The following is a 288,358-nucleotide window of genomic DNA, read 5'->3' on the forward strand; positions in this document are numbered from 1 at the left end:
TCCCCTCTGTGGGAATTCTAACTGAAACACAAATTCAGAGATAAAATCCACAAAAGAGATAAAGCATGTGATGTTTGCCTTTCTGAGCCAGGTTAGGTCACTTGGGATGATTGTTTACAGCCCATCATTCACCTGAAATGTTTTTGTTTTTGAGGCATTGTCTCAACTATCAAAGGCTGATCTACAACTCTTTATGTATCCACGGAGAACTTTGAACTTCTGATCCTCCTGCCTGCACCTTGTAAGAGACACTAAACCCAATTTATGCAGTGCTGGGAATAGAACCCAGGGCATCACACATCTTGGCAAGACTTTACCAAAGGAACTAGTGTACCCCCAGTACCTTAAAAATTCATATTTAAACATTATTTTAATGTGAGAGATACATATGTATCGGTGTGTGTGTGCGCGCACGTGCGCATGAGCACAGGTAGAGGTACACATGTGTACACATGCAAATGAAAGACAAATGTTGATATCTGGTGTCTTCTTCTCTTTTTAAAGCAGAAGCTCTCACTGCACCAGAAACTCACTCTTTGGGCTTGGATGGCTAGCCTCCAAACCCGGGGATCTGTGCATCTCTGTGTCCCTCCTCAGCACCTGGGTTATAGATGCATGCCCAATGCTCAGCTTTTGTGTGGGTGCTGTGGGTCCAAAGTCAGGTCTATATGCTTGTGCAGAAGGTACTTTACAGGCTGAGCCCTCTTCACATTGCCTCACCCAGGTATGTCAATACTGAGTCAAGTGGAACCACAATTAAGCATCACCGTAACTGAACTTGATTGTTTCTTCTCGGTAGCCAAAATGGAGAGCAAGCTTCATTTCATGCTTTGTCAAATCTCAAACATACATGTACTGATTATGAATTTCCTAAATTAGGATATGCCTTAAGTTTACTAATAACAAGACAGCATTGATGGAACTAGTCACACCTATAGGAATAAATTATTCCCTTTCTTTTTGAACATACTCAAAAACAAGACAAAAACCATCTTAATAAGGCTACAACATTTTCATTGAGTATAAGGATCTGAATGATAAGAGACCATTATCTCAGTTTAATTGGAACCATGTTTATCTTGGCAGTGTGTACATAGGTGTACATCTTTCAGGATATGGTGTTTTGTCCTTTAAAGAAATACAGTGTGCCACTACTACATGGTATGTTTTCTGCTAATGCTCCCTGTGAGAAAACAGTATTTCAGTGTGTGTGTGTGTGTGTGTGTGTGTGTGTGTGTGTGTGTGTGTGTTAGAGAGAGTGTAAGAGAGACACAAAGACAGAGAAAGAGAGACAGAGACAAGATCTGCTATATAGATATATCGCCCTGGCTGGCCTCAAACTTGCAGCCATATTCCTGTCTCTACTTCCTATGTGCTTCAATTTAAGAATATGTCACCACACTTAGTATCAAAATACTTATTAAGTTCTTCTGAGGCTCTTCATAATTTACTTATACTTCATAATTTTCATTTCTGTGAGAGCTGCAAAGCATTGCTGAGAAAATCCAACATGTTCTATGCCACAGTAAGACTTTCTCATCTGGCTAGAATTTGAGCATTGATTTTGGTGTAGAATTACAGATTCATCTCAAGGTGACTCATCACCATGATCTGCAAATAAAACTTGAATGAAACATTCATACATTATACAGCTTCTAGACGCTCCTCCAAATGTGTTGACTTCTGGGGAATACACACTGTTTCATTGTCTTCTTTCAGCTCATGTTTGTAGAGCATCTACTCGTGGCAGGAGTTAAAACAGGTACTGTGGGTACAAAGATGGCATACAGCAAAATGGACATTATTGTCCTTTGATTTTTTTATATTTTCTCTGTAGGCGCATAGACACATAGGCCAATATAGTGAAGTGTGCTGAATCCTAAAGGTAGCAATCTGTAATAAAAGCAGGTGCAACTGACTCCCCAGGTCCCCAGTTCTCTATCCCAGAGGCTCCAATCCATGGTCCTTCATTCCAAAATAATACCGGTTTAGGAGACCCTGAAAGTATTTCCTGCCGGTGCTGAAATCCAAGGAAGGGAGACAAGAGATGAATACCAGAGTGAGACAGCCCCACCTCCAAGCTTTCTCCTCTTCTCCTACCAGAAAATGACCCAGAAAATACTGGAGGAGTAAAAACTTAGGCACAGGGAAGAGGAAATATCAACCTCTTGGCCAAGGACCTCAGCCTGCTTGTACTTTCCACACCCTGTGACAAGATGCATTTGAGAGCCCTTCTTGGGTTTCACTTTTTCTTTGTGTGTGGAGCCATCCCCACTCTCCATCCTTTCCCTCCCTTTCTTCCTCTCCAGACCACTCAGACCCTGTAAGCACAGAGAGTAGGAGAGGCCACAGGCAGGAATAGTGAGAGAGGCGTGACGCAGCAGGACCATCACCTGATTATTTTAGCAGCCCAGATGCCCCCAGCTCCTCTTTGTTGGGCCTCAAAGTTGCCCCGAGCATAGAAATATCTGTCTGAATTTTGGTAATTGGCTTCTAGATTGTCCCGATGGGCTCTCCACAAGTCCCAAGTCCCTACAAAGGAAGGAAACTTACAAAGGTGAACCTGGGGTCATTGCAGAGGTGGAGGAATGCAAGCCCGTGGCTTTTCACATTTCCACCCTTGACAGCATAATCCTTTGAAATGGTCCATGGAGGTGAGTGTATGTCCCCAGGGAGGGCTTCCCTGTTGACCATAAGGAGGGCACTTCTCCAAGGATTAGATTGGGGGGGACTGATTGACAGTTTCTGTGTCCCTGGCCGTGACTTGTATGGAGCTGTGTGTGCTCTGCACAAAGAAAAGAGGGAGCTGTCAAGTAGGAGCACAAACAAGGGACAATGACATCCCAGGGGAAGATGTGGGGACAGTTTGTGCAGTGAGAAGAGAAGGATAAAGCACTTTAACTACGGCCACTAGGAAAACACGACTTTTCTCACCCCAGTGACAAAATCCCTCATAAGCAACACAGGGAAGAGGCTGTATTTTGGCTTCAGTTTGAGGGGAACACACGGTGCTGGGGTGACCAGTGTTGACTACAAGTAGACTGTGGTATCGAAATACATGACATGGCAATGATGAATTTCCAGGAGTTCTGCATGCTTGCTCTTGGCTGTTTGTCTAGAATAGGATGGGAATTTTATAGGAAGTACTATCTGTAGTCATGTGCACATTTACTAAGTTCATGTGCCTCTGGAGACACACTGAGTGTCCACTAACACTCTGAGACTGGGGAATTTGCTGTCTGTGAATTCCCTCTGTGGAGCACACTCTCTGGAAATCCTAATCCCTTTAGATCAGCATCAGCAATACAGGCTGGACCTTGTCAACTGTGTCTAAAGATCCCTCAGAGGGTGCCAAGTGACCAGTGTAGAAGGAGGAAGCCACATAAAGCCACACCCCTGCCCTGACTCATTTGTAGTTTTTAAAGGTGTATGTGCACCCTACAGATATGTGGCCTCTGCTCAGAGGGCATCTCTGGCACTGTTAAATGTGCCCATTATCTCCAAATTCTTACCTTGTATGGCTTCCTTGAAGAACGAATACCAGCCATCACCACTGACTCCCACAAATGAAGAGCAAAAGACAAGGATTGTGGCAAGCCTCATGGTGCTGCAGGACCAGAAAGAGCAGTCAAAACAGACCCACAGGTGGGGCATGGGGCACACACCTTCAATCCCAGAACTCCAAGGCAGAGACAGGTGGATCTCTGATTCTGTGGCCAACCTGGTCTACTAGGCAAATTCTAGACCAGCCAAGGCTACATAGATGAGCCTTGTATCAAACAAAAAAAAAAAAGACAGACCCACACTTTGACTGGTACAGACAATCTAACCTGCATTCCTTCTTCATCTCCGAATCTCTGCTGCAAGGACAAGAATAACGGGCTTTAGGACTCTCTGCCAGATCACTGCATAACCAAGAGTTCCAGGGAATTGCTGGCTTGTACCTAGTGAAGCCGACTAAAGCTGATCAACTAGCCTTTTCCGAGTCCCTCTTCCACTTACCTCAGACCCCAAAGATACAGAAATGCTGGAACTGGAAGTCAAGCAATAGTCCACATTCCCAGAGTGTCTGCAACCATGGTTTCCATCCCCAGCACAACCACACAAAGCTAGCCCAGCAGCATAGGCTTGTATTCCCAGCACTCGGGAGGTGGAGGCAGAAGGATCAGAAGTTTAAGGTCATCCATGGCTACAAAGCTGGTTCCAGGCCAGTGTGGGCGGCATGAGTCCCTATCTCTAGAGAGCAAACTATCAGAAAATGTAATTGTTCCCCACTAGAACTTACCAACCATATATGAAATGGATCTCAGGAGTACAGCGAGAGCAGCACTCCCTGGAAAAGAGTGCCAGCTCTGTCCCTTTCTCTAGCTGAGGTCCCAGAGGAGGTAGGGCTGCTAGGACCTTGCTGCCATGGAGTAGCTGCCCTCTCTCTACTTAACAATGGTGAGAAGAGAGCTGTTAAATCCAACAAGCTTTGTCAGAATCCGTCTTGCTCAATCCTTCCTGGTAAATAAACTGTTACAGGTTGAGGCTATAGTTCAGCAGTAGAGTGTTTGTCTAGCATGAGTGAGGCTCTGAGTTCAATATCCTGCACAAGAAAGAAAGAAAGAAAGAAAGAAAGAAAGAAAGAAAGAAAGAAAGAAAGAAAGAAAGAAGAGAGAGAGAGCATATGGACAAGTGTTTCCTTGTCCATAATAGTTTTGTTCTAAATAACATAAAATGCTTGTATTTTGGCAAGTTTTCTTACCTCACTGCCCTAACTTCCCTGGTTGATACACTGCAAGCTGTAAGCTGAAATGAACCCTTTCTTCCCAAACTTGTTTTTGGTCATGACATTTTGTCATACCAGTAGAAACCCTAATAGGACATGGACACAGTTCCAAAAGGCCAGACTCCTGAAGGCCAAGGTCTTGTTCACAGTAGTTTCGTACAAGGAATCCCTGTTCCTTGAAACAATGCCCACCCAGGCTTCTAAAACACCCTGATGAAGAGAGACTCAGAGGAGGAAAGGGTTTATTTGGCTCACAGTTCTAGGTGACACTTCATGATTGCAGGGGAGTCACAGCAGTAGGAATGTGAGACATCTCGTCCCACCACATCTGGTCAAGGGCAGAGAGAATGAATGCAGCCATGTTGCCTGCTTGCCTCTGCTCTCCGTTAGCTTTCTTCACTCTTACACAGTTGGGGCCAGCACATAAAAGGGAACATCTCATTTTCTGGGTGGGTCTTCCCACCTCAGTCAACAATCAAGAAAACCCCCCCAGACAAGCCCACAAGCCAATCTGGTCTAGGCAATTCTTCAGTTCAGACTTCCAGCTCAGGTAATTCTAGGTTATGAAAACTTGACGTTTAAAACTTACCAGCCCACCTAGCACACAGTAAGTCTGTATAAATATTTGCCAACAGAACACATGGAAGGACCTAACCGAGGGTACTAAATATTTCCTCATGTGATGTATGGTTAAAATGACAAGTAGCAGTCAAGAAATGGTGCTAACCCAACATTTAGGAGGCTGAGATGGGAGGTACATGAGTTCTGAGATAGCCTTGGCTACATAATGAGAACCTGTCTCAAAACAAATAAAAGGCAAAAAGCAGGCAGGTATTAAGGTGGTACATGCCTTTTAATTCCAGCACTCAGGAGGCAGAGGCAGGTGCATCACTGAGTTCAAGGCCAGTCTGGTCTGTAGAGTGAACAAGTACCAGGTTAACCAGGGCTACACTAGAAACTCTTGTAAAGCAAAAAGGGCAAGTATCTCCACTTGTCTAAATGGTGAGGCATATGTATTGAAGCCATGCTCTCTCTCTCTCTCTCTCTCTCTCTCTCTCTCTCTCTCTCTCTCTCTCTCTCTCTCTCTCTCTCTCTCTCTGTCTCCCTCCCTCCCTCCCTCCCTCCCTCAATCCCTCCCTCCCTCCTCCTCTTCCCTCCTCCCCCTTCTCTCTGCTGGAGTCCTAGGTAGCTGATGGGCTCAGGTTCTCATTGGCTTAGCTGATGCCCAGACACAGAAGAGGACAATCTACTTTGCTGAGTTCACCAATTCTAATGCTAATCCCACCCAGAAAGAATCCCACACACAAACTAGTGCTCAACCTGGACACATGGCTTCAGAATATAATCCATTTGGTGGACACCAGTTCCTTCACATTAAAACACCCTGGGACTTAGTTCAATCAAGGTACATTCTAGAGACTTGGAAAGTCCTTGAACTGTTGGGTGTTTGACTGGGTAGTTGGTTTGCTGGTGTACATGTGTACAGATGCTGCTGCAGTCATTTCTGTCCTCCTTCCTTCCCTCTTTCCTTCCTTCCTTCCTTCCCTCCTTCCTTCCTTCCTTTCTTCCTTCCTTCCTCCCCTCCTTCCTTCCTTCCCTCCTTCCTTCCTTCCTTCCTTTTTTCCTCCCTCCCTTTCTTTCTTTACTTACTAATTTGTTTTTCTTCTACTTGTTTAAACTGCAAATGTCTGTTATTATTGGTGGAAATGATAAACAAAAAAAGAGTTTTGAAGGGATGGGTGAGGAGACAGTGATGTGTACGTACTGTTGAACAAGCTCTGAAATTGCTGGAATAAAGACCAAATTGGAAAGGTAAGGAGATGGTGCATTAGGAATGGCCAGAAGATGCATATAGCCAAGGCACAATGTGCTAATTGCTGGGATTTTTTTTTCACCTGCAAATTCCAATGCAGAAGCTAAGCTCATGCTAGGAAACTTTTACAGCATTTGTCTTGGAAGCAGACACCCCTAGGACAGATTAGTGGGGAAAATGAATGACACACAGGACAGCTGTGTTTGATATAAGATGAATTATTTTTTAAGATGTCATGATGCCTAAGACATGGGTGAGGGTGCTGGTTTCAGAACTATGGTGAAATCTTTTCATGGAACCAGTCCACAGCAGCAGCCAGTGCTATTAGATCAACACAGAGAGCTTTGGATGGAGTTCTGAACTGTGCTCTGGACAGAACACTGGGAAAGCAGCCTGTAGAGCACCAAGGACTGTCAGTGATGCTGGCAGGGTTAGCAAGGGAAGGGGGACTAGTGAGATCATGTTACCAGGGAGAGGATCCAGGGAGGCTGGTTCTGGTCACTGAATGAAGGCTGTGCACTGAAAGCCAATCCGAGAGAGGGAGCTAAGGGAATAAATATTCAGACCTCTGGACCGAGGCAACAGCCTCCCTTCTTCACAGTTTGGGGGCTCCTTAGAGTGGTTGATACTCACAGGCCAGCATGACACCCTCCCCAAAGATCAAGTAGACTGTAAGGTGAATCATGGGAATGCCTTGCTGGTTTTCTCCAACAGGGCTCAGTTTACTCTTAAAAGCTGTTAGGAGAGAAGTGTGAAGGTGTCAAGATGTGAAGAAAAGAGAAATGTTGGTTAGCGTGGATAGATATGGATATAACATGTTTTTTGAAATAGCTCTAATAAAAAGTGCTTATAAGCAAGAATTTGTTTTCAGAGATGACACCCACCATGCAAATGTGGGTGTTGTGCTAGGGACATGGCTCAGTGGTGTATTGCTTGCTTTGCACATGTGAGGTCTGAGTGATTTAAAACTATACAAAACAAACAAAACAAAAGACTGTACGTAAGTCCCTTCAGGCAACTCTGCCCTCAGAGATCCTTAAATACAGGACAGTTGGTTCAAGTTTCACCCTAAGGAATGAGAGCCATGTGTCAGAGAGCCACAGTCAACCCATTCCTTCTGTCATGATCATTACCCACCCAAGGAAGGATGCTGTTGCCCAGGAAGAAGGAACAGTCTATGTCAAAGTCCATTTCTCTGAAAGAGATGTGGAGCGTCTGTCTACAGAGAGCCTAAGAGAGTCTGTAGGAGTCATTCAAGGACAAACACCCAGAACATAGCAGCCCTCAGCCAGTGCTATGATTACTCCAGCTCTCTATTTCAGAACTCCATCAGTGTACTTTCTGGAAATTGGTCCACCCCTAGAAAAGATGAAGGGTGGCTTATGGGAATTCTAGGATGGGTGGCTTAGTTTGGAAGAAGGCCATGGGTCACAGCAATCCAGCTCCAGGCAACAAAAACCTGAACATTGTCCCTATGGTACCCTGCCATGCTTATCTCCAAGAGAAATCCCTATTACGAAACACCAGAGAACCTGTCCAGGAGAGGCCTTGACCCTGAGTTCCCATCATAGATCATTTGCAAAGTGGATTTGCAAAGAGCATGGTCCTGAGGTGACGGGTCACTTAGTTCCTTGGGTCCTAAACCTACAGTGACTTCAGCTATGCGCTGAATTGATACTGTGGAAGACATTCAGTGTCCTGGAAAAGGAGAGATAATGAATAAAGGAAAGGGTGGGATGCAACAGGCCTATTTATGTTCACTCACAGCTCCATTGTGAAACTACGGATTTGTGAAATCCTAGGAAACAACCTAGGAAATTGTGCCTCAATAGATCCATGCTTCTGTTCACCTGCCACCTCACAATTTCCTCCACTGGAGGGTTCACCTGCACTCGTACATTGACTAAAGAATGTTGTGGTTGTCCACCAGAGAAGACTACCAGAGACAGGTCTAAGTAGAAAGTCTTTCTTAAAGAAGGAGTGTTGGTGCACACTTTTAATATCAGCACTTGGAAGGCAGACCAGGTGGATCTCAGTAAGGTTGTGGACAACCTAGTCTTCATAGTGAGTTCCAGAGCTATATAGTGAGACCCTTTCTTGATAGTAAGAACCTGTCTCATGAAAAACCAAAAGCCAAGAAAATAAGTCTTTAGTAGCTAGATGGTGACCACATTTGGTGTTTTGGAATCCCATTGAAGCTCCAAACCTTTCTCAGGGTCATCACAAATACCATGTTCTGGGTCAACACACTTCAGTTATTTAACAAGAACAGTAGTTAACTAAAGGCAGAACTGCAGAAACCAAAAGGCAAGGTTAGTACATTTAGAGACTTTCCCAGAACTTTAATGAATTAGGTCTTTGTTTTCGATTTGGTAGATGATGCTGTCAATGTGCTAAGTTTTTATGGCCTGAATGGTGCTTCCATCATGGAGATAGTTGTGCCAAGCTTGGTCTGGGAGCCTGTTACAAGACAGGAATGTGTTCTGAGAGATGCAGATTCTTAGTTACTTTCTATTGCTATAACAAATATTTTAAACAAAGAAACTTCTTGAAGAAAAATTATTTTTAGTTATAATTCCAGAGGAATAAGAATCCATCATTCCTTCTGGCAGAGGTGTGGGTGAGCCAGTCCTAATGTTGTGTGCATGGGAGAGCTGTCCCCATTACTCATCTGTCATATACTGGCAGGGGTTGAGGAAAGATGCCCCCACCTCACACCCATCAACACCTGAGGTTCATGGAACAGATTGCCCTGAGGTCATAATAGTAGGAAGAGCTGTCCCTGTCCCCTCATCAGCTGCAGCACTCAGGAGAGTGGCCCCTATACCTCACCTGGGCAACACAGTAGAGCTGGGCCTGAAGATGTAGGTGTGGGAGAACTGACCCTGAGGACTTGAAGGCTGGAGAACTGGCCTTGGCCATTGTTCCTTGTTGCAAGGGGTGAACTAGTCAGGACAGTGCTGAAGAGCTCCCCCTGGTGGGAAAGACAGGGGAGAGCTGGCAGGCTGACCAACCCTGGAACTACCTAGGCCCAGAACCAGGGTTGGCCAAGCCCAACATCAAGCCCAACAACCACCCCAACGGGGACCGGGGTCGACAATCTGGCAGATGCAGAGCTGCAGGATCTCCAGGAGACAGGGTAGAAACGGATATCCGGGAAGAATCCCAGTGATGGCCCAGTGTCAATGATGTAGCAGAGACCAGGGACCTTGAACCAGACCAACAATTCTTTATGATGAACACCCACATGTAAAAATGTATGGATAAAGGGTTTGCTTCATGACTCACTGTGTCACAATGCAGCTTCCATGACTGGATTTTCACTTTATTCCATTTCCCCCTTTTTTCTCTAAAATTTTATTTTATTTTGTTTTGGTGGGAGAGGGAGATGGGGGGGGGGGTTTGGAGGCATGATGTGAAAGACGTGAAGAATAAAGAAAGTTTTAAAAAATTCCATTGTTCTGGGGAGACATGGCAGCTAGTGGAAGGCATGGCAGTGGGAGGAGACAGCTCAAACCCAAGCAGGAAACAGAGAGAACAAAAAGTGGAATGAGACCTTAGACACTCAACGCCCAGTCCCAGGGACATACTTCTCTGTCCTTCCTCTAGCCTTGTTCTATTGCTAATGTGCAGAAAATGAGAGAGCCTTTGATAGGATTCAGTGTTTTGTGTCCAGGGGTGCCCCAGTGTCTCTGCACCTTGTCACCCCTTGGGGAACGCTGCTGTTGCCACCTTGTCTCACTGGGTTCTCTCCTGACAGAATCCCAACAGAGACAGAAGCCTCTGTGATGTGGATGTCTCCCCTACAAGTCCACATGTTAGAAATTTCATGCCCAGCTTCAGCCAGCAGTGGGTTTTGGAGGTTTAGAGGTAAGTAGGGATCAGAAAAGTTCATAAAGATGGGACCCCATGATGGCTTTAATGTCTTTGTGAGAAGAGGAAGGGACCTGAGCTACCAGACCTGATCTGTCTCTCAGTATGATGTTCTCAGAGGGACTGAGATACAAGACTCTCACCAGGGACCAGATTCCATCCTTGGACTTCCCAGCCTGTAGCATCATGAGGTAAATACATTTCTACATTTTATAAAGTTTCCAGAGGGTAATATTATATACAAAAACAGAAGCACACTAAGATTTACTTACCTAAACTAGATTTATTTCATTGTTTATTTTTATGTGTGCCCATCTGAGATCATGCTATGGTGTCACCCACATTTAGGGAGAAACTTTCCCTCTTCTTCTCTGGAAACTTCCTTAGAGACACATTTAAAACTGTGCCTCACTAAAGTCTGAAACAGGTTCATTTTCTCCTTTGTTATTATTTTATTTTTAATTACATGGATGTGGGAGAACACATGAATGCAGCTTCCCACTGAGGTCAGAGGGGAAGCCAGATCCTCTGGAGCTAGAATCACAGGTGGTTCTGAGCCTCCCAATGTGGTGCTGGGAACCAAACTCAGGTCTTCTGGAAGAGCAACACACTACATTCTTAAGCACTGAGCCATCTCTCCAGACCCCAGCATTTTTTATTGGTGGCCAGTGTATGTGTGGCACACACCACCACACAGCTGTGGAGATCCAAGGGTATCTAGTGGGGTCAGTTCTCCTCTTCCACCTGTGCATGGGCTCTGGGGATCGAACTCAGGCTGTGAGACTTGTGTGCCAGGAATCTTCATCTGCTCATCCATCCAACCTGCTCTTCTTCTTTTTAAAGTAATATTTTTATGAAATCTTTGAGAATTTCACAGAATTTATTTGATCATATCCCCCCCCCAGCTTCTCCCAGATCCACCTCCCACCTCCCTGTGCACCCATCTCCATGCTCTCTCTCTTTTTAAAGTCACCATGTCCCGTTTGTGTCCTCCAAATCTCGGATGTGTGTTCTTCCACCTACCATGGTTCACACCCTCAGAGAAAACTGACTGCCCCCTTCCCTTGAAAGTTACCCCCACCTGTTGTGCCTTCCTATCCCTCCCCTCTGTAGGAATTCTAACTGCAACAGAAATTCAGAGATAACATCCACAAAAGAGATAAAGCATGTGATGTTTGCCTTTCTGAGACCAGGTTAGGTCACTTGGGATGATTGTTTACAGCTCCATCCATTTACCTGAAATGTTTTTGTTTTTGAGGCATTGTCTCAACTATCAAAGGCTGATCTACAACTCTTTATGTATCCACGGAGGACTTTGAACTTCTGATCCTCCTGCCTGCACTTTGTAAGAGACACTAAACCCAATTTATGCAGTGCTTGGAATAGAACCCAGGGTTTCATTCATATTGGTAAGCACTCTACCAACTGATCTATACCCCCAGTACTTTAGAAATTACAATGCTACTATTATTTTAATGTGAGGGATATATATCCATATGTATCCATATCTGCGCATGCGTGTGTGTGTGTGTGTGTGTGTGTGTTTTATTGTGACACAGGGTCTCATTTATCCCAGGCTAGCCTCAACTCTCACTATATAGCCAGCACTGGTCTTGAACCTGGTCTGACAGCCCCTACTTCCCCAGTGCAAGGAATATAAATGTGCTCCATCACCAGGTTTACACAGTTCTAAGGATCCCCTAAAGGTTCATGAAAGCTAAGCAAACACTCTGTCAACTGAGCTATATCCCTGGTCCCCAGTGCAGTGTCTAGGTTAGGATTCCTAAGGTTAAGATAAGGCTTTCTCAAAGTGATGTTCTTCTCTCTATGAAAAGGGGTCATAATGAAAAAGCCTTGAGTCAGACCCATGACATGATGGATAAAGCAGAGTGGCATACCTATACAAAAAAGCCTGGGGAGCTGGAGAGATGGCTCAGAGGTTAAAAGCACTGGCTGCTCTTCCAGAAGTCCTGAGTTCAATTTCCAGCAACCACATGGTGGCTCACAACCATCTATAATGAGATCTGGTGCCCTCTTCTGGCATGCAGGCATATATGCAGACAAAACACTGTATATATAATAAATAAATAAATCTAGAAAGAAACAAACGAAAGAAAGAAAGGAAGGAAGGAAGGAAATAAGGGAGAAAGAAAGAAAGAAAGAAAGGAAGGAAGGAAGGAAGGAAGGAAGGAAGGAAGGAAGAAAGAAAGAAAGAAAGAAAGAAAGAAAGAAAGAAAGAAAGAAAAGAAAGAAAGAAAAAGAGAAGGAGGGAGAGAAAGAGGAAGGGAGGGAAGAAGGGAGAGAAATGTATATTTGAGACAGAGGATCAAAATGGCAGTGGCTGAGGCAGAATTCACCACGGCAATTTTCCCACAGTTGTGTCGCTGTCCATAGAGGCAGAGAAATATCAGACTAATGCAGCGAGAGAAGAGAAATTTCTGGAACAGTAGGCACAGATGGTGGAGGTCACGATATGGAAAGGTCTGAAAACAGTATCTCTGTAACTTCAGGGACTGGAATAGTCACATGAGCCTAAATGGGGAATGGGGCCGTCATCAAGAACTATCTCTCTATGTAACTTCTGAGAACATCAGTCCTAAGCCTAAATACTCTATTCCGGACTATGTTTAGTATTGACCCTTTATACCAAACAGCTTCACCCACTAAAACACAATGACAGGAAACTTCATCTCTTACGAATTTATTATTTGTGCACTGTATGCCCTCCACACCCACAGTGGACACTAAAGTGAAGAACCCCATGTCCTGACCCCGGAGCCCGCAGCACAGCCTCCTGAGGCAGTAAGGAGGATGCTCAGTATTCGTCAGGCAGTCTTGCAGGTCTGTAGTGATTGGGGTCCTTGCCACTGAGGCCCCATCTGTTGGCTTCCTGGTCAGCCATGGTATCTCATGTCCACAGCCCATGAGACTCTGAAAGCCCTCTCTTGCATCACTAGGAGAAGCAGACATGGAGGAGATCTATCACCAAGCTTCATCGCCACAGTTGACACCCTCAATTCTCTCATTTGCATGGAATGGCTTTAGGAGGAAACTAGAAAGGGCCAGGAAAGAGGGCCTGAAACAGTGACCCTGCCAAGCCCAGCAATGCTTAGGCCAGTCTGGCCACCCTACACTGAATGACCATCACCAGACAGGCAGGGATGAGTCACTCCCTGTCTGCATTTGGAAACAGGCCTACCCAGCATGAGCTGAGTGCTGGCTCTGCCCACAGCCCAGGATCCACACTGAGCATGAATGGAGGAAGTAACTGCATGAGCAGGAGGGGGAGGGGCCACAGATTGGCATGACCTTCTCTGGGGCTCATCTGCCCCTGGTCTCCTAGCACAGTCAATACCTTTTAACCAGGCCCAGTGTCCCAACGGTCTATGTTTACCTGATGACTTCAGCAACCCAGTCTCTCCCAGGACCCCCTTGGGCAGCATCATAGTTCCCTCTAGCATGGAAGTATTTGTCTGAATCTTTCCAGTTGGCCTCCTTCATGTCAGAGTAGACTTGTCACATGTCCCCAGCCCCTGGGTGGGAAAGACAACATGAGAGGAAGACAGAGATGGAAAAACTCATGGCTTGAGCCTGTGGTCAGAGCAGCCTGAGACATGGTGGAGAAGAACATTTTCTAACCCTAGTTGGTCTCTCCAGGTTACTACTGAGAGTTCTTAGAAGGTGCTCCTGTGAGAGCTGGTGCCACAACTCCCGCCCCCCATGGGAGAGATGGCCCCGCCTCTGGCAAGGGAGAGCTGGCTCAGATGGCATGGGCTTAGGAGTGCTGGCTCTGACCCTTCCCTAAGGGGGTGGTTCCAGTGGCCCAGACTGACCAGATTATCTACCATCCAGACCCACCTGCCGGGCCTTGGGTTGGCCCACCCTAGTAGCTGCCCCATCTATGACCTGCTAGAGAGCACAAGGGCACTGGACCTTCAGAACAATGACTGCAGGATCTCCATGACTCGGGGCAACAACAGGATGACCAAGAGGAGTTTCAGTGGGGGCCCAGGGTTGATGGTGTACCAGATCAGAAGCCTTGAACCAGACCAATGACTCATTACAATGAATATTTGGTGGGTGGGGCTGACTGGACAAAAGGGGCATACTTCGTGACACACTGCAGCTCCTGATACCACTAGGATGAAGGAGGACGTGTTGAAAGACGGAGGAGTGAGGTGAGTTTTTTTGTTTTGCTTTGTTTTGAATTAATTTGGGGGGAGCATACTGCAGGGGTGATGGTGGGTATGGAGGGACTGGGAGGTGAGAGAGACTCGGGGGCACGATGTGAAATTTCCAAAGAATTGATAAAGAAATGTTTTTAAAAACTAATGAATTAAAAATCCTTAAAAACAAGATGGTCCACCTGTGATGTGTTAGTGTGAGAAACACTGTGCACGTGTGAGCTGCCTCCTTTTACACAATGGGAATGTGGAAAAGAAACACGGGAGCTATCATCACAGAACAGAATTTCTCAGCCTTGGCCCTATTGCTGTGTTGGGCCCCTCGTTTCCAGGGCTGATCTGAGCACTGAATATGTTTCCAGCATCCGGCCCTCCTCCCAACAGCACAATCCCCTAGTAGTCGTCTAACGTATCTTCCCAAATTGAAAATGTCCCGAGCCACTGTCACATTAACCTTAATCCACAATGAGTGTTCAAGAATGAATTTGAGTTTCTGAGGGACTTCCAAATGCGGAAAACACAGGAAAGGGGGAGAAAGGCTGAACATGGGGAGCACTTCTGTACTGATTTCTAAGAAATCCATCTCGACAGTGTGCATGCACATCACTGTAAACAGGCATTTCTAGTCCTTCTAAACAGACCTTGCAGTGGGGTGGATGCTTGAGGAGGCACTAGAGCTACAGTCCTCAGTGGTGGCTGTAGGTTCAATCACATAGGGATTTGCTGAAAGCTGCCATGACAGCCACACCCAAGATCAATTCCTGAGACTCTGGGATTAAGAGGACACAGGCTTCAGTAGCATTGAAGCCTATGGGGGATTTCACAGGCACCTAACAAGTTCACATGGGAGACAGCAAGCAGACACATCAACCAGGCTAGACTGGTCTCAGGCTCAGCCAAGTTCAAACACAGCTCTGCCACCTGCTGTGTTCAGACCATTACAGTCACTAGTACAAGATTTGTATTTGTATGGCACCCTACAAAAACCCAAGAAATTACATACCAAGGCAGTGGGGAAAAGTTTCGAAATGGTTGGCTGAACCCCACAAGCCATACTTCATGCATCAGCCTTACCTCGGTAAGCCTCACCAATAAATGAAAACCAACTGCTGACCCCCAGGGCCAGGGAGCAGAAAATGAGGCCAGTGAGAAGCTTCATCCTGCGGAAATCAAAAGAGAATCTAGGAGTCACACCCAAATTTGTACCTCCTCCTTAAACATCTGTAATCCAGGAAGAGGCTAGTTGTCCATTCCCACTGCAACTCACTAGAATCCCAGTGGGACGCCTAAGTTACCTTGCAACAGGACCTTCTTCAAAATCACAAACCTTCAGTTATGATCCCATCAGCCCTGATCCAAGTCTGTCTGGGAGGACAGCAAGACAGCACTGATGGAGGAAGAGAGACTTCAAGAACAGATTGTCTCCCCCTACAGGAACCCACAATTCACTGAGAGGCATTTCCCACATGTCCCTGCAGCACAGCACAAACTTCACACCGTATATACTTAGAAAACAAAGGTTACTTTAAAAGGAAATCACACTCTGGGACAGAAAGAGCAGAAGTGTTTGTGTAGGTCAGTCCATGGAGTCATCTCTCACCTGAGTCCTGGAGAGTAGGTGATAGTCTGTGTCTGTCAGGGAGAGGATGCTGGTATTTATGTTGAGACTCCCCATTGAGGCCAATGGCATGTGTGCCTGGCTGGGTTCCTGGAGAAAGTCCCACCATGTCATTTCCCATGAAAGACTACAAAGGAATCTCCCTGGACTCCAGGATACTCTTTATTCACAGGTCAGCTTAACCAGAGGACACAGGACAGTTTTGATTTTTTTGATTGCCTGTTGGGTTAGGAAGAGTTCGCTGGGGTAAGGAGGTTCCTTAAGGTGTGCAGAGACAGGTGTCATCTATCCAGCATCTAGCTTTCCTTGCTGTTGGCCTATGGGGAACTTTGGTAGGTAGAGTCAGATGTCTTGAATCTCTGCTCCCTAACAATGCTCCTGTCTGTGATGGGGTGGGGACAGTTTTTCTAATGTTTGATCAGTCAGTCAATGCACATAGCCAGGAAGAGAAGTAACCTGCAAAGGTGGTATATTTGAAGGCTGTCAGAATGATTGAAATGCAATAAAGTTGGTAGATTTCTTATGAGTATTCATTTATTCAGAAGTCATAATGGACATTGCTAATATATAGAAAATTATGATAGTTTGTGATTGAAATTATTATTTTATGTGTCCATGGGTCCCCCACTGTGTGGGAACCTATGAGCCTGAGTTAGAGCAAACCTCACAGACACACCCACTTGCAGCCAGTAGCCTGCAGTCTGGAGAGTCAACCTGGCAGCAGAGTTCAGGAGCTGTGGGGCCTGAGAATTTTCCCCTCTGCAGCAAAGATTACAACATGTTAAGTTTCTCAAACACAATATCCAGAATTAAGACAGTAAACAGCAGAAAGAATTTTAAGCCACAGCTGGTAATCTGTGAATCAGGGAAAAAACCCAGGTGGCTGCAGAGTATGATCCAATTGGTGGACACCATTTCCCACCCATTGAAACCACCTGAATTTAGGGGGTCTTGAACTTTTGGTTATTTGATGATTGGATAATGGCTTGTGGATGTACATTTGTTCAGAATGATGCTGCAGTCCTTTCTTCCTTTCCTTTTTTCTTTCTTTCCTTCTTTCTTTTTTGTCTTTTTTCTTACAAATGTCTGTTATTATTTGTGGAAATGATCATCAAATTACAAGAGTTTTGAAGGGACGGGTGAGGAGACGATGATGTGGACATACTGTGAAGCAGATTCTGATGTGGCTAAAGACCAGAATAGAGAGGTAAGGGGATGGTGCATTGTGAATGGTCAGAAGATGCATAATTGCTGGGGGTTTTTTTCATTGTCAAATTCCAATGCAGAAGCTAAGCTCATGTTAGGAAACTTGGAAGCAGGCACCCAGTAGGATGGATTAGTGGGGAAAATGAATGGCACAAAGGCCAGATATGTTTGATATGAGAGGAATTGTTTTTGAAGATGTCAAGATTCCTATGAGTACATTTGAATGGGTGAGGGTGCTGATTCACAACTGCAGGGAGAGGTTTTGCTAGAACCAGTCTACAGCAGCAGCCAATGCTGTTGATCCAGCACAGAGAGCTTTGGATGGACCATAAATCATGCTCTGGCAGAACACTAGGAAAGCTGCATGTAGAGCACCAAGGACTGTCAGTGATGCTGGCATGGTTAGCATGGTAAGGTGGACTAGTGAGATCTTGTTCGCAGAGGGAAGATCCTGGGAGGCTGGTTCTGGTCACTGAATGAAGGCTGTGCACTGAAAGCCAATCCAAGCGAGGGAGCCTAGGAATGGAATATTCAGAACTCTAGACAGAGGCAGCAGCCTCCCCTCTTCGCTAGTTGGGGGCTCTGTGGAGTGGCTGATACCCAGAAGCCAGGATGACACTCTCTCCTAAAGACCAAGTAGACTGTAAGGTGAATCATGGGGATGTCTTGCTGGTTTTTCCCAACAGGCTTCAATCTATTGAGAAAAGAGGAAGAAGAGAGATGAGAGAGAGGGAGGAAGAGGGAGAGAGGGAGAGGAAGAGAGAGATAGAAAGGGAGGGAGACAGAGAAGGAGAGAGAAAGGGAGAGACAGAGGGAGAGAGAGAGAAAGAGAGTGGGGGAGGGAATGGAGGGTCAAGAGTGAAAAAAAACTAAAAAGTCTGACTAGTAGGAATAGATATGTCTATAATATATTTTTGAGGCATTCTCATAAAAAGTGCTTATAAACAAGATTTTCTTTTTAGAGATAACATACAGCACGAAAAAGTGAATGTGGGGCTAGGAATGTGGCTCATTGGTATAGTACTTGCTCGCATGTGTGAAGTCCTGAGTAGTTTGAAACAATACAATGTAAACAAAACGAAAGCACACACATTAGGAATTGCAGACTAATTCTGAACTTGGAAAACCTTAAATACAGGACAGAGGGTTCGAGTTTCACCCGAAGGAATGGGATCCATGTATCAGAGAGCCACAGTCAGCCCATTCCTTCTGTCATGAGCAGGACCCCTTCTGGGAAGAATGCTGTTACACAGGAAGAAGAAACCATCTATGTCCAAATCCATTTCTCTGAAAGAGCCTGCAGAGAGTCTACAGAGAGCCTAAGAGTCTGTAGGAGTCATTCAAGGACCAGCACCCAGAACATAGCAGCCCTCAACCAGCACTCTGCCTACTCCAGCTCTACCTCAGAACTCCCTAAGAAGACTTTCTGGAAATTGGCCCATCCATTATAAAAATGAATGGTGGCTAACAGGAATTCTAGGGTGGGTGGCTTAGTTTGGAAAAGGGCCATGGGTCACAGCAATCCAGCTTCAGACAAAAACCCGGACATTGTCCCTTTGGTACCCTGCCATGCTTCTCCGTATGTGAAAGCCCTGTTACAAAACACCAGAGGATCTGTCCAGGAGAGGCCTTGAACCTGAGTTCCCATCATAGATCTTAAAATCCAGCACCTTGGGCTTGGAAACAACATGGTCCGGAGGAGAAGAGTCACCTTGGGTTCCAGGACCTAGAGTGACTTCAGCTATGCCCCATAGTGAAACTGGGAGACCCTCAAAGTCCTGGTGTAGAGGGGATAGTGTCTAAGAAAAAGTGTAGGATGGAGTGGCCCCAGTGATGTTCAGTAGCATTTCTGCTGTTTTCACAGCCAAGAAAGTGTGCATCCAGGGGTCCATGCCTCTGTACTCCTGGGCCTTCTGAATTTGCACCAGTGGCTTGTTCACTTACATGCATGCACTGCTTAAAGACCTGGATATGCTCTGAGAGATGCAGAATCTTAGTTACCCTTCTATTGCCAAGACAAAAATACCATAACTTAGAAACTTACAAAAGAATGGTTTTGTACTTATGGTTTCAGAGGAATAAGAATCCATCATGTCAGGGAGACATGGCAGGAAGTGACAGGAAGTTCAAAGGCAGGCAGGAAGCAGAGAGTAAACAGCAAATAAGATATAAAAACTCAAAAATCCAGTGACATACGTTCTCTAGTAAGGCTCCAACTCTCAAAGGACCCACAAATGTCCCAACAGCTATACCAACTGGGGACTGAGAGATCAAATCCCATATCATTTGGGAGACATTTCTCATCCAGATCACCAATATGGTTAAGGTGACCAGGTCATTGTGTGCACATGCACCTGCACACAGCTAGACAATACAGGCTAATTCACCCATGTTGTCTCCAAGTACAACAAAGAAAGAGTGAGTATCAGGTGCATGAGGCTGTTGCTGCACAACAGGGAACACTCTTGTACACTAACGTGGTTAACCAAAAGAAGTGCGTTGGAGTAAGTACAAACCAGGAATGGAGAGATTCTTTACCACCATCAAAGCCTGTATAGAATTCTGTGTGCTGCGGTTTCATGTGAATGGCAGCACAGTAGTTTTCCATACAGCAGTGCCATCCACATGTGAGCAGTACCCTGGTATATGGCGATCCCAAGGCTATGGTGTCAGCAACAGGAGTTCTTCTGCTCCATTATACTTTCATGGGTGTCAGTGACTAAAGTGTTGGGTTTTATCCCATGGCTGTTTAATCACAGGACAAGGATTCACTGGTCTTTTATTTAACAGTCACTGAAGTAGATGTTGGACAGACAGTGAAGGCCAAGTCCAGGCTATGATTTCATGAATGTGAGACTTATAATGAGGGGATGGTGATGTTTGCTTAAGACAACTCTCCTAGGTATTTAATAACAAAATGGGTAATAAATAGAAAAATATATGAAGGAGTGTATATATAAAAGTTCAGTTAAGGAACTATTAATGTAGATGATACATTCAGCCTAAGGCTGCTATCTCCCATGAAGAAAAACCAAGAAATAAAATAACTGAATGAGCAGGGGCTTAGCAGTCAAGTCCACTGTCCATTTCCTTCCCCCTTCTTGGCAGCAGGCAGCCCATTACAGCCATGAGGGACAGAGGGAAGGGTGTCCCTCTTGAGCCTCTTCTCACAAGCCAGTCACACGTGTGCTGTTCTAAAGGACGTGGTGAAGGGAATAGACTCCAAGCTCTGTTGAGATGTGTCCCTTCCAAAGCTGGCACCCACAGTGAAGGGTAAATCCTTTTGACCTGGTGAGTGAGAAGTACCCAGGAGCATCAGAAGGAACCAGCAGGCCCTGTGTGCACAACTCTGCACTTCTCTCTTCTCTACAGTCTTCCTGCCTTCTGCAGCCTGCTGGGCTTCGTATGATGGAAAGAATCAGGGCAAAGGACACCACAGAGAGAGGGAGGATTCAGTCTCCACCCTACTGTCTGCAACAGTGACTGGAATCTGGAGTCTACCTGCAGTGTGGGCCAGCAGATAACTGCGTCCTATACACAAATTGCTGGTACTCTCCTCTGAGAACATTTGTGAAAGGGACAGTGCGTTACAGAGTGCTCAAACCAAATTGTTCTATGAAACCATAAAAATTGGTTCAAATAAAAAATCATTTCTAGACATAATTTTTTTTTTTGGTTCTTTCAAGACAGGGTTTCTCTGTGTAGCCTTGGCTGTCCTGGAACTTGCACTGTAGGACAGACTGGCCTTGAACTCACAGAGATCCACCAACTCCCTCTACCTCCTGATGCTTTGATTAAATGTGTTCACCACCAGTGCCAGGCTACAGATACAATTTATCAAGTCATTTTGAAGCTTTGTTAAAAGTCAAAGGATCAAGAATAACTCCATCCTATGCACCCGAACTAAACTTTCTGTTCCTGGAGCCAGGCACCCACCTAGGCTGGAGAAATGGCTCAGCAGTTAAGAGCACTGGCTGCTGTTCCGAGGATTTGGGTTCAGTTAGCAGCACTCAGATGGTGGGTCACAACCATCTCTCCCTCCAGTTCCAGGGCATCTGACACCCTCTTCTGGCCCAGAAGCACTAGGCATTCATGTGGTACACAGACATACATGAATGAGGCATATTTTAACTTTTGGAATTTATCATGCACAGTTGTTGTATCATTGAGAGAAAATGGAATTAGCCCCTCCCTCTCCGTGTTAGTGTGGATTGCACACAAAACATTCATCAGTGAGTTCATTGGTCAGTAATTAGGTAGTTGGTATTTTAGTCATTTTATTTATTTTTATTAATTTTTTCATTTATTTTACATACCAACCACAGTTTCCCCTTCCTCCTCTCCTCCCGTTCCAAACCCCCAGCCTCCCATCTACCCCCTCCCCATCCACCCCTCCTCTATCTCCATTCAGAAAGAGGTAGGTCTCCCTTGGGCGTGAATAAACATCAAGTTGAGGGAGGACCAAGGTCTTCTCAAAGCATCAAGGCTGGATGAAGTAATCCCAGCATGGGGAACAGTTTCCCAAAAGCCAGCTAAGCACCAGGGACAGGTCATGATCTCACTGCTAGGAGCCTCCTCACAAACAGACCAAGCCACACAACTGTCACACACATGCAGAGGACCTAGGTCGGTCCCATGCAGGCTCCCTAACTGTTGGTCCAGAGTCCATGAGCTCCCACAAGCTCTGGTCAGCTGTCTCTGTGGGTTCCCCCCTCATGACCTTAACCCCCCTGGCTCATATAATCCCTCCTCCCTTTCTTCAGCAGTACTCCAGGAGCTCAGCCCAGTACTTGGCTGTGGATCTCTTCATCTGCTTCCATCAATTACTGGATAAAAGCTCTCTGATGACAATTAGGGTAGTTAGTCATTTTATTATATAAAAATCCTTGGTGGATTGTTGAATGTATTTTCAAGTCATTCTGATATTTGTAAAAATTGATTCTGATAATATTTGTAAAAATTTACTAGAGATTATTTTTAAAGATTTGTTTTTATTATTTAATATGTACGTATGTATGTCTGTGTGAGTTTATGTACATCATACACATGCAGGAGCCTGCTGAGACAGGAGAGTGCTGATACCCTGAAACTGAATTATGGGCAGTTGTGAGATCCCTAACATGGATGCTGGGAACCAAACTCAGGTCCTCTGAAATGGCAGCAAATGCTCTTAACTGTTGGGCCATCATTGCAGCCTGAGATTATTATTATTTTATCTTGTGAAATAGTGAAAATGATTGGTATTCAAAAAGTTGCTATGGCTGATCATAAAACCATTTTTTCCCAACAATCACCAGGGATAATTTAAATCCAGACACTGAGGGTGGCCTGCTTTGTGTCGTGTGCTTATTTATTGGTCTCTGCAATGTAAACACCACGAGGCTGGACCTTTCAGTACAGGGACTGTGTTAGCCCAGTGTACCAGTTCTGCAAGTCCCACCAGGACAAACGTGGTGAGGAGTGGCTGCTGACCACCCTCCAGGTGGTGTGACAAACACCACATACATGCAGGGACAGTACAGACCCAACTTCTGCTGTCACTCTGAAGTTACAATGTGGGAGAATGTGAATGTAATTGGACACATAAGCCAATGGGAAAATGTTTTGAAGAATTTCTGTAGGCATTTAAAGGGATCATAAGTGTGTCTTTTATCTAAAGAATAGTGATAAGTTATTCCACTGTGCAATTACCTCATCTGAGGAACTGTGATGAGGACCCTCAACCTTGTGCACATGAACAGCATGAGTAGTTTATCTTGTCCTAACCAGCATATCCAGATAAATGTTTTGGGTTCAGTGGGGAATACAGGTCAGCAATGAGTCTAAGAGGGTACCAGTACTCAAAGACCATGAGCACAGAGTGAGAACCTAAGATCTAGACCATAGGTGACAGGGGCAGAGATGGTACAGTGTTCAGGACCAGGAAGGGAGAACCCAACGGTCTGCAGAAAAAGTGGGGGTAGGTTATTATACCTCAGAAAAGTCCAGATTTCTTTAGTATGGAATAAAGTGGACCAGCATGTGTGTTTGCTATGAAACAGCACAAAGAGGAAGACTAACAAGAGTGTCCTTGGACTTCCATTCTCCTAGTGACCTAGGAATGCAAAATTAAAATGTTCTCTGCTTTAGTTTCCTTTGTTTTGCTTTGCTTGTTTGAAGGAGGGTCTTTTGTGTTGTCCAGAATGACATATTAAAATTTCATAATCCTCCTGCCTCAGCATCCTGTGCCAGTGGACCAATAACTACGCTTCTCTGTATGCAATAAGGACATTGTTAAAATGTCCCCCAGTTTGCAGGAAAAATGAAGAACAGTGACTCACTTCTTTTTGTTTTGTTTTTAACTTAGAAATATCATTAATTCTGCTTGGGAGCATCCTGAAGTTGGAAGTACAGTTGAAACTTTGGCCTGACAGAATCTATCTATGAATGTCAATTAATACATGAAAGCAAATCACATTAAAGGTGAGCTAGAACAAAGACTGGAAACAATTAGTCATTTGCCACTTGGTCTTTGTAAGGGCTCTCTGTGTTTGACTTAACCTCAATTGCTATCAAAAGAGAACAGATCACCTTAAAAATAATTGATTTACAAGGAAGTTTAGCCCTATCATTTCTCTGAACAGCTAGCCTAAAATAGATTTCTTTGGCTTCCAGTCAGCATTGATGTAAATGTGAAGTAGTTATCCTAAACCTTGGTTGATCTCAACATATACCACAGAATGCTGAGGTAACCACAGTCCTTACCTACTTCTATTCTACTTGGATCCAGAACACTGTATTCAAATTTTACTATGTCAAATTTCATATTTTTGTGCTAAGTTTTACTTTTGCTCATCCAAGTATATTTACTACAAATCTGTTGCCTTTTAAACAGTGACATTTAGAAATAAATTTCAAAAAACTCTAAAATATAAGTATATACACATATATAAATCAAAAAAGAAAGCTGTGTGTGGTGGCGCACACCTTTAATCCCAACACTTGGGAGGCAGAGGCGGGTGGATCTCTGTGAGTTCGAGGCCATCCTGGGCTACAGAGTGAGTTCCAGGACAGGCGCCAATATTGCACAGAGAAACCCCGTCTCGAAAAACCAAAAAAAAGAAATATCTTTAGTAATTATGTAGTGCATTCTGCCCAAGACAGGATGGGGGGGACATCTGTTAGGAAATTATTCATCTGAAACTAGAAAACATACCCAGTGATTATTTATTTTAAGTCACCTTAACTTCAATTACTTAGCTATTTTTACCGAGCACACAAAGTCAAATGTCATGTAGCTGCCACAACTGATCTTAATTTTGTCCTTAAGTTCCACGAAAATCAAATGTTAAAATGTTAAAATGTCTGTGTGTTTTTGCTCTTCAGGCAGCCCCTGTTGTGGTTTGAGTAACAAGCTTTCTCCAAAAGCTCAAATGTTGGAACCATGGACCTCAGAGTGTTGTGCCCAGGTTGCAAGACCCCCAAGCAAGACCACCATAGAGCCATTATCCGATGTAAGCAAACAGAGGTTTTTATTAACAAAACAAGCAAGCTTGGTCCACCATCCAGCATCCGACACAGCGGGTGGAGGAGAACGGCCCTGAGCACTCACTTTAAGGGGTTTATAGAGGAAAAGTTTACATGCAGAGAATTACATATCATGGGATTGGATGGGGGGCTAGGGGGTGAGGCAGTTCTTTGAAGTTACTGGCTGAACTATAAGCATGAGGTTACTTATTGCTAACAGGATTCAGGGTATCTACAGAGACATAAATTTTTTACTCCCTATGTCCTGCTTTTGTTGAACCCAGGATATATAAATTCAGATTTATTGTTCCAGTCCTACTCTCCTCTGAGGTCAACTTCTGTTCAGTTGAATCCATTACTCCCCATATCTTGTTTTGCCAAGTCCAGGATACATAGATTTATTGTTCCAGCCCTACGTTCAATTTCTGATCGCTTCTAAAGCTGCTGGTCAGTTTGGAAGAGGGGAGGGGGAAGCATCTCTAAAGATGGCTACTGAGTTTTCCCTTTCAAGAGCTGGTGATGTTGAAAAGTGTTGATTATGCCATGCTGGTATTAACTCATCAAGGGGTTAATTAACCTCCATGAACTCATACTGATCCTGTTGCTAGGATTAGGGTTCTTATTTAAAAGGCAGATGCTGTCTTTTGCAGAAGATTTAATGTTGGCCTGTATGACAGCAGAGGACTCACCAAGGAAGCCATGAAGATCACTGGAGCCTAGTGCAACTATCCAGCTAGTGGGTTAAGTCTCTGCCATTTTCTCAATACAGAGGCCAGTTGGATTATACTTCCTGCTATAATTTATTCTCCCCAGATCTCTGATAATATTGACTTACTAACTGTAGTTTTAACAGGGCAAACACATCAGCTCCTTCCCCATGGCTGCAGTGGCATTGTTAACTCATTTAAACCATGCCTCAGGCCTCTCTTTTCTAGAGCTACTGGACCTCTTGCTGAGAAAGGCAAACACAGTTTACCCTGCTGACCTGCTTCACTTCTAAAGAGATAAACTCACAAAACAGGTTTCAAAGTAACTTTTTACTAGTTCTTTATTTAAAGGAATTGCTTTACAATGACTGCTCTCAGTAATCAGCTATTTGTGTGTCATGGTTAGTGATTGGATGAGAAGAAAAGGTTTCAAGCTTAAGTAAGTAAAAGAAGGAGGGTAGCAAAACCCACCTTGAACAATAAAAACACTGCTGGGTGTGTCAGCATCCTGGAATTTGGGTTCCACTGCAGAGTTAGAGAAATCAAACAGCATGGTCTGGCATCATCCCTGGCACACTGACAGAGTAGAGTCACCGTGTTACAGAAAGCCCTTAATTAGAATGTCTCCCATAGATGAGTGAATCGAAAGCCTAGTCTAAAGAGTTCATAGAGAGCAACGGAAAAGGAGGTGGGAAATGGACGTTGGGAAATGTGAGCAGAACTGGAGCCTGGGAAGATGTGTGGGAACCAGGAGTCAGCAGAGAACCTTTTCCAAATAACAAAGAAACCAGAGCATGCATGTATAAGGATGTGAATATTCACCACAAGGCAACATGAGATGTATTTTCCTGACCAGTGGACAGTAGGAAATGTGATGACTGAGTAAGTAGAAGCATGAGATGCTAACACAGTTGGAATGTCTGCACTTGGAGGATGATATGCACAGTGGAGAGAGGCAGAGCAATGAAAGAGTGTATGTTGCAGTTACTTTTGCTCTTCATATGAGTTTCTTCGTTTCCTATGAGACATAGTAGAAAGCATTTAATTTTCAGCGTACCTTTTAAAATGTTTTTACTTATTTTAAAAGATGTTCTTCTATGATAATGCCTGTTATAAAGTGGTTATACATAAATATTTCATGAAATAGAAAATAATTAAATTAAAAATAAAGGGAAAGACTACCATAAAATCAGGCAAGCTTTGCCAAATTAACCAAAATAATAAAATCCATAGGGTGGGGTTGCAAAAAGACTAAATTAATAGTACATGTGTTAAGTGCTCACAAAATTATTTGCATGTGGGAATTATTCTAAATTTCTGTTTTTTATTAGCAGTGACGAATGTAATGAAATGAAAAGAACTAGAGCTCCTAAATCTAAGCATAAGAGCCCCACTATAAGACCAGAATGTCTGTAACTAAAATGAAGAAAATAGGGTTGTGTCAGAAGCCTGCATTTCCGTCCTGTGATGTGACTGTGAGTCTGTTCACCAAGTGATATTTGCCTCTTCCTGAATGTGGATAATGTCAGGCATTTAGCAGCACATCCATGGAATTCATGCTGTGTAAACACTCTCAGAGCAGTGTCAGCCCTGACATCAATCACTCTCAATCAGAACTGAAGAACCAAAGCGCTGCCATTTCAAGCAAGCCCCTCACCCCAGCTTGAAACAGGCCTGAGTTTCAAGATTCTCAGAGCTGCTGACATAGGTCCCAGGACAAAGTCAGGATGTTTGAAGAGCCATCTGGGAGCAACTGATTAACCATAGAATGCCCCAATGCCAGAGATGGTCAAAGTACAAAGTCAGGATGTTTGAAGGACTATCTGGTAACAATTGATTAACCACAGAATGCCCCAATGCCGGAGGTAGTCTATAAAGTTTGACAAACAACCGGTTAAAACTACAAAGTAAGATAACACAGAAATTCTGGAAAGCCCCTAAAACTTGAGCCAATCAGAATTGTACCCATACTAGCACCCCTAAATGATGTAATCTTGTGGTTTTTACCTTTAAAACCTGAGCTTGCAGAGGGGTGGGCACCTCCTCCAGCCTCTACTGCGTTGGATGACTTGATGAGGGCCCTGCCACACAGCTTGACCTGCTCCAATAAACCTTGCTTTTGCATTTCGGTGAGTTTGTGTCTCTGGTGGTCTCTTCAGGGGTCTCGTGCCCAGGGCACAACAATAACCTGACATGACATGAAGTGGTTGCTTCATGGTTTGGAACTGATAATCTAGATCTTACACTATGTTATAATACTTAGATATTCTACATTAGAAAAATCATAAGGTGTGATATCAAGGCAAGGACTCTTCTGCATTCTTCATTTTAGAACTCAGCATTATGTGATGATAATGACATCCTGATATCCTGACATCCACTTTCCAATTCTTAGTAAATGAGTTTTCAAAGACATCTGAATTTACTATTATCTCATTTTCTCCTGAAAAGTAAGAATTCGTAAATTTCTCCATGTAGTGAATGATTTCCTGAAATTAGTCACTAATAAAGAACACAGAGTAAAAATGGCATCCAAAGTACAGATAAAATCAGGAGTGACGATAGCATTCTCTCCTATGGATGCTATCATTACTCCTAGCTTTAGCCAACCTGTGCATTCATGGTTTTCCAAGCATGAGGTCCAACACAAGAAAGCACAGATATTTTATTTAAATGAAAACATTTTGTTCTTAGAGTATCATTCAATTAATTCAGAAAGACAATAGTCAGTCATGTCAGGAGAGATGTCTTAGTGATTAAGAACACTGGCTGTTTTTCCAGAGGACCTAGGTTTGGTTCCAGCATTCAAGTGATGGCTCACACCTGGCTGGCTGTAACTTCATTTCCAAGGGATCTGATATCATCTTCTGGCCACTATGAACAACAGACATACACACAGTGCACACACATACATTTGAACAAAACAGTCATGCTCAAAAAACAAAATATAAATGAATGTGAAACATATTTTCATGACCTGACTTCAAAATATGCAAGGGCAATGGTGTCACAAACTTGTGGGGGTGACCAAACCATGTCTGACTTGACTTAAGTCCCCACTCTATGAGAAGGAACCCTTATCTGACACTGTTTGACCAAGAACCAGAGACTACATAGTCAAGAGACCTAGGTTAAAATCAAATACTACTGATCTAAAAAAAAAAAAGTAGTAATATAGTGGTTTCTATTGATATTCTGAAATACCCATAGATCAGTGCTTTCTTCAGTCATCATCAGTTAAGTTTCCTCCTGCAGATGATGGGAACAAATACAGAGACCCATAGTCACATATTATGGAGAGAGAGAGAGAGAGAGAGAGAGAGAGAGAGAGAGAGAGAGAGAGACAGAGAGAGAGAGACAGAGAGAGAGAGACAGAGACAGAGAGAGAGAGAGACAGAGAGAGAGACAGAGAGAGAGAGAGAGAGAGAGAGAGAGAGAGAGAGAGAGAGAGAGAGAGATTCATTTCTAAATGGGATGTCTCCATCAACTCCCTCCCCTCATTGCTCAGGGAACTCTGAAGAAGAGGAGGCAGAGTGTAAGAGCCACAGGGGATGGAGGACACCAGGAGAACAAGGCCCTCTAAATCAACTGAATAAAGCTCATAAGTTTGTTTTGTGAGTCAGAAATTTTCCTGGTCTGTTGCTGAGTTCTGCAGAAACACTGTGTAGTCCTCTTCCTCCATTGTTCTCCCTGGATAATCTGCACCAAAGCTGTCTTTATGTCCTGCAGAAAATTCTCAGCCTGCGCTCACAGTCATTCCAAGTTTCTATGAGGCACAGACTGTCATTAGCACAGTTGAGGTGTTTCCTTCTGTGATATGTTCAGTGACATATAGAAGTCTGTTCCCTCCTGCTGAAGAAGGATTTGTCCTTCCATTTCTATCTTTCTATTGCCCTGTTCGGTGCCTCTCAGGTTCACTGCCTCTACTGTGTTCTTTAACTACTGTAAGGGAGAGAGGTTCTCCTGCCAGAATTGTACGTGGAGAACTTTTGTCCTAACTTAATCTAAAAGATCACTTCCTTTACTGAGTAGAAACATGGACCTCTGCTTTCTACCTCCCCTGTATTTGCTTTTTGTCTGGGTCAGTTTATGCTCAGCTTCATTTTTACTTCTTTTTTGTTTCCTTTTATTGAAAATAGATTTTTTTCTCACATAATATATCCTGATTATTATTTCCTCTCTATCTGTTCTTCCCAGTTCCTCCCCACTACCATCCCACCAACATTCACCCCCTTTCTGTCTCTCATTAGAACACAAACAGGCTAATAAGGGATGATAAATAATATATGATAAATAATATAATAAGACAAAACAAAAACTAAGACATTTGAATTGGACAAAACAAACAGAAGGAAAAGAGGCCAAGAGAAAGCACAAGAAGCAGAGATCCAAAACACTAAACTGGAAACCATAATAAATACACAGAGGACCTGGTACAGAGCCCCGAAGAACCCTGTGCATGCTGCTGCAGTCTCTGCTAGTTCCTATGTGCTTTGATCATGTTAAGTTAGAGGACATTGGTCTCTTGGTGTCCTCCAATCCCTCTGGCTCTTACACTTTCTGCCTTACAGGGTTTCCTGAGCCCTGAGGGGAAGGTTTTGATGGACACATCCGTTTTAGGGCCAAGTATTCCAAGGTTTCTCATTCTCTGCATAATGTCTGGCTGTGGGTGTCTGTATTTGTTCCCATCTGCTCTAGGAGAAATTTTTCTGATGATGCCTGAGTAAAGCAATGATCTATGTCTAATGTCATTAGGAGTCATTTTGTTGCTATGTATTCTGTTTTGGTTTGTTCTGTTTGTTAGAATAGCAATATTTGGGTTTACTCTAAGTCTCTTGGCTTTGTAGTCTCAGGTTCTTGGCCACCCAAACAGTGTCAGGTATGGGTTCCATCTCATGGAATGGGCCTCAGGTCAAATCAGATATTAGTTGGTTATTCCCATAGGGTTTGTGTCATCATTGTCTCAGCACAGCAGTTCTCAACCTGTGGATCTTGACCCCTTTGGTCATATCAGATCGCTTGCATAACAGATATTTACATTACTATTTGTAACAGTAACCAAATTATAGCAATGTTATAATTTTATGGTCTGGGGTCACCATAACATGAGGAACTATATTAAAGGGTCACAGCATTGGGAAGTTTGAGAACCTCTACACTGGTATATCTTGTAGATATACTAGTGCCAAAGATGCTAGAATGTAGGGGTGAAGGCTCTGTGTAGACACCAGCTCAAACTCTCCATGTTCAGTGAGTTGCGCAGGTATTGTTTCAGCAATGGGGCCTTGCTGCCAGTTTGTGGAGAAGAACCTATTGTCTTGGCAACAACCTGGGTTATTTGGGAGCTCAAGGGACCTCTTTGGCCAACAACTCAATTAGATGTAACCCAATCACAATACTGGAAGTTTCATTTGATTACAGGGGATGGCCAATTGGAACTCTGTCTCCCTCATTATTTGACAATTTCAATTAGATTGCTTTCATAGATGTATTTATTTTAGGAACATTTTACTGTATTAGGTTTCTATTTTTGGAAGTGTTCAATTCCTGGCTATTATGAATAGAGCAGCAATGAACATGGTTGTGCAAGTCTCTCTGTGGAAGAATGAAGTGCCCTTTGGGTATATGCCCAAGAATGGTATAGGTAGATTGATTCCCACCTTCCTGAGGAACTGCATGTACACAGCATGAGGCCTGGGGTGATTGATAAATTTATATTTGAAAACTCTGGGTTTTGGTCTCCAGGTCAGGAACTGGTCAAGACTTTATAAAATCCTTGACCCTAGTCCTAAGCAAACAGAGAATGAGCCCATGAAACAGAGATCTCACTGGTACTTTACATATATATAAAATTGAACAAGTTAATATATTTGAAATATAAAATGTACTCCATCACTCAAAAGCAATTTGAACGTGTTTTATGAACCAAGCCCCCAAAATACTCCTATTTTATGAGTGAAGCAGAAAAATTTAGAAGAAAATGGCAGTCATTTGAAGTGGACAGTCTCAGTTATCAGAACAACATACCTGAGCAAAGGCTCTAGTTATCACTCTCTCAGATGATGTCCTATCGGTGCAGATGGCACTAGCAAACCAGAGGCCTTCAAAGTCCAACATGTGTTCATTCCAAGGCTCTGCAGAGGCTTCCCTCCCTCAGCACTGGCCTCCACAGAATCTCAAAGCACAAAGAGACATTGACATTCACCTAATTGTCCCTCTGACTTCAAATGCAGCATTAATTACCCCTGAACACCTGTCCTTAAAATCCCTTCTCCAGAATCCCCACCCAACTCTGCCCCGGTTGCTGGCCAGCAGGTAAAACTCCTGCAGCCAGGCTCCCCCACACCAAAACACCCCATTGGGCCCTGCAATCTATGAGACCCACGCCCTACCCCAATACCCATCTGCCTGCGACCCCAGTAACTTCCTGAGACAAGGAATCCACCAGCTCTCATTGTACCAAGAGTGGCTTCCTGAGACACAGAATATGCCAGCTCTCATTATACTAAGAGAGGCTTCCTGAGACACAGAATCCACCAGCTCTGACTGGATCAAGAGTCCTGATAAGACCAAGAGCGGCTCCCTGAGTCACAGAATCAGCTAGCTTGAATTGGACCAAGATACAGAATCTGCCAGCTCCATTAAGCCAAGAGCTAAGATTGAACCCAGAGAGGCCCCCTGAGACACAGACACAACAAGCACAGAGTGGACCAATAGCAGCTCGCACTGACACAGGCACCTCTTGCACCTATTAGAGGAAGAGATGGGTAGAGGTCAGTGCAAAAATACGTACAACATAAAGAGCAATATGGCATCACCAGAACCTAGCCTTCCTACAACAGCAAGACCTTAACATCACAATGTAGAAGAAGCAGAAGAAAGTGACCTTAAAAATAGCTTCATGAAGATGCTAGAAGCCTTTAAAGAAAAAAAATGCTAAATTCTCTTAAAGAAATTAAGGAAAAGACAAACAAAAAATTGGAAGAAATCAATAAATCCCTTAAAGAAAGCCAAGAAAACCATGAAAAAGCAATTAAACATGTGAAGGAAACAGTTCAAGATCTGAAAATTGAAATAGAAACAATAAAATAAAAACAAACAGAGAAAATGATGGAAATAGAAAATCTGAGTAAACAAACAGGAAACAGATGTAAGCATAACCAATAGAATACAAGAGACAGCATCTCTAGTATAGAGGATACAATAGAGGAAATAGATTGGTCAGTCAAAGAAAATACCAACGCCAAAAAAGTCATAACAAAAAATGTTCAGGAAATCTGGGACACCATGAAAAGACCAAACCTAAGAATAATAGGGATAGAGGAAGGAGAAGAATACCAACTCAAAGACACAGAAATTATATTCAACAATATCATGGAAGAAAACTTTCCCAACTTAAAGAAGGAAATGCTTATGAAGATACAAGAAGCTTATAGAACACCAAATAGACTAGACCCCCCCCAAAGTTCCCTCCCCACATAATAATTAAACAACTAAACATACAGAATAAAGAAAGAATATTAAGAGCAGCAAAGGAAAAAGACCAAGTGACTTATAAAGGCAGACCCATCAGAATAACACATGATTTCTTAATGGAGACTTTGAAAGCCAGAAGGACCTGGACAGACGTAATGCAGACACTAAGAGACCAAGGATGCCAGCCTAGACTAATATACCCAGCAAAACTTTCACTCACCATAGACGGAGTGAACAAGACATGCCAAGACAAAACCAGATTTAAACAATACCTATCCACAAATCCAGCCCTACAGAAAGCAATAGAAGGAAAAATCCAACCTAAGGAAGTCAGATACACCCACCAAAACACAGGCAATAGATAACCCCACAGCAGTAAACCCCAAAGAAGAGAAATACACACACACTACCATCAAAAGATAACAGGAATTAACAATCACTGGTCATTAATATCCCTTAATATCAATGGATTTAATTCACATATAAAAAGACACAGGCTAACAGAATGGATACGAAAACAGGATCCATCTTTCTGCTGCATACAAGAAACACACCTCAAATTCAAAGATAGACAATACCTAACAATGAAAGGCTGGGAAAAGACTTTCCAATCAAATGGTCTTAAGAAGCAAGTGGGTGTAGCCATCCTAATATCCAGCAAAATAGACTTCAAACTAAAATCAATCAAAAGAGATCAAGAAGGGCATTACATACTCATCACAGGAAAGATCCACCAAGATGAAGTTTCAATTCTGAACATTTATGCCCCAAACACAAGGGCACCCACATATGTAAAAGAAACATTACTAAAGCTTAAGTCACATATAAAACCCCACACATTAATAGTGGGAGACTTCAACACCCCACTTTCACCACTGGACAGATCTGCCAAATTGAAACTTAACAGAGAAATAAAGGACTTAACTGATGTTATGACTCAAGTGGACTTAATCGATATCTACAGAACATTCCATCCTAACACAAAAGAATATACCTTCTTCTCAGCACCCCATGGAACCTTCTCTAAAATCGACCACATACTTGGCCACAAAGCAAATCTCAACCGATACAAAACAATTGGAATAAACGCCTGCGTTCTATCAGACCACCATGGTTTAAAGTTAGATTTCAACAACAAAAACTACAGAAAGCCTACAATCTCATGGAAACTGAATAATGCTCAACTGAATCACCAATGGATCAAGGAAGAAATAAAGAAATTAAAGACTTCCTAGAGTTCAATGAAAATGAATATACTACATACCCAAACTTGTGGGACACTATGAAAGCAGTGCTAAGAGGAAAATTGATAGCACTAAATATCCACATATAGAAGTTGGAGAAATCTCACACTAGTGACTTAACAGCACAACTGAAAGCTCTAGAACAAAAAAAAGGCAAAGTCTCCCAGGAGAAACAGATGCCAGGAAATAATCAACAACAAGATTGACAAGCCCTTATCCAGACTGACTAAAAGGCAGAGGGAGAGCATTCAAATTAGCAAATCAGAAATGAAAAGGAAGACATAACAACTGACAATGAGGAAATCCAGAGAATCATCAGGACACACTTCAAAAACCTGTACTCCACAAAATTGGAAAATCTAAAAGAAATGGACAATTTTCTGGATAGGTACCACATACCAAGACCAGATAAACAATTTAAATAGACCAACAACCCCTAAGGAAACAGAAACAGTCATTAAAAGTCTCCCAACCAAAAAAAGCCCAGGACCAGATGGTTTCAATCCAGAATTCTACCAGATTTTCAAAGAAGAGTTAATACCAATACTCTTTAAATTGTTCCACACAATAGAAACAGAAGGAACATTACCAAACTCCTTTTATGAGGCTACAGTTACTTTGATTCCCAAGCCACACAAAGATGGAACAAAGAAAGAGAATTACAGACCAATCTCCCTCATGAACATTGTACAATTGAGTGAATGGATGGATGTAAAGACATAAGGAAAGAAGGGAGGAAAGATGAATGGATGGATGGATGAATGGTTGGATTGATAGATCAACCTTTAAGTGATAGCAGAAAATGGGCCAGCTGAGTGTTCATTCACACACTACCCACAGCACTGCCCTAGTTTAGAAGTAGACCAAAACCTTCAGAACTCCAGATGTAAGAGGCCCATGTCTCTCTCATCCACACAAACCTCCACAGCCAAAAGGAGCTAGAAAATCCCTCAACCAGCCTCCTGTGGCGCACCTGTAATATGGGGTATTTGGGCATGAGCAGGAAGCCACAGCGGAGCATGGTGCTGCTGCTCTCGGTGCCAGCAAAGAAGAGAGACAGCACGGAGATCATGAGGTTCTGGTGATGGAACTCCGTGTGTGGGTTGGACTTCTCCTGGTTCCAGATGGGAGAGAGGAGGGAGGGTCAGGAGTGACTGGGTCCTCACAGGGAAATGCTCACACATCCTGGGAACTGTCCTTCTGTCTCACACTGTATGGAATGCATTGCCAGTCTCAGTCCTCGATAATGTCCCTTGCTCTCTGTTCTGTCTTCTCTCTCAACTTTGCTCTCCGGTATTTATCATGTTTTGTCTCCCAGGCTCTTTCTTCCTCTGAGCTCTTTTCTGCTTTTTGTCCCTTGCCCTGTGTTTCTTCCACAGCCTTCTTTCTCCCTATTTCATTTTCTCTAGTCTTCAATTTCTAGATTCTTCTGCATCTCCTCCACTCCACTTCCTATCTCTCCTCCATCCTCTGCCCCCTTTTCCTCTGCTCACATCCCCAGCCTTCACTCTCACCCATCACTTCTCTCATTCATGCAGGACTTACCTTCTCCATGCGTAGAAGGTAGGTATCGATGAAGTCTCTTGGATTGCTGGGGTCCAAGGTTGCCCTGTGCTTCTCCACACTCTGGTCAGTATAGCCGAGGACTTCTTGCCTATTTTTGAAGATTTGCTTGTGGGCACCAGGGAAGTACTTCAGGAAGCCAGAGAAGAGTTCAAACACCTGTAAGAAAGAAGGATCCAGGAAGTCACCTTAAGCTATCTGGTCACAAGAAGAGGACAGTGCTCTAACTTAGTCACTGTTCTATTGCTATGAAGAGACACCACGATCGAGGCACTTCTTACAAAAAAAAAAGGTATTTTTGAGGGCTTGCCTCCCGTTTCAGAAGGCTAGTCCATTATCGTCATGGCAGGAAGCATGCCAGCATGCAGCCAGGCATGTGCCTGAGAGCTGACATCATGTTATATAGGCAGTCAGGCATATGAGAGAAGAATATATATATATATATATATATATATATATATATATATATATATATATATATATATATATATATATATATATATCCCTGGGAGGCCTGCTCTTTTTGGGAGGGCGGGGGGAGGGAGAATGATTATTAAAGATAGATCTTCTAATGCCACCTTCTAGCTAAATAATAATTTTTTCTCCCTCCAGGCCTATAGAATTTTTCTTTAGTAATTTTTGTGGGTTTGGTGCCACCTGCTGGAAGCTCTAAGAAGACACACTAATCAAGCTGAGTACTCCGATGTGTACAGAGAAGTGGTTTGTCTTTTTTTTCTTTCTTTGTTTTTTTAAATTTTATTTTATTTTATTTTATAATACAATTCAGTTCTACATATCAGCCACAGATTCCTTTGTTCTCCCCCCTCCCGCCCCCCCTCCCCTTCCCCCTAGCCTACTCCCTATTCCCACCTCCTCCAGGGCAAAGCCTCCCCCGAGGACTGAGATCAACCTGTTAAGGGAACAATGTAATATCTTCAAAGTAGGTAGATTCCACTTCTAAAAGTTTTTGAAAATTATCCACATCCCTCAGGGATTATTACAGAGAGGCTTTGTGCCCTTGGGTGACTCTGTCTGTCTCTATGTAAACCTGACCCACATGAGAAATCACCCTCACATAGTTTAACAGGACAACAACCAACATTAGTGCGTGCTTGAATAGATCATTCCTGAGTCCTACACAGCAGTATAAGCTCCATGTCCATCTAGAAATGGAGATGCAGGGCATCTATCTATACCTAAAGCAGAGAACAATAAAATCCTTAAAGGAGCTGAATAGACGGCTCAGCGGTTAAGAGTATTTACTGCTCTTGTAGAGGATGTGAGTTCTGTTCCCAGCACCCACACAACTGCCTATGACTCAAGTTCCAGGGCACTGAACACTCTCTTTTAGCCTCTGCAGGCTGCTGCATGCACTTGGTGTACATGACTTATAAACAAATACAGATATGTAAATAAACATTTTTTTTTTTAATCTTTGAGCCAAGAAGATGGTTCCACGCTGCAGGACTGGCTCCTTTAATTCGTCTATCTTCACTGCTACTGAAACCTTGGGTAACAGTGGATGGCATGGAAACACAGTGCTGTGTTGGATATGTAGATTCTGTATATTTTATTCCTGCTGTTAAAATCACAACTTAGCGTAGAAACTATATGGTAATCAAAATCAGAGAGTACATGTTTTTGAAAGTACAGTCTCCACAAACGTGAGTGGAACTGTCTGTGACACATGAGTTTGGGTACATCCACACTTTTTCTTGTCACATTTCCCTCACAACTTGAGATTTTAAGAATTATGAGTGTTGCCAAAAGGAGCTCTTTCCATCACTAAATCTTAATTAAAAGTTGTGCTTCTCTCAAATAAACTCAAACTGAAGTGGATAGAATCTGGGAAGAGGTAGGGGAAGTGAAAAACATAGTCAAAATATGTGAAAATTTTAAGTAAAGCAATATATATTGGAAATACTTAGCAACTGCATCTTCAAATGAGTCCAAATTTGTCCCCCAAACTGACAAAACCTCCCCTGAGTAGAGCACCAGGTGCTGTGATGTCCCACAGAGGACAGTGGGTCTGAAGCACTGCCAATCCTCATGTCAAGGCATACCCCACGCTAGTCCCCAAGTGCATCTGCCTAATAAACTGCACATTTAACTGTAGCTAGAGTTTTCTCTAGTCCTGCCTGGCCTACAGTCAGGACAAATCTCTCTCACCCACCAGTCCTGCAGCCGCTCATACCCAACTGAGTAAACACAGATACTTATATTGCTTACAAACTGTATGGCCATGGCAGGCTTCTTGTTATCTAGTTCTTACATCTTAAATTAACCCATTTCTATTAGTCTATAAGTTGCCACGTGGCTCGTGGCTTACCGGTACCTTACATCTCACTTGTCATGGTGGCGGCTGGCAGCATTTCTCCCTCAGCCTTCCACTTCTCAGCATTCTCTTCTCTGCTTGTCCCACCTATATTTCCTGCCTGGCCTGGTCAATCAGCATTTTATTTATACAGAGCGATATCCACAGCATTTAACACTGAAGTCATACCACATGCAGAACGAAGAACTCAACACAACAAGACTGTCCTGACTCATGGTTAATTCCACCTTTCCTTCATTTTAGCTTATAGAAACGAAAACTAGGTGCTGAAATTCAGAATAGTTCTCCCTACAAGGTGTTAATTGCCACTCTGATTAAGTCACCCACAGTGGTCTGTCCTTAGCAGCACATCATCCCTGTGAGCAAGTAAGAAAATGTAGAGAAATCCAACAAAACTCTAACTTCCATCCCATCCCTTTGCACCTCCTTGATTATGTGTGTGCAATATGAACTCTAGAATTCTTCTAAATCATCTTTAATGTTATGCTGCAAGCTGCAGGAAAATGTAATGGAATTCAGCTACTATCACAAAAGCTACTACCTGGAAAGGTCAAGGACTTTTCCAGAGGTCAAGCCATGGCTTAAGAAGTCTTGGTGATATTTTAGCTTTTGTATGTATATTAATCGATTCCTGCAATGATTTCTTTGTATGCTATGTATGCTTCCAAGAACTCATAACAGTGTATTTTATCTGAAATACTTATCAAGCATCCAAGGCCAAATGATCTCCTGAATTAAGACAAATTAAGCTCAGACCCTCCTTCCTTATACAGCCTTAGTGGTATTTATAACATTATAGACTCCTAACATTTTACCTAACCACTTGTAGGAATGTAGATTGAGCACATTAATTCCCTTTTTGATATATTAACCAATCTTAGGTCTTAGTTGACCTCCTCCTTTACCACTCCCCCTTTGGATTGTAAAAAAAAAAAAAAAGCCTGATGGTCACTGTCTAAGGAAAACTCTTGTCTGCCTTTATGACCCTGTAAGAATTCAAGCCTGGTGACTTTGCTTTAGCTAGAGTACTGCTATTGCATGGGCATATAACTGTAAACCTCAGAGACTTAGAGAGGATTTTGAGGATTTTGACTGGAGAAACTCAATGGAGAACTAGAAGAATGAGATGGAAGATGAGGAAGAACTGGATAGGGAAGAACAAGATGGGTAAGAACGAGATGAGAAAGACCAAGATGAGGCAGAACTAAGATGAGAGAATTAAGATAGAACTTAGAGGGGACAGCAGATAAATGTAGAGAGAAATCAGGCAAGAAAGGAGCTAGGCATGAGAACAGAACTGTAGCTGTGTAGATAGGATTTTATCCCAGAGGAATAAAGTAGACAGACTAAGAGTTTGGTATACTTAGATTCTTTTCCCGAAAATAATTTGCGCCATTTGTAGCTTCTCTTCTGGGCCCCTGGGAAGATTATTAGGAAGATTTTTTTTTTTACTAAATGAGAAAAGAAGAATTACTGCAAGCTACAAGAATATGTAATAGAGATTCAGCTGTATAATAAAGCTATACCAAGAATGATCAAGGAATCCTTCTAGAGGGAAGCCATGTATCAAGGAATATTTGGTGTTATTTGGCTTTCAATATTCAGCTGTTTCTTGCTATGAATTTCTTGTGTGCTCATATACTACTAGGCCACAATGGCAAACAGTATTAGCTTCTCAGACCCACTGCTTATCTGAACTAGGTAACACCTCTACAGAGACAATGCCTGTTTCCTAAGCCTAGAAGACAGGAGGATTGTAGATGCATGGCTTTGTTTCTTCTGCAAACGAAGCTCAGAACTTCCTTTCCCAGACAGCCAAATGGCATTCCAGAGATATTGACTGAGGACAAAAGGTTTTTTTGCATAACCAGGTGCAGTGAAGGCTGGGGTAGTATTCATGGTCTGGGCAGAGTTGCATGGCTAGAGGAGAAGGAACAAGGTAGAGCTTTTATGTAGATAGTAGGGATTGGATCATGTCAAGAAAGGAGGAAAGGAATAAGTGAGCATGGACAAAGAAACCAAGGACAAAGATGAGATTGATAGCAGAAGAGCTTAGTTAGGGCTATGAGAGGTCAGGAAGAGAAGGGACAGAGAGGAGCTAAGTACGAGGGCAGAAAAGAAGTTGTGTAGAGAGAGAACTGTTCAGAAGAATAAAGTGTATGGACTAAGAATTTTGTGTACTTAGATTCATTTAATATCGTCAAAGATTAGATTATCAGCTGGTCATAGATTCTTCCCAGACCCTGGGAGTGGGCTATCGAGGGGCTGGACCCCACATAGTCTGCAATAATGTTACAGTGAAATTTGATTACCATTTTTTAACATGGAATGTAGCATAAAACAAGACTAGGTTTCAACAGGATATCTGAAAATAATCTGTTATGATAAGGATGAGATTAGTGGGATATAATGACCACTGGAAGATTACAAATTGGTTGACTGAATAAACAGTCAACCAAAGGCAAAATGATCATGGTCAAGGTAAAGGATGCTCTCTGTGCTGTGCTTCAGAGAAGGATATCACCCATCTCTGTTCCCCACAGACTTCGACCACAAGTTTGGAGGATGATATGGCATGCTAACCAGTCACCATCTGATCTGGAGGGGAAGAACTGAAGCATTTTCTAGGGTAGGGAGAGAGATCAGTAGGTAAAGTGTCTTGCCATGCAAGCATGGAAACAAGATTTAAGATCCCCAGAACCCATATAAGAAGCTGGGTGTGACAGTGCATGCTGGATAGGTGGGAACAGCCAGATTCCAGAACCTGACTGGTCAGACAGTCTAGCTGAATCAGTAAGTTGCATGTTCAGGGAGATTCTATCAAAAACTTAAAGGTACAGAAGGAGCATGGAAATATGCTAGAGATTACCTCTGTCCTCCACACTTCTGTGCATACATGAGCATATTCATATATGTACATACACACTAAAAAGTACATACAGAAAAAATACCACATACACACAAAGACACACAGACACAGACACACACAGACACACAGACACACACACACACACACACACACACACACACACACACACACACACACACACACTCCTGACAGGATATAATGATAAGTTGAATCAAAACAGGTGCGATTTAATAAATGTCAGTTAAAACTTCTGTAACCTAGATTCCATAATTAACTCTAGGTACAGAAAATCATGTCATATCATCCTTACATGGCAAATTATACTGTAAATAAAAGATATTTAATATATTCAGCAATAACACATGCCAATAGTTGATAGAAATAGAAACATGAAATACCTAGATACCTAGGCAATTTCTTACAAGGTTTGTAGAGTGAATTGAAGATTACCAACCTCACATATAAGTCTAGTGTGAAATGAGAATTAAGTTGGCAATTGTTCAAAAAAATTATGAAACTGTTTAAATCACAGCCCAGGCAGTAGTGAAGCACTTATCTGGCACATGGCACATGCTGGAGTATGCTCCCCAGCATGGAGGGGGAGATTTTATTAAATTACTACAGTAAGAAAGCACCAGCCCTTCACTTACATGAGTCCCTGTGCAACACACAGGATGTACACTCACAAAGCCATCCCTCTGCTGGCATTACTTTACATGGGATCCATTCCTATAACTCTCTTAATCAGAGAAACTTTAACACAACACACAGCCCAAAATTAAAAAGGCCCTCAGTAGACTTATATAATTACAGAATGGACTAAAAAAGTAGTAATAAATCTATCAACATTCTATTCACAAATGGGAAATATCAACACAGAAAGATAACTGATCTAATTATAAAGATGGGTCAGTGATGTTTTCAACCACAATACTTGGGCAAAATTATTTTTCTAAGCTCACTCATCCAAGAGAAGTTCTCAGCAGTTACTAACATGTTACAAAGGCCATGCTGTACAGAGTCCAATGACTATTGCAGAAAGAGTGTCAGTGAATGTTTTAAGCAATAACCAGTGTCCACTGAGGGCTGAAGCAGCTTGCATGAGTCAAGATTTAAACTGGATACAAGGAAAAGGAAACAAGCGGTACAGACCAATGTCATTACTATTTCCTTAAGAGACAGGGTAAATGACTAGGAATGTAACAGCTCATTTGGAAGAGTGCTTGCCGAGCCTGCCTGAAGCTCCTGGATCAACCTCCATAACACATAAGACCAGATGTGGCTCACACCTGAAATGCAAGTGGGAGGAAGAGGCAGGAGGATCAGAGTGCAGTGTCTTCCTCAGCTACCTCGTAAGTTCCAGGCCACCATCAGAGAAAGAAAGGAAGAAAGAAAGAAAGAAAGAAAGAAAGAAAGAAAGAAAGAAAGAAAGAAAGAAAGAAAGAAAGAAAGAAAGAAAGAAAGAAAGAAAGAAGGCTAGAGAAAGAGAGAGATAGAGAGCGGGGAAGGAGGAAGAGCCGGAGGAGGAGGGGGAGGAGGAAGAAGAAAAGAAGAAGAAAGAGAAGGAGAAGCAGCAGAGGAGGAAAATGATGATAAAACTGTTACTCAAAGGGGTCTTCTATCCATTGTTAGTATGAAAATGAGATCTGAGCATGGGGCTTTATGTGTTTAAAGAGAGGATGGTGAAGAGAATGAGCCTTCTGTCCAGTGTAATCTCTGAGGGAAGTCCTGGTCAGAAATGACACAGAAACAAAAATGGAGAGTTGTACCTGGGACAGAGGGTCAACAGTGTTTTCTGCTTCAATGGGACTACATGGAAAAGGACAATTTGGACACAGTCGAGGTTACAAGTTCATAGATGGCAAGAAAGTTAGTGGATCCAATCTGGGCCCAGAGCAATAGGCAGCACACACTCTGAGACTGACTCTCACCTGCTTGTTCACTGTGAACCTCCGGTACAGTATTAAGCACGCCACGGTCTCTTCCCAGACAACACTAACCAGGCACTTAATCCCTTGACATGTCTAAGGAGCTGATCTGTTAAGAAGTATAACCACGCCAGGCGGTGGTGGCGCACGCCTTTAATCCCAGCACTCGGGAGGCAGAGCCAGGCGGATCTCTGTGAGTTCGAGGCCAGCCTGGTCTCCAAAGCGAGTTCCAGGAAAGGCGCAAAACTACAGAGAAACCCTGTCTCGAAAAAAACCAAAAAAAAAAAAAAAAAGAAGTATAACCACTTCTACCCCTGCTTAGCACAATGAACTGTTCCCATTGTCTAAGTGAAGTTCTATCCTGCTAGAAATGGTTCTGAGGTGGAGATTCAGAGACTGTAACAGAGAAAAGACAACATGTTGCTTAAGGTTCTGTTGTCAACTTGACACAGCCTAAAGTAACATGCTCTGTAGTGTAGCTGAGTTTTTTTTTCACTCTTTGGGGGCCCACCACACAGCTCCCAAACAAATAAATACATGGAGACTTACTCTTACTTATGAATGTCCAGCCTTAGTTTGGTTTGTTTCTAGCCAGCTTTTCTAACTTAACTTATCCCATTTCTCTTTAACTACATTTTGCCTCTGGGTTTTTTGTCTTTATTTATTCTACATCTCTTTATTTTCTTCTTATTCCATGGCTGGCTGGCCCCTGGAATCTTTCTCTCTGTTTCCTTTTCTCGATCCTGCCCTCCTCTTCCTCCTCCTCCTCCTCCTCTTCTTCTTCTTCTTTTCTTTTCCTCCTCCTCCTCCTTTTTTTTTTGAGATTTCTCCTCCTATTTATTCTCTCAGCCTGCCAGCCCACCTATCCTTTCTCTTGCCTTGCTATTGGCTGTTCAGTTCTTTACTAGACCAATCAGGTATTTTAGGGAGGTAAAGTAATACAGCTGTACAGAGTTAAACAAATGCAACACAAAATAATGCAACACATCTTTGCATCATTAAACACATATTCCACAGCACAAATGAATGTAACGCATCTTATACTGATATTCCACAACACTGTAGTAATGTCTATGAGGAATTATCTTGCTGTGGCATACTTGGGAAGGTTGCCCTGGAAGAAAGCAGGCTGAGCATGAGCCAGAGATCAAGTCAATGGGCAGCATTCTCCCATGGTCTCTGCTTTGGTTCCTGTCTAGTTTCCTGCCTTGAGTTCCAATCATGATTTCCCTCAGTTGATAGGCTGTGATGTAGAAGTGTAAGCTGAAATAACCTTTTCCTCCCCAAGTTGCTTTTGGTCATGGTGTGTCTTAGTGTTCTATTGCTGTGCAGAGAGAGACACCATGACCAAGGCAACTCTTATAAAAGAAAGAAAGTGTTTAATTGGGCGCTTTCTTACAGTTTCAGAGGGTTAAGTCCATTATCATCATGGCTGGGAGCATGGGAGCAGGCAGGCAAGAATGATGCTAGAGAAGTGGCCGAAGCTTTGCATACCGTTCCACAGGCATTAGGCAGAGAAAGGGAAACAGTGGGCCTGGGGTGGGCTTTTGAAACCTCAAAGCCCACCCCACAGTGTCCTAGCTAGTTTTAGGTCAACTTTACACAAGCTAGAGTCATCTGAAAGGAGTCAATTAAGAAAAGGCCTCCATAAGATATAGCTGTAGTGCATTTTCTTAATTAGTGATTGATGGGAGAGAGCCCAGCCCATTGTGGGTGATGCTGTACCCGGAATGGCAGTCCTCGGTTCTCTAAGAAAGCAGGCTGACCAATTCAAGATGAGCAGGCCAGGAGATTCATACAGGCTCAGCAAGCACCCCTCCATGGCCTCTGCATCGGCTCCTGCCTCCAGGTTCCTGCCCTGCTTGAGTTCCTGCCCTGGCTTCTTTCAATGATGGACTACAATGTAGAAGTGTAAGCCAAAAAAACCCTTTCCTTGACAACTTGCTATTTGGTTATGGTGTTTCATCACAGGACTAGAAACCCTAACACACCCATTGACAGACTCCCTCCAATAAGAACATACCTACTCAAGGACACATCCCCTAAGCATCCCTGAAGAGTTCATCAATGGAGAACTAAGCATGCACATATATCCATCCTCCTATGGGAGCCATTTTCATTCAAACCACCAGTTGGTGTTTATCACAGCAACTAAAAAGCAAACTAGAATGAGCAGTTTGGGGAGAATCCTGCATAGCACAAAAGGAAAATTGTTGCGATCTGAGTGGCCTAGTTTCACATTAGCAGATGAATGCTTGTCCAGTGTGTCTCCGTGAGGCAAAGACCGTGGCGATGGTCTCCCACTTGGCAAGAACCTGTGGCCCTCGAGACCGCACAGAATACTGCTGGGACCACATGGCCTGCGTGTTCTCTTCTCTCTCATAATGTTGGTGAATCTCTTGGTGGCTTTTAGTTTCACTTTGTCAGACATGCATGGGACAGATGTAATCATTCCCGGAAAACCCATTTATTTCTCAAATATTTTCCCCTAATTTTTTTGGGGAACTGATGTTTTTTAGGTTTCTTATCTGGAAACACCAGCTGTTACTCCAGACCCTGGGAGCTTTTCTGATTCAGTGCTGACAGGATCAAAGGCAATAAAAGTTAACGGGCACATATGAGGCAGCAACACAAGGGACTTTAACTAAGTGTCCCAACTCTGGGGGAAGAAAAACATTAAGAATGGTGTGGCATGATGGAAAAAGAGTGCCTTAGCAAAGTTAGCCCTTTATAGAGAGGCTTAGGCTTGCAGGACCCTTTTATAGGACAAGGGAACAGTTAGAGAAATACAAGCTATTTGTATGAAATCAACTTATGAAAAATCACCCCTATTTCTGTAAATATATTTTGTTAAGTTTTGAACAATCTGGTTGTTCTTGAGAATGTGTTCCTACATGTTCCTTTGAGCTTTATAAGGACAGGATGTGCCTGGCTCCGTATTTAGCCAAACTAGCAAAATACTGTTAAAAGTTGTTTTAAAAGTTGGGAAACACATGTTTGTTTTTGAAGTATAAAGACAGCTTGAGCTATTTGAGGCTGCCATTTGCATGAAACTTGTCTCTGGTGGTCAGACTTTTCTTCCTGCCCACACTCTCAGTCCTGTCCCAGGACCTGACACTGGCTGAGGCAGGACCTCAACAGAAAATGAAGTGGAGAGCTGAGCTAAGGACCCACCTTAGCAGAAAGCCTGCGTATACTGCAGCCATTCATATTCAATTCCCCCAATCCCTGCCCACTTTTCACTGAAAGTCACAGAGGGTCCAAGGTAGAGAGCTGGGCTGGTCCAGCTGGGAATCAAGATGGGAAAGAATGAGTAGAGAGAATTTAGAATCAGAACAGAGACTGAGGAGAGAGACAAGGATTCTGGGTTAGATGTATTAACCAGGGGCTCGCCTAGAAAACAAGCAGGTGACCTGTGTGGCTTTGGAGCACATGGGATAGTATATAGGGAATTTCAGCAGCCTGAGGTTTTGTAGACAGCCAGGAGCTGTGCCTCAGCCTCCTAGGCACTGGATTTAGGGAAAGGGCGGGGCTCAAGCTGAGAAAACAAAGAGAATTGTGATGGTAAGGTAGGTCAGGACTTGAGGGACATGAGTGGCCCCATCTTTAGGCAGTAGGTGCCTTGGGCACCCTAGGGCTCTGCAGCATGTGCCTGGAGCGTATAAGGGACGAGGAGCCTGCCCAAGTCTACCCAGTGAGTCCTCTGAGGTCTTTAACTCTCCCAACCAACCTTGTCCTAGGCTTGCACTCCAGGCAGTCAGCTGCAGCCATCCAAGGTTCCAGCTTGAAGACAGACTGGGATTTAGAAATCTTGAGTGAACAGACTAGATCCTAGGCTGCTGGGAAGACACCCAAGGAGGAAAAAGTACCACAGTACTTACTTGGGTTGGGCCTGATCTATCAACTTCGTTGACTGACACACTGGCCCGCACTAGAGGGTAAGGGTTGGGGGCTGCAGAAATGAGGAGCATGGGGTACTGTAAAGCTCTCAATATTGAGATGTGGAGTGGAGATTTACCTTTAAGGTTTAAGGTTATAGTTGGATTAAAGTTGGGAAGAGAAGTGTTGAAAAGACACTTTGTGAGTGGGAGAGGTGGGAGGCTCATGAAGAACACCCACTGCTCCCTGGGCCCCCATGACTGCGATTGCTCCAGTTTCCTGGACTGGAGCACCAGATTAAAAAGTAGAACTGCTCTTCCATGGACACCTGGTGGCAGCTCAGAATTCACATGCCAATGAAATTATGACGCTTTTTGGGTTTTTCACATCTTTTCCTTCCTGAAAGGAACCCAGCACTCAGCCTGCTCCCTGTAACGTGGCTCATAGCAGGCTCTCAATCCTCTTTCAATTATGCTTGATTGCTCTGTCTTTCCTGCTCTTGCCCACAATATCTATAACACAAATTTTAAAGAGATGGGTCTCTTTTCTGCTTTATCTTGACTTTGTGTGTATTTTTACATATTATGTAGGAAGGACCACGAAGGCACCATCCTTCAGAGGTTTCTGCCAGGCAGGTAAGTTTTGTTTCAGCTGTTTTTAACTTATGCCTGCATGTATGGTGTGATCATTAATTAGACACCTCTTCAATGCATCCCTCAGACCCTTGGGTTCCTGTGGCTACTATAAAAGGTCTTGAATAGGTTGCATCTATTATGTGTGTATATATATCGTGCAGCAGACATAAAATAGAGTAATAAAACAGATCTTACACTTAAGAATTTGAAACATTGTGAGTGTCCCCAAATCTACCCAGAAACTACCTCCCTGTTTTTGCTCTTTGCTTCTCCTAAACACATAAGCATAATTTCAAATGTCTTTTCCAGCCACTTTCTTTTAATATGTTTCTGTGTGTGCCTCTTTAAGTGCATTGGTGACATTTGCTTGGCTTTGAAAGCGTCATAATTTCATTGGCATGTGAATTCTGAGCTGCCACCAGGTGTCCATGGAAGAGCAGTTCTACTTTTTAATCTGGTGCTCCAGTCCAGGAAACTGGAGCAATCGCAGTCATGGGGGCCCAGGGAGCAGTGGGTGTTCTTCATTTAATTTTATAAATGTGAGAGTCACAAAGCTCAATAGCGGTTCCTTAGTGAATGCTGTGTCTAACTGTAGTTACTTCATTTTCATTGCTGCTTAATGTTTCATTGTGAAACAAACCCCACTTCATTATTCCCTTTTCTTGTTTGTGACATTGGGTTGGTTCAACATTGATCTACAATGAACAGGGCTACTGTGAGCATTTGCGTACAGGTCTCCCCCGACCCACAAGAGGATCTTCTGATTCCTTCCACAGTTTGGATCATGGGGAAACAGGCTTCACTGGTTTGAAGGTCTGTCTCTGTGTACAGAGCATCACACTGACTCTCCCAACAGCAGTTCTCTCTACAGTGCATGTCATCTCTTCCAAGCATTCAGTTTTCATTTTTTGGTCCTATGGTACTCACAGATGCCACACAATGGTGACATAAAAGACTGAATTTGGGATCCAGAATAAAAAGTAGACCCACTTTTCCATGGACATGGGGTGTGTGAAATGAAACATGTAATAAGACTATCCATTTGAACATTTTAATGAAATTATTTTTAAAATAAAATTGAAAATGCATGACTATGAATCTGGGTTTATAGAAACATGTTTTAATTATTTAATGTTAATTTATTAATGTGGGAATCAAGAGTAAACAAGGCCCTCTGGCAGCCCTCCTGATGCTACAGCGTGGGTCAATTTGAAAATAGTTTTGAGTTTTGTTTGTGATTTTTCCCTACCTCTATTAGCTAAGTAGATTGCGTATTGCTCTCATCCTTTGAATTGACACAAACCAAAAATGAAACACATGTTAGCTTCATATGTTCTGAAAGGTTCTATTTGTTTTTTGGTTTTGTTTTTCAATTTTCCCCAAGTCTTTGAATAAACGTATCCACTACATGCAAAACCTAAGAAAAGAGAAGAAGAAATTGGGAAAGAGGTTTGCAAGGCCTAACCCTGTTCCAGATCCAGGAATCCTGGTAAGTGTGGAGCTCTCACAGAGATGCACGGTCCTCACATGCTGTTGGCATCCTCCTTTTTAATGCATCTGATCATTCTTTAATTTTCTCTGGAAGAATTTGTAATGCCACTTTGGGGAGACCCTTAATATTCCTCTCACCAATTCTCATTGTTTAAGTCTACTCAGCAACTGTCTCCTGATGAGAACATGGAGTTTGATCTCTGAAGCCATATTGTCTGTTTGTTGTTTTGTCTGAGCTGATTTGTTTAAATCTTAGGGTTCTAATATTTTAAAATGAGTTACAAAATCTCCTAAACAATAATTTATTTTGCCTAGAATGAACACCTGAAATGTTAGAAAATTCTCTACACTGATTGCAACTTACTATATATATATATATATATATATATATATATATATATATATATATATATATATACTCTTTTATGTGTGTATGTCTGTGTGAGTAGATGCCATGTGTGTCCAGGTCCCCACAGAGGCCAGAAGAAGCTGTCATGTCCCTTTAAGTAACAAGTGATTGTGAGCCACCTAACAGGGGTACCGGGAATCTAAGAGCTAGAGCTGTTAACTCTGAGCTACCTCCGGCCCCTGGTATATGTTTATTAGGATTTAAGTGCTTTCAGAATGCAGCCTATCATACAAGAATCTCTTAAAGTGGCTCAGAAGAGGCCCGATGGCTTTCCCACTGACAATCACTTGGGCATCTGAGGACAGGTGTCATTCTCTTACAATGTCAAACTTTTTGTCCAGTTGAAAATCCAGTGTTTTAAAATCTATTTTGCTTACTGTTGACTGGTGAGCTCTGGCTGTCTTCAAGCAATAGTTACATTCCATTCATAAATTTTTAGCTATTTTATCAGTTTCATGCACTTCACATACAGTATAATGTTCTCTGCATTCTATCTAGCGGGTCCATTCTTCCCTCAAAACTCAGGCGATCACTGATCTTTCACCATTTCTACACTTTGTCCTTAGTAGATTGTCATGTAGCTTTTAAGAGGGTCTCTTTTCACTTAGTAATATGCATTCAAGGTTCCACCACATGCTTTATTCCTTGATAATGCAGTTTTAAATGTGAAAATTACATGCATGTATATGCATTTGGATAAGCATGTACATGCCAAGGTATATATGTATGTGGAAGGCAGAAGACATGACCTTGCAGAAGTATCCTCTCCTTCCCTTATGTGTGTTACAGGGATCAAACCCAAGATGTCAGGCTATCTGCTGGGCCATCTCACTGGTCCAACCCATGTTTATCAATGAAACTATGTAGTTTTCTAGATATGTAGTAACTGATTTACACACTGAGGAATGTCCTTGTTGCTATTAAGGACTGCTGTATGCAATACTGATTGCATAAAGAGGCCCCACTCTTGAGAGTGAGAGAATTGATAATTGACATAAATTTTCTCCTTACATAAATTTCAACTGCCTTTTTAATTGTGTGTTCTACTCCTACCTAGTGGACGACTGATTAAACCCGGAGTCTTCTAGAAGAAACCATGCTCCAGACCAAAATATGTGGGCTTCTAACACTGAACAGGTCATGGCTTGACTTCATCTAAAGGATAAAAGAATGTTCTGCCATTCTGCAAAATAAACACGGAACTTGCACTCAACACCAGGCTGTGGGCTTCTACATTTTATTAAGTTTACAGCTCGTCACTGTTTTCATTTTGTGGTAAACTGGTATCTTAAATAATATGTAAAGATCTTGAAAATATATCTGTGTTTAAATTGTTGCCCTTAGGTGGGTAGTTTACTTAGATATTGGGAGTTATGCTTCAATCATAGGAGAATGATAGGATAACATCTCCTCTAGACTGACGATGATTTGGGTTGATACGGCAAATAAAGTGTAATATAAATAACACTGCCACTTAAAATGAAAATTCAACACTGAAATGCAGTTCTACGTTGATGTATAAAATAAACAGTAACTGTATATGGTGTAGTAAAATGTAGCTTGGTTACATAAGGAATTTCTAACTTGAAAGTGGAATAATGATTGTTTTCTAAAATATTGACAACTGTTCAATCAATGTGAGCAAAGCAACTGGCCAGCTAGCTGTTGTTTCAAAAGTGACACGTGAAGTGGGATACGAGGAATTTTGTTTTTAAAAATATAGAGAACTATGAGAAAGTTGGATAAACAACCAGGAGAGAGGACAAAATATTCAGTTCCTTTCCAGAAATTGAACAATAATAGAAAGCATGGCTTATTTTTTCAAGGTATGAGAAGTAAACTTGATCCATCAGGCTGCACCACAGGCTGCCTAGAAGTTTCCACACTGTGCTGCAAACCAGGAAGGGGAGCCTGAGCAGTTCCAAAACTTCCTATGTTGAGGAAAAGAACAAGAATTCAGGAAGCCTTGTTTAGCTGCTGTAGTAGGGAAGAGCTCCAAAGAGTGACAAAATGGCAGAGAACTCCATCTTCTCCGCTCGCGCTGGCTGCTCCAGGACTGCAGAGCTGTACGTACACAGCATGCAGTTCACAGTCACACCCCTTCTCTGTCTTCTCAAAGAGGCCAGTCTGTAGAGGTCAGACTAGCTGCAAGTTCGACCGGTCCCCCACACTCACCTACCAGTGGCAAGCACAGTCCTTGTTGAGCACATGGGGCATTTAGCTGACAATAGAGGAATGAAGGGATAGCAGTAAGGTACCCCTAACTCTCCAGAATAAGTAACTCTCCAAGACTAGGCGATGGAAGCTTTCCAAGCAGTTTGCCACTCACCAGCTCCCTTCCCATTGGAGAGGCATTGCAGGACCCCCAAAGGGCATCTGGACGTGCACTTAGGACTGAGGAATGCAAAGTCTTTGCTTTTCTGTGTGTACACATTCATGATAAGCTTAACTTACAAATTCAAGAAAGATTAACAACTACAACTAATAACAACATAGAACACAACAGTATGTTGTAAAACAAATGTTATGGTTGTGATCATTCCCTCTTGAAAGAGTTAGGACAAATACAAGTATTTTGCAGACCATAGTTAACCATGAATAACGAATATTTTTGAGTGAGATGGGATCCTATACCCAGACTTACCCATATATAACTGCCCAGCAGAGCAAAAGGTAACCCTAAAGAGGAAGACTACAAATTCCAGATATGCAACCCTCACCACATTCATTAGCTGGTCAGGAAATACTGTCTTGGTCAAGACACAGCACAGTGTTGTGCAAGACGTGGGGAGTTTCACAGACACAAACATGAAATAGATTAGAGAAAATAAATTTAAGCATTTTCTAAATGCATTACCATGCTTAAGAATTCAGTGATAAACATGGAACATAAATACAAGGGGAATAAAAGATTTCTAAAAGAATTAGGCAGAACTATTAGAACCAAAAATTAACTGAATGTTAAAGTTTTTACTAATATTAGGACAGAGGCAAAACCATAGGCCAATGGAATTGAAGATACAACAAATAAAGCTTCAAAAATTATCCAAACTAAAGCAAAGACAAAGACTGAGAAAATGGCTAGTTCTTGAACCAGAGCAGGTGGACAGAGATGAGCAGCGGTGGATCAGTTTACAGACTTTCCTAATTTTGATGAAAACTTATAAATGCAAGGAGCTTAAACACAAACATGCTCAGATGACTTCAAATGTTTAAAATACACTATAAACAGGAAAGAAAGCAAAAGGAGGCGGGGCCTCAGAAAATACTGAGAAATGAAAGATAACATTAGCAGATCCACACGACCACTTGGAAACCACAGCAATCCAAAAGGCACCAGAAAGAGTCTTCGGGAGGCTGAGACTGTAAGAGGGGAAAATGCCCACTTAGGTTCTGTATGAAGCAAAAGTATCTTTCAAATCTAACAGCAAAATGCAGAGGTTTTCCTCTTCAGGAGAATAGGAGCCGAGACCTATTTACCACCAGAAGACACGGAGAAGGAAATTTTTTAGATGAAAGAAGAATGTTGAGTGGACCCCTGTCCCTGTCCCTGGAGAATGAATATGAATATATATAAATATATAAAATCAGGAATCATTTCATGAAAATATTTTATATATATGAATATATGTGTGAATATATACATAAAATCAGGAAATGTTATATGGATGGATTATTGGATAACTAAAAAACCTTTTCATTCTTTTTATTTCTCTAAGGCATTAATGGTTTTAAGTAAAAATAGTATAGCGAAGCCGGGTGGTGGTGGCACACACCTTTAATCCCAGCCTTTGGGAGGCAGAGGCAGACAGATCTCAGTGAGTTCGAGGGCAGCCTGGTCTACAAAGCAAGTTCCAGGACAGCCAGGACTGTTACTCAGAGAAACCCTGTCTCAAAATACAAAACACAAAACAACAACAACAACAACAACAACAACAACAACAAAAAGCAGTATAGTGAGACTTACACCCTTTAGGAATATACTGAGTGGGAAAAGGCAGTCCAGTTATAGAACAGTTCTTATAATTTTTGTGGTATTTCAAGGAATACTTCTATACATTTTTTTATTATCACTGAGATGGGCTAAATGACAATATGTATGTATGTATGTACGTATGTATGCATGTACGTATGTATGTATGTATGTACGTACGTATGTACGTACATATGTATGTACGTATGTATGTATGTATGTACATATGTATGTATGTATGTATTATGTACGTATGTATGTATGCATGTATGTACGTACGTACGTATGTATGTATGTACGTATGTATGTATGTATGTAGTGCAGCTTGCCCTTGCATTTGCAACCCTTTGAGCTTGGTCAAAATACCGAGGAGGTCCAGGCTCCTGCTCAGCAGGTGATGAGGTGCTCAACAGATAATGCTCCTTCCCTGTGTAACATATTCATATTCAGTGGTAAGCCTGAGTTTTGATTTCTCTCAGCCTGAAGTTCATATTGATTATTATTATGTGCCTTCTAAGTCAACAAGCCAGAGAGCTAGTATATACTCGGGACAGCTGCTTATAATCATCTGGCTTATTTAAATTCATGTCTATGGAGTCTAATAATTGCACTACTAAGGAGGATAGGCTTTACATTCAGCACAAAAGCCAAGACTTTGGGTTGTTCTTTCAGCCAGCAATCATCACGACTTGCACAAAGCTGTGAAAAAGGATCTGACTGTGGTGGTGGCTGAGATTCACTTTCTAAGCTACATTGCTCAAGCAGTGCGTTCAAGGATGGGTATAAATGTGGCATGGAGAGGAGGCCTTCACTCCCATCACCTTTTGGTGCCTTACTGACTTCCTCCTTCTTGTCAGATGCATTTTTTTTTTTTTTTTTTTTTTTTTTGTGGCACAGCCAGAATTTATATCAGTGCCGTCTTGATTTCTGCCCCGTTCTTATTTTTCATTCTCCCTATCTCAAACTGCCACTAGAAACGCTTGTAGTGCCTTAAGTATTTTCTCTCCCTTAGGAAGGCCCCCATTATAGCTGTAATAATAAAATAGAAAGATGCAGACAAGGAACGTCCAGCTCTGACTGTGTTACAGCTCTGAGGGGTATGTTTTCCCAATACAAGTGTTGCAGCTCTGAAGGGAAATGTTTCCCTAGTGCAAGTGTTACAACTTTGAGGGGAGAGGTTTCCCCTATGTAAGTGCTACAGCTCTGAAGGGAAAGGTACCCTGGCAGCCTGGAGCCAAGGAATACCACAAAGTCACACTGCACAACAAATCTCACCCAGGAGGATGGCTGCCTCTGCTCAGGAGAGAAGCCTCAGGGAACTGAACAGGAGACAGGCTTATACAGTTTCTTGGGGGAGGAATTTTCCCAGGATGGAGATTTCCAGGGTAGGAATTGGTGAGATTTCAAGCCAAGCCCAGGGATTGGTGAGATTTTGAGCTCAGGGATTGATGGGCTTTTGTGCTCAGGGATTGGTGCGGGAGGTGGGGGGAGATTTGGGGCTCAGGGATTATTAGGTTTTCAAACCCAGAAGTGGGTTCTGACCTTTTAACCTATACTAACTTCCCAGCTCCACATATTATTCAAAGCTCTCTGCCACAGCTCTAGATCAAAGAGCCTCTCTATAGAAAACCAAGGATTGATTTGTAGGGACTCAGACAAAAACGTTTCTAACTCCAGCATTTTTACTTTGATTTCTCTTTTTTGGCAGGCACTTTACCACCTCTATCTGAGTTACTCTCTTACAGACAGAAAACTTCCAATTCTGCCCCCTGGTTTCCTTGACTAGGGGGCACTGCCCCTGGTTTCCTTGACTAGGGGGGTCCTGGGACAAGCATCTAATAGGAGACCACAGGGGTGCAGACTCTTTAGCAGGCCAGCTACCCGGCTACCTGCACTACTTCAGAATTCAGTGTTCTGACTTTTGGCATACTCAGGGGCATGGTGTGCCATGCTTCTGATGTAGAAGCTCAGTGTGCCAGGCAGGCTGGCTGCCAGGTCTTGCCTTCATTTTCTCCTGTAGAAAAGATTGATAAGACACACGTCTAAGCAGACTTTCTTAAGCCTAGAACAGCAGACAATATCAAATGCAAGTTTAGTCTTTATCTGAGTTGGGGGTGTCTCAGTCTGCTTTCTGTTTCTGTGATAAACACACGACCCAAATAACTTGGGAAGGAAAGGGTCTATTTCATCTTACAATCCTCAGGCTATACTCTATGACTGAGGAAGTCAGGCAGGAACACAAGGCAGGAACCTAAAGGTAGAAACGGAAACAGAGGCCATGGAGGAGTGCTGCTTACTGACTTGCCCCTGTTGGCTTGCTCAGCCTGCTTTTGCAAACAACCCAGGACCTTATGTCTAGGGATGGAGCTACCCACAGTGGGCTAGGCCCTCTCAAGTCAATCATCAGTCCATAAAATGCCCCTTAGACTTGTCTAAGGACAATCTGGTGGAAGCATTTTCTTAATTGCAGTTCCCTTTTCCCAGATGCTTCTAGCTTACATCAAGTTGACAAAACTCTAACCAACACAGAGAGTGAAGCAGTTGTGTCAATGAGGACACTGGGCACACAATGGGCATGTGTCACAGCTAGGCAAAGCCCCATGTTACCTAACAGGATACTAGCTGACCTGCCCAGCATCCACTCTAGTGCATCATTGTTTTCCTAGATAACAAGCATATCCACTTCACAGAAAGCTTCTCCAAGTTTTCTACCACAAAACTATCACAGAATACTCCTGTGGACAGCTTCATCTCAAGGAATGAAAGGGTTGGAAATAGAATTACTTTGCATTGCAAATCCTTTTCCCTCCATTTATGTAATAAAATTTTCAATTACAGTAAATCAATTGAGAACCTGATATCAAAGAAAAACTGTAGTAGAATTAAACAATCAAGGAAGTATTTACATTAGGAAGGAGACACTAAAAAGTGCACTGCGATGCAAGGCTGAAGCGATTACACACCTTGAAATTACTGTGTTAACTTGCTTTCTTTGCTGTGATAAAACACCGACTAGAACCAACTTGGGGAAGAAAGGGTGTACTTCATATAACAGCTTGTGGTTCATCATCCAGGGAAGCCAAGCAGGAGCTCGAGGGAGGGGCTTGAACAGAAACCAAGGAGGAAAACTGCTTATTGTCTTGCTCCCGGGCTAAAGCCCCTCTACTTTTCTTGCATAACCCAGGCCCTCCTGCCTAGGGGTGATAGCACCACCCACAGTGGGCGGGGCCCTCCTACATCAACTGTCAGTCAAGGAAATGTCCCACAGACATGCCCACAGGCCAGCATAAAAGAGGCAATTGTTAATTGGGTGTGAAGCTGGCAACCAAGATTAGCCTTCACAGTGACCCAGGGAAAAGGAGCTGGAAGACCTTAGGATACAGGATGTACCACGCCCTTGAACCACCTGCATCTGCTGACTGGCACTTAGAGAAGTCAAACACTCAGAGTTCTACAGAGATGGGGAACTAGAGGTGCTAACCATTTCTGAGTGTTGTGTTTCAGACATGACACCCTGGTCCTTGATAAAGGTCTGAGCTATAGAAGTGCTAAGAGGCTAGGAGGAGAACACCTGAAGGAGACAGAGGCTAATTTAACATTTAAAGACTTCTAACGCAAATTCTCTAAGAATAGGGAGGTCAGAGATGCGTAGTGAGGAAGAAAGAGGAGTTTGGTCAGGTTGAAGCAAATATGAAAGCCATGGTGATCAGTAACCTTACACATGAGATGAAATTGTGTTAACTGTCCTCTGTAGTTCTGTGAAATATATCAAAACATGAAACTAACAAAATGCGAAAATTCTTGAAAATGGAAAAACTGAAAATTCTAAGTCGATAATGTGAGGGTGAGTTCTCACATGTGTCTATAAGCAATAGAAATATAGAAATATGAAATACATTTGTACTATTTTGAAGCACAGCAACTTCTAATAATAGTTTGTTTACCAAAGTAAGTGGAAGCATTTGTCCATTTAAATGTAGTATGTGCGAGTGCTAATCCACGAAGAGGCCAGAAAAATAAAATGGATAGAAAGAGAGAGAAGGGGGAAGGAGGAAGAAAAGAAAAAAAATGAAAACAAGAAAAGGAAATGTCACCCCTTTACAGTCTGGCAGACACAACCTATACATACCATGTCCCATCTAAATACACGTGCTTATTTTGAGGGCAAACAGCTGCATTTTGGAAATACTGGCTGTCAGAATAACCGCAGCGCCTTGGTGTGGGGAGACAGAGACATGCATTTGACACGAATGTCAGGCCGGGCCCTAGCGTTTCTGAATCTAATTTTACCCAGATGCTAGGGGAGTCTTACGGTTATTAAAATCTGAGCCGCTCTTACTTAAGTGTTTCTGAGTGTCCTTGTCCTTGGACAGAAACGTGGGTCGGGAGCGGCTGCCTCTGAGACGGGAATCGGTGGAGGTTTTCTCATCCTGCTGGCTCAGTGATACAGTACTGACCCCACTGAGAGGCAGACAAGGTGGCTGACAGCACACTGAAATGCTGATTTCAGGGCCTCAGAGGCCAGAATTCCTACACTCCCAACCGCGGTTTCAGCAGGTGCGGGCCAACGCCTAAGTACACATGCGCAGAGCTCCTGGAACGGATTGGGCTCTGCACAGCCGCAGAGGGTGAGAAATCAGCCCCGCCAGGAAGGGTGGAGCCTCGAGAGCCGAGGTTGGGGCGGGGTGAGGGTGGGAGAGTGGGAGAGGGGCGTTTTCATTTGGAGGGGCTGACAGACAGCTATGTGGGTCAGGTGGAGCACTACTGGAGGGGCGGGGCCTAGCGATGGCGAATGCACTGGGGGCGGGGCTTGACGCAGCTTTGCCATAGCTGGGTTTCAGGGCCCAGAGAGAAGTCCATGTTTGTTAGGCCCAGTTGGGTGGGAATTAATACAGAGGCGGGGCTTGATGCTGGAGTGGATGAATGGGGATTGCCGCCGGGTCAGGTGTTGCAGGTTCACTTTGGAGGCGGAGCTTGCGGTAAGCCTGGAGGGGCGGGGCTTGTTGCTATGTTGGCTAGGGCGGGGTTTGCCATAGGCCGGACAGGGGTGGGGCTCGAAGTTGGGCGGAGCTTTTGGGGGTGCTTGCCGGCCGGTGGATCTTGACCCTAAGGTCGGGACGGGTCTTGCTGCCAAGCAGATCTTGTCGCAGGGCGGGGCTTTGCCTCGGGTCAGGTGGGGGCGGGGCTTGTCGCTGGGAGGGGCCTGCGCTAGCCCCCTGTGAAGATCTCCGAACCAGGCCGGGGGTGCCAGCGTCCCCATGGGGCTGTGCTTCCCGTGCCCCGCGGAGTCCGCACCGCCATCCCCCAGCCCGGTGAGTAGCCAGCCTCGCCTTGTTCCAGCTCGCGACGGGCCGTTGTGCAGCCGGGAGGAAGGTGCACCTGCCTGGCCACTGGCCACTCCCCGAGGCTGTCCTGAGTACCCGCCTTGGAAGGGACAGGTGGGGGCTGGCCTGTCCCCGGGGGCTGCTCCAGACATGTGCATCATCTCGTGTCTGTACCAGCTGTACAGAGAAGGTCCTGGACGCGCCGCTCCCCGTGCCATTTAGTGGATATTTTATTAACTCGAGTCTTGGTTTTACTCAGTTTGTAACAGCTGGGGCCTGACGAGCTTTGAATCACACATAAACAAGCAATACGTTTTAGGTGTAGACGTTTCCAGTTGTGCTGTATTTGGGTTGTATTTCTGTGGAGGCAGTCATTATTTCTTTGAAATTCCAATATAAGCAAGCTTTATGTTATGCTCTAAAAGTATGTTTGTGTAAATATTTTTACCTGTATTTGATAACATAACGATCTAATTTTTGTCTCTACATTGGTTCTTGGTTTAGCTAAAAATAGTTGACGCAATGAGGGATTTAGAGAAGTATATATTCGTTTAGCCACTAGGTTATAGATACTAAAGTGACTGTTTAGTCGATGTGGGAAAGTTCAGCTTTCCTTTGTGGCTGTTGTTGATTTTAAATGCTAATTTTGTTTAGCTCATGAGAAAAGTATCATTCTGCCAGCGTTTGTTAAGCCATCTGTCCCTGGCATCATCGTCTTCCCTTAACCACAGGGCACCCTGGTATATTTCACTTAGCACCTAAGACTTCCCTGACCACCTAAATAAGCATGCTGTAGTCCAGCAACCTCCCTGCTATTCCTTACCCACCATGATCATATATATCTTCCTGAGTAGTTACTTCCTTCAGACACTCATGTGTATTTGCTTACAGAACTCAAGCTTTGTGTGCATGGGTGTCTGTATTTCACTGCTGTGTTCTTAGTGCCTGGAAAAGATGGTGGCGATATGGGATGGATGGATGTGTGTACTTCTTATGGAGAAGAGATGGTGAAAATCACACCCGAAAAGAATGCTACTCGTCTCAAGTCTCAATGTATTTAAAGACTTTATAATTAAGAAGTAAAGGGCATAGAAAATAACGTGTGGTGTTTCCAGAGATGGGACAAGTGGCCCCTGAGTTTTAGGCTTTATGAATCTCCCCCATCCAACACAGTGAGATCAGCCCATTGGTTCTAAATGTTTCAGCAAAACTCCAGCCTGCTTCATCCTCCTTTTTAACTAACTTCCAAATTATGTTTGCATCCTCATGGTTTAAACACCATTAAAAAATTGTCCCTGCTGTAAGTCCATTTTTATAAGAAGTAAATATTCTATAGGCCAACTTATATTAATTTCCACATGTGCTAACTTGGTATGTTGGTCTAGAGAATGAAAGTCAGAAAGGAAAATATTTAATATCCTAATGCTGATAGAATTCATGATTGTTTTGTTTGGGTGAAGGTCTATTCTTGCCGTGTTGCTCAGGCTAGCCCTGAACTGGGCTCCAGCAATCCTACTTACAGTCCCTCATATAACTAGCATCTAGGAGTGTAGTTCCAGTATACCATAGTGGACTCTTACAGTGACTTTCTTTGTGAGGCTTCTGCATCCATACTAAGTTTTTACAAACTGTTTCAATGTACACATTAATATTTATTTTTGTCGCCTCTAAAGTAAAGGTGAGTAAGGGGTCTGTGATGTCTGGTTTTTCTCTTGAAACATGTTATGCATTTTTTTTTTTTTTTTTTTTTTTTTTAGGAAGAGAAAAGAGCAAAGCTGGCAGAGGCAGCAGAAAGAAGACAGAAAGAGGTGAGGGCAGAGTAGTGTGCCTGTTTGATAAGTGATTTATTTCACTTCCTACAGTCCTGTTCCTGTGCTGGAAAGTGCTCGATGACGTGCACAGTTTTAGTCTCGAAATGCTGTCCAAGTGTCCACGCCCTGCATGCATTCACCTCGTTTACCGTGAAAGCAGCCCCAGATGACTTTCACACTCGAGCCTGTCCTGGGATGGCATTTTCCTCAGGACAAACCTGCCATGCTGATGAGTGTGAATGAACTAGGTTTCAGGAGGAATTCTGTGTGGTTGAAAAATGACTGTGTTTTAGGCAAGGCTGTTGTAGCTTATTGCCCTGTTACCCAAACCAAACCAACTTCCCACCCCCAAAGGAAAAAGCGAAAAAGCAAAACAAGCACCTTTGGACCCAGATACTTTTGGTTTTCCCTGGAATCTCCCTTTGTTGAATTTCTTAAAGGCTGCATCTCGAGGGATTTTGGATATTCAGTCGGTGGAGGCAAAGAGGAAGAAGAAAGAACAGCTAGAGAAGCAGATGGACACGCCGGGGCCGCCAGCAGGTGGACTTAGGGTGAGTGGCACATGGCAGTTCATGCACTCACCGCCCTGGAACTGCACTTGAGTGGCACATGGCAGTTCATGCACTGACCCCCCTGCAATTGCACTTGAGAACGACTCCAAGTAACTTGAAAACACACAAAGCCGAGATGAGAGGAAGTGTCAGTTTGTTTTGATATTGGAATAGCTTTGCTTTCTTTTTTTTTCAGAAAAGATAATAGATTTCCTTCAGATTTTCCTTCTAAGCACAGTACCTTAGGTTTTATATGTAATGCTAATCATCAATGTGTCAAAAAAAAAACCAAGCAATATAGAACAGTATTGAAAATGTAAAGCTCCACCAAACCTTGCCATTTTGACAGGTGTCAAATGTCTACTTGTACATAAATCATGAAATTTGGTTCTTCTGAAACTTCTGATGTGTAGCTTAAATGCCCTTACTCCAAGGTTTAGGACCTTTGGTTTTGTGCTTAGTTTTTTGAGACATGGTCTCCTGTAGCCCAAGCTAGCTTCAAACACACAATATAGCCAAGGATGGCCTTGAACACTTGAACCCCCTGCCTGCACCTTCCGTTGAGTTCATCCAGGCTTTAGGAGCCTTTGATCCCTCTGTTGATGCTAATTATCTTAATTATGCAAATGTGAATTTAGACTATGGTGTGTGCAGCAGCAGTGAATGGTACATATTGCTCCCAATGTCTGTGTTTCTGAATCGACCCTGGTTGTGTCCTGGTGGGGAGGCTGCGTGGTGGAGGTCCTTCAGCTGGAGACTGTAGTCTAGCAGGAGTGTGAAGGTTTTATCGTAGGTGTTGCTGCCCAGGAAAACAGCAGTTCAGATACTGTGATTTTACAGATGCATTTCACAGGAACACTACCTTCAGCATCAGGATAATTGTGAAAAGCGTAGTGCCCTTAATTGCTTTCAGCTTTTTGGGTAATTACTCTTTGAAATTTCATTTGAAATTTCAGGACCACACACATCCATGCTCTCAAGCATCTATGTCTGCATGGCCAGAACCGTGGGGTAGGAGGCTAGGACCACCCTCAGCAGAGTGGATTCCGGACCAGGAATGCCTCTTACAGAGAGCAGTTACCCCCGCTGTCTACCACAAGAAGTTGCTTCCTTAGTTTCAATTACCGAATTAAAGGAAAAGAAAACCGCATTTCCTTATGGCCTGCTTTTAATAATTTATAAAATAGTTGAGTTCAGTGTTCAGCTATGTCATGTGGCCATTTTTATGGATGTCATTTCCTAGATTTGAAAAGAAGACAGCAGTACATCTAGTGTAATTTTGATAGATAATGAGATCAAATCATTATCAAAAAACATGTTCTTTCTTTTTCCTACTAAGATAAAAAGCTGCCACTGAGCTTAAGTCAAATAGCGTTCTCAAAACCAAGAAAGATAAAAAGTAAATCAGCACTAGAAGTGATGTGGAGATCCACTCACTCCTGGTAGGAGCGAGCAGAGGGGCTAAGTTCACAGAGTGTTCGGCAATGAGTTCGGTTGAGCTAGTCATCGTTCATGCAGTCAGAATTAAGAAAACGTTTATTTCACATGTGATAGCCTAGTAAACCTACCATTTGCCCTTCAAGTCTATGAATCAGGCTTTCTTCATTAAATCTGCAGTTCCTCACTCTGAGGCTCGCAGATTGGAAGGATACTAGGCTTTGTGTTACTTCTGGGCCTCATGTTACTTCAGGCTTCTCTAAAGAGCTCAGAACCAAAAACATTTCCATGGTTACCCTTTCTCTTTTTGTGCTGTTTCTTTTACAAAAATCTGTCTGATTTCCTTAGTTGTGAGAGCATCAAGCTGCAGAGAAGCTGCGGGGTTGTCTTAAAAGGGAAGACCCCTCCCCATGCTCTGCTGCTGCCCATTGGGTGCTAGTCCTGGCCACTCTTAACCAGCAGCTTCAGGTTAAGAGTGTGTCCCTGTGCCTGTAGTCACCTGACCAGCACTCAGAGCAAGAAGTTCAAAAGGAATGTGTGGGGAGCCCGGGAATAACGAGAGGAGAAGCAAACTGTAGACAGTGGTTCAGGCCTCTTGGCCTCTTGGCCTCTTGGCCTCTTGGCCTCTTGGCCTCTTGGCTGGGTCCTCCAGTATCGTCTTGGTCTATCACAGCCTGGAGGACCCTATAGACCAGGAAGATTCTTCATTTTCATGAAGAAAATGTTTCCTCCCCATCATCATATATCCATCATTTGTCTGTCCCCTGAGGTGGCATGGATAGTGTTCACAGTCGTACAGAAAGGGGTTTACCCGAAGAAGCCCTGTGACGCCCATGGCAGGGTCAACGCCCATGCTAGGGTCTACGACCCCACCAGATCCATAGTGGACATGGTAACGAATGGCCAAAGTACAGTCTTGAGGTCTCAGCCAGGGCTGTGCCTGTTCATTTGAAGTATCACTGAGGGTGGAGTGGTACACAGAGATGTTTTTCTTCCCATTGTAGTTTCAGTTTAAAGCCAGAGTGAGATTTTCCAATGTTGTGTTAACACTATTCCAATGTTGTGTTAACACTATTCCAATGTTGTGTTAACACTATTTTTAAAAGAAAGTTTTAAATAGAGACGTGTATTTAAAAATCTTTGATAGTACAGAATGTATCCCAAACATATTGTGGGCTGTTCCACATCATTTTTGAAAGGCTTATTTTTATTATTTTTAACTATATATGGGGGGTATGTCCAATTGAGTGCAGGTACCCTCCGAGGCCAGAGGCATTGGATCCCCTGGAGCTGGAGTTACAGATGGTTGTGAGCCACCCAGTGTGGGTGCTGGGAATTGAACTCGGATCCTCTCGGAGAGCAGTGTATGTTCTATACCACTGAGCTTTCTCTCCAGCCTGTACCTTTCTTTTGCAGACTACAAGACATGATATTTAGGCCTCAAAGAAGTCATGTAATAAAGAAAAGCGAGTTAACTCCTATCAACCTTAATTTTTCAAATGTATTGAAAGAGTGTAAAAACATCTTTAGCACTCAAATTTCTTGGACACAGTTTGAAAGTAATATTTAGACAACTGTGAATATTTATTGTCCTTACTTGAAGGATTTTCTAGAACTTATTGTCACAGATTTTATAGACTTGACTAAAACTGACACTTAGAGTATTTTCTCACTCAAGAAAGGGAAAGATCTTTTTTTTTTTTTCCAAGACAGGGTTTCTCTGTGTAGCTTTGTGCCTTTCCTGGATCTCGCTCTGTAGATCAGGCTGGCCTCGAACTCACAAAGATCTGCCTGCCTCTGCCTCCCAAGTGCTGGGATTAAAGGCGTGCGCCACCACTGCCCGGCGGGAAAGATCTTAACACAAAATTATTTAATAACTGCTCTTTCTTGGGTCCTGGCTCAAGAAGAGAAGGATTCTTTCTGGGTTTGGGTTTTAATTTTTGGCCTCACTGAGCTGTTTTCCCCTTCTCTGGGCTGAGTGTTTGGCATGTAGCTAATGAAGCAGGCTCAGTGTTTGCCAGCTTCTGAGTCTTGTGAACAGCCACTCACATACATGACCAGGTATATAGCATGGATTTATTACTTAGGGGCAAGCTTCCTGGGACAACAGAAGCCTGGGCATGACTTCTGGGTCAGGACAGCTTTTCAGGTCAATGGCATCTGCCCATTGCAAAGCAGCCCACTCTGGGCCCTATTTCTTGGGGACAACATGACACATGTAGTCACAGCATTAAAGGAGGTCCAGGGTACTGGCTCTTCTGTCCAGCTCCCACCTCCATTCCAGGATATTAACATTCCCAGCACAGACTCTGGCTGCTCATGAGAGAGCCTCGGGCTGAGACCAGGTGTATCCTTCCAAGAGAATTGGGTCCTTCCAAGGCAGCACTTTTATCCACTCCAAAACATTGTCTTGCCTGTATTTTTAAGCTGCCCTCCTGTTCAGATTTTTGTGTGTAATGTAAAATTGTATTATTCATGGCTACTTGCAAAAAATCATTCTGTCCCATCGTTTTCTTTTTGTTTGTTCATTAGAATATCATTACACAATCTAAGTCAAAATTTACTGATGCCTGTGTGTTTTGACTTTCTCTAGTGGACGGTGTCATGAAGCATCTCATACCGCAGGAGAGTCCTGTAACCCCAGCATCTACAGTCGGATGGATTTCAGCTGAATGTCTCATCTTCACACTGATGAAGAGTCAGACTTTGTATTGTTAGTGCCCTTGAGAGCAGTGCGAAAACTATGCTAAAAATTTTGGTAAAATTTTTGATTTCCAAACTTACTGAGTGACTCATCTTTTCATTCAATTTCACCTTCCCTATATTTATTTTCTCTTCTGCCAAAAGTAACTTTCCATTTTTTTTGTAGTTGAAATATGGCTCCAAAAGGTATATTATACATGCATGGTGTGCTGTGGTCCCACACATATCTTCAATGTTGGATTTGCTGTATAGATTACCTTGCTACTTAGGGCCATGTGGCACAGCCTTCTGTCTGTTTCTGTTCCACTGTATAGGAAGACTGGCTTCAACTTCCAGACTTAGTGCCTTTAAGCTGATCATCAGGGACAATTCTAAAGATGCATTTGAAGGACTTTAGGTGAAGGAATTCTTTATTTTTATAACCCACTAAGAAATTAATATTTGTAGGCAAATGTTGACTTTCTGCTAATTTATTTTCTATACCTATGGCATATCATAGTAACTTGAAGTTACATGTCAGTAGTACATCACAGTGTGGAGACCTTCTGATGTGTCCTACCAGAAGCATGAGCATCTGTGCAGTGGCTGAATGAGGACAACTGAGAAGCAGGTTGGTGATGAGTGATAATATATTTGTTAAGTTCTATGAGCATTTTTATTCTTTTGTATTTTTAAAGAATAATTGTAAGATGTATATAGACATGACATTGCCAATGAAAGTATGAAAGAGAGATGCATGAGTTCTGTACTTGGGAAGGTCTTCTTCAGGTGTGCCAAGATCAGGAGACAACTTGGTGTGATAGTCAGACAAGAGGTCTGAAGATCTCCGTTCATTAGACTTGATTTATGACATTGAGGCTTGTTTTCTTCTTACTACACAAAAATTGAAGATGCAAGGCTGCTGCTGCTGCTGCTGTGGTTTGCAATGCCAACACCTGATTCCCTACCTTGAAATTTATAGATTCTAAATGCCAGTCAGGAATCTGAATGAGTTAGGCCAGGTCAGGCCACAAAAGGAAACTGAACCACCAGCTCGCCTGTCCCTCCGACAAGGTGTTGGACAGTGTGTTGAGCGTGTTCTTTTTAAAGAGTTGAAGCTATCATATAGGCCTCACGATGCCTGAAGAAGTACTTTTCTATTGTTCAAAATATTTTGTGACTATCTAGGCAAGACATATAATTGTATCAGCTCAGTTTTCTTCATTTATAGATTAGTGATATGTTCCTTCATAAGGGATGGTGAAATTCATAAATGGAATTTTAGAAATCATTTTTAGTGTATTTTGGTATTAGTATTTATAACATAGCTGAATGGGGAGAGATGCAGCACACACCATCCTTCGTTATTACAAGCCTTCCTTCTTTTAGCTCAGACGTCACATTCTCTTCCCTTCATCTTCAGGGATTGGAACTTGGGTTTTGCAAAGAGAAGGCTTGCTTTCTAGAGGTAGTCCTGCATTTGTAACCAGCCAGCATGCTCACCTGCTCTAGAGGCACACATGACACACAGGGATACTGCTTGCTTGGGATCAGTGGGATGCACTGCTTTGACCAACTGTGGGCTGCCTCTGCCTTTCCAAGGCCATGTGCATGGCTATGGCCTGCTCCATGGACATGATGATGTGCTCAGCCTTCCCAAAGGCTACACATGCCATAGGTACTAAATGGTGACTTGAACTTCATGAATATGATTAAAAAGAGGAAACAGGATGCTTGATAAGAAACTACAAAATGGCTATTAAAAATCATATAAACATGTAAATATTTTGCTTAGGCTATGGATAGTGGTATAGAGGCAAGATTTTTATAATTTACAGATTAAATAACAAAACATTATAATGTTAATATCTTCCAAATGTTATAACCAAATTACTAAAACATAAGAAACTATCAGATGGAGAAAGGTAAACAGTGTATACAAGCCATAGTCTTAATTCTAATTCTGAAACTGATACAGCTGATGATAAAAGAGTTACATATATCATTACAGAACATCTCTGTGACACTGCATGTTTTGGACACATCTGTAAGTGGCTCTTTTATCCAGTTTGTGTGATGATTATATCTTGAATGTGATTTATTAGTTTTCTAATATATTATGAGCCTACATGTTATATATTCTGCATTGTCTTTGAGTATATGAATATACACCTTTCTATATAAAAGTTCTCTCTGGACATCTCTTTAAGTGTCTTTACTACATCTTAAACAAATTAGGAGTTGTCTTTGCATTTAGGGACCCTTCTGTGTCTCTTGGATTAATAATGGAAAGAAAACTAATGACTGTATGGAGGGGGCATGTTTCTTTCCTCATCCTGTAAAGAAGAAATGTTATTATATTGTTATTATTCCTGCCTTTTTAGATAAAAAGCATTGTAAAAAGGCTCTGTGCATCATTTCCAGAATCCTGGGAAATTGATATGAAATTTGAATTTATTCTTTATACAAAAGTTTGACTTATTTTCACTAAGAATTATACTGTGTCCTTGGAAGATGAAAGTATATCTTGTCAATTTTGAATAAAGTATAATTTAACAGATTGGCAAGAGTTAGGTGGATGTGCCTGCCTCCTGTTTTGAGAGAAAAGGGATATTTCTTTTAAAAAATATTTTATTAATTTTTTGGAATTCCACACAATGTATTTTGATTATACTCACCTATGTCCCCTGAGATACACCTCCCTCTCCCTATCCACCGAACTTCATATCCTCTGTTTTTTCTTTTCTAACCCTGGTGTCCAGTTTGTGCTACCCCAGCACTCTTGGTTGTGGGGCAAGGCGTGGTTGACCTACCAAAAGTTACACTCTTAAAAATGACTCTTCCTCACCCAACATCTCTCAAATGCTGTCAGCTGGGTGGGACTTTGTGCTCACCTCCTACACTGTGCTCGCCTCCCACACCATGCTTGCCTCCTACGCCATGTTAGCCTCCCATATAGTGCTCACCTCCCACGCCGTGCTCGCCTCCCATGCCGTGCTCGCCTCCCACACCATGCTTGCCTCCCACGCCATGTTAGCCTCCCATACAGTGCTCACCTCCCACGCCGTGCTCTCCTCCCACGCCATGTTAGCCTCCCATACAGTGCTCACCTCCCACGCCGTGCTCACCTCCCACACCGTGTTAGCCTCCCACGCCGTGCTCGCCTCCCATGCCGTGCTCGGGTTGTGCTCTGGCTTGAGCTTGCACAGATCTTGCTCAGATGTGCAACTTCCCTGCTCTGTGCAGAAAAACTTCCTTGTCCTCAACACCACCCCTGACTCTCACAATTGTTCCACCCCTCTCTAATGGTGATCCATGAGCCATAGGGGGCAGTGTGGAAGAGATATCCTATTTACAGCTGAGCATTTTGTGGATTTTGTTAATCACCATCTATTTCCTTAACAACTTTTTTTTTTTTTTTTTTGGTTTTTCGAGACAGGGTTTCTCTGTGTAGTTTTGTAGTTTTGGTGCCTGTCCTGGATCTCGCTCTGTAGACCAGGATGGCCTCGAACTCACAGAGATCTGCCAGATCTGCCTGGCTCTGACTCCCAAGTGCTGGGATTAAAGGTGTGCACCACCAACACCCAGCCTCCTTAACTTCTTTTCTAGGTAAACATCTCATATTCCCTTATACACTACATGTACATATGCACACGTGCATACACACACACACACACACACACACACACACACACACACACACACTGTATTCAGATATGGTTATGAGCCCTATGCGTTGATTTTTTTGAGACCAACCAATCAAACATAAAAGAATAAACAGCATCACCAACAAAAGCCCACGTACAGAAGCCTGAAAAAGTATGTATAGTAGGCTTTGGGAAGCAGCTTTGTTTTTGGTGCAGAAATTTGTGTCATCAACCCGAGCCCTCAGTTCTTCTTCAATGTGGTTTTTTACTACACTCTTCTTCCCTTTATGGTTTATTTTGCAAATATTGCGCCAAAACTTGACTACCACGGTTCAAGAACTAAATACACACAAACTCCTTGGCTCGAGTATGACACGTGAGATCCTGAAGAGCACTGGCTGCTTTCATGGTACAGCCTTTGACTTGTGTTTGAATTTTAAGGGAAGAACGAGAATTTTTTTTGTTTTGTTTTTGTTTTTTGTTTTTTTCGAGACAGGGTTTCTCTGTGTAGTTTTGCGCCTTTCCTGGGACTCACTTGGTAGCCCAGGCTGGCCTCGAACTCACAGAGATCTGCCTGGCTCTGCCTCCCGAGTGCTGGGATTAAAGGCGTGCGCCACCACCGCCCGGCCGAGAATTTTTTTTTGTACTGACACTCCCACCAACAACTTATGAAGTGAGCATTACAACTTGGGAAATTTTTCTTATAACGTTCCTTCCTTTGAGTTACATTGATGGGTAGAAATTTCTACTCATTTACCTTGTGTCTATTCTTTTGGCTAACCAAGATAGCAAAGAATTCCACAGCAGATTTATTGATGGCCAGAATGAACACCTGAAATCATTCATTCCCAGTCGCCAATTACCCAGGTCCCTTTGCCCTCTGACCTGCAGGGCTACACAGGTCTGCCACCCTCCTGTATTTCTGCGACTCTCTTGAAGGCTGGCTATGGCCTTGACTCCACTTGCTTACTTGGGTACTGCTTTCTATAGGATTATAGGAATATTTGGATTTTTAATTCTTTTCCCCTTTCCTATCATCTTTTCTTGGATGTTACCCTAGCTGAGAAATTGATGCCAGACCTCTTGAGTCTTCACATTCTTGTAAGAGCCATCTGTATTTGGTCACGTCCTTATGGGTACAGTCCTATTTTTCCATACCCTCCTTGGTATGGATTAGCTAGCAGCTAGTCAATGTCAGTTTTGAACATGTTCTTAGACATACTTGAAAGACCACAGTGGATATTCTATAAATCTAATAATCTTCTAGGTCTCCCAAGTATGGTCATGTCCTAACCTTAGCACCTGGAGTTGTTTGACTTAGTAAGGTATTTTAAAAGGTTAACCTAGGGAGAGTTGATCTCATCACAGTCTTAAGAACTGAAGACTTGGGCTGGAGAGATGGCTCAGTGGTTAAGAACACTGGCTCTTCTTCCAGAAGACCTGAGTTCAATTCCCAGCACCCACATGGCAGCTCACAGCTGTCTGTAACTCCAGTTCCAGGGGATCTGATACTTTCACACCAATGCACATAAAATAAAGTTAAATAAATTATATAAAAAAAAAGAACTGAAAACTTTTCCAACCGTTGGCCAAAAGAAGAGATGTAAAGAGAGAAGAAGGGTCTGAGTGATGCCATGCCATGTTTCCGACCATACTCCAAAGATTGCAGGTTGCCTCTGGAAAGTAGAAAAGGCAAGAAATGGATTCTCTCCTGAAGTCTGCAGAAAGAAACACAGCTTTGAGGACATTTTGGCTTTAGCCAAGCAAGTTCATGTTGCTTCTGACAACAGAATTACCAAATGATAGATAACTCGTACTATAGTGGTATTCATATTCTTTTTTGTTAAGATACACTTATTCCTAAGTAAATTTTCATTTTTAAAAGAAAAATTTACGCATAGGAGAAAGTTTTGAAGGAAAGATTGCCAATAAAAATGAAGAACTTTAATTAATACTGATTTTAATTGATGAAGTAAATATTAAGTTACTAAGTGTCATAAGTTTGAAAAGACACTAGAGTTATTTATTATACCAAGACCATTTTACCTGGCACAAAAGCTGTAAGTTTTATTTATTTTTAGTTTTGCACTAACATGCTTTTCTAGAACCACACCCGACACTTCCCAGCACCACTAGCCTGCACATGCCTGCTAAAAATTTCCCCATAAACAGGCTGGATGTTTGACTGAGTTGGTCCCATGACATACAGATGCTTCCTCAGTGAAACTTTGGATCAAGGAAGATGAATTTTTCTTATGGAAAAAATAGTGAAATAATGAGTTAACTCTACCATTGAAAAACAAAATTCAGCCGGGCAGTTGTGGCGCACGCCTTTAATCCCAGTACTTGGGAGGCAGAGGCAGGCGGATCTCTGTGAGTTTGAGGCCAGCCTGGTCAACAGAGTGAGTTCTAGGACAGTCAGAGATGTTACACAGAGAAACCCTGTCTCACCGCCCCCCAATTAAATAATAAATAAAATAAAAATTTTCATGGTGACACTGTCTTAGGGTTTCCATTGCTGTGAGGACACCATGATCACAGCAACTATTTTTTAATTTCTTTTTATTTATTCTTTTTTTTTTTGTTTTTGTTTTTGTTTTTGTTTTGTTTTGTTTTTTTTTTTTGGTTTTTCGAGACAGGGTTTCTCTGTGTAGCTTTGCGCCTTTCCTGGAACTCGCTTTGGAGACCAGGCTGGCCTCGAACTCACAGAGATCCGCCTGGCTCTGCCTCCCGAGTGCTGGGATTAAAGGCGTGCGCCACCACCGCCCGGCTATTTGTTCTTTTTATATATTTATTCTTTTACATCATGTATCTTGATCCCTTCCATCTTCCCATCTGCCTGCCCCCCCCCCACACACACACAAAATAAAACAACATTTAAGAGGAAAAAATAAAATATCTCGTCATGGAAGCTGCAGTGTGACACAGTGAGTCACAAAGGAAAGCCCTTTGTCCGTACAGCTTTACTTGCAAGTGTTCGTTGCAAAGAGTCATTGGTCTGGTGCGAGGCCTCTGGTTTCTGCTACACTATCAGTGCTGGGTCCTCACTAGGGCTCTTCCTGGGTATCCTGTTGTTGCCCTGTGTTGTGGAGATCCTGCAGCTTAGGGTCTTCAGGTCAGGTCCCTTCACGTGCTCCAGCAGGTCATGGATGGGGCGGATGTTGAGGTGGGCTAACTCATAACCCTGGGTCTGAGCCTGGGCAGCTGCAGGATTGGTCAGCCCACCAGTTCTCCCCTGTCCTCACCACCAGGTGGGCTCTCCAGCATTTGCCCAGGCTAATCCACCTCTTGCAGCAATGAGTGAGGGGTGGGGCCGGTTCTCTTTTTTCACACTTTCAGGATTGGCTCGCCCACACCTACACCATTAGGGCCAGCTCTATTGTGTTGGTCCAGGGACCACTCCCACAAGTGTGTTGCTGCTGATGAGGGGTAGGGATAGCTCTCCCACTCTTATTACCCCAGGGCCAGCTCCTCCACCTGTCTCAGGTGTTGATGGGCGGGAGGTGGGGGGCATCTCTCCTCTGCCCATGCTACCACATGTCAGATGAGTAATGGGGACAGCTCTCTGCTCATAACACTGGGGCTGGGTTATCTTCACCTCCAACATCTAGGCAGCTCTGCCGTGCTGCCTAGGTGAGTGACAGGGCCTGTTTCCTGAGTGCTATAGCTGTTAAGGGGGAGGGTCAGCTTTCTCATCCGTTGCTGGTGGTAAGAGGCGAGGGGTAAAGAGGAACATCTCTTACCCCCCACGCCCACCCCCCTATCACCATATGACAGAAGAGTAGTGGAGACAGCTTTCTCATGCTTATAACTTTGAGGCTGGCTCCCCCACTCCTCTGCCAACAAGGTTAGCTCTGTTGTGTTACCCAGGAGAGGTGCAGGGTCTGCTCTCCCAAATGCTGCAGCTGGTGGGGGGCAGGGACAATTCTCCTGCTCTTGTGACCTCAGGACCAGTTTTCACACCTGCCTCAGGCACTGATAGGGGCAACTCTCCCCCACCCATGCCACCACAGGAGAGATGGGTGATAGTGGCAGCTCTCCCTTGCTTATGACTTCAGGGCTGGCTAACCCACGCCTGTGCTCACAGGGCTGGCTCTAATTGTGCTGTCCTGGCAAGGTGCAGGGGCAGCTCTCCTGAGTGTTGCAGCTGGTGGGGGTCAGGAACAGCTTTCCAACTCTTATGACCACAGGGCCAGCTCTCCCATCGGCCCCACGCATTGATGGGTGGCAGGGGGTGGGGTTGGGTGGGGGACAACTCTCCCCAGCCCATGCATGGCAACTCTTCTAAAGGAGAACATTTAAATGGAATAGCTTGCTTAGAGTTCAGAGGTTCAGTCCATTATCATCATGGTGGGACATGACAGCGTGCAGGCAGACATGGTGCTGGAGAGGGAGCTGAGCATACTATGCCTTGCAACAGGAAGTGGTCTGAGACACTGGGTGGTATCTTGAGCATATATGAGACCTCAAAGTCGGCCTCCACAGTGACACACTTCCTCCAAAAAAAACCATACCTACTCTACAAGGCCACACCTCCTCATAGTGCCACTCCCTTTGGGTTTATAGGGGCCAATTACATTCAAACTACCACAGACACTTAAGGTCCTTCCATGGTCAAGTCCACACTCTGAGAATAAACACCACCTCCATTCCCCTTCCCCGTGTAAAGATACTCTACACAGCCATAACCTGACACTCCTCTTATTTGCTAGGAAATTAGGAGTTTGAAGATTAACTTTATTTTAGCACTGACACAGAGACAGATAATGTGTGGGTTTTTTTTAATTTTTCATTTTTAATTCTTAAATCAGTGTGGACAATATCTTGCTGTTCATTGGTACAAAACAGCCCTGTCCTGGGTATACAAGTCTGTAACATCATTCACTACAGTGAATTTACTTCATGAGACAGCATAGCAGAATAGGACTAACTAAGATATATTTTAATAAGAAAATGCTTGAAATAAACAAAATCACAAAGCTGATGAACATTTGACTGTGTGGTCTGCACATCAACATGTGAATGTATGCCAGCTTATACATGTGAATTTCACTAAGTGATCCTAAACATAGCTCCTCTGTGTGTGTGTGTGTGTGTGTGTGTGTGTGTGTGTGTGTGTGTGTGTGTGTGTGTCGGTGTGTGAAAGGTACCTGCTATTCCTAAGGGGCTGCACAGGCAACATCCAAAGTACCCCAGAGGTTGGTTTGGTCAGGGATCAGAGATGAACTTTAAGGCAATCTTGCAAGTGAATGTAAACATCTCTGAAGTGGCCTTTCCAGTTAAGTATGATGGCTGTGAAGACTCTGTACTGTATAGTGCTGTTGGACAACTTTAGTAGCACATTATCACATTGTCATCTTGTAAAAAATAGCTATAAAATCCCATTATAAAAGTGTCTGGGGTGCTTTAGCTCATAGACATACAGCAGGCACTTTCTGTTGACCTATCCATACGTGCTAAATACAGTTTCCTAGGCATGTTCACCTCCAATGGCTGTACCTAGAACGGAGTTCCTAATAAGGTTTGTTCTAAATACTATGTTCACATATTGAGAAATAATGATTTGCTTACAATTTGTCTGATTTTGTTCTGAGTTTAGAATTTTGTTCCCTTAGGTGAAGTTCTACAGATGCATTAAAAATAAATAGTGCTACCTTTTGAGACTTTTCCTGCCTGATGATGTGTGTGGCTCTCAGAGCATGTGGACTACATTGGCTACACTGTAGAATGGACACAGGCCATTGCATGGGTCCCCTTTCAGGGACCAGTTTCATTTAATCTCCTTCTTAGCCTTGTAGCTGGCAGAGACCACCAGGTAATTATCTGGATTCATGTCCTTCAGGGTTGGGGATTTGCTCTGGACAGGGGATGTTTTGCCGTCCACACGGGAGATCTGCAGCATGCGGCAGGGGTCATGCTTGAGCAGATAGCCTGCGAAGGTCTCCCAGCCTCCTCCCACGCGGACCATCACATGCTTGTTGTGCAGCATCTGGAAGGAGAGACCAGTAAAGCAAGTCAGGTTTTTGAGAGAGTGCACCAGACCTCACAGCAACCCCGGGTCTAGCAACAGTAGCGTGGCTTGCCTTACGTCCATGACCCTTGTTTATTCATGTTGCACACAGTGTCTGCTTGGGACAAGGCTTATGAAAGAAACCTTGTGTGCAGAGGAATCTTGGGGAAACATCTGGAACCTAACTTTCATGTGTCACAGAGCATCCATGTATATTTCTCTGACTAGATGGATATGAAAGCTTCTCTGTAATACACAGTGGACCACTACTAACACTCCTCACTGCCTCCACTCACATCAGTGTTCCGTCCTTCCCACTGGGTCATTTTCCTCTCAACCAGAACCTAAGAGACCAGGGAAGTCTCTGGTAGTGAGTTCATGTTAATAAATGATGTTAACAGCCACACACATTTGCTGCAAAATACAAATGAAAACGTACTGAGAAAAAAAATGAGATATGTTCAAGTCATTGAGCCTTTTAAGGAGTGATATATTCATTTTCCATTGACACTTGTCTTCCCAATTACCTCAGAATACACCTATTAAAATCAACTAAGCCAAAACAAAAATAAGTACACACACACACACACACACACACACACACACACATGCACACACACAATACACACACACACACACACACACACACACACACACACACACACACACACACACACACCTTAAAAACCCCAAACAACAACCACAAAATAATAAACACAGCAGAAACTTACCTCCAGGCCAGGGAGCCATCCAGAGCTCCAGCCTCTACCTCTACAGTGCTACACTCACAGGAAAGTGCCATCACATCTGGGGACATGGTGCTGGGGACTGAACCCAGGGCATCTTGCATGCTACCCACCTCAACAAACTCAGCTCCATCCCCAGACCCAAGAGAGTTTTTAACTCTGGGAAAAAGTGAAAAGTCCTTTTCAGCCTGGAGTACTTGCATCACGCAAACATACCCTGGAACTTTTACAACGAATCCACAGAAGCTTGCAAAGTGGAAACGTGGAAGATGGTCTACTGAGCATGAGGAACATGGGGAGGGAAATAAACTGTCCTCTTCTGCAGCCTCTGCAGATGGGGATCTGAGCACAATATTGCTGCCACAGCCAACAGCTGAGGGGTACCAGGAAGTACCTTGCAACTTGTCTAGGTTCACTCTTCTGGCGTGGTCAGGGAAGACTGCCTTCAGCAGAGGGAAGTGTGTTAATGGCACCGCAGCTGAAGCAGTCAATGAGGTTCCCAGGTTCTAAGAGCTTTGCTGATGAATGGTTGTGAGGATTGGGGGTGGGGTGGGCATGTACATATTTTCTCATCTTGAAATCTGACCCTACATTCCTTATTGATCTCCGTCTTTGTTTTTATTGCATTCTGAAGGCAATCACAGGAGAGGTGACTCCAAAGCCTCACTGGCCATCCTCCTGATCCTAAGCCTTTAAGAAACATAGTGAACAGATGCCACCACACAGGCCTCTATTTAAACTTGCTTACCACAAAATTAGAAAAAGATTTCTCCCTTTTAGAAACGGCCTATTAAATATTTTTATGGATCTACATCAGAAATTGAGGTACACTCGACACCACAAGAATTAGGGCATTGTTAACACAGGGGTCAATAGCTTTCAGCTGCTTTTGTTTTCTTGATTTCTCAGAACTATGAAATGCTTCTCTTTTGATTTGAAACAAGGTGTGTGTGTGTGTGTGTGTGTGTGTGTGTGTGTGTGTGTGTGTGTGTGTTTCTCTTCTGCCCCTGACCCTAGCTTTATCACAAGTAACAACAACAAAAGGAATTAATTCATAAGCAAACAGCAGCAGCTCTGAAAGCTTCCTTGTGGAAGTTTTATCAGAGCTCTAAGCACTGGGAGCCCTGGATACAAATTTTACCTAGAACACTCCACACTTTAGAGAATCCTGATTCACACTGAAGTAGGGGAAGGAGGCCTTGAGTGCATTATCTTCTCTCAAGCCTCAGTTTCCCCACACCTGGGAGTTAGAGGGTTTCCCCACAACACTATTAGGTTTCTGTGAAAATCCCCACCATTGTATATCCCAAACTTGTGAGATAAGAGACTCAGGACTGTCTTATGAGAGGTATTCTTACATTTAGACCTTACCAGAATGTGCTAAGAAGTCTGTGGGCAATCCTGGAGTTTCAGGTATGGGATTAAGATATTAAGGTCACAGTGATGGATAACTGATTACAGAAATTTAAATTCCATGCCCTCTTTAAGTATGTGCTCATTTTCAAAAGTGTCTTGTGCCACCACATCTCCATGAACAAAATCCGTTTCAACCGAAAAGCAAATTAATCTACTATAAACCCAATTACTCTGAACGTGTTCCTCCTGGGCTCCGTGGCCTAGTCCTTTCATGGATTCGTCACATGATGGCATTATTAAGAGGTGATCAAATACAGGAGTTGGGCCTTGTAGAAGAGGGGGACCACTAGGGGCCCCTTCCATATTTCCTCTCCACTTTCTGTCCCCCATGAGTCCAGCAGCCATGGCCATACACCCCGCCCTCCACAGTGCTCTGCCTCACAGGGGCCAGTTCAACAGACCAAGGACAGGACGGTAACATCTCAGGCTCTGAGCTAGAACAAGCCCTTCTGTGGCGCTTTTCTTTGCTGTTTGCTTGTGTGTCAGCAGGGCAGTTAGCACACAAGTTCCCTTTGTAACACCTGAGCTCTCAGTGTGGGGATCACATTTACACACTCTTACAGATTGCCAATAGCATACTCACATGATGCTCTCATAGGCTTCACTCACTTTGCTTAAATAATGATGCTGTCAGAAGAATGCCTCCCATTTTAGAGATAGGGAAGCCAAGGCTTTTAGAAAGCAAGCAACCTGTGTAAGGTTATGAACGAGTGGGCAGCGGCGGGAGCAGAGGGCCCTCTCTTAACCACACTCACTGTTTCTGCAGTCCAGACTGGTTTACACGCCTCCTAGTCACTATCCACTGAAAGATATTAGCCCATCACAAGCATCGTCGAGATCAGAAATAGCAATAAGCACTTTGAGCAGATTAACTGAGCCCCCTTACAATAATCTATAGGGACACCCAATAGACCAAGTTTAATTTCAGAAAACTGTGTGGTTATGGCTCTAATTATTCTGAAACAAGCGTCTCAAGTGTAGTGACAGGATGAAACACACTCACAGCCAGGTGTGCACATGTCTCTGCCCTTCCAAAGGGCCCAGTATAGAAACGCGGCTTCTCCCTCTCTGATTACCCAGCCTGGAGAGCAGGCAGGCAGGCAGGAATCCCATTATGTGTAGGTACTAAGAGCTTCAACCAAAAAGGCTCTTCTCTTCTCAGAGACGCTAATTAGTGCTTAGAAATGGAAACAAACCAACTCACTTTTCCTTTCAAAGGGAAAGCCTATATTTATGTAGATCACAGATAATGACATGTTTCACTAAGTGATAAAAACCAAATCACATGAAACATCTAGAGAAGTACCAGGGGTTTACTAATAACACACTTGTGCTTCAAGGTGACCAGGCTGTGTGCAACTAGGCTGTGTCACATAACAAACAAAATGGCCTCAGAAAAAATGAAGAATACCAAGTGGGAAACAGTTTTCAATGAGCAAAATTTAACATTAAAGGCTTCATGCCCATATCTGATACATTTGTTTAGTGATACCTCTGGCAGAGGTCTGCATGAGTGACCGTGTCTGTCCCAGCCCCAAATCCCTATGAAATGCTTCTCCTCTTGGGGTCAACTGCCAAATCTGCTTTGCTCCAGCTCTGCTCCTGTCGGCGCCTAGCAACATCACGAGCAGCAGTGGAACAGGTCGAGTGCTCAGAGCCGCTCCTCAGGACGCTCCTGTCCTAGCTCTCACTAATGCACACGCTGCCCACACGCTGCCCACACGCTGCCCCAGAGGCACGGGAGTCTTTCCAACAGGAGCATCTCTGCGCTCCACCACTTCCCTCGGACCTCCGAGAGTGCTTCTCCACTGTCCGCTGTGCTGCCCGGAGGCTGCCACTCACCCTCCTGCATGCAGTAGGTGTGCTGCCAGGCAGGGATGGAGTGGCAGCAATGGTCCAGGCAGAGTTAGCCTCTGTAGGGTGGCAGAGTCTTGCAGACCTTTAACAACCTCCTGCCCATTCTGATGCTGCCTTCCCCGCCTTGGCCCGCTGCACCTGGCACATGGGTCACCTGAGGCGCCAGCTGCCAGTTCTCTCATCCTTCCTCACTGCTTCAGGTTACCACAAGCACAGTTGGTGCTGAAAGTCTACATTTTTATATTAGTTTGAGATATTCAAAGCCTCACACACCTTTCTACATCCACCTAAGTTCTCCACACTTTCAAAGAGAAAAAGTCCATCCCTTCCTTAGGCCATCCAACACATCTCATCGAAGTACTCAGTGAAGCCCTCGGGACTCTTCACAGCATTAGGAACACAGTGCCTACCAAACGCATTTTAAATGCATTTTGAGTGAACAATGCTTATCCAGTGAATTAACAAGGTTAGCGTTCAATGCTGCTCCACCCCAGTATCACTCTGCCGGTTTGAAATATACCTGGATTAGTCATGGGATGATGGAAAGGGGACGATGGAAAGATCTGTGTCCTTCTTTTACAAGGTCTGGGCGTGAACAGTAATCCATGTCACCCTTTGTGTAGAGAGCACTTCGTTGAGGGAAAGACAAACCCGGAGTCTGGAAGAGAGACATCGAGGGGACTGCACGGGGAGGAAGGAGTGGGATGGCCACTCAAGATGGCTGTGGATGGAAGAAAGAGAAGGCGGAGAGGGTGGGAAGGAAGCATCATGACGGGTGCAGAGAGAATGACGTCACTGTTCTTTGGGATGATCCTTCACGAATCCTCCTTACCTCTAACACATTTTTTTTTAAATGACAAACAGTAGCAATAAATTGTTCAACAAAGTTTCCACACACATGCCCGCCATGACGCTTAAGTGGGCAAGTGCCGTTTAGCTTGGGTACCCAGCACCTCTGTGGCTCTCATTAAAAGCCTTTCTCCTTTTAATGGATCCCGACGCTCAATTTCAACACGGTCTGTTAACTGAGCTCCACTGGCATGGGAGGCAGCTGACTGCCCACAGGAGCTGAGTCACCAAATTTAGAATCCAAGACATCATATGCGTCCTAACACCTAGTCAACCCTGTTCACTGTGTGTTTCCACAAGGCATCATAACATGAACACAAATATTGTTTTTAAAAGGCAGTCATCTGTTCTCCAGAGAAAAATATCACATTGATTTACAGGATAGTTTGATATCACTCTGAAATGGCATATGTTCCAATTGGACAACGGGGAATTCAGCTGTCTGCCTCAGTTCCCTGACACATTTAGGGACAAGACAGCAGATGTTCGGCAGATGGCTTGACACCAGGATTTTCAAAATAAGTGATACGGTTATAAGTCTGCAAGGTAAACCGAGGCTCCAGTGACAACACGTGGTGTTTGGCACCTTCCTTGTGAGAGCTGAGGCTTTCATCTTACGTTTTCATAAAACAGCTCATCACAGCCCAGATAAAGAGGCGCCTGAAACCAGCCCTCCATGTTTGTCACCTCCACTACCTCCCCAGGGTGCCTTTGACGCATTCCTCCCTTTCTGTGTAAACTTCAGAGAGATGAGTAACAGAAATGTGAGAGGGAGCTATTATTTGCTCCCTCTCTACCAGGAGTGCCAACCGTAACCACCACTAACCGTCACCTCGACAACTGCATGCATTCTCTTGTGCCTCAATTTTCCTTCTGAGCAAGAGATATTTCCACCTAGATTCACCGAGACAGAGATACTGATGTGTAAACATGAAGACACCATGCCTGGAGCACGGAGGGTACTGAATGACTGCAGGAAGCTGAATGCTTTGTTCTGGCAGCTACAGAATCACACCCTATCAAGATACCGACTTGTTGATTTGTTATCACAAGGGCTCCACCTTGGCAGGCTGGTATTACTGCTACCTCTATCTGGAGGGAACTGGAGCCTTAGGCATGACTTAGGACTCATAGCACACTTGGCTTCTGATGGCCAGTGGTGTGGCCCAGCCTCTTCTGTAGAATTATACATCGGGGTAATATAGCCCCCATGCCTTTATTTGAAGGCTGAACTACTGCAGTGCCCCGGATAGTGAGAGCCAGTCCCCCAACAGGAATAGGGCTTGTGTCACAGAGATTCTACTGAGGCTTGAAAGAAAATATATCTGGCCTGTTGTTGTTGTTATTATTTCCTTCTGAGAAGAAATGTAAATTTCTGAGGCTCATTTAGAGACACATGGCTCCAGAAACTTCTTTCTGCCAGCAAGTATGAGACAAGTAGCTCACAGAAGACATATAAGTGACGGATGGGAGAATGTTCCAGCTGCAGCTGCTGGAGACTGTGTGGGAGCACTTAGCACCAGCTCCTGTCCCTTCCCGTTGCCTCCCTATGTAAGGTATCCTTCTTCCCAGCTCTGCCCCAGATGCAATTACGAGGGCTTAGCTACAATCTAATTACAGCTACAGAGAAGACAATGTCATAATACATATTTTATAGGGCAGTCAGCATGGTGAAAGCAGAGAGGTGGGAACATCATTGGTGGGAGGGGAAGGGTTGTCTAGCGGAAGGGTTTGTAGCCAGTTTATTCCAGAGTAGAACAGGAATTCAACTGCTGCAAAGATAGAAATCTATTCAAGGACTGGAGCCAGGCTCCAGCAGCAACACAGACAGACAGACAGACAGACAGACACACACACACAAACACACACACACACACACCCCAAAACAAATTATTCCCTGAATAACACCAGGTCTTGCTGATACAACTCCAATTCCATAATGTCTTCTAAACCCAGCGTGAGCCAGGGAGGAGCCGAAATTCAGTGCTGTGCAATGTTGCCGCTCAAGAATGGTGTGCAGTTGGCGCCTGCTGGTTCTTGAATGGGAACAGCAGAGTCTGTAGCACAGACTCTCTGAAAACACAATGGACTTGTCAGTGGTTTCAGTTACTAAAATGGAAAATTGAGTATTTCTGAAAGCATCTAACTCTTTGCTTTGACAAAATGTTTGAAAGTGTCCTTTCCTTCAATGACCCATCCAAAAGAAAGGCAAAGAATAAAATGCTATAAAACCACAAAGAGAGAGGGAGAGGGAGAGGGAGAGAGGGAGGGAGAGGAAGAGGAAGAGGAAGAGGGAGAGAGAGGGAGAGGGAGAGAGAGGGAGGGAGGGAAAGAGGGAGGGAGGGAGGGAGGGAGAGAGAGAGAGAGAGAGAGAGAGAGAGAGAGAGAGAGAGAGAGAGAGAGAGAATTTGGGATGATAGCAGCAGTAGAGTGCTTGCTCAGTGTGCACAGGCCCTGGGTTCCACCCTCAGAACTGCAAAAAGAGTTTGACTTCAAGAGGATGAGATGGGAGGTGCTACAAGCCCACAGGAGGGACTTTCCAAAGAGAAGCTAGACAAATACTCCTGGAACTACAGAAAACTTAGGCTTTAGGACGGCCTGCTACGTCCATCAGATGAGGACGGATGAGTGGCTGAAAAGATAACGGCATGACACTCTGTGTAAGGGCTGTTTGCTTCCACAGACTGAATGTGCTCCGCCACAGCAGGAAAGAGAAGGGTGACATCTGCAGAAATGGAACCAGAGTTACTCCAACCTGAGACTGGGTGAGTGGGGGAAGGCAGGACACAGGGTGGAAGATGGCCCGGGGCTCCAGAGAGCAAATGCTGTCAAATGCTCACTGCCAACCCGGACAGTGATGATGTGGGTCTTCACCGCTTAGGACGTGAGGAAGTTTTTCACATTGCGTGTTGGAGGGAAGACTCCAGCTCCACAGCTGTGCTCCTCTCGGGCCAAGTTTCTCTACCTTCCCTGAGCTACCACAGTCACCCCCTTGTCCCTCAGTATATTCTCAGCTTGGCAGTGACAGTTAGGATGCAACTTCTCCTGAAATCACCATGAACTACTGATGCTGCTGGACCCCCTTAACATACTTGAGGAGTTTTGGATCATGGAGCAATCTGACCACCTAACCACAAATTTATTTATTAACAGGTCAGTGGAATTTGTGGTTACAAAATCCTTTCTGATACTGCTTACTTTAAGATTATTTTTAATATTCTTATCATTTGAATTTTCCCATCAGCACAGAGACCATCTCAGAACCCTTGGATAAGTCCTTGGCATGACTGATCCGGTGCTTTACCCTCCCATTTTCTGGAAGATACATCTTACATTATACCTCCAGGGCCTCTCTTCCACCCACCTTCATTCCAAGACCAGGATTCCTATTTCTCCTTACTGTATCACCATGTTTTCTTTAACCCTAGTAGGTACCAAACAAGCTTTCTCAGGGTCAAAGTTTTCTTTTCTGTTTACCTCCATCTCTAAATCATTTTCAGCCTAGAATATATTTTTGGCAAATTCTTCCAAAGTCTTAATGACTAGATAGCCCATGAGATTAGAAGAAATTTATAAACCATTCTCATTAAGCAATGCATAGGTAAACAATTCCTTCATATATATGGCCTTTCAAAAGTACTTTTATGTTTTATATTTTCTACCCAGCTGTAAAGCCTATGAGCCATAACCATGGCCAGAACAGCAAGGTATGTCCAAGGATGGCATTCAGTTCCTAGGGGTAACCAATGGCTGTCTAACCAAGCTGGCTTAACTGTACTTAAGGCCAACTTGATAGGAGGGAAACCATGCCTGGCACCGTAAACTTAGCCAACTCCCCGTGGCTGGTGAGAAGAGCCTACTGTTGCCACTCTGCCACTTTCCTAACCTGGTGTAGTTCCCAACCGCATTCTAAATACTTGTCCTTATACCCAGAGAAGGGCGTCTCTCACCCCTCCTCAAAGAAACTTCTTTTTGCAGCAGGTGGAGGCCAGCACAGAAATCCACAACTTGGCAACTGGTCAAATGCCTAAAATGATTGACCACAGGGTGTCCAACCCTAGATGATAGATGTATAACAAAAATCCTTTGTTTTCATCTTCTACACAGTCCAAATCATTGTCTCATCTACATGTTTTATCTGCTCTGAATCAAAAGTCTATTGAATAGTCTTATCTCCCCATTCATTCTCCAGAGGAGTAGGTAGAGATTGGAGGCCTCTCCACATTGTTCGGTCTTCTTGCATCTGAAGTATAGAGAACTGAGAATTCATCCCGTCTGCTCTCGTAAAGCTAGTCACATGTTAGTGTATAAATGAGACTTCTGTTCCACAGGGCCTCTCAGTCTCCCACGGAGAGAAAGGCACAGCCCTGTTTATAATGCTGCATATAACTCGGGCCCTTGGGACGGAATGCCCAGAAACCCAGTGCTCACTTTTCACACACAGGCTCTCAGAACTGGCACCCTGACATTTTTGCTCTTGAATTTATCTTCACCTTTAGAAGTTCTGGTCAATATTCTTATTCAGAAGTGTGCATTTTCCACCAGGTCTTCTGTTTTGTAACTCGACAATTTTTCATTTCTGTATTCTCCTATCTACACTTTTGCCATAAACTCCTCAAGTCTTTCACACGGGCAATGCGGTCGTGTAACACACGTGTGTGAACTTACAGAAACGCTCCACATACATTCAAATTCTCTACAGTAAACATGTACATATATGCAGACAAGACCCCCCACATACACACAATAATAAAAACTTAAATGTCCATCTTATAACTCTTTAAAATATTTCTTTTCATATTTAATCATGTGCATATAAGAATGTGTTAGTGTGTGCATGGATATCTGAGTACAGACACCCTCAGATGCCAGAGAAAGGGTGTTAGATCCCTTGCAATTGTTATCTGCCAGAGGGTGGTGCTGGGACCCAAACTTGGGTCCTCTGCAGAAGCAGTACCAGCTTCCAACAGCAGAGCCCTCTTTCCAGCCCCATGTTACAAATCTTAAGGCATGGTTTCCTCACCCACTTCCTCTTTCTCCCCAACAACTTGCTCCATGTAACAAAAGTACGCTCCTGTTTGCAAAAACTCAGGAGCTACCCTGCAGGGCTCCACCCCCTCTGTCAGTGAGACGTGCCCTGCTGGACTCTGTCTTCTTCAGTGAGTGCACGAGCTTTCCTGTGTCCTGTGCACTGTAATAATGGCCAGGAGGAACACTCATGTCTCCACGTGACTGAGCACGTTAGCCGCTATGCTTTCCTTCCCATTCAGCTGGCCCTCAGCAATGCGGCTGCTCACTTAACAGCCTCTTACAGAGACTCATCCTGCCTTGCTAGCAGAACTATGCTATTGTTACCGCAGGAAACCACACCCTTATCTGTAGCAGCAGATACACACACCAAGACATACAGTGAAGACAGCAGTGGGACCAATTCACTTGGATACCTTCTCCTATTCTCTCTTTACATTTATTATTTTTAATTATGTGCCTGTGGACGGGTACATGCATATGAACACAGGTGCCTGCAGAGGCCAAATTAATTCACCTGACTCCTGGAGCTGGGGTGGCAGGTGGTTGTGAGCCACCCGACATGGGTGCTGGGAACTGAACCCAGCCCCTCTGCAAGAGCAGTAAATGCTCTTAGCCACTGAGCCATCTCTCCAGCCTCCCTCTTATTGTCTCAGATGCATTCTTCTCTTTATTTTAGTGTCTTTAAGTTTATTTATATAACTTTGAGTCATGATGTCTTAGTATCTAGCCAGCTCATACAACAAAATGAAAGCAAATGTTTTATAATTATGTTAAAGTCAATTTAATAATTCCCATACCTAAGATCCCCTCCTTTCTTCTTTTGGGCATGCTACTACTATTAATAGAGATTTCTTTAATGGGCATGATTGTTGCATCCTTGGGCCACTGGTTCTTTTATGATTAACATTATAGCTGTTGGTCCACAAGACCTCAGCCATGAGGTCTGGTGGCTGAGATGCACCTTCAATGGACACCCATAGGAAGGGCCTTCATCATGTGACACTAGCAGCTACCACGCTTCTTCACTTTCCTGGTGTCAATGCAGAGGATGCTTCCTTTCTCCACCTCTCCCCCCTCACACAGTTCCACAGAAATCCCCACTGTGGCCGGGCAGCATTGTCACACGCATATAATCCCAGCACTCGGGAGGCAGACGCAGGCGGGCCTCTGTGAGTTCTAGGCCAGCCTGGTCTACAGAGCAAGTTCCAGGATGGGCTCCAAAGCTACACAGAGAAACCCTGTCTAGAAAAACAAACAAACAAACAAACAAACTAACTAATTAACTAACTAACAAAAAATCCATGGTGTAGTCTCTCAGTGTCTTCATCTATTCATTCTCAAATGTCAACCTCACCACCCTTTCTTCCACATCTCTCCCATGCCCCATGCCCCTTTGGAAAGGAGGTTAATTTTATCTGATCCACCTTTTGTCCCTTTTCATCTGGAATCTATCTGATCTCTGGCAGTTGTTATTTCTGCCTGAGTTTCTTCAGCATTATAGTTTTGTTATTACCTCTGCTCCGGGTGCTATTTTTATTTCCCTTCTGAAGTCCATTTGTATAGCTGTTTTATTTCCAATTTTCTTTGATACTATGCAGCAAAAGTAGGTCTTCTCTGTATGGACCATATTTTAAATTTCTTTTTATTATAACGTAATTTTAACCATCTCCTGCATGCATGTGTCAAGCTTGCCCTGATAAACCTTTGCACAGGAGGGCCCTGGGGACATATTCAGACTAGTCTGTGAGGGTGGAAGGTCTTGTGTGTAGAAGTTCCAGAAAGGAAGGCAGATGAGTTGAAAATGGGACACCAAGGATCCAACCTGAGCTATGACAGCAGGAACATAGGAACCTGTGGCGGAGGATTGAAGTCCACAGGGCTTGATAATAGCCCAGCCTGAGGTGGCTTCTTGACTTCTCTGTCTTCTTTCCAACCTGTGCAAGAGCCTTGTTCAGGTAGATAAGTTGAGACATTCCACAAAATCCCTTCACTTTTTACTCCGACTCCTAATAATGCATTTCCAAGAACAAACTCTTCCAAATCCTAGGATTCCATAAACCAGAAATGGGTGTTGGTGGTATTTCAAGGTCAGGATTTGTAGCCAAATGCTTCTAATTTTAAGTTGTCCCTGTGACAGCCCATAAGGATCAGTGAGTGGATAGGTTCCTGGGAGGGGACGGCCCAGCAGGAAGCCCCCCCCCCCCCCCCGAAAGCCATTCCTGTCTTCCAACCCAAGCCTCAGCTGTCTCCTCCTCCTCCTCCTCCGCTGTACTGTGAGGTAGAGCTACCCTTCACTGGAAAACCTCACACACTTTCTCTACTTTAGGAAAGTGTCTCATCATGACTTCTCACTTTCTTCCCTCTGTGTGACAGTCTAACTCAACATCAGACAAACGATGTGATTTCCTGATCACTGTCATTTCTCCCCTGAAGAGAACATAATACTTCCAAGGACATAGAGAATGATCTGAAACCTATTTGTGCTGTATTTATTTATTTTCTCTATCTCCTGAAGGAAAGTGGAGACCACAAAGGAAGAACTTACTGGTACAAGACCGCACATGTCTACCTATCGAATGCCCACTTACTGGTACAAGACCGCACATGTCTACCTATCGAATGCCCAGCGGTAGGTGCCTCACTCTATTCACTCTTCAAACAGTATTTACTAAGCAATTGTTGCTTAACAAATAGTACGTTAACTCCTGGGCCTATCACAGAGAATATAGTGACTACATCCTCATCTTTATTGATTCTAACAGTCCATTATGTAAACAGACCGTCAGCAAGTGGACACACATGAGTAAGGCCATGGGTGGCAAGTCCAGGAGCCGAGAGATGGAGACTCATTTTGAGTCTTTGAAATGCATTTTAGGCTCACAGACTCACACCTGATCTTAACGTTTGGTTTCCATTCTAAAGGAGGGGAAGTGAAAGACTCAGCTTCTCGGGTTTCTTCGCAGCTGGGTGACCATGCGGCTCTCCTCACCCACAAGCCATATGGAGATGGACAGGAGGAAGTCCTGGCCATCTCTATTCCTTTTTTCCATTCTGAAACTCAGATGCGGTGACTCCAGCTCCAGCTTACAGCAGCCACATAATGGAATATGTGAAGCTAATATTATACTAAGAATATGAAAAATAATAGTATACTGGGAATATGAAGAAGCTAACATTATACTAAGGACAGCAGAACAGAACGCAGATAGGTCCTTTGTTTCTAATAGGTCACTATATCAAGGAACCATGGCAGCCACAACTGATCTCTGAACATTACAGTGTTATGACATTTAACCCACAGCAAAAAAAAATATTCTGTTTCGTGCAATTACATGAAGTGTGTCCAATGGAAACTAAAAACTGCAGTGACCACCAAGCAGCTTGTGCAAGAGGAATCGTTTTCTAGCAAGCTTTATGAATGTGTGTGTGTGTGTGTGTGTGTGTGTGTGTGTGTGTGTGTGTGACAACCAGGCAGTGGGAAGTGACCACAGGCATGTGATTTGAATACAACTCTGACATGATGTGTTAGGTTTCCTGAAGATGACACGGCAGTGTAATGGTGATGATGGCTAAGAAGATGAAAGCAACCTTGTCATCAGAGGCGCCCGAGACTGGGTGGAACCCTGCACACCTAAAGTCATCACCTGCTGTCATTTGATTCCGGCTCCACCACATACATGAATCCTTGAATAACTGAGTAGACTGACGGAATTTTCTAGCAAGTCACTGCATCATACAAGATGTGTCCCCAGTTACTGCAAACCCTAAACTAATTGAAATATAAAATCGCTCTTTATATATACTTAGCACAGAGAGATTTTCTATTCTAGTTCTCAGCCAAGGGGGGGCAGTTAGAAATTAACCAATTAATCTCTCTTTGTCTCTCTCTCTCTTTCCCTCCCCCTCTCTCTCACAGCCCAGAGTGTCCTCAAATTTGCTGTGTAGTCAAAGAAAACTTCAACTCCTGGTCCTCTTGCCTCTAACCCAATTTCTGTGATTATAGGTGTGTACCACCATGCCCAGTTTATACAGTGTTGGGGATGAAACCAGGGCTTGATGAGTGCTAAACAAACACTCCAAAACTGAGCTATATCCCCAGCCTGGCATGAAGCAATGTCTGCAAACACTTTACTCTCCCAGTGGGGGTGGGGCAAGATATGCCCAACAAAGAACCATCTGTACGTCAATAGAGTTTCAACTCCCAGTTTGGCAGCAAACGAGTGAGTGTTTCATATGGAGGATTCCTCTTGTGTGGACACTTTTCCTGAAAGCATGCACAATCTACAGCTTAATCACTTCCCAACCTCAACCATCGTTTTGTTTCTCATGCTTCCTCATTTCTCTTTGAGGGTCACTTGTACTCTTTGAGAAAATTATCATGCAATACTCACAAAATAACATTTCAACAATATGGAAACAGAAAAGATATAATGACATGATCCTTTCTGAGGTAGAGCAGGCAGGCCGTGTTGGAAGGAGGCCTTCAAGCTGTAAGGAGATGCGTGCTGTTTACCTTATAGAGACACTCGGACTCCTTACAGAATGAGTCTCATAACCAGCACGAAGCCAATAAATCCTCCGATTGAACCAGCTGCAGATTCATTGCCGCGTATTTTAAAAGGAAAAGAGGGTCAATACACTCTCACAGACACATCCACCCAAGTAATGGCTGTTTCAAAAGAAAGCAAGGAAAGGCCCGGTGTAGTCAGGATTCAGAGCAACAGGCCTAGTGTGATGAGTACGTATCTAATAACTGGTTTTCTGGCTTTGGTTTTGCTGGGCCGTGTGGTGTTTTGTGGTTTGCATCTGCAGTAAAATCCAGGGCCTCACATCTGCTAGGTGAGAACTCTACCAATGAGCCACATCCCCATGCCTAATAAGAGACATGTTTCATTTTAGAAGTAAGGGGAGGGGGTGGCCCTGCTGAAGCTGAAGGGGGAGGGGGAAGGTTGTATATGATCAAAATGCATTGTACTCATGTAGGAGATTCTCAATGATAAAATTAAATTAAAGGAAGGAAGGAGGAAAGCGGAGGCGAGGGGAGGAGAGAGGAGTGGAGGGAGACAAACAGGTACCCAGAAGCTTTCTAAGAGAGTGGTCACGGCAGAACTGTAGTTACTGAGTCTAAGCAGTAGGGGGCAGCAGCACATAAGTATGTGCGTTTGTCCATGCGCAAAGAAAAAGAATTGGTGCTGCTTTGTTGAAATTCTATCTATGCAAAAGAAGTCAACAGTCATCCTTTAACACCTCTCACCAGTGCATTACCTTGTTTGTGTTTACTGAGCTCAAAACTCTTAAGCTATTATGCGTTCAGAGTGAATCTAGTTTTCACTCCTGAATATCTCTTTGTGTGAAAGCAAATGTATATATCTGTAAATAAATACAAAACATGTAGTTATAACTATATATGTGCACATGTATGTAAACTGTACACATAACACATAACTGTGTGATTACATAATTAACTTTATGATTATAGTGAACGTAGTACAGTAACTGCAGTATGGTTGCTTTGTACAGAGCACTTTATCCCACCCAATGCTTTGGTCAGCATTAAGGGAAGGTGCTCACTGTTTTGTTTGTGGTTTAGTAGCTAAGGGTCAGAGTTATGGAGCAACTTGATCAAGCTCACATTAACTACAGCACTGGAATTCATGGCTACAGTTCAATGTTCCATCTGAGTAGCTGGGGATGTGGCTCAGTCCCACAGAACTTATCCATCATGCATGAAGCCCTGGAGTCCATTCTCAGCCCTAAGAGGCACAATGTCCTAGACATATCTTTACATGTGAGTTACTAATGCTAACTTTACCTATATTACTCTTACCAAACGCCAACCCTTCTGCATAACAGACAAGTGGGCTTGGGTAACTTATTAAATAATGGAACACAGGACTAATCTGATTGGTTAATCCCGAAAACCCACTTCAAGGAATTCTTAGAATATCCATAGGTGTTTCTAAGGCTCTTGCCTAAAAATAACCTTTATAGTGTTAACTTGAAGTTCCTTTGTATAATTTTTAACTCAACCAGTAGGAATGCAGATCTGCTTTCAGAAACACAACTCAGCAAGCATGGTGATTGTTGTACTGGGCCTAAGATGAAATGACGGGCGTTTTAAACTGCTAGGGTAGGGCTCTCACTCGCAGGCCCTATCTTTGGGAAGACAGACTGTAAGTTTGTGGGGTTGTGGTTTGGTCTGCTTTAATTTTAACTAAATCTCTCCATGGAAAACTACCTCCTGAAAGTCTCAGGGAAGTCTGACTTGTATGACTGTAATCCTCTCGGTTAAGACTCATTTAAGGTCAGCACACACAACATTCTCTGTATTACCATAAAAATCAGTTCCCATTGTATGATATCTCCCCCATAACAGTAAATCAACCCTTCACAAGTTCTTGGCTGTTCACCTTCCTACAGACTTTTATTCCCTGAAGAGGGGAACTGGAAGGCTTTCTAAACACCCGTCAGGTGGAAGATGGCCCTTTGTCCAGTACTTTAGGTAGCAGAAATCTGAGTCAAACACCCAAGCTCTGCAAAAGCGATCACAAAGCCAGGATGGAGGCCTCTGTAGCAAAGAACCTTGTAATTCATACAATCTGCCAAGGCATAGGTGTGGAGCTGCCTAGGCATCCCTGACCCCCAACATACCAACAAAGTCCTAAAATCAACAAGTCCATTGCTGTATGCTGGCCTATCTCATTCCTGAAGATTATACATCTGTGGTTCAGTGCCCTCTGGCACTCCCTGTGTATCTCTGCTCTAGTAGAGTAAGATGTATCAGGAGAAAGGAAAAGCATTTGCCAATGGGGTCATGCGTCAGAGTGACTCAGAGAACAGACTATCCCTCACCCAGGATGAGTAAAACGAGGGGGTGGCAGAGCACCACAGGCCGTGTGCACTTGACCTTCATTTCCTATGCAGACTAGAGATGCACTTTGTGAGCCGAGTGGAGGTTTTTGTTGGTTTTGTTTTCCTGATTGATTTTCTTTTCCCTTGGCGATGATGTAATCACCAACACAGGCTGTACTTGGATGAGAAAGCATCCCCAGCTCACATCAAACAAGGCGTTTTTGGTGTTCATTCAATGGAGACATAGCATTTAAAGCAGTGGTTCTCAACCTTCTTAATGCTGCAACCCTTTAATACAGTTGGTTCCTTCTGTTGTGGTGACCCCCAACCATAATATTATTTTCATTGCTACCTCATAATTGTAATTTTGCTACTGTTATGAATTGTAATGTAAATTATTGATATGCAGGTGGTCTTAGGTGACCTCTGTGAAAGGGTCACTTATTTGATCCGCCCCAAAGGGATCACAACCCAAAGGCTGAGAACCACTAGTTTAGAGTATGATGGAGCTTTTCTATTCTTACTTTCCTGTTTTCCTCTATCCATGAGGGTGTTCTCACAGTGTTACACGGAATCTGTTATATCAGGCTTACAGCAACCTCTTAGTCACCCTAGAAGATAGAGTAGTCAGCAAATAAGTCTAAACTATGACCCCAGTCCTAGCAGTCAGAGGCAACAGCGAGTTTCGGAAATCAGGTGTAATGGTTAAAGGTCTTAAATGGGAGTAGAAGACAGAAGACACACGGAAGTTCTAAACAACTTGAGAACGTTTTAGATGGAATGTTACTCTGAGATCAGGACTGAAGAAATGATCCAGAAAATGAGCATACACAGTTGGGGTTACTAGCATGGTGAGTAACTTAGCAAGCTTTGACTGTGAAGAGGGACCAAATGAATCTAAAGTTTAGATGATGCAGCATGAGCAATTTCTATGACATGCTTGTCTCTTTATGCCAAATAATCTGGAAGAATGCTATTTTGTATCTATTTTATAAATAAGAAAATTTAGGTTACAGAAGATCAGTAGTCTGTCACACACCACTGTGTATGGCTGAGCTGAAGAGACTGGACATCAAAAATGCAAACTCTCTGAGTGGGAAAGCACCTTAGATACCATCAATTCAATACCAACCCCTTGAAGCTGACTGTGACCGTATATATAAGGTTGAATGTAACCTTACAGGGTAACATTCCCAAGTCGGCTTTTTAATAGAGACTGTAGACCCAGACCAGCTGGGTCTTAACTTCATTGAGCATTAACAGTGGTTATGGATTGGTTAGGAACTAAAGGATCCTCCTACTTTTTCAACACGGGGGTTGAAGAAATTAAGAAGATAGTGATGATGGTGATGGCAATTATTATGCTGGGGATGGTGATAATGAGCATGAAGACAGTGATGGTGATGATGATGATGATGAGGGTGATAGAAGTTATGGTGGTGATAGTGACAGTGAAGGTGATAATGATGGTGATAATTATGAAGGGATGATGATGGTGATGATGATGGTTACAATGGTGACGGTGATGATGATGGTTACAATGGTGATGGTGATGATGATGGTTACAATGGTGACGGTGATGATGATGGTTACAATGGTGACGGTGATGATGATGGTTACAATGGTGATGGTGATGATGATGGTTACAATGGTGATGGTGATGATGATGGTTACAATGGTGATGGTGATGATGATGGTTACAATGGTGATGGTGATGATGATGGTTACAATGGTGATGGTGATGATGATGGTTACAATGGTGATGGTGATGATGATGGTTACAATGGTGATGGTGATGATGATGCTCACTGTCCTTTATCAGAGTCTCCTGAGTAAAGTTACAGGCTAGCCTCTCCTCTGATTTTCACAACAATATGTCCTAGATATCATGAATTCTGCTCACAGAAGTTTCAGAACTTACTCAGGTTGACAAAACAATGCCAGGTCCACATTACATTTTAGTAAAAAATTTGTGTTATTCTACATTATCATGGTGAAAGAATTTCTCAGCAAAGTTCACTTCTTAAGAAGTAACATAGTCCTTAATCAATCAAAAATGTGCACAATGTACACACCATGCAGAATATCAACTGACTTGCATTAGGAATCAATTGTTGTTTTAATCTGACCCGATTTTTTTTTTTTTAGTCAAAGCATCCTTATCATTGGTGAAATACAAATCGCTGTAATTTCTAACCTAGGGTACCTCTTTCTCCAAGCTCAAGATCAAGAATTATGCAACTTCAATGGGAGACGATTATAAAGCTGATTTCCTGCTGATATTTTGTTTTTGACTTGACTGATAATGTATTACGATGAGTTCAAAATAAACCTTGATGCCTATAATTCCCTTATCTTCTGCTCTGAGTCGAGACCACCGATTGTGATTTTCCTTCTTTTGAGATTCCCAGTACAAACCTACAAGTTATTGAAGGACTGCCGGAGCCCTCCTACAGAAACAAAGGCAACAGAGCCACACGAGAAGGGCCGAACACCATGCTTTTTTCTCTGACAAAGAAAAATTTCAAAATAGAAATGATAGACAGCTCTTGCTAGAGATTTTAATTAAAGCTTGAATAAGAAATTCTAGATCAGGCCAAGCGGCAGCTGCACCCATGTGACCAGCTGTAACAGGCGCACAAGGACCCGTGCCAGGAAACATTCTGTGAAAGGGACCATCGTGCCCTTCCATGTCATTTAATCTTGCTCTCTACAAGGGCTAGTTCTGAAGAGCCTTCGGGAGACCCTCCACCTCTGTGAATAGCTCAGAGTTCAAAGCAAGCTGCACCTGGTTGCTTGGTGACACCCCAGGGTAGACCACAGGGTGGTTAGTGCAGGGTTTCCCTTACTTATCAAAGGCAACATGCTCTGTCACCCTGCCCTTCTGTCTTGTGCAGTTATTAAGCAAGACTCCCTTTACAGCCTGCCTGAGAACTAGCTATCCATGTAAATACCACAGACACGTTCCCTCCTGAACTACCTGCTTCCTAAGAAAGGGACAGAGGAGAGGCGTCATTTTTTCCCTCCACTCCTCCACACTTCCCTCTGAGGCTCTGACAGGTCCCTCAGGTCCAAAGAAAGAACAGGGAGTTAATACCACGTGAACATGGTTCAGTCTTGACCCTGCCACTTACAGATCGTCTGTCTCTAGGCAGATTGTTCACTTCTCAGGCTCCCATATGTAAATCGGTCTAGGTTGCGGACACACTATAAAATCACATGCCCTAGTCAGCAGTGCCTTGAAAACCATTAGATATTAAGTAACCGTAAATTTTTTGTGAGAATTCTTTTATTATTTCTCAATCATACTTAGTATTTCATTAATATCTTATTTAAAAATTATGGACACAGATAGCTGACTGGATTTAGCCTTGAGTCCAAGTTACAATTAAGCTGCTTATAAGAGAATACATTTTACCATAAATACATACCAATCCTTATTAAAACCATCCTTGACTGGTATCTCTTCTACACGTACTCCCCCAAAATAGCAAAACAAGACAAAAATAAAGAAACAGATGGCACTCAAGGGGCTAGAGAGATGGTTCATGGGTTAAGAACATGCACTGCTTGTTCTTGCTGCACTCTTCCAGAGAACCCGTCTTTGGTTCCCATTACCCACAGTCAGCGGCTCACAACTGCCTGTACCTCCAACTCCAGGTAAGCTGCCCCCCTTATAGCTTCTGAGGGCACTGCACTCACATGCACAAACACACACACACACACACACACACACACACACACACACAAAACTAAAAATACAATCTTTAAAATAACATTCAAAAGAAAATTGTTTGACTATTATTGACTCTCATCCTTTTCATTTCTGTCACAAATCACAGAGTCAACGCCTTAACTCCAGGGTTGAGGTAGTGTTTGGTGGCCAGCCACATGGTCATTACAGGTACCTAGTCACTGTGGCGTCCTTCCTGGACTTCTGGTAATGATCAGGCAAGTCCTGGCATCATTTTTCTTCCTCCAGATGCAGATCAAAACCTACATTTTACTTTTAAACTTTTCCCATGACGTTAGCTAGATATGGCCACAGGCTTTAGTTACAGTGAATTAGATGGAATCAGAAAAATGACATTTTCAGAACCTTCTTTTGGGGTCCACATGCGCTCTTCATCTTTCCTCCTAGACACTGCCACTCTGGGCCATATGTGTCTAAGACCCGCCACCTCTATAGAGTGGTAAGGGGAAGAAACTGAGTTCCTGGATTCTCTGGAGAACAGTGTCACAATCAGAAACTGTATGATGAAAAAATACATTTTATCTTCTCTTAGTCAATAGTACTTCATTCATTTGTATCTGCCAGTCCTGGCCCTAGTCATTGACATGATCTTGCCACATCTTTATCTTCATAGTTCCAGAACTTTCTAAAGTTCTCTATTGCATCAAGTACATATTGCTTTATTTTAGCACAACTCACTTAATATATGATTATGAATTGGTGTGGTGCAAAAGCCGGGGTGGGGGTGCAGTGAGGAGACACTGAAATAGAACAGGACATTCATCAAGGGCAATGAAGACTGAACCTTAAGTTCTGCAACACTGAAGAGCAAGACCACAGCGTCATGCATTGCAGCATCATGAATGTCTTCAAGAAAGGGTGAGGTGTCCACTACGGGGAACCCTGAAGCAGAGGCTCCTCTAATGAAGCCCCACCCCAGGGAAACTGGGGCTTGTTAGAGGAGTGACAGGTTGAAATAACAATAACAGCAATACAAGTAATGCTGAAGACATTGGTACGTGGGCAGACAGAGGAGACCCACTGCAGAAAGAAGAATGACTTCCCCAAGGCACTTCACGTGGAAACAGCATGGTGTGCTGGATGGAGTCACCTAGCTCAGAGCCAGGGTCTGGAGGGTTAACCCTTACTCTTCTCTGCCTTCCCCATCGTCTCCTCCACTAGGGGGATGGGCTCCACAGAGAATGTGGATCAGGGTGTGGGACAGAGAGCATTCCGGGACTCATTTTTCAGAATCTTTTTGTGGGTGAGGAGAAAGAATTTATACCCACACCACAGAATAAAATTATTCTCTGAATCTAGGGTGTTTTTTTTTATACTGCCAAAGAAACAATACTAAAGTGAAAAACAGATAAGCCTTAAAGGGACTATTGTCTCCCCTAGTTTATATAATGAGCAGACCGGACTGAAACATGCAAGTCATCTTGCCCAACAGAGCAAGCTCTGTTCCTGTTTCCAACTCCACTCAGCTACGAAAATAAATATATTTATCCTCAGTAAAACAGTAGCCGCCCTCCCAGAATTGCTTCTCATTCTGTCCCCTTCAGTAAAGAATATGAATGCATTTAACAGAACTTCACTGTGCTCCTTGGTATATAGGCAAGGGGCAGAGACCCGCCTGTGAATGTGTGTAGTGAGCACTGGAGGCCACTAGAGGGCAGCGTCACTCCTGAAGCCGGGATTGCTAACCTCAGACCGAACCAAGTGTTAACAGAGTGGGTTTGCGTGCTTCAGCTGGCAGCATTGTCCAGAAATGCTCAAATACAAGTGGCTGTTTTCAGATAAACCAACCCCAATTTTCATTTTTCTTATTACATCTGAGCTGATTTTTTTCTTAAGACAAGCCCCTCCTCAGCAGATGACACCTGTCAGGGAGAGGCCACCGGTTAGGACGACTGGGTCGCTCTAGAGCTCCTATCTAGTTGACGAACTACTCCCTCTGACCTCATCAGATCCTCAGATGACTGTCTGTGTCTGCCCCCTCAGCTGCATTTCTATTGGAAGAGGACCTCTTAAAGGCTGGGGCCCTGTCTTTTCACAGCTCAACTCTTAGGAACCAGAAGATCAATTTGTGGATTGTCGCTGATGAGTGGATGACCAGCCCTCTGAAAAAGGGGTGTCACAGCTCGCAACGGAGACAAGGCACAGACAGAATGAAGAGCTTGATCAGGGTCACGCAGCAAACGATTGGAAGAAGCACACGACCTCAGAAACGAGCTGCACAAAATGTCCATGTCTTTACTCGTGTATAGGGGGTGGGCATGTATCCATGCCATAGTGTACACTTGGGAGTTTGAGAAGAACATTTAGGATGTAAGTGTTGGGGGCGAACATAGGTCACCAGTCTTGGTGACAAGCATCTTTACCTGCTAAGTCATCTTGCCACCCCTGAACTATAATTTACACACACCTCTGTCTGGTTATTTTCTTTCAACTTAATCGTCTCTCTAATTGTGATGTAAAATCCACAAGTCAGAATGTCATTTTATTGGCTTTACATCAAGTTCCTCCACACTTATCTCTAATCCATCTTTTTCCTTGCTGTGGTCCGTTCTCTCCCAAACCGAAGCTGAGTTCTGTCCCTACTGTATGTTCTAAATATGGTGGAATATTAACATGATGGCAGTGTTTAGAGGACAGTCTTTTCGAGGACAGTCAGGTTAAGGTCACTAGATGGAGACCTGGGAGTCAATACTGGTGGCTTTCTAATAGGGAGAGAGAGGAAATGACACACATGTGAACTTCCTGTTCCACGTGACACTGTACCACCAGAGGTGACTCCCCTACCCTGGGTCTCCAGAACTATGAGTGACAGGAAATGAGGCTGTTTTCATTATAACTCACCTTCTTTGTGACATCAACAGAGAATGGTGACGGAGACACAGCGCCCCTTCTCTGAATTCTCCCCCTGGCTTCACCAAACTGGCACGCCACTACTCAGACTCTGTGGCACTCTCCCCAGCTTTTGCTGCTGTTTTGAGTGCATCCCATTCCTAGGACACACACACTGCACTTCCTTCAAAAAGCTCTCTCCTGCATCAGATCCCAAGGTACTGATAGATTCTGAAAGCTTTTTTGGGAAGGTTTTCCAGACGAATCTTCTATATTTTGGTCTCATAAGTCTAATTCCATTAATATCTAAAATGTGCCAAGTCTATTCTAAGTACTCAGCAAATTCTGTCAAGAAAATTAATGAATCTAGTTCAAATCAGCCGGGCACCTTCACTTTCTGTCTTATTTCTTCTGTGTTCATCTTGAGTCTCTTCCAGAAGGGTCTGAGTCTTCTAAAGCCATGGAGCTCACGCAGATCCTTACACTCAGGAGATATCTCCTGCCTGCAGACTTCAGCCACCCAACACAAACACTGCACACCGTTGTTAAATGTGAACCCCTAGCTTTGCTTAGGGATCAGCACTTGACAACAACTGCACCCACAAAAGAGCGAACCCCACAAATCTCGTCAGAGAGACTTGTGAATTGCAGGAGTATGCCCTTCCTCTTCCTTAGTTAACGTGGCACACATGCCCAGCCAGCCTGGACTGATGCACTGGACAAGGCAGCCGTCACTCAGAGCTCTTTTTAGAATCCTAGCAGTACTTCTTTTGAACTTTCATGATCCTCACAAAATGATGACACGATAGTCAGAATGCATCAACTGCAGGACAGGATGGAAATGAGGCAGCCAGGATGGAAACCAGACCAAGCCCTCTCCACAGGTCCACCATGACGTCAGAGCGGGAAGAGAGGCATCGCGGGAAAGGTTGTGTGTCCTCAGTGATAGTGAGAACCTCATTCTGAATGCAGAGGTAAGCATGGTTAGTGATGACTGAGGCTGCCTAGAGGGCTTGTTTATAAAATTCTCTGCAGTTACAGAGTAATACTCATTAAATCACTGACTTTTCCACATTCCATGGTTCCTGCCTTCTCCTAACTTCCATAATTTTACCTACATTTTAAGGGAAAAATAAATGAGCAATGTTGACAAAACTTCTTTCTTCATGTAGCCACATTGCAGACCTCCAACCATCAAATTAGTGATCCATGTCCTCCAAACCACCCATCAGAGTGTCCCAGAGACCTCCAAAGCATCCAATCAGAGCAGCCTACACACCTCCAAAGCACCCAATCAGAGCACCCACACACCTCCAAAGCATCCAATCAGAGCAGCCTACACACCTCCAAAGCACCCAATCAGAGCACCCACATACCTCCAAACCACCCAATCAGAGCACCCACACACCTCCAAACCACCCAATCAGAGCACCCACACACCTCCAAACCACCCAATCAGAGCACCCACACACCTCCAAATCACTCAATCAGAGCACCTACACACCTCCAAACCACCCATCAGAGCACCTACACACCTCCAAACCACTCAATCAGAGCACCTACACACCTCCAAATCACCCAATCAGAGCACCTACACACCTCCAAACCACCCAATCAGAGCACCTACACACCTCCAAACCACCCAGTCAGAGCACCTACACACCTCCAAATCACCCAGTTGGAGCACCCACACACCTCCAAATCACCCATCAGAGCACCTACACACCTCCAAATCACCCAATCAGAGCACCCACACACCTCCAAACCACTCAATCAGAGCACCCACACACCTCCAAATCACCCAGTCGGAGTACCTACACACCTCCAAACAACCTCCAATTAGAACAGCCCACTGATCTCCAAACCACCCAATCAAAGTGACCCACAGACCTCAAAATCACCCATCAGACTGACTGTGGTTGGTTCTTCTGTTCCTGTGTCTTCTTTCTTACTGGCATTTAAGATGACATTGGTCAGTGATCTATGATAGGACATGAAAGACTGTGGCCAGAGGACAAATCTGGTCCATCATGCTGTTTATAAAATATTATTGGAACATGGCCATGCTAGCTGATTACCCACTATAGTTAAAACAAGAGAATGGAGCAGTTGTGACAGAAACCACATGCTCTGAGTTAAAAATAATTATATCTGGACTTTTGCTCTTTGGCCATCGATCTGGGTGTCGTTTGCCTTTCTCCCACTCCCTGGAGATGAAGACATGCCTTGTTCACTACCCTGTTCATAACACCCATGCCAGGCACATAGTAGGTGCACAATATCTTCAGGTTATGAACAGTTCGCAGACTTTCTAAGAGAAAAATGTATTAACTTCTATGTGAAGCTCTCAATTCAGCCACACATCTGGAATCACTGCTTCTGGGTATGTGTATAATGAACTCATGTTGAGAAATTTGTAAATGGCTGGAGAATACTCCAGAGAGGATTTTTGGCACAAGGTAAAGTTTTAATATAAATGCCATGGGCTCACTGTGGAGCTTAGAGGGGGCAGAGCAGCACATTTTTTATAGCCGTGTTATGCTAAGCGAAACACATGCTAAATCACCAGGCAAATTGGGACTGCATGGTCTGGGCAACATCTGGAGAAAAAGAACTTGGAGCAAGAAATTTCTGAACACTTGTTGATAGGAACGTCACTTTATGATGATTTTTGTTAATTTATTTGACTCTTGTCAACTGATGTTATCCAGAGATTAAAAAAAAAAAAAAGCTCTGGTGCTATAAAGAATAAAAATGCTATTTTCGATCATTCTTGTTTTTAGTTTCTGTGAGTAGTCAGCAACTCTATCTTGTGTAAAATTTTCACCAAAGCAACTCCTTATTGGAAATTACAACCTACTGGAAGCAGCCAGTTACAACCTGCCAAGCAGATGGGCGCAGAAGCAACCAGTGCCAATATGCTGTGTTTCAGGTGTTGGTAAGGTGCTGAGAGAGCCTCAATGGTTCCACATTAAGGAGCCCCCATATTTAGGGGGAAAGCTGAACCTATGGGATTGTGAAGCCAATTTTAGTGTGTGTGTGTGTGTGTGTGTGTGTGTGTGTGTGTGTGTGTGTGTGTGTGCGCGCGTGCGCGCTCTCAGGCATGTAGATGGAGGTCAGAGGACAAGTTGGTTCCTTCCTTCCACCTATAGGTCCTGGAGATCAAACTCAGCTCATCAACTGAAATTCAGGTCATTAGTCTTGGCAGCAAGCACTTTTACCCACTCAGCCATCTTGCTGCCCCTATAAAGGGAACTTTTATCAGCAGGAGATCCTGGGTAAGAGGCCACAGTCCTGATACACACATTACCCAGCCCAATATGGCTGGCTAGCATTTCTCCAGTCTCCACACTTCTGGTTCATTCTCTACAATGCGACCAGACTTATGGACAATCTCACCTGTTCATATTTTTCTGATTCTATAAAGTTCTCTAAACTCTCCATATGCTCCAAGAGAAAGTCAATGTTCTTATGGCAGAGGAAGCTGTCTGTGAGTTCCCATGTGTGTCTGCCGGCCGGGCTCTTATCTCCCTTCCACACTGGTCTCTCATCACCCTCCTCCCCTGTGCTCTGGGCTCAAGGCTGCTCTTCAACAGGCTTGGTAAGGTCTGATTGTATCTTTGTTTCCCTTATTTCATCTTCTCTGTCCTGGTGGGTCTTTCTACAGGACCTTTCCAACCCTGATGGGAACTGTCTTTTCTAGGTTTTTGACTGCCATCTGCTTTTCCCTTGAGCTTATTTCTAGGCTTTATCTTTTTCCTAATGGCCTTTCTTGACTCCTCATAAAAACTCTTCTGGGACACTCACCAGAAATCTAACCTCAAGAAATGCATCACATAAAAGACTAGTGAAGACACATCTCAAGTTTAACTCTTAGATGTTATGTTGATGTCTCTCTCAAGAAAACACTGGTTCCTGAAGTCAATGTGCCAAATACCATTGTAAGCACTTTCCCAAGAACTTCAACTGTAGGTCACTTGGTTAAATATTAAAATGTTCTGCTATCAATCATTTGATTAAAGTACTTCTTAATTTGTATTAAAACACACCTTGTAATGAAATAAAAATATATCTTGTTATGAAAGTCACTCATTTAAAGAAAGTCAGAACAATATAAAGAGAAGGCACATGGTGTGGTTCTCTGTGTAGTAGGCAGAAAGCACAAGAGACTCTGAGGGATCATGTGAAGCATAGAAAATGGACCACTGATGTGCTTAACTGAGAATGTCCAGGCAGCAAGAATTCTGAGACGGGGCCATGCCTTACTACGTCAGTTCAAAGGAGGGTTGCTCCTTCAGCCCTGTACAGACATGGCAAGTTCATGGTGGCCCAAACAGGAGGAATGGATGTTGGGGGGTTACAGGATATAAGTGGCAAATGCGTGGAATGAGTTCAGTCTGTGGAAAGTGGTTTAACATGAAGCACAGAAAACAGGCAAGTAGGCAGAGATGTAAGGAGACCTAGAAATGAAGAGACCCTAATGAGCCTTCCACAGAAGCCAGAAAAGTTCAATGGTCAAGCCAGCTCCAGGCCACAGTGCAGATGCCCACGAAGGACAAGCCGCAGTCCACAGCTTCCAGGAGGAAGAGTCAGGTGGCTGATCCTGTGCAGAGATCGGCAAAATTAATTTCATCCCTAGGCTCTACGGTGTGACACATCTTCATAACCATGTTTATTGCCCACTGTGTAGGAAGCTCATGGCATTCTCTGTAGCTTCAGGTTCAATCCAGAGAGAGAGCTGACCCAGAAAGGAGTGTTGTAGGCCTAGAATAGGGCCAACTCTTGAGTCTCGCCCCCAAACACTTTTTGAGCATTGCATGGTCTCTGGAGAACAACAGGAAACAGTCTTGCCTCTGATCTTAGGAACTTCCATAAAACACTACTGGGATCATCATTCGGTGTCTGTGTTTAGACAGAAAAGTGTGCAAGGCATCCAGGTCAGGGTGGAGCCCTTCTGTCGTCATCTCTGGGGGAAGTGATGGCAGAGAAGCAAGAACAAAGCAGATCCTGCATACTGCTTAAGACCCCTGAAGGGATCCAGCTGCTCCCAAAGAACCAACATGCCACCTCCACTACAAACTTCCCATACACAATCCTGCTTTCTTAGAATCCATTCATTCAAAGGCTATCTCTAAAAAGGGGAAAGTCCTAACTAAGGTTTTCATATTACACTCTTATCTCTCTAGTTCAATATGTACATTGTTTAAAAAGATATGCACACACACACACACATACAAATACACATATACACTCATACATGTATACTCATGCACACAGTCATGTGCACATGGATATGAACAGCTAGGCACACACACATGCATGCACATATACATCCATTAGCACACATGCATGCACACACATACATATATAAGCATGTGTACATGCACACATACATATGGTAAGCAAACAGAGGAATGTGTGATGTATGGAAGATGCATTTAACTGTTCTCTCTAGAAATCAGTTTTCTCACAAATTAGTTCTGAGATACACCAACCGTCTCATAAAAGAAAAATTACAAGAGTCTCCTTAAAAAGTATTATGTATTTCTGTGAATGGGACAGGGCTCTTTGAAGTTTACTGTTCTTTTTAGATCATATTCTTGTCTAGAAAAAAATATAGACAATGAGTACACTGGCAAACTCAGGGCCTCAACCTAGAGCCTGTTCCTTCTGAACCCTGGAAGCAACACCACAGTCAGGCGAGGGCATGTGTGCGGTGCGAGAGCATGGTGGAGGGCGTGACGGCTGCATCCGAGCTCGGAATGGTGCTCACAGAATGGGACAAAGCCGCATGTATGTTAGGGTATAGGAGTGAATTTGTATACACGAGTGGAGTAGAAGCATCCCAGTTAAATGGTGTGTAATTCCTATTGCAAAAGTCTGTTATTTAAATGTCAGAAGCAAGCCCCAGGCTTACACTTCCAGATGACTTCAGTAATAAGGTCTCTAACTAAGAGCATCTGAGTGAGGAAGTCTTGCTAAGAAGACAAAACGTGGCCATGCTATTGCCTCCCACCTACCTACAGTAAATTTCTAAAATGTTTACCAATATGGAAAATCCAGGAAAAACAATGTTTTCTATTTGACTGAAAAAAACGTACGACTGTCACCCCTGCCTGCCCAGCTGCCCTTGTCTGATTGGAGGTCAAGGCTGTACAGTGAATGCAAAGGGGAGAGGGGCGGTCTAACCATCTAGGAGATTACCTTCAGGCTCTGCTTTGCTTTGGCTGTGGAGACATAGGCACAACTATGAAGACCCTACTGAAACAAGAAGATACAGGTTCATCACACACTCTCCATCCCCACTGCAGATGATGAACCAGCAGCACCTAAAACTGCAAACCGATCCTTTGGGACACGACTAAAGAAAGCTCTTGGTTAGGTTCAGTAAGAATGGCTATTATCTCTTTAAAGCCTGCAGTGGAAGATGTTTTACAGCACTGGGGGGCACAGTGGCGGAGGAAAGAGAGAGGCACTCGTCCTCGGGGAAGCACACACTACGTTGAATCTCGGTGTTTCAAATGCAATGTCACGACAGCCCCTTTTCTGGAGTCCCATGGTGTCCTGTTCCAAAACAAAGGAAGCAAGTGAGGAAAGACTTTTCCCGGGGGCTAGACACCAGGTGTAGCTCTCAGTTCCACACGCACCACCACAGCCCAGAGGATGCCTATAAAAAGTCTAGGAAAGACGTTAAGCAAAGGATCATGCCACCATGGTCGGATTTCCTGCCCCACCATGTCAGATTCCTGCTCTTTGAAAGGCCCCACACCACAAAGCTGGGTGCCGTGTAAGCAGTGTTATCTCACTTCTTGCCCTTCTGCTGTAACCCAAATGTATTTTGGGACAGTCCAAGGTCGTAAGGGCTACGAGGAGACATCTGTTCTATCTGAAGAGCAATTTGGTGAAGAGTTCGATGGGAGTGGGAGTTGCAGTTAGCAGCCCAGGCTTTCTGCATAAGCACAGTGTGGGAGGAAAGCTGAGTCACCTCTGAGAAATGAGAATTTCCTTTTCCATGACTGGATATGAACGGGCTGCAGTTCTATTGGTTGACTAGCTGTCAAGGTCACCTTCCACTTTACTCTCAGAGCATTTCATCTTTAGTCTTCCCTCAGTGGAAATAGGCATCTATATTACTCAGCAGATCCACCAGAGTTAGGCACCAGCCTCTGAAGAGCCTATTCATATCTTTGGTGCTAAGATAACCTTGAGATTACAGCTCCTCTGGAATGCTAACTGAATAATAATTCTGTTGTAGTTACAACATGTTGAGAAAATACATACAAGATGAATGTGATCCCTGAGTGTGGAAGGAGATCCTCCTTGCTGAAGACCCTGAGTCACGTGTCATGTTAGCTGAAAGCTGTGCACATTTGTGAGTGGAGCTCTATGACATGTGCCTGGGTGTCTGCAAAGCCTCCCTCTGGGAAGCTAAAGTCTGGCTTACACTGAGTCCTTCAGCACATGGGCAGTGGTGCTTATCCTGAGTCCTCTCAGGTAGTGAGGCAATGTGTCACCAACAAGGCCACACGCCCAAAGAGAGCCTACATTTCCCATAATAATCCAGAACTTCAAAGCACCATGAGTAGCCAAAACAACTCCTGTGCTGGTAACAGCCATGGCTGACACGTATGTAGATGGAGATAAATTGGCACAGTGTTGTATACATTTATTACTGCTGTGGTCTGGAGCTCTGGAGACTTTCTGCCCACCGCAAAGGTTTCGAGACAAACAGGAAACCTGGTCTGCCCTTTATCTGCTTTTCAGTGAAGCCTGAAAAAGAGTCAGTTGTCTCTGCCCTCCACGGTCTGTGAGAATAGATTTTAGGGAAAATGTGGTGAATGCCAACACACAAAGTAAAAGATAGAAATTTTAACTAAGATGGCTGGTGGGAAAGAAACAGAAACATCGGATGGGTTGGCTTAAAAAAAATCTTAAAGAACCCTTTACATGGCTGCATCTCAAATACAATTTCACACTGAATTCATGGTTCCCTTAATGTTGTTTATATCATAAACTATCCTATAGGAACTCTGGGCTAGAAAAAGGCATTTCTGTGGCACTGGCAAGGGGCATAGTCAGTGTGCAGCTGTGGGGTACAAGCCTCTGGGAGAAGCTAACTTGGGGCAGCTGGTACCACCAAGGGAGCTGCACTCAGCAGAGGATTCTTTACTGCAGTGGTTATCTTGTAGCGTTTTCTCGGGAAAACAGGAAACATTATTCGTAAACTTTTTGTTCAATGTTATAATTTCAGAAAATTTAAGCAACTGTTGATTTCTCGTATGGACAACTGATAGTGAATTGCAGTTGTCACCTTGACTGGTTTTAGAGTCACCCAGGAGACACACCACTAGGCACATCTGTGAGGGCACATCTGGAGGTTTAACTGAGAAGGGAAGGCCCACTCTGATGTGTGCAGTGCTGTCGTGCTGTCTGGGGAATCAGACTGAGGGCGGAGTACAAGGGAGAACAGAGACATCGCTCTGACCCCCAGCATCCATGTCTTTGTGCATCCTGTCTGCAGACACAGTGTAACTGCTGCTCCGATCTCCTCCACGCCTTCCTCCCCAGGGAGGACTGTACTCCTAAACTGTAGCCAGAAGAAACCCTTCCTTATCACAATAACAAGAAAAGGAACACACTGATATCCAACTCAAAATTTTATACCTGTTCTTCCCACAGTCTACAGCAGTGGTTCTCAACCTATGAGTGTTGATCCCTTTGGAGGTCACCAACCCTTTCACAGGGATTGCATTTCAGATAGCCTGCACATCAGATATTTATGTATAATTCATAACGGTAGCAAAATTACAGTTATGAAGTAGCAACGAAACTAACTGTATGGTTGGGGGTCACCACAATGTGAGGACCTGTATTAAAGGGTCTCAGCATTAGGAAGGCTGAGACCCACTGAAGAGTTCCTCAAATTCTTGCCTCTGAGACAGTGGTAGGAGACTATTTTGCAATAAGATGTGCAACCACATTTTAAATGATGACTACCGTGTACTGGTTGCTGGCAAAGTTAAAAGTATCAATTAGTATGACTAATGCTAAGAATGCTGGAACGTGCCCCTCCAGCGAGCTGCACTGCAGGGCTTTGTGACTTAAGGGGAAAGGCACCAGCTGCATTCAGCACAAGACAGTCCAGTCTTATTCTTATTCAGGTAGCAGAGGAAAATGCAAGGCAAGGACTGAGTGACCAACCAGAAAGAAATTTGACTTTTTTATGTGCAGAGGAAACAGCATTAAATGAACACACTGTTACTGATTACTGGAAATACTGTGACACTTGTACCACCCCCAGTCTGTCTGTGAACACTCACTACAAGCTCTAAGATGGCCCACGGTGAGTGTATTTCTTCATGGGTCTCCTGTGTTCTGTATGTGCAGCCTGAGCCCACCCCCCACCCCCTCGAAGGACTATTCAGGACTTATAGAGAAAGATAATTCACGATTTTCCCCCTCAGGCTAAGCAAGTCTCATCAATAATTCAACAACACAGAACACTGTATATAATAGCTCCATTTCCTTCATTCCTCTCTCTTCTACACAATTCACATTTAGACCAGCAGAGATGATTAAAACCAAAAACTATTGTTGTTGGGAAGACCAAAAGGAAGAAAAAAATACCAACTTGTAATTTCATATTACCATGTAATGTTCATATTGTTTTTTAAAGCAAATATCTGACAATTTTTTGTTTTTGTTTTTTTTTGTTTTGTGTTTTTGAGACAGGGTTTCTCTGTGTAACAGCTCTGGCAGTCCTGGAACTCTATTTGTAAACCAGGCTGGCCTCGAACTCACAGAGATCCACCTCCCTCTGCCTCCAAGGATTAAAGGCATATGCTACCATGTCCAACTAAGTGTTTTCATCTTAAGGAAAATGTCAAAGAGAATATTTATTATGTAGATTAAAATATATGAAATTCAGATATCAAAATTTTATACATGATTTAAACTGGGTTTACCGCTTATTGGCTGGATTACCTTAGCAAGGTCACTAAACCTCTGTTAACTGCCAGTGGGATATGTAAATTAAGGTTCACATTGGCTTTTCTTAAAGAGTGGTAATAGTACTAAAATGAGATCATGTGTAAGCCAATGTCTTTGATAAGTTCTATCAAAATGAGATAATTTTTTATTATTTTATTATAATAAAATAACATTTGAAACTACTGAAGTAAGATGTATAAGTCCTACCACAGTGAGCAAACCACTGGTACTGTGAAGGGATGCTACACTGTAGATGGATGCTACACTGTAGATGGATGCTACACTGTGGAGGGATGCTACACTGTAGAGGGATGCTACACTGTGGAGGGATGCTACACTGTGAACAGATGCTACACTGTGGAGGGATGCTACACTGTAGATGGATGCTACACTGTGAACAGATGCTACACTGTGGAGGGATGCTACACTGTGGACAGATGCTACACTGTGGAGGGATGCTACACTGTGGACAGATGCTACACTGTGGAGGGATGCTACACTGTAGAGGAGGGATACTACACTGTAGAGGGATGCTACACTGTAGAGGAGGGATGCTACACTGTGGACAGATGCTACACTGTAGATGGATGCTACACTGTGGAGGGATGTTACACTGTGGAGGGATGCTACACTGTAGAGGGATGCTACACTGTGGGCGGATGCTACACTGTGGAGGGATGCTACACTGTGGAGGGATGCTACACTGTGGAGGGATGCTACACTGTGGAGGGATGCTACACTGTGGAGGGATGCTACACTGTAGATGGATGCTACACTGTAGATGGATGCTACACTGTGGAGGGATGCTACAGTGTGGAGGGATGCTGCACTGTGGAGGGATGCCATAACTACTACAGGGAGATGTACCACAATTTTTTAATTCCCCTTTCAGGTGTGTGCTACAGAAGCATAAGCTGTTGTGCTAAAGGCTGAGTTTGTACTCAGTAATGAGTTTACACCAGCCCTTTACTCTAGTATATAGAGGTGTAAAAGGCAGCATTTCCTCTCTGCCTCAGAGAATCCCTCTGTATAAAAATAGATTAAAGGCATTTAATCCTTACGAAGCCAGAATCAATTATAAATGTAAATATACAGTTACAATAAATTGAGACTATTCCTAATTTTTTTTTTCATTCAGAGGATGTATGTTCGGTTTTGAGGACTTTCCAATCACAATAAACATATCGAAACAAAAATTATTTAACTTTGTGGGACTTGTAAAATTCACTCATTCGGGATGCTTTGTTTTTATTACTCTTTTGGGTTCTTTCTTTAGTCTTTAAGGAGGACTGGCTATGACATTCTGTGTTTTGACAGATCACACAGGTAAAGGAAAAGGAAAATGCTCGATCTAAATAAGGACTAGCTGCTAACAGGAGGCAAGAGGTTGAGTGGAAACATATAAAACGGTACATGGTGACCTATGGATAACCTTGCTGTGACACATGTGAGAACTGTGGACTCTGAGTTAAAGTCCAGGGTTAGACAAGGGCTTCCACACTTAGTACTTGTGTGATCCTCACAAGTAATCAGCCCTCTAGTAGGTAACGTCTGTGTTTTTAAAATGAGGGCAACAGTGGGGTATGGACCAAGAAAAGCATTTACACAATTAACTAATACACAGATAATGGTCACTGGATGCCAAGTGTGTGTGTGTGTGTGTGTGTGTGTGTGTGTGTGTATGTGTGTGTGTGTGTGTGTTTGTGTGTGTGTGTGTGTGTGTGTGTGTGTGTGTTTAAGACAGAGAGAGGCAGAGAGAAAGAGAGGAAACATTTTTCACACAAACTTCTTGAAAACTGATTAAAACGTCAAATTATTAGACTAAATTGTCAACTAAAGTACTCCTAGTATATATGTAGGTATATATACCCACACATGTAACATTTAAACATATTCTCATAAGCTTCTTCATGGCAGGGAGGCTAAAGCATGACAGAAATTGGGAGTACAGAGCATAAGCATTGCATTTCCTCAGTGAAATAACCAGATTTTCCAAGATTTCCTCAAGATTAAATAGTCCTGGGGCTGGAGAGATGGCTCAGCAGTTAAGACCACATTGTTAGATATCCCAAAGTGACAGATCTTTAGTTTCAGCTCTAACTTATTCAGTTCCCATTAGATTTACATTTTAAGTCAGTGGGAAGAGGAAAATGCTATGCATTAAGAATCCAGAGACCTGTTTAGACTTATTAGCTATTCTTTCCAGCCTAGCAATAAATATTAAACTTCATTTCTCTCATTTTAAAGGTGATCTAAAATGGATATAGTATCGGGCTATAATCCTGGAAAAAACCTGGTTTGAATTTTCCATATTTGAAGGTTTTCAATCTCAATAATACCCACCACCCCCACAATGCCAACATGTCAGCTGAGTTCTTTCAGTTGAGGGCACCTCCTTAAGTAATTATTTTGCATTTCTCTACCATACATTACTTCCTCAGAAAGAAAAGGCTAACAGGATTTATTATCATTTGTTAAGTGCTCAAGAGACATTTTTACCAGAGTGCCATCTACACCCTGTTGTTAGCCCCAGTGAACATGGGTAAATGATGAGTTAAAATTCTTTAAAGGAGCAAACACATTATCTAAAGGAAGGGAATTGAAATGCTGGGTTTCCTGCATGCATTTTTAAATATTTGGGGTTCCTTTGCCTAACTAAACCAATGCTGCATGGGGACAAATGAACCAGAAAGGGAGGTGTTCATAAACGCTCACTGTCATTCCCATCCATCTGAACACTGTAGCCATGTTCTGGGATTTTATAGACAGAAACGAGGCCTAAAAACAAGCATAACCTGCTGTCTAGTTCTGAAAACATAATCGCCACTCTTACAACTTTCCAGGTTGGATGGAGGGATACAAACATGGGTTTCCCGGTGTTGGGTACCGGCTGCTCCTGTGATGCTTGTGATAAGGCAAATGGAGGCTTTAATCTTGCTCCCTACTTAGTCACAATTCCGCGTTTTTGCACAACAGTCCGTTTTTTAATCACCAGGAGAAGTCTGCAGTTTGAGTCTGGCTATTTGTTACTCCCAGGAAATCGATATGTGTCAAAACAGCAGCAGGTAATAGGACTCTCTCATTGGACCTCCCCTCAGAGTCCCAGAAGGCACTGCCAGGGGCGGTTACTATGGCAACGGATCTAGGCACCTCTCTGGCTTATCCAGCCATAGTGAGTTGATTTTCACCACACAGACTTAATATTCTGAAGAAATTTTAGGGCAAAGAAAAAATTCTCACAGAGTCAATAAGAGCGTGTGTGACCTTTCTATTGATCTAAGATGAGTTAATTCAAAGACAGTTTGCAGAAGGTGTCTCTACAAACCCCTCTCCTGACTGCCAGCTACACTATTCATTGTCTCTTTCTTAGGGTTTCTGTGTATTCACATTTCTTAAGATGAGAAATAAAAACCTGGAACGATGAGACTCTTCAGGATGGAAGAGCATTAAGTTGTACCAACATGCAGACATATGTTATGAAGATGTCTCAAAAGAAAACTTATGGACTTTAAAATTTTCCGCAATTACCAATGGGAGACTCAACAAGATGATTCAGGCAATCAGAGAATTTTCATTGAGTTCTGTTAAGGGATTCAAACAGATAACGGCATATCTTAAACTGCCCAAAGCTATCTTCCATTTTGACAGCAGAAAGAGACAATTTTGAGCAGTGCCATTTGGTTAGCATCTCTGGTTGTAATAACTGTGACGAAGGCAGGCAGGTGATGAGCTGCTTTAGACAGAGTGAGCCCTGTACGTCGTGCAGCTGAAACCCTCTGTATTCTGAGGACTTCAAGGGAAAATGGCAGAGAGTGATTTATTATAGCCGAATTGTAAATGTGTCCGAAAACTGGACAGATCATTTTTAAAAGGTTAATCTAATTTGAAATAAAGTCTCACATTTTCTCAGCTAAATAGCAAGTTTGAGGATAACCCCCTACCACCTTCTGATCCTTTTGCCTCCACCTCCCTCCCAGGTGCTAGAATTACAGGTGTGCACCACCCTAGCCACTTTAGAAATGACTAGGATTTGATAGCCCTCCTGCTCCAGAAGGCTTGGAGTGGAGCATGCTCTCCCGGAAGTCTGGACTTGAACTTTGTATACAGAACACTTACTTGAAATAGTAAACACTCTTTTACCTATAGACAAGATTAAAACAATTTCCCGGCTACATGAAAGAGGTGAATCTCTTAGACACAGTATGTGGAAGTACTTGGGAAATTCCTAGCACAAATGGCACTAATTAAACTTCAGTTGTCTTTCCTACACAGTTTCTCTGCTCGGTTCCTTGGGAATCACTTCCAGACAAAACAGAGCACAGACTCAGTACTTACAGTAAGGGCCCTGAGAAACATTTATTTTTAAACTGTGGTAAGCAAGTTCTAGACAACTTGCAGGTCAATACAATTCTGAGTTTTAAATAATTTAAAAATTTTGTTTCAACTCATAATGTCTTTCCTAAAATGTGTTTTCATTTAACTTGTCATCTAAGATGACACTCTGGGAAAAACACAGGATGGGGAGCAATTCTAAGGTTGACTATACTTGGGAAATGCTACTGAGGACTTTCTCTCTAGAACATTAAAGAACGCACACTGAGTGCCACAAGGAGCCGCGGGTAAAGAAAGCAGCACCACTTACTGGTAAAGGGTTGGCACAAAAGGTGAGCTGCTAGGGTTTAGACCCCAGTTTCACCAATGCTAATTAGCGATTTAGGAAGGTCTGAAAAAACTGAGACACAGTTTCCTTTTGTGCCCAGGTACTTTGGTTTCACTGTGTATCTCAGGCTGGCCCTTTTACTCTGTCCTCCTGCCTCAGTCTCACCAACACTGGGTCTGCAGGCATGCGCCACCCTTGTTAGGCTGTGTGACTTCAGAAGTCACTCAAGTCCTGTGTCTTAGCTTCCTGGACTTTAAAATGGGAATGGTAACAAACAAAATTTATCCCACTGTGGTGAGGAACTGCAGTGAGATATGCTAAGTGTTCAGAAAAGGCTAACAGAGTCAACTATCAATATTTAGAGTCATTTAACAGGCTGGCTAAACTCTTTACTGTCCATCTCTACAGATGTCTTGACAGTTTTCAGAATGGCTGTTGTTTAGAATCTACTTTGAACAGCTCAAATTTACTATGTTAGATATGGGAATGCATTCTGGTTAACTTTAGAAAACTCTCATGTTTATGCGGTGTTATCTCAAAGCATATGATACCCTGCTCACACACAGCGCTACAGGAATGTTTTTAGGTATGGAGATTTCACCCCATGGGAGTTCTACTGGCTTAGCTGTGTAGTTCGCAACCATTTCATACACCAGCAGAGATTCTTCACACTAATCTTTATCGTGATATATTTCCATGTTGCTAAGTTTTATAGGGATGGGACACCAAGTTACTAAACATTAATGATCAAAGAGATTCTGGATATAGCTCACTGTTGGGATCTGCAGAGACAAAACACAGTAGTCAGAGAGGGAACTAATATTTGAAAGTTTCCTAGGGATAATCATCAACAAAGTAAGATTTCAAAATAGAGAGGGTACATGCAAACATAATCAGATAAGAGTTTTCTCCAGGACTGAGTGTTTACATTCGCTGTCAACAGGAATAGATTTGGAATCACCTAGGAGACACACACCTGGGCATGTCTGTGAGGGCATTCCCAGAGGTAAGACCCAGCCTGAATGTGGGCAATGCCATCTCCTCGGTCGGAGGTCACATCCCCTGCCACCCCTGCCACAGTGGGCCCCATACTCTTAAACTCTAAACCATAATTAATCCTTCCAATATGCTGTCTTTTGCCAGGCATCAGTAATGAGAAAGTTAACAACCATACCGGACAAAAACATGTAAGAAGTTTTAAACAAACTACATACTCCTTCCTGGCCTAAATAACAGCATCAGAACTGCCATATACAGTCTCTTATCTTCCTCCAGAAGAGGGAAGCTCAGAGAAAGATCCATTTAAACCAACAGTTAGCTAATTAAATGACAGCTTTCAAAGGATCTTTAATTATTTTTAAACTTACAATTGTACTAGTTTGCTGACTTCTCTTGGGTCATATTTTAATCATCTTCATCAGAAAGAAAAAAGAAAAAAATTTTCACGTTCATAATTCTATGTTCTCAGTAACTAAAAACTACTTTCAATTTTTGCCATTCTATTCTTGTTTTGCTCATATGTCATTTCAATATAAACCATTTCGCATGACTGAAAAGCTTACTTTGACTTTACCATGTATGTTAACCATCCCCACCCAATACGTAAATGTCTTTAAAATTGTCCTTTTCTGGAAGCTGAAGAGATAGTTCAGCAATTAAGAGCACTGATTGCTCTTCCAGAGGACCCAGGTTCAATTCCCAGCACCTTTAAGGTGGCTGACAACCATCAGTAACTTTAATTTCAAGGAATCTGATGCCCTCTTCTGGTCTCCATGGGTACTGCACACACACGGTGCACAGACAAACACACAGGCAAAACACCCAACCACATAAAATGAAATAAACGTTCAAGTAAAAGAAATGATAATTTTCTGTATCTCAAGGTTAATGTTCTTTTGTAAGGAGATGTGTGTGTGTGTGTGTGTGTGTGTGTGTGTGTGTGTGTGTGTGTTTCTGATTGTGTAGCACTTCAGTGAACTTCTTCCTATATGGGGCTCTTTCTCTCTAAAGATTCATGATTTTTGAGCTCCAGGACATATGTTTACCACTCACAGACTTGTGGAAACACGAGTTGTTTGACCCTAACCTTAGAGTTTCTGTTTCTCTCTGAGAAGGTCCAAGAGTCTGCATTGCACAGGGTCCCCAGATGTTGATGTGTCTCCCCTGGGGACACATTCCAGGTCACAGTAAGACTGCACACTGGTTATCCCATAGGGGGTCCTGAAATCCTCCCACTGGCTTACACATTGTGCTGCAGGTGAGTTCTCAACATGGGAGGCCCCATTAGACAGAGGTGGTGGAAGGGAGAAGGGCCATGCAGGAGTCCAGGTAGCAGCCAGAAACCTTTGGTTTGCATTTCAGTGAAGCATTGTCTGGCTGACTAAGTATCTCTGTCACTGTAGAAATTATTAGAGATTTTTTGTCATGACCATCTAAATTCCGAAATCAATGAGATTTACCTTGGATGACAGTAAGGTTCTACCTTCAGAATAGATGCAAAGCTGCTTTTAATGAAAAAACAAAACACCAAAAACTCAACTGAGGGCTTCTGGCAGGGGTGTGGGTGGAGAAGGACTCAGTTCTCTTTAAGGGGCTGGCTGCTGGGAGTGTGACCATGCTCCAGTGAGCATATGGGCAACACAAATTGGACTTGTGTTCTTCTTTTTTTCTTCGTGTTTTTCAGGGGGCGGGGAGTCACAAGGGGTGAGGGCAGACCTGGGAGGAATGGGAAGTGAGTGTGAACAGGGTGCATGATGTGAAATATCCAAATAATCAATACAAATACTATGTTGGAAAAAAGTACTTTGTGTGTATATGCTTGTGTGCATGGGCACATAGGTTCTAGTGTGTGACCACAACCACACATACCACCGTGCACATACAGAGGTCACCGAACAACCCCTGGGGCCTGTCCTTGTCTTCTACCTTTGCAAACACAGGTTTTCCTTTGCATTTTGCTGCTGGTAAGCAGGCTACCTGCCCTGCGAGCTTCAGGGACTCTTCTGTCTCCACCTGCTGAGGTTATAGGCACAGGCTACCAGGTGCAATTTTACCTGGATTTTGATGGACCTAGTTCCCCATGCTTGTGTGGCAAGTGCTTTACTCAGTGAACCAACTCCCCAGTCCAGCTCCCCAAAACAACCCCAAAATTTTGTTCATGAAAAAATACAAGGGAAAACCTGGCTTTGAGAAATTGTTGTTCACCAGCTGGAGACAATTTCTTTTTTCATTTGAGAGATGATTACTAAGATTTAGATTAATACCAGAATAAAAAGACTACAGAGTTTGTTTTTTGTACTAAGGGTTTCATTATATTTATATTTGGGTAGAGACTAAGTCAAGCCTCTAGACCAGAGGTTCTCAACCTGTGGGTAATGACCCCTTTGGCAATCCTATATCTCTAAAAATATTTACATTATGATTCAAAACCGTAGCAAAATTACAGTTATGATGTAGTAAGGAAATGAATTTATGGTTGGGGTGGTCACCACACCATGAGGAACTGTATTAAAGGGTTGAAATGTTAGGAAGGTTGAGAGCTACTGCTCTAGACACTTGCACATATGAACAAAGATGTCTACATAAGCATCCAATGGCATCTATTGAAATGTGCATTAGTTATGCTGTGTTCTACAAATTCACAGATAATACATATACTTAGCAGAGACACTGCATAAGGTACCTGCCCGGGTCTTTCTCTGAATGCCATACACATTCTTACCTACTTTTTAAAATCTACTTTAACATTATTGTTTTTCTTTCAATGTACAAAGAGAAAATATGCTCATGTATATATCCAACCACAAAATGGTATGAGGGAAGAGTTACTGCACTGGGTATAATAATCCCGTGTAGGACTTGCTGATTCTTTCTAAACCTGTGCTTTGATCACTCAGATACCCTGAAGTCTGATGATTTCAATGGCCTTACTGACTCTGCATTGTTCTTTGAATTCAGCAGGTTCATTATGTCCTTAGGAAAACAAAGCTGCTCTCATGATGGATGAATAATGGAGGATGAAGCCTGAGATAGCATGTTTCACTGTCTGTATATTTTATATAATAATATTCATAAATGTATCAAAGAAGCTGTATTAGATAGCTTCAGGTGAAGTTTAAAAGTTTAAAATATGTTCATACAAAAAAAATGCAACTGAGCTATTGGAAATGGCCACCCGACTCCTGTGTCCGAGGATTCCACTATAAACACGTGCCCTTTAATCCAAGTGTTCAGAACCACAGTTAAAATATTACCTTCTACAGCCATAAGATCAGCACCACTGGTTTCTGAGTAATGACTGCCACTTCCTCACACAATCAGAGCACAATGACAATCCACCACGTGAGGCCCAGCCAGACACAAATCTAAAGCATTAGTCAAAGCACATGTTTATCAGTGGGCTATAGAACATCTCATCCAACACAGTGAGAAAATAGAGAAATGTACAGTGTGGGGTGCCTCAGACTTCAGTTAGGAAGTCTCTAAGGACAAGCAGAAGTTGTCTCAGATTCCAAGAGCACTCTATCATGGTGGACACAGACTCACAGGACAAATATTACATCTTTGAAAGCTGTTCTGTGCAATAGATGGCAGTTGCTGTAGAGACAACTGGTCACAGTACAGAGAATTAGCATGTGTGAAGTTCTTAACCATAGTGGGTCTCTAGATCACGACCCCTGATCCTCAGACTCAGGAAGCATCAGGAAAGAGGGGGTAGAGAGATAGGGGTACGGAGAGGAGTGCTGTGAAATGGTGTCTGTTGGACACTCAGTGGCCACTGCACTCAGGAACTCCCAACAGCTGTGGCTGAATGAATTATTTTCAGGTAAGCGGCTCTAGGCAGGTTGACCACGTCCACTGATGACCCCACACTTGTGTTTATACAGGCAACACTAATCTGGCCCAATGGGTTGTTAAAAAAACAAGACATGAAACTGGAAGGGGATGTAGTGAGGAGTTAAAAGGAGAGTAAAGTGGATACGATGAAAACATGTATACATGAAATTCTCAAGAATAAAAATATTAAAAATATCTGTGAGTATGTGTTCATGGCATTTAACTTCGTGAAAAGATTTAGTTTCCAGTTTAAGCAGTGATACAAAATTTCCTTAAAACTATACCATTTGAAAAAAATCAATTTTCACATGAAAAGTGTTATAAAAGTGTAAAACTATGTGAAAGTACAGGATTTATGGCTAAGTGTCACTAAAAACTCCTGAAAGCGGGCGGTGGTGGCGCATGCCTTTAATCCCAACACTCATGAGGCAGAGGCAGATGGATCTCTGTGAGTTCGAGGCCAGCCTGGGCTACAGAGTGAGTTCTAGGACAGGCTCCAAAGCTAACAGAGAAACTCTGTCTCGAAAAAACAAAATAGATAGATAGATAGATAGATAGATAGATAGATAGATAGATAGATAGATAGATAGATAGGAACAAGACAGAACAAAACAAAAAACTGCTGAAAGCATGTCCTAACAGCCTTAAGACAGAACAAAACAAAAAACTGCTGAAAGCATGTCCTAACAGCCTGATGCTATACCTTGCTACCAGTCAGTGAGAGACAGTTCTGTGGGTCACGATTTTACAGGCTTGCCTGAGTGTGCGATACTAAGTGTAAACACTAGCACTCACGATAAAAGTCTGAATTCTTCTATAAATGATAGAATAGAATTAGCAGGAAGGAAACGTTTCCTGAAAAGGACAAGGACCATGAGACAGTAGCTCACCTGACAGCTGCTATCAAATGTTACGCAGTTTGTAAACATGGAAACCCAAGTCTGACAATTGAGCACACGTGAAGATCAGACAGACACAATTAAGTATGCTCACTGGATTCTTTTGCCTGTAGATCCTAGGTGACATCTGAGGAAACAGTGTCCAAGTTATTAACATTTCTATCACAAAAAGGGAAGGCTGTTTAATAAGGCCCTTTGTTTTGACTGTAGGCTCTGGGGTCTCATATTCTAATGGAGGCTGATTCTCAACTGAGCAATCAGCCTGGTAAAATGTTAATGCATCCATAGAGACTCTAAAGCATTGTTATTTAATGTGGTGATGGGAAAGCAGGCAACGGAGCTTTAAAAATGCATGTTTTCCTTGCAAGAAAGAGCAAGGCAACAAGAGCAACCTGGACGCCTGCCTCTCCAGCTGAGGCCCTGGACCCAGGGTGACCACCTCTAACACTATTCATGTCACAAGGCTGACATTCCCAAGCAGAAAAGCCATTTTTACCTGGATTTGTTTTTATCAAGTAAACATTAATCTGAAATTAGGTAAAAATCTGAAATGATTGACATAGTTTAAGATAAAATTAAGATAAAGATTTGTTTATCCATGTTGCAGATTCTTAAAGAGGCCTGCTGTATTAATACATTTCAGTTGCAAGTTAAAATGAATACAATTTCACACTGAAAAGTCTCCTATGGGTCATCTCAGATGGTGTCTGGTGTTCTACAATCTCACCTGATATATACGTTAAGATGCTTCCGTCTACGAGGAGGAAACCAACAGGATGCTTTCACCAGGTTCAAAGGAGAAGTGAATAAAGCGTGCTTTCTTTAGGAAGAACACCAAAAGACACAGAAAAAGTCCTTTTCTGAACCAAAGCTTTCTAGGGGTAGATATATGTAGTTATATTTTCAGTTTTTTTAAAGAAAAATTTTTGCCCTTAGCAAATATCACAAACTTGTTTTGAGACACCAAGCTCTCTTGACTGTTAGCAAAGCAGATTCTGAGTGAAAAGCTTTCAACTCAACTTCACAGAGCCCTGTCAGCCCCCCCCCCCCCCCCGAGGACACTGGTGATTTAAGCTGAGGCCCTTCTCTCTCTTCTAACCCAGGGGGGAAGTGTTAGTCACTGTTAAGCAGAATACTGTAGTGAGGTGATTTTTGTGCAGTTTTGGGGATCAAATCCAGGACCCCAAAATGCAAGGCAAGCCTCCTCCCATCTGCGCTCCATCTCCAGTTCCCAAGACAGAGCTTTTCAATCTCATCACATCGGTTCCTAATCCAGACTTGTGGAAAACCAATGCTGAACTAATCTGCAAAGCTGCCCAGAACCAATAGGGCGATGATTTATTTCCACACTGTGATATGTGGAAGTCCTGGAAGGGCATATTTTCATTCCATTCTACTGAAATGAAATGAATACAGGAAACATAAATGGCTACCTTTTTCCATGGGAGCTGATACCTCTGTATGTATAAAGACATGCTCTGTTCACCCAGCCTTTGGTAGCATATTATCATATCTACTGCTCTGCACAGGTCCACATCCTGCAGCCACAATGACACCAGAGGGTGTTCCTGGCCAGTCACATTCCTTGACATTTTCTCTGACTCAGGTTCAGAAAATGCTCATGTAGGACAAGATGAGAAGGAGAAAGTGGACTTTACCCTGATGAAGAGGATCTTCTCTCCCACTCGATATCGACCTTGAGAGAGCCGCTCCACACAGAACTTAGTTGGGCACTTGCAGGGAGGGTCTTCCGAGATTCTTTTTACCTGAAATAGAGTAGCACATTCATTGCCCCCAATAAAATCACATGTGATTACTCTCCAAGATTTCAAACACGGCCGAACTGTTAATCATGTAGATTTGTTCTATATCAGAAATGATGTGAGCACAGGGACTATGCTGGTTTGAACAGGAGTAGACCCCATACACTCGTGTTTGAATGCTCAGTACATATGTAATGATACAATTAGGAGGTGTGGCTTTGTTGGAGTAGGTGTGGCCTTGTTGGAGGAAGTGTGTTACTGCAGGTGTGGGCTTTGAGGTCTCATATGCTCAAGCTAGGCCTAGTGTGGCAGTCCTTCTGCTAACTGCAGAGCAAGATGTAGAACCCTCAGCTCCTCCTCTAACACTATGTCTGCCTTCATACCACCAGGTCCCGTCATGATGATAATGGACTGAACCTCTGAAACCGTAAACCAGCCTCAATTAAATGTTTTCCTTTATAAGAGCTGTGGTGGTCATGGCATCTCTTCACAGCAATAAAACCCTAACTAAGACAGGGTCCCTGGGGGAAGTGTGAATACCGGGGTCTGGAAGCATCTTCTGAGGTTCTGAGTGTATGGCTGATGATGATACTGATGAGGAGGGAGGCCATCAGATGAGATTAGCTGTGATGACAGCAGCCACGAGCTGGACAGCCAGAAAGACCATGTGTGGGGGGTTCACACAACAAAGGCACTGAATGGTAAAATAAAGCGTGCATAGGCTAACCACACTGAAAGCTGGGGCAAATTCATGTGACACAGAATGTTTCTTCAATACAATCCCATTCCACTAATCTATTTAGGTTTGAAATAAATGAAAAACAGTTTTTTTGGAAACTCTTCTTTTGTTTTGTTTGAAACTCTAAGATTTTCCCCTGAAATTTTACCACTGGATCACTCAGAATCATCTGCACTTCACCCCATCTTAGGTATCAAATATTGCATTAGCTGACATTTAAAATGAGTAATTAAAACATGACTGATTAATATTCTTTTGGAGTTCTCATGAACATGCATGAACACTGCAAATCTTAAGAATATCGCTAGAAAATTCACTTGTTTCATAATCCATGCAACTTCTAGAATGTTTTTAAATGAGAAAGTATTTTTCAGACAATCCAGAGTAACCCAAATATCTCATATGTTCAATGTCAAATACTTCAACCATAATTTCCTTGAACTATAATCAGCTGTTAGTAGCTACCATGTAAAGATAAAATTAATTCAACAGATAAGAAAGTTAGGATACTTACAGTGGTCATCCAAAAAATCCAGCCATTGTTCATTTACTTATTCATTTACTCTGTTTATAAGTATGTCAGTGTATGGTGTATGCAAACATATGTTTGGTGTGTGTGTGTGTGTGTGTGTGTAGGAGGAGCAGGAGGACACCAGGTGATCTCTTCTGTTTCTCTCTGCCTTATTCCCTTGGGACTGAGTCTGTCATTGAACTAGGGGAGCTAGTGGAGCCAGTGACAGGCATGCTCTCCAGAGATCCTCCTGTCTCCACCCCCACAGCACTGAGGTTACAGGACAGTGTGACCAGGTCTTACTTTTATGAGGGTCCTCATGCATCGACAGTAAGCATTCTCAACCCCAGGCCATCACTCAAGACCTCAAACATTATTTTTAATGGTATAATGACTGGAATTCAATCATTCTTTTACCAAGCAAAAACTACAGGGAAAGTAATTTATGAACTCCCTTAATTTTTGTTACAAAAGAATTATACAATGGTTTTGTTAGAGTTTGGAAGATTCCAGAAGTATGAAAGCATAAGACACCAGAGTATAAACCAGGAATGGTAGAGGAATGCAAGAAAAAAATTATCTTAAGAACAAGCAAACTGTGCCTCAATGACACAAACAAAATAACACTATCTTGAAAATGAAAGAACTAACTCAGGACACACACACCCATCAGTCTCTTCTCCCATCCTAAATTTTTCCAACAACACAAGCCTAAGATTCTGAGTCGTTACTGTGACAGGAGCCTAGTGGTTAACCTTAGCATCTCCTTGATGGGTTTAGTTCCCCAAAGGCTAAGATAATATTTTATCTCATCTTAAACCCTAGACATAAAGCCTAACACCCTAATGGAATAGAAAAGAGTTCAACAGATGGACACTGGACACATACATAAAATAATCACACTAACAATGGAATGGATCTTCACAGGAGACAGGGAAATCACTGGAGCAGAGGGAGGCCTGGATCCAGACAGCCTTAAAGATGACTTTCACTGAAGAGTGAGGGAACATCTGTCATTCAGTTAGTAATCAGGCCACGGATTTGAAATCTGAGCTTTTGCGGCCGGGCAGTGGTGGTGCACGCCTTTAATCCCAGCACTCGGGAGGCAGAGGCAGGCGGATCTCTGTGAGTTCGAGGCCAGCCTGGGCTACCAAGTGAGTCCCAGGAAAGGCACAAAGCTACATAGAGAAACCCTGTCTCAAAAAACAAACAAACAAACAAATAAAAAAAAAGAAATCTGAGCTTTTGCCATCTTGTTATGGTAATGCTAAAGCAAGTGACCTAAATGATGGGAAATAGTGAAGCAATCCCTTACAGAGCAGACTCGCATTCTGAACTAGCCATGAGGTCAGCGGTCTGGAATGCACTGATGCACTATTTTAGTGTTTTCTGTGTATATCTCTTCCTACAGATGTTTGTAAAATGTCCATATACATAGAGCACCCTCACCACTACCACAGGGGCTTTGAAAAAAAGAGTGGGGATAACATAAAGGAGCTAGGAGACAGGGATGAGATCTTTGTCACCTAGGAGACCAGAGAGCAACAAAACTCACAGCCTAAGGCATCAAAACTTACTGGGCAAATTCTCTACTGACAAAGGACAATCCTGAGTCTGTGTGGGCAACATCTCCATCTTGCAGGATCCTTAGAAAAAATACAGATCCTATTAGTGTCAAATTAGCACCAGGAACATTTTCTCAAGTGGCCTGCCTTTTCTTCATGCCTTCCTCACTACAAAAATAGACTTATTTGTTTGTTTGGAAAGCAAGGCCTTGCTTTTCTTTTTTCATTTACGTCAAGGGCAGAGGAAAAAATAGAAGGGAAAAGGCCAGACCAGGGGCATTGGAAACACATTGTTAAGTTAATGGTGAATGATGACAGCCCTGCTTCTTACATTACCAGGAGGTAACTCCCTGCCAGGTGCTCTGTTCTTGGCTAGGAACCCAGCCAGTTTGGGGCTGACATGTTATTTCAATTGGGGCCTGGTTACTCAGAATTCCACTATCTTTCATCCCCAGACTGAGGAAGTTGATGAAGAGAAGGAGACAGTAAGAGCCATTTCTTAGAACTGCATTCAACTCCTCGTGAGAGAGGGCTTAAGACAAGGGAAGGTAAAGCCCGGCCAAGCCTGGCCGCCTATCACAGCTGGATCTCTGCATCAGGACATAGGGAATAAAGCGATCCGAATGGACACCACTGTGTTTCCTCTGTGAGATCTTGATTAAGGAAGGGGGGTGGTATTGTCCACAGAAAAGGTCGCCTATTCCCCTGCAGTTCCCCTAAGACTCAGACTAGGGCATGTGAGCAAACAAAGGTGCTTTCAGCCCGGCTCTTTCTGAAGTCCTCCGCTGGAACATGATCATCCTGGCAGGCTCCCCTTTCCTTCTGTCTCCTCCGTTCCTGTTTCCTTGGCTTCTTTCCTTTACTCTTCCGTACCCACCCTCATCTTTCTTTTGTTTGTGGGGGGAGGGGGTAGCGGACAATAACTTTGTACGAAACAACCCAGTGTTAATTACACACAGAAACTTAGAGAATCATCTTTCTTTTAAATTCTTTTCCTCGCTACTTTTATTGAGTTACCTCAAGTTCAGTTCCAAATGGCTACATGTGCGTGGTGTATGGGGAAATGGTTGTAATGGTAACTATTTCCTTTTTACCTTAGATAAAAGGGATCTGATTTAAACCATTAATGAGATTCAAATTACTTTTCCTTCTGTCTCACTGTCTTTGAGATAAAATACTTCAGTGAAAAACCATCACTTAAACACAATGCAAAGAATTCAATGTAGTTTACAAGACTGAAGAATGGAGGAAACTATCACAAAAAGGTTTATGTTCTAGTACATTTGAGAAATTCTAGGTCAACTAGATCTTTTAAGGGAGCTCAGCAGAGTCTGTGTGATGTTGGCAGACTCTCTGAATGCCAGGTAGACAGCACTACTTTGAATTTCTTATACTGACCTAACCTTTCCCCACAGGGTACTGTAGTGGTAGTATTTCTTCAAGCATTCCTTGAGAAATGCTGGTCTTAAGATTTATGGGACACAAGAGTTCTCACTGGTAAGAGGTAGATGTGTCCACTTAGCACATTAAATGTGTCCTCCAATGCACATTCCTTCATTAAACAGATAGTTATATTCTCAAGGTTCCTCTGAAGTGCCCACGTAGCTTTGACCTGGAAGAACAGTCCTTAGTGGCACAGGCTGAGGGGACTGCTGTCTTAGGTCTCTAGAACACCGTTCTTTTGTTCTGAGTTAGTGGTATATTGATGAAATAGCCTCTAATCCCTCTCCGAGTTATTCTACACCTCGGGGGGGGGGGGTTCTCTTCCTACTTCTCCCCTTCCCAAAGATGAAGACTGGCTAGCCCTGAGACAAGCTGGTGGAGAAATGGGAGGGAGCATCATTGCTCCTTGGCCCTGGTTCTGACACATGATCTCAAACGGCAGTACCTATTTCATCTACAACAGGACAGAAGAGCACTTAGGCAGATGTTTCAGAAGACATGATTGGATACAGAGGACAGAGAGGAGACTTCTCACTGAGTGTCTGTACCAGGGAGCGGGGGAGATGTAGACCAATAAAGCACCATACTTGATTGTGAAAATTAGACTGCACCTTGAGAGGAATGGATATTTAGGCCTCATTGACAACTGCCTCACTGCATACTTACAAACACTTTAGACAACAATAATTAAGTTGCAACAATTGGTAAGAAATGCCAAGAAAAATCTTCACGTGTGGGCTGAGGAAATGGCTCTGTGGGTAAAACGCTTGCCATGCAGATATGAAAACCTGACTTTGGATTCTCAACAGACATGTCAAAAAAAGCCAGCACATGTCTGAAACTGGGTGGGAATGGAGACAGGGAGATCCTTACAGCTCTCTGGCCAGCTAGTTGGCCTGAAACAGTGAGCTCCAGCTTTAGTGAGAGGTCCTGTATAATACTTTACAAAAAGAAGGTAAAGAACTACCAAAAAGTAGTTAGGCCTCCAGCCTCTGCAAGCGTGAACACACACGTGTGCACATACAAGCACGCCACAGGTACACATGCACACAATGGAAGGCAACACAAACTAAAATACACATTTAAAAGAAAAGTATCTTATATTTTTGGTTGTGAGCCTAGCCTGCCATGCTAATAAAGGTATTGCCATGTGGCAGTGTGTAAATAAGGAATATGGGTTAACTTAAAATGTAAGCACTAACTACTAATACACCTGAGCTATTGGCTGAACATTTGAAATTAAAAAAAAAAAAGAAAAGAAAAGTCTCAAGAAATACGTTGAAGAACTAACAACTGCTACTTCAACATGAACGAAGTGGTTCAAAGGACAAAAGAGTTGGAAAACACATAACAAGGAGACATGTGAGGCGTCAGTTGGGCAGGGCTTCAGGTGGATCCTAGAGGTGTCTACAATAATTCTAACTGAACCACACTTGCATTCTGTCACAGTATGTTGGCTGCAGGGGTACTGGCATGGAGGAATTTTAAGAATCTAGTGAAAAAACAAAGCTACCGTAAAAATAGGCATGGACCTCATAATGAGAGCTGAGAGGTCCCCCTGGCTGAGGAATTAGGAAGTAAAGATAACACTAGCCAGACACTCTTCAGGCCTGGCACCAGAGTATGGGGAGGAGAGAATGTCAGTAGATGTCACAGCGGAGAGGGGAAGGAGTCAGAATGGGTATGGCAGCCCAGGGACACATTTGCAAGAAGACTGAACTCACACTAAGTCTAAAGAAAAAGTATAACGCACTATGGAAAAATTACTCTCAACATATAAAGAGCATGCCTTCAATATTATACAATATCATCCAATTACTGTACAAAGTTTGAAAATGAAGCTTTATGAGAAGCAAGGCATGTGACTGATCCTAAAAGGGTTCCAAAGCACCTTCCTGTGGTAGGAAAGCTCCCTGGCTATTTGTACATTCTGAGCAGCTACCAAAAAGAAGTCAGATTAAAATGTACTGTATGAGACACCTTGGTGGGCCAAGCTGAAGTTTGCTGCCTTTGTGGGGACTCACAGCTGCTCGGGCAGTTGTGAAGTTTCTGCTTTTTAAAATCTGTCATGTGGAGAAAAGCAAAAGACGGGTGCATGTCTTTTCCTGCATCTGAAAGCGCTCATCAGCCACCCTCCCACTCTCTCTCAGCTCAGACCCTAGAGAGGGGGGCCTGCAGTCCTGGCAGCTGGTATCCTATAAACAGCTGGCATCAAGATAGTCTTCCGAGGACTTTGCTCGCTCTGGCAAGACATACTTCAGTCTTATGCCTCTCACACTCTTGTGTCCTATAAGTTTGCAGGCAATTATAGTCCATAAATGTAAACTTTGTCTAAGCAACATCAAGACAACTCACTCATGGTTCCTCTTGTTTATTAATGTCTTCATGCATTTAAGATATGAACATGATAGCACATGGGAGTAACTGTCCAATACACCACTCTCATGAGCAAGGATGGTTTGGTATCCCTAGGAACTGCTTATCCTTACAATAAGGCTATCATGGCTATGTCCTAATCACTAAAAGCCTGTGCCTAGAGGACTGCAGAGTAGATAAACACCGATGGGTCCTAAGCTCCTCTCCTCTGAGCCTCATGAAACATCCCATTTCCACCCTCTGCAAGCAACCTTCGTCTCAGAATTAAGAGCTCTCAGGAAGAGATGGTCAACTCTGGCCAGCACCAGGCAATCAATCAAGTGCAGTCATCTTTCTGTCAGAGGCTGTGTCCCCCTCCTCAACAATCCTCAAGGTTCTGGGCTTCAAGTTTGTCTCCATGAAAGGAGGAATCGGGAACGAATAACAACAGGTTTAAGTGTTTTCAAAAACCATTGTCAAGGAGTTGACTCATTTCCTAGGGTTTCAGCTACTGTTCAATGGAATTAAGTGGCACTTTATTTTAAACCACTGGTTCGGCTTTGAGTTTCAGGATGAGCTGTAGGAGCACAGATTTTCTTGTCGGAGTTAAAGTGAATTCAAAGGAGCGGAAATGCAGCAAGGTCAGAAAGATCTGACAAGGCAGGGGAGGTTTTGTAGTTGGAAAGAAAAAACTGCTATTAAGACTTGTAAACTCCACTCACTGCATCATCCAGTAGGTTCCCAGTACTCTTCTTTCCTGAAGACTTGGATGAAGGAGAAGGCGAAGGAGACGGGGCAGAAAGTGTCTCTTCTTGTTCAATTTCTTTTTCCAGCTTTATCAGACCAGGAGGCTCCACACCATACCTTTCAAGAACATGACACTGTTATCACACACACATTACAACAATGTAATAATGGTACAATATCTGGGATTCTGAGTACCATAAACAATTGCCTTTTACAATGGCATGAACTCTCTGACCTTGAAATGGGATTAGCATTTGTGAATTAGCATTCTTGGAGCAGGGTAAAAAACATGTAACTGATGTGTATAAGTGCATATGCATGGAGGTACATGATGCAAACATACTCAATTTAGCATATTTCTGTCTCAGCGACCTGAACACCACAGGGAATTTATCTTGAACTTTTTCTGTAACAGAATTGACGATATTAGTGCTATCATTAAAGCCTTATTTAAAATGTTTGTTAATGATAAAGATTAAAACAGAGGGTTGATATCAAAATTAAAACATCAGAACCCTAATTAGAAAAAGAAGTAACTGATTCTACACAGAAGAGATCATTATGAGCTGTTCAGTCCTTATACACTGAGAGCAATGCATGTGGTTCACAATAGCACAAGCTAAGCCCTGCAGAATAGCACAAGGAAAGCACAAACATTATGACAGGGAGAGGACACAAGAATAATTCAGAACAACAACATATAAAAGGTCTGGAAACTATACATGCTCAGGAGACTTGGAGACAGAGGAGGAGGGATGGAGGGCAAGAGAGAACGTGATCGTGGATGCCATCATTGTATCTCCTACAATCAGGTTTTCCTTAATTAAAACTTAAAGATGTACTGAGTTTTATAGGTCCATATCAACTGTGCTTAGTAGGGGACACCACAAAGATAATTCTAGAACTTGACAACTGTGAGGCATGTAGAAAATAATCTAGGCATACACTTATTAACAGAAAGATGAATGTCTGCAGAAGACGGAGACAGGACAGAGTCTCAAATACAGGCTTCTGTTGTCAGTTTGTCTACACTTTCTGATCAGATGATTGTTTATTATAAAGGAGAGAAAACACCACTTGGTGATTAAAAGGTTGTTGTGAACCAAGTGTGGCAGCACACACCTGTGATCCCAGCACTTGGGAGACAGAAGCATGAAGACATTAAGTTTGTGGCCAGTCTAGACTAGTTGGAGAGACCTTATCGCTAGACAAAACAAGAGAAACCAAACAGTAGGTTGTGGATGAGATCCCATTCAAATAGTCTGTGAGCAGAGAGGAAATGCTGACACTGTGCTCACTGCTTTTGGATGAGCACTGTGTCAATTTAGCAGCCAATGGAAACGTGTGTGTGTCCTCCTGCTGTGCTTCATTTCTTTAACAGATGCCATTGCACACAAGTGCAGTGCAAATTTCTAGGGAGGCAGTTTTCCTTCTGGTGATGCTTTGTTCTGACAGACGGGGGTCCAGTTGGTTCAGTTCCTGGCCTCTTGGCTCATTACCTACTCTTCCCTCTGAGATGAAAGGACATAGCTTTGTTGATCAGGCTTGACTTGGTTTACACCTCCAGGAAGGGCACAAGCCCCAAACTGCTTCATCCTTGCTGATGCCTGATTCTAGAGTCCAGTCATAGGCACCCAGTAGGCCTGGTAACTTGGGCCTTTTCAGTCATAAAGGAAACACTTGATATTTCATCTGTCCCTCTTTTTCATTGTCTTTTTTTCTCAGAATTTGGATAGTGAGAAGGGTTCTGTGTATCACATGCCTTTTGAGAGCTGCAAAGCTTTTGTAAGAATCCAGTAAAACAGCTTACCATGTCACAACAGCCTCTAATCTATTAAGCAAGTTTTGTTCCATAGTGAGAAAACAGTTGCTATAAAGATCTAGTCACCACATTTCATATTTCTAACCTTTTGTACTTATAAACCAATCAATGAATTGTTACAAGACACTTGGTACCCTACAGACTCTATCGTGGTAGAGAACACCACACCTGATTCCCAGCAACCTCAGCTTTGCTACTGACAGGCCAGAGGGACTTTGGAAGACCACACTCTTAACTGCTCTAGACGTCTGTGGATTCTTAGCTCCATCAAGGTATAAATGTTGCCTGTGTTGAATGTTCTCAAGAGAATTATATAAACCTGGTTGTAAGTCTGGAGGAATCCAAGACACTGTGATCACAGCCAACTCTGTGTCAATTATAAGTGGAAACATCATATTTGAAAATGTAAGTTAAACAGATTGGAAAAGATTTCATTTTCAACTGAAGGTGGGTGAAGGCTGCCTCCTAAGAATAAGATGTATACACTTTGTCTTAAAAATAAAACAATAGCAAATATGCTATTAGAGTAGCAACAGGTTCAACTCATGTCCAACATGAAACAAACAGGTCGGCTTTGAATAAACCTGTAAGATACTCATGCATGGAAAATGTTTCCTTGGAGATCCTTCTTTACCTGGGAAAGCTGAAAATTAGCTGTGCCACTGACACAGAGAGTCAGCACTGAGCCTGGAATTGCTGCTTACAATGGCGTTTGAATTCTTCAAGCTGCTCAGGGTAGAGTCAGCCAGTACTGGAATGGATGCTGGAATATGATTCACTGGCTTCCTGTCAGTCCGGAGGGGTCAGCAGGCTGTAAATCATGACCCACCTCCAAGGATGGAGACTTGCACCTGCAAGCCAACTTAGTCATCAGGTGCATTGTTCTGTTCTTCAAAAGGATACCTTGGTTTAGTATCAATGATAACTTCTATACCTCTTCACATGTCCATTCTTTCTATAAGATTTTCACAAATTAATGTTTCCCCTTCTTTCCAAGAACAGGGTGTTAGAACTTTGGGGGTAAGGGGGTTTCCTTTTATCAACCCCAATAGGGATCCAACTGGAGTCATTAAGAAATCTGAATTCACTAAAGCTAAGTCCTGATTCCTGCAGAGCCCAGAAATACAAATATAGTATAAATAATGGGAGGCTGGATACTTACTTTCATTTCATTAAAAAGTAACAAGTTAGGGAGTCTTGGGATTGGTGACTGTATGGGGAGAATATAGGAATGGGTCTTTCATTTTTCCGGCACAGGATGTGGTGTTTGGGATTAAGCTAACTGAAATTAATGCACTACCAAATTCATTCCTGCCCTAGAAAATATATTCAAACTATTTAGTAGACTGTACTTTCCAACAAAAGACATCTGTGTTCCATTGTAGTAGGGTCGGGGGACAAATTTTATAGACTAATGAAACTCCCTCTTTCTAAGGCATGTAACAGATGGTTTATAGATTCTTGCCAGATAATTTTGCCCCATTTTTCCTATTTTAAGGCAATGTAAACTGAGATTTATATGTGGAAAATGCCCGAGCCATGGGAAAGGACACATAAACTCCCAGCAGTCCTTGCAGGTCCTCCAAGTGAGTCAAGTAGTGATCTTAACACACGATCACTTTTCTTTTAAGTAACATTTCATTAGACCATGACTGAAAATAAGATTAAAGAAAATGTTCTCAAATATTTCCTTTGAATAGTTATAAAGTTGTTCTGGATCAAGGGAGCACCATAACCCAAAGTCATGAGATGATGTGGTGTCCTGCTGACACCCACCCTTGCCACCACACTACCATCTCAGAAGCTGTCATTTTCATGATGAACAACCTCAATCCTGCAGTCTGAAAAGACGTTGAAATCATAGTCATTTATTTCTTCATTTTGTAGAATTAATACTAAAATACTGGCCAAAAGAATCTTTTGATTTTGTTGAGTTGGTTTGGTCAATGTCATGTTTCTTGCATTCAGAAATGTATATTTTTCTGAAATACTAGCAGAGAAATTTGACCATCCAACAATGACAGCTCTGTATAGTTAAAAACTAAAAACTTTTGCCATGAGAACAAAAGTACTGTCACCACCCCAGAGCCCAGATTGGCTCCAGTTCTTCAAGGAGTTCTGCTGAGGGTCTCCAGGCGGAAGAAGAGAGCAGTGGCTCAGGAACACTCCCAGAAGCATTTATCGAGTGATGTTGGTGCTCTTAGGAGCACACATGCGAGATCTGCAGGTACCATGTAGAGTGGAGTGTAAGAAGGCATCCCCTTTCAGTGCAAACAGCAGAAAACTCAAGGGACTTAGGAATTTTGGTAAGATCAAGGGCATCCTTATAGGAGAAGATGAATGTGGTTTCTGAGTGTGAGCTGAAGCTGCTCAACTGCACTCATCTGTGTGATCTCCAGCAGTGGACACCGGAGGAGGGAGTGACTTCAAGCATTTAAATCTAGATCTAAACCTGAGGCAGAGTTTCTACGTGAAACGGGACTAGATGGGGGTGGCGAGCATCTTTCCTTCATGCTGTCCTACTTCAGGAACCTCCAGTAAACCAAACAAATAGCTCAGATGTGTTCAGAAGGAAACAAATAGGTATTTTACCTGAACACCAGTTATCTGACTGGCATCCCTTCAATTGTTTAAGGTAACAGCAAGAGGAGTGCACTACCCCATTTTCTTTTGTACTGAAAAGCATATACTGCTTCATAAGACCCACTCACTTGAGGGAGACAGAAATACAATCTACAATATCGCAATACTGAGGTGAGCTTAATGTCAACTCTGCCATGAGATACTGACTCTGATGGTGTACTTTCTGTAATTAATTCAGCCTTTATCTTAACACGAGTGGTCATAAAACGTGGGTATGTACAGATCAGTACAGAACAACCACTGCCTTAACTATCTGTGCTGAGCTTTAGATACAGCTCAGCACATAGTGTTTGCTCAACATGCCCAAGCCCTGGGGTGGGTCTCTAGCGCCCTGTGCTCCTCATATGGTACATGCCTAGGATCCTAGAGCTGGGAAAGTAGAGGTGGGACACCAGGGTCACTCTCCACTATACACAGAGTGGGAGGCCAGCCTGGCCTACAGGGGACCTAGTTTTAAAATAAACTAATTGATTGACTAATTAATTAGTTAATTATATCAAAGGGGAAACTCTTCACATGACACTGTACATTGAAATTGAGAAAAATTATTCTCTTTGTTAACCAAGATCTGTATTAATTTTACATGCCTGTGTCAAAGGTAATTAATGCCAGGTCTAAAGCTGGTAGCCAAGCTTCACCTATGGTGTGGTAACCATGAGTAGAAATGTTCTTTCTGAATTAATGTAGCAATGTCATAAAAATAGTTATGAAATAACCATTTTACAGCAGGAAGATAACTATCAGCTAGATGAGGGATGTAACAGCCCCAGCTGCTGTGTGGATGCAGTCTTCCTGTGGTTACTCTCAGTTCTCAAAACCTGACACCCAACAAATCCATTTGGACTGTTTCAGCACAACGCAGAAGCTGGCATTTTTCTCCTATTTATCTACGTAATTATATCACACAGTGTTTTCTTAATAAAACTGCTAGACTCTCTGAGCTCCTTCTAGTTGAGTATCTCTGAGGCAGCTGTGGGTTGATTATGCCTTTTCTTAGTGTCTGTTGCTTCCTGGGGCGAAGGTCGTCTCTAGTCCACTCCTCCGGCTTGGGCAGTAGGTCCAAAGCTAGTGGAGGAGGCTTGTCTCTGTACGCAGCAGTACCGTTGTCCTGTGCCCTCTCCCACCCAATTCAAGGATGCAGCAGAACCCAAGGGGCGTGGCATTCTGCCTGGCCAATGGATGCAAGCTTGGCCTGGGTCTGGAAGGTCAAACCCTGAGTGTCCCCCAAGGCCTTTAGACAGTTATCTGGAAGTGGTCTGGGGCTAGGGAAATCTTCAAATAGTTCATTTTTTCCTTGTTGGGAAACATATAGTAATATTAATTTTAATTAAAAATTTTGAATCAATCCTTTTCACTGTAATTACTGCGATAAAGTAAAAAATCTTATATATTGCATAATTCACTAAAAATTTATTGGCTATGGTGATTTAAAGACCTTGGGATTATTTCTGACTATTTTAAAAAAGGATATGTTCACTGGCAGTGTTTGTTAATGGGCTACAGTTTTACAATGTAAAGTTGGCGTTTTCTTTCTCCTAATTTTCTACATAAATTCTCCATTTAACCTCACTCATTGCTATCTCTTACTCTATTTTACTGGCTCATGTGATCTCAATACCTACATGCACACAGACAAGCAGGCACAGAATACAAACATAAGTAAAAATAAATGCATAAGCTTTAAAGGCATAGAGGATTGCATTCCATGCTCCGTCAAGATACGAAAGGAAATGGATTTACTTAAATGGTATCAATGACAGCTTAGGCAAAGACTGTCCTGGCCACATGACTGCGGTATTGAGAGTACTAGAGGTGTACGTTTAATTTTAACTATGGCTTTCAAGGCGATCCAAGCAGTTCTATTTGCTAAATGGTTTCTTCGAATCCAGCTTGAATTTCAGTAATGAGAAGTCAGTGTGCTTTTGTTCCCTGAGGCTGAGATGTGTCCGTGCCTTGATGTGATAGAGGAGGTCTTACCTACCTGGCTGCGATCCGGCCAAGCTCTAGCAAACAGAGACACACTTCTCGGGGCTGCTTGTGCAGAACTGGAAGACAAGACAGACAGACACCTTTAGGATGGAAAAGACTGTGAAGGACCCAGGGTGACAAGCTTGCCAATGTCCCTCCTATGACCCTCACACTCAGAGATGAGCTGTGTCTCATTCTGGCATTCGTAAGACTCATCCCCAACCCTCAACTAAAGATGCACAGTACTTTCTGAAACTCCACCTACCCTGTGTCCCAAACCCCACTGGTCCAATGAACTCTCACTATAAAAACATTGTCTTCAATTAGTTAATATTAGTAGGCCCATACTGGATACACATGTAGCAGTAACGATGATATAAGAAAATTAAATATACCACACACAAAAAACTATGTAGCAAGGATTGACTTTTTGAATATATTGGGTACATTCCTGATTCTTACATCAAATTTAATTAATTAGGATAAAAATTTATAAACAACGCTTCTTTGTTCACCTCCAAATAAAGGCAAATGTCAAATGGGACCTCCAACTTGATGTTCTTTCCTAATCAATAAGTGATTACGTTAGAAAGAGACACACCCATTGACCAGATTCTTAAAATGTGTGAGTATAACAAGGGCCCATCAGCCTTCATGAGATGCTATTTCTGTATTATATGACAGTATTACATAGTAATACATTCATATTCTGTGACTAGGTTTGGGCAGTTCAGCAACGCAGACAATACATACCTGCATTTTTGAGCCCACAAGAAAAGTGCATGTTGCTTGTTCTATCCTCCTAACCAAAATTGGGGCATTTAAAAATGTTATATTCAACACTGAATAAAATAAATAATGTAACAAAATTTTGCACAGAGAAAAGTCTTCACAAAGTTATTATTCTATTAAAACAATATATATGATAATAAAATAACAATCTTGCTCTAATTCATAAAGCTAGAATTTTATAACAATTCCAGTCCCACTATTTCTCTATTTACTTAATCTAAATATTCTAATTTATTGTGTCCACTCATTATGTAATAGCAATATTTAGTCCAAAGAAAACAACAGGGTTTGTTTGGAGTAGATAAGAATATTAAATATATTTATATTTGGACTATTCAAATTTGTGATTTGGTTTAAATGGACTTCAAATTAATATTATTCAGTTATAAAATGCCGCTTTTAAACTTAAGAAAAAAACTCATCAGAAATGCTTACTAAAAACATAATTGATCATAGAAACCTGAAACAAAAAAATATTCCCATTCCCAATAAGCAAAGTTTACTTTTAGTTGACCAATGGAGAACTGTCATAGAACCTAACTAGGGAGCCTTGAATAGTTTCTAGTTAAATAGAGAGTCTTTAAATGAATATACTCCAGCCTCCAAGTGCAAGTGTGCCAGCTGCCTGTTGCTAGGATGACAGCCACCTCATGAGACCTCATGTGTTCAGCCAGCTTCAGTGCAATTATTTGGAGAATGTGATGTTATGCCAATAGCAATGTCAAACAGAACAATAACGGATATCACAGAAACAGAAGCAAAATACTAAGGTCAATCTAAGTCATCAATTTCTTCAGATACTAGCTTTTTAAAATGTGGTACTCAAATAACAAAATGGAGCTTTGAGTGGGAGCAAGAGCAAATGAAAGTGAGGAGAGGAAGACATAGAGCCCTGCTGATTCCCCCATCTTCCGTCAAAGCTGGGAAACAACATTACATACCAGCAGCAGCGGAAGTGTGCACTCACAGGCTGTGACTAACTCTAAAAAGCAACACCCGACATGACAGTCGTGATGCTTTAGTCAGAGCAGCTCGGCATTCCCATGACGTGGTGTGTGCCGGTGTGAAAACAGGAACATTACACAGAAAACGAAATTTGTTTCGAAGAGGACAAATGATGGGGACAATGTGAGAAATCTGACGTGAAGGATGCATCACCATTATGCACCTTTTCCTCACTTGTCAAAATAAAACATTTCGCATGTCACACTCAAACGTTGACTCCATGTGGACAGGTTAGGAAATCAGTTGACAAAGTGGAGTAAGTTCAGGGCCCCCATCATCGTCTTTACAGAACTGGCCCAGAGACTAAGGGAAACAAAGCTCTCTGAGATGGGCGAGGAGGGTGGGAGAAGGGGGTGAGTGAAAACAAGGAGGGATAGCCAGATACATGTGTGTCTGCGAGTGCCATAATAAAATCCATAACTTCTCTGCAAACTTACCAATTAATGTAACACAGAACGACATTTCTTAGGGGGAATTTCACAGAAAGACTGGGTTTTAATCTCAAGTTTTCATGGAATTATTATCCTTTATAGAGCAATAGTAAAATCACTTCAAATTTTTATGGTTATAAATTATTGTCTTCTGTCACAATGGCTTTCCGAATGTTGACTAGACTCTGACTAAAATGCCAAAAACAAGACAAAACCAAGAACAAACAAACAAAAACACAAGCAGACAAAGGAAACACAGTGAATGACTTGCGGACCTCATTGATATGTTCAGTTGCACAGTGCAGCAATCTCCACCATATTATGTGTTAGAACAGTCTCATGGCGATGATTAGGGTAAAAAAAACTAAGAAGACAAAACTACCTAGCAGTTTTTGGAAATGACACGTATTTAGTTTTTTAGGTAAATGCTCATTTAATAAGCAAAAAAGTCACTTTTGGCACCCACTGTAAACTTGGATTTAGATGGTAGTATAAGTGTGTGTATTAGAGACAGGAGGGCGCCTTGACTTTTCACACGGCAGCAAGCTCTACTCTGAAGGGAACAGACGGAAAGAAAGGGCGCTATGGATGTATATCCACGCTGAAAGGTGTGGGTGTGAGGCCTCAAGGGGATCATCTGTGTTATATGGGGAAGTAACTCTGTAAGTTCTCACCTTTCTAAGGAGAAGCAACACTGCCTATCTCATAACATCTCTGTGGTGACCAAGTAAAATAATCCAGTGCTGCACATAGTACTTAGCGCACAAGAAACACTGGCCTGAGGACAGCGCTCCTCTTCATTATTACATTTTTTTGTTGTTATTAATTATTTACCTAGGAAGATTATCTTCATTTGTTTGAGTCAATTAACATTAATCCACTTTTGTTTGTTACTGTGATCATTTTACTGTGCCCCTGTAGTGAACCAGTTATTACATTCAGTGTTAAAAAAATATTCTAGAATGAAAAAAAACCCATATGTTTGGGAAATGCTAATTTAGAGCATCCTATGACAATCAGTATTTTTAATTTTATGAGCTGATATAATATATTATATATATAATATATATATATATACATAATACATACTTTGGCTATTACAAGTTTTTGGCAGTTATAAGTCTAAGTAATAATTACATTTACACAGAAGTCATGTTTAAAGCCTAAACACCTTGACACTGATTTTCTTAAGAATAAAACAATTCAGTAGAGTCCAATTTCAATAATTGATATGGATATATTAGGTGCACCCTGAGTGTTTTAGGAACCAATGAACTGTATGTCTGTCTCTAAGACAGCTTAGCATGCAATATGAGCTAATGGTTCTGCCTCTGTTACCTGCATTTCCCATTTCAAACATATTTCCTCAGCGGCCTTTCAGCAGAAACTCCTACTGAAATTTACAGTAGGAGAGGTTTCCACCACTCTGTCATGGTGACAATCTGGGCCTTTCTTTGAGTTAGTGGTAGAAGCAGGATTTCTTGCTGTCTCTTCTCTGAAGGGGAGTCCTCTTTAAAACAAATAGAACAGCTCTCACTTTGACGGTGATTACTATATGAAAAGGCTGCATCATCAGAGGCTTTTACAAAATACTCAAAGCCTTAAGAAGGGGAAAAAAAAAATCTGACACTGAGCTTCCCTAGGAAAAGCAGCTCAGATTGCAACTCAAGATACATGTGAAGCAGGAGTGGTGGTGCACGCCTTTAATCCCAGCACTCAGGAGGCAGAGACAGGCACATCTCTGTGAGTTCGGGGCCACCCTGGTCATCTACAGGCCAGCCAGAACTAAGTAATAGTGAGACCCTCCCCTGCCGCCAAGAAAAAAAGCATGAGAGACTTTAGTTTGTAACCTAGATACAATGCTGCTCACCCCAAGAATAGAGCCTGATTTTAAATGTCATAGAATCTTCAAGAGCAAAGGACACGAGACCATGTGTGTGTGGTTTAGCTACCTATATTAAGCTGTAACAGATGGACAAAGAAAGAAAAGTGCAGAGTCTGATGTGCACTTGGGTTTTGTACAAGTAAAGGCTACAGTATTTAGGGGGGCAATGCTTAGTTTTTTATTTAAGAAGAAAAACTGGAACAAAATATTATTGGCATTTTGTTTTAAAATTAGGAACATCTCATAAATTTATGGCGGAATCCCATCTCACAGTAGAGAACAAGTCCTAATACATCAGAGGGGAAGGTGGGGAAGAAATAAACGGAACGGTAGAAAGGCAGGCTCTCCACACAAGGCTGCTGAGGGTCCAAAGAATCAGCTGCTGTGTCTTCTACTTCCTCTTCCTTCTAAAGGAATCGCGGGCTCAGAATCAACGCTAGTGTCAGAGGTCAACGGTACAGGTATCATGCGGGAGGTTTCCGGAACATCCCACCCTTACTGATCACCATCTACTCTTCCTCACACTTTACAGGTGATGAGTGACGTGTCTGCTGGAAGCCTGTAGGATGCAAGGAATGCAGTGAAGCTGGGTGAAGGAATGTGCTGGAACACAGGTTTCCTTTCCCCAGCACATGGTCCTCAGAATGGTGAACAGGGCCAGGGTAGCTAAGTTCGTTTTATTCACATTTATTTATTTTCCTTTTACTTAAAATAATCCTATACAACTTTACAAGTTTATTCAAATTATTAATTTCTATAAGGGGATATAGTATTTGGAGGTGAATAAAGCAGAATTCGAATCTTGGATTGGCCACGTAGCAGTAGTAACATGGGGTAACCAATGATTTAATTCTCCCTGTCACAGGCTTTTGTTTGTGCTGTGGCATCGACTGGCAGAGGACAGAGGGTAACATCTGTGCTGTGCTTAGCTGCCCTCGATGAGCACAGAGATGTAACCATCAGACCTGAGCCAATGCAGACCCCACCCTGGAAAAGCTACAGAGTTGTCCACTGTCCTTCAAGTCAACTTTGATTCTCTTAAGCCCCTGAAAACTGCTACCCAGGAAGCAACTCAACCATCTCCATAAACTCAGTATTATTGTCCTGGACATTTTCCTAGGCACTGTGCAATCAGCTAGTTCTGAAAGGGATGCCTGAATTCAAGTACAAGCTGACTTGGGGATGGTAGTACATGGCTGAGGTCCCAGCACCTAGAGGTGGATGTAGGAGAGTTAGGAATTCCAATCATCCTCAACTACATAAAGAGCTCTGCCAGGCTGGCTTGGACTACTTGAGACCATTCTCAAGAAAGAGAGAAAAAGAAGAAAAACTAACAAAACACAATGAAATAAAGGCATGCATTAAAATGCTAAAATGGTATTTTTTTTTAAATAAAAGAAATTTCTAAAAGAAATCTAAAATAAAATGAACCTAGAGAAAAAGTACAATTAAAATAAACAACCTGGAGTTAACTCAGTCCCATGGAATTGCTATCCTGAGCTAACACTAATAACTAGCAAGTAAGAATACTGGTTTGATTTAACCCAGACACATTCTTACAGTTCTCAACAAGACAACAACAAACACAAGGACTGGAGGGGAGGGCGCACCACACAAGGGATGCAGGCATCAAGTATTTTTCTGATGCAGCCAGTGACCACGCACGGCAGGCAGTGTAGGACGGATGTTAGTCTTGGACTCCTCGGGGTCCATTCCTCTTTAGTGAGGCCACAGGTTTGCTACGGAAACAATCTGTATGAAGCCCTGCTAGTCACAGTGGTGCATGGGAAAAACAGGAGACACACAGCACGCACAGACACGGGGAACCAGAATTAAAGAGGGACGGTCACAGGAGTCACACGGTGCATGCCACACAGCAGACAGCAAACCCGTCTCTCGGTGGGCAGATTCTTTCTCTGAGAAACAGATGAGCAGTCACTGCGCTCCGGGTCCTACAAGCAGCCAACAACATGTTGATATTGACACAGCATGGCAAGCAAAATGTGCGCTTTCAGAGTTCCCCAATTCTCCCTCCATCACCCAGATAACAAAAATGTGTACAGAGATAATCAAAGGCATCTGCAAAAATAAAGTTGACATATTCTAAACCAGTGTGCTACTGTGGGTTGCAGGTACTCCTTATAAATAGTATTAAAGAAATGAATTACACTTGTAAAACCTTAGAAAAATCACATTAGAGCATCAATTTTATGACATAATTTAAAACATTTTAAACTGGGGATAAATCAAATATTTCTGACATTAATTAAACGACAAAACGAGTCACATAAAAATAACTGGTGTTATCTTAAAGGTGGTTAAGATATCCAAATTGACATTTGAAAATTCATTAATTGCCGATTCGAGGATTATTGACAAATACAGTCTACTAATCTTTATATATCTCTTTGAAGTAAAAAAAAAAAACCAAATATTTTCACACCCTTTGTGTTCTAAACTGTGTTTTGTTACTCCATGATAAAGTCCACTAAAATGACAAATGGGGAATTATTCTGATACTGAGTTGATGAACAGTGAACTTTTAAATTCAAGAAAATATCCATAGCCATCAATTTTCATGTAAAGCACAATTATAAACACTGAGAAGGCATTCCAGGAAGGCTAATATCAACGTGGGTGAATCAGCCAGGTCAGGGTAGGTATCAAACAGAGACAATGAGAGCTGGAGTTCCACTGAGGATACAGAAACACAGGCTTCTGTGCTACAGTTCCACGCAGTTCTCAGCCACCTGGACCCTGCACAGCCTGAGAGTGAAAAGGCTTTACTAGTATGTGGATGTATGAAATGTCAGTAAATGATCCTCTATGTAAATTGCTGTAATTTCTTCTTAAGATACATCAAGCAAGTCCTCCATATTTCCAACCACAAACCTTAACTGTCTCCTGCCTGGCTTGTGAGTAAGTGAAGACCATATCACTCACAACCCAATTACTCTCCATTCTTCTGCCATGATCTGAATGTGACCTTCTTTGTTATAAATAGATCTAACCATGTCTAATATTCACCTTGGGCCTTATGTCCCCATCCCTTACATGGTCTCAAGAATATGACTTTGATATCTCAGACCTTTGTCCCTGTTTCTCATTTTTGAAGCAACATTTGAGTACAGTTATCTTATTATCTAAAACTGGCATTTACAGAAGAAAATTATCATTCAGAGTTAAAGTAGGCCAAGTGTGGTGGCTCTTATGTATAATGCCAGTGTTTGGGAGGCTGAGACAAGGATCAAGAGTTCAAGGTCATCCTCAGCTACAAAGCAAATTCAAAGCCAGTTTGAGTTACATAACATAAGTCTGTGTTTCAAAAAGAAGAAAAAAAAAAAAAGAAAGAAAGAAAACCAAACATAATGACCTACAGGTCATACCCTGTCTGTACTGTGTGATGCATACAATGTTGTTGTCCAAGAACCAGAAACGAAATCAACATGAGCGACCTCGGGAACTGGCGGCTGCTGCTCTCCCTGTTTCCCCCCACGTGCCCCCGCCACACACCCAGGGAGATTTCTTGACATTTGCTGTCGTGGAATGATAACAGACTGAGTCAGCCAGGAACAGTGGAAAACTCTGACAAATAACTGCACACCGCACTGCCGCTGCATGGAGCAGTTACGGGCTGCCACCAAGATAAGGAAGGTTTCTCTCTGCAGGCTCAGACCTCTGAGCAGCATGAACAGAAGCCTCTTCACACTGGCAGCGCCGCCACTGCCCCCGCGATCTAGTTTATCAGTCACTCGGACACATTCTCCCTTCATCAGGGCATCTTTGCATTTTGCTTTGTCTTCAAAACACTGGGGCACAAAGGATGTTCTTCATCGTGCACCGCTGAAACGAAATCTTGAGGTAGGGCAAAAAAAGGAAAAAGAAAAAACCTTGCCCTAAATTCCCTTTCAAAAGTGAAGCATGAAAGACTTCAAGCGGAGCACACAGCACTATTGTGGAAAAGGCCAAGGCCAAGGCCGGCAGCACGGCTCTGCTGCTGCGTCCTCAACAGTGAATAACAACAACAATAAAAACACCCCGGGAGAAAGGCCCCTCCAGGAAATGAGATTTCTCTTTGTCCTTCCTCTTTATTGTCATTAATATCCACGGGCCCAGCTGTTTCCTTTCTCCAGCTAATCCTAAATCAATGCTATGATACTGACCCTTTTTTACTGAGTCCCCTGGGCCTATGACACATCTCCTTATACTCGCTCTGAGCCCCAGAAATTTCAAATGTCTTTTTAATTGAGCAGCAAAACAGAAAGCCTGATTATCTGACTCAGTTTGGTACTGATCTTAAAAATAATTTTTAAATTTTAAAAGGCTTGAAACTTGGATTTAGTGAATCTACTTGGACATTTAAATACCTTTTAATTTGAAGTCATAAGCTAAGGTACAAAAGATAATCAAAATCAAATGTTTAAGTAACAGAATATGTAATATTTCTTTATATGTAAATTATCACAAACTCTCTTTGCATAGTGCCACACGGTTTTGTAAAAAGGGAGATGCAGGCTGTCTAATTTTTCTTACGTAACTAGACAGTTACACACCAAGCTCACAAAATCAATTTCTTTAGTGCCTACACTTTCAGGATAAATTGTATTATTTATGACTGAAGTTGGGTTTTTCAAGCACAAAGATACACTACAAACACGAATTGCAGTGGTACTTTCAGGAGGAATCTGGTACCACGTTGACTCCTGCTGGATTCCACCGAAAGTTCTATTAGTCTAGGCAGCAAAATGATGCCGACTCAGAGGAAACCAATCAAGGCCACAGTAATATGCAGAGATATTTGTAACCCATTTGGGTTTTTCTTTTTCTGGTTTTTTTTTTTTTTTTTTTTTTTTTTTTTTTTACTGATAAGTGAAAAAATGCATCTTTAATGAAAACCTGTACAAGAAACAATGCATAAATTAATGCAGATCTAAAGCAGTTTCTCCTGTGTGGCCATTCTTTGCCAATTTAGGGGGTCACCTCATAATTTAAAACATGATGTTAACTGTCTCCATACTCATGAGAAACATATGATGCCCTCTTCCTGACTAACACTTGACTGTAGCTCTACAGAGAGGCATTGCTAGACATTATGTTTGTTTTCAAATCACTTTTCTTCATTTCCTTCCTATAATTCTCCACTACATAACCTGACATGCCTAAAAGCTAAAATCTATCTGGAACACTGAACTGGGCTGAAGTGGAGATGTCGTCAGCAGAAGCTCACACCTGTCACCAACAATAATCAATGCTCACGTGCTCAGTGAGCCTTCAGGGACACACTTGTGTATGTGCCACACTACTGTGTAACTATTCTGATTCGTCCATTTTCTTGTAAATGTAGAATACCCTCCCACACTGAACTGACATTGGTCTCTTCTCTGCTGAGGAAATTCTCAGACATTTAACGGCCCTTTCTCACATTTTATCCCCTTATCTCAGAACAGGTACAATGGCCGTAGCCTATGAAATGTCAAGTCCCCACTGTAACCATGAGTTTGCTGGTTTAGCAGAGAAATACTGCTATCCAAGGCTCAGGGACAAAGGCTCTTTTAACTGTTTAAGTACGCATTCTCCAAAGGATGCTTGGCTTACTTAATGGTAATATTTGGTATTGTATGATTTTTGAAAATTGATTTTTAGAGCCCTAGACAGAAACCAAAGATTTTCTTTTTTTCTATTAGAAGTCTCTATTCTTGACTTTGCTCCATTTCACTGAGAGAGTGATTTAGTTCCAATATTCTTCACGTTAGAATTACATTGTAGGGGGACTTCTGCAGCAAGCTTGGACATTTAATCCCAGAGTGTTAGGCAGTATGGAAACACTCACTAGTTCAATATATTGCATGTTTCCTTCCAAGAAACTACAAATCTCATTGTGTGGTCTGGAAATGGAATTGCCAAAATTGAATAGAAGAAAAAACGCCAGGAAACAGCAATCCGGGAAGGTGTTCACCGAGGTGTCTGTCTTCTGCAGCTACTTCAATAGCCCCATGCACACCTGATTTTCAACCCTAAAAACAGTTAAATACATAGACTAGTGAACTGCAGTCCCAACAAAGGAAGAACTGAAGTTTTCACCCTTCACAGGGGCGGCAACACTCGAGTTCTCCGTTGGTGGAGCGCAAACACTCAGCTTGCTTTGATAGCACTCAGCCCTGGCTTCGAAAAGCACTGCCATTCCTGCTCCTGTATTTTGTCAGCCAGGCGACCAAGAGTAAGATGGCAGGCGCATTTTCTACCTCGACTTGTTAAAGTTACAACTGCAAGGTTTCAATTTACTCCCAATTCTTTAAAATAATCTGAAAAATAACAGCACACAAAATCTGTAGGTGGACACACTAGGAGAAAAGGCAGTGAGAGTACCCCACCCACTGAAGTCTGGAGAGACATACATACCAAGGCCTTCAGATTCAAAAAGGCATGTTTCGTCCACCCCCAAGTCTCGGCACCAGGATAAGAAATTGGCTGTGTTGTCTCGGGCAAAGAAGGAGCCCGAGGGTGCGCTGGCTTTGCAGGGAATCTTCTTCAGTGGAAGAGTCTGGAAAAAAAGAAACCTCAGTCTGGTGGGATGCTGGGCAAAGTCATCGCAGACACATTAAAAATGTACTTACGCTTTCAACAAAATGTGTTGGAATTTATCTCACGCTGATAAACATGTTTGTGAAAAACAAAGAAAAAAGGTAATATTATGAAAACTCAGGAGACAGGAAGGCTATGCAGCTCCCACACACCCTCATCTCAGGAACACTCACTGTAAATGCACAGGAGGCCTTTCCCTAATGCAGACTGATTTTTCTTTTTCTTCTGAGATTAATTTTGGGTTTTGTTTCAACTAAATAATCTATCAGTTTTCTTCACAAAGTGTGTATAATGTATACTACAAATGCAAAGAATGTATGCTATGATGCATGCAGATACAGCATCAAGTTCACAAAACACAGAAAGTGTGCATGAGCTGAAACCAACAGGCAGCAGAAGAAATCTCTACCTCACCTCTCTCCACACTGGTATCAAGAAGATATATTTAAAGTCTTTAATGATAACATGATAACGATCTGTAGAAATCCTTCCAGGCTCCTTTCTTTTAGACAAACAATGTAGCATGACCATATAGAAATAATTCATGTCTGAACTCCCATTTTTACCTTCAAAGGTACTGTTTACATTCTATGTCACATCACTTTTGACTTAAAAGGAAATGCTTAGGATATTAATGTTTGTGAAGCAAAGAGACAATCCTGCTAACATTTTCCCCAGAAATCACAGCCGAGAACCGCTGCTTGGCCCTTCAGCAAGTGCTACAGGCTTTTTCTCTTACAGAGCAGAACTAGTTTCCAAACACTACGCAAAGCCAAGGAATTCATGTGATGTTAGAACCCAAGTCACACATTTGGCAGATGTGTCACTTGGGACCTTGCTGAAAGAGCACGAAGATCCAGGGAGAATAATTTGTCATTTAGACTCGGAGACAGGCATGTTCTCTATTCACAGAATAAGCAATGTGCAGTGGGTTGCTTCGTTCATTTACAGGGCAGTATAGCAACATGAAACAGTGGCCTGATCGAGTTGGTGAAGTTCCACAGTTCTTCACACCCAGAGGTTCTATGGCTATGTCATAAAAAATGTCTGTTGCTGTAGCCTGGAAGGGCCTGCTATCTGAGAGGCACATCTTTCCACTGAAGATTAAAGTTGACACAGAATACAACCACTGACATTTTTACATGAATAAACAAGTGTGCATGTTTTAGGCACTAGTGTTACGTTAAATTATATATGCATATATTAATAGATGTTATCCATGGGGCTCCCTATGTGGTAATCACTCTTTTTTCTTTTCATTGGTGTATGTTGATTGTACAAAACGTCAGGTTATACGGTGACGTCTTCACGCATACAACGTATTTGACCGAATTCACTTTGGGCGTCACCCGGTTCCCCCTTCCCGAGTTTGCTCTCTCATCCCTAACGCCTCTTCTACTTTCACATTTTCTTTAAAACCTGGACACTACACATGCAATATGTGTCCTTCTGAATCCGGCTTCTTTTGCTGAATATGCTGATCTCCAACTCCACCCACTTCCCTGCAAAGGACATAATCCATTCTTCTCTATGTCTAATTCTCCAGTGTGTGGCATATATCACATTTTCTTTAATCACTCCTTCATGCCCTTGGTGGACACCTAAGCTGAATCCCTAGCTTGGCTATTATGAATGATAATATGATAAGCAAGGGCATATGGCCATCTGCGTGTGAGGCTGACTGACTCCTTCCAGCACATGCCCAGGACTGTTTTAACTGGATCATGTCCAATTTTTAGTTTTGTGAGGAATTTCCTTACTGATTTCCATAGCAATTGGACTGATGTACATTTAGCACCGACACGGTATGCTGGTTCTTCTCCCTCACTCCCTCTCGCCCCCCACCCCTCACCCCACCCCCCACCCCCTCTCGCCCCTCCCCACACCCACTCCCTCCCACACCCCCAATCCCCACCCCTGCAACCTTCCTAGCATTTGTTGCTTTTCTGCCACATAGTAACATCTTGTTAACTGATCTAGTTCAGGTATCAGCAATGGTTTTCAAAGAAATGCCTCCACATAGGAGTCTCAAAAACAATCATACCTCTCACAGTATAATGTTTCCTTTATAAACTATTTATGAACATCAATTAGTATTTTAAGCATAAAATCAAAATGTGCGTCTTTAAATCCAGCAGTTTAGTTCTAAGAATATATACTATTCAACATTGACTAAATAGGAAAAATAGAAATAAAAATATATCAGGAGAGAGTTGGTGGAGTAACATAGTATATAAATACAATAGATTTCATATGATCATGTAAAAGGAATAAAACATACATGTACTTAGGCATAAATGTGATCAGAACATACTCTTAGGTATGTTCTATGTATTTACATGTATGTACTATGACTTCATTCTATGATGTATATAGGTATGCACAGATGACCTAGACATAATGTTAAAGTTCATATAAAAACATTACAACTTGTATATTTATAAAATAAAAATACAAATATGTCAAGAAGAATATGCATCAAATTGGATAATAATTACCTTTGAAGAAGGGACTTGGTGATGAAGTAGGATTTTGAGTGTGGTGAGTATGGCTAGGGAACCAATTCCTTTTTACAGTTTGATTGACAGATTCTAACAGGCACATGTGGATAACGGTCATCATACTGAATAGCAGATCAGGCGAGAAATCAAAGCTTTAGCTGATGCTCCATAAAATGTATCTGACTACTTGTCTGCTTTCCCTCAAAAGAGAGGTCATATCTCCATGCCTCCTAACCCTTTTCTAACGGTTTTTCCCATGTGTAATAAAGATACTGAATGGTACAGGTTAAAGATTTCACTTGAGGGATGAACACTCAGCATAAAAACGGAATTGTTAATAGCGTCAGGGTGCTTAAGCTTCAAAGGGGCAGCAGTGACTACTCTGTGACACTGAATGTCTCTGACGCCCACAGTGGTCACGCACAGGAGATACTGGCTCCACCCCTGACACATGATGGCATTAAGAAGGAGTAACCCAGAGTCTATAGTGTCCATCATAGGGGAGGCACATAATACATGTTTACATATGGATCTCTCTACTAAAATGCTAAACACCTTGAGTTAAGTAATTAACAGTTATGGCATCTCCATCTTCTGGATGAAAAAGTTGAGCTTGTACACAGTTCAAACTAAATCACATCCACAAGCTTCAACTATTCCATGATAGCTCAAATTTGCTTTAAATCCAGGGTATTTCAGCATGTGGTATTTCCCAAATTTGGGCCAAGTAAGGTTGAAGAAGAATTAGGTATTATCCATTACCTATTCCACTTATTAAGTAAAGTAAATCAAAAGAACTAGGTAAATTAAAAGAACTATGCTATCTTCAATTTCCTTTACATTGTTAACTGAAATTTTAGTTCTGGCAGTTCAAACAAGTTTTTTTTAATTCAAAAAAGCTTAAGGCAGACTCCTATTTTTAATTACATCAAGTAGACATTTCAGATATAAAGCAGAAGATGATGTGGTACTGGCCAAGAAGTAATATTGTTTCTTTTCCAAAAGGTATGTGGAGTGTGCTGTTGGAATATATGGGCAATGAAGTCACTTTTTCCACAGTGGAAATAACGTTTCCATTTGCACCCTGTTGCTCTCTGATTCCCTGTATACTTTATTGAAAAGTAATCTCTCCCAGTAAAAATTTTTTGCTGACATTTGGAGTATCAAGGTGTGTAAATTCAAAACCACGCCACTTTAGACAGGATAAAAATGAGAGCTGGAAAGATGGTTCAGCTGGGAAGGACACTGGCATCCAATTGTGATGATCCCCAAGTCCCACATGATGGATGAAAAAAAAAAGCTCCTGAAAGTTGTTCTCTGACCTTCACACATGTGCAGTGATGCATGCACACCCACACTTATATACATACAATAAAGAAATAAATGGAACAGACTGGAGAGATGCTCAGAGATGAAGAGAACTTATTGCTCTTGCAGAGGACCCAGGTTTGGTTCCTAGCACCCACATCAGACAGCTCATAGACACCTGTAACTCCAATTCCAGGGACTCCAATGCCTTCTTCCGGCCTTCATGAGCACTGCATATATTTGGTGCACAGAAACTCACACAGGAACATATATATAAATAATAAATAAACATAAAAAACCACCGTTTTTAAAAGGATGAAATATGCTCTTTAAGATAAAAATTATATTAATTTTTTTTTCAATACAGGGTTTCTCTGTGTAGCTTTGTGCCTTTCCTGGGACTCACTTGGTAGCCCAGGCTGGCCTCGAACTCACAGAGATCCGCCTGCCTCTGCCTCCCGAGTGCTGGGATTAAAGGCGTGCGCCACCACTGCCTGGCACTATATTAAATTTTAAACAGAAAAATTAATCATTTTTGTCATTACATTCTTCTTAAAACTTGGTAATAGGGCCTTGTACTTCAACATTGACTGAATACAGAAGAAACGGAAAGCATCAAGCTGGAATTCTAAATGACCCTCCACTTCTTCTCTAAGATAAATTGCACATGATTGAGATCTGGCTTTTGATGCAAATTCTGTGGTGGCCATCATGTTGTGATATCACAAAAATACTCAACGAGAAGAAAATGCAGAGGTTTCTGACAGTATAGGCTTGCCATAGCTTTCATCCTTTGAAATCGTGAGGATAATTGCCTAAAAGGTCCGCCACACTCCAGTGTAAGGTCCCACAGCCAGAAGCAGTATATGGACAACACAAATGGGAATCCAAGAGTTATGCATTTAAGAAATAAAAGTCACAGAGTTGGAGGGTAGGCAAGTGGTGGTGGATCTGTGAGGAGCAAAATGGGAGGGGTTGGGGTGAATATGATCAAAACGCATTGTAAGAAAATTACTAAAGAAGTAATAAAATATTAAAAATTAGAGTTAAATATACACATAGACCTTTTTTTTTTTTTAATTGAGACAGGGTTTCTCTGTGTAGCTTTGGAGCCTTTCCTGGAACTCACTCAGTAGCCCAGGCTGGCCTCGAACTCATGGAGATCCGCCTGCCTCTGCCTCCTGAGTGCTGGGATTAAAGGCGTGCGCCACCACTGCCTGGCTACACATAGACCTTTACAGTTACTTGGAACAAATCTCTGTTATTACATAAAGTGATAGACAATGAAGATCAAATCTAGAGAGCCAAGCTCCAGGCTTAAAAGAGACCCGGGCAATAAAAGAGTATTGGTAAGTTAGCAACCTCTGTCTGCTGGAACCCTGCCCAGGAGTTACGGACGCTCATTCATAATTACTAACAAGGAAGCAACCAAGACGGCTTCAGGAGTTGAGGTAGGAAAGGCTAGACAACAAAATATTAATCAGTGATTAGCAGAAATAAGCCATGGAGAAGCATAGAGAGACATTTAAAGTCTATTCGTAAGTAAGAGATGCCAATCAGAAGTGCTGAAAAGACACATGCCAACTGACTCAGCTACATAACAGTCTGTAACAGGCAAGGTCAGAGAGACAGTGAAAAGATTTGGGAGGCTAGAGAGATGGCTCTCTGGTTAACACTTGCTGATGAATCATGAAGACACCAGGCAGCTCCTAACTGTCTCTTTCTCTAGCTCCGGGTGATCTGATGACCTCTTCTGCCCTCGAGTACCCAAACATACATATGTGCACACATTCATACAGACACATGTGTGTATACACTTACATAGATACATGCATGTACATCATAAAATTTATTTTTTAAAAATTTGGAACAGTGGGTATGTGAGAATCTTAGGATTCTAAGGTCAGTGAGACTATTCTGTATGGTGCCATGTTGATGGACACCTGTCATTAAATAAATACTGTCAACATTCATGAGTAGAATGTGCTACCAGATGAGTGGACTCTAGTGATCTTGTGTGCTGGTGAAAATATGTTAATGAAGAATCATGGGTGGTAACAGATATACCAGCCTGATGAGCTTACACCAGAATTTTAATTTAACCCAAAAACATCTCTAACATTTGGAATCTGTAACAGCCAAACTCTTCAAGCAGAAAGTAGAAAACAGGGCCCTGGTGGCTTCAGGGGAAGTGAGAATGGGAGACATGGCTTAATGAACACTAAGTACAAGAAACAGTTGATAAGCCAAGGTGCTCAGAAACGGGCTACACATTTGAAAACCACTGAGAGAAAGGATCTGCCATGTTCTCGTACAGAAAGTAATGTGATGCTTATGTTAACTACACTGATTTTAAAATTCAGTGTGTACACACATCTGTGCTGTATATTGAAAGTCACAAATATGTGCAATTTTTGCCAATGACACCTCAGTAAAGCTGGAAAAAATGACTTCTATAACATGTTTTATGTTATTCAGTCGCTTAAGAAGCAACAGATACTTTTCAAAGGAGAAAAACACAGTTGCTTTTTGTTTTCTTTTGTTTGTTTGAATGCAGCAGGAGAAAAATAGATATAGATATGTAGATATAGATAGATAGACAGATCTGATAATAATAATCAAAGAAAAACAATTTTATATACTTTGGCAATGAATACATTCTTTCAATTTCTGTTCATTTGATTTTTTTTGAAACAGGGTCTCTTTATTCTGTAGGCTTAGCTGTTCTGGAATGTACTATGTAGACTAAGCCAGCCTCGAACTTACAGAGATCTGCCTGGCTCTGTCTCCCAGGTGTTGGAACTAAAGGTGTGCACCACCACACCCTGCTCTTTCAATGTTTATACATCATGCACTCACATGGGACTCCTTACACAAGAGCTATCTGTGAAAACCTTCTGTTCTCTCTTCCCACTGCTTATGTATGGATCAAGAGAGCAGCTTCTTAAAAGGTCTGGAAGTTTACCCCTGAACTTTAAAATCCGGTTCGTTGAAGTAGCTTCTTTAAAAAACTCAGTAGACATTTAATCGAATTCAGCTCACCCTGTCCTTAGCAAACCACAGTTCGGTGGTAGCTGTAACTCTCCCTGGTGAGGAGTGAAAGAAGAAGAGATGTGACCAAGGTTCTTTCCACCCTCCACCCTTGCTGAGGAGTCAAGACTCAGATCACACAAAAGTGTGATTACAATGGAAGCACAAGCCGTGGTCTAAAGCCAGCTCTCAGGGGTCTTTAACGTTCTAGACCTAACTCTGGGGAAAGGCTGATGGCACATCGGTGCGGGAACATCTCACTGATGATCAGCCACTTACAGAGCTGAACAAGAGGCCAGTGCATTCCAGAAAGTGAGTCACCTGACAAACTTGAGCAAGCTGGGCATCGAGAAATGAGGACAAGACATGGAGCAACTGGAAATGCTGACCAGGAAGAAAACAAAAGGTCTTTATGCCCAGCAAGTATTTAGAAAACTATATTCTCAGCCAAGGTCACAAGCTCCTGAAGGCCTTGCAGAGGCCGAGGAGAATACATAAAGATGGGAGTGGCCGCCTCTGAGGTGCTATGAGGATGATGTGACCCTGGAAAGTGGGCTATAAAATTCCCTTAAGAATAGATATTAAATTTCTCATTTCCCACAAGTACTATGTATGCTCTAAGAAGCAGTCATTTATAAATATTGGTAACAAATTTTGAGTTCACAGTCAGTAATCCCACTGCTTTTGTAAAAGTTTCTTCTCAGCACCCGTCTCAAATTAGTAAAAGCAGAAGTACACCTTCAGGAGCTCACAGCTCTTCTGTGGCTGTGCTCTGGAAGCCAACACATATTAGTGAGGTAGGTAGAGTCCCAAACGCACTGAACAAGGGCTGTGTTGTTCCATGTGTGTTCCTTAATTTTTTAATTTCAATGAATTGCAGAATATTTTGGAGGCATACCACCTGTGCCCATCAATCAACTAGACAGGGCCAAGAACAGATAGTTAATATATTTAACCTTTTTTTAAACGAGGCTCCAACATTTGTGTTGAGGATTAAAGGAGACAGCATGAAGAGTGCTGTGAGATGGTCTGTATGTCAAATGTGTTGCTGATTGGTCAATAAATAAATCACTGATTGGCCATTGGCTAGGCAGGAAGTGTAGGCGGAACAAGGAGGAGAATAGAGCTGGGAAGTGGAAGGCTGAGTGAGAGAGACACTGCCAGCCGCCATCAGGATAAGGAAGATGTAAAGTACCGGTAAGCCACAAGCCACGTGGCAAGGTATAGATTAATAGAAATGGATTAATTTAAGCTGTAAGAACAGTTAGCAAGAAGCCTGCCACGGCCATACAGTTTGTAACTAATATAAGTCTCTGTGTTTATTTGGTCGGGTCTGATGGCTGTGGGACTGGCAGGTGAGAGAGATTTGCCCTGACTGTGGGCCAGGCAGGAAAACTCTAGCAACAGAAGAGTACTATTGTAAGTCCCACGTTAAAGCTTATTTTCAACAATAATATCCTTTCCAAGTACATGTCTAAACTCCCAGCTATTTACAAAATCCATAATAAGGATTAAATATAGTATTGATAGTATATATATATATATATATATATATATATATATTATAAATATAGTATTGATACTATCACGCCTGTTATCACCATAATAAGCTAGCATATACACAGGAAAAATTAAACTTTAATTAATTTAATTTGTTTAATTTAAACAAATGTTTTCTGTTTATAGAAATTACAATTTGCTTCTTCCTTCTTCTGACTTTCTCCATTGTGTTGTGTATTAATCTCTTATTTCTATTCTAATCAGAGGGAGGTTTTCAAAGGGCAAATCTGGTTGTTTCTCATGCTTAAAATCTTCAGTGACTCCCTAGTGCATATGGTACAAAATTAAACCTTTCCAGAAAAAGGTTTCCACAGCTTGGAGGAGCCTGGCCCTCCCACTAGTAGATTTTTCCCTACCACCCTGCCTCCCATCTCTCTTCTAGTCGTGCTGGGTCTGTTCCCACCCCTGCATTCTCTGCTTGCTGCCCCTCACTGCAGGCTGCTCTCCAACAGTCCTCTCTGCCACCCACACATCTCTTTCTCAGCTAAATGCTGGCCTCGGGTCAAGTGTCATGCAAAATGTAACCCTTCCTGTTTACTTTCAGTGGAAGAAAATCCACATTATACCTGCAAGTTTTTTTCAGTCAACTGACTTTCCTTTCAGACTGTACGTTTTGAGAGGAACAGGATAGATTCTGAACTTTATCCCAGCACCTGATATAAAACCTGCCAAACAGAACTCACCAGACACTGACACATAAACAGGATGTGTCTGCCGCTAAAATGCACATACACACACACACAGGAGAGAGAGAGAGAGAGAGAGAGAGAGAGAGAGAGAGAGAGAGAGAGAGAGAGAGAGAGAGAGAGAAACACATACACACACCATACACACACACACACACAGAGGAGAGAGAGAGAGAGAGAGAGAGAGAGAGAGAGAGAGAGAGAGAGAAACACATACACACACACACACACACACACACACACACACACACACACACACACACACACACACACACAGAGAGAGAGAGAGAGAGAGAGAGAGAGAGAGAGAGAGAGAGAGAGAGAGAAACATACACACACCACACACACACGCGAGACAGAGAGAGAGAAAGGAACACATACACACCCCACACACACACACACACACACACACACACACACACGAGAGAGAGAGAGAGAGAGAGAGAGAGAGAGAGAGAAAGGAACACATACACACACTCACATACCACACACACACATACACTAGAGAGAGAGAGAGTGAGAGAGAGAGAGAGAGAGAGAGAGAGAGAGAGAGAAAGAGAGAAAGAGAAACATACACACACACACACACACAGAGAAGAGAGAGGAACACATACACACACTCTCACACACACACACGAGAGAGAGAGAGAGAGAGAGAGAGAGAGAGAGAGAGAGAGAGAGAGAGAGAAAGGAGCACACACACATTGCACACACACACACAGATAAAATCAGTCCTAGCAGTTCTGACTGCCCCTTCGGGCTTTCTATTTGTCACTAATGAGCCACCACTCCGGCTCACAGTACTGACACTCTTTAATGTCTTAGGCATTAAAAAATGTAGAGATTCCAAAATGTCCCTCCATTTCTGGGTTAGGTGGGTTGGGTCTCTCCACACCGCCATCAGATTAGCCTTCTGAAGTGTAATGCTGGTAGTAATTCACCAGCTACAAACTGCAGTTCAAAGGCTCAAAACTTGCCAGCTTCGCCATGTCATGTGCAAAATAATTTCCCCACACACTCTCCACAACAACACTAAAATATCAGAAAAACCCTTTACTCATTTGCTTGTACATGTCTTCCATCAGTAAACCAATCTGTGATGTGAGAGGAAGCCACAGGCTACTTGACATGGGCATGCTAATCTGTGATCTATCCCCAGGCTTCCACTTTCTGGTGGCAAACTAAGATGTCTTTGTAACTGAAAGTTTTCCTGTGTCCATCCGGCTCCTACGTCCTCAAGGTCCTGCAGCCGCTCAGACCCAAATGAACACACGGACGCTTAAATTAACTATGAACTGTATGGCCTATTGGCTCAGGCTTTTTGCTAGCTAGATCTTACATCTTAAATTAACCCATTATTTACAAATCTATACTTTGCCATTGTCTTTATTCATTTGTTTCCCCATGCCCCAAACACTGGACTAGTCTTTGATTTCCACACTATAATACTCATTTCCAGATTGCTGCATGTCCACCTGGTCTCAGGGTCATGCAGAAGCCACCTACCTTCCAGTTCCTCTAACAGTAGTGTGGCTGTTATTTCTCACCTGGTCTGGACAATTCCTTTGGGTTCACTCTCCACAGTCAGTGTCATTTATAACAAGATCTTATCACACTTGTGTTTAAAGTGCTTCAACAGCACAAGTCTCAGTTCCTATCTCAACCCACAACTGTTTCATGCTCCACTATCACATGTAGACATATTCTGCTCCCCGTCTTGAAGTCATCATGGCCCTCCACACGGCTCCTGACTGAAACACTGTACTCTCTCTGCTCTCCTAATTCCCATTCACACTTCAGAATAATCTAAAATCTGTTTTCTTCAAGATTACACTGGGTGTTTCTCTTTGTCATTTTCATTTCTCAACAATTTTTATGAATTGAGATTCACTATTTGTTTAATTATTAGCTTACTGTGATTCTCCCTTGCTAGACTATAAAGGCAAAACCATGTTGGCAGACCTGCCCCTATCATAGAACATGCAGTATACACATATACTGAATAATTGCTGAGTATCATAATATACAAATCACCAGCAGCCTGTCTGTCATTATTTTTGTATTGATGAGTACATTTTTATTTACTTAATTAAGCAAGAGGCTCTCTAAAAGGATAGAGTATTGTTTTAATATTTCTACTTATCAATATTTTGTGCATAATTAGCACTTAAATGCTTATCAGCTACAAAGCATCTTTGAAAGATACTGTATGACAGGTTCATCAGTCAGAAAGACCTAGTCCAAGGGATAACATCTGGAGAGTGAGGAGGAAGCCTCTTTTACCTTAGGAAGACAGAAGAACCTTTGCAAAAAATGTTCTGATGAATTCCCTGAAGAAAAAGGCCACCTTGCTGTATAGCAAGGGGATGTAAGGGGAGATCACAGGAAATATGATCGAATGGGCAGCTGGGGATCAGAGCACGAAGGTCTCCAGTGTAAGCAAACATTTTGACTTGTCTCTAAGCAGTGAGGGTTCCACGGAGAATTCTGATCAAAGAAGTGATGTCGCTGACTTGAGTTTTAAATTACCCAATGGTCAGACCAGCATTCAGTAGAAGAGCCACTCTGAAATGTTTGCTTTATTTTATCAGGGCACAAGGTACTAAGTGTGAGGAGGGTAGACTTCAACTTCCAGTCAACAGCTTCAAATTGGCAACCACGAGAATGTGGAACAACATACAACTTATTTCCCATTTGTAATTTACAATTAATAAAGTACACATACATGCATACATACACACACATGCATATACCTATACATGAGTGTTCATACATAAGCACATGAGTATGTGTGCATGTGTATGTGAGCACATGTTTGCCTGTGTATATGCATACATATGTATGTGCAGAGTGTGCATTTGTGTGTGCGTGCACACATGAACATGAGTGTGCTTATGTATGAGCACTCATGTATAAGCATATGCATGTGTGTGTATGTATGCACATGAACATGAGTGTGCTTATGTATGAGCACTCATGTATAAGCATATGCATGTATGTGTATGTATGCATGTATGTGTGTAAGCACACTCATGTTCATGTGTGCATGCACCCACAAATGCACACTCTGCACATATACATATGCATGCATATACACAGGCACACATGTGCTCACACACACATGCACACATACTCATGCATGTATGTAGACATACACATATGCACACACTGATGCATGCATGCTCACACATGAGTGCACACACATATGCATATTTACACACACACACATGCACATGCATACATGAAGAATACCCTTGTCCAGAAAGCTTAGGGCTCTTGGGTTTCAGATTTTCTTAGATTTCAGAATATATTCACAGATATGAGAGGTTATATATTGAGAGAAACTGAATATAATAAGATGCTCATCCATGTTTCATACACATCTCATACATACAGCCTTTGTAGCTGTGATTTTACTCTATCTTCAGGGCTCCTGCTTATTGGATATGGCAGGTCACATGAGGTCAGATGTGGGATCTTTTCCCCCTGTGACATCATATCAGTGTGGAATGCTCCAGTTTCATATTGGAGAAGTACAACCTTTATGTTGACACACACACACACACACACACACACACACACACATATATATACTTATATACACACATACATATAACACATAAATGTATACTTAGAAGCATACAAATGTATGCATACATATTCACATATATATGCATATATACATCATATAATATGCATAAATGTGTGCGCATATGCATATATAAGTATTTGCATACCCATGATATAGGTAAAATTAAAAAATCATCTTTCCTCCTAAAAATCTCCAACTGTTCTCATTTATTCTATAAAAATCTGTGAGGTCTATATTCTTGACAGCTCTCCCCACCAGATAGAATCAGTGCATACTTCTGGTACGCACTGGGAGGACCTGAATTTGAGATGAGCAAAACTGCCTTTATTTTAGTAAGCTCTAATGCAAGCTTACCATTCCCCTCACCAGTGTAAAAGGAAAAAAGGTGTCTTCCCATCAAGTGAAGACGTGGGTTTGTTTGTAAAGGCAGCAGACACTTGGAAATATTACTCCCTGCTTGACTTTAGAACTCTAGTGTTCATTTCAACTAATGTCAGATCACGGCTTTAAAAGGCTTGTTTCTGTTGAACTTCTGTTTATTTATAATGTTGTGAAGACAGTTTCCACTCCTAGGATCTAGTCAATAAAGTTGCTTTGGCTTATATTGTTTGTGGAATTATGTCTTACTTCATGAATTTAAAAGGCGCGTCCCAAGAGAATCTGGGCTGTCCACCCACGGTCAGAAGCGTGACATAGGAAGCCCTAAGGACTTGTGGTCTGGAAGGAGGACTTGTGCATCCCTCAGGAGACGGGCACAGAGCACGCACTGCCTGCAGTCATCCCAGTGCAAAGTTCTCCTCTTCCTCCACACCTGGGGATTTCATTCTTTATCAGCCGTCATGACTGAGCCAGCTTTCTTGACCTCCCCCCAACTTGACTTCAATGTATCACTCTATTATTTCATTTCAATGTGGGGCAATGATTGCAATCCATCCAGCAGACAGGCAGGCTGTGCTGGTGTGAAATTAGACATGACCAGGGAAATAATACCAGCACAAAACGCATCCCAGACAGCTTCATGCATGGTATAGAATGCATATCCAAACTGCGGACTGAAACAAAGGGAGCATTCACACAACAGCCCCGGAGGACTCAGGAAAGTGCTGGAAGCTCTGCACTGTAAATGACCTCATCTGAAAACACCGTGCCGGCTCTGTGATGGAACAGAGTACTTTCCCTGGGCCACACACACAGAAATAGCATGAGCACTCACATTTTAAATTACCCAGAAATCCTCAGACACTTGTAAATGAAGAAATACCTCTTTTCCTTAATTTTCAGCTCCTTATAAAAAAGGCTGTCATTTAAAAAACCTGAGTGTTCCTCTTTTTACAAAATAGCTTGCAAAGTCACTATTGATTTGTTCAAATGCCTTGAATTTCTCCAAAGCATTTAGAAACAGCTCATTTTCAAACAATTAATTTCTCATTTTCCATATGGGGAGAGTTATTTTTCTTGACACCGTATTCTACATTCTCCTGCCTTGAAAGCAATGACTAAAGTTAGGGCTATCGGATATCATGGAAACACTGGAGTCTCTTGCCAATGGGCCTGAATGTGGTTAAGGCAGGAAGTGGGCCTGACGGTGAAGAGATGATGTCACTGGAGAAAAATTCAGTAGATTTATTTCCTGCTAAGGAGCAAACTCCGCTAATGCTGGGAAGTCACATGGATGAAGTATGTGCATGTGTGTGCTCATGGGTCTGCATGTGTGTTTGTGTCTGTGCTTGTGTGCCTTTCTATGTGTCTCTGTGGGGGGAGGGCAGTGTATGTGCTAGTATTGGTCTGTGTGTCTGTCTGCATGCACTTGTATATATGTGCATGGGCATGCTTGTGTGTATGTCTGTGCACATGAATTTGTGAGTGTTTCACTTTTTTCCAACTTAGAATGTATTTGAATTTTTAAGTTTTCTGAAGTGTTAATTTGTTTCTTTTTCTGTTCCACATGTCTTTAATGGAAGTTATCTACACTATCAAACAACAGCTTTTGATAAGACTGGCATCACCTCCTGAGAGGTGGCCCTTTCCCAGTAGATTCACATGAACTTGAATCCACTGGAATCTAGGCAGGTTTCTAGGGCAGATGTTGCAGTCACCAGCCCCCTATCTGTCTTTTTCTCCCCTTTCTCTGGGAGGGGGGCTCTCAGTGAGCATAAAATAGAGCTGGGAACTCTTTCTTGACATAGCCTGGCTCAGAGACCTCATCAGAAGCACGCTCACAATAAACAGGACCTGGGGTAAGGGACATAATGCCTCTTTCTTATTTAGCAAGGCTGTTCTTACGGTCAGGCTGCCATCTAACTATGTGACCAATGAGAAGGAAGATGAAGTGAGCATGGCAGGTGAGATCCACTCAAAGAGAAATAATATCCAATGGACACTACTCTGCTTTAACACCCCCATAAGTTCAGTCACAACATCAAATGTCCCCTCTCTCATAGTTCTAGCTCTTCCTGCATTGAACTAACTTTTCTATAGTTTTGTGAGCTTTGACTCAGGAACAGTGTTCTCTCAGTGCATAGTGAGTATCCTGAGAGTTAGCTGTGCCTGTTTTCACAGCACCTGTATTTCTAATCACCAGTCACAAGCACAGAAATCTCCTCACCAGAGATGTGACCCTTGTTTCTAACATGCACCCATCAACCAACCTTCCATCACATTTTAAATCCTATACATATGCACATATGGATCGCAGCTATAAAATATTTACAGCTGGTAGCATTCTGATGCTAAAGGTTGATAAAATGAGGACCTGGGTAGGCTACATATTTATCCCCTTGCCAGCTACCCTTAGCCAATAAAATCACACATTCTCAGAGAGTTGACAGAAGTTGTTGCATGCTGACCTGAGCATGGGAACTCTCAGGCTCTCTTCTACATTTTCACACCAACTACTCTTACCTTGGTTGTCAAATGGTGCCTAGGTGGATGGCTAATTAGGGACCCTAAAAAGAAACAACCTCATATTCCTGTCGCACTCACTATTTTATAGGGCAATCAGGATCAATTATGGAAAAGGTATAAGAAAAACAACATTATCTCATCTCCATGGTTCCTTCAACAACTGAATGGAAAGATCCTTAATTACTGGAATGATGCTTCACTTCAGGTCAAAAGTGTCTCCTGAGGACCTATCGGACAAGCCTCTGGCAGTCATTCTCCCTGTAATTCTCAAAGCCGAGTGGCTGTACACAGCACTAGCCCATCACTGCATGAAGCTGTGAAACACTGTAGTAACAGACCTGAAATCCTCCAAATGAATGGGTCCTGTCAATCCTACTATGTTCGTTTCTATCTCCGTTTTCACCTTTGGGCAAACTGTGAGCCCTTCAGTTGTGCTTGGCCAGCCAGACTCACACAGTACAGATCAGACCCTTGTCATCATCCTGAAAGCATCCAGTCTTCAGTCATCTCCTTGACTTAAAATGTTCGGGCCTGAGATATGGCTCATAGCGTAAAGGAGCTTGCTGCCACCTGACAACCTGAGTTCAGTCCCTGGCACCCACCTGGTAGATGGAAAGAACTGACTTTCACAAGGTGACTTTCACTCTCTACATACACATGTGCTGTGCATATATGTGTGTGTTTGGGCACACACACATACATACAAACAAACAATCTTTTTTTAAGCAGGGAAAAGTTATGCTGAAGATGTAGCTCAGTGGTAGATTACACTCCTGGTGAGGGAGTGGTCCGAGATATAATCCCAAGTACCAAAAAAAGGTAAACTAATTCATAAAATAAAATGCAGTAGATACTAGAATCATCACAAGGCACACAAAAGCCACATAACCTTCCTATTAATGGTGCCATCGAATACTATTTTTCCTTGTGGATTTTGGACTTCTATTTCTTAATGCTGCTTCAAAAACAAAATTCGGAAATTTTCACATAGTCAGAATAGAAACACAATGGGATAATTTCTCTAATACAGTCAATCAAAACAAAAAAATCTAATATGTTAGAAAAATCTTTGAGTTTTACAACTCATTGTAGGCAAATGTAAATTTTGAAATTCACAATAATTCTGTTGTCAGTTTTGGAGAAATCAGTCTAGTTTCCTTCCCCAGATGAACTGTCAGATGTGGACACATTTTCTACAGAATAGCTCTGCTCTAGAACACATGGTTCCACAGAAAAGCTGCACTCTAGAACACATGGTTCCACAGAATAGCTGTGCTCTAGAACACATGGTTCCACAGAAAAGCTGCACTCTAGAACACATGGTTCCACAGAATAGCTGTGCTCTAGGACACATGGTTCCACAGAATAGCTGTGCTCTAGAACACAGGGTTCCACAGAAAAGCTGTGCTCTAGAACACAGGGTTCCACAGAAAACCTGTGCTCTAGGATGCATTTTCCACAGAATAGCTGTGCTCTAAGGGAGGAGTTCAGTAATGTGACTCAGTTTGGAGGCTGTCTCCTGGCCTTTGTTCAAAGGCATGCATAAGCCTTAGACACTGCAACAGGTCATCACCACCCACAAAGTTAAAAACGGATGCATGAATGAAACTCATATTTAAATAAGAAAATTTATGATTCTGTGTTAGGTCATATTCACAGCTATCCTGAAGTACAAGTAACCCACAGGCTGCAGGATAAACACGCCAGACCCCTGGACTAGGTCTTATCCTAACATGTCTACTTTGGAGCAGGACACATACAGGAAGATGTGGAACTCAGTCTCCAGGAGCAGGAAGGTGCTAGGAGGTATGCTGGTGCTGCCACTCCTGACCCAGATAAGAAGTGGGCATCCGAGATATTGGGCTTCCCTGGGACTATGGCTCTAGACTTAAACCTCTGAACTAGCCATAGATCTAAGAACCTACGTTTCAGGCCAGAGCTAACAAGCGCACAGGTGTCAAAACACTGCAGCTGGGCTAGGAACGGATTATGTTTCATCTCACAGCAAGACTCAGAAATTCCTGGCAAGCTGGTAACACACCCTCAATATACATTTCAAATCTTAAGCACCACAGAGTTTCTTTCTGTGCCTGTGAGTGAGATCCAAGACTGAGAGTCTGAAAGAGATAAGCAATGGTTGTAAGGTCGGTACAGCAGTGGACTATGACTGAGCAGCGAGCTGCCCTGTGTGCACTGCCCTTCCTAGAGGAGCCAGGGATGGCCCTGCAAGCACTCCCTACACTAGCTAATGCCCGTGCAGAACTGAGGCTGGCATCCTCAATGACATTAGTTGATGTTATAGTGGAGTTAGAATGTCAAAACCTGGAAAACATAATGTGACAGTCACGGCACAATGCACGTCTCACCTGGGCACGGGTGAGAGGTCACTCGGTGGGATTCCGCAAGATCGGCTTTACAGGAAAATTTCGCATTAGTCGCTTGTGCTGTGAGCAGATGACTGACATGGGACACTGAGGGGGAGGGCTTAGTTCTGGCTCATGGCTTATGCAGAGATACAGTCCATCATGGTTGGGAAGGCATGGCCGCCTGCACTGTGTGTGAGTGAGGCAACTGATGTGGAGAAAGAGAGGGAACAGGAAGTGAGTCCAGGCTATGAACATCAAGGCCTGCTCCTAGTGACCCACTTCCTCCAGTGAAGCTCCACATCCTAGAAAAAGTGCCACCTGCTGAGGATCAGAGCTCAAAAACGTGATCCTGTAGGGGACTCCACATGAGACCGCTGTAGATGTGAAGAACAGGATCGTATGGAGGGGACAGATCTCTGACTGAGGTAAGTTCCTTAAATTTGAATACAATTGGAGAGTCTCAGAGTGGAAAAATGCGTGGATGTGTGGAACTCTCAGGATAGGACTGTCAGAACAGAATTAGGCCAATCAGCTCTGCTAAAATGTCCGGACCACTGGAAACCTAAATGTGCTTTAGAAACAAAGGCCTTTAGGTGTAAATTAAAGGCCAATGCCCTAAGTTGCTCCGTACCACCACCACAACAAAGGGAAGATCTGATCTCCAAGCCCATCTGTGGAGCCTGAGTCCAGCAGTGAACAGGTGACATTATCACTTCTGGTCTCTGTTCCAAAGCTTCAGTTGTGAGCTACCATGTGGGTGCTGGGAACTGAACTTAGGTCCCCCGGAAGAGCAGCCAGTGCTCTTAACCACTGAGCCATCTCTCCAGGCCCTGTCATCATGGTATTTCATATGTGTGCTTATTCTCTGTTTAACCTGCCCTTATCCCCCTGGTAAGGGGACTTATTATACATAAATACAACATAAGTAGTAAATACATACTAAATATGAAATGTGAACATTAAGGGCACATATACTGAAATATTCATATAATTATTTCACAACTCCGTATGTAAACAGGAACATTTATGCTGGTACCCCTTCCCCAGAGCTGGTTCCTCTCCTCTCCCCTAATAGCTCCATCTTCTGCTTTCATGTCACATGTTCCATTTCCCTCTCTTCTCCCTCCATCACATTTTCTTTATTCTCTCTTCTGACCCCTTTTGTAGCTTCATGACCTATAAATACCATACACAACACACACACACACACACACACACACACACACACACACAGACGTGTAAACACACATACACAAACACACACACATACACACACATATATATATATACACACACACACACCACACATACACATATACATATACACACACAACACACACACACACACACACACACACACTTAAATCTAGGTCATGGCCACTTTTCTTTAGCTGTTATTTTTCACCTCAATCTGTACATGTAGCCCATATCAAGCCTTGTATAATCAGCTGACTAGGAATGAAACACATCAAACTCCTTCGCTCACTATTCTTATCCCTCTCTATGGCACAGCTCCATGTACTACTTGGCTCTGAGCTCCATCAAGGCATCTCACTGTAAGTCAGTCAGGACGGAAATACTCCTGGTAAGAAAAGCTCCAAGCCAACAAGCAGCTGCCTGGATGGGCCATGGTCAGAAATTAAGAAAACAGAGAGAGAATTTTAATTTATTGGAAATATTTACTTTAATGTATTTGTGATGTTTTTACTTTGTAAATCTTGAGGAATTAGAGTTTATCACTAACTTTTCTACTCGGTTATTTTCTCTTTGCCTCACCCCACATCGTTTATTTCCACACATGCTTACCCATATTCCTTCCAGATCATCATCCAGGTCATCATGGTTCACTTTCTGTTTAGTCCTAGTACATCACATTCTGAACAAGACATTTTTTTTTTTTTTTCGAGACAGGGTTTCCCTGTGTAGCTTTGTGCCTTTCCTGGAACTCACTTGTAAGTTTAACGTTGTTTTATCTATTTTTGGGTTTGTGTGTATGTATGTGTGTGTGTGTATGTGTGTTGCTGGGGGGGCAGTCAAGTCTAAGGTTTCACACACACTTGTCAAGTTCTCTTCAACCTAGCTACACTAGCAGTTAATATTATAAACATATACAAATATACACATCTACATATGCATACATATACATAATTAAATGTGAATGACTCTAATTTAATCGTTTCTCTTTCTTTAAAATATCATCTATTGCTTTCAACATGCTTTCTTGTCAGAGTTATCAAAACAAGACTAGATTTCTCCAATGTTGAAGACCTCACAGGAGTGAGATGAAGCCTGGTGCCAATGAAAAGATGTTCTGTAAACAAAAAGAACAGGTAGTTTTTTGTTTGTTTGTTTAAAGAAAGAAAGTGTCCACATTTATTGCTTATTTAACTCTGGGGTGCACAGAATCCTGTGGTAGTGCTATCCTTCAGTTCAGGAGACCAGGTTCTCTGTGCGGAGGCAGGGTGTGACCAATGCCTCCTCTGACCAGGGTGCTCTTTCCCCTGAGCAGGGATTAAATGTGGGAGGTTCACTTCCTTCTTTGTACTTACTGTAGCCTTCTCTTAGGTAAAAGGACTTCACCCCTCCCCCTTAACACATGCTTCAAACAGATCTAACCACCCAGGAGCCTCTGGAGTCAGAGAGACACTGATGTCCGAGGCAGCAACTCTTAAATCAGTAAGTGGAAAAGAATGTTGGGAGCCAAGGGGACTGGACCCTTTGAATACCGAGCCCTGGGGAGACACCCCATCATCAGTCTTATACACAAATCAGTAGAATTGTGACTGGTGGGAAGGAGCACAGGAAATACACAAGGGAAGCCTGCCTGGACCAGGATGTGCAAGGATCACCCTCTTTACTGGAGATGCCAAGTTTGGGCACTTGAACTAAAGTCAGAAAGCATGCAATCGAATCAACAAGCGTGGGCTTGTCGTCTGTTTTAGTTTCATCCTCTTAGGGCAATGGAGGGTTGGAAGGTGGCTCAGTGGCCAAACTCAGCACGAGTGTGAGGATCCGACTGAGTCCCAGCATCAACGTAAAGGCCAGGTGGACATTATAGTCCCCCTGGAAGCCCAGATCCTGGGAGTCAGATGCCCAGGTCAGGCCGCCCAGCTATACTAGCTAAACTGAAGCAACTCTGAGTTCAAGTGAGAAACACAGCCTCAAGACACACGGTAGAAAACCATCCAAGAAGTCAGGCATAAATGTACACACACATGTGACCATGCTCACACACACTATCGATATTGCACACATATACACAAGCAAAACCAAGATCTGAAATATAGGATATTAGAAAGATTAGGTTTAGATTTCATTTCATCAAGAACCTCAAATCCTGTGATGTTCAGACTGATACTGAAAATTTGTCATCTTCTGATACATACACTAATTAAATCAAAATTTACATTAAACTGTCAGAGACGTGGCTCAGATATTTTCATACATTTACCACGTGATTCTGTTATCTCTATCGCAACCATACTATATGAGGGAGCCGCCTACCAAGTAAAGGCAGAACTTTTAACACCCTAGAGAAGTTGGTTCTAAACTGAACATATTGATGCTCTTAGAGGTGAGTTACAGAATCCAATTTCTTCATAAGTGGAGTGTCTCACCAAATGAAAGCAGGCATGAAAGAGTCTCAGTCTACAGCTGAAACATTTTCTATAAATTGCCTATCATATATCTAAACTTGCTTTCAGAATTGAGAGCATTAAATAATTCTTAATATAGAAAACCGCGAATGTAGCAGATTTCACACACTTGTTCAAACATGTTTACCCAGCTGTAAAACTCCCAAATGAACCATCAATAAAGAGAAGTAAAAAAAAAAAAATGCTTGGAAATGAGAAGATGAAATTAAAACCACTAGAAGAAATCACTCAGGGCTTCCTGGATATGATGTCATTAATTAATTCAGAGGAAAAGCTGACAAGCTCATCTACTGACATTGTCATTGTTCCTAATTCAGTATGAAATGTAGGATAGTCATCACACACACACACACACACACACACACACACACACACACACACACAGATACATACATGCATACACTGACATATCCATTATACATACATGTACACATATATACACAGACACACACACTGACATACACATTATACATACACTAACACATAATCATGCAGGCACACTCATATGCTGACGTATACATACATGCACTCACATACATACAAACACACAAACATACACAGATATGAAACACACACATATACACAGTTCACATACAAACACACACACAAACATACACAAACACACATATATACAGAATACATAGGCACATATAACACGCATATATACAGACACAAACACACACACACAAACACATACATATACAGACACACATACATGCAGACAGAAACACACAGATACACGCAAACACTGACACTCACATACATGCACACACTCATACAAAGACACACACCCATATACACATATGCACACAAATGCATGTGCACAGGACACATACACACACACACTTACACACCCAGACTCACGCGCATGCACACACACACAGAGACTCATATACACACATATATACAAACATACACATGCACACAAGACATGCACAGAGACATACACACAAACACAGAATAGACATAATGCTGTAGCACAATTGTTACATATCCACAACTGAGAGGGTCTTTTTCCCTCTGGAAAATAGTCAATGTAGTCCTAACCCCTAGGTTTTAGTTCATTATCATTTAATATAGACTTATACTGAAGAGTAACACAATGTTGTATAATCTAAGCAATCTCTATCTCTCTCCCCCTTCTTCCCTCTCTGCCCCCCTCTGAGATACAGTTTCATGCAGCCCAGGCTGGCCTTGAACTCTACATACAATGAGGAGGACTGTGAACTGCTGAGGGATGTTCTGTATGTTAAATTTGTTGCTCTGATTGGTTGATAAATAAAACACTGATTGGTGCCGGGCGGTGGTGGCGCACGCCTTTAATCCCAGCACTCGGGAGGCAGAGCCAGGCGGATCTCTGTGAGTTCGAGGCCAGCCTGGTCTCCAAAGCGAGCTCCAGGAAGGGCGCAAAGCTACACAGAGAAACCCTGTCTCGAAAAACCAAAAAAAAAAAAAAAACACTGATTGGCCAGTAGCCAGGCAGGAAGTATAGGCAGGACAAGCAGAGAAGAGAATTCTGGGAACAGGAAGGCTGAGGCAGAGAGATGCTGTCAGCCGCTGCCATGACAAGCTAGATGTAAGGTACCAGTAAGCCACGAGCTACGTGGCAACTTATAGATTAATAGAAATGTGTTAATTTAAGATAGAAGAACTAGATAACAAGAAGCCTGCTGTGGCCATACAGTTTGTAAATAATATAAGCGTCTGTGTGTTTATTTTATAAGTGGGCTGTCGGACTGTCGGGGCTTAGCGGGACCCGGAGAGAAAACTCCAGCTACAGTGAATACCTCATCCTGTCGCCTCCACTTTCCAAGCGCCCCAACTCTCCTATGTTCTGTTTTCACGATGGAGAAAAGCTGCATTTAAAAAAACACAGTTTGACAAAAACATGTTTATGAATAATAATGGTCACTGTGACAGTAACCATTTTGATTTTCATCTTTTGAAAATGCTGTTTTGTTCACAGGCAAAGTGGTGCATGCTATTTTGATTTTAGAAGTCACTGTAAAATACATACATTCTGTCAAAGACACAAAGAAAATTCAGTCAAGAACTGCTGTGCCAATGGACTCAAATTAAGCTAGGGATCTCAAGCAGCAGATGTGAAACGATACTAAATTTTAATCTTCTCTTTAAAAACCAAAGCTGTGTTTGTGCACTAAAATAAGTTTATCACAACCACAGAAAAAGACTGGGATTGAAAAAATCCAAATTTTATAAAATGTGACTCCAGTTCTCATGAATTTGCAAGAAATTTTTTATTTTGTTACTTTTGTTTGCTGTGGGATGGTCTGTATGTCAAATGTGTTGCTGATTGGTCAATGAATAAATCACTGATTGGTCAGTGGCCAGGCAGGAAGTATAGGCGGGACTAACAGAGAGGAGAATTGAGAGAACAGGAAGCTGGGTGAGGGAGACACTGCCAGCCGCCATCAGGACAAGGAAGATGTAAAGTACCGGTAAGCCACAAGCCATGTGGCAAGGTATAGATTAATAGAAATGGATTAATTTAAGCTGTCAGAACAGTTAGCAAGAAGCCTACCACGGCCATACAGCTTGTAACCAATATAAGTCTCTGTGTTTACTTGGTCGGGTCTGAGTGGCTGTGGGACTGGCAGGTGAGAGAGATTTGCCCTGACCGTGGGCCAGGCAGGAAAACTTTAGCAACATTTGTTTGATAATTTTATTACAGAAATAGGTTTCAAAAGAAAACAGTTGTAACAAAACTCTTGACCTCAACACTCCCCACATTGTCTGTGCATTTCCATGAAGACTGGGGTGCATGTCTATAGATGTGCTCACAGGGGCTGTTATGCTAAATATGGATATTTACAAAGCACTGTTTTCTTCGAGTTAATCTAAAATATTCACTAAGGGTCTGTTAACTCTCCTTCATGTAGGGAAGGGATGTTGCTAGATGGAACAGCAGTTTTCAAGCAGAAACATACTTGTGAATAATAATCGCCACTGTGATAGTAACAATTTTGATTTTTATCTTTTGAAAATGCTGCAATTGTTCACACAGCAAAGTATATGCTATTTATCCAGAGCTGTCAATTACTAGGTTATAAGTAATTAGTGCTAATTCCATATTACAGATAGGAACTAAGACGCAGACGCAGCCAATTAACAGATAGCATGAGCTATCTCACGCTAACCCAGTACACAGGCAAAGTCCCTGAACTCCAGACCCATGCTCTGAGCCCATCTCACACTCACTGTTGCAGGATTACAGCCCTGTGCACCTTTGCTTCTGAATTAAAAAGTCATCTTCCAAAACCAACAAAACCAACGAACTCCACAGTATTCTTGGCAGAGTAGATTTCCTCTGTGTGATCCTGACCTTGGGCTCTAGTCTTTTTGTTCCCAACAAAAATGCAGGTTAGCAACACCTGTACATGGTGAGATAGGACTGTCAATGAAGCCTAGTCACATGCCATTTTCCTCTTCGCTGACTGCTTTAAAGTTTCTGTACAAACTGGCCTCCTTTCAACATATGCTTTCTCGCTGCTAAACTAAATGGAGGTCTGTTCCATTACAGTAAAGCTCACAGTATAAGGACAACTGTCTAATATAAAGCATTATATAAAGTACTTTCCACGGTGAAGCAAGGGCATCTAGAACTAGACTCGCGGAAGGAGGTGTCTGTTACAGTCTTGCTCAGATGCTTCCCAGCCAGAGGAGCTGTGAAAATCCCTCAGAATCTGCAACCTTCCAATCGAGAGAGAAAACGAGAAAAGAAAAAGCATCAGTTATCATGCAGCACAGAGCATAAGTCTCCTGGGTAGCTTTTGAGGAATGCACCCAGGAAGCATCCCACAGGGAAGCAGACTGCACATTCAGGCAGGGTTACAATCTAACAACAGTCAGGTGGGACTCACAGTAAGAGTGTTTGGAAGGTGCTGGGTGAACTGACAGCATCACAGAGCTGCATTAAGAAAAGCCACTGGGACTCAGGGTTGGTTTAGTACACAGTAATTTAGAGTGATATAAAATAAGAAAATGCCATAGTGAAACTCATTAGTATGCATAATCAACATCTGTTAATAAAAACTTAAAAAACCCTCAACAATAGAAATATATTTACATATGTATAAAAGTCCAATCCATCAAACTAAGTGCCTGATGATAAACACGCACACGCACTGCACCTCTGCGCCACCACAGATGCAGGGACCATTTATAAATTGTGTGTCTCATCACCCTGTAAGCTGTCTTCAACATTATCTAACTTTGTTTTTCTTCTTTCCCTTACACATTAGAAATCAGAAAAATTATTATTCTTCTTGTTTATTCAAAATTAACAAATATGATATTTTCTCAATGTTCTTGAACAGCTAAAAAGATTAGAACTAAGACCCCCAAAAATTGAGCAAATAAAAATGTACAATAATTTGCCTAAAGTTACTTAGTTCAATGATCCTCCTTACTAAAACACAAAAATTGCATTCCAGATGGCTTACAGCAGTATTCTGACATACTGCTTTTGGAAACAAGACCTCTTCAGCAAATCTTTCTGCTTATTTATTTTCCATTGCCTGATGATGCAGTTATATCTATACTGTTTGTTGACAGTATTTCAGATGAAGCCAGTTTATACACAATGCCCTCTTGAAATAGCATCCCTTTTCCATAGCTTTCCTTTAATTAGACTTACTGAAAGGATTACATAATTTATATAATTAAGAGGGAGATTGCATGTTCCCTAATTATAAACTAGCTTCTGTGCTTTGTTGTTACTGCAGACTTTGATGCATTCGTTCACACCCAATTTTCACATTGAATCCTATTCCGAAGTCACTGCAAGACTAAATACCTGCTCTCTCTGCACAGAGACCCAAGCTGCAGGGGACCTGGCTTTAAGCAGTACCTTCTGCATGGGGACCCCCGACATGGGAGTACCCATCTCTCACCAGTGCCTTCTGCATGGGGACCCTAACTTAGGAGTGCTCATCTCTCAGCAATGTCTTCTGCATTAGGGACACTCTCTTCAGGTATACTTGTCTCTGCAATGTCTTCTGCATGGAGACCCTCCACACAGGAGAACCTGCCTCTTAGCAGCGCCTTGTGCCTGGGGACTTTACCTTGGCAGGCTTGTTGGCATCCATGCTCTCTTTGAATTTCTCCTGCACAGTTGCTGCAAGCTGACAGAGCAAGGCACCATTATCCAACTTCTCCATGAAGGTTTCTGCTGTTATCTCTTTCCCTGAAATAACACAAAAGAGTATCACAAAAACATTCTTCCCCTAGCATGGGCAGCAGAGTCCCACTAAAGAGCAGAATTTCATTAGGAGCTGCTTCTATTCATTCCTAGTGAATTCCCTGAAATGGGGACTGACTATAAGAATGGTTTATTTAGCATTTTATGTTTGGAATCTCAACATTTTATATTCATTCTAACAGTACAAAAGTTGTATTTCACGTTAATTTGACAAAATTCACACCATTTAGCAACCAGACAAAATGAAAACCAGTCAATGAAACTCAAAGAACCAGCCTTCTGAGGAATTCTAAATTTACAGAAAACAAAATGTATTAGAAACAAATGCATGTTGCCTCTCAGTATGTAAAGATATTGGGTCTCTCTGATTTGTTCATTTATCATCCTTGGTAGTCCATTAAATCGTTTTGGCCTGCAAAGCAGACTGGTATTTCATATCTGCAATATATCTATTTACAACAATAGCTCAATTGTGAGAGTATCTGTTCAGTACTCATTACAGCAGAAATTCACTCCCCAGCAACACGTAAGAACATCCATGTGTGGTGGCGCACAACTATAATCAAGCATATATAAGCATTCAGGAGGTAGAGGCAGGAGGATCAGAAGCTCCAGATCATCCTTGGCTACATTTGAAGTTGAAGGCCAGCTACAATAAAAAGAAAAGAAAAGAAAATCAAAAGGGGCTGAGGAGATGGCTCAACTGTAAAGTGCTTGACATGCAAGCTTGGGGAACTGAGTTCAGAGCCCTAGCACTCATGTAAAAAAAAAAGAAAGAATGAATGAAAAGGAAGGAAAAAGGGAGGAAGGGGAGAGGGAGGGAGGAAGGGAGGGAGGGAGTGTGTGAGAGAAAGAGAGAGGGGAATGGCTTGTAAAGAAAAAACTGAGGTACAGGCTTTTAACCCTGGCATTGAGGAGGCAGAGGCAGGAGGTTCTCCGGGGTTTGCTAGCACTAGTTTAGCTGAATCTGTGAGCTCCCAGTTCAGTGAGAAACCCTGTCTAAAAATAAGTTAGAGGGCAACTGAGGAAGATGTCTGATGTGGATCTCTGACCCCTCCTTAAGCTTGAGCTTAGGCAAACACACCCATGTGAACCAACCACCAGACAGGCATGTGCATAAACACATACACACACACACACACACACACACACACACACACACACACACACACACACACGAAACAATAAGCAAATAAACAAACAAAAACTCTTTGGTTCTTTCTAAACAGAACTATAGTACATGAACTATCACTGACAACTCCAATAAAAAGGCCACTAAACCTCATCTAAACTATATTAAACCTCATTTCTAATCTGTATTAATGCAATATTCTTGATTAAGATTCAGGTAATATTGTTGCAAAAGATCAAAATCTAGGTAAACGAATAAAAGCCACTTGAGCATCCCCTCTGCGGGCAGCCTTGAGATGGCAATTCCAGAGCTCAGCTTTGCTCCTCCCTCCCCCACAGGTGGGAGGTGACCTTCACAGGGCTACCACTACTCTCATAAGCTTATGGTCCTCAACCCATCATCTCCACGCTTGACTGGATCCCAGACAGTCATTTCCTTTTCTGAGATGACCCCCAGAGTGTATTTTCTTTCTCCCTTTTCATTTTCATTTTGAGATAACTTTAGGGAGATTTACTCTGTATCTTTTATCATTTGCCATTTTAATGTACATAATTCAAATGCTGTGCATATATTCAGAAATGCACAATCATCAACATAATTTCAAAACATCTTTATCACATCCTAAGGAGTTCAACCCCCTTTAGCTCCATGAACCCCAACCATGGAAGCAGAACCACCACGTGTGCCTTTCCATAGCTGTCACAACTCCTCTTCCCTAAGCCCTCCCCTTTGCACGGGTCCTCACTGTCAGTGCTTTCTGGCTGCCTTAATTTCCCACGACTTGAAAGTCACAAATCCTGCTGTTTCAAGCTGTCTCTTTTTGTCCGTGCCATCATGGTCTGATGACTGACATGATGGCCACAAGAATAGGGGCTATTTCCTAGGTCTGCAGTCACTATTCAGTGCTATACACCATCTTTCCTGATTCAGTATTCACTCAGACACCTTTACTAATGTTCTTGATCCCACTTCTACCTTGCAAAAAATATCTATCCAATATATCCCAACCCAATGGCCTCCATTGATGCCTCTAAGCACATCTGTGATCAAACGATTCCATCTGCCTGTGGTCCACATACAGCCTTGATCGGACACCTCACAGACTTTCTACTCTTCCTGGCATGCTTTCAGTGTCCTGCTCTCTCACTGGATGAGTTCCATCTCCCCTTACTCTGCCTCCTGGAAGTGACTTACCAGGGCTCACTACTCTCTTCTGTATAGTCATTCTCACAAATAGTTTTTGTTTTAGGTGCATATCAAGCATTTTCTTCTTTCACAAATAATATGTTTTGTGTAAAGCTCTACTTTCCTCAATATGATAGAAACCTCTTGAGATGTGTCTTTTTAAATCTCCTACCGGACTGGAATGTAGCTTGGTTGGTATGGCGCTTGCCTGGCATATACAAAGCCCTGGGTCCCACTCTGAGCACTACAAACAACAGGTTTGATGCTGCACAGCTATAATCTCAACACTCAGAAGGCATGGGAAGAAGGACTAGTTCAAGGTCAAGACCTTGTCTACAAATACATACATTTTAAAAATGAAATCTCCTACAGAGTTAAGCATTGTGCATTGTGATGGGCACTGGGTAAATGCAATCAGCAAGCATGTAAATTAACAAATAAAACTTCTGGAAAAACCTTGACAAAACATTGGGGTACATACAAGCCTATTTTATTTTAAGAGAAATGCAGGTGATGCAATTCCATAGACACTTAAATATAGCCAAAATGAGACACAGATAAACCACTTGTTTAGACTGACAGTATTCACTGTTTGAATTTTAAAAACATCTGTTTGAAATGACTTTCGTGCAATGTGGATGGGGGTATATAAGAGGGAAAGGGAGTTAATTCTTACATTCTCTTTTTCCCTGCCGGATAGCTCACTTTTTAGCCTCTGGTTAAGATAATGACTTCTGCAGGTGGCAAAGCAACAGTACTCTATGTGCTGACCGCAGAGGTTAGCCTGTGCAGGCTGCTTTTATTTCAGAATTGCATGGAGTTCAGTCAACTGAGAAATGAACATAGGAGTCTTGAAACACAAAATGCAAGCAGGACAGATTGTACGCTATGCTCACAATATTAGGCGAATGAGAAGAATCTTGCAAACAGGCATGACACATAAGTACCAGATAGTTGCCTAAAACTGTCAGTTTACTGAGATGTGCTGAAGTATCAAAATGAACAAATTTTACACCCAGTTCTTAACTGATTTTGTTGAATGATTCTTCTATGAATTGCTTAGAAGATATTCTACCTCTGGAAGGGAGCTTGATGTGTTCTCATTTAGTTAAACTCCACAGCAATGTAAAGATTCCTTCTCATATTTTCAAATGACTAGATGATTATAATAAATTGAAAAGAATTTTTAATACAGAAAAGAAACATAGTTTTCATCAAAGAGACATCAGAAATTTGCCCAGAGTTACACATTTCACTTGATTTGCTTTGGAACTCACAAGTGTCCTTTGTCCTGCTCTCTGTGAACACTTGAAAAAAACTTTACACTGAACATCTGTATCCAATGAAGAATATATTAGGTGTCAGCTTTCAATTCTGTGTATTTTATAGCTTAGAAAGGTGGGTTTTTTGGCTAAAACAGAGACTGTTATATACTTTATAGTTGAAATGGACTGCCTCAAATGAAGGGAAAATACAAGACTGAGAAGTTCTATTTTTAAAAACCCTTTACATGTAATATATTTTCCATCCATCTATTAAGACTCATTAAATATATATTTTCAATGTGCTGTATAATTGTAAGAAGTCAGTTATAACATTTTATGGAATGATACACTACTTCGCTTACATTCCACACATACCACTAACAGTGTTTAAGGAAAAGGCAGGATATAATGCCAGTTGAGACTGCCCATAACAAATCCATATACGCAGGCTGTGAAGAATGAATTCCTTAGGTAAAATTAACATGTAATTAATGATCCCTGTTTCACGAATCAGGCCTTCTTTATCTTGCTGTGTTAGGTACCTCACATATCATAGTATAAACACTATACAAGGTGTCTCTGCAGTCAGCACACTGACACATTCTTAGTAGCAATTGCCCTACCTGTCCCATGTCAAAGCATGCTTAGAGAATGAAGAGTGATAGACGGCATAACTGAACCATCTTGGATTATCAGATGCTTCAGCCCATATGTGCCATGGGCTTGAAGGTCAATCTGAGGTACTCTGCTCTTGGAGTTATATGATTATTTTCTGAATCTACAGTAGTGAACTCTGATTTTGCATCCTTTCAGTAATGACTGATAGCTGGCTGGTAGATAGGGACCAAGGAGTCTGACTGAGTACCATGGTAGGTCACTGCCCCTTATAGCAGTAGACTAAATGAATGAAATTAGCATCAGCCTCAGTATTTTTAGGGAAGAATTGGGTAACTAAAACCAGCACGAGTGCTCATATACATCAATATACAATAGCTTCCAAAAAATTTGACATAGTTTGCATAAAGACTGGCTCTCAATCTATAAAATGTTTTAGACTGGCACTACCTGAGTATGGGGGCAAGAATCCCTTTATCTTCTACAGGAGTAAAAAGGGATGTGTTTTTCTCAAAAAAAAAAAAATAGCAGTACTAGATTCCCAAAGAAGAGACTGTATCTAATATTCACATTTGACATTTGGACACAGTGCAGCAGGCAGGCATGCTCACAGTACCATAGAGTGCGTGTTACTATTTATGCCCTTCCCCCTTTTTTAAACAAATCCACACATTAGCACATAGAGGAATTTCAGCCTTTGACCCAGGCCTTCCAGGTTCAAAGTCTATGCTCTCAGCCATTCGGCTTGACAATTTCAATATTTAATGAACATACAGTGACTATTTCCTACAGCAGAGCATTCTCCTAAATGAAATTGTTATTGTTTTCTTTTTTTACATAGAAATATCACAGAAGTCTTTTTAGAAAAAGATGATCTTGGGACTGAAGGTAATAGTCTGTGAAATGAACAGGGAGTCTGGACCATGGCTAAGAAGATGACTAAGTCATGTTCTAATGTCTGCTTTGAACACTGCAGAAGAAAGCTGGTATAGTTTCAATGTCTAAAGATAATCCTGATGCTACAGTACCAAACTCCACTCTAATGCCCTCTGCACCTTCAACATTAATTTATTTTTAATAGTAGAGAACTCCTCAAACATGACTTATTTTCTAGTGCAATACAAATTATTAAACATTTTTGATAATGAACACCTTATCTCAAATTACTTGGTATTTTCAAGACTAAATTTTGTAGAGTGTGAAACAGACTTGTTATTGACTTACACAAGAACATGAGGCTCTGGGAAGAAAAGAACCCAATAAAGGAAGAACCTCCTGTCCCAAGCTCACTGGACGGCAGCTGTGTTTAATTAGCTTCAACAGATAGCGGTTTACTTTTTAATAAATAAAAATGAAGTAGATTTTTAGAAATAACTGAAAAACTAAAACACATATCACTCATGTTAAACTGGGAACCACTAAATTTTCTTTTCCTTGTAGAAAAGTCAGAAAAGGGGAATTTGCCATAGTATCAACTATCAATACATTTTATTTTTTAAATTATTTTTAATTTTTATTTTTTTTTTTTTTTTGAGACAGCGTTTCTCTGTGTAGCTTTGCGCCTTTCTTGGAACTCACTCTGTAGCCCAGGTGGGCCTTGAACTCACAGAGATCCGCCTGCCTCTGCCCCCGAGTGCTGGGATTAAAGGCATGCACCACCACTGCCCGGCTCAATACATTTTCTTAATATAAGTAAAGTCAATTCAGCATAACAGCTTTTGGAGTAACTTAGAAATTACTCAAAATCCCTAGGTAGCTATAAACACTTAAGTCTTCATTCTGAAGGCCTACAGCCATTAATAAAAATGTCAACTCTTTTTGATGCAACTAAGTCTTGATGCAACTCTTTTTAACACACAAGTCTTTCTTAAAAATACAGTGCCAGTCGCTTCCCTTAATATCATGGAACAAAACTAATATATGACAAAGGGAAATCATTATTTTTAAAATATGTAAAAGCTCAAGTGAGATGAGTAATTTGTTAGTACATTTGTCTCAAAGTGAGACCAACAATATCCTCAGAAGTTCTGCTACAAATCATAGAGTTAGATGTGCTTAATTCTACATCATGGATTACTGCTATCACCTGGGGCTGGCTGTTCATTTACTAACACTCTCCACGCTCAAAGCAATAATTAAAAATTTCCTCGAGATTTGCTGGCATAAGCTTTTGGTATTATGGTATATTTGTAGAGACATACATAATGAGTGAGTAACACTTGGTTCATGAGTAAAAGAAACAGAGTTGACAGCCTACAGTACAGACAGAACATGTGTATTTAATGTTAGCAGTGAGTAACAGGAGTTGCCATGTCAGTGGCAGCCCAGGACACATTCTTACTGAAGATGGTGGGATCTTCAGGACCCAGCTCTGTCTTTTCTAAATGTTTATTACAAATCTAGTCCATGGTTCCAACTACTATCAGGAAATGCAGCAGAGCTACAGGGATTACTTCCTGTAAGATACCCAAGAACATGTGAGTAGGTGGAAACAACATCCAGTGACCTTCTCAGGAGTCATGTTGGCCACTTCAACTAGCATGCTGCCCACAGGAAAACCAGCATTAATACATAAACTGAGGTTGACTGACAGTTTATTATTGTATCTTTATCTCTATGCCTAGAATTCTTTAGTGGTATTTATTTTTGCTACTGATTAAGCAAGATTACAGTATCTGAAAATTATAACATCTCAGGTCACATTGGAGACATGAATGTGAATATTGGTCTATCAGCAAAACAAGCATTCTCTTACTCATCAAACAATTTTTGGTCTTTAAATAATCTTAAAATAAATTGTCCTTCTAAAAATAATCCATCGCCAATTGACAGTTTATGTGTAGGATCAGAAATATCAAAGTTAAATCACTGACTTTCCTTAAAAAGCATATTTTAAAAGTTACATTTTAAACAAATATCTGAAAATAGAGTCAGGAAAGCTCTCTGCAAGTATGACCCTAGGAGAGCAAAAATCTAAAAGCTTTACATTTCTGTCTCACTAAAGAATTTGGTGTTTTTTATGGAAACAGGACCAACATGGAGACCGTCACCAAGACAGCTTTAGGTTCCAAGTACATGAAAGCTAAGACCTGAGAGAGAGAGCTACAGAATAAAACAGGTGACTATTTCTCAGTTGGTAAAAAGATAATAATTTTTAAAGATTTAGTTGTTATTTTTATCTATGCATATGTGTGTCCTTGTGTGAGTTTATGTGTACCATGTGTGTGCAGTGTTCACAGAAGCAAAAAGAGGACAATATATCCCCTGGAACCGGAGTTACAGATGGTATGAGTGCTGAGAACCAAGCCCAGGTCCTTTGCAAGCCCAATAAATGCGCTACAAGAATAAATAACTTTACATCTGCATTTCCAATGCAAGTGCACACTGAGAGTTACTACTATGTGTAAGAAAGCCATCTTCCAATAAAGCCACTCGTCTGTTCTTCTTTCATTATTATACAAAACATATTTATTTTCCTACCTCCAGATGTTTTACCATTTTAAACAGTCTCAAGTGTTTAGACTCCTTTCCAAATTATCATGAAGGTGTTACCCTGGGGTCTAAGTCTCTATCGATTTCAGATGAATTCCAGCCCACTCAAAAGTAGTATTCAATAGCTACAGTTTTTTATCCCTTCAGGATCCCTTGTCTGGAAAGTTTCACAAACCATCAATTTCATTTGCTACAACTACTAATAAATATTTAAAAAGATAATCTTATTCTTTAAAAATTTATTCATTTATAATTCTTTTGCTTATTTATGCTTATTGTTGGCCTAAACTAACCCAAACCAAATCCCCAGATTCAGATTTCTTTGAAACTTAGATTTGGGGAGCTGGAAAGGATATTAAAGAGCATCCCCTCCAACCCTTTCATTTACAGTTGAGGACAGCAAGCCCAGAACAGATAGCTGAGTGACTTTGGGCATGTTTCCTACCAGTGGAACAGCCAGAAGCTGAAGCCAGGTCTCCTGATGCCCAAAGAGGAGCCAGGTCTCCTGATTTCTAATCCAAGGATCTTTCCATTACACACACTGACTCTGTTCTTTGAGGATGTGTTGGGCTGCTCACACTGATCAAACCTCTTTGAGAATGATCACATTGGTTAAACAGAACACCTTGATGACCTAGTCACCCAACACTGGGTCATGCCTGTGGAATCAGGCTACACTGTACTCACACACCCTTTCCTCCTGTCCCAACATCTCCATGGCCCCTTGTTGATCACACTATCGATTACAACTCACTACTAACCTTCTTCAGAGCAGTGTATGATTTAGCCCCTAACAAGTTTCATAAAAAATGAACAATTTCACCAACCTTTATAAATGGAACAATAACTTTTATTAACTATAATCCAGGAACTATGCTAAGTACTATATATATTTTAAATATTTCCTCCCACAGCAACTTGCAAAACAGACGCAAAGGCTGTATGTCAGAACAATGAACAGAGAGTTCAGGGCCAGGAAGCAGCAGTGGGAAGTCAAGCATCAACAGATGCTCTAGAGCTGTGCTCTGGATTTCTGCATCACAATGCCAATGACAATTCGAATCTGCAGCAGATGACTGGAAGTTAATAATGACTAACTTAACAGTTGTTAGTGTGCCCTGGAAAGAGAAAAGCAAAGGAGGCAACAACTTCCTCTATTTGAGGAAGTCTCTTCCTTGTGTTAGAGATAGCCCCGTGGTGAGGTGGAGGACCTTGCTGAGGGGAGGGGGTCCTGAAAACCTTTCTGAAGGGTATATTGTCTATAACCACATCTGGTCATCCTGGTTAAACCATAAAGTTGGTCAAAATGAGGTGCTTATGACACAGAAAACGTAAATACCTCCCACAGACAAATATTTTCTTTAAAAAGCAATTAAGTATAAAAGCCAGCCAGGCGGATCTCTGTGAGTTCAAGGCCAGCCTGGTCTACTGAGCGAGAACCAGGAAAGGCACAAAGCTACACAGAGAAACCCTGTCTCGGAAAAACCAAAAAAAAAAAAAAAAAAAAAAAAAAAAAAAAAAAAAAAAAAAAAAGCCAAGATGAGCAGAGAAAACTCTGCAAAAAGGCTAATGGGTTCCCAGTCTTTGCTAGAGATTCATCCCGAGAGGTGCAGTCTGTAAGCCCCGACTTCCTAGCTAGACAGTGAACCTGTGCCTTGCAGGATTGCTTCAGTGCTAAACAGTGTAGGCGGGTCCACTCTGCCAACCACACAGCACCACACAAGCTCTGCTTACTCCACAGTCAAGTCTTATGTTCTGAAAACTCTGTAAGAGCATAAAGTTGTGACTCGCGCTTCTCTGGGGAAATCTACTACTGGTGATGCTGTGGCTTAATATATGACGAGCCTTTAAATGTACAACTCTATACCCTTCACTGTCGGCACCTTCGCCCTCAGAGTTCACCAGACAAAAGCAAAGGCACCTTTAGCAGGCAGTGTCATTTCCCTCAACAACGATGCTTTTTCAAAAAGGCACACTAAAAAGAAAACAGAATTCAGTTCAAAGCTAAATTACTTCGGTCAGCCCATTTGGACAAAGCGTAGGCATTCTCCCTGAGTTCAGGCTCTGAGCAGTTTTGGAAGGTGCACTGTAAAAGTAGGGCAAGAAAGACAGTTTTAGAGGCAGATTTCATAGAGCCTGCAGCCTGAACCAAAGCACGGGTCAAAGTGTTCAGCTGAAAACTGACGAGTCAAAAATAAATCAGACCAGACCAGAAACAGTATAAGCAACTCGACCGCACATCTCCACATTCCAGCACAGAACGCTGGAGTATGAAACACAGCTAATGTGAGAGGCACTGGGAAATTCATTTAAATTTCCACAGGCTTCGGGTTTCCCAGATGAAAACTCCCAATAAAGAAGGTCTTTCTTTCCAGGTGTTGTCACATGCTTGGGAGAAGGACACTGTGAGAGGAGGTAAAACACATAAGACACTGTTATCTTTGCTCACAAAGTGATATCTTAGAACCTTACCTAATAGATTGGTTAACCACAAGGCCAAGTCTTCTTTCATCGGCAGCAAATTAGCTTCATGTCTGCTGGCCAGCCACTGGCTGTACTGATGCATATCAGACAGGCCGGGTCCGCTGCGAACCTTGGGGCTCAGGGCAGTGCACATCATTTATCCACTCCTAACACCTGGTGTGGAGACAGAAGAGCAACAGCTTTTCGTACAGGTTAAAACTGTAGAAATGCCACCACGACGACATTGTAATAGGGCCCATCCACGGGCTTCCATGATGTCAGAGCAGGTTATTAATTATTAAACCCAGGAGACATTAGTTGTTTTATTCATTCACTTTTGGCCAGCCACCTGGTAACGGCAACAATCAAAGGTCAAGGAGAAAATCAAACAATAAATGCTTAGCTCGGGTAAAACAATGTATTTGGAAAGGACCAGCTTCAAGGGCAAGAAATCCCATCTATGCAAACACAGTAAAAGGTGGTTAAATTGAGATCTTAGTGTCTAGTTTTTTTTTTTTTTTTTTTTTTTTTAGCCAGAGATTTCTACAGAATTTGAGTGCTGAACATGCACACTAACAGTATTCATACAATTTTTAGTAAACACTTGGGAATTGTTGGTTAGACAGATGCCTAAAATATTAAGCACAGCATGCAGTTTGTTGGTGACTGCAGACTCAAGGACTCACAGTTAAAGTACTAAGTACTGGGTAGGAGAGGAGGGTTATTCAAACAGTCTCCACTACATTTCTGGAAGTCACAGAGGACCAAGACCAGAGGGGTCAGTAGCATAAGCAATCTATTCACGATGTCACAGTAGAGTTAGGCTAGGATCTTGATCTTCAAGCCCCAAGAACTCTTGCTTGAAGACACAGTCTGACAGAATGCATCTGCGGAAGACACTGTTCTAACAACCGCTAGCCCTGGGGGCCTTCGCTCCTCTGTCATGATTTTCTCCTTTCGAGTTTGTTTGTGATCATTCTAGAGTCAAAGTACTTCAGTGTTTTACATCTAAACTAAGCATGGCAGAGAATTTGCCTAGCATGTTAGAAATCCAGTGTTAATGCACAGCACAATAAAAATAAATAAAATAAGATTACTTCATAACCTGATCACTTCAGTGTATGGATAGCACAAATCTTTATTTGAATCATAGGAAAAGAATTTAAGTAAATAAATACTTTAAAGTATATAAATATATTTAAGTATTTAAATTGGCCTTAAGTATAATGTCTTTGTCTGAATTATTTTTTTGGGGGGGATAGTCAAAAGTAATCCAAGATGGCCTCAAAATGCTATATATAACTACTATATAACTGAGGGTGACCTTGACCTTCTGATCCTGCCCCACCTCGTGAGTTCTGGGATGACAGGTATGCCCCACCATACTGGTATATGGAATGCTGGGAAACAATCTCAGGATCTCTTACATGCTAGCCAAGCACTCTCTTTTTGAGCTACAACTCCAGCTCCTGTATGAATTATTTGAAAGACCTGATGCTACTTAAGTAATGTAAGTATTTTGAAGCTGTCTTTTATCTGATATAAAATTATTTCACTTTTGTTTACAATAGCTCAATCATTTCCTTTAGAGTCTACTTTACCCTGACCAGCTCTGGCTGCAAATCAGTAGATACATAAAATAACCAAAAGAAGTATAACCAAGTGACAACAAACACAAGTGTATTTGTAACAGGCAAGTCCTTAGATGCATATAATATTCTAGATATTGCATCTGAGGATTTCAAAGTGACTAAGTTACATGCTCTCTTTGGCGTTTTACTCTTTCAGACTTTGCACAGTATTCCTTTTTAGTTATTCTCAAACTTTATAATTTATTTAGGTTAATTTCTTTTAAGAGTTTACTTTTGAATAAATAATTTACTTCCATTTTTTTAATGCAAAATGTGGTTATCATCAAAATCTTAGAAAAGACTGTTTGGAGAGGTAGTAAATACATAAAGTATATAATAAATACACAACTGAAAGGTATAATTTCATTTCTGAAGCACTTACTCTTTTGACGTTCTCTAAGTATCTGAAATGAAGGATTAGGAAGATGATCTGTATTTACTACACCTTGTCATAGGCTACAAGTTTGTTAATGTAAGAATTAGAATGCTGCTGTTGTTTACTCTCTCCCAGTTAATAACATCATTGCTCAGAGTTTCTCTAAACTTCTGTGATTAAACGTCAAAAACACCTGAAATATTTTCAATCCCAATTTTTTAAAAATTATGTTTATACCCAGCAAAACAATACCTCTGTCGGTAGCTAATCAGGATCCTACAGGATGGTTAGCCTGTCAACACACATGTGATCAATCATACACCTAAGCACATGAGTCATACATTTAAATAACTAATTGAAATCTTAAAAGGGTTACCTCTAAAATACCTCCTTCTCCAGACACAATCTCTCCCACTACTTCCCTGAAAGTGAGATAAGGTCTCACAGTAACTCTACCTACACCCTATTGTGTGCCCTGTGACTCCCATTGAAGCTTCAGAGCCCAGTGTCACGCTACAAAGGCAAGAAGACGCCTCGGGTTCTGAAGCTCATTGTCTAGCACAGAATCCATCAGGGGATCGCTTACAGGGAGCCTAATGGCATGTAACAGTTGCAGTGAGTCAGAGGCACACAATCCTTCCCCTCAACATTTCTGAACAGTGAAGTTGTTATTTCCCTGACAGTAGCACCTTTATTTCCCATGCAATCTCTCTTGTGTTTCAACAGAAATGTAATCCAAACGATCTCCTAATATGAACAGATGAATCACTAAAAACAAATAACGATAATTAAGCTAGTTTTATTTTGGTATTTTGTACATAACCACAATTTTAGTAGAGATGGTCAGTACAAAGGGGGTCACATTTTCCCAGAGGCCAACGTGAGAGAAAGAAAGCTTAATTGATAATTCAAATACTATAAAGATTAGAGAACTAAACTATGGCAAATACAGAGGGACACAAGGGTATTTTAAGAGACAGGACTTGTCCAAGTCCTCTCTAAAAAGAAGAAAGATGAGCAACCTAATTTCTCCTGCTCCATTATTCATATTTAAAATCATCACTATCCTGAGCATGACTCAGTGGGTTTCCTTAAAGTCTCTACATTCAGGCCTTAGAATTTGGCTGAAATCAAGCCAGAAGGTGGTGGTGCACTACTTTAATCCCAGCACTAGGGAGGCAGAGGCAGGTGGATCTCTGTGAATTCGAGGCCAACCTGGTCTACAAAGAGAGTTCCAGGACAGCCAGGGGTACAGAGAAACCGTCTTGAAAAAAAACAAAACAAAACAAAGAAAGAATTGGCTGAAATCAGATAGGAAACAGAAATAGACCCAGCTAGAAGGAAAAAAATATGGAGTCTGAGGACTTCACCGCATGGTGAGGTAGACTCTCATTTAAATGACTGAACTGGAATGAATGAATGGATGGATGGAAGGAAGGAAGGGAGCAAGCAAGAAAGCACACAGAGAGGGAGGGAAGGGAGGGATGGAAAAAAAGACGAGATAATGACAGCAGAAGGGGGTTTGAGGGGGAAGAGGGCAAGTGGAGGGAAACAGGCTACAATAATAGGAAATTGAGATGATCAAAGAATATTAAACATATTAGTTATAGAATTAATACATGATAAAAATAAAGATATGAATTGCTTAGCAAATAAAATCTAGTTTAATTCTTAAAAGTTTTAAAGTTCATAATAGTTAAATAAAAAGATAGCTATGAAATTTGATCCTTTTATAATCTGTAATAAATATTGAGTGTGTCTAGATGAACTGCGTTAGATCCTAAAGAGAAACTAAGGAAAAGATCATGCCTGTTCTTTGGAAGGCATTTAAAGTTTCCAAAACTATAAAACATGTCAAGAGTAGATTTAAAGACAAGAAAGAAAATGATCAATGAGACACTGAACAGAAAAGTCAGGAGAAGGAGAACAAGTTTTCACAGCTTAACAATTAAAGATATTTTCAATAAAATTTACATAATCCAAATCTTTTAAAAGATCAAATGACAACTTTGTTAAGTATTAAACTCAACCAACTGGAAAGAGTAAGACCTCAAATATGTATACGAATTCACTAAATGGAAATTCCTGCAAGCTTTCTGTGACTAAACGTTGGTAACTGAACTGTAAGGACTTGGAATGAATAAAATGAATCTCAAAGGGGAAAACACACAGACATGTATACAAAATCCTTCAAAGATTGTGTATTTCCCCTTTCTTTCCATAGGAAAGGTGACTCTGGAATAACAATTATGGATGTGATGAGACTTGGGCAACCCCAAGAGAAGGAGAAAAAGTTAATGAGCCTGAAAGTAAAACATCACTTTTAAAGACTGTCTAGCCCATTACTCCAGAGTGCAGCTGAAGACATAGATTTTACTCTGAAAAGAAAAAAAAAAAAAAGAATTCTTCCATGCCACCTAGAGGTGTGCTGTGATTATGGCCAAAATGTTTCATGTTTTTTCCTATCTCTAGAAGGCTAGCATGACAAAAAAAAAAAAAATTAAAAAAAACATACTGCATTATTATATAGAAAGAAAAAACAGAAGCAAAAAAAAGCCATTATACTACTTGTCTTCTGTGAGATTCAACTAAGGAAGGCTAATGAATGGATAGAGTAAAGGAGATGAAATCCAACATCCTAAGGTGAAATAATGGCACCATGACCTCGCCATTAAGAAACTGCACATACCATAGAATTTTTCTCTTTGTATCTGAGTTGTTCACTGTGTACCGTGGACATGAGCATTTCAAAGATAATTATGAAGATTCAACATTTACGACATTACTTGGCAAATATTTCAAATTCAGTGTATTCTATATGCAATCTAAATCATCACCATTAGAAAACATGACAAAATAAAACATCCAATGACTTCTTTTGGGAAGAAATTCTGTAACAAACTAGGACTTTCTACATAACTCAATCACTAATGTGAACAGATAGAAAGGATGGGAATGTCAGCAGGTAAAGTATGAATAAATAACCGCATGTCATTTGAGCTCCCAAACTCTCTTCATGCTGAGGATGTTGTACCCAAGCTTATGTGCAGAAGTTTAAGCAGCAAAATGAGTTTATATGGGGTTAAAAATGGTAACAAAGTACTGCACTTTGATATGAGTTAAGGATCATAAGCTATTAATATGACAAGATTCTGTGCATATTGAAACAAATAGGTGTCGACAGACACTACCCAAACCTCCTTTCTGTCTCCCCTTCTCCCCTCATCTCCTTTACAAAAAGCTACTGAAAGTAGTGAGGCCCAGTGAATTGCAGCCAAGAGACCCGCCTTTAAAGGCGACCTTGGCTCTCTTCTACAATGTTGCTCACTTTTAACCATTAAAGTTTATATGCTAAAGGTTCCAAACAAGGCAGAAACAAAGATTTTAGATCAATAAGACTGCCTTTTAAAATAAAAAACAAAATGAATGCATCAATCCAAAAACTCTTCCAAAATTAAGCAGGAGAAGATGTCAGTTTTGAACTAGACTCAAAGAATAGAAGTCCAAGGTTGATTTGTTCCACTTCCTGAAAATTTTATTGTCATGTGACTTATTTTGACCAACCAGTAACATCTCTACAAAATGTAGCTCATCAACCAATGTTCAAAATGTAAAATGTTTGCTGTTGCTATTTTTCCTTCTATTAAAAACAGATTATATTCCTCATTAATAAATCTGATTATGAATTCCCTTCCTTCTACTCCTCCCAGTTCCTCCCCACCTCCCCTTCTGTTCGGATCCACTCTTTTCCTGTCTCTCATTAGAATATTGTTGCTATTTGATTAGTTGTGATTTAATTTGGTTTGACTATGAGCCCAGTCTACACCAACTCACTATGTAGTGCACTAGCTTGGCCTAAAATTTAAGTACTCCTGCATCAACCTCCCAAGTGCTGGGATCACATGTCTGCACTCCCATTCCAAGTTACGAATGTGAAATCTCATTAAAAATGCCAAATCAGAAAATAAAGTCCACAATTGATGGCATCACAAAAGCAGTTTCAGCTCTTGTGATGGGGCTGTAGCCTCTGCCAAGTGACTAAATCAAACATAAATTGAGCAAACATCAAGCAAAATTACATGAAACTTTAGTTAAGCGACTAGAGAGCAGACTCAAAAGGCCCTTAGGAAATCTGCATGGGAGAATTCTCATATATTCATAAGAGGCTGGTAGCCTAGGAAGATATTTTGCCCAAAGTAATGGGATATTCACACAGTCATTAAATCTCTGTACCCTCCTTGTACATAGACTGTACAAGGAAGGCATCTCTTTCTTAGTGACAGCCCCATAGTGACTTATCTTGGATAAAATGATTACACACACACACACACACACACACACACACACACACACACACACACACATCTCTTCCTCAAGACAAAATATTTCTGGCAGTTGGGATTTTCTTTTAAGTCATTGTTCCCCAAATCCTACTAAACCATTCTCCCAAACAGTGAAGTGCAGACTTTTAGAACTCTGCCAGATTAAACTGAAACACAATTTGAGTAGAAAACCATCTAAAGTCATTAAGTGGAAATTGTAATGGCTCACATCAAAAGTTTATGAAAGTTGATTTGGCAAGCCTTAATTCATGAGAAGATTTGCATTTTGTTCATAACATAAAAATTTTATTTTAACTCAAAGGCAGGAATGAACTATCAGAATTCAGCATTCTCTTCAGACATACATGCAACAAATATACGTACAATGTATGTGCTATATATATTACATATGTGCATGATAGATAGATATAGATAGATAGATGATAGATTCATCATGTAAAGAGAAAACAATAGAAAATCTCAATTGAATTGCCCCTGAAAACATTTAACACAGGGAGTTTCCAAGCACCTTAACCCACCTTGGCAAGAGCTATTTCTACTCTTTCTCTCCTGTCCTTTCCTCTAGTCTAATAACACTGAGTGGAAAACTTCAGTAGCCGTTCAAGAAAACCGCAAGAAATTGGCTCTTGTTTGGGACACAATATCAAAGCCACAAAAATAATGCTGTAATTTCTGCAAAAAGTTTAAACAAATTTTCCTGGAAACATGTTGTTAGAAGCATACCAGTTGTTTTAACCAACTCAAGTCTTCAGAGGGCTCCAGAACCTGCACAGCCGACCTCCAGTCTGGAAGTTCTAAAAGGCAAGTTGCTGCAGGTTACATTAAGTCCTGAAGCTTTCCCACACCTTCAAGCTCAAAGTTTAACTAACCTTGGTCCCAAGATGCTAGCAAACTCGGTGGGCAATCCCAAGTCCTTTGACTCTGGTGAAGTGAATTCTGCCATATGAATTTATTTCCCAGCAAAGCACAGTCCACAGCACAAAGTTGGGTGCTTATCGATAAAATCAACGAAGAGACACAACTCAAAGCTCAGTGGGTGAAATGCAAACTCCCTCAGAAACTTCCCAGACAGTGCTCAGCACAGGCTCCGCTGGGTATGGTCAAGGCGCAGCACCCCAGTCTTGGCCCCTCTGGTTCTTACCTTCTCTTAAGCAGTCAGAACCTGAACACCCATGTTGGAAAGGACCACCACCACACTCTCCACAGCTAGACCAGGGCATCCCTTGAAGAAGGGCTCATTGATGGATGCCAGAGACAAGCTAGGCAAATCAGATGCGAGCTGTAGTTATGAGCACAAGACTAAGAGGTTGGGGAAAAGCAGCAAAGAGCACAGGGTTTGTTCTCAGCCCTGCCTCTCAGAGTCTCCAGGGACAGGTGGGAAGGGAAGGAGGACTTCCTGTGCCTGGCGGATACTCCCAACCTGTCTGAGCCTTTATTTAACACGAGGGGCCAGATGGGTGTCCCTCTGAACACGCAGATCCTATTTCCTCTGCATAAAATCTCATGTGCACAATTCCTCAAGCTTTGTTGGAGAGGTGTGGGATAGTGGGTGGGGAGTCGATTAAAAAAGAAACAAAACAAAAACAAAGTTGAAGATAGAGATAGAAAACACAAAGACTGTGATTAAGAAACAGTAATTGGGAGAAAACCCACCCCACCTCAATGTGTATTGGAATACAGAAAACAGAATGCTGAGAACTGAGTTTGCTCCCATTCTGATCCCACATTAGAAACTCCGAGATGTCTGGACCAAGTCAATCCTTTACAGAGCTGATGTAATTTAATTTTGCCAGGATAATTAACACCTCCAAAGAAAAGTTGGCTCCTTTGCTCCCTAAACGGTTTCAGACTCCAGTCATCTCGGGCTGGGCTAATACGAAATACCACGTTGAAATACAAAATTACGGATAGATAAATTAGCATTTGTTCACACACGTAAGAAGGTTCAACTCTACCCAACTCATTTATAAAGTCACCCCAAAGTGCATTACAACCTCTCCTTCCTCGCTCCCACTTAACCAAACCTTCAGGAAGTGTGACTAAGACCGCCAAACAGCCCACGTCCCTCCCCCCTCCGCTACCACCCCACCCATCCACACAACCGCAGAGCACGCACGGCATTACAGGCTAGCTTGAGCATCACGCATGTGTACATTTATGTCCACGCGCTAATGAGACTTCCTCACTTCCGCCCCTGGTTGGCTGAGCGGTCCCAGCGGGCTTCTGGCGCTGCTCAACAATAGGAATGGAGGGATGGAAGCTGTTTCCAGGGCATCAGGAGGTCCCCCACCGCAGTGAGCACCGCTCACCCTCTGTGCCGCGCTGCTTCCAGGCCCCTCCCCCACGCCCTCCTGCAGTAGCTCAGCGCTGGGACCCCTCCCGGTTTCAGGGCAGGGGTGGAGGGTGGGGGGTGGTGGTGGGGTGCTTCTGGCTGCGTGCTCACCGAGCCCGCCGCTCCCCACTGCTCACTGTAGCTGCTCAGCGGCGCCGGCGCTGCAGGCTGCGCCTCTGCGGCTCCTCCAGACACAGGTCTTGTGGCCCTGGCTCCCCGCAGCCCGGCAGCACAGTGGCGGCAGCTGTGGCCGCGCCGCCCCTCTTCATACTCCTGTGATGGCTCCTCTTGGTGCTGTTTGGGAAAATGATTTTAATCCCTCTCACCAGAAACAGATTTCCTACATTTCATCAGTCCACACGGACCGAGCGGAAGTAAAATGCTTACTTTTTTTTCTGCTGGACAGCAAACGCGGTTGACACTGATTTACCCTTCAAATGGGAGAGATTGTATTACAAGCCGTTGGCAGCAATTCCAAGTTGGGGCCAAGCCCCAGCCCCCTGTCTTTCCCCCAAACACTAACCTAAGAGAGAAGGGGTGGGGAGCAGGGAAAGGATCATATTTAACTTCAGGGTTTTAACAGTAAATGACTTTAGCACAATGCTAAAAATTGGGTGTTGGAGAAGGTTTTCTTTCCTGGCCTGTGAGTTTGCACACTCAGTGGCATGAGCTTTCTAGTAATTTGGGCCAGTGTTCATTCCAAATAGAAGAATGTGATGTCTTACAATTCTGTTTAAATATCAGATTTTAGAAGGGCATGCATGCAGGGCTGTTTCTACTTTAGAAAGGAAATGTGATTCTGTCCTTCCTTTTCTCAGCTACACATAGTTCAGTGTTGTGTTGAGCATCACAGACAATTTAACCCAACTGCTATGTATTAGGACATGAACTTTAAGATGAAAAGCTTTGCACAAAGTGGACAGATGTTGGGCTGTCTCATTCACCTCTGAAGGGTAGTGGCCTCTAGCCGAGTGTCAGGTTTCCACTTCCCACAGTGTCTGCTGCAAGGGATCACACTGTGTTCTTCACAAAATCAGTCATGTACTTCTTCCAGCGTGCATGACTGCAGCACACAAGTACTCTCTGATCACCAGAGACCAGGTATACAACGGAGTGAGGCATGCTCACACCCCTTAACAGAAAACAAAATCAACCACATCAACCACCGGTAAATCCACAACAGCAAAATAATGCAGACAGTTTTAGCTGCCATCAAAAGAGCATTCCACATTTATTATCGCTGCCATCTGGAAGGGTTATTTGTTCTAAAAGATCCAGAAATGGCACAAGTATTTGCATGCAGTGACAGTACAGGCAACAATGGAAAGACTTAGGAGACTGAAGGTTTTCATTTCGGTTAGATTTGCTATTGCAACTGTTGGGTCCACAGCCCTCCTTAGCACCCCAAAAGAAAAAAAAGAAAAAAAGGATCATTCCTCGCATTGAGAATGGAAAGCATCTAAAAATGACATACATAAAAAAACAAAACAAGCCGGGCGGTGGTGGCGCACGCCTTTAATCCCAGCACTCGGGAGGCAGAGCCAGGCGGATCTCTGTGAGTTTGAGGCCAGCCTGGGCTACCAAGTGAGTTCCAGGAAAGGCGCAAAGCTACACAGAGAAACCCTGTCTCGAAAAACCAAAAAAAAAAAAAAAAAAAAAAAAATTGAAAATAAATAAATAAATAAAAAAACAAAACAAAAAATGAAAACAGATAGAACTTGGTGAATTGGAGTGCATAAACATGAGTAACATCATTTCTCAGTTTGACCTAGTTTGAGTTTTCATTGACCCCCCCAAGATACTTTGAATTTCTGATCCTTTACATAAAAAGTTTATATCTTTGATGATAATTTTTTATGACTAAAACATCATCATCCAATAAATGTTAATGTATATGTTTTCAGTAGTTATAAGAGTTCAAAAGTTTACCACCCTAGACTTTCAAAGTCTTTTATTTTAGATAAAATAATCTTGTCTCATTGTTCATTACTTTGTTTAAAAATAGCAAGTTCTGAGATATTTTTGCTGATCAGAGAATAACGCTAAACATGGCTGAGAAAATAAGACTTTCAAGGGCACCGAAAGCCTTAATCACACACACTCCATGCCTCACCATGGTCCATCCTTCCAGATACTTTAAGTTTTTAATTATGCATCATGTCAGTCTCTGTCCTTCAAGGAAGAACCAGGAGGAACAGAGAATTTGCATTGACTTCCTCGACACCTCACAGCTATGCCAAATACTCTTTTGGTGATGAAAGTAACACAGCACAGGTTTTCTGAAGAGGCACTGTGGTGGTTAGTTGCTGTTGTTTTTCCTTTTATTGAAAATAGATATTTTTTCTCACATATCATTACGGTTTTCCCTCTCTCTACTCCTCCCAGTTCTTCCCTATCTCCCCTCCCATCCAGATCCACCCTCTTTCTGTCTCTCATTAAAAAACAAACAGGCTTCAAAGGGATAAGAATAAAATATAATAAAACAAAACCTAACACATCAGAATAGGAAAAAACAAACCAATAGAAGGAAAAGAACCCAAGAAGAAGGCATAGGAATTAGAGACCCACTCATTTGCATACTCAGGAATCCTATAAAAATACTAAACTGGAAGCCACAATATATACGCAAAGCACTTGGATGTTAAAAAGAGAATAAATGTTTTTAAAAAAGTATTTTAAAAAAGCTGATATGACACCAGTTCAACTTTACCATGTTCAAAGAGTTGTATAGGTATGTCTTAAGCGATCGAGCCTTACCATCAACTTGTGGAGAGCAAACTACAGTCTTGGCAACAGACCCTTTTGACCAACAGCTCAATTAGATGTAACCCAGTCCCAGGACTGGAAGCTTCATTTGGTGAAAAGAGATGGCTAGTGGGGCTCCGTCTCTCCCATTATTTGGGATTTCATTTAGATAACCTTCATATATGTATATACTTTAGGAAGCTCTACTGCATTAGGTTTCCACATTACCCCTCAAATGGCCCTTAATTTTAGCTGTCTCTTCCCATGTTCCTTCCCTTGTCCCCCTCTTCCCTCCACCTCTCCACTTAATCCTCCCATCGCAGTCTCCCGCCCCCAAGCATCCATAACTATCTATTTCATGTCCCTTTCCTAGGAATATATCAGCCCCTTGACCCAAGTCCCTTACTGTGTACCTAACCTCTGTGGTTCCACAGACTATACCTTGGTTATCATTGACTTAACAGTTAATATCCACATATAAGTGAATATGTACCATATTTGTCTTTCTTGGTCTGGATCACCTCCCTCAAGATGATTTTTTCTAGTTCCATCCATTTATATGAAAATTTCATGATCTCATTTTTTAACGGCTGAGTAATACTCCATTTTGCAAATATACCACATTTTCTTTACCTATTCTTCTGTTGAGAGAAATCTAGATTGTTTCCAATTCCTGGCTATTATGAATAGAGCAGCAGTGGACATGGTTGAGCAAGTGTCTCTGTGGTAGGATGAAGCATGCTTTGGGTATATGCCCAAGAGTGGCTGTGGTGGTATTGTGTTCCCCAAAATATTGTGTACCCTAATAAACTTATCTGGGGTCAGAGAACAGAAAAGCCACTAGATACTTAGGATAGGCAGTAGTAGCACACGCCTTTAATCCTAGCATTCCAGAGGCAGAAATCCATCTGTTCAAGGATACAGCCAAGCATGGTGACTCACGCCTTTAATCCCAGAAAGCGAGCCTTTAATCCCAGGGAGTGATGGTAGAAAGCAGAAAGGTATATAAGGCCTGAGGGCCAGAAACTAGAAGCATTTGGCTGGTTAAGCATTTGGCCTGGTTAAACATTTGGCTGGTTAAGCATTTGGCTGGTTAAGCTTTCAGGCTTTCGAGCAGCACAGTTCAGCTGAGGTCCATTTGGATGAGGACTCAGAAGCTTCTAGTCTGAGGAAACAGGATCAGCTAAGAAGTTGGCCAGGTGAGGTTAGCTGTGGCTTGTTCTGTCTCTCTGATCTTCCAGTGTTCACCCCAATAACTGGCCTCAGGTTTGATTTTATTAATAAGAACTTTTAAGATTCATGCTACAGTGGCATACCTGGATCTTGAGGCAGATTGATTCCTGTCTTCCTGAGGAACTGCCACGCTGATTTCCATAGTGGCTGTAGAAGCTGACAGGGCCATCAGCAATGGAGGAGTGTCCCCTTGCTCCACACCCTCGCCTGGATGGGCTGTCACTTGTTTTACTGATCTTGGCCATTCTGACTGGTGTAAGATGAAATCTCAAAGTAGTTTTGATTTGCATTTCCCTGATGAATAAAGATATTGAACATTTCTTTAAGTGTTTCTCCTCTTTTGAGAATTCTCTATTTAAATCTGTAGCCCATTTTTAAAAATTGGTTATTTTGTCATCCTGATATCTAGGTTTTTTAGTTCTTCATATATTTTGAATATTAGCCCTCTATCAGGTGTGTAGTTGGTCAAAATCTTTTCCCATTCTGTAAGCTGCTGCTTTGTTTGAATGAGTGTCCTTTGCCTTATAAAAGTTTTTCAGTTTCATAAGGTCCCATTTATTAATTCTCGATCTTAGTGGCTGTGCTAACTAACAGTGTTCTGTACAGAAAGTCTTTTCCTGAGTCAATGAGTTCAAGGTTATTCCCCATTTTCTCTTCTACCTAGATTTATGTTGAGGTCTTTGATCCATTTGGAATTGAATTTTGTTCAGGGTGATAAGAATGGCTCTATTTGGATTTTTCTACTGTACCTATCCATTTTGACCAGCACCATTTGTTGAAGATGCTATCTTTTTTTCTCATGATTATTTCTGGCTTCTTCATTAAAAAAAAAAATCAGGTGTCCATAGGTGTACGGACTTACGTTTGGCTCTTCAATTCAATTCCATTTATCAATGAGTCTGTTTTAATGCTAATGCCATGTTTTTATTCCTATAGCTCTGTAGCACAACTTGTGGATGGTGATACCTCAAGCAGTTCTTTCATTATTCAGGATTGTTTTAGCTATCCTGGGTATTTTGGGTTTACATATGAAGCTGACCATTGTCCTTTCAAGATCTGTGAAGAATTGTGTTATGATTTTGATGGGGATTTTACTGAATCTGTAGATTGCTTTGGTAGAATGACCATTTTTACTCTGATAATCCTATCAAACCATGAGCATGGGAGATCTTTCCATCTTTTAATATCTTCTCCAATTTCTTTCTTCAATATCTTAAAGTTTTTATCATACAAATTTTCTACTTGCTTGGTTAGAGTTACCCCAAGGTATTTTATACTATTTGGGGCTTTGTGAAAGGTGTTGTTTCCCCGACTGATTTCTTTCTCAGTCTATCTGTCATTTGTATGTGGGAGGGCTGCTGATTTCCGTGGGTTAACTTTGTATACAGCTACTTCACTCTAAGTGTTTTTCAGCTGCAGGAGTTTCCTGGTGGAATTTTTAGGGTCACTTAGGTATACTATCATGTCATCTACAAATAAAGGTTCTTTGACATCTTTCTTTCTCATTTGTATCCACTTTATAAAGATCAGTCATCTTAGTTGCTCTCCTGAAGACTTCAAGTACTATATTGAATAGATATGGAAAGAGTGAACAACCTTGTCTTGTTCCCGATTTTAATGAAATTGCTTTGCGTTTCTCTCCATTTAAATTATGTTGGCTCTGAGCTTGTTGTAAACTGTCTATTTTATGGTGAGGTACGACCCTTGTATCACTAATCTCTCCAGGGTTTTTATCATGAAGGGGTTTTGGATTTTGTCAAAGGCCTTTTCTGCATTTAATGAGATGATCATGTGGTTTCTTTCATTTTGTTTATATGGTGGATTACATGTTGATTTATGTATATTGAACCATCCCTATATTTCTGGGATGAAGCCTACTTGATCATGGTGGATGATCTTTTTGATGTGTTCTTGGGTTTGGTTTACCTGTGTTTTATTTAGTATTTTGCATCTATGTGTTTAAGGGAAATTGGTATGTAATTCTTTGTTGGGCCTTTATGTGGTTTGGATATCAGGGTAACTGTGGTCTCATAAAATTAACTGGGCAAAGTTTCTCCTGCTTCTATTTTGTGGAATAATTTGAGAAGTATTGACATTAACTCTTTTTTAAAAGTATGGTAGAATTCTGCACTAAAACCATATTGTTGATGTTGTTGGGGGACTTCTAATTGCTGCTCCCATTTCACTAGGTATTGTAGGTCTATTTAAATTGCTTATCTTATGTTGATTTAACTTTGGTAAGTGGTAATTATCATGGAAAATACTTGTCTATTTCTTTTAGATTTTTCTAATTTGGTGGAGTACAACATTTTATATGCCCTTATGATTCTTTTGATTTCCTCAGGGTCTGTAATTATGCCACCCTTTTCATTTCTGATTTTGTTAATTTGGATATTCTCTCTCCACCTGTTAATTAATTTGGATAAGGGTTTTCAATCTTATTGATTTTCTCAAAGAAATAACACTATTTATTTATTTATTTTACATAAGGACTGTAGTTTCCCCTCTCTCCTCTCTTTCCATCCCCTCTCTGCCCCTCTCCTCCCCTCCCCTCCCCTCCCCTCCCTCAATCCACTCCTCCTCTGTTTCTGTTCAGAAAGGGGCAGGCCTCCCCTGGGTATCAGCAAAGCATGGCATATCAAGTTGCAGTAAGACTAAGCACCTGGGCTGGGCAAGGCAATCCAGTATGATGAATAAGTTTCCAAGAGCCAGCCAAAGCATTAGGGACAGTTCCTATTCCCATTGTTAGGAGTCCCACAAATGGACCAAGTTACACATCTGCTTAGGTTGGTCCCATGCAGGCTCCCTGGTTGTTAAGAACCAATACTTCTGTCAGCTTGCAACAACCAAGAACCACATGAGAAGAGAGCTTCAATGAGGAATTGTCTAGATCAGACTGACCTGGGGACATGTCTGTGGGTTAGTGTACTGACTGTTAATGTGGGAAGACAAGGCCCATGTGGGCATCACCATTCCCTAAACACACAGTCCTGAACAGTGTAAAAATTGAGAAATTGAGCTGAGTACAAGCAGCAAGAACCTATACATTTGTCTCTCTCTGTTCTTGTCTGTGGATGCCATGTGGACAGCTACTAGAATTATTGCCTTGCTGTCCCTTCAATGACGGACTGTAACGTAGAACTGTAAGCCAGATAAACAAACCCTTTCCTCCCCTAAGCTGCTTTCGGTCAGGTTTTTGATCACAGCAATACAATGAAACTAGAACAAATGTCAAACTTGGCACATGTAAAAATTTCCATTGGATTTTTGTTTCCCAAAATCAGTATTTTTTCTTTATGTATTCAAATCACACACTGGAAAATTTTCCAAAGATAACTTTCTGTTCAATTTAAATTCTTTTTTTTAATTTAAAATTTTTTTTTTCATTTTACATACCAATTAGTTCCCCCTCCTGCCCTCCGTCCTCTTCCTCCTACCTCTCCCTTATCCCACCCCAATCCACTCCTCAGAGAGAGTAAGGCCTCCCATGGGGAGTCAACCAAGTCTGGCATATCAAGATGAGGCAGGACCAAGCCCCTCCCCATTGCATCTAGGCTGAGCAAGGTAACCCTCCATTGGGAATGGGGTGGAAAAAGCCGGTTCATGCACTAGGGATAAATCCTGGTCCCACTGCCAGGGGCGCCACAAACTGCCCAAGTCACACAACTGTCACCCACATTCCGAGGGCCTAGTCAGGTCCCATGCAGGTTCCCCAGCTGTCAGTCCAGAGTCCATGAGCTCCAACTAGCTCCAGTCAGCTGTCTCTGTGGATTCCCCCATCATGACCTTCACTTGACCCCCTTGCTCATACGATCCCTCCACCCTCTCTTCAACTGGACTTCAGGAGCTCAGCCCAGTGCTTAGCTCTGGATCTCTGCAGCTGCTTCCAAAAGTTACTGGATGAAGGTTCTATGATGACAGGGTAGTCATCAAGCTGATTACAGGGGAAGGCAGTTCAGGCACCGTCTCCACTATTGCTGGGGTCATCCTAGTGGATTCCTGGGAATTTCCCTAGCAGCAGGTTTCTCCCTAACCCATAATGGCCCCCTCTATCAAATTATCTCTTTCCTTGCGCTCTCTCTGTCCCTCCTCCAAGTCAATCATCCCATTCCCTCATGTTCTCACTCCTCCCCCAACCCTAGTTTACTCAGATCTTATCTATTTACTCTTCTTAGGGGGATCCATGCATGTTTCTCTTAGGGTCCTCCTTGTTACCTAGCTTCTCTGTGGTTGTGGTTGTGGATTGTAGCCTGGTTATTCTTTACTTTATGTCTAACATCCACTTATGAGTGAGTATATACTGCGTTTGTCTTTCTGGGTATGGGTTACTTCACTCAGAATGTTTTTTTTCTTTTTTCTACTTCCATCCATTTGCCTTGTTGGTCATTGTTTTTTACTACTGAGCAATACTACATTGTGTAAATGTACCACAGTTTCTTTATCCATTCTTTGGTTCAGAGGCATCTAGGTTGTTTCTAGGTTTTGGCTACTACAAATAATGCTGCTATAAACACAGATGAACAAATTTCCTTGTGGTATGATTGTGTATCCTTTGGGTATATGCCCAAGAGTGGTATTGTTGGGCCTTGAGGTAGATTGATTCCCATTTTCTGAGAAACTGCCATACCTATTTCCAAAGTGGCTGTACAAGTTTGCACTCCCAACAGCAGTGGAGGAGTGTTTCCTTTGCTCCACATCATCTCCAGCATAAGTTGTCCTCAGTGTTTTTGATCTAAGCCATTCTGACAAGTATAAGATGGTAGCTCAAGTGTCAGATGGTAGCTCATTTTGATTTGTATTTCCCTGATGGCTAAGGATGTTGAGCATTTCCTTAAATGTCTTTTAGCCATTTGAGATTCTTCTGTTGAGAATTCTCTGTTTAGATCTGTAGCCCATTTTTTAAATGGATTGTTTGGTATGTTGATGTCTAGTTTCTTGAGTTCTTTATATATTTTGGAGATCAGCCCTCTGCCAGATGTGGGGTTGGTGAAGATCTTTTCCCATTCTGTAGGCTGTCGTTTTGTCTTATTGACCGTGTCCCTTTGCCTTACAGAAGCTTGTCAGTTTCTGGAAGTCCCATTTATTAATTGTTGTTCTCAGTGTTTGTGCACATGTGGAGACACACACACACACACACACACACACACACACACACACACACACACACAAAATAGGGGAGAGGAACCAAACTAAAAATGAAAAGAAAAATAAATCTTTATGTTTGTAAATAACTCTGATACAGCTGTTAAAAACAGCAATGGCAGGCACGGGAGCATGTGGGCAAGGGGTACAAGAGGCAATATGAAGTCAAGTGATGGACAAAAAAACCCATGAAGCCATGAAATAAGTGGAGACATTTCTGAAGTAAACCACCTACCTGCATTTATTAAAGCATTTTTATAAAATACGTTCATCTCCCTGCCTGGCAGCTCTTGCTAGTCTCTCAATTACATTTCTCATGTAGATATGTGTGTCTTTTTAATGTTGTGAGACAAAGGAACTGAATTTTACAAACAATAATTACAAATCATGTCAGGAATAGGAGGAACTGGATTCTGAAACCCTAAAATAAATCCTGCTACATTTTACCACATTCATGAAAAAAGAAAAAAACCTACAAAGAATAAATCAGAGAAAATCCATGTGAAAATTCAAAGTTTGCTCTGTTTAAAATGCATCTTATTTACATTCGGGACGACTTCAGACTTTGACTTTGCAGTGTGAGCACACCTGTTTCCTACTGTGTGATCCTGCAAAACATCTGAAACCTATGGGAAGAGACTAAAATCTCCTTCAGAACAAGCTGTTTGTCCTGGGTAGTTCACGTACTCTGTGCCGGGTAGTCTGAGGTGTGGCTTTCCTACTTGAGCTGGAATTAAGTAAGTAAGCATTTTCCTTTGTTAAATATTTATAGTTTGTTTCTAAATCTATTTTGAAAAAATCTGTAATCCTAATTCCGAGAAGCTCAACTTAATAAAAATTTTATACTAAATATTTTTATGGTCATAACCGTGTCTCTTTTGTGCCACTGAATTCCCAGCCCACTGAATACCACGAGGCATGCAGTGGACACTGCATGTATAATCACTGAGTAAACGAATGTCACAGATATCAGTAACATAGGAATCTTAACATTCTTTGGTTAGAGTGTTATGGATTTTCTCTAATTTTGTAAATTGAAACTCAGAGTAGAAAACTCGTTTTAAAATAATGTTACACGTGATGGTTTCATTTCATGATGAAAACCATTTCATCTGGTAAAATACAAATAGTGTTCACTGAAACAGATGCTGGCTGGTGTACCAGACTTACAAATGAGGTCAGCTTGCAACACCTGCCACTTCATCTGAAAACAAAGTTGAACTGGACCCAATGTTGAAAAATAACTCATGTTTAATCATAACTCATGACTGCAATGAACAGCATGGAAATATTTTCACCATGATGGCTTTCAATATTTCCAAATATGACTCAAAATCAGAAGAAATGCTTTATGGAACAGATCCAACAGCACACACTCAGACACACATAGCTGCTGGTAGTTACCTTTGTTATTGCACTGTGGTATTTTTCTCCTTGTGTTATCCCATTGAAAAGCAATGCTCTTGTTGAATGGTTAAATCAGTTTCAAAAGCCGCAGATACTGCCCACAGCAGTGAAGATACTGCCATCCTTCACAGCAAAGGCCCACAGCAGTGAAGATACTGCCATCCTTCACAGCAAAGGCCCACAGCAGTGAAGATACTGCCATCCTTCACAGCAAAGGCCCACAGCAGTAGCCTTCTTTCTCTGATTCTCTCCTGTCGACTTGCTCTTGGACAGGGTCTGTTCCTTCCCTCATTCTCCCAGCTCTGTTGGCCGGGTGTTTGTATATAAGGGCAAGGACGAGATCCCTGCTGACCAGGAGCTCACGGTGTCACAGGGGAAAATGACTTTAAAGAGTTTCTGTGCTATCACACGTCGACTAAGCAGGTTAAGTCGGGCAGAGCAGAGTGGCACATATCTATAGTCCTAATACTTGGGAGGTAGCCTGGGTTAATCTTGCCTTTAAAAAAAAGTGCATAGCAGGATTCAACTCATGGCTGAGTTTGATTGGTTAAAAGGCATTTATTGTTTTCCCACCACATAAATATAAAGTGACTCAAAGCGACTTGTTTGAAGAAACAGTGCCTGTCTACTTCCCTCCTCCCATTTTCTCTCCTTCCTTCCTCTTCCTTCCCTTCCTCCCCCCCTTCTCTCTTCCTTCATTTCACCTTGGCTCTCTTTCTTTCTTTGTTTTTAAGAGGAGTGGAGGACAAGAACTCTTCTATTGTCTGAGGTAATACTACAATGAATTTTTATCCCAATGTTTAACTATGATAAAAAATTCCCTAAGGAAAATGAGGAAATACACTGAAAAGCAGACAGTTTCTCATGAGTCAGTCTGAACTGTACCTGTTGCTGAGAGCTCAGGGTCCCACAGAAGTCACTCCAGTACTCATGACAGCACGGGCACAGTGGCAGTGCATCTGCCTCCAGAATTCAACCAAACCCCTTCAAGAAGTGTCAGTGGGTAGTAACGAAAAGCACACAGCAAAAGACATTCAGAGAAAACTTCTGAATAGGAAGTGTTGAGAGAAAGGGTCAAACTGTACACAGGAATAATCTTTCCTTTGGCTTTGCTCATGGGAAAGAGAGATGGGGGTCTAAAGAGCATCTTTTAATTAACTCCAAGCCTGAAGAGGCTTAAATGCCAGAATACTGAGTGATAACCCTGAGGAAGGTTTTTCACCCTATCTGTTTGTGTTTTTAATAAGATAAATAAAAACTGAATGATTAACTCTCAAAAAATTTTAATTTGAAAACATGACTTACATTAAGAACCTCTTGATCCTGTGAAAGACCAGAGACGGATTAGATTTTCAGAGCTAATCCCAAGGATAATGAAAAGGGGACTCACTTTTGCCTGTTTAAGTGTTCTGAGGGTTGACCCTTTAATACTTAAAGAATGTTGTAACCTCAGTTAAAACTTTGACTGCATCTTGAAATAAAGCTTTGGGGGATGTCATGGTCATCTACTGTGCACTTCATATATGACAGGTACAAGGATGGTGACTTGTTTCCTCTGAACAAGGTGTCTGGATTCCTGAAAGGGAATCTGAGTTAGAGGTGGAGAGAATTAGACTGTCGGTTAACACTGTTTGCTAGGGGTACAGCAGAAGGAGTATACTGCAAATGTGCTAGAATATTGCCTACAAATCTATAAACTGGGGTGTAATAGAGCAGGCACCCATGGCTTGTATTTGTAACTATGAATGTGTTCAAATGGAAGTGATTGGTGGAGTTGAACAAGCCTACCCAATGTTACAAAATATAAATAATACTAATTTGCAAGATGATTCATATGTGCTGGGGTGGGACAGCAGTGACTGAAGGTCATTATGCCTGGTCATTATGGCCACTGCTTCCTGCCTCTCTAAAGCCACCTTCCAAGAACAGATACAATCTGTTCATGACCTGCACTTCCATAACTCATCAAATGGTCCTTGGATAATGGAGATTTAGCACATCTTCACAATGACAGGAAATATGCTGATCACAGTTCTCCAGGGAAATTGAACTAGCAGTGTGTGTATGTATTTCTTTATATCTGTGTGCATGTGTATGTTCATATATATGTCGGTATATATGTGTTTCTGTGTATGTACATATAGCCGAGTTATTATAAAGTTCTGTTTGTCCTGAGTGTGTCTGTGTATGTGCTTGTGTTTCAGTGAGTATGAATACATCTGATTTATTATGAGGAATCAACACATGCAATTATAAAAACTGACAAGTTGCATGAATTATAAGATCTGCAGAGCCTGCTACTGAGCTATAGCCAGTGTTTCCGTCTGAGTTGAAAGGCAGGCAGGTGCTAATACCTTCATTCAAAGGCCACCAAGTCTAGGACATTCTCTGTTACTTGGGAACAATATTTTCATTTTTTTAAAACCTTCAAGCAGTAGAATGAGACACCCAAGATCAAAGATGGCAATCTCCTCTACCAGTATACCCACTTCAACTCTCATTCAAAAACACTCTCATTGAGACAACATAGTGACATCTAACTAGCTATCTGGATACATCATAGCCCAGGGATTGGACCAATCACAGGAGCAGGCAAAAAAACAACACTGATGTTGGTCTAGACACCTCTGTTCTCCATGTCTTTAGGTAATCTACACTTCCCGTTTTGAAGCCAAGATGCCAAAATGATGATAAACAAGCATGAGCTAAAACAAAACAAAACAAAAAAAAAAAAAAAACCCAAGAGCAGGAAAGGGAAGAAATGTCTATTGACTGTTCCTTAAAGTATGGAGGTTGTCCAGACTTGTAGAGCCAGAGTGGTGCTTCAAACCAAACAATGCCTAGCCTGTGAATACATGATGTGCTTAAATTTTCAGTAGATCTTTTTATGTGTTTGTGTATGTGTATGTTACTGCTTCTCTGTACGTGCATCACCAGAGTGCAGGTACCTAAGGAGGCCAAAAGAGACCAACCCATCTCCCCTAGAACTACAATTACAGGTGGTTGTGAGCCATCTGATGTGAGTGCTGGAAACGAAACCCAGGTCCTCTTCAAGAGCAGGAAGCAGTCTTAAACTCTAAGCCATTCTCCAGCCCCTCTACTAATCTCATATAAAAACACAGTCATTAACTTCCTGCTCTGGCTACCTTCTCTGCCATGATGGACTCTCCTTCCCAATCCTAAGCCAAATAAACTCTTTGCTCTCTAAGTCACTCTGGGTCATGGTGTTTGATCACAGCAACAGAACAGAAACAGATATAATTATATAAAATACTGTGATCATAGTTCAATTGTTTAGTAGTTATCACAAAATACCCTATAAGAGAGAAAATAGTTAACATAAAATAGAAAATCCTGTAAGTGTTGTGTCAATAACACACGAAGGAATGAAAATAAAGCCACTTCCTCTTGGAGTAGCTTGACAAAGAGGAGCACAAATTTAAATCCTCCACTTCTCTCCCTGCATGTTGTATCATTCTGCAGTCTGTCATTATGGCCTGTCTCAAATCTGTCTGTCATATGTGTCTGATCTGTCCCTGTTGCCTGCCAGTTATACCTGAGAGAGTGCCTGTCCCTAACAAAGGGCTTTGTTCTGTATTTACTGAACAGCACAGAAGACAAGACACAGTATAGGAAAGAAGTGAGTGATTCTTTGCAGAGCTCTTTAACAGTCTCAAAGGGGAAGAAGTTATGTTACTGACACCAATTGACCTAGAATAGCAGGCAAAACCACTGAGATGTTATCAACATATAGCACATGTTGCTTCCAACGTTTATGGGACATTTGTTTTACTCAAGGTTGCCTTTAACCTTTTGGCTGTTTTTTAGGAAATGATTACTACAGCATACACAAACATCTTTTGAGGTCAGAAGAATGGAAAAGTGGATAATTTAAGATTAAAGCTATGAATTTGTCTTAGGTTCTAATTGCTGATTGTATGGCAAATCCAATGCATAGTAAGGTTGGTTACATTGCTCTCCTAAAGGCAAGTTAAGCTTAGGCAGGCTGAGTACACAGCTCGGGAGGCAGAGCCAGGCAGATCTCTGTGAGTTCGAGGCCAGCCTGGGCTACCAAGTGAGTTCCAGGAAAGGCGCAAAGCTACACAGAGAAACCCTGTCTCGAAAAACCAAAAAAAAAAAAAAAAAAAAAAAAAGAGTAGATGATCTTAAGAAATATTATTAACTAGGCTTCCAGGTCCAGCAAAATGTCAGTTTCTGGAGTTGAGAGATAGTTTCAGGAAGATGTATCTCCATAAAGGATAGCAAGTATGTGCCTGCCCATGACACAGGAAGATACATCAGGACAGACCCTGCTAAGGAAGAGTTCAGGCAGGAGGTCCATGGAATGCACTGAAACACAAGCCACCTGCCACCATCCCAGCCACAGCAAGTCCCTAGTTATACACACCTTGGCTTATAAACAAAGCACAGCATGGCAGTGGCTCAGGGCTGTTGTGCTTTGTGATGTGTGAAAAACACTTGCCATTTGCTATGTTTGATACTGTGCTGCTCTTTATTTTCCTTATGTGAACATTCTTGTCCATTCCTTCAACTTCTTCTTCCCACAGTACTCTGACGTTCGTGACTTTTCTAACAAGCTTCTTCAACTCAACAAATATCTTCCTTAGAATTTCAGACCTTGGGGAGAGCTTGTTACATGATACTGGGGCCTGATATAGCTCCATCATGAGAGGGAAGCTACTCAGGTCTACTCAGCAATGACTTCAGTGGCTACAGCATAAGGAGACGATGAAAAGACCAAGAATTTCCAGGCCAGTAAACAAAAGACATGTCAGTAACTACATACTTCTGTTTGCTTGCTAACGTAATATTCATCCATCCTTTTATATGGATAACTTAATGCCACCTATGAGGATATTTTCACTTCTTAGTAAATAAGAATATTTCAGTGAGATAACAGGAAAGAAACATAATCCAAGAGAGGCTCAAGTACAGAAGCTGGGGACAAAAACTTTTACTTGTCCTTCTCCTTACAGCTACAGGCACTGAGGAACCCCATACTCTGTCCTGAATGTTGATCTGATTTGCCAGTCCTTGTAGTCACCCAAAAGGTAAGGAAACACAGCTAGGCTCCATGCTGAGATAGAACATGATTTGAATCCTATGACTTTATTTAATTGTTTTGATGTGAGGACAGACAGGTCATTTAGGAGCTGTGTCAAAATAAACATCATTGTTTTCATTAAAGCAGAGTTTGTAAACAGGATGAAATTATGTATGGGAATAATACAGATGCCTTTATGAATACAGACATTAAGTTTTTTTTCCTAAAACTGACAATTTCCATATTTTTGAGTTTGTAATTTCAAAAATGTGCAGTATTTTTGGCTTTGTTCTTCTTTTTCAATGACTTAGACCCAATTTTTTAATCTGTAAGAACACACAAAAACTGTGATAATGCTTTAAATGTTTCTTACAAATTGCAAACACACCTCAGAACCCTCACAAACTGTTGTATTGTTTTAATATGTAGAAATCATCATTTCTCAGTGTGGTAATCCAAAGATGAATTAGACAGTATTTCCCTTGAGAAATTTTTCCAGTAGAGAAGGAAACAGACATCTGAATTGCTAGCCTAGTGAAGAATCCATAAGTACCAAATACAGATTCAGACAGCATCCCATGTGAGAACAAAGAGAAGCAAGGTAGGTTTTTCTTTTGGAGTCAGTGTGGCTAACAAGATTCTGTGACCCTCAGTCAAATTAAATGCATGGTAAACAGCATTAGCTCCTCTTTTTAAAAGTTCATATAGATATATACAAGTTTTTTCTATATTACAAACCTCATCATTTCTTGTCCTGACTGTATACAGAAGCAAATGTGTGTGCATGTATGAGGGAAAGCAGAAATGGCCATGGCAGGGGCCGGGGTAAAGGTGGAAGAGAGGGAAGAAGGGAAAGAGAGAAAAGACTGGGAATCAGAAAGCAAGTCAGCAGTGTGCGCATACTCCTCAGCCAAGCTGCTCCCCGTGGACGAAACATGCCACTGTCCTTTGCCTTATGTCTTCCACTTCCCAAACACCCTACTTTCTTAAATTAGTTTCTTCTGGAAGTTTCTATTGTATTGTCCTTTACCTTCTAGTTTTCTATTATCTTAGTGTAAGACTAATATTCAGTGTTTATGTTCCTTGCCCAGGGACACAGTGAGATTATAAATTTCGAGAATATACATATAGATTTAAAGTTGAAAATACCTGGACTGCTGCAATGGCAGAGTTGGTGTGCCCAGGGCTGCAGCACACAGCACAGAGGCAGAATTTGGCACTAGCATATTTAATGAATAAGGAGAGCTGATCCAAAAGTTCATGATAGAAACAGTAAGCCATTCTGTTAAAATTAAATTACTTTTCTTTTTAACTAAACATGCAAACAAATTAATTAAAATCAGCATGCCAGAGAATGACCAAACTTCGAGGTTCATTTTAATGATGCCTCCATGCACAATTACAGATATTGTCTGAGACTGACTAAGCAGAGGCCAGGAACACTACTAAATGAATAAATAATTTTTATCATTAAATACATATAATTAAATGAATGATGCTTTCTGTAACTAAGACCAAAATAAAAACATTATTTGATTTGGTAAAATTAATAGTTTTCTTCTAAATTAATGTTTTGCTAATAAATCACTTTATCATAAAATGTGATTTTTGCTTAGAATTATATCATTGATTACTATTACTGTTTACTATTTTTTTTAAAAGAAGACAGTTTTATTTTCTCCCATTAACCTAGTAACTTACAGATTCTTAACATTTTCTACCAATCATATTTTTTTTCTTTTTTATTTTTATTTTGCAATACAATTCAGTTCTACATATCAGCTACGGATTCCCTTGTTCTCCCTCCTCCCACCCCCCTCACCTTCCCCCCAGCCCTCCCCCCATTCCCATCTCCTCCAGGGCAAAGCCTTCCCCACAGACTGAGATCAACCTGGTAGACTCAGTCCAGGTAGGTCCAACTGTTTACTATTACTAAAGTTAAAAATCTCTAATAGTTGTAGTTATTTGCCATTATATAGTAAAATTGCCTTTATTCTTCTTCTTGTTTTCTACCCTACATTTCCCTCAATAGTCTGTCTTGTTCTGATCTCAGAGCATTTTCTGCTACTCAGAACTAAACATGAAGGAGGAAAAATCTACAGGAGGATGGAGGTACAGCCAGCATCCTGATATACATGTTGCTCACTAGTGAGGGTCTTCGGTTCTCAGGACAGCAACATCAAAACATAAACACCGGGACTGGAGAGGTGTCTCAGTGGTTAAGAGCACTGGCTGCTCTTGCAGAGGACCCAGGTTCAGCTCCCAGCACCCACATGGCACTTCACAGCTGTCTGTAATCCTAGTTCTAGGGGATCAAGCATCCTCTTCTGGCCTCCATGTGTACAAGTTATGAACACGGTGCACAGACATACATGCAGGCAAAATATCCACACACATACAATTAGATTTATTTTAAAAAACATAAATACCGCCGGGCGGTGGTGGCGCACGCCTTTAATCCCAGCACTCGGGAGGCAGAGCCAGGCGGATCTCTGTGAGTTCGAGGCCAGCCTGGGCTACCAAGTGAGTTCCAGAAAAGGCGCAAAGCTACACAGAGAAACCCTGTCTCGAAAAACCAAAAAAAAAAAAAAAAAAACATAAATACCAAAATAATATCAACTAAGCAAGAGATGAAGATGTCCCATATTATACCATAAAAGGCAGCAGGAACATGTACAGATCTGTTAAATAATGACATGGGGACTTAGAAAATGAACACACTCATTATGTTCTTTAAAAGAATAAAATGAAAGAAAAAAAACCTAGCTATAAAATCATTTTGCCTCTAAAACTTTTCTCTCCTTTCAGGTGGCCCATCTCCTTTAAATGTGACAGGAATATTTTTTGTACTATCCCTTGATTTTCCTTATTTTTTATTTTTATTTTTTTTTGAGACAGGGTTTCTCTGTGTAACAGCCCTGGCTGTCCCAGAACTAACTCTTCAGACCAGGCTGGCCTCGAACTCACAGAGATCCACCTGCCTCTGTCTCCTGAGTGTTGGGCATGGACTACCACCACCTGGCCTGTTTTCCCTTTTTTAATGAAACATTTATTTTAAGTTTTTGAGAGCATTCTTTAGACTTAAATATTGACAATTAACTAAGAAGCAACGCTATATAAATGTTAGCCTTCAATAAAATGCATCTGTAATATTGCAAATGTTAGTTTAATCACTTGTTGGCTAGTTTCAGCCAGTTTATTTTGAAATACCAGGAATCTCTGGTGAGAACATTCCTTGACATTAATGTTATTAGCAGACCAGCCCAATCTCAGAACCCAGATTAGGTCTGGAAGCAATTAAATACAGCAGCTTTCTTGACAATTTCTCTTATATTTGCTACTTTATGAGAGACTAATTAGGAAAATTAGATTCATCTATCATCCTGGAAATTAAAGTGAGTTTGTGTATGCGTGTGTGTGCATGTATGTGCATGCATTTTTCAATTTCCATTTGCTTAGCTTTATTTTATATATATGTTAAATCTCCTAGGACGTTTTGGGCTATATGTCTGGAAATTTCAGCCATGCAGAAAAAAAGAAGGCTGAGAAATAATGAAAAAAATGTGCCTAAAGAATCCATATAAAAATTTTGGAGACTTGAAAATGAGAACCACAGACACTTAAAATTTATTGAACCAGAAACAAGAACTCCTTCCTGGCAGGTGCTCATACAGCAAAATGCAGTAATCACTGGACAAAATGAAGGCATACAGACAGTGTCACAGATCTACATAAAATCCAACTTCTAATTCAAAATAAAAACAGCTCATTCTCCGACTGCTTCTTTTTCTTTCTTATTGACCATTAGGGGAAAGTCATTAATTATAAAAGAAAAATTAAATATTTAACTACAAAAAAATAAAATTAGTTTAACTCATATATACTCTAGGGAAGTCCATTGCACAAAATACATGCAATATACAGAGAGGATGGGCGTGTACAATGTGTATTGGTAACGACTTTTGAGGTGATTTGTGTCAATATGAAAAATATGAATTTCATTGCTGTCACTCTTAGATGGGATTTTTAAAGTGAGCAGTTATCCAAGCAGTAGGAGATATATAAAAATGATAAAACTTAAGAAGTACTTCTTCCAGTGGGATTATCTCAAGAATTTAGTTTTTTAATATTAGCAAAATAAGAAGTATCAAGTTAAATGTTCAGGTATGGGTTGCAGTTACTTAAGGAGAGGGAGAAATTATTGTTTAAGTTGTTCTTTTCTGTGTAATTTAATGAATGTTTCTAGAAAATTATCTCATTCCTTCAGGATGTAGTTTGGTTGAATTTGAACTATTTTTCTGCTTTTAATAAATCTTAAGAAACACAGAAACTTTTCATGATTCATTATTCTTTTATTTAAATTTTATTATGTTAAATTATTTAGGGAAAAAATGTTAGGAAAAAAAAGGGAGGTAACATGAAGGCAACAGAAAAGCCCATCGGGGACCTTGGCCTGCACTGAGCAGTGGGCTCCACAGAAGCTCCTGGAAGTGGGGAGATGAAGCGTTTGCATAGAAGCTGTCTTCAGCATTTCAGTCCTTTTCCTTCCTATTTGAACCCACTCCAGAGCCTGTCTTCGGCATAGAGAAGTTTCTACACTATCAAATGCCTGCAGAACGCATTGGCAAGTTGGTGTCAAACTACAAAAACATCTTTGAAGGAGATAGAATTATCCTGTGTTCTATTTAGATTCTCAGATTCCCATAGTTCCCTTTGGCTCTGAACTTGACACAAACCTAGAGTAACCTGAGAAGGAACCTAACTGAAGAACCACCCAAAGGGCATTAGCCTGTCGTGTGTCAGTGGGACATTTTCTTGATTGCTAATTGATGCAAGAGGACCCAGCCCACTGTGGGCAGTGCCATCCCCTGGGCAGGTGGTCTTGGGCTGTTTAGAAAAGTTAGATAAGTAGCCATGGGGAACAAGCCAGTATGGCATGTTCTTCTATGGTTCTTTCTGCCTCAGTTTCTGCCTCCAGTTTCCTGCCTTGAGCCTCCTGCCTAGCTTCCCTTGGTGATGGACAAACCTCTATCCTCTTCAAGTTATTTTTGGTAAGCAACAGGTTTTATCACAGCAACAGAAACCAAACCAAGACTCAGATGTGCCATTAGGAATATTGTCCTAAGATACTGACAAGACAAAATATGCACTGAGTTGATCTGATTGCTAGTCTAAACTGTCTTCTGAACTTCTTGTAAATGCATGTAGTCACCAATTTTCCATGCTATCATCTAATGTGTAAATCCAGGGCATTCCAAATAGTGTGAGGAATTGAAGGCAAGTGTGCGGGGAGTTTCAGTAGGCCAGTGTTCTATTGTGAGCTTTTCTTGCTCAGTCATTAGTATCATCCAAGTCAACACTATGTGTATTTTACCCTTTCATTTCAGTGAAAGAGCACAGCACATCTCTCTGCAGATATCTACTAATTCAAGATTCTCCAGGAGCTAGAGGGATGATTCAGTGGGTAAGAGCAATTACTGCTCAATCTTGGGAAACAAAATTCAGATCCGAGCAACCATATAAACTGAGGCCTCTCTTCTGGACTTTTCCCACACACAGAGCCATACACACACACACACACACACACACACACACACACACACACACACACACATTAATCTTAAAGAAAATTATTTTTGAAATCGGAGCCTCTCAAGGCCCTCCAAGTTTCTTATTCCACTTCTTCAAGGAGATCACCTCTTTGCTTACCAAGGCTATCTCAGTGCTATTAACTGTCCCAGCAAATGACAATCAATTCTCTACACTGTTTTATTCCAGATTCAATCTGTGTTCTAGTGCTGTGTTCCACAATTAACAATAAGATTTGAAATCCAATTGAATATTAAAACAAAACAAACAAACAAACAAAAGACCCTGTATAAGTTATTCTACAGTCTTTGCCATCTGCATCCATGTTCCAACATCTCCACCATGCCCACTATTAAGGAATGCTTTGTTCACATCTAGTTAATTACATCATGGAATGACTTCATATTGCCTGTCATATAATGTCTGTAATGATGATTTTTGTCAGATTGGCAGCACATATGTCAAAGACAGGTATTTGAAAATATATTCATTAAAGTACTCGTCACTATCTATATTAGTGCTGATGGAAAATGTTATGACTCACATGACTTAATAAAAAGGTTGAGAATGTGGGCAAATGTATCTCTTCAGGTCCTGTCAGGCAATAAGGGCAGATTCATGAGACATTTTGACCATAAATAAACAGAAGAATATTAATAAGATTCTGGGTGAGATAAAAACAGTCAACAAGGTATGTCAGCATAAGCAGGAAGTCCAGAGGACTGCAAGAGGGAATACCCTGGAGAACATGTGCAGGCATAAGATGCCTGGAGCCTAGCAGACAGAGCCCACCCTTGATCCTCCTGCTTGTCTGCTAAGGCCTCCTCCCAGTTACTTCAGTAAGTCAGAGGTCAAGGGAAGGGGTTGACAGTGTCTATGATGATGGTCTAGCCTCTGCTCAGAAGAGAAAGAAGAAAAACATGAATGGGGGAAAAGGAAATAAAGTGGCTAACTTTTTCCCTTTCTACTTACAAAATTCTAAGTCAGATCATTTGAAACACAATGCACTTTCCATTGCAATGCAGTGTGGCTTTGGCTTATGTTAGAGCAATGCTTCCAGCCTTTTCATATCTAGGCAGGAGACACTCAAGTAAAGAACATTTGAGAGGCATGTATAAAACACTGGGCTAAAAATAAAACTCTTTGGAATATAATAGTTTAAATAAAAATCATTTCAATAGGTTATAAAACAATAGGTTCATTAAGACATTATCATGTGTCTATTATCATTTTTCACATTTTCATTTCCGTTATATTCACCCTCCCACTGGTCTCCTTACTACCTATATTAATTACTTTCTGCTGTTGTAATAAAATACCATGACCAATGCAACTTAAAGGAAGAAAGAGTTTATCCTGGCTTATGGTTTCAGAGGGATAGAGTCCATCATAGCAGGAAAGGCAAGGCATGGCACCAGGAGCAGGAAGCTGGCTGACCACATTTTCAACAGCACACAGAAAGCAGAAAGGTGGAACAGGAAGTTGAGCAAGGTTACAAACCCTCAGAGCTCTCCAGACTCTGATAAAATTCTTCTTCCAGCAAGGTTCCACCTCCTAAAGGTTCCATAACCTCTCCAAACAGCACCACCTACTGGGACCAAGTGTTCAAATCAATGAGACAATGGAAGGCCATTCTCACCAAACCCTAACACTGCTCTCCTAAATGACTGCCCATCTACCTTCATGTTATATGTAACATGTATTTATGTATTTCTTTAATCTGGATTCTGTATAGTAGAGAAAACAGGCAATATACACCTTTCTGAGTTTGGCCTATTTAGCTTAACATGATGGTCTCCAGTTCCATCCACTAGCCTCAAATGACATAATCCACATGACAGACATCTTGGCTGATTCCATATCAAACATGGATAAGAAGGTAGAATAAAGGTTTTAAATATTAATTTTATATACAAATCCCAACACTTAAAACTGTATTTTTAAGAGAGAAGTAAGCTTGTTTCAGATATGCATATTATGTGTATCTATGTACATTTGTTTGGTGCATGAATGTTAAGTGTACAGATGCATAGATCCATGTATACACATGTGGAGATCAGAGGAAGAGTTGGGCATCTTCCTCAAACTCTCTTGAGACGGGATTTTTTACTGAATTAAAAGATCACAGTTTTTGCTAGGCTGGTTGGTCAATAAGCTCCTGAGGGTCACCTGTTCCTCCATCCCAATGTTTACTTTGGAGGAGGCATGCGTAGCCACGCCCAGTTGTTTATACAGGTGCGAAGGGGTCAAACTCATGTCCTCCCGCCCACACAGCGAGTGTTCTTATTCACTAGAGCTATCTCCCTGGGCCCTGAGAGGATCAGTCACATTTCCTGATGATGGCTTTTAAAAAGACTTGACAGAGGTGGGCAAGGAATAGCTGTTCCAGAGGGCTAGATCGAGACCAAGGTAAGATAATTAGCTTCTGGACCAACCTACAACATTCGAATCTCTCCACAGTACTTAAATTCTAGTCGGTCGATCTCCGTAGACACATCTTCATTTCAGGAGATTCTATTAACAGTTCTACCAGTTTTGTGCATGCTTTCTGGAATCTATTAACTTAGCAGAACACTAGCCTCCACCAATCCAAAAGCTCAGATAGCATCTTGGGCCTTTAGGAAAGTTTCCCTCCTCGCTGTATCTGCCTCTCTGATGCACCCACCAGCGTATTTCAAACTTGCCTTTATTTATGGCTTCCTTTGGTTTTGTAAAACTGTTGTAAAAAACTTCAGGAAACTGCTTCTGCATTGGAACATGGAATTCGGAGCAACCTAAATCTGTGTTCCTGGGCCATGGTTACTCAAAATGGCTCCAGAATATATATCTCTTACTCCCCTCTACCACCCAAAAAAGGATTCACTTCCTATTTTTGAGAGTCATGATTAACCAGAAATGATAGCACTGCAGTTTTGTTTTTCTAATGGCATTCAGAACTTGTAGAATGTGATTCTACTTAGATCAAAGTTCTTTCTGGTCCCTTTAAAAGCACTGTGAGGTTAAATGTTACTGTCACATGTGAATAAATTGCAAATTCCAAGCAAACGGTTCTTAGCACACACTTCAGTGTTGGTGGTGCTCTAATTGTCATGATGGGGAAGGCATGGAGGCCGAAGCCTGAGGCAGCTGGTTACACTGGTCACTACCAGCAGTCAGGAACTACAGAGCAGACAAGAACATGGCGCAGGCTATAAAACCTCAAGGCCCGCCCAGTGACTTCCTCCAGTAAGGTTGGGCCACCTAAAGGACCCCTAACCTTCTGCCAAAACACCCCCACTGGTGACAAAGTACTCAAACACATGAGTGTGTCGGGGACATTTCGCATCCCAAGCAAGGTAGCACTAACTGACTGAGAGTGACGGAGGGTGAGCACACTGATCAGAAGGATGACTCCTGTCCTCAGCAGGATAAAGCAGAATGGTGTGAGGGTTTCATCACACCTTTAAAGTGGCTCTCATTGAAAAGAAACTATTTATGGAATTTCCCACTTACTATTTTCAGACTGTGGCTGACTTTGGGTTGCTGGAACTGTGCAGAACAAAGCTGTGGGTAAGGCAGGCTGAGTGGGCCCTTCCACTGTGTAAAGTGACAGAAGTAGACACCGGAAAGATTGCTTTCACTGTTTCTCAGCTGTGCGTTTGTGGATGTCTTGCCTATTGCATATCTTAAAACAACCTCCCAAATTATACCCAATAAGGAATAATATCACCTCAAATTTTCAAATCAAAATATGCTGTTGAACAGTATTCTGTGAGCAACCTCCTAAGACCAAGGGCAAACACTACAGGAGCCAGGTGCATCTTTCTTTGATGAACTCTCCTCTGCTACTGCTCAGGACAATGCAGAGGGTTACTGTTCTGTATTGGGAAGAGTAGAACTGGCAGCAGACCGTGACAAGGCCTATGTACTGCAGAAGTACATATTAACAAAACCCAAACCAGCCAAAGTTTATGAGCCACACACTGTAAGACAGGGCTTGTATTAGCTAGGTACATTTAAATAAAATAAAATAAACCCCAGATTGTCAAATGCAATTGGAAATACACAGGGTCCCACACTTCTAAGCAGATTTAGAGTAAGGACTGTGTTCATTCAATTTTTCTTCATGGGAAAGAAACTGTCTCACAAGCATGCCTGGTGTTCACTCAGCTTAGACTCATTGCTCACTTTAGGATATGAAAATTCTTTCTGAATCCTGTAAGCCTAGTGACTTAGCTAGGTACTAAGTACCTCTGACCACTTCTGAACTTATTTTAGATAGTAGAGAATGTTATAGCGAGAGAGGCTTAAGGATGGATTCCTAGGCTAATCAGTAAATTAAGACAGGGGTTCATTAGTGTGATCAGTTAACATTTTCTGGCCCTGCCTGTGGAGCTGAGCTAGCATCCACACCCCACAGCACAATGGCAGTAATGGGAAATTTGCATTAGTTACTTTCAGTTGCTATGATAAAACATCATGACCACGGCAACTTATAGAAGGGTTTATTGAAGCTTACGGTTCCAGCGTTCCAGAGGGGCAAGAGTCCACCATGGAGAGGAGGCATGGCAGCAGGAGGCAAGCATGGCAGCGAAGCAGGAAGCTGAGAGAGGCATGCTCCCCTGCGAACATGAAGCAGAAAGAGAGGAAACTGGAAGCAGGTGAGGCTTTAAGCTCTCAAAGCCACCCTAAGGACACACTTCCTCCAGCAAAGCCTCACCTCTTACACCTTCTCAAACGGTGCTAACAACCAGGGACCAAGTGCTCACATACCACAGCCTGTGAGGGACATCTCTGACTGAAAACACCACAGAGTACAATACTGAAAGTGAGCAACAAAAATCCACATGGTATGTTACATATATGATTTCCATTCTCTCCAGAGCCCTCTGAGGTATGTGCTTTGTGAAAATGTCTATTCCTTAGTTGTTTATGTTGCCCAACTCCTGTGGTTTGAATGAAATGCTATTTTAATAAAAATTTCCTAATACTGGACTTCCATTTTCTGTTATAATTTACTCATACCAGCAGGTGGAAGATTGTTTCTGGCATTCCCAGCACACAACATACACATCTTACACTTACATTTTAACTTCTGTGATTTCTCTACTTGATTTTACATTATTCCCTGATAGTGCAAACATTTTTGTGGGATAAATAAAGGCCAGTCTATAATACCTTTCAGAATTTTATCCATTTCCAACTGTTTTTTTAAAACACCATACTTGTAATTTTAAAAATACACAAAATCTGATTTGCATTATGCTTAAGTGGGTTTGGGGTCCTCATAATTTCTGCCTCAAGTGCATAGGTTTCTTGAAATTAAGGTATTTATCACCTTTCAACCTCTAGTTGAAGTTGTCTGAATTTAATGGAACACTGGTTCCAAAATCCAAATAGTGCTTTCTTATAATGGGAAATCGTCATAGGCATGCATATCTGCTTAATAAAAATGGCTACTGTGAAATAAATAATTACTCACTGTGATGCTGAGATTTAATACAGAATTGGGTTTGAGAAGGTGAGCAGAAAGGCTTGGAAATTTCCCTGCACTGTCCCAACCACCTGGAACTGATGCTGGTTTGGACTTCTCATCTTGGATTAGATCTGGTTTTCACTCTAGCATTTTAGGACATATTAATGGTTCTGATGGTCTTGGGGCTTTTACAGAGCTGTGTCTTTTGGGCATTCAGTTGAAAAGAGGGTTTAACGAGGCTTTCCCTAACACCCAGGATCTAGTGACTCTTCTTTTTATCTACCACATAAGAGGTTATTAGTTAAATGTCTCTCTTAAATGGAATGTTAGCGTTTCCTGTGGAACAGGATAGCATTTAACCACACTTAACTTTACTGTTCTAGTTCTATACTCCACACACTATTACACAACGTGACTTAAGCATTCAGTAAGTGAATGAACCAGTAACATCTGCACACCTGCTAAAAGGTGGGCTGCTCCATTGGGTGTAACTTCTACCAGCCAAGCCAGGAATTTAAGACCCATCATACAGTTAGATTAAAATAAAATTGCAAGGCCAAACAACACAGTCTGGGCTAATGGATAAACGAAACTTGCTTAACTATATGCTTTGATAATAACGTCCAGAATTTAGCACAGACTCTGGCAGAAATAAGCAGATTAACTTGAGCATAAACTTTTCATCATGTGCTTGGCCCAAAGGCCTCAAGGGCAGTAATGCCATTTACGAGGTTAGTTGAGGCAGATGAATTGCAAGTTGAAAGGCTGCCTGCTCAATTGAGTGGGAGAATAATTACTCAGAATAAATAAATAAGAAAAAAAGAAGGCCGGGGATGCAGCTATGTGGTAGCATGCGTGCCCAGCCTGTAAGGGCCCTGGTTCCACAATACCTGGAAAATGGGCTGTTTGAGAGCTTTGAGCTCGCACGCAGAACACATTCGCACTGCGATGAACGTCACCTCCCTGTCGGGGAAGCGCTCAAAATGTCCACCAAGGCCATTTTCATAACAAAATGGGCACGTAAAAGCCGGGCGCGCAAAAGCCCACAAATGCTTTCCCTGCTAGCTAGAAGCTCGCAACTTCCAGTTTGTTTCTAGCGCCAAGGGACCCGGAAACCCTGTTGCGAGACTGACACGGGCGTCGTCCAATGGCAGGGCACGCTAAGGCGGGCCCTCGCGCGCACGCCCAATCGGTGAGCTCCTTGGAGCGGCGGGGCGGAAGCTGCCACCATGGAGCCGCTAGTGCAACAGATGGAGTGCTTCTCCGAGGTGCTGGCCGTGTCGTGTGGGGCGGTGGTGCGCTCCTGGGATGCGACGACCGTGCGTAGGGCGCTGCAGTGGGCGCGCTACCTGCTCCACGTGTACCGACGCTTCGCGGACCGCGGACGCGCGCGGGAGGCGCTAGAGAGGCGGCTCCGGTCGCGGGGCGGGCCGCCCGGGCTGCGCAGCTTCGCGGCGCTGGAGTTTGGGGACGCGCGCCTTGCCCTACGCCTGCTGAGGAACCGCGCGCTCGCGCCCGCCGCCGCCCACGCGCTGCCGAGCCTGCTGTTCCCCGGCCCCGCCGCCGACAGAGAGGACGACGCGCCCCAGTCGCGCTTGGCGCTCCTGGCGCGCCGCGGAAGCGCGCTGCACCTGCTGCTCCGCCTCGGCGGGGACGCGCCCAGGGCCGCGCTGCTGCGCACGCACGCGGAGCTGCTGTGCACGCTCCTGCACGAACTGGGCGGTGCTGACCCCACGGCCCGGCGGAAGCTCCTCGATGCGCTGTGGGCGCGTGGGCCTCGGGAGCACGTGCTAAGCGTGGCGGGCGAAGCGCTGCTGCGCGACGCAGACCTGCAGCCTGCGCACGCCGCAGACTCTGCGGGTGCGGATGAGACACAGGAACTGCTGCAGTGGCTTCTAGAAAGCCCCGAGGTCTTGATCGCTTTCTGCCGCCAGCTGCCCGCCATGCGCCTGGCCTCCTTGGCGGGCCGCCACCCAGCGCTGTCTCGCGCCTACCTGGGCCTGCTCACAACCTGGGCCACGCAGCTGCACTATGACCTGCCCAAGGGCTCCTGGGTCCCCACGCAGCCTGAGGACATGCCCTGGGACGAGTTGTGCCTCCGGCTGCAGAGCCTGTGCCAGGCCCCACCACCCCTGCAGGAAGACGTACTGGAGACTCTGCGCTCCAGCAAGGCGCTGGATGGAGATTTCGAGGTTCCCGGGATGAGCATCTGGACGGACCTACTGCGGGCCCTGCCTGGTGGTGCTTGATACTGAGTGTGGGAACATGTGGGAAGAGGTTCTTAAGTCCCAGGCCGAGCATCTGGACACACCTACCTCAGGGAGGCATAGAGGGCACAACATACTTCTTACCCTAGCCTCTACTCTATGCCCAGTGTCCTGCTGCTGCTTAACGATACACTTTACAAAATGTCAGCATTCTCACCAATGCCCTGTACTACATGGTCCCAAAACCTAATTATTTAGATGCCAACTTTAAGTGGTTCGTAATACAAATACAAATATTTTTTTAAAGTGATGTATGATGCCTTGAGTTTTCTAGATACTGGAAATAGTGTTATTTCCATTCTGGTGGTGGATCCAAGATCTTGCCCTTGTTAGGCAAGTGCTCTACCACTGAGCTACCCTTGGAAGAATTCTTCAAGCCATGGAATTTTCAGCTTGTTTTGTATAAGGCTAATTTGTAAGAATAGTAAAAATAGATACACTTTTTAAAAGAAAAGGCAGCTTTAAATTTTCCACGGCCACGTTTTTGTCTGATTGATTTACTTGTTTCCTGACATTCTCTTCACTTTACTAGTGAAAAGTTTTGTTTAACCAGAAACACGTGGTAGCATCAAATGTTAGTTTCAAGGCTGACTGGGCTATAGTTAGATGTGCCTTCCTTAACCTGTTTACCGACCTTCACGTGCATTAAAGCTGTGTTGTTCAGAAAGTTTTGTCCCTCTTGTACAAGTCACTGCTCTCAAGGTCAGAATGACAGGATATTGGCTTAAAGCATTTCTTGAGTACACACCGAAGTGTTTAGAGCACAGTAAATGTAAATATATCCTTTTGGGTATTTGGATTGGTTAATAAAGGAATCAGACTAGTGAGTTTGGGAATCGAGGCTGTTGGTTTTAATGCGGCAGCACAATGTTATTCATTAAGTGGCGCTGTTACCGGGGGAGAAAAGCAACAAGGTTCGACAAAACCCACTCTAAGAGTTTTATTAGGAGAAGGGAGAGACAGAAGAGAACGGGACCAGGCCTGTGGAAGACATGCATAGAGTGGGGGGGAGGAATCTGTGATCTGCTTCTTATGGATTCCTCTGCACATGCGCATATGGGCTTACCGAGTTGTAAGATGTGCATAGATTGCGTAATCGTGCTGTGCCAAATTACACGATCACGATCACGCAACGCACGGATTATGCAGGACATAAGGCCCCTTACTTGGCTACTAAACTGCGCATGTGCGGTCATGTAGCTGGGGGAGTGGCCAGGAATTCCAACAGAGGCCACTTAAGCCATTTATCAGGTTAATAGCACCAACGTGGTGCCATCACTAAGGTGTTTAAATATTTGACTCAGGTTTTCCTCGTGTTTGCTGGATGGAGACTATTTGGAGTGTTTTGTGACTAAAAACCCAACTTCATTTGTCTGCTTGAATGTTCTAAACTTAAAAATAAGTATTTTTTTTTTTAGTAAATAACTTTCCAGGGGTCAACATAACTCTCCATGTCCAAGATAACTGAGAGTAAGAGTTTTTGGTAAATAGGCATAACACAAAATTCTTAATTCTAGAAATGGAAATAGAGCAAAAGGACATATAATGTAGATTTTTAATTCTGCGTTAGAACCTGAGTATACATTATGACCTAAGTACTTTCTAAGATATAACGCAATATCAGATTTTTATTTCCCTGTGCTCAGATTCCTTTTTCTAACACTGATCTCTGTAAACCTTCTTTTACATCTGTATTCTGACAGGATTCCTTTGTGCACTTACACAGGAGCGACAGCCATGTTTTCAGCGTTTTTAGACATTTTCTTACTCATTTCTATTCCAATCACTCATCAAGGTATACATTTTCCTTTTTCTCCTGGATCCCTGGCAGCATTTATTATTATTTTTTTTAATGAAGTTAGTCAGTATCTGAATTCTATTTCGATGTTTTAGGGTCTCTGTAGCCCAGTTAGCCTGGAACTCACTGTCTGCGTATGCTAGGCTCAGGCTCCTGCAGGATTCTCCTGCCTCAGCCTCTAAATGCTGAGATTGTAGGTGTGAACCAGCACATATAGCTAAATCTGTGTGTCTGTTTCCATGGCTTTGAAATTTTAATTCTGTTGCCTCTCACTCGTAGCATATTTTCTGCTGCTTTACTTTTGTTACAGATGAAAACTTAGTTTCATATCGTAAAGTGCATCTTGATTCACTTACACTTTTATCAGTTCCATTTCAGATGATTGTGTGAGTTCCAAGATTGTGTTTCCATTCATTTACTTACTGGTTTTTGTTTATTTGTCTTGATTTTAGGATTCTTTTGGGAAACACCTCATGGTGATAAACATTTTAATGTGTATCTACAAATGCTTGCCTGGCTCATGTTTGAAGGTGGTTTTGCCGTGCATGTGATTTTCAGTTAACAATCAGTACGTCAGTTCACTCGTCTCTCTTTCCTTATTGGCAGAGAAGGGAGTCCTCAGGCTGCAGTTCCTTTGTTAGTGGAGTTTTTTCTATTTTAAAGTGATCCTTGGTTCAATATCTGCATCCCCGCCACTTTCTCTCTGTTCCTAATGTCCCTAATCTTGCCTGTGACTGGTTGGGCCTATACTAGAAGGTTTATACTATCCATACCCTAAGCTGTTTCCTGGCTGTCTCCATGTCAGTTTGTGCTGCTGTGGAAACTGCTGGTCTCCTATGACCCATTTCTCCCTACTGATATTCTGCCCCAGTTTTTACCTGCAAATGACTACCCAGCCTTGGGGGCAAATTTTCCCAACTCCATTGCAGTTACACTGGTTTGGGGCACCGTGTGAGTAAGCAGAACTAGAACCTACATCACATTTTCCCTTTTAATGGGCTGACATCAGTGTGCTGCAGTGAGTTACCTGGGACCAGGGCTGGAGAGGTTGAAGGGATCACCTGCCTAGCTACTATGAGGGAAGAAATATGTTTCTCTTTCTATATGCCTCTCTTTTTATTCAAATGATTGTTTTGGGATGTGGGTACCTATCTATGTTATATCAGCAATGCCTATGTTACTAAATAGTATTGGCAAGGCCTTGGCAATTCAAAGCCTTGATATTTACATTTAAATATCCCTTGTCCAAAATTTCATTTGGCTTCCTTCCTCTAAAATTGCCTGGCATGTACTCTTATATATGTGACATATCTCACATACTTTTTTATGATTCCAGGATTAGTTTCTAGCATTGTTTTTTATTTGAGATTTACTTTATCTTTAAATGTGTGTATATGTGTGTCTGCATGTGGATATTTGCATGTTAGTTTAGATACCCTTAGAGGTCAGAAAGGAGCATCATATCACCTAGAGCTGGATGTACAGGTAGTTGTGAACAGTCCAGTGTGGGTCCTCTGCAAGAGCAGCAGATGCTCTTAACCACTGAGCCATTAGCCACTCATCATTTTTTATAGTTTGCATTGCATTTCAGAGCCTGAAGTCCCTTAAGAGGAGATCAAACCTTGCTGTGTTGATGGGACTTTTTGTTTGTGTGTTTTGTAGTGTTTTTGTTTTGACTTTGTTTTGTTTTGGATTTTTTTGAACTGATATTCTTGGGTTGTGCATCTTGGTTGTCTCCTTGATTGGATCTGTAATCAGCTAAGAGATTGGCCTCTGGAGAGGTCTGAAAGGTATTCCCTGGGAAGATTAACTCAAGGAGAAGACCCCCATATACACCCAGTATCCTTCCAACTGCCCAGGTATGTGGAGATCAGAAGAGAAGAGAAAGCAATTGCTTTTTGCTGGCTGCCTTGACCCTTGCTTGTGAGTACATACACTCTGTATGTGTCTCTCTGGACAACATACTCAGTGAAAACAAGACCACTTCTGACTTGTTTCTCCTTGAGCAGCCAGAACCACGCCCCCCCCCCCCCCCCCCCCCCCCCCCCCCAGGCTGCAGCGGACACTCACAAGTAGCTAATCACTATGCTTGCCTGAATGGAAATAGGGCAAAGATTTGGTGACAGCATTATCACCAGGGTCATCTGTCTAAGAAGTGTAAACCATTTTAGAAGTGATTCAGGTAGAATGAATCTGAACAAGAATCAATTCCAATACATAGTGACTTTCTCAGATTTCAACCCAGCAGCCTTAAACGCTTCCCAGAGTTATTTTACTGCTTCAGAGTTGAATCTATGTTCATCCATGCCATGATTATGTCTGAGGGTAGCCTGGGCTACATAGTGCGTTCAGGCCAGTCAGGGATGAGTCCCAGGCCAGTCTGAGCTGCTTATGAAATTCAGGCTAGCCTGGGCCATAGTATAAGATCCATGACCTCCCCTCAAAAAGGCTTTTTTTTTTTTCTCACTCTCATGCTTTTGCTTCATGCTGTGTGCTGAAGTTCAAAAGTAGAAACAGGTTATAAACAGAGTGATCCCTCTCCAAACATTGTGCATATAAGATAGTCATTATTGACACAGTTAATTGATGTAAACACTCTAAGAAGCAACCATTGATTTTTCTGCAGATTTAATTGGAAATGATCAATTACTCTATCCAAAGTGTGGCACCACCTCATTTATCAGATGCTCATTGCCCTAGTGGGCTAAGGGTGCCCTTTTGACTTCGTCATGTCCGGCCCTAAGGGAAGGAGCTTAAATCATTACAGTGATGGCTGGCTCCAGCTGGCTCCGGGAGCTTCATTGCTCTTCATACTGCCGTTAGGTTTCGAGTTAAAAGGGGCTTACCGTGTCTGAAGTCCCACTGTGGTTGTGTCACTGCCTTTTCACACAGTGAGTGATCTGAGCCCCACCCTGAGACAAGTTCCACATGCTGTGACTTTCACGTCCAAAGGACACTCCAAAAGGCAGTCCAAATATCCACAAACGACTTCTCAGAAATGGGAGCTGATTTCGTAAGTTCCTGAGGAATCCTGGCTTTTCTCTACCCACTGAGAATGCTCCTATAGTGTAGGTTGAGTTCATTTCTGGATATATGGAACTTTGGAGTTTAGGGAATTGGGGTGTCCTTTGGATCTGACTAATCGCAGGGTTATAGCATGAAAACCGAGTTTACATTTTATGTTTACTTATGATACGAAGACTCTGTTGAACTCTGAATATCATCTGTGGTAACCTGTAGATCCTAGGGTTTTAATTTGAATTGGCTTCTACACAATATTAAAAGACAACTTGTTCCAAAGGCAAATTCTTGTCTGTGTTTATCACAATACCCTTTATGACCCTTCACTTCTACATTCAAGTGGCAATATTTTATTCATCTGGTAAGCACTCTGTCACTCTGTTGTTGAGATTTAATGTGCTAAAAATTATTATTAATTATTAAAAATCAAGTTTCCATAATAAACTATTTTTGTGTTTTAAAGTGATCTTGCTGGGTTGCCCAGGCTGACCTTGATCTCAGGGTTTCTTGGCTCTGTCTCCACAGCAGTGGAGATTACAGATGTGTGCTGCCATGCCTTGCTTATGATTTATCTATATTTATATTATGAGATAATTGTCTCATATTTTTAAAGACTATAGAGAAAGTAGAATGTAAAGAACAGGTTGTCTCATATTTTTAAAGACTATAGAGAAAGTAGAATGTAAAGAACAGGTTTATTTTAGGTAAATACTAGGTTTGTTCATTCCTGAGCCTGCTCAAAGCTCTCTCAGACTTGGACGGCTGCTGAAATATTCATTGTTGTACTGAGCTTTTGACATAATATCAATAACTTTGGTAAGATATTCCATGCGAGGCTATGCATATACTTAGAATATTGACACAGTGCCCTCAGGGATATCAGCTTGTGTGCTGTTAGCTTTCAGTGGATGTAGATGTAACCATGGGAGAAAATGGCCAGATTTCTTTGTAAGTCCCAGACACATTCAGTACCCTAAAAATCTCTGATGTTAGTTTTTAAATTGGCCTCACCAATGTCCCCAGTCAGACTCTGTAGGACACTGAACAAAAACCAAGACAAGTGGGGGAAAGAGGTTTGTTTGTAGGGAGCAGGGGGGGCTGGAGGGATGGAAGGGGAGTCGGGAGGAGGGTATAGAATCCACAGTGCACATGTATGAAGTTGTAAAAGAACAAAGTCTACCCAAACATGGTAACTGAATTTGTATCTACAACTGAGCTTTAGACAGTCTTTAATATATTAACAATTAAAAATTTTTAAAGTAAAATCATGCATATTAGTTGTTTTATCATCTCTTCTGAAAGTAAAGAGATCTCCTAGTTTGGAATACTTCATAAATAATTTGGAATACTATTGTAAAAAACAAAATGCAAAATAATTTGAACAGTAGTTTAGACAAATACTCGGCATTTTGCCTGCGCAGAAGCAACAGTGAGTGGGATAAAGGTGCAGGCAAATGTGTATTCATTTCTTTCTGGTCTGTTCCCCAATCAATGCAAAAGCATGGGTCTCTGACAGGGCCAGTTGGAATTATTGTTGAAACAACACAATAAATGACAAGTGACTAATAAGCAATTTACAGCAGACATGGCATAGTCCACTGGTCAGCAGATGAAGGGTGCATATGGGGTTGCTATAGTAACCAAAACTCATCTAGCCCAGACACCATGTTCTAATTATAGCCAGGAAGCCCTGAACCCCGTGCGGTTTAAATTGGCCCCTGTAGATTTAAAATGATTTCATTGTTGTTACAGACGTTAGCTAAGGAAGAATATTTGAAAAATTTATATTATAGCTGGATTTACTGGCTCATTCTACAAAGGGATTATTACCATGGTTGTCACGACATTATAATTCAAAAACGTTTTTTTTTGAGAATCTGTTTTGATGTTACAGGAACTAAAGGGCAGAAGGAAACAGGGGTAGATGGTTTAAAAACTTGTGAAATGGCCTGAAAACCAGTTTGTATAGCACCGTTTCTGGAAAAGCGTGGACCATTCTTAATGCTCCCATCTTACCTGCATAGAGTTGGGAGCCATGCCGTTCTTTGACAGAGCACCAGGAACATGGCTATTCAAAACCTCCTTTTCACGCTTTCTAGAACGGGGCTTTTAGTGACATGTTACATTAGTGGGCCTCCATCTGACAGTGCATTATTACTTAGCCAGAGACACAACTTGAGACAGGCTTTCTTCTTGCCTTTAAGAGCTCTGTGATACTGTCATCTTTTCCAGGTTTCTTCATGAAAACTGTCATCTACACTGGCTTTTTCTTCCACAGGTAAAATGTTAATTCCTACTGTTTCCACTTTTTCTTTGACTATCCTTTGTGGAACTTCTATGCTGATGTTATTTTGGGATGTAGTTCTATAGAATTTTGTCCTGTTTAGTTACATATCATATTTTGAATCTATATATGGGGGGTATCTTTTGCCAAATTTGAAGGAAAATGTTACCATTTTGTTTTAGAATTTTTTAAACCTCACTTACTTTCTCCTTCCTGGACTCTAATGTGGTGATGCTAGAGTTTTGTTTGTTTGGGATCAACGGGTCCTTATGTATCTGTCATAGCACATATCCCCACCCCTCATCTACTCTCCCTTGTTCCATTTGGGTAGTCTCTACTGTTTTACCTTTGAGGGCATTGATTCTTTCTGGCCTCTTCATTCTGCCCTTGACCTTGTCCTCTGAACTTGAGTTCAGTAATGTGGCTTTCATTTTAAATCTAGACTTTAAAAAGACATTGAAAAAGAAGGTGAGCTATTTGAGAAATGATGGGGAGTCATAGAAATTAATATGATTAAAGGGCATTATATATATGCATGAAGGAGTAATAATGAATAGCACTTTGTACTAATACATACAATAATTATTTTTCTTTTCTTTCTGCATTGAAGCTTTCCCCCTACTTGTTTCAAGAGTGTCTGAAATTCCTCGGATCGTTTTGGAGTTCTTGCTCTGAAGTCTCTGTCTGTTGTCTCTGTGCTAGTCTCTCTGGCCTGTCTTTCCTCATTCGTTTCCATGGGACGCATTTATTTATTGTTCCACCTGGAGTAAGGAAAACACCCATCTAACCTTCAGAGGTTGCTTAGTAGAAGATGTTTGAGACATTAAAGAAGATGAGAGAGTTTCAGCAGAGGGTATTGACCCGGCTCTCCAAGCCTGGGCCTTAGTTATCACTGAAGTCCTCAAAAGTGTGGCCCCTCTGTTTCTCACACAGTCACTCTTATAGAGAGGGGTCTCCACTGAAGTCAGATTCTCTGACGAGTAAATGTATGAGAATGTGTGGATGTAGCCCGCTCTGTCTGGTACTTGGATGTGTATACTTTGTATGGAAATCAGTCCTCAGCTGGTGACCTCAGCATGCAGGAAGTTGAGGTGGAGGATTACCACAAATTAGAAGCCAGCCTGAAGTACATGGTGAGTTCTAGGCCAGCCTGGGCTACGGAGTGAAGCCATAGTGAAATAATGTGCTTACTGAGAATTTTGCTCATAGAATTCATACCTTAATGTATAAATAAATGCTCCTATTACTATTGGTAGGTTTATAAGTAAAATACCTAAGGAAACATTTAAATATATTTAATACAACAGACCATTTTGACTTTGTGCACTAATCTATAGTTATAATTAATAAAACGCAGTTTCTTGTAAACATGTTTTACTTTGAGTCATTTCTAGTCCTTATGTCTTATTCTAGGGGGAAAATTATTATGTAAGACATATTTCTACTGAGTATAGGTGACTAAGACCAAGTGTAGAATCTGAGAGAGCTCTTTTGGTCCCAGATTTCCAGAAATGTATGCCACCAGTCAGATCCTCTCACATTTAGCTTTAGCTACAACTTTTTGTGTGAAGTCATGTAGACCATCCATCACTATGATTGACCACTATGTGTGGTCAACACAGTGTTGAGTGTGAATGTTGTCTACACATAATTTTGGCTATATCCTCATGTTCTACAAATCAGAGGAAGTATGACCCACACAAACATGCCATCACTTATCCTCCAAGTTCAATGGCAGATGTCTACATCAAGACAGATCTATTTATCAAAAAGAACTGAGTTTTCTTCAATCATTCCTGAATTTAGTCCTATTTCAGCCAATCTATAGCTTCTGTGGTATAGTACTCTGAGCATGATAAGAAATTAACAAGCACCTAAGACAAATATTTTATCACATAAAGATTTATTCCTTCATAAAAGCCATGTTAACTTTTGAATTACTCTAACAATGTAACATACAATAAACTACATGATTCCAAGTTGCTTATTCCATAAAGTTATCAAAAGCAATTTCATTCACTCATGAGGCTTAGAAAGCCATGAACCACTATTATTCATTTTCTCACTGAATCTGTAATCAGGACCCAAAGTTACATGTTTTCTAAGTGTTTAATATATGCCAAATGAACTTATTACTTTTTTGATTTATTACTTTTCATACAATCCTGTTTAGGAATTTGTATGTTAATGTGTAGATAATAAATATGATATACTAAGGCCTTAATCAAGTCATTGTTTCTTCAACTCTTAAACTAAAGCAAAGGTAAGCACATATGACTTGAGCTTAGGCCCTAACGTGATAAAAGCCAGAAGAGGTCCAAGGGTTAAATTTTGCTGTTTGTTCGGATATCACGATGTTTCTTTCCCAGTGTGTTGAAAAGCAGATGAGCTATGGTAACATACAATATTTGTCGACAGTTTCTATAAAGAAAGCTGGTCTTTCTAACTTTGAAAACACAATTAAAATTAAAATTGTTTTCAAAAGAGAATTGGCAAACTTTGAAGGTATGTTTTCAGTCTAGAGTCCTTAAAATACTGGATGGATCATTAACTTCTCAGCACCCCATTTAATTCAGAGTGTATATAGCATGTGTAATGACAAAAATCACAGGATTGCAGAGAAAATACTTTTTTATGGAATCTGATTCTCTTACTAGTTTCATAAGCTATCAAAATTAAGCTATAAAAATTATCAAAACTATGAAACGACCAAAACCAACAGAAAAGCCGCATATCTTCAGCTACAAGAAACATTGCCCTGGGGAGAGAGATTCAAATCAGACTGGATGCTTTGACTTCCAGCCACACTGGTGACATCCGACTTGATTGATAGCACCTGTGTGCAGGGGCGCATGCTGGGCTCAGTGTTTGCTGATTGATTTCCGCCAGCTCCGCCTATGTGGAAGGAGAGCATGTGCCCGAACTGCGCTGCACTTTCTACTGGAATATTGCTGTGTGGATCACCAGGAGAACAAAACAGTCACAGAAGGTCTGCACAGCTACCCTATTAGTTCAGCTGGAGTTCTGGCTGAACAGGGCTTGGAGAGAGACGGTGGGGGTGACTATCCACATTTTTACCTGGCAAATGGTTCCTTGAGGAGGAAAAGAAATCCCTCCTGCTGGTTTGGTTAGTTCTCATGTTTTCGGCATATAGGAGTAGGCTCAGATGGTAGAGCCATACAGAGCAGTCAATCGCAAATAACTTTTAAAAATGGTTTCCTTATATTAGTTCCACATTATATAAAATGCATTGTATATATTCTGCCTAAGTTATCACATTTATCATTTAAAATTGCAGAGGTTCTGGGTATGCTTTCTTCCTTTTTATTTTCAGTCTAAAATAAAGCTGAAGAAGCATTTTTATAGTGGGAATTCCATATGTGTGAGCACAGATGGTTTCTATTCCTGTTAGCCCTGGCCTCTCGGACTTGAAAGACCTGCCCAGCATTGCTGCAGCCTGCAGAGCCCCCCTCCTCAGTGTCTGTCTCACAGTGGAACCAGGCGAGGACCCTCAGATACTGATGTCTTTCTGAGGGCTTCAGGGATATCTCTGTCTGTCACGACTCATAACAATATCTAGATTTTCAAAGTTTAAAAAGAATTTAAATCCATACAAAGAACCAAAATACTGAACTTGGTCTCATACTGCCAAGTCACCTCTTTGTGACTACTCGTCATTACCCAGAAGTACTCAGTTCTAGCAAACTGATAGATATAGTTCCAAGTACAAGAGAAATTTTCAATTATATATATATATATATATATATATATATATATATATATATATATCCTAATATCCTTCTTTTTTGCTAGTTTGAACTTTTAAATTATATATAAATTACCAGCTCTGCTCATCACCACCACCACCACCTAATGCATTACCTCTAATGCTTACATAATGCTCTATAATAGGAGACATAATTATATATTATGATTCAGATTAAGATGCATAAATACACATAACCTCTATGATCTCTGTGTACATATCCTGTATCATCTCCATGACACTGAAGATAACTAGATTTCCGCTTTATTGCTATAAAGTGACAAATCTCTTTTCAAACTTTTTTTAAAATTTGTTTATTCTTTCATTGTCAATCAAAATGCGATTGGATACATGTGTACAGCTGGATTATGACTGGATATGTGTATACGTTGTGAAAGACTAAGTCAAGAAGCTGAGCACATACACTACTTCAAATTCTGACTTTGGTGATGAAAATACTTAACTTGGCTGAGCAGTAGTCAAACCCATAGTGCGTTCTGCTAGCTGTGGTCAGCATGGAGAGTTTGAGCTCTGTTCTCTCTCTCTGCAGTGTTGTGCCTTTTGATACTGTCTCCGGCCTCCTAAACTTCAGTATCTATTAACCAGCACTCTACTGTTTGCAGGAAACCAACCTTTCATACTCCACATAAAGCAGGTCATGCGTAAGTTCCTTTAACACCACCTAGTACCATGCTGGTCTCTTGAGAAAGCATTTCAGTCTTTTTAAGGGTCAATTAATATTAATTGCATATGCACACATGAACATATCCCTTCCATTTTTGGTCTATTCATATGTATGTATGAGCTTTGTGTTTAATTAATTTAAAGTTTTCTTTTTTAATTAATCTAAGCTTTTGTGTTTAGAGGGGCAAAGGAGATCCAATCTTATCAACATCACTTGCAAAATACTGAAGCCTTCTACTGGTCTGTGTTGTTGACTTTGAGGCAGGGTCTTATGGAGCACAGGCTGGCCTCGAACTCACTGGTCTTCCTGCTTCTAGGATTACAGGCCACATATTCACCACCATACCTGCCTGTGCTGTTCATTCTTCATCATAACGTACTGGAAAATGTGTAGGCTTTTCATTCTGTTTGATCTGTTGTTTTTTAAACTTTCTTTGTCTTTATAATGTAAATTGATCTCTGGTAAGAGAAAATGTCTTGTATAATATTTTTGTCAAGATGTTTTAAAGTAATCTTCCATGGTTTATGATTTAAGTCTTACTCATTTGGTTTTGGGATTTACATCTTGGTGATTTATAACCATTCTTATCTGGGAAAATTGTTTCTCTTTTTACTTCAAAGGGTTTTTTTTAATGATTTCCTATTATATTATTTAATTTATTTATTATTTATCTTAAATAATTAGGTTTTTAACATTACTTGGTAAATTGTTCTTATGCATTTTGAATTTTGACATGTTTCTAACCCTTGATTCTAGAATATATTAAGCAAACCTAAATGAAAGGCAGCCACTCCTGTCAATCATTTTTATACTAAGTTTTTTCTTGCTGTATGTAAAATCTTTGAGAGTATTCACATACATACGTTTGTTGGTTTATGAAGCTTCTGCTGTTTGGACATTCTTATAAAATCTGCCTTGTATAAATGAACTCTCAAAATTTAAGGGGAACACAATATCCTTTTCTTCAAATATGAGTATTTTAGTAACAAACACTGAAGGTAGGATCTGGGTACTTTCAGTTTCGTTACTTCGTATTCAGTTGTGGACAATACTGAACTATAATCAAGTGCTTGACTTATGGGGACACTTTTTACCCCAAGTGACTCTGTGTTTAGCCTTTCCTTTTTTGCAGTCAGGTTATCAGAAATGAATTCGCATAGCTGCTTTGGACATAACTTATCATTTCATTGACTCAGTTCTGCAGTCATTCACAGTGGCTTATTTCAGAAAGTGAGAAGGCAAGTGAAAAGGGGGAATAATCATTATATCATAAATACTTTAATAAGTGTTTTTCATGATGAGGTACCTTTTTTTCTCATTCCTTTCTCTGTTACACAATTCTAGATTTTACCTAATTTGGTCATAAATGGTCTTTATTTCAATGTTAAAGATATCCTGGTGTTGCTAACACCTCCGGCTGTATAATTTACTGGTTCTGCAAGTTGAAAATGAATGTTTTAAAAATGCAAAATAATAATAAAACTAAAGAGCTCATGTTTTGAAAAATACCTGTGCTTCTCAGAAAACACTGGGTCTGTCCATTGTCTTACAGTAAGAAGCTGTAGGTCCTCAGTCACTCGTGACAGGCTCCTTCGGCTGTTGCTGGGAACTGGACGTAAACAAGAAACTTCAACTCATTGGTTGATGTTTAGTAATCCAGCATCCACCATTTTGTGTTTCCCTTCCTCCCACCCTCTCCCTCCCTCCCCCTCCCCCTTCTCTCTCTCTCTCTCTCTCTTTCTCTCTCTCTCAGTTTGTCTTTGACCTCTCAGGCCTGTGCCTCTTTTCACAAGACAGCCATCAATCACTGGGAGCTATTTCCCCAGCACATGTAAGAATTAGAGGTGTGGGGTCATATGTTTATACTTCTCTCACTTCTCTGGGTGGTTTGTGACAAAGCAGTAAATCTCTAGCTCTGTTTCCTTACCTGTGAGGTAATTTATTTTTTAGATCGGTAGTTCTCAACCTCCCTAATGCTGCAACCCTTTAATACAGTTCCTCATGTTGTGGTGATCCCCCAATCATAAAATGATTTTTTTGGTACTTCATAACTGTTATTTTGCTACTTTTAATAAGTAGTAATGTAAATATCTGTGTTTTCTGGTGGTCTTGGGGGACCCTTGTGAAAGGGTCAATCGACCCCTCAGGGGTCAAACCCACAGGTTGAGAACCACTGCTAGAGAGTCCCTGGCTACTTTTCTGCCAGACCTCACCAAGAGCTGACCCCTGCTGGTCTCCTTCCCAGGTCAGTCCCCGACTCTGTTGCTTGATCAGTCCCTTGGAAAACATCCTTATTCTGCCTCTTCTGAATCTTATCTCAAGGTCTTTATTCTTAGCAAGAAGACAGAAGACACAGAAGGTAGAGGCCATGTAAGTTCTGTCGTCACGGTCCCCACGCACCTTTGGTCTTCCCCAGGAAACAGTTTGGGGCACTGCATATTTTCTTCTTTTCCTTGCTTGGAAGTAGATTTTTCTAGAAACCAACCCTGTCGCGTCCGCCTCAACCAGCAAGGAAGATGCAACACCAGGCTCTTCTCCAAGCAGTTTATTCAGGAACCTTGAACAATCTTCTGACCCAGGGGAAAGCCATCTTCTGACTCCGGGGAAAGCCAACCCATGCCCTTTATAGCCACTGGGCAACCAACCCCGTAGTGCCACATGGACAATGCCAATAGGGTCAGACATATGCAAGCAAGCCAGATTCCACGCCCAAGCCAAATAAGGAGTTGTTTATCCCAGAGAACACCTGCCATAGGGAAGGTGGAAGCCAGATGCCGGCGCCATCTTTGAGGCGCGGCCGTGCACAGCTCTCTACCCAACCCCACATTTTTTTCATTACATTTGTTTCCTCACGAAGTCCCAACACACCTCTGGGCCTCCTCCACTTGCAAGTTTTTTTTTTTTCAGGAGGTTGGGAGTTTAATCCCCAGAACTCACATACAAAGCCGGGTGTGGTTGTATGCACGCCCGTACCCAGCACTAGGAAGACTCAGAGATAGGAGAATTGCTGGAGCCTCCATGCTGCAGGCCTACCTCCAGGGTCAAGGGAGTGAGGTAGGGGGTGAGAGAGCAGGACTTCCAAAATACTCTTCCGATGTAAGCAAGGACTTGGGTGTGAGCACCTGCACATACGTACCCATACACACACTCATAGAAACGTGTGTGTGTGTGTGTGTGTGTGTGTGTGTGTGTGTGTGTGTGTGTAGAAATTTAAGATAGATTCAGTAGTGTTTCTGTCTAACTAGCAAATGCAAGTGCTGAAGTTTGAACTTGTGTCTGTGACTCCAGTTCATGGCATCACTTAACTACTCAGGGGCATCATCTCATAGATGTCAGACAATGAGGAGAAAGCTAGACCTGTGTTTGTGGGAATGCGGTCAGAAGGACAAGACCATCTCAGTTGGCTATTGCAAATGCGCATTAATTGTGGGTTTTACCCTAGAGCTCCTGACTCAGAGTCTGAGGTTTCAATATACTTGTTTACATTGTTTTGAAAACAGGCTTTTGTATATCTTTATTCTTGGTAGAAATTCAGGTGATTGGTAACACTTCACAAACTTTCACTGAAAATTTTGGGCAAACTTTGTATTAAATAGAAGTAGAAAAACAGATACTTGCTCTTAGGGTATTTACAACTGGATCCAAAGGAGTCAGCCAACGAAACAGATGAGACTCTCAACCAAATTGTCAGTCTGAAAAAACTATAAACTATGGAGTTGCTTGTAGAGTGAAAAGAGGTCTCTATTTTTTTTTGTAGAAAAGTCCACACCTGTTGTGTGCCTGCATATTTCTGTGTGCTTAACATGAGACTGCTAACAAATGCAGTATGTGATTTTGAAGATATAAGCCCCAAATTATACCTGATTCAGCACCATAACACCATGTATGATGTTTGGATGATCAAGTATGCACCGTAGTTTATAAAGGAGAGAGAAACAGATCTCATTTCCTACTTAATGCCAAAGGTTAAAATGGAAACTTACAAATACCTGTTTTAAGAGAGAGGAAGATGAGAAGTAATGATTCAGCAGAGCACTGATGTTTCAGAAGGTAACAGTCCCCAGCTATTACTGGCCTTGTTTTGAACTCCTCTGTGGCTTTAGTAGAATACAAGGCAGTTCTAAAACTCTTTGCCTAAAAGGAGGTCAAGGATCCATTCAAGTGTTATCTTGGACAGACTAAGACTGTTTCTTTGCATTTTATAGCTAAAATCTTGGACTGACTTGTGTCCATGAAAGCCACCACATTAACAGTGGGAGAGTTACAGAACTCTGCACCTTAGTACCAGGAATAAGGTTCTAGAACTCCAGATAACCACTGCCTTGCCGCTGCCACAGAAGCCCCTCATGCAGCTTCACACACAGCTGAAAGCTTTTAGAAACAAATGTTCGTAGTTTGTCAAAGGCTGGCATCACTTTATGTAGCCTTCTGATATTCCAGTTAAGCAAGCTTGCTTCATTCATTCATTCATTTGCTTATTTATTTTTCTGAGTCAGAGTCTTGCCATGTTGCCCAGATCCCCTTGCCTCAACTCTTCGAGTGCTAGGAGTACAAGTGTTCCTCTGTAGCCACACCAAGCCCTGATAAAGCTGTTTTGGAAGGAAACTTAGATTTGAATCTAAGTATAGTCTCCATCTTTTATCTTAGCCCAAGTTAGTAACTCACTCTTAGCTGGCATCTGGGTCATAAGAAATGGCAGTGGTATATAATACACAAGGTAGAAAGAAAAAAGCAGAGAGGCAGTGTTGAAGAAATAAGACTCCATTCACACATTAGTCAACATGGTATGTTCAGTTCTGATAGTAGCGCAAATAGTAAGTATGGCCCATCAATGTTTGTATTCCTCCCTCTCCCCTTTCCTTCCCATAGCCCCCCTGCATGTGTACATGCGTGTATGTGTGCGTGCGTGTGTGTGTGTGTGTGTGTGTGTGTGTGTGTGTGTGTGTGTGTGTGAATTTCTCTTTGGGAAGGATACAGGACTCTTTCCCCACTGGAAATGGCAAGAGTCGAGAACCCTTTCTCCATTGAAGGGCTGTGGCGGTTTCTTAACAGTGTTTTTGCATGTCAGCCGTAGGTACTCCCGTGTGATTGCCTCCACGACTGTGGGAACTGCGTTGAAGATTCAGAGTAGGAATACTAGGAAGCTAAAACAGTGATCTCAAATTTAAAAAAAATGGTTTAATGTGAAGAAGTATTTCCATTTTTAACACTAGAATAATTTAAACAATGTATCAGTTTTAGAATTTAATCTGTTTTCACCCATAGAAAGATCAGGAACAGAGTTTAGTTGGAAGTAGTGAATTTTAAACAATGCCTCTTTTACCATAGAGTATAACTTTTCTTTCATTTTTCACATTTATTTATTTATGTCTGTGAGTGCGTGTGTGTGCACATGCATATATGATACATGCACATAAGCTAAGAGAGGCGTTGGAACCTCTGGAACTGGAGTTACTATGGTTATGCTACCATGTGGGTATTAGGAACTGAACCCAGGTCCTCTGGAAGAGCACCAAGCATTCTTAACCACCGAACCATCTCTCTAGCCCCAAGTTAGCTACTATTTTGCAAGGAAAAAAAAAAAAAGACTTGAGAACTCTGGGACTCCACTGCGAGAATAGACTGTTGGACAAGCGTGAAAGCCACTATGGAGAGCAACCCCATTTGTCCAGTCCAGTGACACTCATGAAATGCTAAAGGATCATATGGCTGAGAGATTGATAGTCATAGGGGTCTAGGGAGATGGCTCAATTGGTAAAGGACTTACTGTACAAGCCTGGGGACCTAAGTTATGTCACCTGCAACCATGTAGAAAAGGGATGGGATGTGCGTGTAATCTCAGCACTGAGATGAAGGGTAGATCCTTGGGGCTTATTTGGTGCCCAGCAATCTGAGCCCAATGGGCGAGGGGCAAGTTCAGCGAGACCCTGTCTCAGAAAATAATGTAGAGAGTTATTGTGGAAGACAGCACCTGTTGCTGACCTGTGCTCCTCACGTGCATGCACACATACACATACATGCAAGAAAAAAAAGAGAAATAGAGTGAAAACTCTGGTTAATGGAAATATAACTGCATAAGCATACTATTGACAAATGCAGTTACAAACGAGACTTCCTGCGCTCCACTGCACCATTACCCTGTTAAAGTCATCCTGTGGAACAATGAACTTCTTATTATGGGAATCCAACCTTGTAGCACCAGGATTCTGTGCATATTGACTATTCAACATTAGTGAGGATAAATATCTAACTCCACAGTTTCAGAGGGACATAAATGAAGTACCTGGGTCACTTCCCTGGCCATGGTCATGCTCAAAGCATGGCAGCTGCATCATGGGACTCTGGGCTTGCAGATAGGTAAGCTTCATGTGGTTGATTGTGTTAACAGTCTATTGAAGTGAGAAAAAAGTGAAATTGCTTGCATCAGGAGGCCTCTGTCTCTGAGAGAAGGATCTGGGATGAGCCGTGTCAATCTGGGCTTGGCTCTTCTGCAATATGAAGCCTTATACATACGTAGAGTTTTTAAGGAACCTATGTGGACACATAGCTTGAAAAAATAGAAATAAGTTAACAAAACTAGTGACTCAGGTGGCACCTTGAGTTGAAGAGAGTTGAGAGCTACAGCTAAGAACAGCGAGAAGCTGACAGTGAGGGAGGAGGGCTTCCGGGTGTGTTCGTGCCCCACGGTGGCCTTTTGAGTCTGCAGTACCAGAGGACACAGTATGCGGTAGATGGGGGGCAAAATTTACTTTTTTCTGAGAGTTGGAGCAAAGGCAGTTCTTACCTCTGCAGGTTGCGGTGATTTATGGCCTGCTCCTTTGGATTTCGTGAATGAAGACAACATTCTAGTGACTACCTGCGTCTTCCCTAGACCCTCCCCACTGTGTGTGTCTGTGTGTCTCTATGTGTCTGTGTGTACATGTCTCTGCTGTGTAGTCTCTCTCTCTCTCTGTGTATATGTCTGTGTGTAGTCCAGTGTTTTCTTTTCATATGAATGCCAAACATTTGATTAGTGGCTCACTAATAACTTACATAATAACTATAACTTCATCTTTACTAATAACTTATCCAAAGACTCTATTCCAAACAAGTTCATATTTTGGACATATTTTGGGGACTATAACATCCACCTAAAAATTTGAGGACATGTTTCAACACACAGCATTGAGGTGTAGTTTCTTTTTCTTTGGCTTTCTGGTGAAGGATGACTTAAATGTGCTTATAGAATGTTCTGGAAGAGAATGAGAAAATGCTGATGCAAAAGAGGAGGATAATGGATTATAAAACACTAAGCTGTCTCAAGATAGAGCCATTTTAACTTTGTATTATTGTATCACACACACACACACACACACACACACACACACACATACACACACACACACACACACATACACACACACACACACACACACACATACACACACACACACACACACATACACACACACACACACACACACACACACACACACACATACACACACACACACACACCATCTGAGGATAAGCAAATGGGAATAAGATCCAGAACTCACGGAAAAGTCCTGTAGAAAGAGCTGTCTTCTCCCCAGCGTAAGGGGACAAAGGAACATGTTAACACAGATGTTAATGGGAGGGCCTGGATTCTGCTGGGAAGAGCAATCTTGCCAGTGTGCTGGCTTCCGTTCTTCAGGTAAATTTCAAAATGGCATTTGCATCCAAAAGCGAGGCTGAAAATGCTGGGTTTTTGTAGAGAAACAAGCATTAAAAAGCTGTCTTAAGAAACAGGAAAAGAAATCACTAGGGACATGTTTTAAAATTAAAACAAAGACACTGCATGGGACTGGCTAACCGTGTCATGATAGCTAGAAAATAGGATAAAACAGAATAGGAAACAAATTCAACAGAATAAGCTGGTGGGGAAGGAGCCATCGTGACTAATAGGGGAAATAGCACAATGTCACACTCCATAAAGAGATTCTCTATAGTTAAGAAATCATACATAGGCTGACATACCTTTTTCACTTTGGAAATATGTGCAAAAGATGTTCACAGTATTACTTTTGTGGAAAGGTCATAAGTGATACACACATACACACACACACTCATTTATACATACATATACACACCCTTTCACACATTATGCACACATAAAATACATGGAAAACATACATACAGAAGCATGTGCGTACACACACACACACACACACACACACACACACACACACACACACGCTAGTAAATTAGCTAAAGCCTGAAGTGGTTAAGCAATGCGCCATGCATTTCCAGCTGGAGTTTGAAATTAGGAACTCAGATTGCATGGCATTCTCACAACAGAAGGCAGTAATGCAGACAGCAGATGCATGTACTTTGGCTGGGTGCTAGGTCATAGTGTTTCCATCCTTCTGAGGTGTGTGATATCTGAGTAACCTTCACAGAACTTTCAATTAACTTGTAGTGATTTATATTGAATTTAAATCAGGACCGCTGTAGAGACCCCATCTCAGATTCCAAGGTTTTAACTGAATTATATCTTAATATCTTGCAAAATAATAATAATAATAAATTGTGATCACTCTAAAATAAGATAAAACTAAATCACTTGCACATACACAGGCAATTACAGGAGAAATATGTAGAACTTTGAATTATGGGAAGGTTTTTTTTTATTAGTCACTGTCATTCTGTAATATCTGAGACTGACTTTAAATCTTGTCTCCATTACAACCTTGCATGGTGTATATTATTTTTCTAGAGAGGAATTGAAGCACGAAGCCACACAGAACTGGTGAGTTTTCCATTTTGGGATTTGGCCTAAATCACCCAGATTATTTATAATGCACAAAGTAAAAATTAATGTCTAAAGAACCCCTTGGGCATGTCCCTTGAACTGTCCAAGATCCTCCAGCATCCTGGCTATGCAGGAAATATATGAAAAATTGCTATATATCCTGGCCTGATGACTCAGGTCTCTCTTCAGGCAACTTAGGAGGCTGAGGCAAGGGCATTGAAAGTTCAAGGTCAGATTGGGCTACAGAGTGACTTCAAGGCCAGCCTGGAGCCTGGGCAACTTAGCTGGAGCCTGAGTCAAAAATTAATTAATTAGTTAATTAATAATTAAATAAATACTTGACTAAATGGTCTGGGGATGTATTTATCTATAGGGCACTTGCCTAGCATGGTCTGGGCAACTTAGCAAAAGCCTACGTCAGAAATAAATAGATAGATAGATAGATAGATAGATAGATAGATAGATAGATAGATAGATAGACAGATGTATTTATCTATAGAGCACATTCCTAACATGATCACCACCTAGGTTTAATTCCAAATTCCATGAAAAAACCCAAAACTGAACAACAAAAATGGATTATATAATATATACTTTGAAGATCATTAACAAAAATAACAAAGAGCAACAAAGAGTGAGGCAAATAAATAACTACAGTTCTTGGGAGCTGATGACCCTAAGGAGCCTCAGAATAGTCATCTGGCTGAGAAACCCAGCCTAGTCCCTTCAGACCTGAGCAAAGCTCTTGTGATCAAAGGGGTGGCCTATTGGAGATGTGTTCCCTTCAGAACAGCCCAAGAAAAGCTGAGTCATGCAAAGTTGAGGGTAAAAAATGTGTGATTTGCTCATTAATTTACATCAATCAACATGAAAAAAAACTGAAGGAAAACAAAAGCATAATTTAGAATTATGTTGACTTATAAGTTCTAGCAGTAAGCTTGAAGAGAATTATAGACAAGTGGAAACTTTTTACTTAAGGTGTGTGTGTGTGTGTGTGTGTGTGTGTGTGTGTGTGTGTGTGTGTTGGGGGGGGACTATAAAATATGCAATGCCTGGGGAGCCTGGGCTTCTAGCTGGTAGGAAGGCTCACTTGTCGTCTCTATGGGCATCTCCACAGGACTGATCCTCACAGCTAAAACAGCAGCTTGAGAACTACTTTCTCTAATCTATTCTGGAAGACCACTCAGTGACACCTTTGGTGTTCTATTGATCTCATAAATCAGCCTTGCTTCTCCTGGGGACCACTTAGGAGGCTCATCACCGTGATTCCCAATTTCTTCTCCATCACCTTGGAATACAGCCTGTGAACTGTGAGTAGGTGCTATGGGATGTTCTCTATGCTGTGAATGTGTTGCTCTGATTGGCTAATAAATAAAGTGCTGATTGGCCAGTAGCCAGGCAGGAAGTATAGGCAGGACAAAGAGAGAGGAGAATTCTGGGAACAGGAAGGCTGAATTAGGAGATGCTGCCAGCCACCATGAGGAGCAGGATGTAAAGTACCTGTAAGCCACAAGCCATGTGGCAAGGTATAGATTTATAGAAATGGGTTAATTTAAGATATAAGAACTAGATATCAAGAAGCCTGAGCCACACGGCCATACAGTTTATAAATAATATAAGCATCTGTGTGTTTATTTGGGTTCGAGCAGCTGCGGGGTTGGCAGGTGAGATAGATTTGTCCTGACTGTGGACCAGGCAGGACCAGGAGATAACCCCAACTACAAGTAGGTGCCATTGTAAGGAGTCCTGGGCTCTAAGCCAAGCTCATATTTATGAAGTATAGGATATGTATAATTGTTTCTACATGTCTGCGTATGCAATCCTAATAGTATATCATCCACATCCACAATGAGATGTTATTTAGAGGTACTTGACACTTTTTGTTAAGAACCTTATCATTTTATTTCCGAAAAGGATCTGAACTATATTACCAGGAATACTGTTTATTAAACTCTTGACAATATACCAGCCCTATGCCAAGAAATGAAAGCATTTATAATTTAATTTGCATAGTCGCTGTATTATATTTGCTTTATAAGTTAAGAATCTGAGGGAAAAGACTATACTAAAGATACATGAGGTGATGGAAATAAGATTTGAGCTTATAATGAGTCCAAACAAAAATTGTCCTGCTGAATTAAATGTTTTATTTCTAGGTCCCTATAGTACTTAAGTCACCAAACTTTATGTACTAAGATCACCCTAGGAAAATGATTAAAGAATTAATATAAAAAATAAGACGGTTATGCTGTAGGATGTCTTTCTGTATGCTGTGAATATGTGTTGTTCCCAATGGCTAATAAATAAAGCTGTATTGGCCTATGGCAAGACCACTTAGAGGCAGGCAGGAAATCCAAGCAGAGAGGCAGGAAGAAGAAAGGCAGAGGCAGAGAGAGGTACCAGCTGCCGCCCAAGGAGCAGCAAGATGCCAACAGATTGGTAACGCCATAGCCATGTGGCAAAACATAGATGAATAGAAATGGGTTAATTTAAGATGAAAGAGCTAGCTAGCAAGAAGCCTGCCATAGGTCATACAGTTTGTAATTAATATCAAGCTTCTGAGTGATTATTTTATAAGCGGCTGTGGGTCTGTCTGTGGGTGAGAGAGATTTTCCCTGACCATGGGCTGGGTGGGACACAGTAAATCTTCAGACTACAGAGTTATCATTTATAAGCTGTAAAAACAGAGTGAGACGTACCAGGGAGTTTGGAGGAAAAGTAACAGAGCTAGAGGAAACCTAGCAAAATTGTAGAGTAGGAAGATGGAAATCAAGAACTGTGTGATGATCAGGAAAAGTCCAGACTCCTGCTAGACATTTGGACAGAGTAAAAGTGAGCATCTGGTACAATATAGGTTATATTACATGCTGAGGAGATAAGGAGGTCAGCAGAGAGCAACAGGAAAGCAGTCATGAATTCAGATTTCAGTCTGAGTCACACCACTGCTTGCCATGTGGTGATCTCAGACTATATCTGAACCGTTTGAGCTTAATATTCAGGTGAAATGTTAGTGATGAAAATATAGTAAAAATACCCCTCATTGAGGAGTTGCAAAGATTAAACATATCAGAATTAATTTACCAGGGATATTGCTTGGCATATAGAAGACTGAGAAGAATGACTATGTTCTCAACCCTGCATTTAGTGTTAATACACACAGTTCTTTACTTAATTATTAATCCAAGTTTGGGGTCTTCATTTTCTAGCATATGACCTCAAGAAGTGTCAACGATGCTAAAACTATTTAAAACTGAACTCATCTTAAATGTGTGGTGATTTGACTGACAGCACCCCACCCCCACCAGGCTCAGGTATCTGAACACTTGCTCCCTGGTTGGTGGCACTATCTGGGGAGGAAGTGTGTCACTGGGGATGGGTATTGAAGCTCATAGATTCATCCTACATCCAGTTTGCACTTTCTGCCTCATGTTTGCCTTTGAAGATGTGAACTCTCAGCTTCCTGCACCTGCCGCCTGCTGCCTGCCGCCATGCCTCCTCACCATGATGGACGCGTATCCCTCTCCAACCATGAGCCCAAATAAACCATTTCTTCTGGAAGTTGCTCTTGGTCATGGCGTTTTATCACAGCAACAGAAAAGTAACTAATACAAGTGTGACTTCTCCAAAGAACTGAAAGGAAATATACCCCGATAACTTACACACTCTACATGCCACCTTTATTAGAACTGTGTTAGGGCCTTGTTCTAAGCCAAGAGACAAAAGATGAAAACCCATGGGTCTGGCTTGCCCTCAGAACACTTCACCTCCATGGGAGAGAAAGCATTACTCTCATTCAGGTTGGAATACACAAGCAGTTCTTTTATATATTGTGGGACTAAAAGAGAAAATGTTTTCATATAAAAATATTTATGGAGGCCTGTATGGTGGAACTTTGAATGGTAAAACACAAGAAGCATATGTTTTTCTGTTTATTGTGTGTCATCCTGTTTTTTAATAAATAATCTACAGTACTGAATACAGAATACTCAATACACAATACAGTACTCAATACAGAATACATGGTGTGTAGATGGATACTTTCCAGTCTCATAATGTTGAGAGCATGTGTGTTGATCAAGGCCCACATATTCAAGTGTGTCCTTGCATCTAATTGAAATAGTAAGTTTTAGGTTACTAATGAAATATTTATGTTTATGTAAAACTAAGTTGTGCATGTATGTGTAATGTGGCTTGTTGCAAGTTCCTTAAAAATTGTTTCTCAAGATTCAAAATGTGAATAATTTTTAAGTATTTATTTATTTATTTAATGTGTATGTTTTGTCTGTATATACATGCACTGCATGCACACAATGCCCATGGAGGCTAGAAGAGGGTATCTGGTACCTTGGAACTGGAGTCACAGTGGATTATGAGACACTATGTGAGTGCTGGAAACAAAACCCAGGTCCTCTGCAAAAGCAGTAAGTGTTTTATCTACTGAGACAGCTCTCTAGGCCTGTGAATGATTTTTTAACAACATTTATGTTTCTAAACTAAACTAAAAATCAGTCTATGTATTTGCTTACATCTGTTTTTTTTTTTTTGAACAATATTTTTTTCAGACAGAGTATCATGTACCTCAGGCTGGCAGTTAACTCACTACATAGAGAAGGATGACCTTGAACCCTCTGCCTCATACCCTCTAGAGCTGGGATTACAGGCATGCACCACCATACCATTTCAAGCATCACTAGGGATGGAACTCAGAGCTTTGTGCATGCTAGGCAAGCAGTCTACTCTCTGAGCCACATCCCCAGGCCCTTTAAACATTTTTCTGAGCATTTTCCATCTACTCTATGCTAGAAATAATGGAATTAACATGGCAATCAGGACTGCTTATAGCAGGAAGATGTGTTGACAGAGTGACCAGTTGCATGATCCTGGGGTTGTCCAAAAAGCCTCCAACCAGCCGCTCAGTATGGAAGGAAGCCTCTCCAGTGTCCTTGCATTCATACGAGGCTGGAGAAAAGGAGTTATTAAAACACAATGGTTTTGGTGGTGACAGGAAAATTAAGCAGCTGGGGCAAGATGAGCTGTGGACTCCAGAGAGAGTAAACTCACGTCCACAGTAAGGCTCTACTACTTGGTTGGGAAATAAATAGGATTCATTGGGTAAATTTGCAGTAGTGCATAGTGTTCTATAGAAGACTGGTTCGCACCTGCTGACGACTGCAGCCACGGAATAAAAAAGAGCTTTAATCACAAAGATTGCTGATTTCCCCATTTATTCCAGAAGCTTGGAAGGAAAGTATTTGCTTGCTGTTTCATTTGGTTTAATGAAAAAGTGAAACCCAATATATAAAGAATTATGAGTTCGTTTTTTCCCCTTTTTTTTCTTTTTATGTAGACTTTCAGCACATAATAATTTACAATGCATTTCCTTCTAATTAAACTGGACTCAAATTTCAGCCAACGCAGACAGAAGACCTTTACTGTTTTATTTTAATCACAACTGGACAGAACTCCAGCTTTCTTTCCATTGTAGACTGGGGACCAGGTCCAGAAGGTTACAAGGAGGGGCAATGGCTGTTTTTATTTAAATGGAAAGCTCTTGTTTGGTGACCTTGTGCTCTAACGGTTTTTATGTGTGTGCAATTTATACCTTTTCCTGAGGAGGTAAGATTGCATACTGTGGAGTTTCTCTCTGGAGACCTGTTCTCCTGGCCGGATAGGTATGACAGGTTTAGGCATTAAATAGCTTTAAGCTTGTCAAAGAAAGGTTATTAAAAATGTCCCTGCCTTTCAGGCTCCATGCTCAGTAGGAGACCAAATGCTGTCCTCTGGGGCTGTCTTTCTATTTAGTCATGTCATTTGGCTCTTTGCCTATAGCAAAAAGTGAGACACCATCTGTTACTTCTCACTAATGGCTGTCGGCTCCGAGCTTGCCTGGCTCAGTGCTCAGCCGCTTCCCACTAGTGGCTGGACACAGTCTCCCTAGTAGATTCTCTGCAGAAAAGTGTGTTTTATTATTAATGAGCTTAGAGATGGAGTGGTGTTTACACACCCTAAAACACAATTTAGATTTAAGCTATTGTCATTACTGTGTGACCACGGTGAAATCCATACCATTTGTTTTGTGTGATGGTGATCTGGATTTTATGTGGGAATAGCCATTTGCCGATAATAATGATTGCTTATATTAGTTGACGGCACCTATAAGTCAACATTTTATTCTCAGGAAGTCACAGAAAGTAGGTATTATTACTTCTTCTTTCTAGATAAGCCAAAATCACAATGAAGTTATTTCACTTGTTAAATGCCACAGAAGCAGAAGGGTTAACCTAACCCAAATCTTCCTCTGGAGCTGGACCCTCAACCACATATTAGCCCTTCACAAAGCCTGTTCAGCTACTGGGTTATGGTTTAAAATCTCAAGGCCACTATCTGCTAGGAGCAAATCATTTCCTCTTGGGAAATTTTCTATGCTGGCGTGTATTTAAAAGGGAAGAAATAGTTTCTATTTAACTTCAGGAACTGTCAACCTGCTAAATATTGTTCTCAGCCTACACAAGCAGACTTCAAGCCCAGAGAGGACTCTCCAGTTCAGGCGCTTGCAAGCAGCCACTGCTGAAAAACAATGGCATAAGTATCAATTTACAACTGGGGTATATATTTTCTGTTGTAAAATCTCAAAAAAAAAAAAAAACTAGCAATGCTTTTGGCAACAGCTCATTATATAGCAACGGGCAACTTTTTACAAAATTTCAGACAGTACCTGGCTCTAAAGCCCAGGCTGGCTTCAAGTTCCACCTGTAGCTCAGGCTAGCTTTGACCTTGTTTTTCTTCTGCCTCAGCTTCCCAAGAGCTGCGACTATGGATTTATACTATCACGCCGTTCACCAGGCAGTGCTGAACCAGGCTAGAAGCTGTGTAATTATTTCAGCTAAGAGGACACATTTTGTCGTTGAAAGTATTAGACCATTGCATGTTTATTTAAAAACCTTTCTTTGTTTGTTTTTGTGACTGATAAAATTACACTGAAATAGCAAAATAACAAAAATAATATTAAATAATCAGTTGCACTTTCTTTGTAAATCTCAAAAACAAGCAAACAAAAACCCAAAAAAACAGACTCCATAAGGATACACTGTGGCTAATGCAAAGATGAGCAAGGATGAAATGATGCTTTCTTGTTGTACTGCTGGCAATTTGGAGGAGTTTTAAAAATTGTTACAGAATATAAATCATCACCCAGATAATGATTGTCATATTTTCAGTAAGTTAATGCCGTTGAACAAAAAGTTTCACTGTCAAATATTTTTCAGAAACACTGCTTTAAAAATGTATGGGTCTTTTTAGTATCAAAAAAAGTAAACAAGTCATTTTTTAAATATTTAATATCCGTCATATATCTCTCTAAACCTAATGTTTATGTGTTTTCTACAGCTATTTAAAGTGGGAATTGGTTTTGCAGTTTTCACATAGTTATTTTGCTACTATGTCTTGGGAAAAACTCATCAAATATACTATCTACACATTCTGGAGACCTCTCCAATTTCTGCACTCTTGTGTCTCCCTGGGGAGAGAGCCCGTCTCGCTCTCCCAGTTGTCCAAGTCAGATGCTTCATTCATGTATCCCTTTCTTTCTTCTCCAAAAGCAGACTAATTGCCATCTCTTTTTTCATTTTTCCTCCGAGCCGTTCCTTGCAAGGGGCCGCTTCCGGTCTCACCTTGTGTACCCAGCTGCCATCATTAATCTGTCCATGTGTCTGTGCCCTCATGATGTGGTGACTTCCCAGCTGGCTCTCTGTGGTCCATCTCTACATTTAGGACAGAGAATACTTAATAAAACACAAACTGGGTTTTGTAAATCAGTCTCTGATATAACTTCACAGGTTCTCCACAAGGAACAATGAAATTCCCTTTCTCCATTGGCTTTTTAAGACCATTTGTGATCTGGTTCATGCCTCTGTCCCTTGCTGTCCCTAAGCTTTAATAACAATGGCCTGCTGGTGGCTTCCTGAACACTATGACTTTTTGGTATATATGTGATCTTCCTTTTTTACTTTTCTGAAGCATCATTTCTTAAATGACCCCTGTGTCTCTGAGGCTGTAATTAATCTAACCCCTTGCAAAAGCATTTTAGCTTCCTTATATACACTTAAACATTTCTTACCTGGGTGAATTACTCTACAGTGCATTATTCTGGGAAGAAGTGAGTGTAGAATGTGTCCCTTGACTCTGAAGGTGACCTCTCATGATCCCTGCCTCTTTGGATCATCTACCCTTGTGCTGTCTTTTCCCACGTTGTATCAGAGTTGACTCATATGACTAAGAATACTTTACATGTGTGGTAGCAGTCAGCAAAGCTATCACACTCTTTCTCTGTCTCTTTGTGGATCACTCACTCTGAGTAAAGCCCGATGCCAAGTCATCATGGTCACTCCTATAAAAAGACTCACACACAGCTGAGAATCAAGGCTTTCTGGTTTGGTCTGCAGAGAATTTCATGAGATCTCTTCCCTAAACCAGTACAGTGAGCCATCTTGGATGTGTTTCTTCTAGCTCAAGGCTTTCAGCTACAGCAGTCCCAACTGATAGCTTCCTTGGAACTCCATACGACCTTGAATCGGAACCACTCAGCCAAGTGGTGTTTAGATTCCCTATCATGACCTTCAGTGATGGCTGTTCATTGTTTTAAGACCCTAAGCCTTCAGGCCATTATTTATTATATAGTGGTGGACAAATATTACAGACCAGGATGTTCTTGACAGCATCCATGAGCTAAAAGGACTATGAGTCCTTGGTATGTGTACTGCTCATCCTCTGTCAGCCTTTATCAATGAAGACTAGATCATCCTAGCATGCTTGGCAGGTGAGTCACCTGAAAAGAGCAAAACTTCTTTTATCATTAAATAATCAAACCACACCTACCCAGAGACTGAATACAATACAATATTTTTAAAAGGTTTCCTGTTTAAATGGAAGTTTGCCCCTTTTGGAGCTAGAAGTGAACACAGTTTTGTATAGAAGCTTCAGTCCACACACAGGAAGACAAAGAGGTTCATCAGAAGGGTCTCTGGTTTGAGGGCTTATTTGCTAAGAAGGGAAAAGGAATTTCAGGTTACGTGAGGCCTTTAAAGAAATTCTGTAGAGGAGACAATGTGAAAAATTGGCATGCATGGAAAGGTATTCATTTTTCTTTTCTCTCAACAGAATTTAAATTTGTGTCTCTTATGATGTAAGAGTGAAAGACAGGAGAACTCCAGTCACTTCCAGGTCCTCAGTGGATAAGGACATTCTAAGGCTCCTGTGGTGGAGTGGGGGAAGAGGAGGACTATGTGTAGTATTTGTGGGCACTTACCATAAAGCTTTTGTTTTTAAAACAAAACAAGGTAACGTTACACAGATGTGGAGAACAGCATGACTCTTCATTGTGCCATTTACAGTCAAAGAAAACTCCAGCCCTTCTGCCTTAGTTAAAACCACAGAGTCAAAGGGAATGAATTAGACAAAAAGAATGGACACCTCAAGGTGGAGGTCTGTCTGCTCACACTCTGTTCTCTGGACACACATCACATTCACGAAGCTGGGAGCTAATCACAGGCAATTGTGAGACAGTCAGATCCCCCTCCTCTCCAATCTACTTTCCTGCCAAGCAGGGCAAACAGGAGAATCATTTTCTGAAAGTACATGTGCTGCATCCCCAGGGATCTATTAGTCTAGCCAGGACAGATCCGTAAAGGCAGCTGTGTGACCAGAAAAGATCTCAAAGCATTCTTTGTCTTTGAAGGGAATTCTTAATTTTATTTCCCTTCATCAGATGATTACCCCTAAGGACTAGTTTTTATTATTATTTTTTCTTTTAATGGGAAGTAAATGACTCAAAAACAACCTCCATCTTGAGATGGCCTTGAAGAGTTATTCATTCTTGCACCCTTGAATTGTCTCCATAAAACTGTCATGAAGTTGTGATCCAGGCTGTAGCCAAGAGGTTATGGAGACAAAGCTCATTGCTTTCAAAATGCTGAAAGAAGTTTTCTCTTCTTTTGAATGAAAAGGTCATTCTAGAGCCTCCAAATGGCAAAACTACTTCGGGCTGGGCCCTCGCTATTGTCCTGCACATCTGGAACACTTCACCTTGCCCAGCTTCACAAGGCTCTTGTCCTTACCCGCTCTTCTGGAAGCTAAGTCTTCCTCTTCCTCCAGCTCTTGTCTTCCATCTCCCTCCTCCTCTTTTCCTCCTGCTCCTCCTCTTCCCTCTCTTCCTCCTCCCTTCTTCCTCTTTCACCTCTTTCTCTGTTCCTTCTTTTTTCCTCTCCTCCTGCTCCTCCTCCCCCTTTTCTCCTCCTCTTCTTTCTCCTCCTTCCTCTGCTGTTCCTTTCTGTAGTTTTTAACTGGTCCTTACTGCGGAACCACAATGCTGATCTGGAACTGAGGGTCCTCCTGCCTCTGCCTCCCAAGTCCTGCAACTGTAGGTATGTATGCCCATCCCCAGTCGGCCTCTCCTTGACTTAAGACTTCAGTGCAGCTAATTCTGAGAGCCTGGAATGTTCTCTCATCCCTTACCAAGTTAGTGATCTGGTAATGATCTTTCAGAAGTTAGTTTTGTGGTCACTAATGTACTTCTAGTAGGACCCTCAGATATACTTTGAGGACACACTGAAGCCTTGGGAAGGTGACTCAGTGGGTCAGAGATCTTGCTCCAAATGCCAGTGAGCCTGATTTCATACCCTTAACACCTATGTAAAATACCAGGCATAGCTGTGTGTGTGTGTGCCTGTAATCCCAGTGTTGAAGGTCAGAGACAGGTAGATCCCAGAAGGAAGCTCCTTGGCCAGCCAACCTAAACAAAATAGCAATCTTCCAGTTCAGTGAGAGACCCTGTCTCAAGACAAAGGCAGAGAAAGACAGAAGAAAGCATGCAGCATTCTGCTCTAGCTGACACTTGTGGATGTGTGTGCATACATATGCATGCATAACACACACACACACACACACACACACACAGAGAGAGAGAGAGAGAGAGAGAGAGAGAGAGAGAGAGAGAGAGGATGCACATAAACAAGTAAATAACAAGTAAACATGCTACATGCTTCTTTCATTGTGGTTAATCATGGTCTGTAACAATACATTGTGTGACAGGCAGAAAAATATCTGTATTCCCGATTTGATCAAAATGCTGTGTTAGATAGCTTGAACCACAAGCCTCGGTTTCTCACAGTGTTGGGATATGAGAAGGTAAAGATGGAGTTCTGCAAGAATTGCTTCCTGGTAGGACATGCTTTTCTAACCTGTAGATGGCTAACATGGCAGACAGGGAGCTGATGGCTGATGCGTTCTGATATGGGCACTGACCCTCTGATGAGGCTCCACCCTCATATGATACTCTAATCAGAACTACTTTCCCCAGGCCTCCTCATGTCATCAAAGCATGCAGGGAGCACAGCGTCCACACTGGATGTCAGGGAAGACATGAGTGTCCAGTCCTTAACATTCCCTTACTAGGTTGTTCTAAGGACCGAGAACCCTCATGGCTATAGGCACAACCTTGCTTGAAGCTCAGCACAGCCTAGGAGGAAGGAAAAACTAGGCACCTAGAGCCCACAGCGGTCTGTGATGGATCTTCTTTTGACTAGAAAGCAAGCAAGATGCAAGTAGGAGGTCAAAAGGAATACAAGGCCATGAGGTTAACAGGATCACAAGTTCAGGAAAACTGGCAAACTCTAGAGGCACAGAACTCTAGCACAAACAGAAATTTCCAGGTGACCACACTACTCACTATCCAGGTGAAAATGGAGGCTACTAACAGCAGATATCACAATCTGCTGTTACATGCATATGCATATGTATCTAGGTTATGCAGATATATGCTATACATATGCATAACCTGGAAGGTCCCCTGGAGATTTGTGCACACAGAAACTAGATCATCCAGATCAAGGACATTTTGTGTTAATCTAGTTGTGGACTGGGGTGCTTGCTCTCCAACTTCCATCAAGCCATAGAATCTACTCAGATCTCCCTAGAGGGGGCTGGAGTGCTTCAACGACCAGGGGAGGAATCTCGACAGTAACACCAGAGGCAAAGAGTAGATGTTGTTGCAGCTGATTGATTTATGGGCCACATATTCAGGAAATCCATATGGGACAGAATGAAAGGTGAAGGCATTATAGACTGTCAGACACGGAAGCCCAGGCTGATTCCCAGCTGGGTGTGCCCAGATTTTAACACTCATTTCCTCCAAACTCACACTTCATCTTCTTGTTTAAGTATTTAGGAAACTCATTGTTTTTTGTTCTCTGAATATTTTCCCCAGACCTTTGGGTTTTGAAGGCAAGTTTCTAGGAAAGGGAATAAGAACATAAAACAAAGCCTATGTAAACTTTTCTTTCATTCTTGGAAAACTTTTAGATATTGCTGACCCAGAAGCCCAGCAACACACTGAGGATGCAAAACTCAGATGAAAAATGAGGCAACCAACAACAAAAGGTAGCTGTGCAAAATGAGACGTGTTCCCATGCTCCCCTGGGGATACCAGGGGGTGAGGGAGCTTTCAGAATTCACTCTCAGCTTCCTCTCTCATTATTCACAAGATGAAGCTGATCTGGAGGCTTCCTGAGGACAGAGTGTTGCTAATGATGGAAACTGAATTCAGTTTCACTGTTTCTCTAGAGGAATAGGCAGAGGTCTCTGTCTGAGCCTGAGAGAGGCAGGAGAGGAGAAGGAGCCATGGAAAACTGCTTTCTGCTCTTCCTGCTCTGCCTCAAGGGGAATGAATAGCACAGCCGTCGTGGTTAGTTGTGACAGAGCCAGAGAGCCGAGTCCAGTCTCTACTCTGCACATCCTGCCATATTGAGAGTGTAACTCAGCCTTTCTACACCTCATTTTTTGTTCATGTCACTTACAAGATTGCTTTTAAGTTTTAGCATAAATGAATGGGTTGTCAAGTTCTTGGAATGGTTTCTGGTGCACAGTGAGTTCTCCACGACTGTCTTCTATTACTCGATAGTGCTACCAAACTCTTCTGCTCCCCCCACCCCACTCTCCCTACTTCAGCTGCATCAAGAGCCCAATATTGTTTCTCATGGGATTTGATGGATCCTGTAATCAGCCAGGCAATTGTATAAGAGCTGAAATCTGAGGTAGCTCTGAGAGATTTGGGCTAAAGACATTCACAGACGTTCCCCGACCCATCTCACAATCCTCCCCAGAATGCCGTGTGCTTCATCTGATTTGTAAAAACAGATATATTCCAATCTCTCTCAGCTTTCCCTTATCATCCAATGAGCTATGAAGGACAGTAACACACCATCCTTACTAATATAAGCATCGCGATATAAAATGAGGTTACTAAGCAAGATTTCTGTTTAGCAGATGAATCTCTGTTTAGTGGATGTGTAGATCCCCAGTTAGCCACTGAGCCAAAAGTTGGCTAGGTAATCTTTGCAGAAGGCAATGGTGAAATCCAATTACTTCGTTGGCCACGTTCCTGAGCCATCTTCTTTCCATTTCAGCCACTCACTCCTTCATGTTTTCTGGGACTTTTAAGGCCTCATGCTGACACTGGTTGCTTACCAATGCCTTTAGATTCCTGGAGGGAATGAAATGCAAGGAAAATTCAACCAAATGCATGGCCTACGGGAAATAAGAATCCAAAAACATATTCAACCATGGTACAAGCAGAAATCAGGTAAAAAATGAACCAGCCCAAGCAGGATTGGGAGATGAGACTCGTGGTCCTAGAGCAGCAAGAATTTCAAAATTTATCTTCTGATTTCAGAATTATTCATTTTCTGAACTCACAAATTTAATTACAAACTATGTTGCTACCTATATCAAGACTGAGTATATAATGTCACCCAGGTTTCCGTACACCATGATAGGGAGCTGAAATTCCTATGGAGTGTGTGATACCCTTTGGGGATGAAGGATTAGAAGAAATTATGTAATTGTGGAGTGTGACTCAGAGTCCTTTTCAAAACAACAGGAAAGAAAGAAAACTTGTTCAAACTTATTTCCGATCTTTTTCTTTGAAATTGCCACATTGGCTGGCACAGACTGATTATACACAGAGTAACAACCTTAGCTTCTACCCTTGGAACCATTCCCCATGGGATTTTTTCTTTCTTCTTTTTTCTTTTTATGATTTTTCTACACAGGGTTTCTCTCCGTGGTTTTGAACCCTGTCCTGGAACTTGATCTGTAGACCAGGCTGGCCTTGAACTCACAGAGATCTGCCTGCCTCTGCCGCCTGAGTGCTGGAATTAAAGGCATGCGCCGCCACCGCCAGGCCTCATGGGATTTTTCTACTTCACAAAAGGTGCTGCCATCCACAGATTTGGATAGACATTCCCTCCTGAACGTGGGTTTGCAGGGTGAGGGTTTCTTTTGGAGCAGGGTGTAAATAAAGAGGAGGGTAATCAATCATCACAAAAAGAACTTCAGGTGGTTTAACCTAGTCTGCATTCTGTGGAGATGTGTAATTCATTAATCAGGAGGCCCCAGGAGGAACTATTCATCATACTATCCAAGCGGATGCTAAGAACCCACTTCCACATCTGCACTTCCTGATTTGTTGGAGATTAGTGTTTCATTTTGACCAATCAGCAGAAAAAAAAAAAAAAAAAAGTATGACTCAAACATGGGGGTAGCTTGCATGAGTAATTTTAGTTGGTGTTTTATCAGTAGCATTTGACAATACATTTATAAAAATGAAAATGTCCCCCACATCCAAAACAAAGCCTTGTTTCTTAGATGTTTTGGGGTGTTGTTTGTTTGTTGTGTGCTATTGTGTTTTGGGCGTTTTCTTTCTTTCTTTCTTCCTTCCTTTCTTTCTTTCTTTCTTTCTTTCTTTCTTTCTTTCTTTCTTTCTTTCTTGAATACCATATTAATAGGATTCATCATTTAGGTCTGCTGACTTAACCAGAAGGCATCAACTGGAGACTGTCCCCTGAGCTTCTAATTGCTTAATTAGCATTCAAATCCAAGGTTTTAGAGAAGGGTTGGAATTATTTTATCAGGTAGCTAATTGCTGTCATGACACCTTTGATGCTGTCATGCAGCAGCTATAAAGAAACTCATTGAAGATGAACAGAGCTTGAAGTAAAATTTTAAAATCACAGTTTTTTAAATTATATTATTTAAGCCCATTTTTAAAGAAATCACAGATTTTTAAATTGTGTGACTATTAGCTCATGAGTAGTATTCATCTCCTACAAAAAGAATGTTTAATCATGAAATTTATAATTCGTTAAGCCAACTCGATGCATAGCTACTTCTTTGAAAAAAGTTTAATTTTTAATTTATCTCTAAATCATACATATTCATGGGGAAATATAATGTTTCACACATGTGCATATTGTGTAATATTTAGACCAAGAGAAACACATCTATATGCTTAAGCATGTTTAATTTCTTCTCGCTAAAGACACTTAAAGTAATTTATAAAACCTTATTCTGTTTTGCAGGAATATACATGAAGTGGTTGAGAGCTAGTATGTGTCACTGTACTTCTGAATGGTGAAGAATATCACAGGAAGTGGCCAGTGTGACAGAAGTGAGGCAGGGAGAGCCCAGGGCTAACATCCAAAGGATCTGATGTCTGAGCAGAAGAGGGTCTCCCGAAAAGAAACATCGCCAGTCCTCCCTCTGCAGGACGAATCTCATTTACATTGTAAAATTTAAATTGAGCAAAAGTAAAATCAGTAATAGGTTATAAAACTACTTATATGAGATGAAATCAGGAAAAGTGCTTATTTGGAAAATAAAACATCAATAAAGGAAAAATGAAGATACATACAACAGATATATGGATTAAAGGTACAAATACAATATTCACAATGGTTTGGGAATTACTCAATAAGAATAGGAATAAAACAGGAAAGTGGGCAGTGTTCTTCTTACAAACACTGATTTAGCAGTTAAAATGTATGTTTAGTGCTCTGAACTTATGGAAACATCTGTACATTCATAACTGGTCATAGCATACATTGATATTAACACATTTTATAAATGACCTGGGGGCTGGGAACAGAGCTGAGAGGGGCAGTACTTGCTCAGGATGCACAAGGCTTGAGGCTTGATCCCCAACATGTAATAAAAACTGTGGTTGTCATCATCACAATAATTTGGCAGTTTCTTCAAAACTGCAAAACACTGTTCATAACTTATCTGGCTAATTATTTGTTTTGTAATTATTTGTATTTATCTGGCCAATTATTTGTTTTGTAATTAATGGTTTCATCTCAAAGGAATATTTTTAAAGAAACAAATATCCACAATTACACAGACTTTGAAATCATCTATAAGTGATATCACCATCAAAAACCATCTGCCGGGTGGTTTTTGCTCTTCAGTTAATAAGAATAGTAACAGTATCAATTAAAAATATTTATAAGATTGGTGATGGTAAAACTTGAAATTATATTTTAGTGCACTGTAAGAAAATAGACATAAGATAAAACACAGAGATATGAAATTGCTGCTGCACTGGGCTAAATGAATTACAGCTGATGTTAGGGTGCGGCTGGTGGCTGAGACATTTGTTGTCTGAGTTTGCATGTAAAATTAATTGCTTCCCTGAGCCTCAGTTCTTTGCGATATGAAGTGACATTCACCTCATGAGTTTGTTGTCTGTGTTAACTGATCAAATATGTGTACAGTGTTGAACTGAGACTCAGAAAATAAAAACCATTATGCTCTTATTGGCAGCCCTGACATCAAATGATCAGTGAAATAAATTGAATAAGTGCATGCAATTCCAAGTTCTGAAACAGCAGCAGGGTCCGTAGACCTGGGGGGAACGGCTCAAGGACTGTGCTCGCCCAGAAAAGACCTCTGAGAAGACAGTGCTTTTAAAAATGAAGTAGGTGAGGAGGACTTGGTGGACATGGGAGAGCAATTGAAGGCCATTGTCCTTTGTGGGAGTTCATTGGCATTCTGGTGACTACCATCGACGTGCTGTGATAATTTTGCCAGTAACACCTGACTAGGAGGCACTGGCCACTCATTGATTTAAAATAACATATCCCTTGGTGCATTCCAACAACAAAATTTTAAATGTATAAAATGTAATGGAGCAAAAATTTCTTTGGCTAGGAATAACTGTTTACATTTCCTGCATTGGTGAGCCTATTTTAGTGACTGGGGCTGGCAGGTCTTATTGGCCTTGCAAGGCTCGTGGGATTAACTAAAGACGATTGGCGGGCAGCTGTACTCACATGCTTCATATTTCCCTGGGGAGCAGTTGGCATGGTTGTCTCATGGTCTTGGAAGAAATGCAAAGAGAGACTCAATGGCTCCTTTCAAGCATCTGGGCTCAGAGACCAGACTCTGGGAGTGAGTCCCCTTTGGATTGTCTCAGGGACCTCCCTGGGTGCACCTTGGTCTTGTTCTGCAACCCTGACCCTTGCTTTGTCAACATTCCAAGAGCCACAGCTAACAATGGGACCCAATCAAAGGTGGAGTTTACTAGCAGGAGAGGTTGTAGAGCAGAGGAAATAGGGAGGTGGGGAGGGAAGGGATCCAAGACCAGTAACCACTGATAGTCACAACCTAGTAGGTTCTGAAGCATCTTATGAGGAATGACTTGGGACTGCATTTTAAGCAGTACCTATCATTTTATGTCAATAATGTGTATTTCCCTGTATTGAATAATAAAAACACAAGGAGATGCTGACATTAATAGTATTGTGCCTTAAGACCAAGTCGAAATTAGGTGAAAACAGTGAGTAAACATATTTCAAATTATACAGTTAATAATGAAATATTTATGCTGCCTAAAATCATTACAGGGTGATAAGAGAATGAAGTTAGAAAATATCAGTCATTGGCGTATGAACCAGACATTAATGTGAGACGAGATGGAAAGAGATTTTAGGGAAGTGAGAGCATTAGAAAAGCATCTCCAAGTCTTTGGGAAGTGAAAAGAGAAGAGGTCAAGAGAGGGCAAAGAGGAGGACACAAAGTACATTGTACAATGTGTGAAAAAGCCATAAGAAGCTCATGATCTGCACAACTAATACAAGCTGAACAAACACCCACACACCAAACACTCTCTGTCTCTGTCTCTGTCTCTCTCTGACACACACACACATACACACACACACACACATACACACACATACACACACACACACACACACACACACACACACACACACACACACAGAGCTGTGTCTGATAGGGCAGAAAAGAGAAAGTGTTTCTCACACACAAAAACAGTACCTTCATATGCTCAGGGGTAGAAACTTGGTATTTACGATGTAGTATCGGTTCTGTGGAGTAATGACCAGTGGGCCAGTAGTGGAAACTAGGTGTAGGCTACAGGAAAACTCTCTGTGCCATCTTGGAGTTGCTGGTAATTCTGAAGGTGTGCTAAAAATTTATTTGAAAAAGTTCTCCTTATGGCCCACAAGGGCTAAGCAGTGAGAAACCCTTCTGAACTCCACTGTACTTTGGGGGTTACGGAGCCTCCTCACTCTTCCTGCACCCGTGTGCAGCATGTAGGATAAAATACATCTTTAGTAAGTCATCTGTTGGATGAACACAAGATGTTGTGCTGTGGTTTGAATGGAAAATGTCCTTCATAGTCTCAGGCATGTGAACACTCGGTCCTCAGCTGGTGGAGCTCTTTGGGGAGGTCATGGAACCTTTAGGAGACAGAGTATTGCTGGAAAAAGTATGTCACTGGCACAGGCTTTGAGAGTGTATAGCTTGATCCCACTTCCTGTTTTCTCTTTCTGCTTCCTGTATGTAGTTGAAATGTGATTAGTCAACATCCTAACTGCCATTCACTACTCCAATGGACTGTATCCCTCTGGAACTACAAGCCAAAAAAGCAAATATCCCCTAACTTGCTTTTCGTCAGAGTATTTTATCACAGTAACAGAAAAGAAATGATAACGGCAGTTTATAGATCATCTTCATCCAATGTGTCAAAAACAGGTGTTATTTGCTCAGTATTTCTGGTCAAGTGAAGGAGTTTCCCCAGAACTAGTCTGAGGTATTCTCAGAGTTGATTCTCTGCTCCCCAAATGCCTAGTATCACCCAGGACGGTGAGCATTGAATGTACACAGACAAATTCATCATCAAAGAGAAATATTTATAAACTATGAGACTGGCAATCTCTGAAAACTCAATGAAAGCCTTCCCTGAAATTCTGAGTCCTGGGAAGAGCGACCATCTGCTCTCTTGGCCAGGAGAGACTGTATTTGAATTATGCTGCTGGTTCCTCCTCAGACACCAGTCAAAACAAGCCTCACCAGGCAATTGCTCTTTTAACTAGACTTTCCCCTGAAGTGGCTGTGCTATATTTATTTTAGGCGTTATTTAAAGTCCTCAAACTGCTCCCTCTGCAGTGTTCAGCTAAGGAAAGAATCCTGACAGACATTATTCAGTTGAGGGACAGATCTTGAAGTCACCTTTGGCTTTCCTGTTTTTTGTCTCTCACATCCGCTCGATCAGTGAATGGCTGGGCCCATGTGGTGAACTAAATTCCAACCCCTCTTACATCTGTGCTGTCTTTGGCTGAAACACCGTCTTCTCACTGGAGGAAGACATCTCATAAGCTCCCAACTCCACTCCTCCATGCTAAGCTTTATGTCTTCCATTGCAGCCACAGGACTCCTTATGGTGTATAAAGCTCTCTAGTAGATTCCAATATGCTTGAAACAAGTGTCAAAATGTCTCTGTGATTCTATAACCTGACTACAGCAAATATGGATGAAGAACTCCCCCCCAAACAGACATATATACACCCCCAACACACACACACAGGAATTTTGTTCAACCAGAACAAAATTACATTATTTTCAGAAAAAACATGTAGACTTGTCACATCATGCTAACCCAGAGAAGCCAGACCCAGAAGGACAAATACCCATGCTCTCTCTCATATGTAGAACCCAGAACTTTTTAAAAGACATGAATGTAGATGAGATAATGTTCGGGAAAAAGAAAGGAACCAAGAAGAGGAGAAAATGACAAATAAGCAAGGGGTTACTGGCGTGAATATGATCATGACACACGTATGTGTGCATGAAAATGATGTTATAAAACCCAATATATTTATAACTAATATATGCTAATAAATAAGCAAGCCATTTCTCTATGACTCAAGAAATTAGATGATGGTGATAGACACTACAGACATAGGACCAGGTAATAATTTTTCCATTACCTGGTTTATCCACAAGAATAAAATCTATGTCCATTAGTCTACCAGAACATGTCACTGAATGGGGGAGAACAGACAAGACAATGTGTAGAATTCTGCAATGGTCATGCAGGCACTCTTCTCCCCAGAATAGGAAGATGCTCCCCTGGAAGTGTCGGATCCAACTGTAAGCAGAGCGTCAACATGGGAGATGCCCATGTGGATGAACATTGACTGCTGGTCCCAGTGGAGTGACCCAGGGCAGCAGCATGAAGGATAAATCATGCTGACAGTATGCATCTACAACATGATACCATAAGAAAGGCATGCTAATGTTTCTTTACAAGAGCCAGTAACTCCAATCTAAATAGAATCCAATCCAAGGTCAGTCTGCAAAATAGCTAATGTTTCTCAAAACACTTAAAAGTCACCAAAACCAGAGAAAGCCTAATGAACTGTCACAGTCAAGAGGAGCCCACAGAGATAAGAAGGCTAAAGGAGAAGCCACTTATTGGAGAAGATCCTAGGACAGAAGAGGCAGTCATCATTTGAACATTTGAGAAATGCTAGGAAAGCTTGGCCTTTAGGGCAGGAATTTGGAAAAATGCGAGACACTGACAGCTAGGGAAATGGGGTGTGGCCCACAGGCCAACTGCCCATCTCAGAGCAGTGACTTTCTTGGTATTTGTGTCTTATACCCTTTCTTTTGCAGATCATCCTTCTACAGTGCTTTTTAAAAATTGTGTGTGTGTGTGTGTGTGTGTGTGTGGTGGGTGTGGTGAGTGTAAGTGCCCATGGAGGCCAGAGATGTTGGATATCCTGGAACTGGAGTTAGGGTAGTTGTGAGCTACCTGACATAGGTGCTGGGAGTTGAACTCGGGTCCTCTACAAGGTAGCAGTGTGTTCTTAACTGCGGACCCGTTTCCTCGGGCCACAGTACCTTTCTGTTTGTGTTTTAGAATCTTCCTCTTGCCCAGCCATCTCACTGGGGCCACAGTCTCGACATTCTCCAGCCCACCCAACTTGTTTCTTTTGCTGATGTGTTTCTTCTCCAAGGGACTATCCTTCCCAACAACACAGCCACACACGCCTCTCATTCACTCAGGTCCTTGGTTCAAATGTCACCTCTGTAGACGGGTTTACATGGCTGCCTTACATAAAATCACATGGTTCGTCATTCTCCAGCATGCGCTATCCTGTTCACAATCCTTGGTTTGGCATATTAATTAATTCACGATTTGCATGTTGGCTCATTGTCGTTCCCACTCACTAGAATAGAAGAGGCAAGGGCCCCTCTGGTCGTCATTTCTGTGTCTCCCAGCTCTGGCTCAGTGCCTGACACATCATGGGTATTCAGTGCAGTCTCTGTTAGTGAGTTACTGAATCCTTGCACCACAGCCCTTCCATAATCCAGGTATTTTCATGGATGATGCTGTCAGTCTCCGGAGCTCTCTTCTGTCTTTTACCTGATTGCACCTGATCGCTGTTCTGCAGATGATGTAACTGAGGTCAATAAGTGTTTTGTTTTACAACCAGCTTAGCTCACACAATGAACTTGTGCCAGAGAGTACTCTTCTATTCTCTACACTCCCACACCTGGGAACATACAGGGGTGGAGTTTGTTTCCCTTTCCCTTTTGATTAGCTACACACACACACCCCCCCCACACACACACGCATGACACAGAGTAATTGACAGAACAATTTATACATCAAATTTTCCATATGAATTTTTCTTCCTCCTTAGCATAGCTCATGTGAGAAAATTCTAGTCCCCACCTTGGAAGGAAGGAAGGAAGGAACTTGTCCTTGTGGTCAGAGCACTTGGATCCCAAGGAGACAGCTACTCTGAAGATGTCTAAATTTCCTTCTATCTGCTTTTGAGTTGGACTTCAGCCTTTGAATATGATCCATCCTCATGAAGAAATCTCTAAATCCAGGAGATTTCCTCTTTTTCTTGTATTTGACAACCCTGTCATTAAATGTTTATGTGTCTGTGAGAGACTAGGCACAGTACAGGACATCTCCATTGTAGGCCAAGTTGTCTACAACTTTGCTCACCCATCAGGTATTCTCAAAGTCCACAATGCACCAGGTAATGGGCAGGGTACAGCAGGGGTCTTAAGAAATGTCTAAGCTGCTGAGATAAAAATGCTGAGAATTAAAATTAGCAGCCGCACAGAAATCGCATACATTGTATTTCAACATTCACAGAAGATGTTCTATTCTGCCTGTTAAAACTGAGGTCAATCTCCTGCAAAAACGAAGGGGACCTAGTTGTGAGTGCACTCCACACAGGCCCTGGCACTTTCTCTCTGTTTTGAAATTTACAGTTTGTGGTCTGTTTTTCCTCAGAGCCGCTGCAGCAGTGCCCTTGTGCCTCATCTTCCATTTTATCTCAATCCACCACTAGAGTGCACCAAAATATTTATTACAAGCCCAGAGAGCCAGGGACTGTACCTCAACTGTTCATTTTCCTCTTTTTCTCGTGTTGGACAGCTCTGCCATTAAGTGGTTACGGGTCCTTGAGAGACTAGGCACAGTTCAGTACATCTCCATTGCAGAAAAATAAACAAGGCCAGTTGTTGGACTCAGGTGAAGATTCTGACCCGATTTAGGAGTCAAGTTTGTAATGAATTCACAGTTTTTGCTGTGCAGATTCTGTGTTATAAGTTTGTGCTGGGAGCGGAGGAGGGAGTCTGTTTGGCAATCATAACAGAACAGCTTGGAATACACATAGTCCTGGTGTACAATTTGGCAGAAGAGACACCCAGGTGTCAGTGAGCCACAGCTGTTCTGCAAATCCTCAGAACACTCTAGGAAACCTAAAATTATCATCACTATGCCAGTTTCATTGATCTCATTAGCATCATCTCTGTTTCTACTACACATGGAGTCCCAGGTGTTCCCAGCTCTAGGGTGGACTTCGTGTGAACTGGCATGAGAGAGCAGGCATTCAGCTTCCAAAAGTATTTCTCCCACAGCAAATCCTGTGTCAGTCAGACTTGTTCTGTGTTCCATTGGCATCTCCCACTCGCCTAGATTCATCCCTCTGACTTCCTCTCTCTGCTGGGAAGTCCTGCCTATCCTCTCCTGCCTAGCTATTGGCCATTCAGCTTTTTACTACACCTATCACAGCAATACATCTTCACACAGTGTACAAATATTCCACTATGTCTGTGATGGAGACTCACAAACTGACTGAATTTGCCAGTGCAGGCAGCCTCTCTAAGTTACACTTTGATATGTGACTATTTTTGGCTATTTGGTTAGTTTTTTGTTGGCTTTTTGCAGACATGATGCTTATGTGTACCCCTGGTACTCACTATGAAGCCTGGGCTGACCTTGAACTGATGACAGCCTTCCTTGCTGAGTCACACATAAAGGCTAGTGTCACATTTTTCACATAACTATCATAAAGTGTCTCAATGACAATGTCTTCATAATTGCTATCTTTACTTTCTCTCCCTGTCTCTTTCTGTGTGTCCGTCTGTCATAGAGTACTTGCCTAGCATGCAAGTACTGAGAAAAGAAAAAAGGAAGGGAAGGAAGGAAGGAGTGAGGAAGAAAACCAGGCATTTAGACTCAAGGAGAGATTTCACAAGTAAATGCTAAGTATTCAATCTACAAGGGACACAGATAAAAGTTAAGAAGCTAGAAAAGCTACAATTTAAATGATAAAGATGTGCTAGGCAACGATAAACCAGAAACCATCAGACTCTATACAACCCCCTAACTAAACAGTCTATATTATTTAGAGAATAAAATGTTTAATTACCATCTGAAGAGAAGACATCTGACAAAAATGCAAAAACCTGCCAGCAAACTGGGGGGGGGTGGGAAGCAGTGGTGAATCTGTTGACAGATGTCAATATTTTCATCAAACATTATAGGTAGTGCAATGTTCAAAACTTTCTTTTAAGATTGACCTACAAATTAATTCACCTACTATAATTTTCCTAGCCACTGTGGTAATAATATTTAAAGGACAAAATTATTAAAATTTGGAAAGAAAACAATTGTCATTTCTTATCAACATAAATGTCAAAAGAGTATAGTTTGATAATTAAAATCTTCACTTCTAGGGATCAGGAAGCTGCCTGTTTATTAGACTCTTCTAATAAACACCAGGCGGTGGTGGCGTACACCTTTAATCCTAGCACTTGGGAGGCAGAGGCAGGTGGATTGCTATGAGTTCGAGGCCAGCCTGGTCTACAGAGCAAGTTCCAGGACAGCCAGAGCTGCACAGAGAAACCCTGTCTCAAAAACAAACAAACAAAAAAACAGAGTGGAGATCAACTGCCTGTCTATCCTCTCTCCACCTCTGTTTCCTCCCTCCTTTCATCCCTCCCTTCCTCCTTTTCTCCTTTCCTCCCTTCTTCTCTCTTTCATTTCCTATTCCTTCCTCCCTTCCTCCTTCCCTTCCTCCCTCTCTTCTTCTCTCTTTCATTTCCTATGTCTTCCCTCATTCCTCTCTCCCTTCCTTCCTTCTTCCCATCCTTTCTTCCCCCCTTTCTTCATGACCCCCTGGCTGCATCTTCTTCAGTACAGGACGACTGTCGTTAAGTCTGGCTCAATTGCATTTCTATACAGAGGAAAGAATATATACAGTTACTTAGAACTTATTCTAATGCAATTTGACCTATTAAAAGGCCATCCTTTCCTTTTCTTACACAATGACTGTAAATCAGGAGGCCATTAGAGCCCTCAAGCTATTCTCCTCTAAGTCAAAAGGAAAGGGCTTGATTAGAGGATCATCAATTTTTGTTAAGCAAAGAACTACTATAAAGGATAATTATATTTCCTAAAGATAGATTGTCTGCAGGATGAAATGAGAGTCTAATACCATCATATTTAATTTCCCTGCTTCTCTTTTCTCTACACATAACCAAGATTTGAAATATTAATACTTATCACAAATATAAAACTTACCAAGACTGTCAGAGTAAGGGGACATAGTACAATGAGAATATTCTGAAACCTGCAGACTGTTTTTGTGTTAAAATTTACCAAGACTTTCACAAACCCTTCACCTAGGTTGTTGATCTGAAATTACTTTGGAAATTTCCTTAGAATCAATTTAAAAGCATAATCATTTCTGTACAGTCTGGATAGTTAATATGTCACAATCCTCAATGAAATATTTAACAAAGTTCATTTGGTGTGACAAATTTTTGCATATAACAACACATTGACATACATTATTTTCTGACTCAGTTTACTTGATCTATATTAAGTAGGTGTATTTAATTATGGACTGTAGCAGCCATGTGTCACGTTCATTCGTCTGATAGGTGCTCTAGTTTGGATCTGTAGTACACTATAGAGGTCAGTGTGTTAAAAGCTTGTTTTCCAGGCCCAGGTGCTATTGGGAGGAGTACAAGCTTTAAGAACTTAGTAGGAACAGTTGGAACAATGTGGGTACAGTTTTAAAGAGGATGCAGCACCTCAATGCCTGTTTTTCTCTCTTTGAATGCTTTTGCTTTTTTCACCTGCTCCCTACCATGACCCATGGCCTCACCTCATTGCTATTCATGATCATTTCATGAATAGAGACTCCCGAAATTGTTAGCTGAACACAACCTTTTGCCTTCATAATTGTATTTCCTCAGCCAACCTGACCAATATTAACATGTTTCATGTGAGTCCCTACTAGGTGTTGAGCATCTGTCACTTTCCTGTGAGTTAAGTGGTCAAGCATAGCTTTCCAGAAGAAGAAAGGTTGACAATGACTGGTCTAGCCTGAGACCTATGCCACAAGAGTGGGCCTACTCCTGTCACTGCCTGGAGCACCAGGATAGAAACAAACACAATTGGAGGAAAAAATGTCAATGGAATGATGTCTTATGATATTCTGCTATACTCATAGACTGCTTCCTACCCCAATAGTCATCAGAGAGGCTTCACAGCAAATGGTGGAAATAGATATAGAGACCCACAGTGAAACATTAGACTGAACTCAGGGAATCCTGCTGAAGAGAGGGAGGAAGGAGTGTAGGAGCCAGAGGGGCCAAGGACATCATAAGAAAACTCACAGAGTCAACTAACCTGGGCTCATAGGAGCTCACAGAGACTGAACCTACAACCAGGGTGCCTACATGGGACTGACATAGGCCCTCTGCTTATATGTTATGGTTGTGTAGCTTGGTCTTCTTGTGGGACTTCTACCAGTGGGAGCAGGGGTTGTCTCTGACTCTTTTACTGGCTTTTGGAACCTACTCCTCATACTGGGTTGCCTTGCCCAGCCTTAATACATGGGGAGGGGCTTAGTCTTACTGCAACTTGATATGCCATGCTTTGTCTGTATCCACAGGAGACCTGCCCTTTTCTGAACAGAAACAGAGGAGGAGCAGATTGGGGGATGGGAACAGAGGGGGGTAGGGGAGGGACTGGGGGGAGAGGAGGGAGGGGAAACTGCTGTGGGGATGTAAAATGAATAAGAAGGAGGAGGAGGAAATGATTGAGCTGAGGCTGAGGATCACCTTAGTTATTTAAGCAGGATCCAGGCAGCTACTGTGAGAAAACACTCAGCAGGCACTGAGGAGGAGAAGGAGGAGGAGGAGGAGGAAGAAGGGTGATATTGCTAAAGCCAGAGACCAAGGCAGAGAGGGCGACAGAGAGCCTGCATTTGGTGTCACCTGGAGAGCAAAGCCTTCCGTGGATCCACGGAAGACGATAAGCTGGATGGATTATTCCCTAGAGTCTTTAGCGAGCCTATGGCCTGGACAGCAAAGTCATTCACATTTCCAGACTCCAGGACTATAAGAAATGGATCTCTGTCATTTTCAAGCCATTCAGTTTAGGACAATATCTCATGGCAATGCTAGAAAACTAAGGCAGGAGCTATCACATTGTTGAGGGCCAAGCTGGGTCTACTCATCTGCTCATCAGATCTACTCATCTGTTTCCCTTCTGCTGCTGTGACAAGATGCTCTGACCAAAAGCAGGGGGTTTACTTGGCTTTCCCTTTCCAGGACACAGTCTGTCACTGAGGGGAGTCAGGGCAGGAACTTGAAGGCAGGCCAGACTGTTGTTCCATCCAGCATTACCTCTAACCAGGGATCTTGCTCACAGCCAAGGAACAGCAAAGAAGGCATGGAATTATTCTTCTTGATGGTCCGTTATCTGGCTAGCAATTAACTGGTTTTCTTATACTGCCCAGAACCACCTGCCTAGGAATGGTACCACTCACAGTGGAGTACATCAGTTAAAAATCAAGACAGCCCCACCCCAGCAGTCATGCGCATAATCTAGTCGAATCTAGGCAACTCTTCAAGGGACACTTTTCTCTCAGATGACTCAAAGTTGTGTTAGGTTGACAATTAAATCTAAATAGGACACATCTTTCTTGTCAAATTTGTGTGTTGAAACTCTAACCCCCAATAACTCAGAATGAGGTTGTGTTTGGCAATGGGGCTTTTTAAAGGAGTGATTAAATCATACTGTCTGTTGTTAAGAGGTCTAACACAGCCGGGCGGTGGTGGCGCACGCCTTTAATCCCAGCACTTGGGAGGCAGAGGCAGGCGGATCTTTGTGAGTTCAAGGCCAGCCTGGTCTAGATGAGCGAGATCCAGGAAAGGCGCAAAGCTGCACAGAGAAACCCTGTCTCGAAAAACCTAAAAAAAAAAAAAAAAGAGGTCTAATACAATCTGACTCGTGTACATACAGAAAGGAAGATAATAAGAACCAGGAGATTGTATGCAGAAAAGAAGGACCCCGTGTGAGGATATAACAAATAGTCAGTCACCTACAAGTCCACAGAGTGGCCTCAGGAGAAAGTAAACATGAGAACGCCTAGGGCTCTTGTCAGAGAATAATAGAATGTACAGGGATAAGGACATTATTCAAGGGATAAGTAATGATTTTGTCAGAGAAAATGAACACTGTGTACCAGTTCCCGGTCTATTTGTGGGATGGTAAATTCTTCCACTTGACTGTACATTAAAGGAGTGGAAGATGAGGCTGTATTTACATAGAAGCCTTGAACACTAACCTCAAGAATTTTATCCCTTAATTTTTGGGTACTGAGGAAGTATGGAAGGCCTTTGAACAGAAAGTGGTACCTTCAAAGTTTCTGTTCAGGTGACATGGGCTGAAAACCAGGAGAGGCACTCATGACGGAACAGTCACAAAACCAACTTAGACGTTTATAAGTGAGCCTTGGCAAGAGAATAAAATGAGCCCACCATGTCACTCCCACCTCATCTATTTTTCTATACTTTGGACAAATATTCACAAAAATCAAAGATATCCGAAGAATTATTTCTAAGGGTCTTCTGAGGAATATGATTGTGTACAGGCTCCAGTGGATAGTTCCAAAGTCACGGACATTCAGACCACTCTAGATGAACCCAGTAGATCACAAAACAAAACAAAAGGCAGACATGTAGGGGAGGAAAGTGGGGAGTTGGCACGGGCAGGAAGAAGACAAGGGCCGGTGAAGGGTAAAACTGGCAGAAAAATGTATGTGTATGAACTTGTTAAAGAAGAAATTTAATTCATCCAAACAAACAAACAAACAAACAAACAAACAGACAAGAACTGGAGTTCAGATAGCATAGGTTTTCAGTTAGGAGCTATCCCAAATATCTCCAGTCACCCTAAACCAGAGTGAAGTTCACATGCCATAAGGATGGCCAAGATTCTGTGGGGCACACTTGACTCAACACTTCGTCACCATTGTTCCAGTAGGTTGCAAAGATATGCCTGTGACTTGGATCCACATTTTCCTTAGAAATATATTTAGCACCTTGTGGGTAGGCAATGCTCCATGACCTATGCTATTAAATATGATCTGGAAGGGTTTGAAGTGGGTGTTACTATCATCCATCCAGACCTTGGGTAATAAAAACCTCACAACAAAGTGACTTCCTGTGATCTCTGAGGGAAGTTAATTGCAAAATATCCTTCTATGGTAGCTGGAAGATTTGACCTGTGTATCAGATTCTTAAAGGAAATAGAATTAAATGCAAACAGATTTTTACCAAATCTGATTTTGGTTTTAGAATATTGAGGTGTATCTCTAAACACAGCCAGTGACTAATGTAGTCTATTCTTAGTATGCATCTGAACAGTCATATTCCCATCATAGAGAGAAATGTTTGTCTTCCCATTGTCAGTGCTGATGCCTCCATGTTTGTGGCAAGAGCAAGTCATTAATGTACAAACTTACAAGGAATAATGTGGAAGAAACACATTCCTGGGCTTTGTGCTGTTCGAAATCTCCCTTTCAGGATCATGACACCCTGGATCTTAAGGTAAACCTGAAATTATGGTGATCTTATATAACTGATTCCATAATAAAATCCCAGGGGGTGCTTGTTCATACTAACCTATGAAATATTTTTAAATTCCAGTGTGTAAGTAGAACAGCTATTTATTACTTGGAATTCTTTTACTTAACTTTCTAGTATATAACACACAGTATAAACATGTTGTCCATCTTGGTCATCCCTTGAGAAATGTATTGTTAAGCCTTCATCCTGGGTGTTTTGAGTTCAGTGCTGTCAGGAGCTACGCAGGGTCAGAATCTTTTCCCTTTAAGATCACCTTCTCATCTTACACACACCACTGTCTCAAGTATTTTCTGTGTGCTCTTTTCCCACAAATGCTTTTTCTTTGGATGACATAGCGTGATGATGGGAATTAGAGAGAGCATATTCTCATTGAAAGCTCTGCCTACTCTCTCCCACCTGTGGTCTTAAATAAATTACTTAAGGCTCCTAAATTTCTGTTTCATGTCATATAAAAGTTAAAATGATCACACTGCATGGACTTACTAGGAGTACTCTGTAAGCAGTGTATGTATACCTTACAATGCAGAATCTGAGAGGCAGAACCATAGGTCCAGAGGTGTATGCGTGAAGAAATGAGTAAACCACACAGACAGTCCAACAGCTTCCATCTTCTCTGTGCTTGACATCTGTGATTAGAATGAACAGTTACTAAAATGGTCAGGTGAAGAGAAATCACAGAAGTTGTAATGAGTCCAGTGCCCTCGGATGCTGATGGAAAGTTACCAAGAGTGAACTATGTATAAAGGATTCAATAAGTCTATTCACACCGAGGAACACATCTAAAGGATACAAGCTTTTCCATTAACATGACTTTCATGTCCTTCAAAGGCACACTGGATACAACGGCTTGAAAAAGGCTACTTTAAATACAGTTATAAAAGCTTGCTTACCAGCCACTGAGTAAAATAATAGTCCACAAAACAAAGGTAAGATTACCAGCCTTTTATCTTGAAATGTTGATTTTTCATATTTAAGTGATGGCTTTCAAATGATAATGATGATACCATTTACTCATAAATATTTACTGACCTTGTTTCCATTAGTGATATTTTGTAGTATCTATTAAGTATTCAACATAGTTTATTTAACTGAGTCCTCATCATAGTTCTGAAGAATGGGTGTTGTAATCCTTTAACAGAGAGATTATGACTACTACTCATGGCATCAGAAATGTCAGGGCTTTGATTCCTGAGTAGCACTCCTCCATACCAGTTTATGCTGCAAAGCTGTAGTTCCCATTACTATCATAGTTAACACTTGATGGTGTGCAAACGACCATGATGCAGACTCCCCATTTCAGAGACATTTGTATCCTACAACATTATCTTATTACTATCGAATTTAGACTTTATTATAATAAATAATATATAAACCACTCTTTTTTTCATCATCACCCAGGTATGTGAACTAAGCCTAGTGAGTCTAGTTATAAGCACTTACATACATTAAGTGCACATGTAAGTTTAATCTGGGCTCCTATTCATCAAGACTGAAGTAACTGTGTTTTAAAATGGATATTATCTTCTACTTTCCAATGGGTGTATGTGAGAATCTAGCAATGGTTGGCCACGTGGTTCAGATGGCTGGATGTCCAACTAGCATGCTTGAAAACCTGGGTACAATCCCCATCACCTAATAAAACTAGGTGTGGCGATGCAAGGCTTGTAATCTTCCATGGTATTTTTTAGTTATATAAGGAGTTTGAGGCCTGTATTTGCTACATGAGACCTCATCTCAAAAATTAAAAAGGGGGGGGGGCACCTAACAATGCATAGTTTCACGAATCTTTATAGAGCTCAACACTTTCACATAGTCTGGGGAAATATAAACTGTAAATCCATCTCCAGGGCCAGTTGACAATGTATCTTAGGAGATATTTACCCACATGCAGCTTGGTGAGCTAATGTATCTAATTGGGATATTTATAGGAACATGGATAAAGGGTTACCTACAGGAGCATGAGCCACTTATGATGAAAAGTCCCTTCCTTCAGTGATGGTAACTACTTACATATCCTCAGGAAGATTGGGGCCTCACGCACTATCTCAGAAGCTACCCATGAGCGCTCCTGCCCTTCTTCTTGTACCTTAGGAGTTTTTCCTCCTTTCTATTATTAATAAAACCAATCTTGTAACTTGTGTGGGTAATCACAGCTGTTCTGAATTCAAGAAGGCAACAGCCACACCATGCCTAGGGGACAGCATTCTCTAACACATTCATCTTCATCGATGTAACTATGGACTTCAGTGATGAATGCAAATAGTTCATGACCGGGCTTTGGCACAAAGGCTCTACTTTTTTGCTTGAGCCAACTGCCAGTCCCTGTTCTGAAGCTCTGTTATAAGAACAGCAGTTTTCGCTGCTTCCTTTGCTAAGCTGAAATACAATGACCTGGCCAGTTTAGCCGACACCAAATCCCTCTGCTCCTGCTGTGGAGCTGAAAGAAGAAACTCGAAGTGTGTAGAGTGGAGCCAACTGTCCATGTCTGACATATACCATGTCTGACACCATGTCTTCAAAGTCATGTCTTCCCAAGTGCCTCAGACTGGGGAGGTGATAAAAGGCAAATACAGGCTGAGAAGGCCTCATGATCCAGGGCAGTAGGTGAGATACAAGACCAAATGCACAGCAGAAGCTTCCTGCAGAGAAGCTTGGAGCAGAAAGAGGAGATTATGAATATAAAGTTCAATTTGGAGTTTAGTTCATAATAATGTGCCTATGTTGGCTTGTTAGTTTTGACAAATGAATGTTTGGTAATATTTAGTAATGAATGTTCTGTAGTGCAAGATGGTAACTCTGTTGATTGGTTTTAATTTTTACCTTGACACACCTAGTGTCTCATGGGAAGAGAGTTGCAATGGAGGATTGCCTACAATGGTTTGGCATGTGGGAATATCTATGGGAGACTGCCTTAATTAAGTTAATAAATCCCTATGTAAAATGAATTAAAAAATTCTTAAATTAAAATAAATTTAAAAAATTTAAAACATTAATAAATCCCAGCCCACCTTGGGTGGCACCATTCCCTGGGAAGGGAGTCCTGTAGTGTTTAAGAGTAAAAAAAAATTCAGCTGAGAAGCAAGCAATCAAATGGGCATGTATTTATTCCCCTCTGTTCTTGACTGTGGGTGTGATATGTCTAACTGCTTCAAGATTCTGCTACCACGACATCCCTGATAAAAGACTGTACCTGAAATTGTAAGCTGAAATAAGCTCTCTTCTTCCCTAAATTGATTTTGCTGAGATAGTTTTAATCACAACAGAAACAAAACCAGAGCAAAAATGATAAGGGAATTATGTAGAGGATGTGATAGGTAAAATAATGGTCCATGGAGGCTGGCTGAAAACTGTCAACACATTAGTCATAGCATCCTTGTATGAAAAAGAAGATGCTGTAGGAATCCAGGTCAGGATGATACAGTAGGGGAAAGTATCTGATTTTGAAAACTCAAAGGAGGCTGTATAAAGAGAATGCAGAAAGCCTCTGAAAACTGGAAAAGAACTGGCTGTTATCTAGAGCGTCCAGAAGACACAACAGCCTTGTTAGCACCTCCACCGTGTGCAGTGGACTCTAAAGTCTCACCAGCACCTTCACTGTGTGCAGTGGACTCTGAAGTCCCACCAGCACCTCCACTGTGTGCAGTGGACTCTGCAGCCTCACCAGCACCTCCACCGTGTGCAGTGGACTCTGAAGTCCCACCAGCACCTCCACCGTGTGCAGTGGACTCTAAAGTCCCACCAGCACCTCCACCGTGTGCAGTGGACTCTAAAGTCCCACCAGCACCTCCACTGTGTGCAGCGGACTCTGAAGTCCCACCAGCACCTCCACCGTGTGCAGTGGACTCTGCAGCCTCACCAGCACCTCCACCGTGTGCAGTGGACTGTGAAGTCCCACCAGCACCTCCACCGTGTGCAGTGGACTCTGCAGCCTCACCAGCACCTCCACCGTGTGCAGTGGACTCTGAAGTCCCACCAGCACCTCCACCGTGTGCAGTGGACTCTGCAGTCTCACCAGCACCTCCACCGTGTGCAGTGGACTCTAAAGTCCCACCAGCACCTCCACCATGTGCAGTGGACTCTGAAGTCCCACCAGCACCTCCACTGTGTGCAGTGGACTCTAAAGTCCCACCAGCACCTCCACCGTGTGCAGTGGACTCTGAAGCCCCACCAGTACCTCCACCGTGTGCAGTGGACTCTAAAGTCCCACCAGCACCTCCACCGTGTGCAGTGGACTCTGAAGTCCCACCAGCACCTCCACCGTGTGCAGTGGACTCTGCAGCCTCACCAGCACCTCCACCGTGTGCAGTGGACTCTAAAGTCCCACCAGCACCTCCACCGTGTGCAGTGGACTCTGAAGTCCCACCAGCACCTCCACTGTGTGCAGTGGACTCTAAAGTCCCACCAGCACCTCCACCGTGTGCAGTGGACTCTGAAGTCCCACCAGCACCTCCATCGTGTGCAGTGGACTCTAAAGTCCCACCAGCACCTCCACCGTGTGCAGTGGACTGTGAAGTCCCACCAGCACCTCCACTGTGTGCAGCGGACTCTGATGTCCCACCAGCACCTCCACCGTGTGCAGTGGACTCTGCAGTCTCACCAGCACCTCCACCGTGTGCAGTGGACTCTGCAGCCTCACCAGCACCTCCACCGTGTGCAGTGGACTCTAAAGTCCCACCAGCACCTCCACTGTGTGCAGCGGACTCTGATGTCCCACCAGCACCTCCACCGTGTGCAGTGGACTCTGAAGTCCCACCAGCACCTCCACTGTGTGCAGTGGACTCTGCAGCCTCACCAGCACCTCCACCGTGTGCAGTGGACTCTGAAGTCCCACCAGCACCTCCACCGTGTGCAGTGGACTCTAAAGTCTCACCAGCACCTCCACTGTGTGCAGCGGACTCTGCAGCCTCACCAGGACCTTCACTGTGTGCCACTGCAAATCTCTCATCTCTGTTTCATTGTCTTTGCAACCATCCCAAAGTTCTAACACTATTATAAAATTTAAGATTACTTTTAAAATGTTAGGAAAGTCACAGTGCATTGACTGCATTGATGCCCTTCAATGTTTCTTCAATCCCACACAACTCTGCACACTCAAGTACATTTGGAGTTCCTTGGATGGAATCCAAGGTGTCTTGGTCCTTCCTTGTGTTTAGTTTCCCCACAGTCCGACACCTCTGTCAGATGCCACAGCTGGGTAGGAAGCATTTGGCACACTGCCCACACCCCCATTTCTGACTCCACCTCTTCCTTGGGTGTCGCCTGGCCACTGATGCTGAAGTGTGACAGCAGTTGCTACCACCTCCCACTGAGTTTGGGCAAAACAACACTTTTAATGTGACATATTTCACTGAAGATAGAAATTTGGAAAAGTGCTGAACTGTATTGCCATGGAAACCAGACAGAATGAAAATCTAGTCATTTCTTTCGTCTGAGCAATGGAGTGCCAGGACCACCATCACACCAGTTCTAGCAGGCCTTCTTCCTCACCAGTTTCCAGTCCATGTTCTGAACAGACAATGCTGGCAGTGTGAGACAATTGCCAGGTCACAGTGTTCCCTTGAGAAACAGAGAGTAAACACATGAAAGAGGCCATCGTGGGGGTACCACACCCAAAGCTCTCCTTTGGTTTCTGTCATTTATCTTGTTAGTTTGGATACTATTTACTCAAATATGATTATTCCTAATGTAGGTGGCCAGTAAATAATAACACAAACACATATCTTCAGGGTACAGGGAGTGTTCCATGTCTGAAATTATTGCTGTGTGTCTAGGTGTCCAAAATGCTGAAATGAGAAAGTCATACTTTAGACACCTTGACGGGCCTTGGCTTTACCACTTCACACACAATCCTCATGTAGGCCAGTAAGTCTTTCAGAATCAATACTGCATAACAACTCTACTCACTTGTCATTTATGCTCTTTTTTATCTTTATTTTAGACCTAATTGCCTTCCAATGTATCCTGTAAAATAGAGGGAATCCCATGAGCATCTGTAACTCTAAACATACATAGGAATATTTCTCATTTCTTTACTGTATAGACATGGGATGAAAGTTAGAAAATGCTGAGAACTTCGCAGGATCAGATTATCAATTACTGAAAGACCCAGGATAAAAAATTAAGTCTTTCAGAGCTTTATATCCCTTCTGTGAGCACAGAACTCTAGCTAGCACCCAAGTATGGTGAATAAAAGTGTTCTCAGTTAACAAGTTTCTAGAATCAAACAGACTGAACATATCTGGACAACAGATGAAATGTCTGACAGGAAAATCAAGACCTGAAATATTGTAATTCCTACCTTCATACCATTCCATTCCATACCATACCATAGCATGCCATACCATAGCATACCATACCACACAACACTATACCATACCAGTGATTTCATTGTATCAGAGAAGAAGAAAATGTGTGAGTTCTTTTGCCCTGGCAGGAACCAAAGATTTTGAATCTGGAATAGTCTTGAGTTTGCAGCTCTGGAGACTCCATTGTCTCTGGGACAGAGACCCATCAGTTTGCATTTTCTAGCATGTGTTCTCTGGATCTGCATTAGTGAAGGAAAATTACCAAGAATATTCATCTTATTTTATTAAAAATGGAGAAAATGTCCACTGAGATTTGAAGACATTTTCCACGTTTCTGTGTGTGTTGGGGTGGGGGTAATAGGGATATGAATAAGTGAGAAGTGCCTGTTGCACAAGCATTAGGACCCCAGTTCAATTTTGCACACCAGTAAAAGCTGTGTGTGGAGTGTGCATCTGTTACCCCAGTGGTTAAGGTAGGCAGAGAAAGGTAGATCTCCATAGTTCACTGACCAGCTAGTGTAACCAAAATATCAACCTTCCGCTTCTACGAGAGACCTCGTATGGAAGAATAAGCTGTTAGAGTGATGGAAGAAGATATTTGAAGTCAACCTCTGTTGTCCACTGGAGCATTCGAGAGTGAGCACACTCACCCACATACCTGTGAACACATATGCTTATCCTGCATATACCCAGGAAATCAATCAATCAGAACACTTTTCCAGCTGCATTTTCACAGGGACAAGAATTTTATCTAAGAATCTGCCAACTACTCCTTTTGTTTGAGGTAGTCAGTGGCAGTCTTTAATATGATTTTATTTGTGTTTCAATAAAGGAAAGCCAGGATACAGACACAGAAATTTATTCTTTGAAATCTTTCTTGAAGTGTGAAGGATGAGAGAGAAGAGGGATGAATGTGCACACCCATCACCTCTGTCTGAATCTTAAAATGATGTGTCCTTCGATAAGCATTAAATCTTGTTATTGCTTTAAGGCAATAAATCTTCTGAGACATGGGGAGGCAGGAACACCACTACACTAATGAGATTATTCTGAAAATGAAGCGGTGGATTAGTAAAATCTAATTTGGAAGTGCTGAAGTACATGTGATGTCCAAGTAATTATTCCTGCAAGTCGCATCCACAGGGAGCTGGGAGTTATTGGATAGTGCACCGCGTTAATGATGCGGCTGCCTGACATTTGAGTGCGTGTGCCGACTGTCTGCTGTGTGGCCGTTCCCACTGTCAACATTCACAACTGGGTCCGGCAGCTGTGTCCAAAATGCTGCCAGAGAAAAGCTGGAGCTGAGCTTGTGTGTGTCTGTGTCTGCATGTGAGTGCATGCATCAGTGTGTAAGTTTGTGTATGTATGTGTATATGTGTGTAAATGTGTTTCTGTGTGTAGCTCTGTGTGTCTACATGTGTGCATGTGTCTAAGTGTATGCATGTGCATATATGAGTGTGTGCATCTGTGATGCATGTTCATTTGTGTGCATATCAGCATGGGCATAAATGCATACCAGTATGTGCATGTATGTTTATATGTGCATGTGTGTGTGTATGTGTGCATATGTATTTGCACCTATGTCTTATGTCTGTTCATACTTCTTAGGCTAGTGTTTTAAACATTTTAAAATCTGGGCCAAGACAAAGTACTATTTTGAAAGAAAGCTATAGGTAGAACCCTAAAATCTGGTGTTTCTATTAAAACACTAAGACCAAGCACATCCTTTGAGTTCTTTCTGTCTTCACTGTCTTTCAAAAGCATAAAGCTGCCAGCTGAGATTGACTCAAGGACCAATGGGAATATTTCTTGTAAAGTCTTTCCCTCCTCTGTTCTTGATTAGGGAGCTCTCTGATCAGAACAGTAACGTAGAGGCTTTCTGACAAGTGAACCCTCTGGTTTTAGTACCTAACTAATTTGACCCCAAGTAAAATGAGTAAAATATGCCAGGGAAGTTGAAGGGTCAACCAAACCTAACAACGAAAACATGCAATGAAGAAAGCCTCTCGATTTCCAATGCATCATGAGTTTATTGAGATTTTATTCACGTTTGAGGCCATCTGGAGGGCTGGCATCAGCAGCGCCAGTGAGGGCTTCTCAGAGAAGGAGGGGCTGGAGTGGCTGAGAGGCCAAGGAAGTGGGAAGACAAGAAGTGTCCGATAGGAGATGACTTCCACAAAGGCACAAAATGGCCTTCCATTTGGGGTGTTTAGATTTTATTTTTAAATTTCAGTTTATTGCATTCATTTATTTGTGTGTGTATACATGCATGTGTGTGAGTGTGTGTGTGTGTACATGCATGCATGTGCATGTGTGTGCCCATGGGCCAAGGAACACATGTTGGTTAGAGGATGATGACTTTGAGAAGTCCGTTCTCTCCTTTCACTATGCACATGCAGAAAATTGAGCTTAGGCCGCTGGAGACAAGTGCCTTTACTTCCCTTCTAGTAGCAGGCCCGTCTATCTCTTCACTAGATGTCAAAGCACAGCCTCCCCCACCTGGATGCCGTATGACCTCAGCGCCTTCTGTTCTGCGAGTGAAACTGCTGGTTCGTGCCTGTCAGATCCAAACAGGTATGATTTAGAAGCAGATCTGAGCTTTGCGTGCAGCAAGATAGACACATCTGTAGGTAAAGAATAAAGCATGAAGTGTGGGGGCAGCGGTTACTGGCAGAAGGTAGGGGTAGGCCTGAGAGGAGTTAGGGGGAGGAATCACATGTGAATATTATCAAAAGACATAATGCATATATGGAACACTTGAAGAATTAATAAAACATTATAACAAAAGTAAACAGTGATATGACAGCTTTATTTTAAGGAAAAAAGGTAAAGCAAGAACAAAATTCTGGAGAATGCGAAAAATTGATAGGGCAGCCAAAGAAATGGAGTCGACAGTAAAGCACGGAGCAGCCAAGTTGAAGATTTAAGAAGTCAGATGGAGGAGCTAGCTGTTTCTTACTCAGCAGGATTGACACTGCATAGAGGGGGTCCCTTCAGGCACCAGCACCAGGACTTTGTATAGACACACAAACAAGAAAAATATGTTTTTCTCTTCCTTTTCTTCCTGCCTTCCCCTCCCCGCCTCTGTCTCTCTCCCTTCCAGGTCAAACCCAAAGCTGCACAGGTCATGACAATCTATGTCAACCCAGAGATCATGCTCTGTAAGGTCCTGATACTTTTATTTTAAAGATGAACAACATCAAGGCTGCAGGATAGTTTAAAAATGCCCCAAAGGTAACATGAGTTGTATGTGATCTAAGTCTAAGTTGAGTTGTGCACTCAGTGATGTCATGATGAAGGACAATTACATTCTTGTTATGCCTGCAGAATTTGTATTCTGAAAGTTCATATAAATGTGTGTGTGCATGTGCATGTACATGTGCATGACTGTGTGTGTGTGTGTGTGTGTGTGTGTGTGTGTGTGTGTGTGTGTGTGTGAGAGAGAGAGAGAGAGAGAGAGAGAGAGAGAGAGAGAGAGAATAGCCTTGAATCCTTGAAACACTTGAGTCTAAACAATAAAACAGCAAATTTCTGAACTTTGCTACCTCTCGCAAAAGAAGAAGGTTGTAGAGCTGCAGAAGCAGGTTGGCCTTGACTATTCATGAAGCAAAAGGAAAAAAATAAATGAATTCTTTATTCAGGCCTAAATCCTTTCTTTGTTCCACTTCTCAAGAACAAATTCAAGCAATAGGTTTGGTGGGATTTTTTTCCCCCTGCTTTCTTTATAGCTTCACTGAAAGACACAAAGAGCAGATACAAAGGACCACATCATGTGCTATCCTGGCACATCTCAGAGCTCCATGATTTAATCACAGGTATTTGTGGGCTGCCCATGACCCCCACATGATACCTCCATCCTAGCAGGTAAATATCAATCTCTCAATCACATACACATTCAACTATGAGATTAATGCTTATTTTAACAAACTGTACCAGCTCAGGGCTATGGTAATGCAACTTTCATATATTCTATCAATCAATTATTATTGCAAGACACAGAAGAGAAGTCAAGCCCTGTCTTTATTCTCACAGTTCACATAACCTGCAGGGGTGACTACCTAAATCTTGTCTGCTGGTGATAATCTGGATCTCCATTCAACCTCATGCATTCAGAATAAACAGTTCTAAACATGAATGCCTGTCAACTTGTCCTGCTAAAACATACCACTCCTCTCACCCAGGTACCTGGTACACATCTTGGGGGAGGCTGCAGGCAGAAGCTACAGGGAGTGTGCGGTCTTTTTGTCACATGGGCACCACTTATTATGATCAATCCACGTGTGTCTATTAAATGGGTAACAGAATTTATTAAGATATAAATTGAGGAAATACACTCATGATTACAGAACGGAGTAGACAGCAGAGGTCATCCTCTGATCTGACCGGGAGTGAATCCACCTCTCAGGCAGGAGCAGGGAGAAAAGGGGCATGTGACCCTTCTCCAATTCCAGGTCACAAAATGGCAGGAAGTACTGCCTCCTTTGGACCATCTAGCCCAAGGTCATGGGTGGAGCAAATACCACTACAGAATGTCTGTCAACTTGTCCTGCTAAATCATGCCACTCCTCTTACCCCAGGTACCTGGTACACTCCCATTTTGGGGGACTGCACAGGGTTACACACATACCTGTCAGGCAGCATGCTGGGAATAGATACTTTCCATTACATCTCCCAGCACATCATATCGTTTCTAGTAAAGATGTTAGTTGTAGTCTGGAAAAACATAACACTATCAACCTATGATCTCTTTCCAGAAGAGTCTGATCAGACTGGTTGTTGATTATTAATTTTAAAAATGGGGAAAAATCATTCTAAAAGCCTTGTGATGTTAGATACTTATGTGATACTTCAAGCCAGCAAGTCTAGTGTTTAGTAGTTAATCATGGGAAGCACCTTAATTAAGTCAGATTCCTTGTAAACTTGTCTCTAACAAATCCAAATGTTTGGCCAAACCAACTTCCCACACAGGAACATGATCCAAAACACAATGGGAAATTTGTAGTGAGAATCTCTGAAACCATTCGATCCCATCGTGGTTGCTCTGAGCCGCTGTGTCCGTGTGGAGTAGGGATACACTAGCTCTCCATAGTTTGTAAGACTCTGAAAAAGCTTCCTAAACATCTACATTTTAGGGATTCCAGTGAAGTCGAAATAAATGATAAATATTCATACTTTTAAAGGCCACTTTCCAACACTTCCCAGGGGTAAACCATAATCAACAGAGCAAGTGACCAGTGCTCAGTAGAGGTCTGCTCAACATGCTGGGGCAGCTATGGGGCCTGCAGATGGGACATGGGGGCAGCTTTATTTTCAGTGTTTCTGTTAGAAACACTATAACGATGAGACAGCAGAGGAACCATGCATTAGATGCAACAAGACTGGAACTAACATGCATTAAAAACAGAAGTATCTGGGGTCTTGCCTGATACCAGGAACATGGTGGGAGATGAGTCTGCAGTGACTGATGGACTTGGTTTGTGGAGAAGAAGGATGCAGCAAGAATTTTCACTTTCCCACTGACAGCAGCCTATTGAAGACCACGAGATTTCGGGAAGTGTATATACTCTTCTAACTCTACAGTATATCACGTGGCTGGAGAGCAGTGTGAGGAGCAATGGAAGACAGAAGCAGGTTTGGATTTGAGAAGTATTTGGAATTAAGGGTACTCTTTAGAGTTTTTGGTCACCCTAGAACATCCTCTGTTTTGTGACAGACAGTGGACAGTGTTGTTCTGGTTCTATGCCAGGCTTAAGCCCAACTGGCCCAGGCATAACCCAGTGGTTTGAGAAGGAACCTAATAATTTATGATTTTAGGACTATGGTAACTCCAGCAGCTTCTCAGGAGCCTGCTGCCAACATTCTCCTGCCTCTTCCACAGCGTGTTCCTGCACTGCCTGGCAATGCGCAAGCTGGTCCCCACTCCCCACAACCTGCTGTAGTTTCCATCGAGAAGCAATGGAGGAACACTATTTAATAAGCAACATATTGTGAAAGATGGCCTTTTAAAATATTTACTCTTTATTTTTGTTGATTATTAAAACATGTCTGTTCTCCAGCTTCATACTGGATAGCTAACCTGGGTCTCTCTGCTTACTACTCACAGTCAAAAGCCTGTGTAAGACACATTTCTAGAATATTCTAGCCATGTTACATCTATCTTTTCCTTCTGTATAGTTGACACTTAGTTCTTGCATGACCAATTGCCAAGATGAGTAACTAGATTATATTCCCTACCAAATTTATTTTTAATATATTATAATAAATATAAAGAGGTCAAGCTGTATTTGAGCATATTAAAGAATCAGCTATAATATTTATAAATAAAATATATTGATGGCCATAATGTCACAGAATATCCCATTATACAACCTTAATGTCAAATGCCCATAGAAAATTATTTCAGATCTTATTACTGGGTATGTATATACTACCATGAAAATTTACAGCTTATGTCTTCTGTATGTCATAAGTTTTAAGATTTCCTTCAAGTTTTTGCTTTGATTTGTTGGAAATTTGACTTAAATGTACAGCCTATAATTAGAAATGATATTGGAGCCACCTGTGGTATATTTTGAGAACAGCTTCTTTCTTCAGTCTTTAATTTTAATTTAATTTAATGTCACTGATCTCTCAGTCTCATTCATATATCTATATCTATATCTATATCTATCTATCTATCTCTTACCCAGTGGCATTACACATATTTGTGTAAATTAGTGCTTCATATATGTTGGATGTTATAAATATATACAAATTATGCAAATGTAATTTGTAGAATAATATTTTGCTTTGAATGTATGAGGTAAATAAAACTCCAGGCATCAGACTTGAGTACAGCATTTCATTTTTAAATTCTGAATATCTCTCATTTGCCATCACTCTGCAGAGGTGTCTGTCACAGCTCTACATAACACCCTGAGGCTGTCACAAGTGACCTGTGAATTTACACATTCATAATCATTGGCAAGCAGGCTACTGCTCCAGCATTCACCCAAAGCAAAGAGCTTGGCACGGGCTACATTAACCAGCCAGCACAACATGTGAGCTGAGCATATGGTCAAGTGATTTGAGGTTTAGAAAGGGGAGTTTCTGGAACAGAGGTGGCCTCTGAGCCCCACTGTCAGCATGAAAAAGATCTCCTTATTTACCAGAGTGAAAAGAAAAGGGCGCCTTCAATGACTTCACCCACAGCCCTACACAATGGAACAGGAGGAGAAACCACACACTAAAAGGAAAGCAAATGTGAGCTCCTGGGAGAAGGCTGCAGAAAGCAGGCAAAGAGTAGTTTACAGCTCTGATTGGAAGTGAAAAGAGAAGACATTGGAAGCGAAGTCTCACAAATTAAAACGAAAACAGCAGTTCTGAGCTCTCAGACCTCAGTCCCAGACCATCCCCCACGCTCTAATTGTCCCACTTCAAGCCTAATGAGTTGGGTTGGGAAGGCTGCTTGCCTGTAAATGAAACCGTTCATCATTGTAGCACTCATTAGGTATTTGAGTACATGTTATTAATGGCCCAAGTACAACAATAGAAATCAGTCCTTGCTGGTATCGTTCATATTTAGCAAACAGAGAAAATGGGTTTGCCTTAAGAAATGGTGACTTGTTAAAGGCATTGTCTTGGTTGCTGTTTGTTGTTTGTTAACTTAACACAAGCTAGAGTCATTTGAAAAGATGGAATCTTAATTAAGAAAATGTCCCCATAAGATTGGCCTGTTGGCAGGACTGCAGGGTATTGTCTTGATTAATGTTTTATGTGGGAGGGCCAAGCCCACTGTGGGTATTCACCTAGGCAGGTGGACCTAGTTTCTATAAGAAAGCAGGCTGAGCAGGCCAGTAAGCAGAGTTCCTCCATGGCCTCTGCATCAGCTTTTGCCTTCAGGTCCCTGCCCTGACTTCCCTCAGTAATAGGCTGTGTGTGACCTGAAAGCTGTAAGATGCAATAACCCTCTCCTCTCCAAGTTTCTTTTGGTCATGGTGTTTTGTCACAGCAATAGAAACCCGAACTAACACAATAATTGGTTGACTCATTAATTTGCTTTTAGGAAGACTCAAAACTAGATTTTGATTACTATTCCATTCACTGTCATTGACATTTTATTATGGCCATTAGTTGGCTTCATCTCCTCCTGAAGTTGGGCAGTTAGAGCCAAAGCTCATCTTCTCTGTCTGTCTTTGCAGTTACATATACAGTGAGGTTTCTCTCACTACCTGTGTCAGAGCTATGGTGGTGACACATGCTGTCTGAAGAACCTGCTTAAGGCAGTGTCTAGCACATGATAAATGTCTCACAATTCCTGTCTGTTATTATTCTTGAACACACAGCACCCACGCCCAACCTTCTGGACTAGGAATAACAGTGAGTCAACACTATTTGACAGTATAATATTATTCCTCAGTATTGCTAGATAAGTAAGTAAATAAATGCAAGTTAAAATAAGCAATCACCACATAGGCAATACTGGCAAAGATTTAAATATTTACTGGCTTTTGTGTAATAGAGAAAGTAAAACATAATTCTAGTAATTGTAAATAGAACTGTTTATTAAAAACAAATTTTAAATGTCATTTGGCAACGTCCACCAAACTGTTGAATAATCAGGTACCTTGTCATAGGAACTTCTCTTGTAGGAATATTGATTAAGAGATCATTCCTTACACAAATGTACAAAGTCATGTGATTAACTCCATACACATAGTTATCATAGAATTGTATGTAGTTGCAAAAGTATTTGGAAATAAATGCTAATAAAATATTAAATAAATTACAGTACATCCAAATTTAAGCTAGCTGTTAAAATGTATAGTATATATTTATATATTTATGAATAATAAACAAGATAAATAAAATATTAACAGAAAGATATGCAATAAGATACATAAACTGTATGATCTATATTGAAACTTCTATACTGTATACACAAAGTAATCATCACAGCATAAACATTGTATGAGAATTTTGCAAGGTATGGTTGCTCATTACTGCAATCCTGGAACTTAGGAGGCTGAGGAATAAGGATTGTAAGTTTGAGGTCAGCCCCGGCTTCATAGCCAGACCTTGGTTCAAAGATAAGCAGAACAGGAAAACAAAAAGCTATATGAAGATATTAACAGATTAAAAAAAGTATTTGACAGGCTCAATATCTACTGAAGATCATCAATATGAACTGTATTTATTTTCATTGGGACTAAACGTGAACTTTATAATTTAGAAACCCTCCTGGAAGGAACTACAATAGAAATGGGGTTGTGACAGCTTTATGATAGGTGAGCATCTGTGTTTATGCTGAGCATTAAATTTCAGTTTGATATGGTAGAAACTTCGTTTTATAGACGAAGTTTAAATTACCTTGAGCATTTTACTTAAATGGTAAAATAATTAAAACTTCCTTAATGGAACAATGGGAAACATTTTTTTGGTTTTTTTTTGGGAAACATTGTTTTATAGCTTATCTTTATAATATGTTAATATAAATATCTCTGAAAATATCATAATGAAGCCCTATATTTTAAGCAGCTAATAATGTCAAAAAGGTTTTTAAAAAACTTGAGACAGAGAGAGAATCAATATTTGTTAAATGTCTATGTGTCAATTGTCATGGTGGTCATATTATTATCAATTTTCTTGGTCCTGTAAAATCAGTGGAATATTGTATATTATAACGATTCCTTGAAGTTTACACAGCAGGGGAGCAGTTAATCCTTGCTCAGATTCCAATGAACTTGCACACAAGGCTCACATGCTATTGTTATTCCAAGGATTTATATCTGATCAAGTATATGCAGTGCAGCTGCGATGGTATGCAGACCAACACTACACCCAGGGACAAAGGGTAAGAGTCCTAGAGGAATCAAAACCTGTGTCTAAGAGATTCCTGCATTTTGGAGGGTTGACGAAAGTCTTTTAGAAAGATGAGAAAATTAGGCAGAGTCTGAAGTGATTATGGTAACGACTACAGAGTCTTCTGATGATCCAGAGGAGACTCAAGGTTTCAGACTCAGTGTGTACTATAATGGTGCTGTGTACAGAGGTTCTTGACACAGAAAGGTAGGCAGTAAAAGCAGACAAGCTGCTTGCATTGCCAAGATGAAAGATGCATTTCAACTCACTAGGTAAGTTATATCAAGTTAGGTCAACAATTGCAAGTTTTATCATGGATGCTAATTTTTGCTGCAACAATTAAGACCCCCAACCAGAATGGAATAGACAGTCACCACCTATGGCAGAGAAGGCTGACACACAACACAGAGTCTGAAAAATTAGAATGGTTCTCTCTGTATCACTTTAGTTACAACTGAAATATCAGAAGTCAGTCTGACCCTTATCATTCATGTGGGATGTGGTTTGGAAACCATTCGATATACACTAAAAATAGTTCTTGGCCCTGTGTTTCTGGAAGCCTCCAGTTGTTACTCCTGGAACCTGGGAAGCTCCAGTTCTTCTTTGGCCCTCCAATCCTGATTTTTATCTTTGCTATAGCAAGCACTTGCTCCTCGAAATCCTGACTTCACCTGGTAACCCTGAGACATGGTGTGGTTTAATAAACACTTTTTATGTAAGCTATAACTCAATATTTACAAGAAAATGCTCCATGATCATATTAAATTTGGACACACAATAAGCAACCCTGAACGCAATATGAGAGGCTTCAGTAATTCAGTAGAATCCCTGCTCACCCACCCCCCACCTCAAATCCCAAAATAGTCGATGAAGACTCTCCTTGGGCACTTTGACTACTGAACCTCACTGTCCAGTACTCTGAAGAGTTGGAGTGCCTCAACATGTATTTCAATAGGTGCTTCTTCAAATTCAGGTTTTGAACATGATGGGAACAAACGGTGCAGGCAATGGCTGGCATTCTCTAGCTAGCTGTTCCCGCCTCTGCCCACCAATATCATTGTGGTCACAGTGGGAGAAGAGTACTTGGTAGGCGAGACAGAGTGGGGAGCATGTGGACTTCGCCAAGAAATAAACAATATGGGGTTTGTAACACAAATGTGTGTTTTAGTACCTGTATATAAAAACAGCTGGGCGGTGGTGGCGCACGCCTTTAATCCCAGCACTCGGGAGGCAGAGCCAGGCGGATCTCTGTGAGTTCGAGGCCAGCCTGGGCTACCAAGTGAGTTCCAGGACAGGCGCAAAGCTACACAGAGAAATCCTGTCTCGAAAAACCAAAAAAAAAAAAAACAAACAAACAAACACCGCCAAAGAGATTCTCTCACCTTGTTTTTATTTTGTTATCTGTGTTGCAGCTGGCAAATTTACAGTCTTCTGGGAAAGAGAGGTTCACGGAAGACCCAAAATACACGCCTTGATACATAAGGTTAAATGTAAACTATCTGTGCTGTTGCTTTCTCCAGCCTTGACTGGTAATGCTGGCAGGAGCCAGAAAAAAAGAGCAGATCTGCTATCCAGAAGACTGCGTGAAGGAGGGCGATCTGAAACGGGTTGTTTGACGCCATCGTTTCCTCCTTTTTATACTAACGGTTTCCATGTGAGCTGGTGAGATGGTTCAGCAGGTAAAGCTGCTTGCTGTGTGACTCTGGAAGCCTGATATCCACCTACTGATACCCATGCAAAGTGGAAAGGAGAGAACCTTCAACTCCACAAAGCTGTCCTTTGATCGCCGCACTGCAGCGACACAGTGCCTCCCATCCCAAAATACTATAATAAATAAATAAATAAATAAATGTTACAAAGGAATCATTTCAGAAAATTCAGAGAGAGAGAGAGAGAGAGAGAGAGAGAGAGAGAGAGAGAGAGAGAGAGAGAGAGAGAGAGAGAGATCCATATAATTCTGATAGGGGTTGTCATCTCTGAAATCTTTCCTTTAATGGTCAAAGTTCTGCATAATTATAACTCAGTGGGAAATCCACTAGTTTGGGATCAAAGTTCAATTCCTGAAACATTTTATTTTCACCTTCCCACCTCTGAGAAGATTCTTCTTCTAGGCATCTGGATTTTGGATCTGAGAGAAGCTGTCATACCTTAATGACATTCAAAGCCACCCTCTTGCCTTCTATTTCAGCTGTGACATTAGTCTTCACACTTGGGTTGGCTGGGATTCTCTCCGGCTGGAGAGTGAGAATTTCGTGTGTTTTCTTTTCATAGGCAGACATCTGTATTCTGTTTAACACAAGGCTGTAAAATTCACAGAGCAGGAAGACCAACGCAATATGACCACTGTGGGACTCATTCCTTCCAGGCCAAAAGCTACAAAAGTCTCTTTACCATAGCTTCTAAAAAATTTTTTCACAGTAAATATCTAAGATAGAGAAAATGAAATTATGATAATTATAATCTTTCAAAGCCCCCTTTCTTTAATTATAGACACTTGAACACACTGACTACGAGCTACATAAGTATAATTATCAGTATGTATATTTTATGGTAATATTTAACTGATTTTGGAACTGGGGAGACAAACATTACTAATTTATTGATTTAGAATTTAGACACATGTACTGAGTGCTTTTTATGGTGTGTATGACAGGGGGAGAAGTATAGTCTCACAACTGGTCTAGAGTTTTATGAACTTTAATGTATATTTATATTCATCGTGTCATGTGGTTCTCATCATAGTTTATAAAGGATGGCATGGGTATTATAGATGGACAGGGAGGGGCCCAGAAAGTAAGTGGCATTCTGGAGTTTTATATATATATATATACATCGATAGTTAAGTATAATGTAGATATTGGCATCTTCTTAGCTCATGTGGTTGTACAGCCATGTTGCCTATTAAAAGTGTGACTACTAACTTAACGAGGTAAAACGTTAACTAGAGAAAAACGATACAACCAGGTACGAAATAGAAGTCTAAGAGCCACTATGAAACTCTGTTTTTACTAAATAAATA

At 41.9% G+C, this 288,358-nt stretch overlaps 4 protein-coding genes and 1 pseudogene across 13 annotated transcripts; 3 read left to right on the plus strand and 2 right to left on the minus strand.

Moving 5' to 3' along the window:
• Positions 1-13,142: 13,142 nt before the first annotated feature.
• LOC128095556 (serum amyloid A-5 protein-like) lies at positions 13,143-58,150 on the minus strand (annotated as a pseudogene).
• Ccdc179 (coiled-coil domain containing 179) lies at positions 46,740-49,322 on the plus strand. Its single transcript, XM_052714627.1, has 3 exons — positions 46,740-46,787; positions 47,563-47,607; positions 48,992-49,322. Exons 1-3 carry the CDS (start codon positions 46,740-46,742, stop codon positions 49,157-49,159), a joined length of 261 nt encoding a protein of 86 aa, XP_052570587.1. The 3' UTR covers positions 49,160-49,322.
• A 118-nt stretch (positions 58,151-58,268) lies between the features above and the next one.
• On the plus strand, positions 58,269-67,845 carry Svip (small VCP interacting protein). 2 transcript variants are annotated; one of them, XM_052714625.1, is made up of 4 exons: positions 58,269-58,459; positions 60,562-60,612; positions 61,056-61,166; positions 65,197-67,845. In XM_052714625.1, exons 1-4 carry the CDS (start codon positions 58,388-58,390, stop codon positions 65,209-65,211), a joined length of 249 nt encoding a protein of 82 aa, XP_052570585.1. In that variant the 5' UTR covers positions 58,269-58,387; the 3' UTR covers positions 65,212-67,845. The 2 variants fall into 2 exon arrangements, with proteins under 2 accessions (XP_052570585.1, XP_052570586.1); XM_052714626.1 differs by lacking the exon at positions 58,269-58,459 and adding an exon at positions 58,550-58,792.
• A 5,772-nt stretch (positions 67,846-73,617) lies between these two features.
• Positions 73,618-218,210, minus strand: Gas2 (growth arrest specific 2). 9 transcript variants are annotated; one of them, XM_052760563.1, is made up of 10 exons: positions 189,380-190,297; positions 189,108-189,229; positions 188,962-189,032; positions 181,898-182,062; positions 171,600-171,721; positions 144,730-144,871; positions 134,231-134,294; positions 127,760-127,901; positions 120,320-120,427; positions 73,618-74,921 (listed from the first exon to the last, which is right to left on the minus strand). In XM_052760563.1, the coding sequence occupies exons 4-10, from the start codon at positions 182,043-182,045 to the stop codon at positions 74,703-74,705; spliced, it is 945 nt and encodes a 314-aa protein (XP_052616523.1). In that variant the 5' UTR covers positions 182,046-182,062; positions 188,962-189,032; positions 189,108-189,229; positions 189,380-190,297; the 3' UTR covers positions 73,618-74,702. The 9 variants fall into 9 exon arrangements, with proteins under 9 accessions (XP_052616523.1, XP_052616520.1, XP_052616522.1 ...); XM_052760569.1 differs by lacking the exons at positions 188,962-189,032; positions 189,108-189,229; positions 189,380-190,297 and adding exons at positions 119,389-119,481; positions 216,250-216,352; positions 218,097-218,210 and having other exon boundaries at positions 74,822-74,921; XM_052760560.1 differs by lacking the exons at positions 188,962-189,032; positions 189,108-189,229; positions 189,380-190,297 and adding exons at positions 216,250-216,352; positions 218,097-218,210.
• A 224-nt stretch (positions 218,211-218,434) lies between these two features.
• Positions 218,435-220,309, plus strand: Fancf (FA complementation group F). Its single transcript, XM_052760559.1, has one exon. The coding sequence runs from the start codon at positions 218,436-218,438 to the stop codon at positions 219,453-219,455; it is 1,020 nt and encodes a 339-aa protein (XP_052616519.1). The 5' UTR covers position 218,435; the 3' UTR covers positions 219,456-220,309.
• Positions 220,310-288,358: the final 68,049 nt, after the last annotated feature.

This window comes from Peromyscus californicus, unplaced genomic scaffold (assembly GCF_007827085.1).
Source record: "Peromyscus californicus insignis strain IS unplaced genomic scaffold, ASM782708v3 Scaffold_4__1_contigs__length_199733344, whole genome shotgun sequence".
Classification (NCBI taxonomy): domain Eukaryota; kingdom Metazoa; phylum Chordata; class Mammalia; order Rodentia; family Cricetidae; genus Peromyscus; species Peromyscus californicus.

Excerpts from the sequence above, each read along its gene's own strand:
- Ccdc179 (XM_052714627.1), top strand. The coding sequence starts at position 46,740 with ATGTGCCTGGAGCGTATAAGGGACGAGGAGCCTGCCCAAGTCTACCCA. Across the intron at positions 46,788-47,562 it reads AGCCTGCCCAAGTCTACCCA|GAAGGACCACGAAGGCACCA; the intron begins GTGAGTCCTCTG and ends CATATTATGTAG. Across the intron at positions 47,608-48,991 it reads CAGAGGTTTCTGCCAGGCAG|TCTTTGAATAAACGTATCCA; the intron begins GTAAGTTTTGTT and ends ATTTTCCCCAAG.
- Svip (XM_052714625.1), top strand. The coding sequence starts at position 58,388 with ATGCTGGAGTGGATGAATGGGGATTGCCGCCGGGTCAGGTGTTGCAGG. Across the intron at positions 58,460-60,561 it reads CTTTGGAGGCGGAGCTTGCG|GAAGAGAAAAGAGCAAAGCT; the intron begins GTAAGCCTGGAG and ends TTTTTTTTTTAG. Across the intron at positions 60,613-61,055 it reads CAGAAAGAAGACAGAAAGAG|GCTGCATCTCGAGGGATTTT; the intron begins GTGAGGGCAGAG and ends AATTTCTTAAAG.
- Gas2 (XM_052760560.1), bottom strand. The coding sequence starts at position 182,045 with ATGATGTGCACTGCCCTGAGCCCCAAGGTTCGCAGCGGACCCGGCCTG. Across the intron at positions 144,872-171,599 it reads ATGCCAACAAGCCTGCCAAG|ACTCTTCCACTGAAGAAGAT; the intron begins GTAAAGTCCCCA and ends CTTTTTTTCCAG. Across the intron at positions 134,295-144,729 it reads TTTTGAATCTGAAGGCCTTG|TTCTGCACAAGCAGCCCCGA; the intron begins GTATGTATGTCT and ends CTTGTCTTCCAG.
- Fancf (XM_052760559.1), top strand. The coding sequence starts at position 218,436 with ATGGAGCCGCTAGTGCAACAGATGGAGTGCTTCTCCGAGGTGCTGGCC.